This window comes from Lissotriton vulgaris, chromosome 3_2 (assembly GCF_964263255.1).
Source record: "Lissotriton vulgaris chromosome 3_2, aLisVul1.2, whole genome shotgun sequence".
Lineage (NCBI taxonomy): Eukaryota > Metazoa > Chordata > Amphibia > Caudata > Salamandridae > Lissotriton > Lissotriton vulgaris.
Window position 1 is genome coordinate 137,233,753 of NC_141690.1, and position 288,358 is coordinate 137,522,110.

General features: G+C 43.2%; 1 protein-coding gene across 2 annotated transcripts; it reads right to left on the reverse strand.

Moving 5' to 3' along the window:
* Positions 1-62,673: 62,673 nt before the first annotated feature.
* OTOP1 (otopetrin 1) lies at positions 62,674-204,562 on the reverse strand. Of its 2 annotated transcripts, none has more exons than XM_086964532.1 (7): positions 204,428-204,562; positions 203,433-203,835; positions 152,897-153,033; positions 147,422-147,480; positions 112,455-112,585; positions 92,131-93,068; positions 62,674-63,173 (listed from the first exon to the last, which is right to left on the reverse strand). In XM_086964532.1, exons 2-7 carry the CDS (start codon positions 203,803-203,805, stop codon positions 63,003-63,005), a joined length of 1,809 nt encoding a protein of 602 aa, XP_086820658.1. In that variant the 5' UTR covers positions 203,806-203,835; positions 204,428-204,562; the 3' UTR covers positions 62,674-63,002. The 2 variants fall into 2 exon arrangements, with proteins under 2 accessions (XP_086820658.1, XP_086820657.1); XM_086964531.1 differs by lacking the exon at positions 204,428-204,562 and adding an exon at positions 204,176-204,247.
* Between the last annotated feature and the right edge of the window lie 83,796 nt (positions 204,563-288,358).

Genomic DNA, 288,358 nt, shown 5'->3' on the forward strand with positions numbered 1-288,358 from the left:
TCATCCTCTCTACCAGATTTCAGAAAGGGACTCAAGTGGATACCCTCGCAGGGATTTGTTGCACTCTACAAATCCAAATTGATTGTCTGATTGTCATCGTAGAGGCTGCATTGTACTTGATTATAACTTGTCAACTGCACTGGAACGCTACCACGCACTTTATTTAATGATTACATGCCCTAGTTTACACACTATTGTCTAGCCAAGAAAGCTTGAAAAAAATATATATATGGTACTTTGAAAAATGATTGTTTTACTGCTGATTTCCAGTGTTGCTTGTTTTAGCTGCTCATGGTTGATTTTATGTCTTGCAAGCCTCTTTAAATATTCTGTACTATTTTGTGTGTATATGTGACTTTTAGGGTTTACTAAACCGAATAAAAGTTTTATGAACGTGTTTAAATTGCTTCAGGCCCACTAGTAGCATTTAATGTACAGGCCTGTGGCACTAATAGTACCATTTTACTCGGGTCTTATAAGTAAATGAAATATGCAAATTGGGTATGATCCAATTTTATCATCTCTGGAGGAGAGAGCATATGCACATTAGCATTGGTTAGCAGTGGGGAAAGTGCTCAAAGTCTTAAGGCCAACAAAAATGAGGTCAGGCAAAATGGAGGAGGAAGGCAAAACGTTTGTGGGTGACACTCCAGCGCCGCACGGCCACCAGCTGTGCCGGTGCCCTCTCCCCTCGCTGCTGCTCAGCCTCGCTCGGACCTCTGCCCAGCTGACCCGCCTCCCCCTGCGGCGTGCTCTGCTGCTAGGCAACGCTCGCACAGCTGTGCCGGTGCCCTCTCCCCTCGCTGCTGCTCAGCCTCGCTCGGACCTCTGCCCAGCTGACCCGCCTCCCCCTGCGGCGTGCTCTGCTGCTAGGCAACGCTCGCACTCTGTGAGCGCTCTCCCCCTCTATCTCGGCTCCGCCGGATCAGGTAGCACCCTGCTGCCCGGTTTTTCTTTCAGCACTATTGTTTAATATTTGTGACTGCTGTACGCATTATTGTTTATTTCTCACGTTTCTCTCGTGCTTGTTCCCCCTGTGCCCTCCCCGCCCCGCTCCCCGCTTCCCGCCGCTGTTCTCGCGGCCACGCCCTCTTCCTTACTGTGCCCTCCCCGCTCCCGCCTCCCAGCTGCCCCTCCCTTGCTCGGCCCCCCCCCCACTCTCCACTTATGGCAGAGTGGATAACACGCAGCGGTCACGCGCAGTGGGCGCGGGTAAGCCCGTCTGCGCCCGTCCACGCCTGGACCGCGTCCTGCGCCCGAACCCTTGGCCCTCGCAGACCACATCCCACCCGCCGGACGTACGACGCCGCCACCCTCAGCGCACTCAACACCGGCCGATTCCTGGGATGCTACCGAGCCACCCCGCGACGCACCCACGGACCCTTCAGCTGCCGCTTCTGCGAGTCCACCTGCATCCGGACCTGCACTACACCCGCACCCACCAAGACCAAGACGAGCAACAGCAGCAGCCACCTGAAGTGCATCCTGCTCAACACCCGCTCCGTCCACAGATACGCCGTCGAGCTCTGGAACCTGCTCGACACTACTTCGTCAGATGTCGCCTTCCTCACGGAAACCTGGATGAACGCCTCTTCAGCGCCCGACATCGCCATTGCCATCCCAGACGACTACAAGATCATTCGAAGGGACCGCATCAACCAGACCGGAGGAGGCATCGCCATCATCCACAGGAACACCATCCGCATCACGACCAACACCGACGACACTCTGACAACCGCCGAACACCTTCACTTCCAGGTCCACATCAACCCCAAGACCACCCTCAGAGGCACCCTCATCTACAGACCCCCAGGACCACGCACACAATTCAGCGAAGACATCTCCGCTGACCACATCCTCCTCGGGGACCTCAACTTCCACCTGGAGAACAACAACGACCGCAACACCACCACCCTGCTGGACAGCCTCGCTAACCTCGGACTCAAGCAGATGGTGACCACCCCCACCCACTACGCCGGACACACACTCGACCCCGTCTTCTCATCCAGCAAGGACATCGCCTTCAGCCACGCCACCGGACTCCACAGGACGGACCACAGCTGCGTCCACTTCAGTTTCAGAAGGACCACGATCCACCACCACCAACAACAAGTTGCATGCAGAAGCTGGAACAAGATCACAGCCGACCAGCTCGCGACTTCCCTGAGCAAGAACCCACCCACCAGCGCAACAAACCCCAGCCAAGCGGCCACCAACCTCACGAAGTGGATCAGCGACTGCGCCGACGACCTCGCACCCCTGAGGACCCCGCCTAGCAGACCCGGCAGCAAGAAAGCCCCATGGTTCACCGACGAACTCAAGAGCTCCAAGAAGAACTGCCGAGCCCTCGAGAGAACCTGGCGCAGAGACCCAACACCGTACAACATGACTGCCCTCAAGCTCGCCACCCGAAAACACCACCAACTCATCCACGCAACCAAGAAAACTGCATTCAAGGAACTACTGGACAACAACGCACACAACAGCAAGGAACTCTTCAACATCGTTAAAGAGCTCTCCAACCCCAACGCCGGAAACAACGACATCACCCCTTCGCAAGACCTCTGCAACTCCCTTCGCCTCCTACTTCCACAACAAGATCGCGGACATACACAACAGATTCAGCACTCAACCGACGCACGCCACGACCGAACCACCGCCCCCCACCACCACCCTCCGCGCCTGGACCCCAATCAGCACCGAAGACACCGTCCGCACGATGAACTCCATCCACTCCGGATCTCCAACCTACCCCTGCCCTCACCACGTCTTCAACAAGGCCGATGCTGTCATCGCACCCCACCTGCGGGACATCATCAACACCTCCTTCGACACTGCTTCCTTCCCAGAGAGCTGGAAGCACGGCAAACTCAGCGCTCTACTAAAAACGCCATCAGCCGACCCCACCGACCTCAAGAACTACCGCCCCATCTCGCTGCTCCCGTTCCTAGCAAAAGTCATCGAGAAGACCGTCAACAAGCAGCTGGCCGCCTTCCTCGAGACGAACGGATCCCTCGACCCCTTGCAGTCTGGCTTCCGAGCCAACCACAGCACCGAGACCGCCCTGATCGCAGCCACCAATGACATCCGAGCACTGCTTGACAACGGAGAAACAGCAGCCCTCATCCTCCTAGACCTATCTGCGGCCTTCAACACTGTCTGCCACCGTACACTAGTGCAGCGACTCAGCAACGTCGGAATCCAGGAGAAGGCACTGGAGTGGATCATCTCCTTCCTCGCTGGAAGGACACAGAGATTTCGCCTCCCCCCGTTCAGATCTGAAGCTACCGAAGTCATCTGCGGCGTTCCTCAAGGCTCCTCGCTCAGTCCAACCCTCTTTAACGTCTACATGAGCCCCCTCGCAGACATCGCACGCCAGCACAACCTCAACATTATCTCCTACGCCGACGACACCCAGCTGATCCTCTCCCTCACCAACGACCCTGCCACCGCCAGAGCCAACCTTCACGAAGGGATGAAAGAGGTAGCCGAATGGATGAAGAACAGTCACCTGAAACTGAACTCGGACAAGACGGAAGTCCTCATCCTGAGATCCTCACCCTCCGCCTGGGACGACTCCTGGTGGCCCCCCGCCCTAGGCAGAGCACCCAAACCAACAGACCACGCACGCAACCTAGGCTTCATCCTGGACTCCTCCCTCTCCATGACCAGACAAGTCAACGCCATCTCCTCGTCGTGCTTCAACATCCTGCGCATGCTACGTAAGATCTTCCAGTGGATCCCCACCGAGACCAGGAAGACGGTCACCCAGGCCCTCGTCACCAGCCGTCTGGACTACGGCAACTCCCTCTACGCAGGAACCACCGCCAAACTCCAGAAGAGACTTCAACGGATCCAGAACGCCTCAGCACGACTCATCCTGGACATCTCCGTCGCAGCCACATCTCCGAACACCTGAGAGACCTGCACTGGCTCCCGGTCAACAAGAGAATCACCTTCCGTCTCCTCACCCATGCTCACAAAGCCCTACATAACCAAGATACCTCAACAGCCGCCTCAACTTCTACGCTCCCAAACGCCAGCTTCGATCGACCGGCCACGCCCTTGCCGCCGTCCCCTGCATCCGAAGAGCCACCACAGGGGGACGGTTCTTCTCTTACCTCGCCGCCAAGACATGGAACTCCCTCGCGACCCACCTCCGCCTGACCCAGGACCACCTCACCTTCAGGAAGCAGCTCAAGACCTGGCTGTTCGAGCAGTAGCGGTTCCCCCTCCCTGAGCGCCTTGAGACCCTCTGGGTGAGTAGTGCGCTATATAAATGCTTTGATTGATTGATTGATTGACCCTGCATACAGGGCCAGTACCCAAATGACTCATACACCATGCCACTGTAACTGTCCCTATGTTTTAGAAACATTCTCTTAAACATATTGAATATCAATATGCATAATACCTACAGCTAACTATATCAACATGCCATGATTCCATTAAATAAATATTGCATTCTCACTTTGACCCTTTACAGGTTTACTGCATATTATCTTTGTCCCCAATTTTTTGTCTTCCCTTCCAGTAGTATACACAAGTTAAATGTTTGCATGTTAGCGCATGATGCGTTTTTGTGTTGGGCTGTGCACAGCATATCTGATGTGTGAGAAATGGCCTTCATCTTAGAGACTCTTCCTGGTGCAATTGGTGCACCTATTCGGATTTAGAGGCATATTCACAAGGACATACCTTCGATTTATCCCCACCTGACTGCATCAGAAGTGCAGATAGATTTGACACCCCTTTCACAAGCCAGTATTCCCGCAACAACTGCCCAAAAAGTTACCTTCGCGGTGGACACCACCAACTAACCCTAATGAGATGCAGAGTAGGCGTTCTAGTGCAAAAAACATGAAAAAACCACAACACCTCTTTCACAACGAAATGCCAGATCCACGATGCGAGTAAAAACCACTCGATAAGCCGCGGTAGAAGCAGGTACTTAACACCTGCTTCCAGCAGGTCAGGTGTAAAGCTGGATGACTACCTGCAGCAGGCAACGGAGCCCTTCACACAGGCACACCGAAGAAAAAAAGACGCCTTGGTGCTACTCATCATGCAGCTCAGATCCCAAACAGGGCCACCCCCCCCCCCAGGACCCAGACCCGCCCACCCCCCTGGAACACCACAGAGGCAGCGCAGAGTAAGTCAGCGGACCTACCGAAAACACACCAGTCTCACAGACCTGAAACCCAAGGAAGTCATTGCACACTACAGGCTCAAAAGGACACCAGGTGTTCTGCCAAGATCACGACCTGGTGATTAATCTAGACAAGACAAAATGTATGGTCTTGCATAAGCAGAATGTAGGTAAAGGGAGAGTAGCCATGAACGGGAAGCAACTAGAACAGACAGATTTGTTTACATATTTAGGGATTACCCTGAGCAGAAAAATAAACTGGAAGCCTCACATATAACTCATGGCCCTTAAACACAGTCAACTAACCGGGGTCCTCTTACAAAGAATTCCTTCTCTTCCATACCAAACCTATAGGTCCAGCAATTAAGATTTATAACACCAAGGTTAGGTCCTCCATAATATATGGTGCAGGACTTTGGGGCTTTAATTACCTTTCTCCCTTGATACTTGCCCAGAACAAATTTGTGAGAGCTTTGACTGGACTACCACAAAGCGACCCATCAACACCTTTGGTATCTGACTTGGGCTGTAATCTGCTGGTGGAGGAAGTACGATTCAGAAGGATGTAGTAGAGGTAGATAAATCATGTAAGGTGGTTGTCTGGCTCCAAAGGGTTAAGACCATGCTGTTAAATATGGGCATGGGTCACTTGTGGGAGGACCCTATTGGTAACCAATTTCCATCAAAAAAAGAATTTAAGCAGGCATATTGGTCGATGGTTAAGGCAGACCAAATACACTCCACAAACGTAAATTCATTGACTGGTTTATTTCTGGAGCATAAGATTGCTCCCAAATATGAAAACATTTGGGATATTATAACTATACCCAGTGATAAGAGATTATATTTCCAATTTAGGGTAGGTAGCCTTCTGGTTAACTGTTATACTAGAAAATGGTCTACTACAAGTAACAGTAAATGTTTGTGCTGTAAAGAGCAGGATGAAATGGTACTACATATCCTATTTGTTTTCCCAATGTATGAAATCCCCAGTAAAAAATGGTTAAAACCAAATTGTTCCAAAATGTGGACGCGGTCGAGCGTTGTAGCTTTGCCCGTCCTTACGACCAACACCAACGAGCTAATTGTAATAGCTATTGCAACATTTTTAAGTTGGTCATGGAGAATTCACGCAAACTTGTCCAGAAATCGGATAACCGGGCCCACAGGTAATACTGAGGAAGACTCATCCCCTGTTAGGGATTTAGTATGATCAAGCCCAGGGGAGATACTCTAGATACATCACTGAGTTTGTGAAATGACAAAAAGGTACAGTCGATTTTATATGTATATATATATGTATATACACAATTTTTTTTACCAGTTTTAATGGTCAATGCTTTTATTGATGAATTTTAAATGTTAATGTCCACTGTAAATTTTTATAGTGCCATCAATTTGTGAATTGTCAATTGTCAATTCATTCACTGGAATTGTTGATGACAAGAACTGTTTTTAATTTTTGGTATCATTGGACACTGTATTTTATGGCAATTGGCTTTTATGATTGATTTAATCGAAATAAAGCTTAAATTGAGAATTGAGACAACCATCATCCGCATCATGCCCACGTCGCCCACAGGTTGATGGTCCCAACACAGCAGAGAACCAACATCCCTCCGCAGACAAAGCTGCAGGCTGTGCTGCACCTGTTGGCCTCTAGTACCTTTCAACCAACAAAGTCGGAGGGGTCTCACAGCCAGCCCTATCAAAGTTCATCACACCTGGGGTGGATGCCAACCTCAGCTTCATACCCCAGTACCTTCACTTCCCCCACACTGTGCAGGAACAGCAGGAGACCAAGCAAGGCTTCTACGCCGTAGCCGGATTTCCGGCCGTGTTGGGGGCAATAGACTGCACACATGTCCCACTTGTGCCCCCTGCAGATACTGCACACCACTACCGCAACAGAAAGCACATGCTTTCCATCAATGTGCAGGTAATAGTGGACCACTGGGAACTCTTCACCAATGTCACCGCAAACTACCCCGGCTGTGTGCACGATTCCTTTATCTTCCGACAGTCCGTCATCAACCAGCGCTTCCAGGATGGCACATATGGAACTGGACTGCTCGTTGGTAAGTGCACACCACACATCTCAAAGCCACCATCACACAATGCACAACAGTGGGAATGCACACATGAACAAACCACATACAACGTGGCAACCAACATGCCCACCTACCTGACACAACAACAGCACTCCATGGTGATCCTGGTTTACCCCTGCACACTATACGGCCATGTCATGGCACCACAGCCACAAAACCGCTGAATATGTGTAGATGCGGAATGCAGCCATGTGCGAAGGATGCAAGTGACCCGTGCATGGGAATGGGCAAGTGAGGTGTGGGTATGCAAACATTAAATATGTCCATGCGGGCCACAACTGCTAGTGACCGGAGAGTAGTGAGCAGTGGATTCAACCATGTCATCTCAGGCCGTGGTCACGATAGCGGATATGTTGCACTCTGCATCCCCCCCGTGTGCGTCAGCTTAGTGGGTGGTCCCTGAGAATGCCCGGGCTGCGCAGGATTGTGGACAAAAACTCTGTGGCACAGAGCGTGGTCCTCTTCTGGAAAGGCCAACGTCACTGATAGGGCTGCGCTTCGAGTCTGCCACGAGGCCAACTGCGATGGGCAGCGGGGCCTGCGATCCTGTGCGCCTACTTCACCCCAGGACGCTGATACCCAGACCAGCCCTGCCCACCCCAGCACCCCAAGGCCGCACTGCTCACCTGCAGACACCGTCGTGTGTAAAAAGAGGGCCCACTACCTGCCGGGGCATGCGCTAAGTCGCAGTCCCGCCACCTCTGCAGCCTCCGCAGACCATCGTTGGCCCCCATGACTCTGGCCCACATGAATCCTTCCTCGGTGACATACTCAACCAGCGTCCCCTTCGTCATAGTAGCTCCCACATGTGGAACTGTGTCCTCAGTCCTGAATGGCAGTGGCCCCTTGTATGTGGCGGCGCCCACTGCACCAGACCCCCTTCGACCAGTGTGGCAATTTTACTATATGGCAGTCCGGCGACAGGTGGTGCCACTAACCCTGTGCGCCATGAGTGACCATCAGCCTCCGGCAGAACATCATTGGTGTCTGAGCCGAGGGCCTGGGTGTTGTCATCTGCAACGTGCAGGTACGGACTTGGCGTCAGGCATGAGTCTTTGGCATTCATATTCTTCAAGTTGCCGGGCACAGCTGGCATGTGCGCTCTGCAGCATGCCCTGTGGGTACACCTTTAAATCAAATCAAATCAAACCAGGGACATTAGTATAGCGCACACATCACTCGAAAGTCTCATGGCGCTTGCAGATGGCTCTGAGAGAGATGCTAGCTTAATTGTCAAATAGCCATGACTTCAGCCTCTTACAAAAGCGGTTATGATCAGGGATGGTACGTAGGTGTGAGGGAATTTTGTTCCATGATGTCGGGGCGAGAAAGGAGAAAGATCTGCCTCCTTTTCTGGCAGTACGAATTCTGAGAGGGGTAAGCAGTGATTTGTTGCTAGATCTGAGCACCCTACATTGATGGTACCAGCATAGTTTTTTGGACCAGTATCTCAGTCCTTTTCTATACATATGCTTGTGTGTCAAACAAAGAATCTTAAAAAGAATTTGTTTTATTACTGGTAGCCAATGTAGGGATCTTAGACAAGGAGGGGAGGAAGATCTGGGCCGAAGGTCAAGAACCAGCCTAGCCGCAGTGTTCTGCAAGATTTGAAGTCTGTTCAAAAGGTTTTCTTTGATTGAGAACGATAGGGCATTTCCATAGTCCATTCGATTTATTTTTAGTCCCTGGACTAATGGTTTCCTGGCCTCATTGGGAATCCATTTGAAAACCTATCGTAGGCTACGCATCACTGTGAAACAAGTGCTGATGATGTGGTTAATCTGACTTTTCATGGACAATTGATTGTCTAAGTAGAAACCTAAATTTCGTACTGTTGGTTTGGAGATTGGACAAGGGCCAAGGTTGGGAGGCCACAAGTCGTGGGACCAGTGCTCCTGAGCCTTACCGAAAAGCATGATCTCCGACTTGCCTCTATTAAGTTGGAGGTGATTGGAGCACATCGACATGTCGATCTGGGACATGCATTTTTTGAAACTCTGCTTTGTTTCTACGGGGTCTGGCCCAATGGTGATCAGAATCTGCGTGTCATTTGCGTAAGATATGACATCAAAACCTTAAGATCTGATCACGATGGCCAACGACGTCATATACAGGTTAAAGAGGGTCGGACTCAAAATGGAGCCCTGTGGCACTCCCATCTCAACCGGTCTCTCACATGAGATGTTATTGCCCATTTGGACTGTTGTTACTCAGTCAGCTAGGTAGCTCTTGAACCACTTGAGAGCATTCCCTCTGACACTAGTCTCCCATAGTCGATGTTCTGAGATGCCATTGGAGATGGTGTCAAAGGTGGCAGACAGCTCAAGCAGGATGAGAATGGCTGACTGGTGTTTGTCCAGGGCCAGCCTGATATTGTCATTTACCTCGACCAATGCTGACTCTGTATTGTGTGCCGTCCTAAAACCGGACTGAGAGGGATCGAGCAGTCCATGGCTCTCGAGATGGGCAATGAGCTGTTGGTTTATGAGAGATTCCAACATTTCCCAAAGTAGGTAAGTAGAGAGATAGGACAGTAGTTTAGGAGCAGTTTTGGGTTGGCTGTAGGTTTTTTAAGATAGGTCTGACCCTAGCTGCTTTCCACAATTTAAGAAAATCAGCCTCAGAGAGTGACTTATTAAATAGACCTGTTAGACTTTCTAATAACACCGGTGCAATAGTGGAGAACATTTTTGGAGGTACTGGGTCTGTGGGAGAACCTGATTTAAGTAGTGACCGACTTAATGTCATACTTGACAAATTCGCCCAGGATATGTAGGGGGTCAGAGGACAGACTAGGTACATCTTCAGAGTAAGTGCTATTGTGTTGTGATGGGAAAGAGTGATGGGTAGCTGTAATTTTATCTTCAAAGAATTTAGAAAGGGAGTCAGTCCAATCTTGAGACTTGTGGATCGATGGCTGATTGATAGGAATTGTAAATTCTTTAAAGAGTTGATAGAGTACTTTACAAGAATTTTTCGCCTGATTTATCCAGTTCAGAACAAATAGTTTTTTTGCCAATTTGATGTCGGTCATATAGCCGTCATAAATTTTTTAATACATTTCGCGGTTGGCTATGTTTTTGCTTTTACGCCATTTTTGCTCCGCGGTTCGGCACTAGAATTTTGTTGCTTTTAATTGGTCTGGGAAGCAGGGAGTTGGTCTGGACTTGATTTTAACCTGTGTAAGGGGGGCAATTTTGTCTAGCACAGTCGAAATGGCTTTGTCAAAGTCATGTACTATTTGATTTACTCTGACTTCTTGGCCTGGATGATCTAGGCAAAAATGTTTAGAGAAAAGAGGTAGAGTGACTTTGCGCCAAGACCTTCGTAATATTAATTCATTTTTTATGGTCCTTTTTGGTCATGTTGTTAGGAATAGCAAATTTTAGTAGGTGGTGGTCTGACCATAGTAGTGGGGCTGGGTGTTCAGTTGTGGCTCCTGAAAAATTAGTAAAATGAAGGTCAAGTGTGTGGCCGGCACTATGGGTGGGACCTGTAACCAGTTGGATGAGTCCAAGAGTATTCATGTTTGTGATCAGTTGGTCAGTGTCTGAGTTTGATAGAATCTCAGCATGATAGTTGAAGTCTCCAATTAAGAGAAAGTTGTAAGAGGCTAATACATGTGGCGCAATGGTCTCTAATAATTTGTTGGAGAAGTCACCTTTGGGTCCAGGGGGTTGATAGATTAAGGCCCCTCTCCTGGTACCTCTGGATAGGCCATCTATCTTAAAGATACATAACTCTATGTGGCCTGAGATCATGATTTTTAAAGCAGTGATATTCAAGTCCTCAATGGAGGCTATTAGTAGACCTCCTCCTCTTGTCTCTTTCCTGTCCATTCTAATTATTTTGTATTGAGAAGGAAAGGTGGTGTGCACATCAGGGGATGCGTGTGTTGTAAATCAACGGCGATTAGGTTAAGCATTAGCAGAAGACATTCTGCATTTGGCCATTGTCGTAGCAATTGAACCGACTCCATTTTCTATTTGTGGCGGCCATTTTGTATGCCATACATTGCCATGTGCTCGCCACGACTTTTGTCCTACCTCCTTCTTAACTGCACTTGGAATCTGCCCAGCAACAGGCTATAATTAGCATCCTTTGTGTGTTAGCGCATGCCCAGTAGAGTCCACATCTGTTAGTGATTAGTATCAGATAGGAATGTGCTTCCGGGGATCTCAAGAACCGTTAACTCCACCCATGTATCGATTGTGTTCTGAAATGTCCTTATATGGTCATAAAGCATGCTGCATGTTTGTACCGCCTTCTTTTGAGCCCCCTCTTTGTGTTAAAAGGGGCCATGTGCTTTAGTTCGGTGTGCTACTCTATGCAATACTGAAGGGTGTTGTGTAGACTGTAGTACCACCTTTAAAGGTTTATTAAACTATGCTTTTGTATTTTCCAGTTTCTGTGCCAACTTCTTCTTATCTTCCGAGGACACTGTGCAGAGAAGGGCGAACCCCTTGCACTGGTAGGCCTTGCTGAGGCTTGCTTACTTCAATTGGCGCCCGACACGTGGGGCTCATCGGCAACTCGGATGCCCGAAGGAGTGGTCGTGACGAAGGATTGGAATCTCGCCGCGGACATGATCATTGCCAGAAGAGACCCGAGTCTTGGCATCCAAGGCGTTGTTCCTTTCTTTCCGATCTGACCATGCAGGTGGTGCCGGTCCTCGACTGAGATCTCTTCTGTTGGCTTGCCATGCAGTGGCCGTTTGGTTGGATTTAGAACTTGGCAGTTGGAATCTGGATGCCCTGTGATTGGTAAGAACCGGTGTACGGTACTTGCTGTGGGTTTTGGAAGCCTGGGATTGGCAAGGCAGTTTTAGGATACGCTAGCTGTGGCAATTTTGGTTTGGTATGACTAGTCATGATGTTTATGTGTAAGTGGAATATATGTGTTGCAACACATATAGGCAGGTAATGAGGAGATTTTTCTCTAAAATTGCAATTTTGATTTGAACGGCACATCGTATTAAAGATACCTTAAGTGCTAATTTGATTATAATACTGCATATTTTGCACTATTTTTGGCATGCCTGCTCTTAGCGCATTTCGTAGGATGTGCTGCTTTTGTGGAAATAACCGGTTAAAACTTGAGGAATCGCAACCGCCCCCCACCCCCCCAGAAGGGACGCCTAATAGAGAGATGTATATTAAATATGGTCTTTCTTCTGTAATGTACAGCACATTGTGGAGGAAATACACTCGTCAGGATCCTGAGTTACGCTGGCCAATGTATGGGTCATTTGATATGCAAAAGATTGTGTATGTGGACAGTGTATGTTTGAGCGGAAATCCAGACAAGATATGTTTGAATGTGTCCAAATGTGGGTGAAAGAAGTACGTGAGCTTGAGAAACGTGAGCAAGAGCTGATTGAGAAAGAGCAACGGAAGAGTGTGTATGACAAGAATTGTGGAAGAAAGAAGTGAAAGAATTGGAAGAGAGACAGGAGAAGGAGCACAGATTACAGATATCTGGCCAATATGCTGTTCGGCAACCTCTTTATCCTGTCCTTAATAAATCACAAGATGATTTCTCATTGCTAGATCATCCTCCGCCTTCTTATGCCGTTCCATCCGCTCCATCTGACGAAGATGAGGATTCCAGGGCAGATCGAACAAAACCAGATACTCGCTCTATGCTGTCGGTCGAACGTGCGGACGAACTTAGAAAGACTACTTGTCAAGCACTTTGTGATTCTGTTACTGTTTCTAACATCTTAGATAGTTTACAGGGGTGGCAGGACAGAGAGTGATTATATTTTACCGCGCATTTTGCTGAAGAAGTTGTTGACATGTTTCGGAAAGTCTCTGGTGTTTTAGAACCTGATGATGTAGCAGCCGATTCTAAGCAAATGCGTAATGGGCTTTTTACTCTCCCACAGGTGGCTGATACGATAAGACGGTTGTTCAAACTACGAACTGAGGCGCTTCGTATGCGAGAGGAGAAACGGAAAACAGATGCATGGATGGATTCGCTCGGCGGGAAACAATCATCTATCTTTGGAACAGATAAGACCGCAATAGTGCATGCAAAGCCTATGCAAGAGGCTGCAGCTTTATATGTTCCTCCTAAGGGAGCGGGTACAAGTGATGAGAAGTTCTCTGTAGATGCTAAAGGTTATTTTATTTATAATTGGGTGTATATCCCTGGAATAGGGCAGATGTCATGGCACTTAAAGCTGCATTGCCTGACCCGCAGAAAAATCCAGCCGTTTTCTATGAGGAAGTTAAGGGAGCTATAAATTCTTGTACCATGACGTTAGCTGATATTGATTTATTCTTCGGGCTAATATTGCCGCCTGATATGTGGAGATCCGTGCGTAAAGTTGATGATCGCGCAGCGTTTGGGGCATTATGGAAGGAGATAAAGTCGGAAGACGAGGATAGGGAACCAGCAAAAAAGTCATGTCAGTTGATTTTATACCTCCCTGCTGCAATACTAACTAAGTTAAAAACTATTATTCCCCCTAAAAAGATTGATTGAACTATTTTAGCATTGTGTAAGCAAAAGACAGATGAATCGGTTTCAGATTTCTTTACGCGTTTCGAGGAAGCATTTAATGATTTTAGCGGCCAGTCGCTAACGGACGATACGGGCCGACATTTGTTTGATGATAAATACGTTACGAATCTATTACCAGCAGTGGCTAGCCGTTTAAAAGCTAGTGAAAGCTCTTGGACCACCTCGCCTCCGGCATCTCTCCTGACGATGGCTCAATATTATGAGCATCAGGAATTAGAAGCGAACGGTAGTGAGGATAAAAAGTCTAAGGAATTAAAAACAAAGGTTATGTTATCTCAGGTTTATGGTCCACCTCCTAGAGGTAATGATAGAGGCAGACGAGGATTTTATGGTTCTTCCTACACTCGTTCGAATCTGGCTGTTGATCAATGTTCGTATTGTAGAAAATGTGGCCATTGGGCAGATGAGTGTCCATTGTTGCGCTCACAACGCTATGCCCGTGGTCGGGGACCAATGAGAAATCGCGCAGGATATTCAGGTCCGAGGGGCAACACGAACGATCGCGCTATGTTTGATTCTAATGTGCGGGTACAAAATGGGTTCAATACTTTCGACAGGCGTAACCAATACCAGATGTCTGATTATGCGCAGCCTGATTTACATGATTCTGCTTATGCATAGGATTGCGTAGGATGGGGTAAGGAATCAGTTGAAGTTCCAGTAGATCAGAGGGGTCCTTATGTTACAGCTTATGTTTTGGGTTCTACTGATCAGTTTCTAGTTGATACAGGAGCTACTCGTAGCGCTCTGTCTAAACAATTGGTTCTGAGGGCTCCCCTGTCTGGCTTAACGATCACATCAATAGGGTTCAATGGAACACCTTCCCTTAGCCCATTGTCACAACCACTTGCATTTCATGTTGATAAATTTGCTGCACCATGCCCGTTTGGCTCCCCCCAAACACACCAGATAATATTGTGGGCCTTGATATGCTCAAGTATTTTAGAGCCACAATAAAATGTTCCCCTGAAGGAGTACTTGTGATTTTGAATGACAACTACCCTGTAATGGAAAGAGCTTGTCTTGTTAAAGAAGATATTGCATTAGCTTCCCTACCCAACACTTTGTGGGCTACTTCAGATACTGCTGTGGGACAGATGGTTATTCCACCAGTGCAAACTAGTGTAAAGGAGGGAGCTGTGTTACCACGTTTGCCTCTATAGAATTTCACAGGAGGGTGAGGAAGCACTCACACGAATTGTACAAGATCTTATTGAAGTTGGGGTTGTTGAAGAAGTTCCATTTAATGTCTGTAACGGTCCGATTCTCCCAATTCTGAAGAAAGACACTGACACTAGGATCTATCAATTTATGATTGACTCAGGAGAAGTGAATCAGATAGTGGTGCCACAATACCCAGTGGTTTCTGACATCATGACACTTCTTACTTTAGTTCCACCTACTGCGACCATGTTCTCTGTTATAGACCTAAAGAACACTTTCTTTTCGATACCTATTCATCCTGATAGCCGATATATGTTCGATTTCACTTTGAATAATCGATCGTTCAGATTTTGTAGAGTTCCTCAAGGTTATACTGAGAGTCCTAGTATTTACAGCTAAGCATTAAAGAGACAACTTGATTCTTTTGTTCTGCCCGTAGGTGTGGCGCTCATACAATATGTCGATAATATCTTGTTGGCAGCCGATACCCCTGAACAATGTGAAAAATGCACTTTGCCCTTGCTTTCTTTCCTTGCCTCACATCATCAAAAAGTATTGAAAAAGAAATTGCAGTATTGTAGACCAAAGGTAACCTACTTAGGTCACCTTTGTCTAAGGAGGGACGTGCACTCACATCAGACCCCATTCAGGCAATTCTAGACACACCAGTACCTTCTACACAGAAAGAAGTTAGAGCATTTCTAGGTCTTACTTCCTTTTGTAGGCAATGGATATTAGGATTTACATACATTGTTAAACCTTTGTTAGCCCTTTTGACAAAAGACACTCCAATACCCCTTCCATGGACAGATGAATGTGAGAATGCTTTTCTACAGTTACGACAAGCCCTTTGTTCAGCACTAGTGTCAGGTACTCCAGAATACACGAAGCCCTTTACATTGTATGTACACGAGAGAGATTGATGTGCATTTTCAGTTTTGGTGCAGACACACGGCGATAAGCAACATCCTTGTGCATATTTTTCAGCAGTGCTTGATCCTGTTGCTCGAGCGTTGCCTGGATGTTTTCGCTCGGTTGCAGCAACAGCTGTGTCAATACCCAGAGTGAAGGGATAGTCTTATCACATAAGCTGTTGGTGCTGGTACCCCATGCTGTTGATGCCCTTTTGAATCAAACAAAGACGCAGCATTTAACTAGCGCTCTTCTAACAGGATATGAGTTGACGCTGTTAGCACCTCATATTACATTGAAGAGATGTGCAACACTAAACCCAGCCACGCTATTGCCATTTCCGGTGACTCAGCCTGAGGCACAAGAAACACATGATTGTATTTTCCTGACTGAGGAACAGACAAAGGGTCATATTGATTTGCAAGATACGCCCCTTCCAGATGTAGATGGAGAACTGTGGGTTGATGGGTCTTGTTACCGGATGGTACAACTTCAGCCGCATATGCAATTACTACACTTCACATGATAGTGGAGTCAGCTCGCATACCACAGAAGTCATCTCAAGCAGCAGAACTAATAGCTGTGACACGGGCATGTGAGCTTAGTACAGGTTTGCGTGTGAACATTTATACAGATAGCCGCTATGCTTTTGAAGTGGAGCATGATTTTGGCCTGCTCTGGAAGGAAAGAGGTTTTCTGACATCACACGGGATGCAGATAATGTACGGAGAACTAGTGCATAGTCTTTTGACTGCATTACCATATCCAAAGAAAATAGCAATAGTGAAATGTAGTGCGCACAAGAAAGTGACTGATAAAGTTGGACAAGAAAATGCTTTTGTAGATCGAATGGCATGTGAGACTGCGATGCAGCCTGACACTACTTCCATGTATGTAGTGAAGTCACAAGCTGAGCGGTGGCTTGATGCTAGGAAAGAAGTATTAGAAATACAGAGGACCGCTTCTGATAAAGAACGGGAGCAATGGTCTAAGGATGGAGAGTTGGATGATGAAGGTTGTTGGCGAAACAAACAGATGGATAGATGGAAGTTGCATGTAGCTTTTGTACAACCTATGGTTCAGATGGCACATGGGCTAGCACATGTTGGAGCTTCAGCAATAGTGAAATTGCTTACGCAAGTTTGGGAGCATCCAGAAATTGCTAGCACAGCTAAGAGAGTTGTACAGTCCTGAATGATTTGCTTGCAATTCAATCCTGGAAAAAAGACACAAACTCCAGCAGGAGGGTTTGCTACACCAACTGCACCTTTTGAAGTTTTGCAGATGGATTATATCCAGCTTGAACACTGTAGTAATCTGAAGTATGTCTTGGTGGTGGTATGTGCCTTCAATAAATGGATTGAGGCGTACCCCACATAGGACAATACTGCAATTACTACGGCAAAGGTGCTTTTGAAGGAATGTTTTCCTTGTTATGGTGTTTGTAGACTTTTGTGGAGTGATAACGGACCTCATTTTATAGGGAACGTTATCAAGTATGTCCTGAAAGGATTAGGGATCAAGCAAAAGTTCCATGCAGTGTTACACCCGCAATCAGCAGGATTGGTAAAAAGATACAATGCTACTCTGAAGCTGAAATTAGCCAAGATACAGGCTTCTACTTCTCTGACTTGGCCAGATGCGTTGCCACTGGCATTATTGTCTATGAGATCAGTGCCTCATTCTCGAACATGTCTCAACCCTTCTGTTTGGTAGGCCCATGAATATCTGGGGAGTTCCTAAACCAAGTTCTGTGTATGATGTACCCTGTGTCTTAATGAATGACTATTTGGCACAATTAACTGATAACTTGGTTTCTATTCATCAACAGGTTCGGGAAGCACTCCCTGACAGATCTACTGGTGAAGGCCATGATCTTCAACCTGGTGATTTCGTTCTCCTGAAGTCCTATGAGAGGTCGCGCAGTCTGGAACCGAGGTGGTGCGGGCCTGAGCAAGTTTTGCCCGCTACGAGGACATCGGTTCGTGTCACCAATCGGAAGAGCGGGATCCATGGTGTGCACTGCCAGAGAGTGCATTCTGCTTAGGTGGAGCCAGCTGTGTTGACCGATCATCGAGAGGTTCTGACTGCGGAGAAAGGCTGTGCTATGATACCTGATGAATCTGAGGAGTTCTTCCCGGACCCGACAATTTCTGGAGCAACGAGATATAATTTGAGGCCAAGAAAAGAGCCTGCAGTAGTGTGAAAGTTGTCTGAGCGGTTCCTGGGTTAGTGAAACGGAGAGTCGATGTGGCAAGGGACAATTCCTGCTCGTGAGTTGTTTGTTGTTACTACACCCTCACCTGAGGAGCATTATTTCTTCACGCTCCCATATCAAGAATTGAAGCACCGGCAATACTACCTTAATAACACTTTTATTCAGATGCTACACCATACCCACATTGCTACAAATGCCACGAACAGTAGGATTTGTGGGATGATGCCTGCATATCAAAAGAAGGGAGGAACACCGTTTATACCTCTCCCTTTTTTGCATAATGGCTCCTGTCGAGCCTGGTATACCCTGCTTTTTGCAACTAGGAAGCCCACAGTGGGCACACTTCTTTTGGGGTTGAATAAAGAATGTCATCAAGACAATGATGGGTATCCCCAAGCGAATTGAACTAAATGGGAGTGGGAGGAATATCGACCGGACAATATTTCAACGCCATATATCTTCACCAACACAAGAGACTCTATTGAAAATGAACATTTCATTATCTCTGTCACTCAGGCACAAGCAGACTTATGTGTACAGAGCTTTGGACATATTCCTGTTGGGATTAGTGATCGCATTACTGTTTTGAATATAGATGGATTAAATAATAGTAATTTTTTAGCTTCTCATAACACATATTTTGTATGTGGGAATCGTGGATATTACCGACTACCAGCTGGGTGGTACGGAGTGTGTTATGTATCATTTTTGTTGCCTCCTGTGTTTCTGGCACCTCCATTGTATCATCGAGATCTTAAACTATTCAGCAATATTACTGTAAATCGTTATAAAAGGATCTTGAATACTGATGATGTAGATCAAACAGACACTAGCCTACAACAGTAGATAGACTTTAATTAAGGATTGTTCTTTTTTGTAGGTACTGCATTAAATAGTAGGAAAGTGCGATGATTAACTAGAGTTGAAGAAGCTGTTACAGATCAAGCAGCTGTAGCCCTAGGAAACCTCAATGAAGAATTGCAAATGGCTAGAATTGTTGCTTTACAGAACCGAATGGTTCTGGATGGTATGTTAGCAGATAGAGGTGGTGCATGTCGCATTATAGGTAGTAGTTACTCTGTGTTCATCCCAGATCACACACGATCAGTGTATAAAGCGATCAATAAACTCCATAAGATCGGTGCAGACCTCCACACAGAGAATGGTACGTGGACTCTTGCAGGATGGTTCGCGACTTTAATCTCTGCCTGCGGCTGGAAAGTATTGACTGCTCTATGTATAATAATTGCAATAATTTTTACATGTTGTGTGTGTATCCAGTGTAGTCCGATGATATGTTCTATGTGCATTATGCTTGCATACCGACCAGAAGAAATGTTGCAGAAATCAAGATGCAGAATAGTTTAAATAAAGAAGTAGCTGATATGATGATCATTGACATAGGGGATGAGTATTTAGCTTATCCTAGAAAGTCAAATGTATTCAGCTAATGCTGAAAGGGTCGTCTGTTGTAAAGCAATGGCGATTAGGTTAAGCATTAGCAGAAGACATGCTGTATTTGGCCATTGTCGTAGCAATTGAACCGACTCCATTTTGTATTTGTGGCGGCCATTTTCTATGCCATACATTGCCTTGTGCTTGCCACGAGTTTTGCCCTACCTCCTTGTTAACTGCACTTGGAATCTGCCCAGCAACCGGCTATAATTAGCATCCTTTGTGTGTTAGCGCATGCCCAGAAGAGTTCACATCTGTTAGTGATCAGGGGCACATACGCATCAGCACTTCAGCCAATGACAGGCTAATCACACTGTGTGACTACTTAAGTGCCCACATTCAAATGTACCCAGGTGACTATGAAGCCAGGCATACACAAGATGACTACACATATACACTGCTGTGTACACATCAAGATAGATCCCATAGATATGACGGACCCTGTCCACCCCGAAAGTTATCTTGTGAATATAATTCTCTTCTGTTGTGGTACAACATCCAAATATGACATGTGTAAATAATTGTAAACCTGACAATAGAATGATTAGGATAAGAGTAGATAATCACAGACAACCATCATTGCACCCTCAAGCCTCTGAGTCAAGAAGTACAAAAGTTGATGTAACCTCTAGTAAAGTCTGCAAAAGAAAATCAAGTATATGCCAATGTGAATGTGGCATACAGCGCATGTATCAGATGAACATATACACATGCATTACACTGCATCACTAGCAAGGGCTCCCACATAGCTCACAACATGAGTAACAGTTTTTATTGCATAAACTCTGTATAGGCATCAAAAGTGCAAAACATCAAGGCCATTGGCCGTGTGAATGAAAACTTGCAAATCGAATGGGTAACCGTCCACTGCTATGGGAATCACCACAGGATAGGGGCTTTGAATGGGCAGTCCAGGCACCGCTCAGCGAGAAATGGTGTGGGAAGGAGGACTTAGCTTCAACTTTGATTTGAAGTTGAACTGGGAGGGGGCTGATTTTGGGGGTCAGTTGGAGGACTGGACCTGGGAAGGAGAGAACTGGCTGAGGTAGAGGGATCCATGGATGTGGAAGGCTGAGGTCTGCTTGGACTGGGTGGAGTGGAGGCACAGGAGGTAGAGACATGCTGTGTGGAGGCTCAGTGGCTGATGGTGAATGTTGAGGACTGGGTCTCAATTGTTTTGGGATCTGATATCCCATGAGTGTTTTGGAGTGAGAAGTGAGGTGGGCACAACAGCCTCACTGTTCCCCAATGGTGTAGCAGGTGCTAGTGGCTCTCCCTGTGGGGATTTGCTACACCCGGTGGTACTCTGGGGGCAGGGATGCCTTTTCCCCTGCATCCCCTGTTGTGGGGGTACATACTCCACTTTTCTCTCTTGTCTATGCTTCACAGGGGCGTGGGTGGCAGTCGAAGTTTAGGGTGAAACTGCCTTTGGAATGTGTTTGGGCTTAGTTGTGGCAGGCACCAGCCTCACTGCAGGCAGGGGAAGTGTTTGTGTGTCTTTGGGATCAGGTGTGGGGATGGGAGTTCCCTTTGGATGCAGATAATTTAGAGGAATGTTATGTGGATGTTTGCTTTTTTGCCTTATGTCCCTGACTGTCCTGTGAATGGTTTTTTGTCTTGCGGTCATGTGTGCTCTTTTTGTGCTGTGGTGATGGTGTATGGTGTCTGGTATGCTTAGAGTGCTGCTGTTGTGTGCTGGTGGGATGACTGGGTGCCAGAGCTATCTGGTGTGTGTGTGTACTCTGGTCATGTGAGGGCACTGTCTGGGTGGTTGCCTGTCTGGGTGGTTGTCCATGTCTATTGCCTCCACACTGAGGGCAGCAGGGAAGACAGGGACAGGGGCAGTGGTGCCTGGGGGGATGGAGACTCTACACTTCTAAGGGCTGCGTACACGGATAGCACTTGGGGTAGCATCCGGGAGGGTCGACACTGGACGAGGTATGGCAGAAGAAGATACAGATCTTGAACTTCTGGTGCCCCCCAACATCGAGGAGTCACCACCAGACTAAGAAGATGTAGAGGTTGGTGTTTTTGGGCAGGAATCCTCCAGGGCACTGCTGTCTCCCTCCGAGGCACTGGTTCCCTCAGATTCACTGAACTCCTGTGTAGCAGTCTTGGCAGTAGCTTCCTCAAAGCTGTCGGGCCCCTGTCCTTCCGTGCCTTCAGTAGATCTTGCAATAGACAAAGACAAAGGTTCAGTAAAGTGTCACATTCACAAACGTCATATGCAATACAAAAGAAATTCCCATGATAATCTACTCCATGTACGTTCAGCATAGTCCACATTTATGCTATCAGCTGATGCAGGGAAACATGCTTAGTTGATAGTCATGGTCCATGTTGTCTTGACACAGTCAAATAGCTGGGGCTGTGCCTACCTGTAACTACACATACAATTGTCTGTAGGTAAGATAGCTACACATCCAAACATATTGTCTCAGTCACATTTGAAGTATATTTAATAGAAACACCACAGATACAAAGTCAAATATATCCTTTTGCAAGGTAGATCACCTCCTGAAATCCACCATGTTGGGCATTGAAATACGACTAAAGTTGTCCATTGGTATCAGCTGTGTAGATGTAACAATGTATTTGATGAGCACAGCACACATCTCCAAATGCACACTAACATGATGCTCACTGCTGTTCACTGCCTGTTGATGCCTCTGACACTCACACTGCAGCATATGTCATAAGGACACATCTTATTTGTTAATCAAGTGCAATAAGACCATTTAACAACATAGATTTTAAGGCAAGGCCTTCATAGGTTGTGACATGTCCCATACCAACATCGTCACAAGTGGCTGACAGGCCCTCATTGATCCAAGGTATGATAGTGTCTTCTGTAGATGAGGAAGTCAGGGGCCCCGATTAGAACAGCTAATGTTTGAGAATACCTAGGGTCTGGCATATGAAATCCCTGCATTGTGCTAACTGATGACATTGAGGACACATCAATGTGCCAATAAATCACTCACAGATTAAAAGCATTAGCCACAACTTCAACATGCACTGGTCCAAATGGAAAGCCCTCCACAATACATACTAAGGACTGACACTCTGAGTAACCTTAGCTCCTTATTATCTTTCACATTGCTGTACACCCCCTCAGTCACATCACAATTTGCCATACCCACTGATCACATTCACCATGTTAAACCATAGTGCCAAAACAATTACACAATAGCCAGATTCAGCTACATTTGGTTTAATTCGCAGGGTCTAACCATCCCAGTCATGTTGCCAAGTGCACAAATGGCAAATGCAAATCAGCCAATGCATCACTGCAATCTTCACCCCATCAGCACCTATGTGCACTTGCTGTCACTGTTGCAGGAAATTAAATCATGTTTTGCAATGCTGCTGATATTAGGCTAATGTGTTTTGCAATGGTGCTGTCAACTCTATCATTGTGAAAAAGGGAACCATGGGACAGGTGTGACCTAAAAAAACTCACTGCTCCCTTAGTCCACATCTGTGCATTTCAATAGCCATTTACACATCATTACATGAGCACACTATTCTGGTAGCCACACAGCACACATAAGCTTGACAAGTGCACTGGACTACACACATCACACAATGAATCTTCCTGTGTAGGAAGGTCTCAGTTCAAACAACAAAAAATGTGAGATGAAAACATGGCAAGATGATTTGCTATGACAATATTCATGGATTTTCCAAATAAGAAACAAAATGTTGTACAAATGCAGAACCCCAACACTCAACACTGAGGCTACTTAGAAGCCATTGCTTCACATTAGAGACATCACAGAGGTCCGCACTTGCTCAGGGCTGGGATTCATGCAGTCACTCATACTCATAGTCAAACTTTGCTCAATACTCACCCCCAACTTGCTGCTGATGGCCCTCAAGCGTCCATCCTGCTTGAGCTGTTTCACTGCCAGGATGCGGGCCATTAGTGGTGTCATGCTCCTGCGTGCCAACCTGCCACTTCAAGCTACCAGCCCCAGTGACATCTCAGCGACGTTTTTGCTGAGGCGGCAGATGTCATCCCAACTCTTGTGGCAGTCTGTATGTCGTTGTTTTGAGACATCCAGGGACCGCACCTGGTGGGCAATGGCCCTCCACAAGGCCTTACACTGATGTACCTTGACCTGCAGACATGGGAGACAAGAAGAGGGAAGTTTTTGTAACACTGTGTTGTGTACCACTGTGTGACAGTACAGGAGCATGAAAATACATAGCACACTATTACATCAATGGAGAGCAGAGCCCATACAGCATGTCACATAGTACACTTGGATTAACCCATATCATAGCAATGTATACATCTATGATGATGGACACACTACATGCTCATCTCATACACGTGCAGAGTGCAAGCACAGAAACCAATGTGAAAATGGGCCTCATCTGCGATGCACTATGTGAGTGAGCATGGCATACGATACACTGGAAATGATGTTGAGTGGTCAGACTCACTGTGTCTTACACTGCACACCCCTTAATGTCCTTGACCATTGCATAGCTGCATGTGTCATTGTGTTCACACTTACATGCCTGATCCTACATTCTCACACTCTTCTCACAAGGTGTAGTCCTGTCTTGTGTACTCCTCAGGCCTATGATACCTCATAGTATGGTGGTGGACAGCGCATATGTTTTTCTGAGTCCTTTTAGTGATGGGTCCTTGTAACATTGGGCAGTTACTAGGCAGGCCAGAGGGCCTTACACTGAGGATAAACATGATCCATCACAGAAATCACATGCGTGAACAATGAGAACACATGCAAGACTCTACACATAATGGGATCAATAGAAAGATAGGTAATGATGTGCTTCCTTACATTGGAAGCATCCCTTTTTAGGGCACTCCTTTGGTTCCTGAATAAAGACTCCTCACATGTTTACTTAGGAAAAACATTCTTCTTTTATTTCATTACATTTATTTGTTTGTAGGAATTCATTTCATTCCATTTGGTTTCTTTCATTTGTTTTTTGGCATTAAAAAATGTTCAACAACATCCACATTTCAATCGGCTCCAGCTCGGATGCATTTCGGGTTATTTGCCCTTCTTCCGGGAGCTTGTCTAAAAAAGACATAAAACACAAAGGATATAGCTTCTATGTACTTATTGGTCAAAAATATGGTGATATAGCATATTTTCTATCTAATACATTAATGCATTCATTGTGACAAAACATTTGTGTGTGACCCCCAAACCTAAGTGGTGTTTGTTCGGGCAGGTGGTTGGTGATTCAATGGAAAAGTAAAGGAGAGTTGCGCGGACTCATGTTATGCCGGATGAATTACTGTGTTGTGGTACGCTGTAAAGGAAAAACGTAATGGGTATATACAAGGCTCATCATAAACAAATGTGCCTATAGTTGCGTGGCATTCCTGTCAGGCAGGTCAGGGAAACTTACTTGGAAACGCCAAGAGTTACGTGCTCTTCAATTCGGTGTCAATTGTAGCTCGCGTTTGTTTGCGGAGATTTGCGGAGATCAGTGTCAATAACGTACACGCTACTGCGATATTGGCAAGTTTAAAGACGTCGTGTCTACGTAACACTTGTGGGGGTTGGCAGCCTTATTGGAATGGTCAAAAAGTGACAGAGAGTGGTAACATAAGGTGTATAAAATTGCCGAGTGATAACAGGAGGTGTATGAAAATAAAAAGTATGAAGATGATGCTCATAAATGTCACAATGAATGCATTAATGTACGGGGAGTCTTTATTCAGGAACCAAAGGAGTGCCCTAAAAAGGGATGCTTCCAATGGAAGGAAGCACATCATTACCTATAGTTAAATAGACGTGGACCTAGGATGGACAAGCCATATTAGGAGCACTCAAACCATTTATACATTTTGGAAATCTATCTCTAAAAACACACAAAGAGCAACAAACTATAGGCTATGCACCAACCATCTCCAATCAAAATCAATAGAAAGATGGCATGTCCACCTTGCATTTAGCAGGTGTGTCATAGGTGATTTACGGCTAATAGTGATAGACTCAGGCATTGTACTCCTGTGCAGAATGGACACATCTCCCTATGGTCAATTTGAAAGCAGTACACACATAATTCAGTGCCCTCCGGCCAATCTACGTTTAAAATATCACAAATGAGTATATGAACACTTAATGACATTACATGGCACAGTGATTTTGTGTTTAGTGTTTGAGTGTCTCAAATCAGCAGTGTAACTGTATAAGTGCTGACACAGTATGTCCTTTCCATCATTAAATGCAGTCAGGGATCTGTGGAAATAAGGCTACACTCCCCATTGACGTGAAGTCAGCATGCTAGGCAGTGTCTCACATTTACATTATCCAATCTCAGAACAACAAGTGTATTTTTTGACTTCGAATGAGCTGCACCAGTGGCTATGTTGCCTTCCTCCCACACACTCAAGTCTAATACGTTCTAGTTCATGTATAGGTCATGCTGTTGGCAAAATATTGATGCATGAACATTGGCTTGCACTTATATGACACATACTACTATACAGTAACATCATGTGAGCATTCTGAGCATTCTCAAACTTTTACTAATACACTTACCAGTACCTCTGGAGCACCATTTAGCCTCCAATACTGGGCCAGGACTCCTCCACCAGGACCTCCAGTGAAGTGATGGGCCCTGATGTTCTCTGTACGAGCAATGACTGGTTCCAGAGTAGAGGTACAACAGCAGTTGGTGGTGATGAATGGCAGGCAGCAGTGTCTAAATGCAAGTGATGTGTGGCTCTCTCACAGACATTTATAGGCCCCTAGGGTTGTGTCAGTGGTACTCTGCTGAGGAAATTAGTCTGCCTGGTTTGCATCTTTCAATTGTATCCAATGACCTTGACCGCAGTGGCGGAGCATGCCTATCGCAAGTTTAAAAACTGTATTGCACGACCGTGGGTGGAGTGTGGAGCAACGGTGGGCGTGGCCAAAGGAACATGGCGGAAGGCTGACGCCGTCCGTGGGAGCTCCGGTCCGGTCGAGCGACTCCCTCGCATGAATGCATGAACGCGGCGTAGAAAATGCTTCTTAATGGTGAGTGGATGCCCTCGGTAAACATTCTCCCTCGTCTTTTGATTTTCCCTGCATGCTTGCCTCCCCCGAGACCCGGATTGTGATTGAGAACGCCCGGCGGTAGGACCGCGGGGAGTCTGCTGCCCTCTTTCCCGATGGTAGTAGTGGCTGCTCCGGAGTCAGTTGAATCGGCTGCTGAGAAGGTGAAGGGCGTCGGTGCTGTTACTGGAGGAGAACGAACGCAAGACAATCCGCAGGAATGCCGGGCGAGGCTCTGGAGAAGAGTAAGGTCGGTGCTTGCCAGGGTTAATCATCGTATACCCACTGGAGCCGACGTTACACGGTCAGTCAAAAGGGGGGGTGCATGTTACAAACCCAAGGAGGCGCTATACACGGAGCTGATACTGCCATAAGAGCCACAGGTGATTGCGATATTGATATTGAATTTGGGCTTTGTTTGAGTGGTTTTGGCGATAAGATACCCTGTTCTGTGATTGCTCCCACCCTTTTACAATTGGAGCTGCGGAGGGTGATGGGCTCTGATATACTGCAAGCCTCAAATTCACTACATGTAACTCCTCCTATAGTGGCAGAGACAACCTTCCCTTCGCTCCATACTAGCAGCAAGGAGGCGAAATTTGCATTTGCTCCCTCAGTTCCCCTAGCTCCTTCAGTGGCGATTGTAAAAAATAGATATCAGCTTAGATCTAAATCAGCGCTGCAAAAATCGGGTCTTTTGGTATCAAGCATCGCAGCAGATCCCGGAGTAGTTGCCTACTCACCCAGCGGGAAAGGAAGGGAGAAGAAGGGGAAGAACCTAAGGGTGGGGGAGCCCAAGCGGAGAATACAAATAAACTATTTCTCTCAGGGTAAACCTATTCCCTCGCTGAGATCATACTTTAAAATCATGGAGAAGGCAATTGAGACCAAGGGGGGTAAGCCTCCACCCCCCCATCTTCAGTTATCCCTACCCCAGCTGTACAACCCACGGTCCTGGATTCTTGTTTTATTGAAAGAAAACCCTTAGTAGAAATTATAAAGTTGAATCTGAAAGCTGTGAACAGTTGGAGAAAGGGTATCTCTTGCAGGATGTATCTGTCTGGAAAACATTTCTATAAGAATTAGAGGGGTTAATTAGGGAAATAAGGAGGGACAAAGATGTGAGAGAAAAGAAAGAGAGATGTGAAAAGGGACGCAGGGGGTGAAAAGAATATAAAAATAATAAAAGAAATAGGCAAAAAAAGGGCACTAAAACTTTCTTTTTTAAGAGAGAATAATCACATAGGGTTAGGGAGAAAGTTTGAAACTAATAAAACTAATAAAAACAAAAAAAAAGGGAAAGAGAAAAAAAAACACACAAACAAAACACTAGGTTAACATTTAGACACCGATCCTCCCTTCAAACAGCGAGGGAAGTCCTGACCGGACACAGGGAGCCCCCAACAGGAGACAAGATCGCCAATGTAGGTATGGGAGGGGGTCCTCAAGGGAGGTGGGTAGATAGTTGGGTGGCAAGGGGTAAAAAAAAGGGAAAAAAATTATTACTCATATACTTATTAGAAATACAATTTCTATAGATGGGAGCTGGGTGATGATTCATTCAAGGAAATGTTGGCATGGCCAACATAACTAATAAAATTAAGATCGTCAGCTGGAACGTTAATGGCTTGAGAGATAGGAAGTAACTGTCTAGGGTAAATGAATATCTCTATAATTATGGGGCACATGTGTGCTTACTTGAGGAGACCCATCTAGAGAGGCGAGAGTGTGAGTCAGGGTTGGGCAAACGTGGGTGGGCTCAAGATGTCCTGTGTTTTGACCAAAGTGGCAGTACAAGAGGTGTGGCAATAGAGATCAGAGTAAATGCTGGTATAAGGGCAGAGAAATTCGACACAGATCACTCAGGGAGGTGGTTGGTGGCATCTTTATTATGCCATAACACACCATTTACATGTGCAGTTTATTATGACCCCAACCAAGACGACCCGGGGGCACTTCTGAAGCTAAAAGCTAGCCTGATGGAGTATGTTGGGCCCGTCATTCTAGGGGGGGACTTCAACTTGATATTTTATGTAAAACTGGATCGTACATCCAGGGTAACATTTACACCTCCTCAAAGATCTCGAATGGAGCTTAAAAATATAATTAAAGATTTTAACCTCATAGATGTTTGGAGAGCCAAAAACAATACAAAAAGGGATTTTTCCTTCTATAGTCGCAGATATGGACATCACTCCAGAATCAACTTCTTCCTTTTAGACCAGTCACTCTTTGCCGCAGTAGACTCCATCTCCTATATCCCTGCTATACTGTCAGACAATTCGACTGTCGAGTTAGTAATCCACCTTAAGCAGAAGGAGCTGGAGAGGAGGTGGACTCTGGATAGAGCCCTGCTATTGGAAGAGGAGGTGAGGTTGGACTTATTGACATCAACAGAGGACTTCTTTAGGAATAACAATCGCTCAACAACCCAACAGGTGATATGGGAGACATTCAAAGCCTTTCTGAGGGGCTCCTTGACCAATTTGATGATTAGAAGAAACAAACTGAGTAAAAAGAAGAAAGAAGACGGCCTTCTCAAGCTTAAATTAAAAGAACAGGAGCTTCAGGAAGCCTCAGCAAATCAGTTAAATACTAAACTCCGCCTGAAAAAAGAGCTGGACGATCTGCGGGCTGATTATCAAGCAGGTCTTGATAAGGTTCTTTAGACAGATGGGACGCGAGCTAGCTTCAGAACTTCTCGTATGGGGAGATATGTGGTTGTCTTCTTGCATGGAAATACCGGGTGGATAGGACTAGATATCAAATCAACTGCCTATCCCTGTAAATCACAGGCACAAATGTAAATGTAAATGTACAGGAATTTATATAGCGCAAATCACCACTGGTTTCTAAGCACTTGCTTAGGGAACCCGTCCTGGTATTCCCCTGTGAGATAACCCCGGCAGGGTATCCGCAAGGTGAAAGCCAGACATCCCGCCGTGAGGGGCCGTTGAGGAGATTAAGCAAGCTATTGCTCAGAGTCGCAGAGTGTGAACCCATGAATGGAGTAGGCACCGGAGCGAGAATTGTCGAGTCCATGGACATTTTAGGACTCAAGACCCGCCGAGCCGGGAATTGAACCCTGGTCCCGGGCTGACCTCTGCTTCCAGGTCTGCCTGCTCTAACCAGTGAGCCACACTTCTCCACTGAGCCACACTTCTCCACAACTACCCATGAGGACGATTTAATCAGGGAGGATGCTCAATCCTTTTTTCAAACATTATATACTGCTAGCACCCATCGCAGCCCGCAGAGGGTTGATAGCTGGTTAAGCAAAATTCAGCTCCCGCACCCCTCTGAGGAAGATAAAAAATATCTCTCCTCTGACGTAAGAGAAGGTGAAGTAAGAACCCAGCTTTTGAAAATGGCCAAAGGAAAAGCAGCCTGCCCCGACAGACTTCCTATTGAAGTATACAGGATAGTTTTAGCTCAAATACTACCTGTCCTAACCACCCTTTTTAATAAAATTCTCCAGGACGGGGAGGTGGCCCCAGATTCATGGTCAGAAGCTACTATTACCCTAATTGTGAAGCCAAACAAAGACCCATCCAAAATCGAGTCTTACAGACCGATCTCTCTGCTGAACTCGGACTACAAAGTCTTTGCGGGGGTCTTAGCAGCAAGACTGGCTAAAATAGTTAAAACTATTATCCATTGAGATCAGAGGGGTTTCATCCCACACAGACAACTCAATGAATTAAGATTCCAAGCTATTGCGGCGATAGATGTTGCAGTGAATAAGAAGATCCCCCTGACAATGTTAGCAGTCGATGCAGCAAAGGCATTTGATCAAGTAGATTGGATGTATCTGTGGAGGGTCCTGGCTGGTTTTGGCTTTCCAAACAATTTCATAATAGCTATTAGGTCCTTATACCGTTCACCGCGTGCAAAAATCCTAATTATTGCTTCCCTTAGCAACTGGGTAACCATTGCCCGGGGGACCAGGCAGGGCTGCCCCTTATCGCCTCTGTTGTTCAATCTATATATAGAGCTCTTTGTTTGTTTACTTAGATCTGATCCGATATTCAAACCTTTCAAGATCTCTGATTTGGAGTTAAAATTTGCGTTATACGCTGACGATCTACTTATGTTTACCTCCAACCCAGGAGAAGCCCTTCCCAGATTAGTAGATTTAGCTGAAGAGTTTGGAGAGGTCTCGGGGTATTTATTCAACAGAGATAAAACCGAGATCATGGAGTGGAATCAAGAAGTAGGGACAGCTGGAGCAAAGAACAGAATGAGATATCTGGGGGTATCTTGCTCAAAAAATTGAAGATATACCTAAAATCAACTTGGACAGAATCTCAAAGGATGTCTGTGCCCTCCACCAAATATGGTCATCTCTCCCCCTAAACATCTACGGGAGAGTACATTTAATCAAGATGATCATCCTCCCAAAAATCACGTTCTTATTTAATTCCATTCCTATATCATTCCACACTACATCTGTTAAAAAACTACAAGGGAAACTTGGATCTTTCAGTTGGAACTCAAAATCACCGAGAATATCTTGGGAAAAGCTCAGGAGAACCTCGAAAACAGGAGGGCTGGCCTTTCCTGATTTACTTGTCTACTGCCATGCCTTTCATTTAAAAAATTTCAGAACACTAGCGGGTAAACCTGATTTATCATCCCTAGGTCTATTATTTAAAGCATTATTGCAAGACATTCCACAGGGTCAAGCACATTTTCTTTTCAAGTATGGGGACCCGACATTTAAAAAAAAAGTTAGACTTAAGACACTGGGGGCAGCCTTAAGAAATTGGGTATTTGTTAGACAGAGGCTAGATATTCCCTACTATGCACCACAGGCCACCATCTGGGATTCCCCCGGAACACCAACACATCTTGATGACCAATTATCTCGACCCTTAAGGATAGCAGGGTTGGAATGCTGGGGGGAACTCCAAGGAGACTCGCAGCTTTTAAAATGGGAGGTCTTATCTAGTATGACCAGGGGTTCACTTACCAGATTCAAATACTACCAGTTGTCGGGATGGTGGTCAATGAGATTATGGAATCTTAATAAACCCAATCCAAAATTTGATATAATATTTAGGACTGGTAGGTGGAAAAATCAAATCTCGTACTGGTATACAGCTATGTTAGATGCTGAAAACATCACAGACTTAGAACTACAGAAACTCTAGGGTAATATATCAAATCTGGATAGCGAAATAACTGAGGACCTGTGGACCGATTCATTTACCATCTTGCAGGCAGTGGTTAAGTTTGCTACATTGAAACAAAACCATCTTTAAACTATGTACAGGGCGTATATAACTCCCAAAAAACAAACTAAATTTTCTAATGTAGAATATTATTGCCCTAGATGCAGACACCCTTCCACAGATGATGTACATATCTTCGCTGCCTGCCCAGAGATAAGAAACTTTTGGGTTAAGATCCAGGACTTCCTGGAAGATGTTCTCCAGCAACCATTGGAAATCACTATCAGAACTTTTCTTCTTGGGTTGAGCCATGTTTATAACATAAACGATCTCCCTACAAGATTTATTTTTTATGTTCTGATTGTTGCAAGGCGCGAAATTTGTAGAGCATGGAAGGACCCAATCCCCCCTACCTTTTCAAACTTCCTAAAACATATTATTCTTACCAGTAAATCTGATATGGCATGCAACCCCATGAGTCTTGTTAAAATCTGGGCGGACCTTGTGGCGTGGCAAGACAGGTGAAAGGTGAAAGGTCTTCCTATGATTCATCCTGGGCCCTGCCGGTTCCCTTATCTCCTTAGTATCACAGGGTGCCAGCTACGGTGTGAACAGGAGTGGATTGGGAAAGCAGTGGCATCTTGAGAGATCAAGCACTTCCTATACGATATTGGTCTTAAACATCAGGGCTGGATCAGGTCGACCATGCGGTGGAAGTTGCCCAGTTTCCCTTCAAGAACTTCCAAAATGGTATATGAGGAAAACCAAAAAAAAACAAAAAACTGTATTGCACTACCATGATGGCGGTTCCAATTGACTGCAATGACATTCGCATAAGCAGTGTCACAACTCAGGGGCCAGGTGGTCTCTACCACAATCCAGTATTTTTCAATTGTATCCAATAACCGTGACCACAGTGGCAGAGCACACCTACCACAAGTTTCAAAACTGTATCGCACTACCTCAATGGTGGTTTCCATTGGCTTCAATGACATTGGCATAGGCGGTGACACACTGCGGGGGCCAGGTGGCCTCCACCGCAATCCGGCATCTTTCAACTGTATCCAATGACCGTGACCGCAGTGGAGGAGCATGCCTACCGCACCTATGGACACATTGTGCCATTGCATTGCCACTTGGCAATTTTAATCACTGATCACTATACATTTAAACTATATTGTTGCACCTTGTTGCAAAGTCAAATGAGAGTGTGACATTTAACTCAACGATGCCCACACATGTCATGTCAGTACACATGAGCACATGCATTGGTATGTACTTACTCACATGTCAAATGTGATATTTGTATACATACCACAGTCATGATGGACTTACGCACATAATGTGCCTATATCACTGTATACAGTGCTGTATTTGTCTTGATAGTTGTCCAGCTTACACTCACTGTGCTCATTGTATAATAATGTTGTGCTTAGTGAGACTAAAGCAAGAAGATTGTGCAGGGACAGCAGCTTTGCACAACTCAGCAGTGTTGCAGTTTGCCACATGTGCTGTGTCAGCTACACCCAGAGCGGGTGACAAAAGATGTAGAAGTGTACCATTTACCATTCACATAGTCTGATTCTGATTTGGAAGTAGTTAGTATGTACACACTGACCACATGAATGACTAATTGAGATCAAGGTGTCTGTGCATGTGACTTGTGCATTCAGCTGTTGTTACAGTCCTATCAATGTTGGTGCTGTGTTAGTCATTATGTAAGATGTTTGCCACATCTCATCTGGGAATTAAACTTACAGGTGTCCAGTTTCAGAATATGTAGGAGACAACCAAATGTGCATCGGCCTTTCCCAGTGCTGGGGAACATGGAGGATAAGGACATCATAAGGAAATTTTGTCTGAATCGCCTCATCCTTAAAAAGCTATGTGCTCAGTTGGAGTCTCAGTTGAAGCCTCACAGAACCTATCCGACAGCTTTGATGCCAACAGTAAAGGTGACGGCCGCACTGCATTTCTGTGCCACTGGTTCATTTCAGTACACGGTGGCCATCGCCGGTGGGATCACTCAAGCTAAGTACAGCATGGTGCTGGGTGATGTCCTGTCTGCATTGTTGACCGCTACGTCCACTTTCCAAGGAGACATGAATTGGCAGATGTGAAGGGTGAATTTTATGACCTTGGACACATACCTAATGTTGTTGGAGCCATTGGCCTAGTTCCACCACAGGCGCGTGAGCACATCTACCATAACAGGAAGCATTACCATTCCATTAATGTGCAAGTGGTATGCCAAGCGGATAGGATTATCTCCCATGTATGTGCCAAATTTCCATGTTCTGCACATGACCCCTACATACTGCGTAACAGCATTGTTGCGGGGATTCTGCTCATAAACAGAACTGTGCACAGAGACCCAGGAACTTACTGAATTGTGGTTTACCAAAGAACTCACCTCAGTGCCTAGAACCCCTAACCGACTAGCATCAGAGTTTCATTAGCTCTCCGTCCTATAGCGAAGCTACCAATAATTAGACAACCCAGAACATGTGACTTAGGTTACTCTCAGGAATGGTGGGAATCAAGAACACTCTTTCGTTTCTTATTCTCATACCAGTCCACAACGTGAGTGAATAGAGACACAGAAAAGTTTAAAATGTTTATTTTAACGACATGCTCTAAGATGCAGTATTTTTGCTAACATAAGCAGGCATATGATTAAAAGTAATACGATCAACATTGTTACAATTCCATTAAACAGAAAGGGAGAATTCATATTATAATGATAGTGGAAATGGGTCCTATAGTGCCTTGTGTACCATGCTCCCCAGCTAGGAACTAGGTGTTATAATAATAGAAGGTCTCCTAGGCTTGAATGGGGATCCCCATACCTCTAAGATCAGCATAAGTGAACCACATCTGGATCAGCAAAAGCACTCTCTCTCTGGAAAAGGATTTTCTCAAAGTGTTCCAATCATGCATGCAGTGCAATATTAAAGGCGCTAGAATTTCAGTTAGCTGCAGCTGTGCGCATGTGTCATCTAGAGCGTGGGCCGATCAGTCCAAATAACAGCTAACATTGTTATGGTAACCTTGAAGGCTTCTGCACTCACTGTGCAGACTAAGGTCGCAATGTAAGTCTAAGGATGTTGAAAACAAGCTATTCTCATGTGAAGAAATTCAAGCATCCTAACTTACAAGAACAGTTATATGCAGTGTCGTGTGCAAAAGCAGCAAAAAGGTAAAATGGCAGTTAAACTTTCTAATAAGCCTATGCTAACATGGCAATGGTTGCAAGCAGGGCCCTGCCTTCACTACACCCTCCCTTGATCGGAACATGCACAAGAAGAGAGGCCCATTTGGAACGCAGAGTTCAAGTTCGAGTGAGACAGAACCAAGTTCAAATATTGCCAAACTGGATAATTGGGAGTTAAAAAATTCCGAAGTAATAATCAACGAAATCAAAAACCAAGGTGGGGCTGTATACTGCCCATCATGGAAATGGAAAAGATAGTAAAAATGTGTGCTCGAGTACAGTACGCATTGAAACTGGATCTATGCCAAATCAATCCAACAGCATATAGGCACAGTACGTTGCACCTGCCACCAAGAGGATGTCATTGTTCTCATCAGAAAACATTTCAGCCATCCAATTCAGTAATGGGAAGGAACATACATGTTCTTTGATAGCCGGTGCCTCTAGCACCATCAGAGGATAACTCTGGTATTCTTCAATATAACTGCATGCCAGGTAGTCATGTGCCGCTGCACATAATTTCCAATTCCCTAGGACTCCTTGCACCGCTGCACAGGCCATAATCCTGATGCCATAACATTCCAACTCATGAGCAACTAACGCACTCATCAGTTGATCATAATCCAGGTTAGGAGACACCGTATTGCAGGGACACAAATCCAGAGCCCATTCAAAACAGCAATCCAGGCAATGGAAGACAGGTTGCACGCATGCAGAGTACGAAAACCGAAAAGATAGTCCATACGGCACACTCAAGGTAGCTTGAGGCAGCATTCCATAGTATTCAAGCATCTGGTTAAGAAGCTGAAGCAGCTGGGGCACGTTGTCTTTTGACACAGACTGTGCAGCCATTTTTGAGCAAGCAAATAAACAGCAGTACACCGGCCGCCAAGGCGAGAATTAATGGTAAACCACCGAAGAGACTGGAAAAAAATAGTATGAAAAAATGCCGGAATCACAACAAATATAGTTTGGAATGAGGTCACAAGGCCAGAACTTAATACTTTAAAAAAGTGAGCCAAGCCTGTGGTTGACGAGGCATTGAATGTAGTGTGAATCAAAACACCAAAATGCAGGGGTAGATCAGTATTTAAAAGGGCATGCACCTCAGTGCGGGTGTTTGCCACATGAAGGACAAATGTTTCACGGAAAGAAGTAAGGGCAACTTCTTTCTGGGGCAATAGAGCCCTTATTCGACTCATCTTGTTGAACTCTGCTTTCAAGGTCGGATGGAGGACCAGATGGATACATCGAGCTTCCCATGCGTGGGAAGGAAAAGCACATTCTTACAGCAGACTACAAGTTGGGAGACGGTCACAATGTACAGAATCCCTGCCAGCATACCGCAGCAATCTTCATTATTTAAATAAACTTCTTTACCCTCCCTCTGGCACCTACAGGTGAATGGCAGGGACCAGACTTCATGGAGATAAGCACTTCCCAAAGGTTCATATCTGCCTATGGCATAGTGTTTCATACATGAATAAAATTTAAACAAGGTGAAAGGCAATGTTATTAACCCATTTATGAGCCATACAGCTGAATTAGATTCGGCAACAGAAAATGGTAAAGGTTCTAACTTTTCAATATGCAAAAGTGAATACTCAGCATCCTTCATAGACATAAATTGTTGTTTCACAGTCAAATTAAATGACAAACATAGAGAAGAGGTATTCATGTAGTCCCAAGGCACTTTACCCGCTTTTAAAGTTTGCAATGTCCAAGCAAACTGCATAATGGAACGTAATTGATTTTGACCATGGTACAAAACTGATACTTCATCCTGTACAATATCAACAACAGATGAAACAATATTATCTAATGTCTAAATTTGGGAAGAAAGAGTATTAATGCTATTATCTACAACTGCAAGCACTTTTTCTAAATTATATTGATAGATAGCTCTTAACCTAGAAGCAGCTTTAATTTGAGATAGTTTCCAAACCTCGTTGTAAATTGCATATATCCATCTTTTTTTTAATGGAGTTTAACTGACGCTAAAGTGGAATGTTTGAGCCAGTTCTGACATAATTTGCCTACTGAATCAGTAGCAACAGAATGGTCACTTTCAAAACGGGGATCCACCATAACCTGTGTATAGCCAGGGGCCAGACCCGGAAAACAATGTTGGCATGAATCTGAACTTTTTTTGCCATAATAACCAACCTTAGGGGATCCAAGCTTGAAATATTAAATGAGGAATTTAGTAACAAGGACTGTAATTCATCTATGGACCTATCGGTGTGATTGTCCCTCTACGGCTTGGACATCCCAATCATCATAGCATATGTTTTGTTTTACAACATCCTCTATTGAAACAAGTAGTACATTGGGAACATTTATAACCTCAGTTGGGCAGTGGATTTGAAATTTAACAGCATCCCACACAATCCCATCTAAGACAGCCCAAGCTGTGTTGTTCACATACGTCTGGTCCCTTTTCATTCTGTGTGATGAGGAGTGGGGTGCCAGAGTACCGTCAATTAGTCAAATTGAAGTTCTTTCTTTAACATAATGTCCATTAACAAGACGGAAAAATACAACTACAAATCCACCTGACATGAATAAAAAAACATGAAAAAAGCACCAGCAAAATGTAAGTCCAAGGGGGTATCAAAAAATTTCTTTTAAACCAAACAGCAAAAATCAGAAACTTTTGGTGGGGTAAGTATACTCAGTATCATCAAGAGCATCACCAGCCGGTGGATTCAATAATGGATTAGTAATTGCAGACATCTCGATGGCAATTTTAGGTCTAGTGGTACTTGCCGGAGCCAAAACAGAATTTCTCAGCATTGCTGGACAAGACACCGCTGGAGTCATTCTAGGAAGAATCGGCCACTCGCTGTTATTTGGCATTGTCAATTGAGATATACCTGTTTTCCTTGTGACCAGGAAGTGGAGGTAAAATGACTGTTCTTGTACCCTGCACTCCAAGCACAGGAACTGGTGCACGATATGAGGGTCCGGACTCCTTCTTGTTCTCCACCTTCTCATGGACCAGGTCACCGACTTGGGGTGCCCAGCCAACTACCGGAATCTGAAGCGTTGCATCAGTTGCGGAGGGAAAATGTTTCTTTGCAAGACTGTCACAAGTCTTTTGTAGGTTCTGTAATACAACAGAATGATCCTCTACGTCAGGGGTCTCCAAACCAGTCCTAGAGGGCCGGATCCATGCCAGATTTTTAAAATAACTTCATGTATCTCAATGGGGATATCCAAAAAATCTGGCATAGATCCGCCCTCCAGGACCGGTTTGGAGACCCCTGCTCTACGTCAAAGGGTGCGGCAGACGCTGCCAAGTCAAGACCCTCAAGGTCCGGAACAAACATTTTGATACCAAACAGCATTTCGTTTGGGGTCCGCCCACCCAGAGACCTACTAGGGAGAATATTAAGTGCACGTTGAATGCTATAGAGATGGGCCATCCAGTTCCTGCTAGTACCTAAAACCCTAGCTGTCAAGGATTGCTTTAAGTCACGGTTAATTCACTCCACAACACTATTGACCTCAGGTATGTATGGAGACGGAAATTAGACCTGCACCCCCAAAGACTTCCTGGCATTCTTGTACGCCTTAGAGGCAAACGCTGGACCCTGGTCTCAATGAAGGGTGCCACATGCAAACATTCCCACAAAGACCCGCAAATCCCTGATGGCAATTCAGGCATCAGCACTCCATTGCGGCCAAAGCCAAATAAAGCGTGTGCACAAATTCACTGCAACTAAGATATACTTATATGCAGTATCCGTGGAGAAAGGACTGCAGTGATCTAAATAAACACACCCAGGTGGTTTAAGTGGTTTATTAGATATGTAAAACTGTTTCTGGGGTAGGTGTGCAGCAGTTGAAGGCTTAATCTGCTGGCAAATGTCACAATGAAGGACATAATCACGCGTCTGTTTGTACTATCCGCGCCACCAGTAACACTGCTGCAAGAGAGATGAAATAGCTGAAACGCCGGCATGCGCCGAGGCCATGCCTTCGTGAGTTATCAAGGTCTGCCAGCAGTCTGCGTTGAGAATAAATCTGTCACCAACGTTGTTAATTCTCATGTAGGGAACATTATCAGGACTTAACCAATAAAAGTATTTAGAAGGGAAACCTCTAGGGTAATTACCTCCCTTCTCTGTTGCAACAATAGCTGCCAAGATGTCATCATCAATCTTACTTTGGAACGTGTAACTGCTGCTACTACATACTGTTACCAACAGCGTGTACCCCCATGCGTTCGTGACCAAGAGTATGAATTACAACATGAGCAGCAGCCATTCCTTAAGCTCCGCCACTCGAACCCATAGCATTTTGTATTTGATTGTGCTACCTTTGGAATCATGATAGTCATTCTGAGTCCAAAAGAATAAATTGTCATTGTAAGACTAAACACAGTAGTTAGAGTCACCTACAACAAGAGTAGTCACACAAGGCTCAGCATACTCCAGTGCAAGCACCAGAGCACGTAGCTCTGCCAATTGGGCGGTACAGTCCCCTAATGTCTGTGTATGCATGACATGGGACTTGAGCTCTCCATTCACCATAGTACCAACCACTATTGTGCAGGGTGCTGAATACGCATGTTTTGACCCCGTCGCCGGTTACCCCCAACCGTCAGTGTAAATGATACAATGGAAATCCTCCAGCAGGCGCAAAGACAAAGGAGCTGGATGAACAAATTCATACTGCAAGTACTCTTGAGTTTGCAAAGAGGAATCAAAGACAAATGTGACATCCGGAGACGTCAAAGATGTCGTCCATTGTATTCAACGTGGATGCAAAGCTTTTGAATTTGGTACACTGGCTTTCGTCACTGCCTCCAGGGCAAGATACGGTGTAACTACCAACATGCGTTTCCCCTGCGACAGGGCTCTTTCTTTCAGAATCACCATCTGTACTGCAGTCAAAACTTTCTCCACAGAGGAAAAGCGCATTTCAGCTGAAGTGTGAAAGTGTGACTTGTAAGGGTAAACAGACAAAATATCGAGTCCAAAATATCGATTGGACATAATATCGAGTTTTAAATATAGATGGGACAAAATATCGAATGTTCAGAATATAGACAGCAAAAATATCGTTTTTAAGGTAAGTAATGAAATATCGAAAGTAAAAAATATAGAAAGTTAAAATATCGAAGTATATAATATAGATTGTTAAAATTATCGAATTTTTTATAATATCGAATTTTTTATAGTGTTTTTTATGTTATTATATGTGTGAAAAGTGTGTATTTATGTTATAAATAATTTAAAAATAATGAATTTTGTGTTTTTTAATTTTTGCGTAATTTAATTCTGTAGCGGGTTTTGGGTTTATAGGGGAATAGGGTGGGAAGTAATGTAATTATAATTAATTAAATATGTACATTTATTTATTTGTATTCATTTTTAATAATTGTTATTTAATTTAAGTTTGGTAATTAATTACATTTTAATTGGCAATTAATTTTAATTAATTGATTAATTGCTAATTATGGTAATTTTACTAATTTATTTTCTGTCGCGGGTTGTGGGTTTATAGGGGAATAGGGTGGGAAGTAATTTAATTATAATTAATTAAATATGTAAAATTAATAATTTGTATTTATTTAGAATTAATTGTTAATTTAGTTTTTATGTGTAAATGATGACATTTTAATTGCCAATTCATTTAATTTAATTGAATATTTGCTAATTATGTTAATTTTACTAATGTATTTTCTGTAGCGGGTTGTGGGTTTATAGGGGAATAGGGTGGGAAGTAATTTATTTATAATTAATTAAATAATAAAAATTATGTAATTGTATTTAATTAGAATTAATTGTTAATTAATTTTTAATTGTTAAATGAGTATTTGTTCATTTGTAATTAATTTGTATTAATAGGTAATTATTTGTAATAATTAATGTTAATTACTAATTTTAATAGGTTAATTAATAAATTATATTAAATTGGTAATAACTTTTATTATTTTTTTATAGATATTAATTTATATTTTTATAAATAATATATGAAGTATTTACTTTCTCTACTGTTGCACTCTTGGGAGTGGGAATAGTAATTTTTACCCCTACGCTATCCTACGCTTTCCCTACTGTTGCACTCTTTGGAGTGGGAATAGTAATTTTAACCCCTGCGCTATCCAACGCTTTCCCTACTGTTGCACTCTTTGGAGTTGGAATAGTAATTTGTACCCCTACGCTTTCCAACGCTTTCTCTACTGTTGCACCCACTGGAGTGGGAATAGTAATTTTTACCCCTACGCTATCCAATGCTTTCCCTACTGTTGCACCCACTGGAGTGGGAATAGTAATGTGTACCCCTACGCTATCCAACGCTTTCTCTACTGTTGCACTCTTTGGAGTTGGAATAGTAATGTTGACCCCTACGCTATCCAACGCTTTCTTTATTGTTGCACCCACTGGAGGGAGAATAGTAATTTTTACCCCTACGCTATCCAATGCTTTCCCTACTGTTGTACCCACTGGAGTGGGAATAGTAATTTTTACCCCTACGCTATCCAACACTTTCCCTACTGTTGTACCCACTGGAGTGGGAATAGTAATTTTTACCCCTACGCTATCCAATGCTTTCCCTACTGTTGTACCCACTGGAGTGGGAATAGTAAATTGTACCCCTACGCTATCCAGCGCTTTCCCTCCTGTTGCACCCACTGGAGTGGGAATAGTAATTTTAACCCCTACGCTATCCAACGCTTTCCCTACTGTTGCACTCTTTGGAGTTGGAATAGTAATTTTTACCCCTACGCTATCCAACGCTTTCCCTACTGTTGCACCCACTGGAGTGGGAATAGTAATTTTGCCCCTACGCTATCCAACGCTTTCCCTACTGTTGCACTCTTTGGAGTTGGAATAGTAGTTTTTACCCCTACGCTATCCAACGCTTTCTTTATTTGTTGCACCCACTGGAGTGGGAATAGTAATTTTTATCCGTACGCTATCCAATGCATTCCCTACTGTTGTACCCACTGGAGTGGGAATAGTAATTTTTACCCATACGCTATCCAACGCTTTCCCTACTGTTGCACCCACTGGAGTGGGAATAGTAATTTTTACACCTACGCTATCCAACGCTTTGTCTACTGTTGCACCCACTGGAGTGGGAATAGTTTTTTTTATAATTCTGCTATCATACGGTAATAATATTGGATATTATTTAATTATATAATGTTACTAAATATATATGTTTCAATAATTATTTAATTATTATAAGTTAATGTAATAATGTTTAAGTATATTTTAGTAATTAATTTTTAATATGAATTTAATTTAACACTGTTTTTAATAAAGTCAATATTTGTATAAACTATATATCTTTAAACGATATTTTGTACTCGATATTTTTGTACTTACCTGTTTGTAGATACAAACTCGATATTATGTCTGTCGATATTTTTCCCCGATATTGTTGCTAGTCGATATTCTGTCCCTCGATATTATGTCAGTGATCCACTTGTAAGCAATAGGGACTGTATCACCCTCATAAAAAGTCAGGTACGTGAAACCAACTGAGCCTCGCACAATTCTTATCACCAGGTTGATATGGTTGTCACGAGTCAATAAGTATTTAGGTTCAAGAAGATCAGACTGCAAAGATTGCAATATTGCAGAATGTGGCAAAAAGCGGCTTGATACACTGGGCATAATCGGGAGTATAAGTACGCCCAAGGTTAAAAAACCCAGCAAAGTTTGTTGTTTTTTCAATGTTGTAGGAGCTCGCAACTGTACGCATTTCTCCAAGAAGTGAGGTGCTAAACCTCAACCTTCATTGTTGAGCTCATAGCCCAGGATTAACACTGTGTACTCTGCAATGTGTGATTTCGCAAAGTTAAATTTGTAACAGAAGTCCGTAAACATGCAAATGATGTGGTCAAGCAACAGAAAAGCGGCCATAATTAGTGGTCTGTGAGATAAATATCATCCACATACGAGCACGCATCAAGGTTGAGTCCCTCCAAAAGAGAGACAATGCAAGCGGCAAAGACGCCTGGACTGTTGTTGTAGCCCATGGCCAATCTTTTTAACTGAAATTGTTTGCCGCCAGAAGTAAAAGCTGTCCATTGTCTACTAATAGAGGACAGATTATGGCTCAAAAAGCCATTGGATATGTCAAGTGTGGTTTTAAACTGTTTACGCACAAGACTATCCACAAGGGCTGAACTGTGAGTATTCTGTACCGCGCAGGTTCGAAAATGAGAGCTCAAATGCCGGTAATCCAACACCCAGCGGTATCACCCATCAGAGTTTGGTCACAGTAAAAAGAAGATTATTCACCGGTGACACACATGTTTCAAACACACCTTGATATACCAATTGTTCAAGGATTTCCGCAACAGGAGCTTTCGCCTCATGCCGCATGGGATATTGGGGTTGTGGCTGTGGAATAGACTGCAATGGAATCTCATGTCTGGGCAAAAGTTGGTCCCATCCACATTGAGTACGGTACAACACTGGTGCAAGCACCGTAGTCCACTCTTCTGCAAAATGCAGGGCCTTCTCCTTCAGCACAGTGTGCGCGAAACTAGGAAGGATCACCTCCTTCCCTCTGGAAGCCGCAAAAAAGAAAGGTGTGGGACAGTCTGCCTCCGCTAACAATATGTCATAAGTAGAGGTCAGATTTTCCCAAAAATCGCTTTTGTTGACGTTGTATGTCACCTTCAATTAAGAGGACTATATCAAAAAGTCTGTCAGAAGGAGCCACTCTAGTGTCAGCTATCTTAACAGTAATGAACGTGTGAGCTGCTGTCGCCTTTGGATACAGACGCAGTGCTTCCCGCAATACTGTAATTTCCGCAACGCTGTCTAGTAGCAATAGCAACCATTTCAGGCTCCGAAGTTGTGTTCTCACTATCCATGGCATACCTTGCTGTCAAAGCGTCAACTTTCTTTTTCTGAAACTGTGGTCGTTGACACTGAAAGTCATCCTGCTTGCCTTTACCTTCTGTCTGGCGGTGCTGCTCACATGCTTGTTGGGCACCCCAGTCTCGGCCGCGGTCTCCTCCACCAGTTTGTGAGAACGATGTTTCCTGTAAAGAGCGAGGAGAACGTTGATCAGGAACCTGAAAACGCTCAGGTGACTTAATATGAGCACAGTCGCGCAAATCATATGTTCACTCAATAGACACAGGTATAGGCGATGCAGGATGTGACCCCTGTTTCTGTTGCTGCTTCCCCTGTTGCTCATTGTTCCAATTCTTTTTAGAAAAGGCTGCACGGTCGTCTTGAGTAGACTTCGCCGTCTGAGTTTGCCGTTAAGCTGTTATCCTAGCAAAAGGCTTAACACCCAAACAATTGCGGCCAATGGTCTTATAAGCCTCCACAATGACTTTCGGCAACTGCCGGGGCTTATCAGCATCGGGGACATCCAGTAAAGCATTAGACACTTGAAAGCTTACCGCATCTCCCTTGTCATTAGCAAGGACCAGATCGGAAACTACGTCAAACACCCCTACGAGTCTCATTCCCAATTCAACAGCCACCTCCGGACCAGGTGGATCCTGATTACGCTTGATCACAGAGGGCAGGACAGCCATAGACGGGGTGATGAAGCACTTAGAGTAGACTGCCCCAAATATTTTACACAATCTGTTACCTCCAGTATTAAGTCTTTCAGCAAACTAATAGTTAGAATCCTGTGTTTCTCAACAGGAGTTGTATTAGGACATTTTGCTTCCAGCTGGTCAAATTTTTCAGCAAGCCAAAAAGGCATATTGTCTTTATCTTGGGGCCGCTTGCCCATAACCAAAATAACCATGATGAGATGAATTTTCATCCCGCCCGGTCAAGCTGGTTGCATCGCAGCACAGGGTGGCCCCACCTGGACATTGTGGGCGACGTATTGCACTAAAGCCCGATGAGCTCTACTCTAACGAGGATGGCATAGAGGCCAAAACCGGCCAAGAAGCCCCCAGAATAGACAAGGGACCTAATCTAACCACTGTTACCGAGTGGGGAAGGGCGCCATCAAACCAAACTCGATGCTGCCACACCGTAATCAGAATCTCCAGTGTCCTACATGGAGTGTAGCCCTTCGGCACGACAGTGGGAGAAAAAAATGTGAAAGGTAGAACTAGCAGCATTTACTGCAGGAAAGGTAACCCACGAGTAGAAAAGCTCAAATGGGTCCGCAGCCTCAGCACTCACCACGAAAACAACCGCCATGCCTTCCCAGGTGCTTGGAAAGACAAAGGTCCTTAGCTAATCAGAATCAAAAACATAAATGTAATATAGGCCATAATAGGAGTCTATATTTGTCCTCTGTCCAGCCGGACAGGGTATTTTTTAACCACAATGAAAAAACCTGATAAATGATTAAAGGCACAGTCCTGTACCTTACTCAGGAGAGACAAACAACATACAAAGAGAAAGGTTTCACAGGCAAAAAACTAGCAATATTGGCCACTTTTGACTCAGTGTTTGGATTGAAGTATTGCCAGAAAAATGCTAGACACAACTGAATTAAACACAATGGTTAGGTTGTGAAAGCACTATGTGAAGTCGACGTTTCGATCCCTCTTGCTCTAATTACATGGGACCATCATCAGGACTTGGTTTTAGAATGTCGGAGGTATGGTATCTTTGTCTCTGGACTCGATTTCCCAACACCCCGCGAGGGGAGCTTGGAAACACTGGAGCTGTATTCTCAGCAAGACAAAGGACAGCTTCTTGATCAGTGCATCAGCTGGAGGGTCGGCTTCCTTCGGCACTTGCTGTAGCGAACTGCGTTGGAAAGTAGATAGTCAAGCTGCTCCGAACCACTGTGTGTTTGCTAGGGCAAGTGTAGGCATATTTATACCTTGAAGGTGCCTAGTTTGACGTAAAGTCGAACATAATAACGTCATCAACGAACCCCAAGGGAATGGTAGTTCTTTGAAAACTCCATGATTTCTAGGACAAATAAATATTCAAGCAAGGGGATGTCACTGACTACTGAAGTTTTCCAAGAAATCCTAGTGGCTTTTTGGAACTAGTGGAAGTTGCCATGCCTGTATTTGGACTGGATGGGTTATGTCTAAATACAGGTATGATTTCTATGTCTATATAAGGGCAATGTGATTTATATCTATGTCCTTATACCTATATAAGGACATGAATCGGTACATTACGCTTGGATTCTAAAATGCTACACAACACCCACTTCACTTTATTATGTTCGATATTACTACATTCTAAGCATTTAAAACATATCTAAAGCATGATGTGTAAGAAATCCCTCCTAAAATACATAAAATGCATTTGAAATGGTTGTACACGAAAAAATGAGCATTTGCGCTATACGCATTTAAAAAAGCAATATTTTCATTCAAACCATGTAATTTGACATTGGAAAATGCTTATCAGAATGAGTCATGAAATAACATTTATGAAATGGCTCTTATATACAGAAGAAAGGTTGAGACCATTCCATGACAGAATATATATACTGTTTAGCTTGTGGACAAGCTCAAATATTGTAATTTGGAAGTGTTTCAAAGAATTCTTGTTCTCTAAGAATAGTTCTACTTTAAGCAGATTACAAAAAAAGTTCAATTTTTGGAAAAAGTCAAATCGCATATAAATAGAGTTCTGAAGTTGGAAGTTTTGTTTTGAGAAGTAAAGGTCGAATACAGAGTCCCATAGAACACTGTGTGCTAACTTCAAAAATCATTCTCGTTGTTAGGAGAAAACATCAAATCTTCTAAGCTGGCAAAGAAATCGTCTACCACAGTAGGTGAAAGTTGGACCAATTCATTAAGTAAACCGATTGCAAAAAAATGTGAAGCATCGCCGTCAGCGTTAGCCGCATTAGCAATGTTCGTCGGAGATGGACATGGAAACCTGTGTGCCTGTTGATCTACAGATTACGTCTGCGAGACCTCAATGAATGCCGTAATCAGGATTGGTAGCCGCTGGGGACAACACAATGCATGGACCGTTACTGAACCAAGAAAGGTCTCAATATCCGTTGGCATTGCTGATGAAGTGTTAGACAGATGTCCAACACACATTCCTCTCCACATAGCAGGCATCGTAGAACAGATAAGATGCAATCTTGCCAGATTGGTCGGAATGATAGGAACCACGAGGTATTCAGATCTGGTAGACGATCCAGGCCCAGGATCTGTATCATGCGCTCATGACACTTCATTGCCAGGAGAGTGTTCTCAATGGTAATATGGGTATCGCTGCTGACCGGACTTGCCATATCGGAGCAGAAGGAACAAGAATAGTATTCCTGCTATGAGCCCCAAAATGGGAGGCAGCCCCCAAACACAGAGTGCACGAAGTTTGGAAAAATGCAGAGGACTGCTTCAAAAGGTGCTAACAGTCCCGAAAAAACTTCTTAAATACATGTACAATACCAATGATGTCAGACATGTTTAAGATACGACCTAACATTTCTACGAAATGTATTGGACAGTTTGTGGATAAAAGGGCATATATCTCTGCAGAGGATCTTGCAACTTGTAGTTCATAGGTCTCTTTGGACGAGGTCAGTGGCACAGTTTTTGGTTAAAAAAGGGCTTTCATTCTGTTTAAAGTATCAATTCGAATAGAAGAGATGTTCAGTGAAGGCCATAATGGCGACACCCCATCTGTCTTAGCTTTAGGAAACAATACTTGCATACAACAAGTGACCCTGGCTGACAGAGATACCAGACAGGCTATTCTTGGCAACATTCCAAAACAGCTGTGATCATTCAACATTATATAGCTCCAGTTAGAAAGCTGCCTAAAAATTGGGTCTATCACTGCGACTGGAGAACCTTGCAGGTGGCAGGATAAGTTGTTCAAAAAACCTTCACAGGCTCCATGTAAATATCATGGCATAAAAGTGTACCGCTTGGTGCACTTTTAAATTGTGTACCACTAAGAAATACCTCTTTTCCCCCACTCCAACGTATGTGTGTGTATGGTAATTCCCAGGTTGACTTTATGTATTCTTTACCCAACCTTTCATATACAGCAACTATTATATGTTTCAAACAGTATTAAAAATTGAAAATTGTGACAGACAGAGTCATTATCCGTGTATTATCCATTCTGTTGCTGGTTTTTCTGAAACAGTTAATGGTAATCTTTCCAGTTTTTCAATGCTCAGCACCGTATAGTCTGCTCCTCTTTGTACCAAAGTGATTTGTTTATCTGTAAGGTTAAATACAGAGAACAATGATGTGGTGTTGATTAGACGTCATGTCATTGCACATATCCAGAACAAAGATTTTGTAACGTCCAGCCTAAAAGCATTATAGAATGTAATTGTGACTGCCCATGCTGTTTCATGAGCAAGTCCTGTTCCATATTGTCTATGGCAGAAGATACTATGCTGTCCAAGGAATACATTCTGGATGACTGGGTCGTTAACCCATTGTCAACTACAGAGAGTGCTTTCTCTAAATGAATACAATCAATTTCTCGTATTCTTTCTGCAGTCTCTGCCTGTGTCGCTTTTCAAGCTTCATTATAAATGGCATATATACCTGCTTATATGAAACATTTATGACATCATTTCACAGGACCTATTAAGAAGTCCCTTAAGTCATTACCATCTTTAAGTCAAGATAAGTGTTGTTCAACCTCTGTAAGTGTAGATTTTTGTAGCCACTCAAGGCATAGTTTTCCTACACTGTATGTTGTTACTATCCCTGGATTTTTTCTCTGGACATATCTTGGATCTGGTCTAATTACTATAAACCCTTGTGTCTTGTTCAGCAATCTATCTTGACAGTTATTTGTGTCTGTGGGCCAGAATAACCATTTTTTCCAATCAGGATCAGTTCTGTTTTTAAGTAAAATAGTTTTTACGTCGACCCCTCCCTCTGAAGTGTTTTTAATATCAGGTGTAGGTGTAGGTATGGACGGTTTCTTCAAATCTTTTATCTTTGCCAGGCTAAGGCAGGATTTCTTTTTTTTACAGTGTCATTCAAAAACATTATTTGTTCAGGGGTAATGCAGGCTCGAAATAAAGCTTCTATTCCCTGCACCTGCCAGTCTTTTGAACCCCAGACAGTTTTTTTTCTATTTTGTCACTTCAAAAATCAAAACCTAATGAGGACAGCTGGGCACAAAAGGCTGCTGAATAAATTTGCTTTGTATTTGTTAACATACTTTTCATTACTGTCTTATTAACATTTTATGTAGAACGTTTCTGGATTTGAGACAATAAAACCTGAGAAGTATGGAAATTTATCTTAAAACGTTTTTGAGCTACCTTTTGGTGGTGTTAGACAATGTTCTCATTGATTGAAAGTATAAACATTTCTAGGGTTTGCAGATTTGTGCATATAATGGTGACCATAACGATTATAACAATACATTTGTGCGTAATCTGATGAACCTTCTAAGTATTCATGTTTTGAGAATTTTGCAGACATCTCTAAGTCTGACATCATATTATTAACAGTCTCAAAGTCCAAATCATCATAGAACGTGCTGGGTGAAACAAAGTCATTCAAGGAAACCTTGAATTGATGTGGAATCTTCAACAGCTCTGCAGGACCATAGATGTCATAATCAGTTCTGTCCCATGATATACCCCCAGGTATAGGAACGGCTGTGATGTTCACTGATGTCAAGTCTCTATGTTCACGATGAGATGATTTGGAGCAAGTTGATGTTCTTACTTGCTGTTTCCATTTTACTATATCTTCCATTTATCAGCATTCCCAACGTAAATACCATGATTAGCCAAAGTAGGACAAAAAGTACGCCTAGCACATTCCAAAATTTAAGGCATGGTGAAACCAGATAAGTTTTTTCAAGTTGCTGAAAAAGTTCTGTTACTTGTTCTTTAAAAGATTTATTTGCTGGCATTGTTTCAGGCTCACTGGGATCCTCAGAAAACGTATCAAAGTTGATAAAATAGCCAGAGGCAGTTTTGTCAATTGTTGGAATTGCATCAGGATTTTTTTAAATCACTGGGGCTACCGGATCCTTTGTCATATTAGTATAGTCTGATGCTACTTCATTATAGACAGGAGTTGCTTGACAAATTGTTATTTGGATCTCAAGAGCTACACGTCCAATAGCTTTATTGCTTAGTCCTTTGTTTTGTGCTGCAGAGTCTTCAAATGTTATCAGTCTCTCAGTCTGAACCTCTTGGATAGTAGCAAGATTTGGTCTTCTGCTACATCTTTGTAGTCCACTGGGCCTACTACTTATTATCGGCCACATGATGTGGTTTGACCAGGTCGATGGATACAAACCTGTTCTGTTTTCTTCCAGCAAAGTGGCGGCAGTAACACTGTTCTTGATCTGTGGATTTCTAGTACAGGTACCGGTTTTCTTTAAGAAGGCCCAAATTCTTTCTTATCTGCGATCTTTCCTCTGACTAGATCCCCAATCTTTGGAATCCAGACAGGCCTTGCTGGGACGGGTGTTTCTCCTTCAGTGGTCATTGGCTTCTGTATTGTGTTGCTTTGAATTCTCCTTTTGTCGTTTAAGTCCTGCAAAACAGCCCTTTGATATCAAAGGGTTTTTGTTCCACCACTGAAGTGTGATGATCAAGGTCCTGGACAAGCATTCTGGTACCAAAAAGTATTTCATATGGAGTGATTCCACCCAGAGAATTTCTTGGCAGATTATTTAAACTATGTTGGACACTTATTAGATGTTTGACAAACCCTTCACCCGAGCTTAATACACTAGCTGTTATAGATTGCTTTATGTCCCGGTTTTTTCTTTCCACTACCGAATTTCCCTCAGGATGGAATGGGCTCGAATACCACAATGCAACGCCGAGATTGGCCATGGCCTCCTTGTAAGCTTTGGAGCTAAACGCAGGAACCTGGTCAGAATGTAGCGTGCCGACTGCCTATGTGCCAATAAAGACTTGCACATCTTTTATAACAGTTCGGGCGTCAGCCGAGCGCTGAGGCCACATTCAAATGAATCTAGAGCATGACTCCACTGCGACAATGATATATTTATAGTTACCATCCCTTTGTAAGGGACCACAGCGGTCCAGGTAAACACATGCTAATTGTTTATCTGAAATTAAAAGGGGCGTCTGCGCTGGGCATTTCACCATTGAAACCTTCATTTTCAGGGAGATTTCACATTCCAAAACAAAGGGGCTCATTACCATAGAGTAGGAGGGAACCTCTGCATGGCCTGCGGAGTTCCCTCCTGTCCAATTAGGATGTGACCCCCACCCTGGCGGTCACATCCTCTATTTTTACCATTGCTGCGGGTGCGGCTTCAAGCTGCACTCGCCGCAATGGCAAAAATGCATACATTGCATTTGTAGGCAGAAAGCGGCAGGCACCGTGCGGTGCCTGCCGATTTCTGCATACAAATGCAGGTGGGTACCATAGGTACCCCCCATGTGCACCCCCACCCCCCTTCACCCAGGGGGCCCGCAACCGCCCCCCGCAGTGAAGTTCCACATGCTTTTTCACGGCGGAAAAGCCGCCGTGGAAAAGCATGTCTTTTGCACCATCCTAATATGGCTGGCGGTGGCTGATAAGCACCGCCAGCCATTTTACAGCTTTTCCGCCGCGGTTGTAAGTCAACCGCGGCGGAAAAGCGGCGGAGTGAAACCAGGACCTACCAGCCATCCTAATGTGGCGGTGGGTCTTTGGTGGGTCCACAGAGGATTTTCCGCATCCTCCATCATAATCAGCCCCTATGTTTCTGGTCTGTTTCCTCATGCGCGAACACCAGTATCTTTGTTTTAATAATGAGACTGTGGCGGAAACACCTGCGTGTGCAGAGGCGAGCCCTTCATGTGCTGCTAAAATTAGTCCTAATCTATGTTCCATTTTTGGAATTACTTTATCCCCACTCCAGGAATTTGAGCAAATGGAACATTATTTACATCAGTTATATATGAGTACTTGAGTGGAAAGCCTTTTGGTAACATTTTACCACTGTCTTTATTGGAAGCGGCGACAGACTGCATTATTTTTTACTGTCTGATTTAGTTTTTGAACGAGTGATTGCAGCTACGGAAGCAGTTTGCACCGCTGCCTTCACGGCTTCACCAGCCAATGAATTACCTGCTACGTGAACGCCATCACACTGATGACTCAGTGTATGGATCACGTGAGTCTATTGTAGTTCTTTCTGTAACTGAACTACTTGTTCCCATAGCAACTTATGTTGATTGTGCCACCTTTTGCATCTTTGAAACCATTTTGAACCCAGTTCTGCAAGTATTCATTGTAAGATTGCGTGCAGTACTATCAGTGTGTGGAAATCGCGATTGGTATTTTCAAGCGCCATCTTGAAAGCCTGTAGTTCAGCTCACTGAGCTGTACAGTCTCCGAGAGATTTTGTTTTTGTGACCATAGGTCAGAATTTACCATTGCGCCAGCGACCTTTAACAATCGCGCTCGCAGCACTAAAAACTTGTTTACCCCCAATTGCCGGTTGCGCTGATCCATCTGTATATATTATACATTGGTACTGTTCTAGAGGCAGAATCTCAGTTGGCAGAGGACATTCTTGTTTGTATTGTAGAAATTCTTGAGTTTTCAAGTAGGAGTCAAAAACGATTCAACGTCCGTTGCAGCAAGAGAGTTAACCCATTGTATCCATCGTGGATATAAAGCTTTTGCATTCAGAATGCTTGCTTTTGTCACTGCCTCTAAGGAAGGGACAGGAGTTACAACCATTATGTGTTTACCCTGTGCTAGAGCTCTCTCTTTTACTACTTCAGTTTGAACCGCTGTCAGAATTTTTTCTGTTGAAGTGAATTTCATTTCAGCTTGTGTGTACAGGTGTGATTTGTAAGCAATTGGTACTTTTTCCCCTTCATTAAAGGTTAAGTACGTAAATCTGCATCTTCCTGGGATTATTCTGATTACAAGATTGCGTAAGTTTACGCGCGTCTGTAAATGTGATGTCTCTAACATGTCTGTTTGCACTGAACGCAACATTTCTGTGTGTTTTTGAGTCCAATTAGTTGTTTTAAAATCAGGTTTGATTAATTCGTAGAGAGGTTTAACTCTCTCTGCGTAGCTTAGAATGAAAGTTCTTCCGAAATTCAGGAAACCTAGAATTGACTGCCAGTTTTTCAGCGTTTTTGGAGGTTGGAGCAGCGCACACCTTTCTAAAACGTTGGCTTCCAGGCTTTTGCCTTCACTTGATAACTCATATCCTAAGAATAGGACGTTGAGGTGGGCAATTCTTGATTTTTTAAAGTTGACTTTGTACCCTTCATCGGCGAATCCAAGTATAATGGTATTCATTCTGTTCAAGTGCCTGTCCAAGTCTTCGTCTGTTAGATAGATGTCATCAACATAAGATAATGCCTCATCATCATATGTTTGTAGTAACTCTGTTACTCTGGCTGAAAATAACCCAGGACTATTCTTGAATCCCTGGGGGTGACAGCAGAAGTGACGCTGTTTCTCCATAATTGAGAAAGCGGACAAGTTCCTGCTTTCAAGTGCAATGTTTTGACAGAAGAAACAGTTAGAAATATCTAATGTGGTTTTATATTTGTTACGCACAATTTTATTCATTAGTGCTGCACTGTGTGAATTTTGTACTGCAGATGTTTTGCAACAAGAGCTTAAATGTCTGTAGTTCAAAACAAGACGATATGTATTGTCTGGTTTGGAGACAGGAAACAAAGGATTGTTCATGGATGAGGTGCATGTTTCAATCACCCCTTGGTATTCAAGTTGAATTAGGATCTCCTTGACCTGTTTTTTAGCTTCTTTCTTAACTGGATACTACCTCTGTGCAGTTGGTTGTGATTTTAACTGGATTTTGTGGTGAGGAGAATCCTCATCCCATCCTACTTGATTTTTTTATATAATGCTGGAGCCTCGGCTACAGCCCATTTTCTGGCATAGGTACATTTGAAGTGAATTGGAATATGATTTGAGAAGGCTGACATAATGATGTATTCGCCGTGTGAGCACTCCCTGACAAATTTTGGTGGCCAATCTTTTTCAGCTAGAAGAATGTCATAACCCTTAGAGAGCGTCTCCCAAAAGAGTGCTCTTATTTTCCTAGTTATGTCCCCCTCCATCCGGAGTGTTATTTCATATAACTTATGGGGTACACTAACCCTGGTATTAGCAGTTTCACTTGAATGTACTCATTCAAGTCCACTGTCTCCAGATGATCCTTCAAGATCTTGTGAGCTATGGTGACTTCTGCTGCGCTGTCCAGCATTGTCTGGGCCCACTCCCTGTTCTTGAGTTGTGTCCTCAAGATCCTCGGCATGTGTGATTTTTAGACCTGCTACCTTCTTTTTGGTGAATTGGGTTTTCTTATTTTTTGGAACGTGTTGATCGTCTATGGACTTCATGCGTTCTTCCTTGTGCTCTGACCGTCCTCTTCATTCCGATTTCTGTGAGGAAGTCTGAAAGGTACGAGAGGAACGTGTATCAGTATCTTGATATCTATCAGGTTTTCTCAAATTATCCCTGTTCCTGAGGTTATAACTCTTTTCAGAGGGCTCCTTTTGAGGAGACCTTCCTCGGGACTGAGAGAGCTTCTGATTAGAAGTTTGTTTAGTATTTTCCCACTTCTTTTTAGGAGTAGTGAGAGTTTTTTTAATAAAGACCTTTTCAGGACTCTCAGTTGGTTGGGGTTTAATTGTTTTCCCACCCAAACTATCTCTTCCTAGCTCTTCATAGGATTTTTCAATTATTCTGACCAGTTCATATAGTTGCCCAGTTATATCAATTTCTCTTATTTTGTGGTGGATCACCATGGATGCTGCTTCACCTTCAATATTAGCTAATATTATATCTGAGACCTGTTTGAAATCTGTTTCAGGTTTCCTACTGTCAAAATGAGTGAAGGAGGCTATCTCCTCTACAAATTAAGGCTGGGTAATATGTATGTTGCTCTCTCCTTTTCTCTATTTTTTTTAGCCTGTCTAAATTGTCTGTGAAATAGAAATGAGACATTTAATTGGCTATTCAGTAACACTGTTTTAAACATTGTTAGCAATAATAAAATGAATAAAAATATATGTTATGTTACTGCCCATCCTGTTTGATGAAATTATGACATGATCAGTAGTCTAGATTGTTGTTCCCTTATTTTGACCTTAGAGGGGAGCTAGATGTGGGTAGTTTTTGTTCCAAAACTCTTAGGTGATAACACCATTATTGTATGTTATTCCATGTTACATAGTTTTGCAAGGGCATTGCTAGTTTTTTATTAGCTAGTCTGTGTAAATAAGCTGACAGTCGTTATTAGAGCTGATGTTGCATAGTCTGGATCATGAAAAGTAGAACGCAGGGAAGATGCCCATGTGATCCTTAGAAAGAAGGAGTACAGAAATGTTGTTTTATAGATAAGAGCCCCTGTGAAATTAGCAGTTTTAGATTTTCCTGTTGCACCTATAACATGAGCGCATGGTCCTAAGCGTACAATGTAGGAGCTTTTTATTAAGAAGAATCATTTTAGAAGTGTCTGCAGTCCTGTACAAATAATGTAACATTTATGAGCAAGAGTGTAGAATATTTCCTTTTTTTTAAGGGTTTTCAGATTAGTACACAGAAATACACCAATGTAAGGATTTGGGGTATGTCTGTGTTGTTTTTCCATTTTCCTCACAATTTAGTAAATGAATACAGACTTCTTTGGCTGCTTGGGATTGGGTGATGTATTACTCTTATTAGTTCACCAAAGAGTTCCTTTTATACTTGCCAATAGGTCCAGGTTGTTGTTTTTTTAACTCTCACATAGATAGATGGAAGTGGTTCTTGGGTGACTTGCTAATATATGAGGCGTCCCAAGACTAGGGAGTATTGAGAGACTATCTTCTCTGTTGATAGACTGTTTCTGTGCCTTGTATAAAGACCTTTTGTTCTGTCCACCAATAGATATTTGCTGCTTCACAACCATTGCCAGAGGGGCCCGGACATCAGATTCGGCCTGGGGAGTCAGCGTCAGCACCAGTCCAGCTTGAAGCCAAAGTGAAGGCTACCAGCACAGGCATTGCTGGCAACTAGGACCTCAGTGAAGGCAAAAGCACTGGGAAGTTAAGTGTGTACCCCTGCCACTGTCTTGGGCGAAAGATGGGGTCACAAATCAGAAAGGAGAAATTGTGGATCATGCCCAGCTGAGAGTCACAGACCGACCAGAATGGCGAGGAGGCTGTGCTTGACGCGATCCCTTTTGAAAGAAGGGTTGCTTCAGAGATCCTAGCATCAGGCCTCTGAATCCTGGTCCTAAAGTAAATGCAAGTTTGTTCCTTTGTTTGTTGGTCAAGAGATACCTGGTTACACTGGATGCAAATGTGTGGCCCCAAAGAATGAGCAGTGCGCCAGCAGAGCAATACAGGAGTTAGGGAAGGACTTGAGATTAGGGTACAGGTGCTGTGTCTCTGGTGCCTGTTAGATTGCAGTGAAGAAAACTGGTGCACTGCCTGAGACACTGGACAGGATTGCTAAGAGCATTTGCCTGGTGGGTGACTGCCCTATCCTGAAAGAAGAGACCTTTTTCCTTGAAACTGGGCTGTGATTCTTGAGTTGCTAGTTGTGCAGCTCCACTGTGGAAACAACAAGAGCCTACATGTGAGGCTCAAACGGACACAGGTAGAAACTCCCCTCTGGCTTGGTTGTACAGCGGCTTTAATTTCCCCAAGGACCTCTTCTTTTTCTTGTCAATAATGTATCCCTTTTGTCATCCCATTTTTGAGGAGGAGCTGCCCTTTGCAGCTCTTCATCCTGATTCATATGGCCCTGTATGGGCCTCCTGATCCCTAGGAGCCAGGATTGTTTTGTAATAATATGTTTAGTCGCTTTAATATTTGCATTAGTTATAGCCCTCATAAAAAGAAAATGTAACAGTCAATTGGAAAATGTTTTTTTTAGAGATGTCCTATTAGCTATTCTGAAACTGAAATTGATAGTCACTGAAATGCAAAGGAGCCCTGAAAATGTATACTAGATGATTTTCGGATTTGCTTGTGCTTCGGACTAAAAAAAGTTATAATTCTATTTGTATTAGTGGTCATTACTTTCTCCTGTCTGTGTGTTAATTATGACCTGATGCTCTGTTCCCTTTGTATTCCTGCTTATACCCGCTTCATGAAATGTTTGGAATGGAAAATGCCCACCTAGCAATGAATTAGGATATTGATAAATTTTTGAAAATTAATATGCAAATATTTTCTATGTTCCTACTGGATCATAGGAATGTCTTTAGCTCATGCTAAAAGGACCATCTGTTAAATATTGCATGAATTTGTTAGCATGAGCTGAAAGCCATTTTGCATTTCTGGCAGCCATCTTGTTTGCCATGTGCTGCCATGTGCTCTGTCCTCCCTCAGTGTTGGCTGCTCTTGTAATCTGCCTAGAAACAAACTATATTCAGCATCTTCCACCTTCGCACATGCTCAGTTGAGCTTGCAACTGTCCTTGCAACTGTTCCTAGTATGTAAATGTCAGGATGTGTTTGCCAAAAACAGCCACTGTTAGCTTCTCCCACTCTGTTGAGCAAGCAGATCTTGTATGCCCATATTAGTCATTTTGCAGGCTTACATGTGCCAGGACCTCCCTTTGGTCTTATGCTGACTATGTAACCCTAAGCATATATAAGGCCCCAGTTTTATGTACTCCTTGGACTGCCTCATTCCTTTGCTAAGGCTTCTGTGTGATGTAGTCTCCCTCATCTGAGGTTTAATAAATATGTATTTTATATTACAGCTTCTGTGCCAATTTCTTCTTTGTTGGTTTAAAAGGACCAAGTATTAGTGGGACCCCTGAGAAGGTTTCTTGTTTTCTTCAATAGTACCGGCCAAGTTGTTCCTGGTCTACCTAGTGGACCAAGCCTGATTATGTGATTTTGATGTTGTAGGGTGCCTTTAAACCAGAGTTGACGCTCTTGGTAAGTTAGTGGAATTTCAATGTCCTCAAAAGGACATTGAAGAAGTGAAACACATGCAATACTGAATTTGCTTTAGGGAAGACTCCATGAATAGAATACCTTTGTCTGACGATATTTGTGTGCCTCTATGACAAAAATTACCCTACCACCTATAGGTGATCGGCCATTATAAGCTTTATATCGATGTTTTCCTTAAGGTTTCTGGGATGATTATAGAATCTGCGTCGGTTTCTTGGAAACCTGTAATGTTTAAAGCCAGTTGGGCTGCAGCCCCACCGTTCTCGTTTTCAGTCATTTTGTTGACTGAAAGTTTGCAGAGCAAATGTCAAGGAAACAAAGATAAGGTGCACAATATTTTGGAACACAGTATCCTTCAATGTTGAATCAAACCAAAAACTAACATGTAGGATTTTCGTCCTACTCAGTAATGGCAGATATTTTATCCTTTTACACACTCCAGACGTCTATTGGAGTATTTTACGGTAAAAAGGGGTCTCTGTGAAAAGCACGACTGAGTTACTTTAGCATCTAGCGTTAAATTAGTGCCTTACCAAACTTTGGGTGCCATGTAGTGTAGTTCCTATATTCCCAATAGGCTATGTGCATTGGAATAATATATCCTATAGATTTGACATAGGACTTATGTCTACTAGGTCTCTATCGAATATATTAGACTTAATTGTGACTGCCAGCTAGCTCAGACGTCACTAGATACGTTCTCGAATAAACAACAAGGGATTATTGTCTGACAACCGCATAAACATGACAACTTTGTTTCCCCAAGAATAAAACTGATCTTCAGAGTCGTGGAAACAATAGGTAGATAGATATTTTCAATAAAAGGGTTTATTGAACAGTCTTCTTTCTCAAGCTAGTAAAGTGAACTGGTATAATTGTAATACTTGTTGCAAAGTATAAGGCGTACAGTAAGAAGAGTATTATAAAATATTACTGTAAAAGCATTGTATGGGTCCTAGACCATAGATAAATACATACATAAATAACAAAGGCTAAAAGTACTCAACTGGTGCTTCTAAAATACACCTACCCTGATGTACTTACCTAAGTCTAGTACAAGGAAAGAAGTGAGTGAGGTGTAGATAGGTTTCGTTTTTATTTGCCAAGAATTTACCCAAGATTTCTCTTAGGGTCTAATCAGCTCCGTACCTTGGTTTTAGAATGTCGGAGGTATGGTATCTTTGTCTCGGGACTTGATTTTCCAACACCCCGCGAGGAGAGCTTGGAGACACTGGAGCTGGATTCTCAGCAAGAGAAAGGACAGCTTCTTGATCAGTGCGTCAGCTGGAGGGTCGGCTTCCTTCGGCACTTGCTGTAGCGAACTGCGTCGGGCAAGTAGATAGTCAAGCTGCTCCGAACCACTGTGTGTTTGCTAGGGCAAGTGTAGGCATATTTATACCTTGAAGGTGCCTAGTTTGACGTAAAGTCAGATATAATAACGTCATCAATGCACCTCAAGGGAATGGCAGTTCTTTGAAAACTCCATGATTTCTAGGACAAATCAATATTCAATATTCAAGCAAGGGGATGTCCCGACTGCTGAAGCCGAGTTTTCCGAGAAATTGTTGGGGCTTTTTGGAACTAGTGAAAGTTGCCATGCCTGTATTTGGACTGGATGGGTTATGTCTAAATATGGGTATGATTTCTATGTCTATATAAGGGCAATGTGATTTATACCTAGATAAGGATATGAATCGGTAAATTACGCTTGGATTCTAAAATGCTACACAACAATGGGTAAGTGGGGGGAATTGTGCTCTCTCCCAAGCTGACAGACCAACACCATGGAGACTGCAAGCAAGTTCTGGGGCAGCTTACTGGACATTTCTCCTTTACCCCAGGTATCACCACTTTGTGTGTACATGATGTTGACAATGATGACAGTCTACCTGCTAAAAATATTTTGTACAGGTTGTCTGACCAGGCCCAAGCCAGTGACAAAGCTGAATTAGCTACGATGTTGGAATTGGGGGTAATTGAGCTCTATGACAGTCCATGGGACAGCCTAGGGGTGCTGGTACCCAAACATAATCCCCAAGGGGGGAGGAGTTAAGGTTCTGTGTGTTCGACGGAGGTTTGATAGCAGTCACTAAGACTGATGCTCACCCTATACCCAGAGCTGAGGAGCTTGTTCACTAAGAGCTGCAAAGTACATGAGTACATTGTCACATATAACTCACCCCTAAGGTCTGCCCTAAATGCCACAGGGGAAGGATAGGGTGCCATCTTAAAATAAGTAGGGATGTTACAAAAGATGTTTTATATGCTCTGGTGAGGGAAAAACTGCTGTTGTGTTCCCCCATTGTAGTACATTAGCTCTGTAGGCTAACCTGGGCAAGATGTATTTAGCATGACTAATGTCTACCTTTTTACAAGAGTGAGCTAAAATAACACTTCAAAGTATGAAAACAATAGTTGTAATAAATACAGCAATAGCCAAGATTGTATGCAGAGCGTCCCCTACTTCATGTAGCATGCGGAGTTCCAAAAAACTGCACTCCGTGTAGCACAGCAGAGTTTTATCTCCGCTCGCCAATCTTAAGTTGCAGAGCACGAGCGAGGTAAATCTTACTCCAGACTACCAACTACCAGCAAGATTTCTCAAAGTGGGTGGTCGAAAATGGCCGCTACCGCTCGTGTTGAGAGGCTTTCTGTTCGTGTTGAGAAATCTGCTGTTTGCGTAGAACATCTACTTGAGCAGCATAAACAAGCAGCACCCTCTTGCACAGTTAGCGCTGATTTTTTAGTACAGGATATATTTCTCATTGTATGCGACCCGTGCTCCATCATGGTTGGCCTGAACATTTCACATTGTCCCTTTGAACAAAATGACCGGATTTTGCCGGTTGATGCTGTTGGCTTTCAGGCACTCAAAAGCACATTTTTACATTGATTCTTTAAAAATTCATATCTCTGGTCCCCCACATTGGGTTTTTGTTATTTTGGTGTCTTTTTAATCATAACACTATTTCCTATTTTTATAAATTGGTGTTTCATTTTTATTATGTAGTGTATCTTACACATTTACTCTTATTGGTGTTTTTCAAATGCTTTACAACCCTGTCTCCTAAGTTAAGCCTGTCTGCTCGCAGCCAAGCTACCAAAAGGTTGAGCAAGGATTCATTTATCCAGAACTTGACTGGACCTTATTTGTGATTGTGGTGTTATTACTTAGTGTAAGTACCTACCTGCACTTAAAAATACACCACCTTACAACAGAGATAAAGTTTTTGCATTAAACTTCTAATATTTCATGATATACTCCCATCTCTGAAATCAAATAGACACTTTGGAAACAAAACAATATTTATTGGTAACATTTCGATATGTTTTGCAAATATCAATAAATACAATTTTATAGTCACTTTGATGGCATTTAAAGAGGATTAGGAGACAGTTTTTCAGCACCTTCTTACATTTTCAATGAACATACTAAATGTATGTTTCCAATTTGCATCTGTGGAGAGGTGTGGCTCACTGGTTAGAGGCGGCAGACCTGTAAGCAGAGAACGGCCCGGGACCAGGGTTCAATTCCTGACACGGCAGGGTCGTGGACCAGGGGTCAACGGACTCGATAATTCCCGCCTCAGTGCCTACTCTAACCAGGGAACACACTCGGTAACTCTGGGCATTAAGCTTGCCTCATCTCTACAATGGCCCCCACAGACACTAGGGATGCCTGGTTTCACCCTGGAGATACCCAGAAAGGGACCATCTCACAGGGAAAACCAGGACAGGTTCCCCAGCGGTCTACAGCGCCAGGACACTCGGGATGAGTAACAGTGCGCTTTACAAGAATCCCACATTACATTTATATACATTGTTGTCTGTGTCATAAAAGCAATAAAACCCATCTTGAAAGCCATCATAAAGACATTTGCTATTGCATTCCTTTGCAATGGTTCATAAAGGAAAGAGCACCCCATTTGCATGATCTTCAGAGCACTCGAGCACTAATACATTTGTAGTAAGTTAGATCACTCTGTTGAGCTTTCACTACAGACATATCCGTTTAACCTGTGGGTTACACGTTTAACCCTGGCTCTGCAGTCTCACCCTTTCAGCTGTAAAGGTTGATAAAGTCACTATTATCATGTTGAATCATAGCAACAAGGACTGCTACTTTAACAGATAATTCAGGCGTGTGCAATCTATAATTAGTCAATAGGTCTATCTTATTATCTGGTTTCACAGTATTTTTTGAAAAAAATGTTCCTATAATGATGTTATACATTTTTCATATGATCGGAAATCTTACTGAACAATTCACATTTGTAAAACATGCATTAAATAATCTCCATAAATAGAGAAGGCTACATTTTAGGAGTGAAAAGGACAAGTGTGTTCTTGGAGAAAGCCACAATAAAAATTCAGTCAAATTCCATGGAATATACTATCAGTTTATCTTCTCTTTATAATGCTCAGCATCTATGGGCACATTGTGTTTCAGTCATGTCGGACTATGTGGAATTAAAAAATACATATACATATTTTTATATTGTGCTGTCTTTGCACTCTACTGAGTAGCTTGCTTATATTTTAGAAAAAACATTTTATCCTGATTCGATTTCTATTTATTCAGATGTATTTCAGTGACATAAAATACTTATTAAATCATTCTTGTTCCAAGCTAGCATGGACTCACAAGTATAAGGAATCTGGAAAAGTTGAAGCGCAACAGAAAAATATATCTCATTGTCTAATACAATCCTTCGAATGTCTATCATACAATAAAGGTAAAGGAAACGTACATATGATATAATTTAGGGTTTGATACATTGGTCAATAAACTGATAATTGAAAACAATTTGAATGTGAAGGCCGCAAAATTTCGATTTATATTTGAAATTTGGTAAGACATTTATGAGCTAAGCAATTATTCGATGTAGTTCTTTCTTTCATTAGCAGCATTCAGCTTGTAGATTATAGCAATAGTAATCGTTTTACTTTTGTTATGGACTGCTGCAGATTATGTATCTGCTTTTATTGGGCTGTGAGTTTCATGTTGCCCCTGGGTGGTTGTAAGTCTCGAAAATCTTCCATCACGTTAATCTTCTAATAAATATCCTTCAACAAACCTACAATAACCTTCAATGGGTGGCACTCTCTGTGTGGCCACAAAGTAGTTCTAAAAATGTCTGAACGTTTCAAGCACAATGCACTTTATTGACAGTGGCACCCCACATTCATTGAGTCCATCTTTCAATGCTACAACTCTGTTTTTATTTATTACACAAAATGTTATCTTTATGTCTTACAGTACACCTCAAATAATGAGGATGCTGAATGCATTCGATAGAAAATAGAAAAAGGCATTGCTAGATTAACAACAATAATCCAAGGCTCAAAACCAAAAACAACTTCTTCTAAACCATTGTCATACTGTGGGCGGCATCCGAATGCTGGTGGAATCCAAAGCTGGAGAAAAAGAAAACATTTTGTTTAGTAACAAAATTCAAGAAAATATTGAAAAAACAGTATCTTAAATCGAATCCCAACAAGATTTGGCTGAAGCTGATTACCAGCATAAGAGCATGTGAGTAAAGTTTTTTTATTGCAAAACTGTTCAACTAAGGGAAATATAAGTTCATGTAGGTTGTTAGGAACAAATAACACAGTTGAAGGCTATCCTATACTTCCAGTTTCAGAGAACAATGTATAATGTACTGAATACCTTAGCCAATCGTGAGCATCAACATCTATGTGATATGCAAATTGTGAAAGGATTGAAGGATTTCTGTCTGCTGTGAGTCTGTGAAGACTAGTAATACAGACCTGTCTTGTAGGGTGGGCGAACCATTGGCGATGTTTAGATACTATAAATCTGGTGGTTCACCAGCCCAACATAACGCAAAGGTGCCATCCCGATTTAGAAGTGGGAAAACTGCCTGCTTTCCGCTGGCCCTTTGGCCACTGGGTGACGTAGTAAAATTGATTGTTGCCCTGCCTTATTTGAAGCTGGATGACAATCACTAGAATTTCCTGCCCAGGATGTCTATGACAAGCATGGAGTTCAAGGGCAATTAAACCTCTGAATGACCCCTATGTGCAACTCCCTAAATATCATTGATTTTTTTCTTTTCTTCAAGAACAAAGTTGCCCTTAGTCTTGTGCAGAGATATTGTAAGACATGGGTAAAGTAGGCTCTGGCCCAGGACCCCCTTCAAAAGACAACAGCTTCCACATTGTCAAGAGTTAGAAAAAACATTTTGTTTTCTTACTTACTTTTTTGAGCAACAAATCCAATCCTTAAAGGCTTTTTTCCTCTTTCTGAGTGTGCTGGAGAATGCAGCACATTTAGACAGAGTTAAAACAAGAAGAAATAAAGATATTTCTCTTCGTTGCACCTCTATTGGGAAGCTGTAAAATGTTGACACATTACCAGGTTTACTACTCCTAGCAAATCAGTGAATGTGCCATAAAGCTTGGGTGAATGAGTGGGAACACCCACTCTCCACCAACATACTACTTTTACGAGGTAGAGTAGCCCTTGAACTTGAAAGTGAATGCTCACATTAGGGTGATTATCTGAAACATGTAAGTTTACTTTTTGGTCTAAGTTCTGTAAACAGCGTTGTAACGATAGCTATTTGTACTGTGAAAGTGAAACAGAGCCTGTTAGAGCCATTGATGGCTCCAAGCCCTTTTCTTGGATGATTGCATACCAAACTACTCTGTTATCCTTTATGTGTGAGAAAGGACATACCAAGACCTTGACCTTCGATCTCATTAATACACCTACTTTTTGGCGCTAATTTCGGAATCCCTTAGCATCAGTTGCACAATCCTGCTGGTACTGGTCCCTCCATCTTGTCACCTTCAGATATGATTACTGTCAAACGCAATACTATAATAATGCTCAGAACGTTCTGTCACTCTTGAATAGCTGCAGCCACTAAACCGCATCCCACACAGCCTTACTTGGTGGAGGCGGATGGCTCCCAGGTGGCTGTGGGAGGTATGTTATCACAACACAACAACACTAGTGAGGACACTCTGGAACGGACACCACAGAATACTGTAAACTCAAAGCACATCGTAGGTCTTTGTTACCCAGAGTCCTTCTGCGAGTATGAGTCAAAAAGAAATTAACTCCTGGGTGACTAGAGAGGATACTCATGTGCACAATGGGCTTCCTTACCATGGTACCATTTCATATGCCCACCGAAAGAATTAAGACTGAAAGTCTTAATCTGGTGTCATGATCCTTCATTAGCAAGTCATCCAGAAATCCAAAAGACTTTATCAAAGTGCCAGCCCTGGGTTTGGTGGCCCACATTGTCCAAGGATGTGCATGACTACATCCAGGCCTGCCCAATATGTTCTCAAAACAAGACATCCCAGTCCTCCCCAGGTTCTATACGAATCTTACCAGTTCCTCCACATCTGAGGCATACCATAAGCATGGACTTAATTAATGACCTCCCCAACTTTAATAGCTATACTATCATTTGAATGGTAGTAGATCATTCTTACAAGATGGTGCATTTTATTTCCCTTAACCAAATACCTGCTGCCAAGACCCTTGCAATGCTGTTTATTCAACAAACCATGCGGTTGCACAGACACCCCTCGCTCATCCTTTCTATTGGGGGCCTGCAATCCTTTTCACAATTTTGGCGCAGTCTATGGACATCATTGGTCATTTATGCTCGACTCTTAGCTGCTCAATACGTAAAAAATGATTAGCAGATGGAGTAGGTACACCAGGTTTTGGAACACACACCATAATATCTAATGAACTCTACTCCTGAGGGTTAGGAAGCCTTATTACCCTATGGTAAATTTGTTTACAATAACTCACAGCATTCAGTCATTGCGATTTCCCCCTTTTGTTGCTTAATTGTTATTCATCCACATATGTTACCTGAAAATGTTGTAATGCATTCTGAAAATGTACCTATCAAGCAAGACTTTGTAAAACATCTGGCTGATTCACAACAGGAGGTGTTATCACACTTACATCCGACAAGTTTGAGTGCTGTAAAATATTTAAACAAACATACGCAACAGCCAGAACACAACGTTGGAGATCAAGTTTGGCTGTCCACTAAACACCTGTAATTATAGGGACCACGTAAGCTATTACCCAGGTATGTGGGTGCCTTTTCCATGTAATGAGTCATTAACTCAGTACATGTGAAATGACAGTTCCCAGAAGATTTACCCGTTCATCCATTGTTTCCTGTGTCCCTATTGAAGTTAGATTGCGGCAAGACCCATCCTGTTACCACTCCTCTCTCACCTACAACACTGGATGTTCATTTGAAATTCAAGGTACAGAGAAACCTTAATTCTAAGCGTGAGAAAGAACGCTTGTTTTACGTGATTGATGAAGACGTGATTCATCTGGGTGACTGGCATTGAAGAAAAGGACCAGGCAAGGGGCATAAACATTGCTACTTAATATCTTTTCTCCTTTTTAGGTCTCACTCCTAGCCTTGCAGCGCGAGACCTCTTGTATGGGCTTCAGAAAGCAACTCACACGCTCGTGCGTGTGGTTTTGCTTTACCTGTCTGCCATAGGCTTTCGCATGCTTTTTTTAAAAATGGCATGCGATTGGGCAAAGGCGGGCGCATGTCTCGCCTTTGCCATGCCCATTTCTGTCCGTGTCTAGGACGTGCATCAGCGCGCGGCACAGACTACAGGCTCCCTCGCCCCCGCTAACCCCCCTCTCCTCTGTGGTGCGTGCACACCACTAGTTTTTGTTTTGAGAATCTGGTCACCCTACACTGATAGCATTTTCTTTACATCGCATCCACCTCGTGGTTTAACAGATGTCAACTTATTTATTGCTGAGAGTTAATTTCCAACTATCCCATTAGCAATGAACATATATGAGTAGGATGAGGTAAGTCTAAACTGTGTGAATGAAATCTCTTGACGACCTTTATTTAACCAAAAGCAAGTTAACTTATGTTTTCTCGAAATCTTAATTACTATGCCAGCTGCGGGTCTTTGCGAACCATTAGTTTATTTGTTTATTGGTTTCATTCAGATGGAGCGTCCATGCTTTGCACGCTACCTGGTGAAGCCCACTTCATTAAGACGGGGGCGGACGTTATCATGCGAATATCTTCAAACTTCCCAGCAGCTGCCTGTGCTGTCACAATACCCAGCCCACCTCCAGAAAGCCATACTGTGTGCCCTTAACCAAGCTTATAATCATTGTCTCGCGAGCTCTGTCACGTGCAGAAAGCCAAGCATTCTCCCCCTTTGGATTCAGAGCCAGCGTTGTGCTCAAAATCATCCTGTTAACTGAGGCTTTCGGCTAAATCCACCTATCATGTGCTGGCTACCAAGGGACCCCGGATCAGGGCCAAACTTCTAGTGCCTAGAGACCTTTGGTGATTGGTGCTCTATAAATATAATCTAACATTAACATTAATAGTATCCGAAGTTTAACCACGGACTGGAAGGTACTCAAATATTTGGAACTTATGTTAAAACCCAAAAGGCATCTTTGAATGAGTATAGATTTGTCTCTACTGATAAGTATCGATAAATTTCAACATGATAAGCACAGAATGTATTGGGCTAAATAGAGGCGGAAGTCTTAAAAGTTAATCTCTACCTTGCACTGCAAGTCTTCATTACGAAGAAATTGACATGAGTGCCTGTTTAAGGATATAGCTTGGCAATTAAATCTGCAACTGTATGTATTTCTATGGCTCTGTGGGTTGTCAGGCCCTGACAGGCCAAGACAAAGGATAAGCAGTAATAATAATTTTCCCAAGTGAAAATGTTATTGTGCTGCCCGGCTAGTCAAGCTGATTGCCCTCTTTCCTAATGTCATGCTCAAAGGCCAAATCACAAATTAATATTGTTTCAGGCATTTTGTGCTGATAACAAGATGCACATCTAAATTACAACCCTTTTAGACCAGGTGTTTTTGGAGTAGCCATGTTTTCGCACAGGCCACGGCGTAGAGCCCAGAGCAGCCCAGTACGAAGTGTGCAAGCGAGCAGGAGGACGCAAGCAGGAGGGCGCCACAGACCATTGCAGCTCCGATCAACAGCTTCGATCAGCGGCTTTTTGTAAGCCCTCAGAGACGACTCTCCTTCTGATTGCACCAGCCTCACTTTACCGACTCCGGCCCCGGTACACGCTAGCAGGCAGCGTTCCGGGCTCTACCCGACTACGGATTCTACCCGCGCCTGCATCTGCACCCGCACCCGCACATGTAAGTGCCCGACAAGAGAGCGTGACATCGCCCCCACCACTCCAGCCGCGGTGAGTGCGGCGAGTGTGGTGTGTGTAGCATCGAGGTGGGTGACTGGAGACAGGAGTTGGGAGAAGGGAAATGCAGTGAGAAGAGTCCAGCATCCCCAGGCACGGGAGCAGAAGTGGCAGTAGCACCGGCCATCCTAGCACCAGGGTGGGCCATTTCAACCCCAGGGGGATGCACTGTCTCGAGCTCCTGTGCCTTGGCGGGGCAAGCGATGCAACAGGCACAGCAAAGAGCAGGCTGCTGCGTCTAGCTTGGAAATCCTTCGCGCAGAGGGCAGAGGTCACAAGGATTAAGGTTCAAGGCAAAACCCATCCGACTCAGCAGTGAAAGCAAGAGGGGCAACACAACAGTACCTGGAGCTGCGTTTAGCGCCCTGAATTCAGAGATTAGTGCTCAGCTGGTCAGTGCTACTGACTTAAAGCACAGCTCCACGCCCCCGCCTTCCCGCCCAGGCAGCTGTCTGTTCAGCATGAGGTAAGGCTAGGTTCGGGTGATCGGTCGCCCCAAGCTCTCAGGGTGGAGAAAAAAGGGCAAGGCAGGTCCCCCTCTGATGAAAGTAGTGAGGAATCGGCTCTAATTGTGACAGATAGCGACACAAGTAAAGGGGAATCACAAAGAGAGAAACCCAAAGCACTTTTGGTTCAACCAAAAATATTCACAAAATTCAACTTCATAAAAGACATCGGGCCACCCTGTACTCTAGCAATGACACTGTGAAAGGCCTTCAGACGCCCTTATTATCAGACAAAGCACCAGAACCAGCACCACCTCAAGGGCAGTCAAGCCAGCCAACTCTCCAAGCCCAGCAGTAGCAGCAAATCATTGCACAAGTTCATAACCAAGCTACCCAAAAAAGATGGGGTCTCCCACAATTCACTCAACAACAGCTTTTTCTGCTCACATAACCACACCAACAACAACGGATTGCATGAATGAAGGCTCACCGTTAAAATCAATAGTGAGAAACCCTCAAAACAACACAAAAGCGGAACCCCCTTCAACCACCCCTTTAGCCAGCCCTTCGGTGCAACACAGAGCACAGTACACACAACCTACAGGAGATGCAAAACCTACTGGTCTAACTCAAATCAACCATGATGCATCAATAGATGCACTAGGATCTCAGAAACCTCAGTTATCGCCACAAGCAGTAGCACAGTACTCATCATCAGTAGCTAGCTCCATACTGGCAATAACTTCAACCATAACAGCAGGAACCCTTGAGCTTATCCAGGCTTTTAAGCCCCCAACAGGAGAAGGCCAGTCACCGGCAAAGGAAGAAAACCAACAGGATAATCAGAGAAAGTAGCCGGGCTCTGCTGCTTTCAGCCTAGAAAATAAGCTGATTAGGCAGCACTCTCCTTGGGTCGCTGAAGGGGCAGCCACCGGATCCCAGGTCTCAAACAATTATAATGGCGAAATGAATGTTACACTAAGTTGTGACCTTAGTTCCATCAGCCAAGTCACCGATAAGACTACACCCCGTCAGTCAACTCCAAATCTCTAATGCAGGAGGAAGGCAGGACTGCTTTATCATACTTAGGAACTCAGGAATGGGAGGACATGCTGGCAGCATACTCCCCAGACCAACACATGGCTCCTCTCTCGCCGAAGCTGAATCACCCGCACCAGCGTTCATCGGACACTCAGCCCTCTTGGGGAACGAGGGAAGTGGGCTTATAGGAGCGGGGGGACCGATCCCGCACGATGGAAGCACCTGGGTCCCCTCCTAAAAACTATGCAACTGTCAGTAGAGGCGCTACAATATCAATCAGACAAGATGGATATACAGCTCTCACTATTAAACACACTGGCTGTGTTCACATCAGGGATCGATGAAAAACTGGGGGAACTCAACTCACTAATAAGAAGGGCACAAACAGCTTAATACCTCCAATGCGGATACAGCCAGTTTGTGTACAAGCTGTCAACCCTCCCAGCAATGCTCTTCACCATGCTCAATGAGCTGAAGAAAAAGTCACCCGCCACTGCCAGTGCAAATTGCCCCACAGACGACCTCACTGCACACCCGACAGCAGTAATAATTCCAAGAAGCCCGGCAAAATTAATGCAACTAACACACTGCAAAGTGCGAGCATCACAAAAAGCAGTGGCGACTCTCCAAAGATAGCAACGGCTACTACGGTAGTGATAAAAACGAACGCAAAACAACGCCGCCAGCTGAAAACAAAAGGGCGTAATCAGAAACTACTGCCACTCAACCAAGCTCTGACTTATCCAATTTTCAGCAAACAGAGTTTGAATCTAATTATTGCTTCAAAAGCGGGTGGCATGCAAGAACAAACGGCCTATACAAGTAATCACCATCACACAGCAGCACCCCTCAACCTTGGTGGCCAGCTAAAAGGAACAGAGGAACGGCCTTCTAAGCAAGCTGAGATGGTCTCAGGGTTAGTAAACGAAAAACCATCCAACACAATTGGTTCCGACTCCCTTTTAAACAACACCAGCTTCGAGCTAAATAGCCATGCAGGACTAGCTAGGCAGCTGAAAATCACGGTTAGAGAAAAGGATTCGCCCTATGAGAATACCCGGCAGGCAACCGGGCAAAAAGACATTGGCTACCCAGCCGGAAACGATGAAATGGTAAAGAGAAACATCTGCACATCCCAGTTGGCGGCATTCTTACCGGAGGGGAACCAAGCGAGGATAGTCCGCGGCCAACAATCTCAGCACTCTCCCCTTCGGCAAGATCAGAATCAACTGGGAATACAAACTTCAACAGCCGTATACAATGAAATTGTGAAGAGAAAGACCTGCATATCCCAGTTAGTGGCATTCTTACAGGAGGGGAATCAAGCGAGGATAGTCCTCGACCAACCAGCTCAGCCCTCTCCCCTTTGGCAAGATAAGTATCAACTGGGAATACCAACTTCAACAATAATTACGGAAAAAGGTCTCAACGCCTTATGTGCAGCTGTGCAACAAGGCCAGAAAGTGCCCTACCGGTCATCCCAACAAAATATCGCTGCCAATTGACCAGGGCTATGCGAAAGCACAGCCTATCCACCAAATGATTGGACTTTGTCCCAGAGTTATACATTGCTCAAACCAGAGTATACTACGAAAGGTTGCCATGATGTGCTGAACCGTGAGAACATTCTAAAACTGCTTTGGGCCATTCCCACCCTGGCAGACCTGAATACTACAGATTTACTCGCAATTGAGTTCCTCACTGCAGACAATCCAGTAAAACCAGAAATAACAAGGGTATTATGGAAATCAGAGGCTATAGCGCAAAGTGCATTACATCATCATACCAACTTCAAAGACTGGGGCATCCTAATCAGCCCCTATCATCCTCCAGCTTATCCAGCACCGCTACTAAACATGAGCCCAAGGCCAGGATCACTAAAATGCTCAAGGCCCTCTACCTCTGTAATTCATTCAGAGCCTAGAAGGGCTTTTAACTAAGCCATACAATACGGACCCTTAAGAGCGGAATCGTCAAGTGGACGCAAAATAGGTTCGCCAATCCATATTTAAGAACCATAATCCTTGCGACAGCCACCCAATGACATAACAACCACCCAGACCAGGGCAAAGACACACAGAAAGAATCAACGATACGTCTTTTCTCGTGGAATATAAATGGCTTAGCACCAAAAATCAATGACTGAGACTTCCTCCAATATCTCAACAACTTTGACATTATTATGCTACTGGAAACATGGCTCATGGAACCATTACACATAAACCGATTCCGCTGCTTTGCTCGCCCAGCCACCAAGGGAAGCAAAATGGGCCATGCTTGCGACCTACATTTAAAAAACATCCATACCAACAGCGGGGGCAACTGGGCCGGAAACGGATGTAGTACTAGCAGTTAAACTCACTCTCCCTCGGGCAGAGGCAAATAATGAAGTAACTTTGTTCAACGTATACATCCATCCAAAACGGACAGCAATTGATTTAGCAAAACTAACAGAACTAATAACTTCTTACGTAGGCTGCACTGAAGCCTCAAATCTCATTCTATCAGGGGACATGAATGTATATCTAATGGGAACATCCGAATCAAAGGAAGTCTGTCTTCAATCGTCATATTACAATTTACCATCACAAGGATCCTTTATGAATGGGAGGCCCAACAGGGTAAACAGGCGCTTGCTGGAAGATTTAGAACACCTAAACCTGAGGGCCTTTAATGGAAGAACAGTCAATGACACTCCCCCAGTGGCAAGCTACCACACTGATCTAACAAGTTCGCTTTTAGATTATACGTTGTCAGCCAACCGCTGTTTCAATATGTAATAGGCTTCAAAATGGGCGACATAGGGGACAGCGACCATAGTCCACAAGAGGCTACTTTAGCGGCAATAGTTGCGTATAGCATTCACCCTGCTCTACAACTAGGCTCAAGTTACACATCCAATTACAAGAGGATCAAGTTTTCGACAGAAACCATAAAGTCCCTGACAGATACAGCAATAAACCTTCTATCCACTCAACAGCTTGGCTAGAACCTGATACAGACCTGGAAACGCTTTACAATCAACCTCATTATAAACCACAAGGGCTTGTCCAACAACCCTGAACCAGGGAAAGTTAATCGATACACCTAACAGTATGTTCGGGAGAACTTCAAATTTAGAAAGACATAAAGTGAATAAAGAAGGGAAAAATTGAAAAGAGAAAAAAAAGGGGGGAGCCTTTCAATCCAAACAAACTGTAAAAAATTATTATTATTTATTGTACATAGTAAAAAAAACTTTTTAAAACAGTTACACTGAAAACAAAATGCTGGTATACAAAAACAACATATCACAAACCAGACAGGTGGCAAACAAAGACTTTACATGTTACAATGGAGGAACAACATATACACAAATATAATGTGTCCTGCAACAATTTAGGCCACATAAAGCGTTGACGGCGTTTTGACCGTTACATTATTACACGGTCATCTTCATTTCTATTTGGCTAAATGAGAGCAATCAATTTTCAAAACCATTTTGATGCTAGTGCTGATTATGCATTCTCAACTGAACTTCAACTGGAAACTTCAGAAGAAGCCCCCGCAGATTGCTGAATATGTGGTTTTTGCCAGAGACGCGAACATGAAATGATAGTGTCCTAATTCCATCTGCAAAAACAAATTTTTTGCAACCTCTTGGACAACACTTTTAAATTAACTGAAGGCTTTCTGGAAAGTCCCAAGTTTACTGCAGTACACCAGCATAGATTACATGCAACTGACACTTCGCGCATGCATTATCATGTCTAATTACAGTCTCTTTAATCCAATTAGTTAAAGAACATAAGCATACAAGTGTTTAATATAAGCACTATGTTCATATGTGTTGAAATAACTTTCTGGAACATGTATGTGTGTCTCTTTAGCCTAACATTTTCTATACCTATTTGTACATTTGTTAATGTGTTCTGATTGCATATGTGAATACATATGTGATGTCTTCTGCAAAAAATGTTAAACCACTTCTTAAAGTGGCAGTCAGTTGCGTATGCATTGGGGGACATTTGGAGTTTGGGAGATAGAGTGCACTACCATAAAGTAGTAGTGATCATGCCATGCTTAATTCAGGGATATCCCATCCTATTTACAGGTGCAGGACCCCCAGGCATCATAAGTTGCAGCCTCAGCCAGTTTCACTGGCAGTAACCAACCACTGAACTGGCGGCCAATCTGCCGCTGGGCCATCATAGCACTCTAAAGATTGTCCCACCTTACTAAAGGTTAGAGACCATTACTACTTTTCCTTCTCATGGACAACCATGCATTGCATGATGGGTCCAGAAAGGAACATGTTCAGATGACCCTGACGCACAGGGAGAAAACTAACATCCTGATTCATAATTCTCCCGTTTTGCGAGCCCCTAATAGCGATTCATAGCGAATCGCTATTAAGGACTTGCAAAACGGGATTCATGTAGAAATTGCATAAAGAAATGTGATTCCTACATAATCCTTATTTGCGATTAGCAAATTGCTAATCGCAAATAAGGAATAACTCGCCATTCATTCCTATGGGCCAAATGGCCCATAGGAATGAATGGGGAGTATTCCTTATTTGCGATCAGCAATTAGCTAATCGCAAATAAGATAACGATTTGAAGGGTGCCAGGGGTGTCCAAAGGACACCCTGTAGCACCCCTCAAATGAAATTTTACACAGGTGTTGCACACACACATGTCCAAAGGACATGTGTGTGTGTAACATGCAACTCAGAAAAATGCATTTAAAAGCATTTTTTTGAGTTTTCGCAATTTACCACGAGGTCTGACCTCGCGGTAAATTGCGGCCAGAAATTGCGAATTCGCAAAACAAAATTGGATGTTGAATTGCATTTAAGGAATCTCAAATAGAGATTCCTTAAATGTAATTCCTCGCAAAATTGCGAGATCGCAATTAGCGATTTTTGCATTTGGGATGATGAATCCCAAATGCAAAAATCGCACTTGCAAAGGGCCAGATTCTCAGAATCTGGCCCTTTGCGAGCCGATTTCGGCTTCATGAATAAGGCTGTAAGTGTGCATCAGAGACATTTCTCTGTACTGTAAAAAAATCCTTGCTCTGGGGGGTTTATTAAAAGTAAAATCCAATATCAAGCAGAACTCAAAAACTTATTTTCATTACACAGACCCCACCAGGCTGTCCGGGATCTTCAATAATGGAATGTTGTCCTCTGCCATGGGCCATAGGTGACAGCCTCCACTTTTGACTTGGCAGGCTGGCAAGCCAACTGCAATAGTGCAAATGGCCTCCATAATCTCTTCTAGATCAAATTTTGGGTAGTTAATATCTAATGTATCTGCTGTGCCCATGTCGATTATGTGTTTATGTGTGACAGAGTTTGCTCAAGCACTAATGCGTTACAATAATTAATATAATTTGGAATCCCAAAGCAAATATGGCTCATCCATGTTTCTAATATTTAATTTGTTTTTGTATGAACGTGAAATGGTTGAAAGGTAAGCCTAACAAGTTGTGTGAATAAATATTTTGCAATTACTAGTTTTATTGATACTAATATGTATGTGAAATGAATATAGTCATTCTCATTTATGTATTTGTAATCACAATACCAAAAGCAAAGCCCATCTTTCTATATCAATGTTTATTGTTGCACGTTTTCTTTTAGTAAAGTGTTCAAATGTCTTTATACTCATGAGCTTAGATATTTCTTTCTTATTTATTCAATTACATTTCCATTGTTGAAAATGATAGCCTGCACTGCACTTCGCACTTGGAGCCAGATGTACAAAGCATTGGGCCGTTTGCAACCGGTAAAATGCTTTTTGCCATGGACAAACCCTATTTTCGAGTTGGTATCCTTGTACCAACTTGCAAGATAAGGTTTGCAAGTTGCTATTAGTAGTTGGGTTGTTAAGAGCATCCCTTCCTCATAGCGAGTCGCACTGGCATGCAGGAATGTTTTGCAACTGGGAATGTAGTTGCAAAACATTTCCAGTAACCACCTAATTCAAGTTGTTGGTAGCCAATTTGCAAGTAGGAAGGGGTCTGTGAGAGACCCCCTTCCCCTTTGTAAATGTTGGTGCCAACATTAGTAAAGAGTGGGCAGTAGTCCCACGGACCATTGCCTACTCTTAACAAGCATTTGCAATGTAATAGGTCTCGCATTAGGAAAGTTTGAGCTATTGGTATTGTAAATGACACATTTTTTATTTATGTGTTGGTTTTGAAAATAGCAAAATTAATAGCTTTGTCATTTACAATGCCAATAGTTATATCTTTTGCAAATGTGACACCTATAGCATTTGTAATGCAACATGTTTTGTATTACCGTGACTTAGATGTATTGATATTACAAATAACAATGGCTTTTATTTATTTTTTTATAATCAATACTTAAACAAAAGTTATTGTCATTTTTAATGGCAATACCTTAAACTTTTGTAAATAACTTTTGTGAAGATTATGTTCAGTGTATTTTATTGTGACGAAAATCCAAGAACAGAAGTGAAATATTAACATATTTTTGTGACATTTGTAATAAGGCTTGAAACACTGAGAGAACATATTTGAACCAGTTGTTGTTGAATGGTTGTGCAGCTGAGCCCCCCTCACCAAAAAAAAACAAATAAGGCAACAGTCCACCACAATTAATCAACAGTGGGAGAAGCTTAACAGCAGCAACCCAAACAATGGGAACAACTCAAGCCAAAATGAAGGACTGTGGAAAAAGCTAAACAGCTGGGGTGGCTATAGCGACAGATGGGGGATGGGGCAAAGCTCCCAACTAACACATATGGGAGGACCTAAGAACCAATAGTTGCCTGGGATGAGGTCACAGGCCAAAAGTCGATAGCCAGGCAGGGCTCGACTAGAGTAATAGAGGCTGAAGACAGACTACAGAGAGAAGAGAAGTGCCACGAAAATAATTCAAGCTGGGATACATGCCCGGTAGTTTATTAGTGAGGCTGATGGTGGTCAAAGATGAGGTTAAAGCAGCCATCTCCTTGTAAACAGAAGCACCAACACGCAGGAAGCCTAGCAATCAAAATACTGTTTCTTTTGTAAACCTTTATTTCAGTTTTGGTGGGGTTTCTGTGTTCACACAGTGGGTCTTTCCAAGTAACTCTAAGGAGTATGTTACTGTTCATCTATATCACGTTCAAGTGTCTTATCAGGTGACGTTTCTGTATTTAAAACAAACCCAAGAGACGCAACATGTTTGGGATTCTTCGTGTGCCCTCTTGAAATAAGTACAGCTTTGAGAAGAAAGTCTGATATAGTTTCTCCTTTCACCAGTGTTTCTGTGAAACTAAAACAAACCATTTTCATGTCAAAGGAGGACTCGTTTTCCCGCCTATTCCAGTTTCTTTAAGTATGCCAGGGTTTTGTTTCCTGATCCCGTGTTCATAGGCGAAATGTAAACACTTTCTAGGACAAGTTCATATGATAGGGTGCCGCCGCGAAGCTGTTGGCCGGCCGGCCAATCCGCTCGCGGCCGACCGGAAGTCCCGCCTCCCGAGGTCCGCGAGCTGCCGGCGCATGGAACGCCCTGCCGGTCCGGGGTAGCCCGGGTCCCCAGGAGGGGGCCGGGGAGAAGGAGGAGTGTGGCGCCTGTTGCGGGGCTCCTCTGACCGATTTAGAAGAGGAGACGCGAGGAGCGCGAGAGGAGCCCCGCCGGAAGAGCGCAGTCGGTGAGTGGGGCCCAGGGCTTATGTGAAGTGCGTGCGTGCCTGTGTGTATGCCTGTGGGGGCGGGGAGGGGAGGGAAGGGGGGGAGTGTGTGCGCGCGTGTGTGCGTGTGTGCGCGAGGGAATGTGTGTGTGCATGCGTGACTGTGTGTGATTGAGAGAGAATGCGAGGCGGGGGATAGTGTGCCGTGTGCCTGTATGTGTGCCGTGTGCCTGCGTGTGCATGCGCGCGCCTGTGTGTGTGTGTGTGTGTGTGTGTGTGCGTGCGTGCATGCAGAGGGGTGGGGGCTGCCTGTGTCTGTGTGAGAGCCAGGGCTTTGCACCGCGCATGCGCAGCTATTAGACGCGCGCTCCCGAGGTGAAATCTGACAATGGGAAAGCGCGCGTCTGATTGCTGTCCACTTTCCTAAATACGGGCAACATAAGTTGTCGAGCTGATGCATTCATGCTTTGCATGAATGCCACATCAGCTCGACCTAAAAAATGAAAAGGTAGTTTTTCATTTTTATTTTTGAAATGCATTCGGTTTTCCTGTAAGGAAAACGGGCTGGATTACAACAACAACAAATGCTAAGCAATCACAAACATGGTGGTCTGCTGACATCAGCAGGTCCCATTGGGTCACACAGTGAGACCGGACTCATGAATAATAATGAGCTAGGTCTATTTACGAACCCACTGGGAATCGCAAAATGTGTCTAAGACACATTTGTACATAGGTGTTTTGGATTTCCTTATTGTGTATCGCAAACAGTTGTAATAAGGAATACGCAAAAGGACTTTTATGTGCATCTGGCACTTGGTGATGCTAAATATTGCAGCCAGAGATGGACTAATAAATCTAGCCACAACTTAATAATTCTGACTATTGATAAAGATAGGTATAGCATTCACATGCAATAGGTTATTTTATTCTGTACTTTCATACCCACTAGACTTTTTTTTGCTGCTGGAACTGAAGGTTAAAAATCAACATCAAAATGTAGACCCCCCCATTCGGCACCCTTGTCTTGATAAACTCTCACTTTTTGTCTCATTGCATGAGTCACTGATGTAACAAAATTGTCTACTGAGGGCCTGAATGCGATGTCGGTCGGAGTTGCCTCCAACCGAAATATCGCCGCGGATGCGTAACCGACCATGGTGCGGTCGCAAACTTCCATTTTACAATGGAAGCCTGCGCAGCAGTCTGAAACCTCCCCAGAACAAGCTCCCAATATGAAATGGAAGATTTTGCACATCCCTAAAGGGATGTGAAGAGGGGCACCAAAGGTGCCCCCCAAGGCCACATCCATAGGACGCTGAGAAATGGAGGCCCTGCTAGGGGCCCCCCAAGTCACTTTACGGCAACCTTTACATGTCAGAAAGGCCGACGTGAGAGGGGTGTCAGATCCAGAAATCATAATCCAGACAGCAGAAATGCTGTTCTCAAGGGATTATGACTGGTTTCTGACTGACCAGCAGGGTCCTTGAGCCCGTCTGAACCGAGTCCGATTGACTGGACAGTTTACATCTGACCGCTGACATTGTAATTCAGCGGTTGGAATGTACACCTACCATGTTGGTCAGTAAGCCACCGAAAGCAGTCCGAGGCATACCGACCGACATCGTAATGAGACCCTCTGTGTCTACTGTTGTCTCATCAAAGTCTGTTTTTGAGAAAACCGTGCTAAATATTTTGTATGATTTTGATGATGGATTTGCTGAATGTTTTTGCTTTCATTGGCATTACACTCCATATATCAATGTTTATCACTTTTAAAGGTGATAATTGTCATATCTTTGCATACATTAATTGTAAAAGAAAGGTTTTTAGCCACCTTTAGAAAACAGAATTTTGCTTTACACATTATATTTTACAAATCTATTGGAAGTACGTCAATGCCAAGTGTTTTTCTAGCTTTCAATTTAAGTTTAGCAGTTATATTTTCTGAATATTGCTTCTGCAAAGTTGAATAATCACATTTTGAAAATACACCTTTGACAGAAAATTGCCATTAACTTCAGCTTTAAACAGAGTATTTCTCCAAAATGCCACACATTTATTGTCGGTGTTATAACAACATGCCTTTTGACTGGCTGCTCTGTAAAAATCCCATTTTACACTAAATAAAAATTTAAAAATGTATCTGATAAGTCCTCTAAAAAATTATATTTATTTTATCTCTATTTCTAGATATTGTTGTTTTTCAAGCTTTGAAGGACATTAGGATGAATTGTGCTGAGCGATTCTTGTGTGCATATAGTGGCCGCCCCCTTCCCCCCAGTATGAGCATGATATACAGTTATGGCTGCTACTTAGCATCACAGCAGTAAGCTTTCTTTTTTTTGCATGATTGATTAAAATCATTGCAAACACACAGGGTAAATTTAATACGAGCATATAACTTAAAAACGAGCAATACTGGAATAGTCCTTATCTCACTGTTAGCCAAGTAAATTGCAAGTGCAATCTCAGCCCAGAAACCCTATCTCATCCAGGAATGCTGAGAATGCAGGGAACAACTAAAATCTTCCTAAAGAAAATCATTCAAATAACAAAAACTGAAAATAACCAAAAACCTGTGCTTCGACGACTGATGTCACAACCCAAAGACCCTATCTCATCCAAGCTCACTGAAGAAAGCTAAAATTCCTAGGAAATTCATTAAGATACAGGTACTGTAAGAGCTAGATGCTTCCAGCAGCAATCATTTTTAAAAGTTTGCATTGTTGGCCAAGTAAGACTCATTAGGGTGTAATTTGTGAAAACATACCTCAACATCCAGTTTGCATGAAATACTGTTTTTCTTTCTTATGACTTGAATACAGCAAAAGAGGAAATATAGCAATTATAATGCTGGTGGAGCAGCGAATGCAGAAAACTGAAAATTTGCTATATAAATTAGTGAGTGGGTAGACATTCAGTGCATAAAAGATTGCAATGTCAAGGTGTATGTATTTTCAGTGCAGTGCTGAAGGATAGAATGATGTCACTGAAGGAGGCAGTGCAGAGGGAAAATGCAAATGGAGAGGACCTTAGATTGGAACGTAGCTAGCAACTAAGCTAGATATGTCAGGAGGTAGTTTGAAAAGCATGGAAGCATGAACAAAGATTAATAAAATATAACACAACGTATTTAAGGGCTTCACCTGTGTTTCGTAGTGAAGCAAGAGTTGCTGGAATGACTGCTATACCAAACAGTGTGGTGCAGTGATCAACAATCAGTATCAACATGTGAGTTTGGTTAGAAATTGCATTTGGATCTTTGAATCATAGTGGTTGGGACAGAATTGTGAAATTGCCTACAGTCTTATTGACCAGGGCAAAGCTATAAGACGATGTTTTAATTATGGGAAGAGAGTATGCAAGTGAGCTTATTTAGAAGATATAGGTTAACACTTATCCAAAGAGATGGGTGAGACTGCAAGTGTACAAAGGTAGCAGTCTGAAACAACTATAATTTAGAAAATACCTAGTTTGTTATTCTTCAGATTAAGGTTGAAGACACTGTGGAGAATGATGAGGCAGTGTGAGCAGTGTAAGGAAGAATAAGATGCAGTGTTTTTGGCCAGTGCTCCTTAGCCCAGGAAGAGGAAATGGGTGTTAATTGCTGAACACTTCACAGGAATTAGGTATATGAGAGTGGACAGGCAGAACAAAGGGAAGCCTTAACACTACCTATTTTGCTTTGGAGATGCCAGGGGTATTCTCCTATGCATTCCCAAGAACCTTCCAAGGAGCTTGGCCCTGGTCACAATATGGGGTAAAACAAGGCTTTTCCCAGTTAGCTGATCTAAATATGGGACTATATAAGCAGCTGAAGACAGGCCTACATGGCAGCAGCTGGTCTGGCTATATTGAAATAAGTACTCCAGGGTACTGCAAAAGGAGATGGAAGAATGCAACAAAATTGTTAGGATTTCGTGGGAGAAATTATTCAATCACTATATGGTGGCTAGGGTTACTGGCACCTCTACCGCCCCCTCCTCAGAATCTTTCTGGACAGAGGAAGACTGCAAATGCTGAAAGTCCTGCCGGAAAAAATTTCCAGACTTCTGACTCACTCAGGCACTGAAGGAGTATAGGAATCCTAACTCCTGCTGGCACCCAAGGACTGGAATTGCTCTCTAAGGATCCAATGATTGACCTTTTTGAGAGGTTTAGGGCCACAAAAAGCAAAGTACCTCCTGACAAGAACTCTAGCAAGCTCTTCTTGCAGAGAGAATTGTTATAAGTTAATCTAATGGCCGTGGCCTTCACCTGCACATTTCACAGAAAATCATGAAATATCAATCTTTCAGTTTCTGATTAGTGGTGCGTGCAAATAATTAAAGTAAACAATTTGAAACTACCTAAATCAGATTACAGAGGATCCAAACATTTTACTAAGAAAGCGTTTCCCCTTATACTGGTTTGTCAAATGTTATTGCAGGCCTAGATAAAAGACATTACATGGGAGCCCTACTTTTACTGTTTGTGCTAGGTTGCAAAAGCACCTGATTTACAACAGTACAAAATAAAAGTCCCCCATGGAATATTCCTATGTTTTTATAGAGGGTCTGAACTATCTAGTGACATTTCTGTGTTAGCTGCCTAATCATTGCTAATGAAAAAGTCAGACTTGCTTAATACATCTATAAATAGATTATTAAGCCCCGCTCTTAAACCTGGTTTTTATTGCTGGCTCAGTCTAAACTTCCGAGTAAAGTACAAATAAATAGGATTGCCTTGGGTGAGAATTGTCTCTACACTGGGTTTTGATGATGTAGGCCTCTAGACTCATGAATTCTCTAGTTTGACATAATGTTGAGGAGTTGATAAGAGCAAAATACTCATAAATGAATACAATTGTAGTATTACTGCAACCAAGTAAAATAATTGGATTTGCTACTGCCAGAATGCGCAAATTTCCATATTTTCAAGTCTGAGATCAAATTTTCACTTCTGAATGTGGAGAAAACATCTACAACCGAACAACTCCAGCATATGTTGAAATATTTAAGAAGTGTTAATGTCACAGGAAGCCACAGACGCCTGAGCATATTATTCCGTGAAAGTGGTTACTGGTCATACTAAAGATCTGTGGGGCAAACTAGCACAGGCCAAACTAAGTCCAGCAACAAACAGAAATTGATAGCTGAAGGAGACATTGTGGGCCTATTTATTCAAATTGATCGCGAATCAAATGCACCACCAGAAAAATGAGATCTGGAAGGGTCAGTAAACAAACAACACAAAAAACATCAAATCAAAGGAAAATGACAAAAAGAACAAAAACCCTCACAAACAATCTAACAAAATCAATTCAGAACCCCAAATTTGGGGCTATGAATGCCAGTGCAACATTTACCTTCCTAAAGGACTTAATAACTGTTATTTATTCAACAACAGATACAATTGCGGACCTCCCACAGCCGCTGACACTGCAAATGTTAGGCACTCCATCAGGTGAGGACTCAATTTTAAAGACAGATTAGAGTTTATTCTCAACAGAAACGGACTCAAATTACGACAAAAATCAGAGCTAAAAAAGCAATAGGTACTCATAATGGGAATGGAAAACAATTAATTCTGCTAGCAGCAAGCAGGTGATACATGCCCAAGTGCAGGCTAGGACTCTAGATCATTCCACCCCTAGATTGGAGATATTGAATAGTGGTACAAAACAGGACAATTCCCACATGAATAAAGCAAATGCCTCATGGCTTGAATCAATATTACTGACACATAACATGGATTTAAGACAGGCGCTAGAAATTACAAAATAAATCTTGATGCCAAACAAATCGGAAGCCTTCTACAGAACAATTGTAAACCCGACCACAAACAATAATCAAGATATCAGGCTTACTGGAACATACAAACAGTGAAGATTTGAATTTAAAACATAAAAATCAAGCAAAGAATGGACAGCAATTGGTTTTTACCCAAATTGCAACAACAATGGCTCGCCAGACAGAACAACGTCACCAAAGGCGATAAGAACAAAAAAGGAACCGATCATCACAACAATGACAAAAGTAAAAGAGCATAAGCCAGAAATACAAGTGGAGGGCCTTTGAAATCTGCATACCATACAAATAAACACCCTGCAAACCTCTATCAGTGTTCTTAAATGCAGTCAGAGAAACTGGACATTCAGATTAAATTAATGGACACAATAGCGGCACACATTACTGGTATAAATTCAAAACTTGAAAAGTTGACGGAGCTTGTAATACAGAAAAACAAAATCGCTGCCACCACACCAAAAGCTCATTGTGAATGTGGTCCTATAGTCGACAAATTAAGTGCAGTGCCAACGTGCCGGGTGAGCATGATGAAAATCAGATACCTGCACCAACAGCATATCGAAGGGGGACCCAGTAAATGTGGAAAAAAATAACCATATCTCAGGAAATACTGACACTGCCAATTAAAAAGAAGACAGGGATCGGTAACTTTCTGCAAGAACCTGGCAAAAATGATGTGAAAAAAACATTTCAATTACAAAACCTTTTATCGTCACCCAATGATTCAGCTGACAGTAACAGAGTCTCCACTGAGCAATCAATTAACTAGCAAAATGACAAAGAGAAACCTCTGGCCTTTCACCAAACAGAAATTCAGAGGAAACGTGTCATAAAGGCCAGAAAAAACCTACAGCACAAAGGAAAGGTTGGCCAGCTGGGGAATAGATTATACCCAATTTTGATTTAAAACCCAAGGAGCAATACCCAGCAACAACTACATCTGTAATACACCAAGAAGCTGAGGAAGATCAAAAATAAATTCATGGGATTCCCTCGCTAATTGGCTCATCAGACTTACTAACTACAGAAACCATGGGGTTAAAAAGTATAAACAAACTACGGGAGAAACAGAAAGGACCATCTACAAAAGTATGCTAATGGAAATAAAGAACCACACAGATTGAAGGAGGCAGCACTTTGGTAAGTGCAGCGAACACTGATGGGGACAAAAGGATTAAAAACCCATTCAGGCTCAGCTGTAATCGATCGAGAAACACTGCAAGTGACAAACGAAGGAACAGATGACCACAAAAAAACTAGATAAAGGATTATCAACTCACAAGAAAAATATTGAACTTGACAAAAATCAACAAGCAGTGGTCTTACAGAGAGGCATTCAAACAAACAGAGGCCAAAATGATTGGATACTAATAAACGTAAATTTACACTATGCCAACGTGATGCAACAAACATTAAGACAACAACTAAAAAAGGCAAAGCCCTGCTTGTATCCCCTACTGTAGCTAACACATGAGGAGCAAACACAAAATCTAAATAATCAGATTGTACTAACGCCACAGTACACATCACAGGGCCAACAGGAATAATTGACTAAAGGAAATGTCCTAGGTTTAATGGCAACTATACCGTCTTTAAACCATATCTCCACAACTGGTCTACTATCTATTCGGTTTATCAGCCAGGGAGACACAAATCAAAATGAACAAACTCTGTCCACCTTGAAGTCACCAGTGACTGTCTCATTCATTTTCAATGCAGCCCAACAGTTCAAGGACTGGGGTATACACTCTCTAAGCCCACAAAGCAATACTACCCCTTACCCTTGTCACAACGGCATAACAATCAATCGTACGTACACAGCATAGCTCCAGTAGACTCTGTATTACAAAACGCATGAAGTAAATCAAGAGGTATCGAGTCAGAATTAAAAACACAAAGAAAGACAGAGGACAAACACGGTGGGCCCCGGATGGCTCAATGAAGGGATTGACTCAATAACAATAGAAACAAAGGGATACAGTCATCATTAAATCTCTTATTGTGGAATATTGCAGGGGCATAGTATGAACGGCAGCACAACTAATCGCCGAAAAATTAGGAACTAATTGCCCTTCAAGAAACATGGCTAATGACTCCAGTCCAAGTAGCAGGCTACATTCTTCACAAGGTAAAAGCAACAAAATCTCAACGACATGGCAGACCAATGTTTGGCCCACCGTTTATATCTACACTGCACTAACAAAGTAGCAGGCAATTTTAAAATTAATGTGATATATATATAACAGAGGAAGACCAAACCGCGGAAAACGAAATATGGACAGTGCAATCCCAAGCACACCCAACCCTTAAATGATATAATTCAAGAGAATGGAAGCTAGTGAAAGATTTAGAGTTCCTTAGCATGAGAGTAATACATGGTAGAATCAAACAAGACAGAATTCCGACCTGCACATATAATGGTAATATAATGGTGTGAAGTCCTGCTTTATAATAGTCTACACAATATTACTGTTGCTTGCTCTAGTAAAGGAGTTGTCTATTGAATATACCACTTGAAGTGATAATTCATATCAGCATCTTGAACTACTCGCGTCTCCACCAAGGCAGATGACAGCGTCTCCAGAGGCAGGACAAATATCAAGGATTAATCTGAAGTGCCTGAGATGGTCATGCAACACCATTCCTGAAATAGCTATCAAAGCAAAGGAATTGATAATAAATTGCAACACCATGGATGGCTCTCAGGTAGGTGCCTGGTTAGCCTTTCTAACAAACTTGCTACATGATGCCCCTACAATTAATTATACACACAATACCACGGCACACACAGTTCAAATGTCTGGGGAAAATAGCCTGGAGTATAAGAAATGAATTAAGAGGCCCAGTTAGATCCATAAGTGACACTGCTATGTCTAAAAGCATTTGGGGAAAAAATTAAAAGCCTCAAGAAGCAGTGCAAAAAGCTAATTTGGGAGGAATAAAAAAAAATTCAAACAGGAATTCCTTTGTAACCCAAACCACTCAAACGCCAGAGCTTTTTGGAAGATAGTAAATAGCCTCGCAAGATCATCAACAATACTTAGGCTTTCCTGTTTTCAGTTTCTATTTTTGGAGAGTGCTGATGGTGTTTTTTCAGTGTTTTCCAGTGATTTCAATACCTCAAAAAACAGTGCTTTTCAGTGGTTACTCATTTTCGCGCCATAAAAAACTACTGAAACAGTGGTTTACCGGTGTTTATGGAACACCTTGCTTTTATGATTGGTTTTTCCATTTTTCTTCAGAAATTGTATACTGCTCTACATTTCAGAAGCTTAATACAGTCATGAAATATTTTCCATTGCCCTTTGATTCTGCAGCTCAGATTTACAAGCATTTGCAATGCAGTAGGGCTTGCATTTATGTGAGTTTAAGCTATTGGCACTGTAAATGACAAAGCCTTTTATTTATGTTTTGAAAACTATAATAAAAATAAAAGGCATTGTTATTTGCAATGTCAATAGCTCAAACTTGTTTAAATGCGAGACATATTCCATTGCAAATGCTTGTTTTAAATGAAAGTGAGAATTGGTCACTCAGCAAGTTGGAAGTTACAGCCTGTTTCCCAGAGTTGCTACCCCTCTCCTGCTCAGAGAGTGTTGCATTGCATTGTATCATCGATAAGCGCCCTCACACGTGTTGTGTGCACGAAGTGCGGTCTGACACTTAATTTGGTGTCTTTCAAAGGAATGGCTGACTGCGCATATATTGCATTGTTTATGCGTGGGTACCATTGGCCGCCTGTGCCATAGGAGCCAATATCTAAATATGGTGCCCTCTAGCTCACTTATAGCTCCAATACCTCCGGGTCGAGTTCCCGCTATATAATACTGCCATGTCTGCTGAAGTGAATGGAGTGTGAGGTCTATTACGACTGCGAGGTGTCTGAAATACAAGTGTACTTCAAATAAAGCCTTGTGCTGTACAGCGCTTAGAAACAGCAGAAGTGCAATATGATGTGCCACATAAAACAAGCCCATTTGTATTGTTATTAAAATGAATTGATACTTGGAAGAGAGGTTCACCTTACTTAGGTGCCTAGGCGCTAGTCCCCCGAAGAGATCCCACCCCGGGACTGGATGTGCTGGTGTATAAGACTTGACTGTGTTGTGTGTATAAGATCAGATTAAAGGCTGGTGCGGTCACCTTTAGACAAGCTACCATTTGTATTGTTATCAAAATGAATTGATACTTGGAAGAGAGGTTCACCTTACTTACACCCTCTGAAGAAGAGACAATTTTGCTCATGGGCCCAGTGTGCATAGGCGCTAGTCCCCCAAAGAGATCCCACCCCGGGAATGGATGTACTGTTTGTATGAGACTTGACTGTGTTGTGTGTATAAGATCAGACTCTCTGTACTTTGAAAACAGAGGAAGTAAACATGAATGTTAGACCTGCATGGAAGTAAAACCTTCCATGAACACTGGTGACGCTCCTCTTGCACATGGTTTAAGCAGGCGCTGCCATGTGTGACCCCTGGCATAAAATTGGACGATGTGTTAATATTTAATCCTGCTTTTCTAAATCTACCATCCATACGTGGTCATGCAGTATACATGCCATTAAGTTAATATTATGGCTGGGCTCACATTAACATTTCTTCTACCTCTCGATCGGACACTTACGTTCACATTTCCTCCAGCCAACATTTTCCTATTCACTTTCAAGATATTACCTCTGCCCATATTGACTTGGTGATTGAACGCTGGTGTGGTCAACTTTAGAGCATAAGAACTATATTAGAAACTTTCAAGGCTCTTTATTGCTCTGAGGAACGGCACCTAGCCATAACGGTGTATTCAATCATGTAAAGTCTCTAGTTAGCACAGGTTTTAATTGATTGAAATGGTGCTGTAATCGTGTTTAACCGGGTGGAAACTTACAGTGCATGCGAGGCAAGATGCTAGCGCTTTGCAAAGCACTAAGCTTATGAGTAAATGCAACGGATTCTGTACCTTAAAAATCAGGTTTTTAAAATATTAGTACATTTTACTCCTTAGGTCTAAAGCGCAAATATTATAAACCAAATTGGTTCCTTCAATATGGAGCTATTTAAAGGCCGTAGATTGTATATAATGTGAACTACCCATTTTATTACTTCTTAAAGCTTTATTACGGTTATAAATAAAAGGAAAATATTATTTTAAGCCAATGTCTAAATATCAGAAGAGGATGTTGCATTCTTCCATCTTGCATAGATGTTCCCTCTAGAGCAAAATATACGTTCAATTGATATAACTAACGTTTTCTAGATTCCAAAAGTTATACATGACCAGGACACTGTTAATGTTAGTCATTAAAACTGCAGCAGTCTCAGTATTAGGAACACAACATTACTCCGCCATTCTCCATTACGGGTGAATAGTGCAAATGATAAACGCAGGCCCTAACCAAGTAGGGCAAAGAGTGCTAATTTTTTTAATGAATACCTTTGCTATTTTACGATTATATTAGACATTTATGGCTAAGAGGAACCTTCGGTAATGAAATCACATCTCTGAACAAGCTAACAGAGACTAGAGACAGTTTTATACCAAGGGCAAGGCTGAGTCAGGAACTCTCACTAATATCACAGCAATTAAGTGTTTTTTTGAAAGTTTTGAGTTGGTTCATGCCTTTGTGCCGTAAAGAACCGCAACAGTAACAACCCTCCTCGCAGAGACAGCGGGCCACATTTATCAGCTAGACCAATGTATTGCAGTAATGCTGGACATTACAGGCGAGTAAGGAAAGGGCAGGAGGGACTGGAAAAATCAGTAGGGGCCTTAAAGTAGTTCAGGTGAAATGCTTAGACTGCAGTCAGAGACAAAGCAGTCCAATCCTCATCATAATACAAGTTATTTTCAATATGATTATTTTCGACAGTGTGATGTTCCTTATTATAAATGAAAATGTTCCCATTCAGAAAGTCTTTTTTTTAACTCTAAATCGGCTCCCCTAGAATTAATCCGACCTTTGACTTAAAATTCCACTTGTAGGGGATTCTAAAAGAACCCCAGTAGTATTTCTGGAAACAATCATAGCCTGAGTAAGTACCCAATATATACATTTCCCTCAAGATGAATTTCCATTAACTGCAACACTCTTTTTTACACTCTGTAAGGAATTCCCTTTTGTTGCTACCACAATAAATATAGGTTTTTCCTTCCTCTTTTCCACCATTGACATAAAACTGCAGGATTTATTTTTGTGTATTTTACAAAGCTGTGAAACTACCTGCAATTGTAATATTAACATGAGTTTGTAGCGGTTCACTGCAATTTGTTGTGCTACCCCACTTTGAAACAACAACCAGATTCTTGGGCTTCCGTTTAGTTTATGAACAGCGAAAATATACAAAGGTGGTGCAGTGGCCAAGATGCATGGAGGGGTCCCCGCTCTGAATTTTATCAAGAAACCTCTGTGTGCGAAAGTACTGTGCTGAGGGGTCCCACCCCTCACCACATGTGCTGCAGGGGCCTTTGGTATGCCCCTGCCTCCATCCACAATGTGAGCTCTGCAACAGAAATACACACCAATGATATGTGATCAGGGCACACAAGTAATGTTCATTTGAAACATAGATGGACGATGGGCAGACCTGATGTAAGGTATGCACTTTGCTACTTACATAGCACTTGAATATCCTTCCAAATAATTAATTAAGCTAGCACTCCACGAAGGACCAGTCACCTGACTAGTGCAATGTCTGCTTTTTACACATGTTTCTGGTAGCCTAGCAAGCCTGATTAAGGACTTGGTAAACATCAGCTGCATAGTTTGAGTGGCAGTTCATTGAAGACGGGGAATCGTGCACATTTAAGAAACAAGCAAGAAACTTGAGCATGCCGCCTCTTTCCCCATTGCCCACTCCTTTATTAACAACAACAAAGCCTTGTTAAGTAAATGGTCTTTTGAAAGACCTGTGAGGTACTTGGGTGTGGCCGCAATAAAACAGACAGCAGAGCAGACCACGTGAGCCAGGCAGGGGTCCTGGTATTGCTATGGTCCTTGAGCCATTCACACCTCGGCTCCCCAAGTGCAGAAGCAATGTTTTCCCCTGACACCTCCACGCCAGGCCACCACAAGCAGGCCAATGGTTTACAATTCTTTGGCTCCATCAAGTGACACTAGGTTTATACCAGGTCAGCTGATTTTCATCTGGTAGGGTACTGTCGGGTACAGTCGGTTTCAACCGATTTCTGGACAGCCTAACAATAATTAAAGCTGCCTGTGTTACAGAGCCAGCCTCGATACTTTACTTAACTAACACTTTTGTTAAAGTGGAACACAAAAGGGATAAAGCTACTAGTACCCCTAAACATCCATCAACAATTGATCATAATAAAACAGCATACTTAACTACACAAATGCCAAGTACTAATACTATCCATCCGGATTGAATAGTTCAAGTGAACAGGCTGAAATCGTACACACTTATCAAGATAGTGAAAGAGTTAGGATGTGCCCCAAAAGTCATGAAATACATAACAGAAATATTTTCAATACAACACACAGAAGACAAGGTAACTAAAGTAATAAGATCAGGCCAAATGGACGGTGCCCCAGGCCTAATAGGTTTTCCCCAAGCAATTTTTATGTTGGATCCTGACTTTTAGGCATCCCCGTTGTTTCATTTATTTAACTAAGTGAGCAGTTCAGGCACACTTCCTGAGAGCTGGAGAGCATCTATAATGAACCCAGTGTAAAAAGGCAGGCACATGACAGAACCGGCAAACAGAATGTTTGCTTTAATAGACTCTGAAGCACAATACTACACCTCGCTGGTTCTTAGAGACCTGGTAGATATAATCCCTATTAACCAATCTGGATTTTGTAGGGGCTCTGGCACTATCACAAATATTCTAACTTTGGGATTTATAGGAGATAAGAGCAAGAAACAGCAGAAAAATCTACATACATGTTTCATAGACTTCGAGGAGGCTTTTGACCAAGTTTTAGAGGCCTCTCATGGAACAAACTAAGGCAGTGGGGCTTTCCAGGACCAACCCCTCATCCATAACGCAGTTATACACAAATAAGTGGATGCAAGTCAAAACAGCAGACGGCACCAGACTTACCAGGAAAATCAACATTGAAGCTGGACTAAAACAAGGTTTAGTTTGAGAACCTAATTTTTTATAAAAATGTATGGCTGATTTCTGGCCAAAGTTAGATTAGGTATATTTGGCATCCACCACCATCCACCATGCCTAGAACACTTCACCTAGATACATTTATTAGAAATAAATATAGCAAAAACAAACGTCATGACTATAAGCCACCATCCCCAGACACAACTTCCATTTAAACTTGGAAACACAAGCCGGGAGGCAGTTACAAATTACAAGTGCCTTGGCTTGCATATAGACTTAACTTCCAAATACACAGCAAAATGACATGCTTGTGATCAGCAACATCAATTTGCCGATCGCGAGAATGGAAAATAAACCTCCCAGCGAGATTCTCAACGCGGGGAGGTCAGGTTTCTCATTGCGAGTGGTCGCACATGCTCGCGACCGCTCGCGATGAGTAACTACCAGTCCTCATTGAGAAACCTGCAGCTCGAGTAAAAATCTACTCGAACGGTAGAAAAGTACAGCTCGCACTGTGCAAGATGCCGTTTTCAATGATGGCACAGTGCCGGATGCTTTTCCTCACTGTGCTATCATTGAACATGACGTCTTGCACAGTGCGAACATGCTACTACGCAGTTCGCCTTGTGCTACGCGTAGCTCGGGTAGTGCGAAGTGCTTTTCGTGTAGCTATGCGTAGCGCTACTTCGCAAACTACCCCCACCCCTAGACTAAAAAGCACAAAAGCATATTATGTCAAAAAAATGCAGATTCATTTAAGTATTATCTCTTTCTCCCTCTAACAAGGTATTGTTGACTATCAGATTTTAATATGTATATTATATTTGTCGTAACATGCCCAGTTTTTTGGATATATTGTTATGGTTTTAACTAACTTAAACAATAAGGATTAATTTATTCATATTGCTTGATCATTGCTTAATTACATTTAGATCTTAAGCTACGGAAAGACATCCACTCCTGCCATCAATGCTTGATGTTGACTTAGCTCTCAAGAAAGCTCTCAATAATTGTGTTTATTTTGTTGAGCAGCTATGAATGTATTTAGGTTTTTATGTTTTAGCTGACTTGTGTGTAATGTGGATTAAATCAAATTAATGTTCAATATTACCGCTATTGCAGGTTAGTAAAAGAAGCTTATGAATCTTACCGAAATATTGCAGAGGAAGAGGAATGCAGCAATGTTCTTCAGGACTCTTCTCTTCTTGCTGAGTTTCTTTGAGCTTCCTTCTTCGATTGCTAAGTCATTAGCAACAAATCTAATGGAATTGTTATTTCCCTGATCCCTTTTGTCTCCATTGCCATTGCTTTCTCTTATAGAAGCATTCCCATTAGTCATGTAAGGTAACTCTTTATTCCACATTGTAGCCCCTTCATTGCAGATCACTTGACATGACGAAGAAAGTGACAGAGTGCTCTCACTGGACACTGTCAGTATCCGTTTAACCGTTTTTTTATCACTCTTGGCCTGTTCTTCTTTGCGATGGATGCATTCAATGATAAACAGGTTCTGAATATATTTTTCAATGATGACTAGTATAGAGTAGGGTAGATTGTACCATGTATAATTTGGATGGGTGTCTGCACAGATTATGGCTAAAATTGACCCCCATGATATAAGCCAAGACCCACAGGCTGTGCCAACCAATAAGTCAGCGTCCAATTTTCTTGCAGGACTTTTCGAATCATCCAGTGATCTATCTTCAGTTCTAAAAATTAGAAGACCAACTATTCCTGCAGTACACATGAGAGTCAGCACTATGATAGCGTACATGTAGAACAAGGTCAATGCGGACTCACTTTTGGCTTTTGAGCGTCCAATCTGAATGAGGTAGACAACTAGGATTGCAATTGTTGTGGTCAGCACAAGCAGGCCCATGATTGTGCCAGCAGTTATTCCATGGAACTTAAAATGTAACTTATGTTGAAGATGGGGTTTCACTGTCCTTCCTATGTTCTTCCATAAGACATAGAGCATTGTGGATGATAAAATGTGGTATTCAATGGTAAATGGGTACAGGTAGTATATTCCTTGTGAAAATATTGAGCATATGCTTGTTGTACAATTGCAGAGAGGTGTATGAAGATCTAAAATAAAAAGAAAGGGGAAATGCATCAGATAGTGCCATTGTTGGTTAATTTCATGGTATAATTCATAATTATGTAACACCACTATAAAGTACTTTAATTTTTCTGCATGATTTGTGTTTTTATCATCCTCTTAGTGTACACCCTCTGCCATGAAAATACGATTCAGAAGATTATTCCTTTAATTATTAGTAAGAGCAAACATCAATGCCAGTTATGATCCTGTGGCTCTCCTAGGTAAATAGCATTTCCTTTTCGACATTTCCTTTTAGAAAATAGATGTCTGCCAACCTTGTAAATTCACTTGATCTGATTAGGTGATGGGCAAGAGATTACGAAAAAAATATATATTTATACTTTGTTCTGTATTATTAAAGACAGTACTGTCAGACCCATTTTGGTGGACTACAGGGCAGACAGGGACCAACTTCATAGGCAAGGATTCCGCTCAGGTGCAGATCACGCAAACTTTCTCATGAGTAAAGTGTGAAACTTAGGGGCATATTTACAAGCTCCTATTGCATCACAACCTAATTTTTCAGTACGTTGTCCTGGTGGTAGGGGCTTTGCCTTATTCACAAGGAGACGTTAAGCCTCTTAACATGGCTCAATGCAGCCTTGTGAATAAGCCACCCTTTCACGCTATACTTAGCGTGAAAGGAGCGTGCAATTGATTTTGTGGTGGTCTTTCCACCACTACACCCATTGATTTTAAAGCTGCCCCATATTTATGACGGTGGTGGAAATAAAGGCAGTACCAAAATGAAAACCAGGAAAAACCTGGTCTTACCCTGGCAAAACGAGGAGAATTTTTTAATTTCTCCTAGTTTTTACTGTTTCCATGTGTGCTGCGTTGTGCAGCACATATGAAAACAGCAAAACGGCAATGATTGTTAATGCGCACAAAGGTGTCTCTTCCTGCACATAAACAATCTTCCCCTACAATCCAGACACCCTTGCACTATGGTGCAAGTGTAACTGCGCTGGTGCTAAGCAGCTACATTTAGCTCCAGCACAGTGGGAAATGCTGAGCTGCACCACATTCTTGTATATATGGTGCAGTCTTGCATTTCTAAAGTGATGGAGTGTGTCGTTAGCTTTACAACACACTTTGTCACTATACTAGTAAATATGCCCTTAGTTCAACGTCCATGGCAACTGTTATACCAAAAAGCCTCAAATAAGTGCCATAAATTTGCCTTTGCGCCTCAGTTCCCCTCAGCCACAGATGAAGCTAACCTTCACAGCTACCTGCTGGTGATCAGCAGTTGTCTGGGCTCTGCGATAGGCACCAGTGGCATTCCTGGCCTCATGAAGTGGGCTCCTCCTTTTTGGATCACCTTAGTAGCTCCTGCGGGCAGGATGCTCTTCACAGGACTGGCCCTGCGGGCAGGCCTACGCAGCAGTGCCAGACCTTGGCTGACTTCAGCAGCAGAGTTCCTCTGGAGTTGACTGCCAACCAGCTTGTGACAGTTGTGGTGTTCAGGCCAAGATAGCTTTATGGTGCGGCCTCCAGGCTGGTCTGGACTTCCTCTTTCAATGGTGCTTTGTTCTCCTTTTTGTAGTTGGTGGCTGTGAGAATCATACTTTTTGCTCCCATTTTTTGACTGATACTGTTGGTAACTGACCCTATTTGTTCCCTGCTAGCCAGGCCCAGTGTTAGTGCTCTGATAAAAAATGTATATGGTTATTAGATGTAATTGCAGTTGGCACTAGCAGCCTGCAGATTTCATGCCCATAAGTGTAAACTGCTGTGTTGCTTTCTGTAATTTTAAAAGTGTGCCCTGCTTTGAAATATATGCAAATTCGACTTTGGATTTAAAGGTACTTCCAAAGTATTAAACTACCTCATTTATAAACATAAATTACCCCTAAGGTCTACCCTAGCTGTCCTCGGGGTAGTGTGCCATGTAAAAATAAGCAGGGATATTTCACAATCTGTTTCGTATGCCATGTTGAGGGAAAAATTGGCAAGTCCGTTTTTACCCATTGTAGCATTTTAGCTCTATAGGCTAACATGGGAATACTTTAATAAAGTGTAACTATTGACGGGAGTGAGCTAAAATAACATTTCAAGGACTTAAAAGATTGGTCATAATAAATCCAGCAACTTGTCACAATTTCATTTATCATAATTAGTACAGAAAATAAGTTATAGAACGTTTCTGTCTGAGAGCCAAAATCCAGCCTTCTAGCATCTTCTCCTGATTGACTCGTCTTGCCAGGTTGAGACAAACTGCTCTGATGAAGTGATGAGTGGCCTGCAGAGAGACAGATATTATCTAGTGGGGGAGATCTGCAGCTGCCAGCATTGAACAGGCCAGTAAGGGGACTGAGTAATAAAACTGGTCTTCAAATAGAGCCAGACAGTAAGAATCAAGCCACTTCCTGTATCCCCCCCCAGCAAGATAGGACCCACAGGAGGGAAATTTAGAGACAGTATGGATTGGGACTGTTAAGGGAACTGAGCCACACCAATAGGTTGGCTTTGTCAGGTCTTTACTCCACTGAGAAAGATTTTCCATGTTTATTTTTTAAGTGCAGTGCTTTGTGGAACAAGAATATGCCACACTTTGGAAGCAGCTGTCATTCTGTTGGGTTGCACCCTGTACAGCCTACTTGTCGCCACAGCACATTGGGTAAATATGAGAGAGCTGCATTGCAACACAGATCTGCTTCCTGAAACTACAAAAAGAAGAAGGACTGCCCTGCTGGAACCCTGGTGGTCTGCACCATTAAGGACTGTGCATGCTGCACAGTAAGGAACTACAGCCCTAAGGAGTTTGCCTTGCTTCAAAAAGACTACCTGAAAGCATCAGGTTAAAAGAGCTCCACCTGCTTCATCTCCAGCAAGAAAATCCCAGCTGGACTTTGAAAGGATTTTGCCAGGTGCATTGTGGGAACTGTAGTCCCAACTTCCAGGGAGCAACTCAGAGACTCTGGAACCTTGGATTTGTGTTGTTGATATTTTGAACCCTTGAGGGGAATTCGGGAAGAAGTTCAAACAGTTTGGAGCCACCTTTGAAAAAAGCTCCATAAGGTGACAGACGTCGAGAGTCAAGCCGACTACGTGGAACTATGAACTTGATTTCAGGTTCCTCCCACTGAAAGCTCCCAAGCTCCAGACTTCCAGGAGTTGACAGGGGCTCCTGTTGAACCAAACTGACAAAGCCACTGGGAATCCAGCCTGCTGGAGAGGCCTACACTACTTCAAGAGAAAATCCTCCAGAAAAGTTTCTAAGTGTGAAGATAACATTTTGAAAGAGGCCTCCCGCTTAGTGTATCTGACCAGGGCTCCATCACAGTCGGCTTCAAATTTTAACTTTGTCCTGGTCAAGCATGACCAGATGTTCCAATGTGGCACAATTGGTTTTTAAGCACTAGAACTTGTTTATTCTTTCAGAATTTCTATCTCCAGTTTTCTACATTGATTTGTTTGATATATTTGTGTCATTTTAAATATAAAACTATTTCCTATTGTTATCAATTGGTCTTGGATTTTTATTGTGTGTTCTGTCTTACTTATTTAATATATTGGTGTTTTTAAGTGGTTTACACACCTCACCCCTAAGTTAATCCTGGCTGCTCATTGTCAGACACCAAAGGTTGAGCAAGGGAATAATTTACTGAGACCTTGTCTAAACCCTTACAATGTGTTGGTGGCCTATTGCTAGTAGTATTTGCAAACTAACCCATACTAATAATCCACGTTCAAACAGTGGCTTCCGCACCATTCACTGGGCCTGCAGCAGCATGCCATGTGACACAGAATGACACTCTCTGGCATAGACTTCCTTCTACAGCTCCTCAAGATGTCCACTGAGAGACCCCTTAACAATATCTGTCACTCATGGATCACTCGCTCTGGTTCTGCAGCTACCTCTGGGTGCTCCATACGTCAGAGACCTAATGACCCCCTCATCCTGGACAGTCTCGACTCCTGCTGGGCCAGGTATGTACTTTGTTTCCCAAAGCAACTTCTAGGCTCTTCAAACTAATCCTCAGGTCTTTCAGCCACAAATTGTACCTTCAGATAATATCCCCTTAGCTTTCAGAGCCTAAGTGTTAGACAGACAACTCTTTGAGTACTCTGCCAGACAGGCTCTTCCTTGAGCAAGAAGGCATTGGGGTTGGAACAAAGTGTGGGGGTTTGGATCCCACCTTTACAAGCATTTTCCAAACGGAATTAAACTCCACTGCCTTATGATTTAGAACTGGTTCAGGTTGGTTCATTTTCAGATGTCTTTCTCAGGATGCTTTCTAGACATAGCCTTTGTGTACAGTGATACTTCTCACAGCAGGTAGTAATGGGACTGACTCCAAGCAGAATTACCCAAACCAGGGGTGACCTTGCTGCCATCACTGGAAGCAGTAATCAGAGATAGATAAAAGGGAATGCCTGGCCTCGAACGTCCTCGTGTTCAATGGAAACTAAAGTCCCAGACCACCTTAAGCATCTGGCAGATTGTAGTACCCAGGAAGCAGTATATAGCATCCCCATACCTAATAAAGGCTTTGTGGACTTTCTAAAGGGAACCCTATTTCCATCCTACTCACATAACTGTGTTGGTCTCTACCCTGTAGCTATAGGAATGCAGGCAGGTGTCTTCCAATGTATGGGGAAGGTATCCACCCCATCTTGTGCCTTGCTACTACCAGAGGCATCCGAAATGGGTCCCAGTAGCCTCAGTACTCAGACTCGGACATGCACGGAGTCCTACTACCATCTAAGTGCCACATGCTTACTAAACAAGTAAATGCACCTGACATGCACCCAGGATATTAGTACAAGATTTTAGGTTTCATTTAACAACATAACTTTACACAACAGACCATACTCTCATGACACAGAAAATAACGTCTAGAGACACTACACATCCCAAAACATGGTGTGTTGTCACCTTTGTTTAAGTGATACACCAAGACAGTGGCAGTAGTGCACTGTAGGAAAGTAGAATCTGCTTCTTTTGGTTACCCCTACTTTTTGCTTAAAGTGATACTGTTTTCTAATAGTCTGATTCGGTTCCTGGTAATCAGGACCCCAGTCTATCCGCTTTCTCCCTAAACTGTTATGGTATGTACTTAGGTACACTCCAGATTGGATACTGGGACACCCTAGTATATGGCACCCATGTACATAGGGCATAGGTACCCCAAAGGCCTCCCATGGGCTAAAGCATGTATTATGCCATCCATGAGAGGCCATGCACTATGGAACTAGAGGCCTGCCATTGCAGCCTGTGCAAGTTGGTGCATGCACTACTTACCTAAGATATAGGTTTACAATATCTAAGGGTCACTGCACTTAAAACCTATTGGTCACACGTCTAGCAGACCTTTACAATCCTGAGGGCAGGGTGCTTAGTTCTAAGTGAGAGGGTGCCACTGCATAAGCAGGACACCCCTGCAGCCTACAGAGTTCATTCTCCCGGGTTGTCAGTGAGTCAGCCATTTATGACATATAGAGTGGCAATAGGTGACCTCGTGATGACCAACTCTAAAACGGTGGAAACAAACCCTAACGTGTTTGGTGTCAAACATGTTTGAATCATACATCCACACAGGAATCGGTGTGGGAAGTATGATTCTACCCCTCAGAAGTGAATTTCGTTGGGGCCCGGATGTTCCCGGTACCAGCCTTTTAGTCATGGGCAGCACAAAATGGTTGCTGCCGGCGAGAGAAACATTTTTGCCCTCCTTCTGCTGAGCCAAGCTCAAGCAGGGAAAGGCATCCTGTGACAGGGAGGTGTGACCACCTCCCTGGCAGGATTTGTGTACTAGGGCTGGGTGGCTGCATTTGCCAGTGACCAAAAGTCTGCATGAGGGGTACATTTGGTGTCCCTGTGCAAAGTCCAGTTCAAACCAGTCCTGGGAGCCGTTGGCTTCTGCTCTGGTGCAAAACTGGACAAGGGATATGGGAGTAACCTCCCCACTGTCCAGACCCTTCCCTGGCAGGGTCCCCTGAATCTGTTCAATACTGTGGGTACAAAAGGGCCAACGAGGCTGTAGGACCCTAGATTCGACGTGGACAAGATTCTGAACCAGAAACCACTGAACTTCGACCGTCTGGACACTCTGGACTTTGCTGGACTTCGTTTGGGCCTGATTTCATCTACCTCTCAGTCTGAAGCATCGTCTGTGCCCATGCATCATACAGGATCTGTGCAGGACAACCAAAGATATCTCCCTTCGAGTGAAGAAGTCACTACCCTGCATTCACAGGCACTGCAACACTGCTGTCTGCTCTGCTGACCCTGAGCTCCTACATACTTCGAAGGCTTCAGTAACACAGGAGGTGGGTTTTTACGTCTGTTGAGGTCTGAGCTGCCTTCTCATCAAGTTTGAAGTCAGAATTCCTCGTGTGGACTGCAAAACCCGAACCCCTGTGCACCATGTACATTTGTAAGTGCATATGCTTGTTGACATTTTCCGAACAAGTGCATTGAGCTATGAATAGCCCCAACCTCTGGCACCATTTCCTACCAAGAACTCCAGCCTCCTTGCAATTAGTACTCTGTGGGCTGCTGTTTGTGAAATTGCTTGAGGGCCTCTCGCAACTACTGTGTCTCCAGCCTGTCGGTCCACTTGAGGGTCAACTTTGCTTTTCTTGGGCTCCCCTGGAGGTTCAGCCCTGCCTTGACTCCCCTTGCAGTGGACCTCGCTGATCTGAACCATACACTTCCTTGGCCTTCTGCGTGGGTTGCTGTTGCAGAGGCGTGTGGGTCTTGGGGTGCTCCCGTCAGACACAGACCCCTCAGCACTCAACATCCCTTGTCGGACAGCTTGTTTCCGGCTACTGATTGTCCTCGACATCTCCTAGTCCCCGTAGCTGCAGAATCAAGAATTCCATCAACGCACCTGAAGCACCCAACATCGGTGAGAATTTGTCTACTGAGCCCCTGGTCACTCCTGAGTGACCCAGACTCTGTCCCCTCTACTTTCAGGTACTCTTCAACACAAATCCACCTTTGTATTTCAACAGAAACTTTTCTTCCTTCCAGTAACAACTCTTCTTCGAAGTCCACCATTGGGTTCAACAGCAGTTTTTGACACCAATTGAGACCTATGCACCCGGCTTCCCTGGGATAGGTAACTTGGGTACCTCAGTATCGACGGGTGGGGTGGCATTTCAACCTCCTGACTTCTACACGGCTTCTTCAAAGTCCACTTGGGTCCTTCAACTCTAAAACTTAAACTGCAACCTTACCATAGAATTTGACGGAGCATGCAGTCATGTTCCCACACTGCACCGGTGCTCCGTGGGGTCCCTACTTACTCACCTTAGGTTGTAAGGTTTGTTTGGACTGGTACAAGGTGCCCACTTTAATACGCATACATGGGGGAGGCACCCTCAGACGCCAAAAGGGACCTCTACATAGAAGAAGATACAATGTCCAAAATATTATACTGTATAATATGTATTAATATGTCCTGAAGAAGGTGGGGTGAACAATCCTGAATACCACTTAAATGCTATATAAACAGATAATACACTTTTTGTTATAAGTGTTTTTCAATGTTTTCATAATATGAATGTCATTTAAGAAAATGTAATAATTTTGTGAGTAATAAATAGAAATGTATTATATTTTTTACATAAAATGTTGGACACATTTTTTTTATAATTCATGATTAAGGCCTTTTTTATTGTCTAGATGAGTGATGAGTGCATCTTCAAATCATTTTCATTAGCATTCTCATACTCCAGTAAAGTTGAAGCAAAAAAGGAAATCTGTCTCTAAAGCTATAAGGATATTGCAAGGCACTTAGGGAGTTCCATGACCATATAGAGGCTTGAGACTTCAGTCCGAAGGCCGATGTAGGGCCACAGAGCTCAAAGGTGACTTGCTATACCAATTTTAATTATATTTAGGTAGTATTGTGTTCCTTCTATGTGACATGCTTCAATATTTTATTTCTTTCATTTGTATAAAAATTGATTGTGGTTGCCTCAGATAAAGGTGCTGTTTATGTGTTGGGTAGACTTTTCTTTTTACCATTCATTTGTGCCACAAATTTCTTTTTTTGGGCTGCATTAGTGTGAGGGAAATTGCTCTGCTTCTATAACCTCCCTTCCTTCAATGATGCAACATAACATTTTATCAGTGCCGAAACTGTGGAAATAAATATACCAGCTGTGTACAGCTACCTGTTACCTTCTGAAATTAGGGGCGTGGCGAGAACGCTTAAGCACTTTATCTTGTTTTGCAGTGGTACCTTTGTTTTTTTAACTGTGTTTATTTGCATGAATTGAAGTAGCATCACAAGACTATATAGCATTTCAATTGAAAGCAACCCCTATGGGGAGTCATGCATGCGAGTGTGCCAATTAAGATGGCTTCCTCCTACTAATTCACTGTGGCGACCATCTTTTATTTATGATTTTGAATACAATTCAGGCTAGTCTTACCACTTGATTACATGGCTTTCCAGGCATGTAACTTCTGAGGCTAGTGGTTTTGAATAAAATTCAGGCTAGTCTTACCACTTGATTACATCTGTGCAGGCTTTCCGGGTATGTAACTTCTGAGGCTAGTGGTTCCTGTTATGAAGAGACTCCTCCATTGAGCCTTTCATCGCTGTTTCAATTCAGGTACTGCTGAGTTTCCCTGTCAGGAGGGCAGAGTCACTCTGTGGGAAATGGCACGGCTAAGGCCTGGTAACTCCAACAGTTGACTTTAGTTGCAGCACAGCCTTGTATTGCAAAGTCTTTATTTTTGTTTGCCTAATTCTTCAATTATTGTTGTGCTAGCCTTAAAATAATGTATTTCTTGCCATGGAATGAAAACATTTTCATTTGATACATAGCAAATGTAAACAAAATACTTCTCCTCCGCAAGTTAGGTCAAATGTTTGAAATCTAATGAACCTTCTTTATCCACAATACTTGACAAAATACAAGCAATTTACACTAACACAGATACTGCTGCTTCACAAATTAGAAATATATGCAAAGATATGGCTAATCTTTCGATTAAATAATCTGAAAATGCTATAAAAATTCTGGATAATAAAGCCAACATTTACAGTGTCATGCCCATTGCAGCAATAACAGTGCCAATGAGCAAACTATTACTTGACCTAGAAAATGGTAATCAACAGTACAACTTGTAAATATTTAACTTACCTGAAGATGTGGAAGATAATGACTGAAGGTTGTATTTGGAAACTGTATTACCTGCTCTTTTACATCTAAAATTTTCAGGACACTTTGAGATTGACAAGGTGCATAGAATTTCTTACCATCGCAGTCCAAGCTAGAACAAACTTCGTCAAATGATATTTAAAGTTCTGCGTCCTCATATCAAGTGCTAATATTGAAGGCGGCAAGAAAATTTTGTCTTTAATGGTTAATGGGAACAAAATCTTCATTCACGGAGACTTTGCCAAGGAGACAGTTAAAATCTACAAAGAGTTCACTGATCTTCAACCAAGACTGAGAAGCAATGGTTTCAAATTTGGCTTGTTTGAACCCTCTACTATGTGAATATGGAAAGATGTTTTCTCAAAGTCCTTTCTGTGTTCTGACGATTGCCATCTCTTCTTAGATCAGCATTCACAGCTCTCCATGGACACAAACGAGACTGATACTTGAGCACTATGCTTTAAATTTCTTTATCACTAGCCTAGTTAGCGGATATTTTATGAGGGCATTTAAGGCCAGGTCATTCTTGTCATGCACATGTGCGATTAAAAAGTACTATGTATGTTTCTGTTTTGTCTTTCTTGTGTTTGTCTGCATCTCTCCTTCTCTCCTTATCCTTTCAGTCTTCCTGGTTCTTTCTCTCTTTCTGTCTTCACTAGTCTCTGATGATGTCTAATATTTAAGGTATTACATTTGTTTTTTTTATGTTAATGGTTTACGACACCCTGTTAAGTGAACTAAAGTTTTAGATTATTTAGCTAGACATAAAGCTGACATATGTTTCACTCATGAAACCCATATAGATGATACTGTTAATTACATGAACAAAAAATGGGTTGGAATAATATTTATTTCTTCTCCTGCACTCAAGAGAAAAAATTAGCTGCTAATCTTTTTGGAAAACAATTACATCTTCAAATATTAAATAAATGCTCTGATTCCAACTGTCATTTTTTCATAGCTAAAATCTGAATTGATAATCCTGTTTTGCACCTGATTAATGTCTATGGTCCGACATATGATTGACCCCGATTATTGGTTTATGTATACATCAGAAGTGCTAAAATTGTGCAATGTTCCACTTTTTACTGGGGGTGCTTTAACCATATATGAGATTCGTTATTGGATAGAACTTCCCAAACGGAAAATCGCCCTTCAAAGGCTTACTTCACTCGCAAATCTTTTTTTAAACTACCAAATTGAAAGATATTTGGCATTTGCATCATCAAATGGACAAACAATTTGCTATATTTTCTAATCCTCATATTTTACTTGCCTAAAATGTATTTTCTATTATTATCTCGTCAATTAATACATTTTATTTTTAATCCTACTATGCAGAATATTTATATTTCTGATCATGCGCTGGCTTCACGCATTTTATGTTCTAACTCCTGTCAGCAATCTCAAGGTCTATGGTGCATAAATTCCAATGTTGTTCTTAATGAAAAAAACAAGCCAAAGATTTTATCTGCAACATATGATTATTTTTCTTTTTGGTTCTACTTCAATTATTAATCACTTGGATGCATTTTACGAATATGTTAGAGGATTGACAATATCTAATATGGCGCATAATATTAAATCAATTAACATTAGAATAAAAGAATTAGATAAGTAAATAGCTAAGCATGAATGTTTCTTTTTCACATCTAACCAGCTCAAATATAAGGAATAATTATAAAAACGTTGCTATTAATTAAATTCCATACTAAGCAATAGGGTGGACATGCAAATTTATAATACCAAAGCTACTGTTTGTTTTAATGCTAATAGATCTGCAAGATTGTTGCCAACTATCTTTTTATTAAGAAAGATAAAAATCTGGGCGCTGTTTCCGGGCGCAGTGGAAGCCGACAGTTTGATGTAGTACTCCAAGAGCTGCTGTGGGTCCTTCTGTGATAGAGACCCTCTCGTGTGCAGCGTCCCATTATGTACTACATGCCGGGGACAGCGAGCCTCATAGAGGACATAGACAAAAAACACTTGGTGCTCCTCCGAGATGGTAGAACTTTGATAGGATATTTGAGAAGCATCGATCAGTTTGCGAACCTGGTGCTACATCAGACAGTAGAGCGCATTCATGTTGGAAAGAAATATGGTGACATCCCTCGAGGCATATTTGTTGTAAGAGGAGAAAACGTTGGGGCATATTACCAAGCAATAGCTATAATTATCACTATTGCTTGGTTAGAGACAAAAATTTACCGCTGAGCTGCGGCGATTTTTACCGCAAATAAACCTTGGTATTACCAAGGTTTATCGCAAATGCGATAAAAATCGCCGCAATGCATGAATATCGCTGAAAAGTCAGCATATTCCTACACTATGGTAATTTGTAAGTGAACCTCACTTTCTACCAAACCGTCTCTTATGAATGAAAAACTTCTAGATTTTTTTTATTTCTGCTGCTTTAAAAGCAATTACTACCGATCGGAAAAATGCTGCATTACTATCAATTCATGCCTGGCAAGCATGGATAATGTTTAACAGAAGAGGAGATAACTTGACTTTTTCAGGCATCACCCAAAATGCTAATAATTATCGTTTATTTTGGAAGCCAATTGATGATTATATAGCTTTACAACTATAAATTAGTTTTATTTATAATGATTACATATGCATGTACAGGTATATTGGTTACATTTAGTAGCTCTATCAAATCTTATTATATTATTGATTATATTTTTTTGATTTTTCCTTACATTTTTCTTCTTAATACATGATTCTAGTAACTGTTTATTGGGTACTGTATTAATTCTTCCTTGATACTATCCTTCAGTATAAAGATTTTTATTAGCTCAGTAATTAAATTTTGATATAACTTTGTGTGCACCTTTTTCAGTGCTCTAATATGTATGGTCTTCTCATATAAATCTAAAAGATTTTATAAACTATTTTTAGCATAAAAACACACTTCAATGGAGCCCCTGTACCTTGCCCCGCACTATTCCGCTATATCTCTCTTATGTATGCACATATCTCCACCATTTATAGCACTTTAATGGTTCTATGGATGGAAGCTGGAATTTCCAAGAAGAAGAACCTAAATGTCTCACAGGATAGACTGCTATGGGAGAGCTCCCTACATCTTACCAAGTACAGCAGCTATGGGCCACATGTATGTAATGTTTTTAAGGTTGCAAATAACCTATATATAATTGGGTGTCAGGAAATTGCCCTCTATATGTGCAAATGGCTAAAAACCATGAAATAAAGGTATGAATATTTGGAAGCCTTTAATTCTCTGGATGGAGGAACAAAATAGACAAGATGTTGGCTAATGGAATGCAATTTGCTGTTAATGAGTAATTTAGGAATAACTGCTGAAACTTTGTGATAACCTTGGGGTAAAAGGGGGAGGGATTGTTTATGTGCAATGTAATACCAAGCTATAGGATTGACTATGATGAGCCTTTATAGCTGCATTATGATTTTTGTGTTCTATGCTTTCTCTTTTTGTTTTGTTTTTTCTCTTCCTTTTTCAAATACTGTACTGTAATGTGTCTGATTTCAATAAAAAAATATATATATTAAAGTTGCAAATAACCTGAGTCATGGAATCAGGCCATTTGAGAACGGAAAAAAAACTTTTCCTATGGACAAAACCCTATTTGATGTTCAGTAACCTATTACCAAATCACAAATAGGGTATGCAATTTGGTGTTAGGAATGGGCGTGTTTAGGGAGTCCTTTTCTAATACCGAATCGCAGCAGTATGTCAGAATGCGGTCACAAAATATTTGCATTTTACAATCTACTTCAAGTTGGTGGTAACCCTTCGCAAATCCTCTCCGTGAATGGTAGTACAAACATTTTTTCAGAGCAGTCAGTGGTCCCACTGTGGAACTGGACGCGGAGTTGCCGGAGTGCCACTGGTACAATGGAGGAGTTGATGTGTAGCTTCACCAGGGTTTTTTGAGACAACTTCTCTTGGTGAAATATTAAAGGCCAAGATCCTTTGCTCTGTGGCTGCCAATCAGTGTGTTGGCCTCTTGGTCGATAAGATGAAATGTCGTTTTGACTTCCTGATCTTCGGATCGTACAGGTACTGACATCTGTCCGGGAGGGGGGTAGAAGTGTCTGGCTCTTGTATGCGAAGATATTGGTGTAGGATGGCATTAGTTGAGGCTTAGGGCAGAGACATTTATATTGTTGCACCCCCATGATAATGATGGCTTTAACTTCTGATCCTGCCAATTGGACGCTTGAACTCCCTTCTGAATGAGATGTGGACGTCTCTCTTTACTCTTCTTCATCCAGGGACAAATCTTCTTGAAGAGGACTTTGTCTAGCTGGGGATTTCACCTCACCTGGGTGCATCATATTAGTAAAGGACAGCTGGCGCACCATTTACGATGGTGACAAGTTGTCTCTGCTTCCCTTGTTTCTGAGCTTCTTTCTGCAGATGGATGCAAAATTGGTCTGGATTAAGCAATTAGAGCAGAACGGCCTTGTGCTGGGCAGTCACTTATCAGGTGTTCTTCTCTGCTGCAGTACCCGCATCTCGATTTGGGTTGCTGGGGCCTTCTTCCTTTGGTCTTGTCTCCATGGCCTTTCATTCGGATGTTGTTACCTCATTCGGTTTTAATGCTTGCTGGCTTTTCCGGGGTCTGAGTGATAGCCAGGTTCATTTTGTTAGTTCAAGTCACAGACAGGTCATGTGATAGTGCTGGGATCAAAATGTTGTCGAGGCTGATGTTCTTTTCGAGCAGGATTAAGCTCCACAATGTTTTATTTCAGCATCCTTGTATCAGGTGGGCCCTGATTTCTTTGAGCTGGTCATTTTCTGTGCAGATGATTGCTAGTTCTCGTAGCCTTGCATAGAACGTTTTGATGGTTTTCCCCCTCTTGTTGGCCAACTTGGCATAGCTTGAACCTCTCTTCTCCTGCGCAATGGAGAAGCAGCGACCTCTTGACGGTACCGTCAGCCTCCCTCGTTGTGATAAAGGACTTCTTCAGCCGCCCAATCCATATCTTCACCGTGGGGATACAGTCGCTGGATCTGCTAACCTGCTGAACAATGACAGCACCCCTGTGAGGGAGTGTTGTTTGTGGCTGGCTGTTGAGGTTGGACTTCATCAGCCATGCTGGCTTGTGGTCAGGGCCTAATGGCAGTCTCTCGGGCCATGGCCCTGTGTCTCAAGGTGTTGTGTGATGTGTGGGCACTCTAGGTTTTGTGATGCTACAGCAGGTGGTATTCTGTTTATTATATTATTATTATTTTTTTCTTCATTTCCTCTTGTGTGCGCCAGTGTTTGTTTTCTGTACTGTTTATGGTTACTGATAGTATATATTATTATTTTTATCTTCTTGTAGGTGCCACTGTATGTTTTAGAGGTATGGAACAGTGGATGATCACTGGGAAGCCGCCTGTTCCGACCTTGCGGAAGTGTGGAATGGCTTTTTGGCGATAGACCGTGCTTGCTAGAATATTGGCAGCCCGTGGATGGTTTATTAAAAAGAAAACATCCCGAAATAGAAGTGTGTGCCAGAGACGACAGTGACATAATATGTGAAGTCCCAGCAAGTGGTAGATTGTGGTACAATTATAAGACGGAATTGTTCTTTAAAGGCTACACCCTTTTGCATTTGGGTAGCCTCCTCACCCGGAAGCAATTGGAAAATACGTACAAAGGAACAGGTGCAGCATATTCGTTATGCATTTATAAAAGCCCTAGTCCTGATGAGGCCCACAAGTTAAGGGGCTGAAACGTGTCGACAATCTTTGATATGGACACCCTATGAAATAATATTCAAGGACAAGTAATAATCAGCAGTAGTTAAAAGAATATGGATCAAATAAGGATCGCTCCAATACTGCTGTGATAAGGTGTACCTGTTGAATTAGCAATGCTCCTTAGATAATAGGCGATAGAGCATCTATTTAAGTAGTATGGGCTATTAGAAATAATGAACAAATGTTCAACCTATTATTTACAATGTTTTGTAGATATTTGTGTATGTGATGTTTGTTTTGTAAAGACTGTAATATATATGTTTATACTATGCAAAAGAAAGTGAAAAAAATGAAATACAAGATACTGTGAAAATACAATAAAGTTCCAAAAAGGAAGACATATCCGGTGAATATAATTCATTTATTGAGAGTACGGCGGGTAACAGACATATTAGACTTGTAGAGATTGACTCTAGAATAAGAAATAGGATCAGATAGGTAATTTATAAACCTGTTTGAGGATTGTTTGTGATTTAATTGGTCCCATAGCATCATAATTTTGCTTGTGCCTGTTCTGATCTGAGCAGCTGCAGGTGCTAGATATCGCCTGTCCAGGTACTCGAGGTGGAGGGAGCGCTGGGGTCATCCCGCCCTTGTCGCCAGTGTGGTGGTGAGGTGTGAGGGCACCTTATTAATTCCCTTAAATAAGACACACTCACACGTAGTGTGTGTGTCGGTCCAATTCCCTTTATTTAAAGCTTCTTTCCAGGAGTAGCCAGAGGATGTTGTGTATGTATATCTAGGTCTGCGCATAGCAGGACCGCTGACCTGCTACACCATGAGTAACTGAATATAGAAAGCTACAGTCCTTAAGATTCCCTCCGGTAAGTCATATGGATTGAGCTTTACTATGAAAAGCACATGGCTGATGATCTAGAATCTGCTTGGTAAACCTAAAAAAAAAAAAAAGCATCTCCCTTCAAAACGGAAAGAAAAGGTAGAGAGTTCATGAAACACAATAATTGGACGGATTAGTTGTTCTCAAGAAGCTATCTAAGTGTCTAACGTTTATAAGACATTGGCTAATGTAGTCAATAATAATCACATGATAAAAAAAATTAGCCCAGTAAGCACGTAGGCAGCTAGTTTTTAGGTCTAGTCTAGAGTCAGCTATATTTGTCTTTCCAGCAACATATATTAAAAAAAATCATAAGCAAAATATGCATACATGTATAAGTAAAACATACATATATATCTAATAGATATATCTCTATAGAGAGATATCTACATACATGTGTATAAGTAAAATATACATGCAGAAAGGGGCTTTGGATCAGCCCTTCATTCAATGGTTCAATGGTCAAGGCTGGTGAAGGAGGGGGCACAACGTCAGCGGTGCAGCACACTTTCGCCAAAGTCATTTCGGTCAACGCGGAGCATATTTTTCAATTACTCACAAGTGTTTTCCTATTCATTTTGGTACAGTCGGTTCCTGCACACGTGTTTCTGCATTGTTGACCAACTTCAACAGGAATGTGACCATCAAGTTGAGGGTTCTTTAAGTGCTACTTGTTTACCAGGCAGGCAAGTGCTTTATGCATTGATCTGCTCATCTGTCCTTCACAGTTTCCTTCCGCCCATCACTGCATTTAGCATCGGGCATTTTACACCATTCCTCAGCCGCCAGCTCTCTTCCTCTGTTGGTGACGTCATTGTGTCTATCAGACAGAGAGCTATTTGACTCAAATGTGTGGATATAACACATCTCGGGCCCGCTATCCATTCTTCATGACCTACACTCACCCAGTGATTTAAGATTCCAATGCCTTGCCCGACAGCAGAATAACAAAATAAAAAATCAACAGAAAGGCATGTTGATAAATGCATGTGAAATTGTCAACAAGCATTGTTTATTCCCGCCGGAGACGATGATGTCTGGGCTCCTGTGTGTGGTGTAGGGAACGATTATGTAGTATTAAGACGGACCACAATTACAAAAGGGCGCGCGCTGCTTGTTCATACGTGACTCATCACTGGTCGCAGAAGCACAAAGACTACTTTTAAGAAGTGACCGGAGTGCTGTGACGTTTCACCGCCCTGCTACGTGCAGTAGGTGAAGGATTATGTTTCAGGGTTTACATTAAAGTCACTAATACCATATTTTGTATTACTCTGACTCCTAAACTTCCGATGAGCACGTCAGCTGCAGTGAGTCACCCTTCTCACCATTGACTGGATTCATGAAATCCACACCCTATTCTTCAGGGCCCTAAAATGCTTAATATGAGGGCGAGTCAGGGACAGTTTTAAGACAAGGGCAAAGTGGTCTCTCGACCAGGGCCCCACCCTAAAAGGGGCGTCCATCAAACTTTCAGAAGAGCTTCCACATTTTCAAGAGCTAAAAAAAGAACAGGTTTGTTTACTTACTTTTTATTTTTAGCTTGACTAGGTGCTCTGGCCAGTCCAGTCCCTGCCTGAAAGAGAGACTTAAAGAAAATAGTAAAAATACCTATGTTATTCTGGTTTGATTCAGCAAGCTTGCGAATCTTTCATAGCGCATGGGCACAGCCGTGCTGCACTGGCCTTTGTCTATATTCATCAGGTGGAGACTCAGGAGTAGATTTAGAAACCCATCACGTAACGCAGCTAGACAACTTGATGCACTGCCTGAAAGGGAGAGGGCAAGAATGTGCCATATTTGCTGCATTCCTGCTCTTTCTCTGTGCTGGCACACTGAGGGCTCGATTCACAGAATGAACTTTAGACTCAATCCTAAACTTACTACTATTTTGGTATTCACAGAATGCACTTACTACTTTTGGCATTCACAGAATGAATTTACTACTTTTGGTATTCACAGAAGTTAGGATTTTGTCTTAAATTTGTCTTAAGACAAACTTAAGACAGACTTAAGACAGACTTAAGACAAACTTAAGACAGACTTAAGACAGACTGAAGACAAACTTAAGACAAAATCCTAACTTCTGTGAATACCAAAAGTAGTAAGTTCATTCTGTGAATACCAAAAGTAGTAAGTTCATTCTGTGAATACCAAAAGTAGTAAGTGCATTCTGTGAATGTCAAACGTAGTAAGTGCATTCTGTGAGTACCAAAAGTAGTAAGTGCATTCTGTGAATGCCAAAAGGAGTAAGTGCATTCTGTGAATACCAAAATAGTAGTAAGTTTAGGATTGAGTCTTAAGTTCATTCTATGAATCGGGCCCTGAGTGCCGCCTAGCACCAACCAAGGCGCCATAGTTCACGGGTGTCTGCATTACAGGCAGTATTGTTTTTGTGCAGGAAGGTAAACCTTACTGTACACAAATAATCCTTAGAGGCGTTTTTCCTCTTTCAATATGTGCTGTAAAATGCAGCACACATAGAAAGAGGAGAAATGATAAGAAATGAAGTAAATTCTCCTCGTTGCTACTCTGTTGTGAAGGCGAACAATTTTGACACATCCCCAGGTTTACTACTATTAGCAAAGCTGGAAATGTGCCGAAAAGCACAGATGAATGCATGGGAACACCCAAACCACCCATGTAATGCCTTCCTAGTGCAGACTAACACAAGGCAGCGGCTTGCGCTGTTTTTTTTAAATCTAGATTTACCAAGCCATCTAGGACTATGCTTTATGTGGCTTGACAAATCTGAATTAAGCCCCTGTGTTGCCTTGCCTCGCCTTGCAAGATGCAATGGAAATGCAAGCGCTTGATGCATCTGGCCCTTATTGTGCAGTTAAGATTGCCATGGTGGGGTTACTCTGTGATTGCATTTTCCTTTTGTGGCTATGTCCAGGTGGTATGATCACGGCTTGATACTTCATTGATGTCTAATAGTTACTGTAAGTGAATGTGTTTGACCTGTAGAGTTTGTTTTGATTTTACTCCTGAAATTATATAATCCATAGTCCAAAAAGTCATTGCCACACCTGCAGGCATAGAAACCATTTTGAACTGTGGTCTACTCTAGTGTCCACCGGGAATAGTATGTTTAAGGAAGTTTCGCATATTGTGTTAAAGAAAGACAAACTTGAGCAGAGGTACCAAAATAACCCTTCATAAAGCACTTCTATTTTGCAGCATGTGTGTGCCGTGCTACTGCATGTTTGTGTAAGCAGTTGTGTGCATGTGTCAGTGCTGCGTGCAAGAGTGCCCTTGTGAGAGAGCTAGTACTGATCTATATAATTGCAATGAAAAGTCTTCTTCACAAAAGAAAGAATACCCCGGCCTGGCATGATAAACTCCCAATTTCCTTTAGCACTGAACTTTTCAGAAATATAGTTTCTCACTGGGCACAGATAAAGGATATGAATTAAGAAGTAAAGTGACTAATTCATTTTTTCCCACTTTTTGCCATATATATATTACTCATCTTCACGTATCCAAGCAATCCTAATGTATTTTGTGATAGCAAACAGTAAAATATGTCATAGCCGCCACCAGTATCCGCGAGCCTGGTCTCACATGTACTCTGTATCATCATAACTGATACCACAGACACCAAATTACTAAATATCATTCATTCCGCATTTAGGAAACAAATCTCAATTTCTTACTCACCCATAGTGATGTTAGCAAAACCAAGCGTGAACATCCGTTCCTTGTGCTCGTTCAGCTGATGCTTGGACTCGGTTAATATTCCATTTGCCCAGAGGAGTAAATTTGTAAACACTGCATGAATCAAGCCGAACCTTTAAACACATGAGAGGATAAGTAAGTACGGAGGAGCACATGTGCATCTCCCAATTTATTTTAAAATTGATATAGCTGCACTATTCCATTTCCCTAAATGGGCATCACACATGTTGCTCTGTAAGGTAGAAAAAATATACATTGGTACAAAATTCAATTTTAACGTGAAGCATTACCTTCAGGGCAGCGAATTATAACCACCTTGCTACCTTGCTATCTAAAGAGGTACTCTCTCAACCATCTATGCCTGAAGAGATACCTCATCTGCCATTCCACTCAAAGCCCCAAAGCCTCACCCCCCCCTTCTTTCTTACCCCTTGCCGCCACCTTTATTACTTTTCATGTGCCTTTTACTTCACATTGAGAAATACCAGCCCAAAGCTCAAGTACCCTCCCCACTCCCCAGGCATCCTCTTCCATTGAAATGCAGCCCCTCCCACTGTGTCCTCCATTTCCCATATATGACTTATTCAAGTTCCCTTCTCTGTGTCCAAAGGATTCTGCGACAAGTCGTGCACCATCAGCGGAAGACGCTTATTTACTCTTTTTAGCTAGGTTTGTGCTTTACTTAGCACATATATTCACCACCAAAAACTGTGTTCCAGCATAAAGTGGCATACTGCAAGATAATGGAGAACACCTTCAGAATGTGTTAAGGGCCTCCTAAAATGAACTGTAACTGTTAGTTCTAAGCGCTCATTAAAGCTACAAGACAGCTACTGAAAAGATTTGGCCATCCTACCAGGCCGACTGTAGGACTGCCTCTGCTCCTCTGGTGGAGGACCACTCACCATATCTAGAGAGACCCCATACCTGCAAGGGCAACTCTACTGCGAATAGGGCATCTGTCACCCCCTCCCTTCATGGCAATTATATTTTCTGAGCAGGTACCGTGGTTAAAATGCCCGCTCAGTGAGCCTTTTGTTCAGAGAAAACAAACTCTCAAAGCGGGAATTTCCTTCAGTTGAGTAAAAAAAATGGCTTGACATTTAAGGAGCTTTTTGGCTGTGCATGGGAGCCAATAACCATTCTGACTGCTTGTTTCCTACACGCATTATATGGTGGACAGAAGCAGAGAAAATAAGCTATGGTAACCCCCCTCAATAGGTCAGAATGATCATTACTGTTCACCTGTGGTCTTGTGGAAGATGGATTTCTGGCTCAGGGTTTTAGCAGTTCAGCAGAACCAGTGGAGGCTCCTCCAGCAGTTAGCTATTAGTTTATTTGACTCAAAATAGTGTGAGGGAACAATGTTTTCGGTGAGGCAATAGGACTGCTGACTTACTGCACAACTCCACTCTGCTGAGCCTGATACAAGGCTCTTAGGGCCAGATGTATGACACATTTTACTTGTCTGTTTGCGGGCAGTAAGATGCCTTTTGCTATGTACAAACCCTATTTTGCGAGCCGTTAACCTATTGCCAACTCACAAAATAGGGTTTACGAGTCGCTATCAAGAAGGGACATGACAAGGGCATCCCTTCCTCAAAGCAAGTCACAGGGGGATGTACGATTGTTTTGTGACCGGAATGAGTTCGCAAAAAAAATCGCACTTTACCACCAACATCAAGTAGGTGGTAAGGTGGTCACAATTGGGGAAGGGTCCCCATGGTACCCCTTCTCCTTTGTGAATGGTATTGAAAATGTTTTTTAAGAGTAGGCAGTGGTCCCAAAGACCACGGACCACTGCCTACTCTTAAAAAATGAAACAGAAAGTGTTAGAACTGGGGGTCTCTAGTGGGCAGACGTAGGTACCACTGTCCAAATAGGGACCCTTGCTTCTAGTCAGGGTAAGGAGGAAATACTCTTAGATAACCCCTGCTCACCCGTTTGGTAGCTTGGCACAAGCAGTCAAGGTTTATCAAAGGCAATGTGTAAAGTATTTGTACCAACACTCACAGTAACACAGTGAAAACACCACAAACTGACTCCACAACAGTTTAGAAAAATAAAGGTATTTAATCTAAACTACACAAGACCAAAACGACAAAATCCAACATACACAGTTCAAGAATATGGTTGCAAAAGAGTTCTTAATGTTAGCGTTGAAATGATCCTCAGTTGAGTGAAAAGTTCACAGTTGCGTCACGTTTAGCCACAGTATCTTTGTTAGCGATAAAAAGTTCCAAGCACAGAAGCTGTAGCAGTGGAAAACAAGCGGTGCGTTTCTTCTGAGACCCTGGGGAGGCGTTAGCGACAGCCCCACTGCAGCAGCGGATGTGTTGCGACGAATCTGGTCTGTATGGGGAGGAAGGTGATGACTTGTATTGATTCCGGTGCGTAGGTTCCAAAGGGTGTTTTCTCCCACAAAGGCATGATGCGATGATTCTCGGGGGCTGCAAAGATCTCCGGGGCAACGATGCGCGGTCCAGCGGCAATCTTCCTCTCACAGCTCATCGATGCAATGGCTCTGTGACGATTCTCGCAGCGACGTGATGCGATGATCTCACCCAGCGGCGACAGGCTCTGTGACGATGTTCGCTGTGGCGGAAATCTTCCCGCTAACGAAGAGTGCGACGTCTTCAGGCAGCGGCGACAGGCGCTGCGACGATCTCGGTCTTCGTAGCGGCAGGAATTTTCTCGCTCTGCCGGGTTTGGGACAAAACTTGCAGAAAGTTCTTTAAAAGCGTGATTTCCAACTCCCCAACACAGGTATAACTCCCAGAGGCACCACAACTGGCCCAAGCACTCTAGGAAGGACAGAGCTCTCTCATCAGAGCCCAGGGAAGCTGGGAGTGAAGTCCTTTTGTTCTGGGGACTTAAAAACAGGGAGCCAGCTCTTCCCAGGCCCTTGGAGATTCCTTCAAGCAAGGGTACACAGCACAAAGCAAAGTCCTTCCCCTCTCCTTGGCAGCAGAGCAACTGCAGGTCAGTCCAGCATCACACAGCAAGACAGTCTTCCTTCTTCAGTCTTCCAGCTTTCTCCTTGGCAGAAGTTCCTCCTTGGTTCCAGGATGATCTAATTTTCTGTAGTCATGGGTCCTGTACTTATACCCCTAAAAGTCTTTGTTCCCTTTGTGCAGGAGGCCTCTGAGCCAGGTCTGAACCAGTTCTAGGTGTTCCTTGAGCACTTTGTTTTCCTGGCTTCTCCTTTCCTTTCAGAGTGAGGGGCAGGGTCGTCAGCCACCCAGCAGGAGGTGGAGGCAGCATTGTGGAAGGCAGGAACAGCCCTATTCAGGCCCAGGTGCTATCCCCTCCCACCACTCAAGACGCAGATGCAGTCATTCAGCCTAGGGCTGACCCAGCCAGCCTCCTAGGGGCTCCCCAGCCACTGTCACACTCAAACCAGACAGTCAATTCACAAACAGGCCAAGGCTCACAGAAAGGTCAGATAAGAGAACAGCTACTTTCTAAAAAGTGCTGTTCTCAAACACTGGATTTAAAAACAACCTTTCCTAAAAGATGTGTTATTAAATTCTGAGTTCTTGGATACCAGACTTTTACGCCCTATCTTGCTCCTATGGGAATATATGCTGGTAGCACTGTAGCCAGCATCCCCCATGATAGACTATGGGGCAAGATAGCCTTACAATAGTAAAAAACCGAAAATGGCTGTAATTCACTACCAGAGCATGTCACCTGCACAAGTACATGCTCTACCTTTCACATACTCTGCCCCCTGCCCAAGGGGGTAACTTGTGCCTTCCATGGGGATAACCAATGTGCACAGAAAGGTAAGGGTTAGGCCTGGTCAGTGGGGACACTGACCAGGAGGAAATGGCAGTTCACAGACTGCACACAGGCACTGTGGTGGCAGGCCTGAGACACCATTTTAGGGCAACTCATGTGGGTGGCACAATCAGTGCTGAAGGCACACCGAGTGCACTTTACTAGGGACTTCTTGGTGATACAAATATGCCAATCAACTATATCCAATCACAATAACAATTTACACAGGGAGCCCTTGCACTCTGACACTGTTCAGCAGTGGCAGAGTGCCCAAAGCATCTAAACCAGCAAACACAAAATCCAGCACAGCATCAAAAATACAGGAGGTAGAGGCAAAAAGATAGGGGGAAACCACGCCAAGGATGCCAGGTCTAACAGAAAGGATTCATTTTTCTTTTTGAAATGCTTCCTGTTTTCCTTTAGGGAAAATGTGCTGCATTTAAACAAAAAGTTGCTTTATTCAAAAGCAAACACAGACATGGTGTTCTGCTGTCCCCAGCAGGTCACCATCCCTGTGTTATTACCCATTCCCAATGGGTCGCAAATTGCGACCTGTCTCTTGAGTATTGATGCGGCTGGTCCCTTGCGACACATTTGGGAATCACTAATGCGTCTGAGTGCGAAACAGCAGAAGTTGGGACTTATGTTCCACCCTTGCAGGCATGCAATACCGAAAAAGGCTAAATTTAAAATATCATCTGCTGTAATACAAATGTTAATTCACAAATATGATGAGGAAAAGTTCAGATGACAAGAACACAAACACTACATGTGTAGGGGTAGCCCACCTGATAAATTCTCTGTCACTTTATGCTGAGCAAGCCTACTGTTACAAATCCATGTTTTGGTTGGCTGTGTTGTCAGAGCCAATTAGTGACAGAATAGACTGTAATTAGAAGCAGAATATTAAAGGATTAAAATATTAAAGTTGCTTGCTCATTGATTTCATGAACAGAGTTAAGCTATCCCTAAATAACTGGAAAATGGTTTCTTAGAAGAGCTTAATGTTTTGGAGTTTCACCAGACCCATTACTGCTCCCCAGATTTGGGACTCTCGTGCTGCATACTGGGTAATCTTTAAATTACTTCCTTTTCAAATCCAGGAATTATGGCGAGTACTGTCAAATGAGGGTGGCCAATATTTGGCTGTTTGGAAGGAGAGGGATGTTGAACGGTAAACTGTGAAATGAGAGCATCCTGAGTACCCTGAAGCATCTTGTCCTGTACCCTTGCATTTCTAAACGTGGAAAAACTTCCTGGCCTGTAAGGACGGAACCCACAGAAGACAGAAGGGATGGACGAGATGTATGTGCCAGTAAATGGCCCACATGGTGAGCAACTAATCATATGACATGATTCAGGTTCCAAGTAGAGCATCTAAGACCTTTATGTGCATCACCAATTATGCAAAATTAAAAATATATATAAACCAGCACTGACACTACCATTGGTGACGTGCATCGCAGCAAAGCCTCTGGGGTGTGTGTGTAAAATTTCCAAACCATGATTACAGCTCCATGCCAGAATATAGTTTTCAGAAATAGTAAATGACATAAATATTGTGTCCTAAAATCGTTCGCAAAAGTATAGTTCAGTTTGATGAAGATTTTGTGCTAACTTCAATGGAAAATACTATTGTAAATGATATTTAGGAGATGATATTTAAGTCTTACAATACTCTGGTACAGTCAGCCAAGGGATACATATCATGAATAGACCAATACTGGATGACTGTCTAATCAGCATGTACAAAAGGAGTATTTACTGGCTTTACAAGTTCCACAGCATGCCTGATCTCAAATACAAAGGAGTTGTCACGAGAGTCAAGAAGGCTGAGATCATGATCAGGCAAGAACAAAAAGCACGTGGTCAGGGAGTCCAAAGCAGCAACACCATGAGATGACACAGCAGAATTAATTAAGAGGATACTTCAAGTCACACTTCAACAAAGGAATCTATGAGTTAATGATCACAAACAGTCAATGTCTAAAAGACCAAGAACAACTACAACAGGCCAACCCACAATACTTCTTTGTATATATATAGGAGTTTGTCATGTGTCAAGAAATTTGAGACACCAAGAAAACCAAATAGAAGGAAACATAGCACTGTAGCAAGAGACTGGTCTACTGTTGACAAAGATCATTGGCAGACTCTTGACATTGAGCCATTCAGAAACTCGTGCAGAGAATTGTGTAAAGCGTTTTGTGATTTGTTTATGGTTCCTGGGCTTGGACTTGCAAAGGAGGCAATCCAAATGTGTTTCTACATTTCAACACCAGAGTTGAAAGACAATCTAAGTTTTACACTATTATTTATCAAAGAATTTGACAGATTACTCTAGTGATTCATTCAGTAAGTCAACCAATCGGATATGGCTTTCTCTTTGAGATGGATTGAGCTATTCTCTAAGAAAAGATGACGTGGTATTTAGTGAATTGTTGGAAGAGCAGAAACTTGGTCCTCACGCATGGCATCATGGCTCTATTCATATAGACCTCCACAGATGCATACATTCCCATCTAAAGCACTGCCGTCGAGTAGCATGCTACCCATCCCTAGAAGATATTTGTCACTGAGTTAGTGGAATGAAATGTAATAGAAATGCAACTAGAGTTGAATATGTCTTTTTTTGTCGCTCTCACGTTCCGCAATGTTCTCTTCATCTTTGTGAAACATGGAAAATCGTTTCTCTCTCAAGAACTAATATATACATGTATGTATATGTATGTCACACAGATATATATATAAAGTTAACAATGCTCTTCTCATGAAAGCAACATTAAAAAATAAAGTTTCCTGCTCAGTGCGAAGAAGCACTAAGGGCCTTATTTAGATCTCGGCAGATGGGTTACTCTGTCACAGATAACCTGTCTGCCGAAATATAAATTCCTTAGGATACAATGGGATTTAAATTTTGGCGGACAGGATATCCATCACCGCTGTGATGCAGTAACCTCCCGCTGAGATCTAAATCAGGCCTATTGTCACCTTTACTCGCTCTCCCCACCCAGCTGTAAGTCTGGGAGCAGAGGTCACAAAGCAAAGAAGTCTACCTCAGAACTGAGAACATAGGTGAGTAGATTGTAAAACCTGAACTGGGAGGTTATCTGAGTGTTCCAGGGTAAGTAACAGGTAACATAAATGCATTCAAGCTTTAATGCAATTACATAGTTAGGCTTCCTGTACAAATAGTGAGGAATCAAAGGAGGACACTGGGCCATCACATGGAATTGAGTAGAATGCAGGGCAACGGTGCCCTGCATGGGCATTAAGTGTTTTCTGTGACCTTTCTATGCCTTAATGTCTACCCATTCATAATATTTCACGTGGGCACACCGTTGATACAGTATTACTACATAACAGTACTGTATAGCTAGATGTGCACAGGTCACCCTCGAATAAGACCATAAACACTACTTCAGTGTGTAGCTGTAGGTGCATGACATATCAGCTGGAGGGGTGTTCCCCACCTTTTACTCTGCATGACCGCTGTACATTAGCATGCTACTGGAGGTATGTGGCCTGCCCTTCAATCAGCATGACTACATTACATTAATCAATGACTAGAAGTGCAGTGAACACAGCGTAACTACATTACATTACTGTATCACTAGATATTCATGGCATACCCTTCACCCAGCATGAACCCATTAAATGAATATAATGCCAGAGGCACATGGTGAAGCCTTCACCCAGCAGGACACCACTACAGATGTGCATGACTAGAGATGCCTAGTTCAGTCTGAAATAATCAGAATGAGTGTTTATCTAGGGGTGCAGTCCCTCCCGTTACTCAGCATGACCGCATTACTGAATGTGTAGATAAAAATGCTCAGCAGTGCACTATCACATGAGTGCACGACCGGAGGTGAATGGCCCACAATGCACTCAGCACAATGTGATCACAAGTGTGAACCTCATTTATGAAAAGTGTTGCATCGCGGGTTGAAAACAAAGATGCAACACTTTTCGTTGTGCCATCCTTGCGGCACCTTAGATGGGCTGTATTTACAGTACAGCACTCCATGTCGCAAGGATTGACCAAATATGTCAGGAGTCCTGATGTATCTGGTGGCGCAGTAATGACTTATTGCTAGAGTATGCGGCAAAACATGCACAAATCCAGCATTGTGTCATTTAACATGGGCGGGTCCCATGTAGAAGGGCCTGCATCCGTCCTTACGCCTACAATGAAGCAGGTGTAATAATTTGACACAGGTTTAATATAGTGCAGAGATTTACAAAGTGATGCATCTGCCTAGATACGTCTCTTTGTACATATAGCGCATTGTGGAGCATTTTTTACGCCATTGCAGCATCTCAAAAAGTGGAACAACAGCGGTGTAAGCCCTTCAGTGCCTGAGTATCTGGAGATGTAGTCCCTTCCATCACTCAGCATGATGCTATTACATGAGCGTGTAAAGATCACACCATCACATGAAATCACATGAATGCATAGTTAGAGGTCCATGGCCCACTTTTCACTGAGCATATCTGCATGTAATGAGTGCAAGGTACACTCTTCATCGAGCGGTGACGAGAAATGCACCTGGCCACTGTACAAATGGTGATGGAATTGGGAGTGGAAGTGGCCTCACGGCTGGAGCGGCTGACCTCGAAGCTGTGGGCTGACAAATCACATTGAGTGCGAGACTGCGCGCTTCCTACGACGAGAACCCGGAAACAAAATAACTTTTATTCTTCTCAGTCTACCATTCAAAACATTACATTCAAGACAGACGTGTTTTTTTCCAACCATTGCTACTGTGTAGCTCCAAATCACTAAGTGGGTCTTTTAGGGCGGGGGTTTCAATGGCCAGTGGTGCCTGCTAGGTTAACTTAAGCGTTGGTGGCTTTGTTGACAAAAGTTGTGCGTACCACTAAATCCACGCATCCTGTTTGTCTGCAGGCTTCTGTCTGTCTGTCAGCACCGTAATGCTCTCTGTGATGCATTTGGGATTACGCTAAATCCCGCAATGGATTTATTTGTTCTTTAATTTTGCTTGCCTGATATTTTGAACAGTGTTTTACTAATTCCTATGATTAGATTGCAGGCTAGCATTCAAGCAAGGTATTCTGCAATGAACGCTAATAACATGATAAACAGCTCCCACCACAGCACTGTGTTTTGGCAGGGAGATCAGGGGTCTGACATTGCAACGTGGGTGCTCGAATAATAAGAGTTTCATTAGTGCCTTTGTCACACTCATTTCAGCTGTGCCAGGTTCGGCCCCAGCGTTGGATGTAGGCTCTCACTGCAATGCGCAGCTAACTCTCAGTTCCATTAAGATTGGTAGCCACAATAGGGTGACCAGGCGTCCCCGTTTTCCCAGGACGGTCCCTGTTTTAAACCAGGAGTCCCAACAAATTTCAAGAAATTTAGCTCATATACCCGTTTTTGGAGAGGGTCGACTGAAAACGGTGGGAGGTGTTTTTTATGTTTTACAAAGCAGGGATAGTTAGCAGTTGTTTCAAGAAAGCAATTTAATTAACAGGCAAGCTACTGGGCCTAAAAATTGCATTTTATGTATGTTCTTACTGCCTGTTCTGTAATTCTCTGCTGAGGAGCGCCCTCATCGCTTGAAGTAAAATTGTAGTCCTTCTTCTATTTTTGTAAAATGTCCCCGTTTTTGACTTTAAAATTCTGGTCACCCTAAGCCACAAATGTATTCATACCTAGAGTAAAGGGGCGTTGCAGAACCCCTGCACAGCTCTTTTTTCTTGCCACAACAGTGACCTTACTGCGGAAAAATAGTAGAATAAAAATCCTGGGAAGTTGAATGCTTTTGTTTTCCATCTTTCCTGTAAGCATTTTATGTTGTGTCCTGTATAAAAAGATATGGTGTGGTCATGCTGCTTTTCTGATTCCCACCTGCTATATGTTCCATGAGCAAATTGAGGTTTGTTTGATTTCCTGCAAAACGAGTTTGCTGTGTGCTGGGTCAGAAACTAGTTTTTGGTTGAGTCTTATGCTTGCCTTTAATTCTTTGTATCTTTTCTCTTGTTATGATGCAGAATCCATGACCCAAAAGCTCTTGGTCAGGTGGTAATTTCATATAGCAGTGACAATGTCCAGACATTTCTAGCTCAATTAGAATTGGTGTCAACAGTGATTATTTTTATGGTCCTTTTGCTTCCTTAAATATAGTGACATGATGCTTACCCTGTTCTTTGACGCTTTCGCCTCTAAAATGGCTTACTGAACGTAGGCTCACGACCCTCTTTTTGGGTGGTACTGATTGTTTTTGGTCTCTCTAGTAGAATTTTGTTGGATAAAAGATTCTTATACTCTTTTATGACGACTTGTTAATTTTGTAGAACTGTTTTGATTGTTTTGCTGAGTGCAAGCAAGACTCTTTCTATTAAATATTCATTAAATATTTAATGAAATCATTAGGCTGGAATAAAATTTGTTGCAGCTGTAAAATATAGCATCTATTTAATATGTCTAGTAATTTTCTTGTTGCTTAATGGGGTTTCCAGTAAAGTGATAAACATTTTGGAATCTTGATGGTAGTCATAGTCATATTTTCCTCTAACTTCACAGTTTGTATCATTTGTGACTGCAGAAGGTAATATATCATGTAGTATTTAGAGATGGTGGGTGACTCTGTGAATTGGCCGTATTTCGATGGCACTTACTGCTGGGGTGATTTTGACCAAGGAAACTGGTCTTGACTTTTTTCATTTCTAGTAAGGCGTTCAAAGACCACATTACACCAGAAATGGACTTGGGTGGTGTAGTGGGACGAGTCAGTGCAGGAGTTGTGGTCTGCAAATGCTCTTTTAGACTTCTACATGCATTTAAGTCGAAATTGCCGGGTTAGGTCTTTTGCTTCCAGGATGATGCAGTGGATGTTTGATTGGTCTCTGGCGGAAGTACGAGTGGACGTTAAGCACAGAATGGATGAAATGTTCACCATTGAGGCTGATACTGGGTACCCACTGCATGGTTACTGTTGTTATGACTATTTATTGAGGAATTAGATTCTTGGTTTCTTAGTTGTGTTAATACTGGACTTCTGGGTTGTGGTGTAGTTGTTAGATGGTTTTATGGATCCGTTGTTAATTCCGTGTTAACAAAGTCTACAAGAGATTCTGAAGTTGATCCGTGGTAAGAAATTGGATTATGGGTTGAGGGAAAGAAACTCTTCTCAATCAGTAACCACAATCCTGGTCAGGGTGCAGTCACAAGCTAACCCTAAATTAACCTTTGCTCAACCTGTGGTAGCTTGGCACAGAAGCAGTTATGCCTAACATAGAGGCAATATGTAAAGTATTTATCTAGCACTTCAAGTAATAAAGGGAAACTCAACATAAGAAAAACCCCACACCAATTTAGAAAAAATAGGGTAAAATGTAATAAATAATTTAGCACCAGAAAAAAAACCATTCAGTAGAGCTGGACATAACAATTTGAAAAATGTAAGTAGAAACAGTGCTAAGAGGCATCTGGTCATGCCAGACCGAGACAAAGGTTCCATTCCAGCTAACTGTGCTCCATTTGTTATTAGACTAAAAGAGAATAATTGTAGGAATATAGCTCTGTATATGCTATACCAAAGAAAGGGATAGTGTGCACAGAGTCTAGTGGAAGTGTGGGCGAGCAGTAAGGATTCCTCAGAGGGTAGTGTTAAGCATTAATTTTACACATTCAGGCAGAAAATGAGTTTAAAAACTCAAAGACTGAACTCCAACCAATTGTTTTGTATAAAAACATTTCTTTGCTGTATTTTATTTCATTTTTAGAACCAAGCTAGACTTGGTTCAAGTAAGTAAAATTAGCGCTTTTCTGATAATACAGTTGAATGCAGTTGAATGTAGATACAGGTAGGTCAAATGTTTAGAAACAGTAGGAATTACATTTCAGTTACTTTTGCAATTTGTGATTATTCTTTAAATAATGTAGTGGTAGGTGGTGCACTGCAATAGTGAACAAAGTTTGTTGTGATCTATTCAGCTTTGGGTGCTCTCGAGGGTAATGTTTCTGTCAAAACACCATTTAATCGTGGAGAGTGGTAGTGAAGAAAATGCTAATACATCCCCTGGTGAGGCACTCCGTAGGTAATCATAGAAATGATTCAAAAAGTTGTAGTCCAAAATGTTGTTTTTTATTCAATAGTATTCATTTGAAATGTCTTTTAGATGATATTAACAGCATATCAATCCAATACGTGCTCTGGGTTCCATTACAAGAATGAGTATGAACTTCTCCAATGCATTTCGGGCGGGAAGCCCTTTGTTTTATGGTTTCCGTTCCTTCACCTGTTCCCCCACCGTTTATTTACGTCTGTCACACCATTCCATCATGGCCTCCCAGTCCCCGCCCTTAGTCCCCCCTCAGTTTCCGCAGCCTTTCAGTCCGTTTTCTATGCCCACCCTTTTCGAAACTCTACTTTTTTCGCTTCCCCGCCTACACCGGCACAGCAACAACATTGAACTCTGGTCTTGCAACAGCCGAACAGCGGTCCCCGCTACGTCCTGACATGAAGTAAGTTCGTGCCCTATCTCAATTACACTAGACCGTTGCGCCGTTGGCGCGCTAGCGTTTTAACTCCTTAGCTTATCACCTTCACGCGATTTAATTCCCCCACACGCCCCCACCGATTCCTGTACCCCTCACTACCCCTTTAGTTCACGACCCGGATTTCTCTATATACTTCAGTAAACCACACACCCCACACCACTATTGATCGGCACTTTAATGATAATACCCCGCACCCGTTGTCATTCCATTTCTCACCCCTACTCGTCTTCCTTGCAGCACTCCGTGACAAAGGGCTTCCCGCCCGAAATGCATTGGAGAAGTTCATACTCATTCTTGTAATGGAACCCAGAGCACGTATTGGATTGATATGCTGTTAATATCATCTAAAAGACATTTCAAATGAATACTATTGAATAAAAAACAACATTTTGGACTACAACTTTTTGAATCATTTCTATGATTACCTACGGAGTGCCTCATCAGGGGATGTATTAGCATTTTCTTGCGTACACTACCACTCTCCACGATATGCCTAGATATCACACTGGGACGTTTCCTACATAAAAGGTAAGTAAGTCCGTTTTTGTAAACTCACAGTTTCTTATGTTCTCATACAATTTCTAACTCCACACTTGGAACTTTTTTCACAGAAAAGGAGTCAATGCAATCATATGGGAGGAAATTAAGTTATTACTTTAAAGGGAAGTACTTGGTTGTGGGAGATGGAGTCCTGGGCTTAGAACCAGTGTTCCCCCAGGGTCGAGGCTGCACTCACAGAACACCCTCAGAGGCACTAGGGCGGCCATGTGCAGAGCGCTGAGGCCCAATGTAATCCAATGGGGGATAGGGGTCTCCAGTTGGTGGCTGCTCACAGGCATGTCACTTGGACTCTATGGTCCAGTAAAACCATTACGGTGCAGTGGAGTTGAAATGACAAACAGCCAGACCATATACTCTTTATGGCTTTAATGCACTTACAATGTATAATAATGGACTTAGACAGTGTAGAGGTACAGGGCTCATGCACCTGTACCCTCACTAGTGGCATAGTGCACCCAGCTGGAAGGGTGGATGACCTATGCCATGGGGATGTGTGCCATGTTGACTGTTCACTTTGTTCTGCATCAAAACACGCATACCTGCAATCTACAGGGCCTCTAAGGGTGGCACAATAAGTGCTGCAGTCCTTAGAGGCCTTCCCTGGTCACAGGGCCCTTGGTACCCATGGGCCCTTTTACAAGGGACTTACATGTGGCAAGAGAGTTGCTAATTGGGTGTGCATCAGTACAATTTTATGGAAACAACACAGGCCCTGGATCAGCCACGGCCCGTGGAGGGAGTTTCGGTGGGGCGGAGGTGCGGGGCGGGGGAGGGGCAGGGTGGAGGGTGCTAAAAACCGGAGTATGGATAATTGAAGATAAGTAAACAATGTAATTAATAAAACGAATTTCGTAGCACGTCCTGCATCGCAAAATGTGATGCAGGATTCGCTACGAAATTCGTTTTATTAATTCAATTGTTTACTTACCTTCAATTATCCATACTCCGGTTTTTAGCACCCCCCACACTGCCCCTCCGTCACCCCGCCTCTCTGCCCCACTGAAACACCCTCCACGGGCCGCGGCTACCCTGGATGCCTGGTTGGCAGGAACCCAGGGCACACTTGGTCAAAAGAGCATCAACATTAGGTAAACAGTGGGGGGCAACCATCCAAAGAGGGGCACATTCCTACAATAATAATATATTATTTACTATTAGTATAACAAAAAATGGACAGAAAATAAGGATTGATGAGTCTCCACTATGTTCTTGGTTTTGCCAGTTCTGAGGCCAGGCGTCGCAAACACAGACTCAGGAGTATCAAGGACCAACCCAGGAGTCACAGCTGCTTCTCATGGCAACCCCTAAATTATGCCCATACTGACAGCATCCCTAGTAACTCCTTCTCAAAGCTGCCCATTCCTCCCAAGGCCTTCAGGTAAAGTATGTTCCTGACTGGTGGAGTTTTTTTTTCATATTTCTTTATTGAAAATCTGTTTCTAAACAGTACAAAAACATTGAAAAATAAACATATAACAATCCAAAAGCAGAAAAACATGTTATCTTAAATAAGATATGCAATATTAATAAGAAAAACAGAAAGTAATGAAATGAAAGATGGAGAAAAGAAGAGGAAAAAAAAGAAAATGAGGCACCAAGGAATAAAAGATATAATTCAATACCATAATCATTATTTCAAACATTGACAACAAAATCATTATTACAATAAAGGATAAGAAATGCGTATTCACTGAAAATAAAATTAAGGAAATATATACATTCAAGGCTAAAATCTTAAGAGTAAGTACAAGAAGATGTAAAGTAGATACCCTAATCAAAAACAGCGTAAATTTAGAAAAGGACCCCACATATGGTTAAAATTAGCAAAATTATCATTCAATTCATAAATTCTTTTTTCAAAGTGAGCCACACCGATCATATTCAAATCAAAATTGAATAGTCGGAATTACATTAGACCTCTAGAAACATAAATTGTTAATTTGTGTTTAACTAAGAAGGGTAGATAGCCATTTAAAGGCATGAGTAGAGGTGGTTGGTAATTCCGAAATATCTTGTAAAAGTGACAAATGATGTGAAAGAGAAACATTAATAAAGGACTGTCTTTTGAAATAATTGTTGATTTGAATGCAAAATGTACGAATGTTGTTGCATTCCCACAAAATATGAACAATATCACTGTCTGGATTCCCACAGCGCCAACAAAGACAGTTGGGGCTCAGTTTAGCTAAGTGTAATATAGATTGGAACCAATGCCAACAATGTAAATGTAAGAAATTGAATTTATGGCCAGAGTCCCTATGTCCTTTGTTACAACTGTCTAGGTAAGTATCCCACTCAACTACTTCAAAATTTATATTCAAGCTTGTGGAGCACCATGATTTTAAATTACGGGATATTTCAAGAGAAAATGAAGAATCAATCAGAATGGCATATAAACCAGATAACATACCCTTGAAATGCTTCCAAGTTTGAATATAACATGCCATTAGGGAGTGAGATGTTATGTCAGGACTTTTTGTCATACTAAGAGCAAGGGCTGATGGAAGTTGAAGATAATTTTAAAAGTAAGATGAAGGCAAATCAAATTCCTGTTGTAAACTGGGAAATGACTTGATAGAAAAAGAAGACAGGTATACATCCAATATTCTATGTACTTTATGTTTAATCCAGAGAGGTCAATTGAGTTCAGATCTCTTACAAAGAATTTCAGCATTATCCCATAATGGAGCTCCATAATGGAGACGAAGATGAGTGTTTGTGAGTTCATATGCTTTCTGCAATGCTAATTGTAAAGAATGAATAATAGGATTAGTGGAGTTTGTGAATTTAACTTTTTTTTAGTATAATAAATTGCTAAGTCCAAATCATATTTTAGGATGGATTGTTCCATTCTAACCCATAACAGTGTATTCCTGTGAGCAGGTTGCATGTAAATAGAGTGAGCTAATCTTTGAACAATTCAATGAAGTTTGCAAGTGAGAAAGATGGAGGCCCCCTTTATTAAAGAGTGTAATTTGGAACAACTTACACAAGGTTTCACATCACATCATAAAAAAAAGAAATGAAATCATTGATGTTAGTGATTTAAAGATAGTTCTCGAAATGGAAAGTGGGATCATCCCAAAAACATAATTGTATTTGGGAGTCATATTCATTTTTAGAAATTCTATCCTACCTCTTAAGGATAAGTTTAATAGCATCCATCATTGAAAATCTCTTTTAGGTTGATCAATTATATATTTTAAATTATCCGTAACTGTTAGACCTGGCATCATTGGCGTGGGATTCCCCTGTATATTTGCCTTTGCCTCCTGTTATTTTGCTGTGTGTAGAATTCGTGTTTGGTGGTCTAGATGCTTTGGGTACTTTGCCACTGCTATTCAGGGCCAAAGGGCATGTACTCACTTTGTCAATTGTTGCTATGGATTGATGTTTCCATGATCGGTTTATTTGGTTCACTATTAAGTCCCTAGTGCAGTGCACTCTGTGTGCCCAGGGCCTGTAAACCAAATTTTGCTCATAGGCTTGCAGCACTGATTGTGCTACTTACACAAGCAGCCTTGCGACAACGTCTCAGGCCTGCTATTGCGGTGCCAGCGTGCAGTTCAGTACTGCCATATCGACCTGGCAATTAAACACAATTGCCAGACCCTAACCTTCCTTTTTCTTACATGTTAGTCACCCCTAAGGTAGGCCAAGGCTCCCCTTTGGGCAGGGTGCAGTGTATGTGAAAGGAGTGTGTGGCATGTCCTGATAGCAAAATACTGCCAATTTCGTTTTTCACTATTGTAAGGCTATCCATCCCTATAGGATAGAATGGGGAGTTTGCCCATAACATCTGGCCTGGTTTACCAGACCTAACAATGAACAGACCAATAACATTCCAGTTTCCTCCAATCAACACACGTGTATTACCAAATACTGCTAATAGTATACTGATCTGGGATAGGAAAATATGTTTATATTCTGTAGGGCAATATATTGAGCCCACTATTAAAAAAGTGTGATGAATGTGAAGCTTTACAAAGATATAATGACCTTCATTATCTCCCAATGTTTGTATTTTTTGTAAGGTAATTTTTTATTAAAAAGCATAGCAACTCTATGTTTAGGGGGTAAGGTAATACTTGCATGAATTACTTGACCTACCCAATCACGTTTCAATTTATCACTTTCCAGAGGTGTGAGGTGCATTTCTTGTAATAAAGCTATATACGGTTTATTGTGGCCTATATAAGTCTGTATCTTCTTTCATTTACTAAAATGTGTTAATCCATGTATGTCTTGGGAAACAATTTTCTATGACTTCAAATGAGAAGGTTGCATGAGAAAAAGCAATGAGTTATACCGATAAAAACATTTAAAATATATATGGATGTGTACTTATTACAAAATGAATATGATTGTAAATTTATTTGAAACAATAAAATTCAGTATTGTAGTGATTCAAAAATAAAAAGGATGAAGCTTATATTATACTGAAAAAAGAAATATAAAAAAAACCTTTTTTAGATTAAAAAAAGTCCAACAAAGAGTTCTAAGACTAAATAATACAAGCGGGAACTCTTTAAACTGTTAAAACGTTTAGCTTAGGTAAAGCATGTAAGGCAGTGTAAAAGGAAGGAGTAAAATACTGAGAGCCATGTGAAGAAACAATACCAACATCCAGCATATAAGCAAACACTTTAAACATAAAAAACAGGAAGAGAAAGTAAAAAAGGAAAGAGAAGGAGATCAAATGAGAAGATGAAGAAAACATAAAGGGAACAACATTGTAATCCAGTCAAGAAGAGCAATATTATGTAGAAAAAAAAGAGAATAATTCATCCAAGGAGAACACAATCAATTATTAATTTGTTGCCGATCTCGATTTGTCTCTTTGATGTAAGCCCTCTCCAGATTCAAATTTACTAATAGAAGACCATTTACAATGCACTGTTTCCAAGTCATCAGGTTCGTGTGAGTCTGGAGGGAGACCCTTGCTCAAACCCTGAGTTGTTGTAGAAGATGTACATCTATGTTCCATTACTGAATCATCTTTCTTAAGATCGTTACAAATAGAGTGCAAATCATGGGGGTGGAAATTATCCTTAATTTGTCCTTGATATGTTACAAGCATTGTCTAATTTTTCAGAAGACAATATTTGATGTCTTTTTTCTTTAGCCTAAGACTTAAAGCCAAGAATTGCTTCTTCTTAAGACTGTTGTAAGGTCCATGTTTCCTTGTAGCCAATATAATTTGACAAACCTGCTGGTGCCATAGGCAACAAGCCAGAATATGATGAGGTTTAGAAGCGCGAGAAGAGTTCTTTGAGTGCACACAGTGCGTTTCCTGAAATTCAAGTTGAGGTGAGAAAGTAAGCTTCATCAGGTTAGGGATAAGACATTGCATTACATCATCCTCCAGATGTTCCGGAAGACCAATAATTCTAATGTTGGCCTTTCTACAGCGATCTTCCAAATCAATTGTCTTTTCCTGGAGATACCATATGTAATGACCATGTTCAGGTAGTTTATCAAATTGTGATTCAACCTCAGTTTGGCAACCTTCTATTGATTGCATACTTTAATTAAACTGAGCAACCTTGTCCCTAAGAGATTGTACCTCTTGAGTGTTCACTGATGGTGCATTGCTAACTGACGATAATGAATTTTTTATGTTCAAAAGTTTCTTGAGCAAAATATCCATAGCTGTTGCAGACATATCTGGAGAGGTTACAACAATAAACAATTCCTAGGCAACTGTTAAGTATGCTATTAGGCAAATCAAACAACACAATGGATAAAAGTGAACACAAGTGTACTGAAATAGATGATGACAAATTAATTAGACATGAATATTAAATTTATTATACAAAGTATACATATAAATTATATAAATGTCACTTTCATAAAAAGTAATATCAACATATATCAAAACAATGAAACACATAAAAAATTAGAAAATACAATACATATATAGTATTAAGATCAAATATCAATGATAAAAATTGCTATTGCAAGACGCGCGTTTCTGCAAGACGCGCGTTTCGGCGTCTTGCATGCCTTCTTCAGGAGAAACCACTGGATGATCCTAATAAGGAAACGAAAGCAAATCATTTCATATATTCCTCACCCTATTTAGGGTGAGGTTCTTTTCGCTATTCTTTATTGCTCAATCTCAATTTTCTTTGAGCTAACACAAAACAGTTTTTCCTTCTGCACGCTTACACAAAACAGTTTTTCCTTCTGCACGCTTACTTTAAAGTGAACAGTTTAACTCATAGTGTACTGGAATATATGAAATGATTTGCTTTCATTTCCTTATTAGGATCATCCAGTGGTTCTCCTGAAGAAGGCATGCAAGACGAGACCAACATTATAACCACTATACAGATTAAAACTTGTTTAACTATTGTGTTATAGCAATTTTTATCAATGATATTTGATCTTAATACTATATATGTATTGTATTTTCTAATTTTTTATGTGTTTCATTGTTTTGATAAATGTTGATATTACTTTTTATGAATGTGACATTTATATAATTTATATGTATACTTTGTATAATAAATGTAATATTCATGTCTAATTAATTTGTCATCATCTATTTCAGTACACTTGTGTTCACTTTCATCCATTGTGTTGTTTGATTTGCCTAATAGCATACTTAACAGTTGCCTAGGAATTGTTTATTGTTGAAATATTATTGCCCTGTCCTCGGAACGTTATCCATTTTCAGGGTGTCCCTTTTTATGTATTGTAATATCTGGAGAGGTAGCCATTTTGGAAGGGGCGGCAGTACTAAGTGAAGTTGATGTTACGACCTCACTATATGACATATGTCTGATATGTTTAAGTTTTGTCATAGAGATATAACTGGCCTCAAATAAAACATAAAGTTGTATCATTTGTACTGAACCCATGCCAGAGGGAATGCATATAATGCAGTAGGTAGAGCCAATGGAGCAGTAACTGGTTTACCAACCCAATTAACTAAAAGGCATGTTGATTTTCAAAACAGTTTCCTCTCCCAATTAAGCAGTTTTCAAGACTTCCTCCGTGATATAACAACCAAAGTATTTCAGCTTCAATATTTCAAATAACAGCAACAGTCATGCATGAGCAGGAACCATAAATGAGAATGAACTGTTGAAACAACAAGTTTCTCCACCAACATGGTGAGTGAAGAAGCAAAGAGATTTCCAAAGTAGCTTCTTTCCCCTCAAAATAGAATTTCACCACACCATCGGATGTACAAAAAAGCAACTCTGTTCAGGTTAATATTATCATTAAACATCAAGAGTTATGTTGGGGCAGTAACTAAAATTCCTACATTAAGGTTGGTTTTGAAATACTGGTAGAAGAAAAGAAGGATCATTGATTTAATCCCCAAGAGCGTGGCAGAAAAAAAGAAGAGAGAGGATCAGGGAACAGATGCGTGCTTACACAAGCACGTTGCATGTTCACAGCATATTCAAATGGGCGTTAGTGTCTGAGCAAACTGAAGCAATGGAGTGGTGCTCCGACGAACCTGTGCCAATATTTAGAGCACCTGCTTGCAGGCTGTCCTGGAGTACCTTAAAGATTTACCCTGCAGCAACCAGCACACCGCTGGAGATCCTCTTGGGGGTTGCAATTTGTATTTTTTCAGTTTGCAGTGCAGGATGAAAACAAAATCAGGATTACCTTTATGAGGAATGCATATTAGGCAAAAATAAAGTGATTCTTGGGTGCCGGCGGCAGATCCTTCTCCTATCTCGCTGCCAAGACCTGGAACACCCACCCTACCCACTTACGGCAGATCCAAGACCAACTCACCTTCAGAAGACTCCTCAAGACCTGGCTCTTCGAGCAGTAGCAGCACCCTCACCCTCCCCTCAGTGCCTTGAGACCCTCACGGGTAAGTAGCGCGTTCTACAAATACTCTGATTGATTGAATAATTGATTGCTGGGCAACACTTTACGCAAACCATTAGCTGCTAAGACAAACTGGAACTGTTGCAAGTTGCACCTGTTACTTTTCCCCAGCTATAGCAGCCTGGAAATCCCACTGCTGTTTCTATTTTCAGACGCAAATGTCCTGCTTCCTTGTGCTCTTTGTTCTACCCTTCCTAGCCAGAGTTCAGGGATCGCAAGGACAGAGCCAGGTCTCTCAGGGGGCAAACCAGTGGTCCCAACTGCGACCACTGGTAACCCCTTAATGACGTCCATGAGTGGGACCACTGGTCTAATTTCCAGTGACCTCATCCAGATTTCTTGATGTGAGTTTTTTTGGGACAGTTTCTTGGTATTTATAAGTGCCTGTACAAAGATGTTGTTACTTTGTACATTTTGGGCTGTGATAGCTGATCTGATAGTTTGAGAGCGGCGGTCTTTCTTTAGGTCTGTTGAAATTTTCCAGATAAGACATATCAGGTAACCAAATTATCAAAAATAAGATGGTTAATCAAGATTATTAGGAGGAAAAAGAGAACTTTGTGGTATATTGCATATGTTGAAAGGTTATTTGTGATACTTGAGATTGAAGTTTAGTTAATATTGTGACATTTCACAGTACAGGGGACACTGCTGCATATTGGTACAATGCTTATTGTTACAATGGAATGCTTATAATCTTTGAATAATCAAGTATGTGTTTGCTTAACAGTCAAATACAAAGGCTACTGCCATTCTGGCCAAATTGAATTTAGTCTATTCGCCACAAAATTAATCAGTAGTAACTTTCAAAATTAAGAGGGATTGCAGTAAGTCAGAAAACACTAGAAGCTGAACAAGGGTTGCAAGCAGAAGCCGAGGGCATAAGCTACAACCAGTAGCAACCCAGATCCTGAAGAAACATAAATCCAACATACAATCTTAAATTCATATGTTTTCAAAGATTTTTTGCTTTAGGGACTGTCACTGTTTTATTGCAACATAATCATCCAGGGCCCGATAAACGAACATGTTGCATGTCTATGTGCGATGTACGTCCAAAAAGTAACTGATCTGGGTTAAATATCAGATCCTGATTTGAACACACAAACTCATCACGAGGAAAGGAATTTCGCGAGGAATTGTTCTCAGCTGGAAATTAAAGTTTAGATACCGGAATATCTTATTTCCAGACAAGTGATGCTAATAAGGAAAAGTGAACACCGACAACAGCAAAGGTTTCTATACCCAATTTTCGCAAATGTATATAGTAATAAAACAGATGCTACAGTAAATGAAAAATAACTTCCTCTGGATGCAGAGGAAGGGGTTACACTACAAGATAAAAGAAATGTAGATATAAAAAAAAACTGTATTTGCATCTAAACCCTTAATGTCATTCGTTTATTTTCCAACAACAAATAAATTGTTTTTACTGGAAGACATACATGTTTATCATACATTTGGGCTACTAGCCATTGGGATGTTTTCGAATTTTATATAAGCAGTAGCATTGTGAATATTGCAACATTTAGTGTTAGGCTTATTACATCTTCTACTGCCTGCATAAACTGGTCACACAGCCGTTTTCACCTTCTAAATCTGCATAGTCACCAAAAGAGCCCATCCGCGGTCTGTGCAGGTAACATCGGTGAGGCAGTGGCACCGGGTAAGGGGGGATTTCGAGGGCGATGCAGAGGGAAAAATAAATAAATAATTAATTATCCACTGCCCCACCGCTGTTACCCGTACAGACCATGGCTGAAAGAACCATTTTTGTTTCACTCAGCAGCTAAGGAACAAATAGCATGATCAAATATTGTGTCCTAAAATATAAGAAAACAGTATAGCTCTTTGAGGATAGATGTTTACCCTGCCAAACACAAAATGGTGGCGACAACCTAATACATATCTCTACTTATCCTCACTGCCTCCTTACCATTCCTCTCTTGGCTGACAGGCCTTAGAATTTGCCTCCTAGAAAACCCCTTTTGAAGAGGTGAAAGTACAAAGCAAAAAGCATATGCGCAGGCACCACCCAACCCCAGAAACCTGGAAGAGGTCCAAGCCGCTCTTCAATGCAAATCAGACATGAAAGCCTCCCTTCCTTAATGAGACTTTCGAAGTACTGATCAATAAACAGCCAAATCCTAAGCATTCACCTATGGACATGATTTCCAGACAAGCCAGATCAGTTTCCAAACATTAGCTAACATGAGAATTGAAGACGTGGTTTGGTTTTGTAGGGAAAGGTGAATAACATTGCAAATTGAGGGATTTGTTACCACTATTCCAGAGTATGTCAAGTTGGAGTGTCATGCAGTGGCTGCTTTGTAGTTGGCTTTGTTGCATTGCCCCCACTATTGTTTTTTTGTTAAAGCAAGGGCAGCTTATCATGCTAGGGCACCAACTTAAGAGGACTACAATTTGCTGGCATTTATTTGAAGTCTTTTTACAGAAGGAGCTACTTAGCCGAACACCGAGGTTAGACTACCAGGATAAAGTTAAATTAATTGGAGGATTGTGTAACTCAGTTGCCATGCAATAAGGCTACATCACATTTGCACGCATGCCATTAGTCTCAAGTAATTGTTACTGCTTTAGGTCTTGAGTCAAGAGGGTGTTTTCAACAATGTTGCCTTAATCTTTGCCGGAACTTGCACTGCAGGCTTTTTATATACTCTGCTTGCAAGACCGGACTCAGCCGGCACATGGGTAAACCTGGCAAACCTGTAAATCTTTCTACTGGATTCCTCCTGTAGGCTGGGGCCTTTAGGACAGGGTTTTAGGACAGAGTATCACTGTTGAAGCCTCTGTCAATTTCTCCAGCTTCCACTGGTAAATACAGGAGGCATGGAGGCAGGCTTCAGGAGAGGGAGAGAGACAAATAAAGAAAGACGGATAGGAGAAGTATAAGAGAGAGAGAAAAGACCGATAAGAGAGAGATAAGAGGAAAATAAGAGAGCGCGAGGAGGAAGGAAGTGAACAATTTGCTTTTATCTTTGAGGGTGTGTGACCTCAGAGGAACTGGGATGCCATGGTAGTTCCTAAAGTGGGAGCTGACACTCAGAATGTTACTACTGAAACAGCCAGGGCTGGACTGGCCGTAGAGGGCACTGGGCTTTTCCCCAGTGGGCCGCTAGGGTGGGGACGGCTTTGGGCCCGTGGGGGGGGGGGGGCGTTTTTGTTACAGGGTCTTTTTTGCAGCATAGATGCAATATCGGTCACTCTAACAAAATCGGTGAAAACCGGTCCTGGAAAACAGCTCAGCTGGGGGACTGGCCGAGCACTCTGCCAGGGCCGGTTTTGGTTCCCAGTCCGGCCCTGGTAACAGCTCCTATATTGCCAGGTCCGGACACCTGCACTTCCTCTGTAGCTGCAGTCACTAGATCAATTAACCCAGTGATCCTGAGAGTTAATACATAGAGCTGGAAATGTTAGAGAACACCATCAATCAGAAGTCTGTTGCAGGCACAGGAGGTGTTCTCTGAAGTTTTTAGTCGGCTTTTGCAAAACTGTTGAGTGGCCTTAAAAATGGCTATCTTTCTAGAGTAAATGCAAATACAAACTATGCGAGAAGAAACACTCTGCATAGATTACTGTCAGCCAAAGGGTGGTCTTGCCCAAAATGTTTTGCTTCACTGCCTTCATTGCTGCATTCATTTTTGTTGGACTTGGGACTCTTTGTACTTTACCACTGCTAATCAGTGCTAAAGTGTATGCACTCACTCCCCTAATCCATGGTTTAATTGGTTTATAACCCATTGGCATATTTAATTTACTTGCAACTCCCTTATAGAAGGGCCCTTAAATTAATTGCTACCAGCGGGCATGCAGAGTGTACTGTGCCATCCACTTAAGTAGTAATAAAACATGTCCCAGATCTGCCACTAGAGTGTCAATGCTGTTTTAAACTGATGTTTGAGTTGAAATAAAAACTGCTTGCTAACCCTTAAACTCCCTTTTATTACACATATATCACCCCTAAGATAGGCTCATAGAGCAGGGTGCTGTGTAATTAAAAGGCTGAACATGTTCTTTTAGGTTTTACATGTCCTGGTAGTGAAATAAATCTAAATTCATTTATTACTACTGTGAGGCCTAACCCTCCAATACATTGGGGGATCAATTTTCCAATTAACATGCTGTAAATTCCAATTTGGAGCCGGTAACTATGTCATGTTTGGTGTTTTTGGAAATGTAGGGAAACCCCCTATTGGTATGGTAAAGGTTGTTTTTTATTACAATTTTGAAAATGTCTCTTTTAGAAAGAGGCATTTTCTGCCTTAGCCCTTTTGTGCCTGTCTTGGGTATCTTGACTAGGGGTAACTGTGAGTGAGGTTTTGTGAAATCCTCCCAGACATTCAACAATTAGGGGAATATTTAATGGGCCATCGCTGGCAGGATGAGGTGGCAGAGCTGAGCACATCCCCACTTGCACCTGAATTGGGAGTGCCCTGCTACCCCACAAAATACCTATCACCTCAACATTGTCATTGCATCCAGCATGGAGACCGGGAAGGAGAATCAGTAAATTATATGTAAACCAAAGCCCCTTTCTAGAAGCTTCTCCCACCTTCCAGACGGAGGGCAGCCAGATATAAAAAGGGGGCCTCAGAGACTAACTCTTCGGTACATTTATGGACCTGTGGATACTCTGCCAGGAACAAGGACTGCTGTGCTGCTGAAAGGACTGCCACTCTGCTGGACTGCTGATGTCTCGGTGCTGCCTTACTGAATTTCTGCCATGCTATCCTCTTGCCTGGGGAAGAAAGACGGTACTTGCAACTTGAGCCCAGGACAACCAGACTGACTCCAAATGGCTAGTTTGCTGGCCATGAGGCTCTCTTTCCCTAGGACCTACATCTGAACCTAACCTGAGTGAGTCCTGGCCCTCCAAGCAGTGCTCCACCAGTCTTGGGCACATGGAAGTGGTGCTGAAGGTGAGTGGATAACCAAAATGTTAAAGTGGGGACATTTGTTGGATAAAAAACTGCTCTGAGAACCTGGATGAGACTGAGGACAACATGCACACCTATTCGACTGAGGTGCTTCCCTAGTTGGATTGACAAATCTGTTTCATCGGTCCTTCACAAAGAGTCTTTGGCTATGGCCCTCTGGCACATCCTGCTGGAGATTTTCAACGTCCGTTTCAGAGACTAAGTCCGAACATAGAAATCTTCACTGCGGCTTCAACCCTAGGCTATCCGATAATTAAGCTCAAACCTCAGACACCTCCTACCAGCCTTGTCCCACTGAACATTACCTTCTCTGAAGATTTTTCTCAGATATTTTACTAAGTCCGAAGGTAGGCGCTGACCATGCCCAATCCACTTCTTGTATTTGAACCGCACTCCAACACGGTTTGCCATATTTTTTTATTTTGACCTGTTCTTGCTCGACTAGATGTTCCTATTGGCGCTTTGATCTTTTAGGGAATAGGTTTCACTAAAAACGTTACAAATTTATAACTTTGGTTCTACAAGTTGGATTTTTGTTGTTTTGGTGTGAAATAATTTAACATGTACTCTATTTTTCTAAATTGAAGTGGTATGTTTCCAGTGTAGTGTTTTCACTTTAATACTGTTTGTATGCTTCATAAATATTTTACAAATTGTATCCAGGTTAAGCCTGACTGCTTTTTGTGCCACGATACCCAGGGTTCAGCACAGCTTAATTTTGTGACGTTTTGTGATTGTGGCTGTTGCTTGACCAGGTCTTACACCCTAGTCAACCAACAACCCGATTTCTCACAGTACACAGCTTTCAATAGTTCTAAAACGGCACATGGTGATCCAAGGCTCCTGGTTGATTCACCTGCTACCTCACTTATCCATCTAAAACCCGCCTAGAGGTTCTGTTGTCAGTGATCAAACATTAAAAAAGCTCAGCAGTGGGTCCTGAATAAAAAATTAAAAAGTAATATCTGGGAAAGATAAAATGTAGTTTTATAAATCTATGAACAACAAATCTTCTAGAACACCTCACATTTAATCAAATACTTACAACAGGGGGATGGATCATTTACTGGTCTGAAATCTTAAACATATTTCAGGAGCCCTCCTACTAGCCATTGTTGACACTTGAAGCTTTTTCAGTAATCCATTATTACTTGCGTTATTCTAAAAGCAATTTGGCCATAAATATTCTGCTCAATGAATCATGATTACAAGGCATGATAAATGAAAGCACATCCTAGAGTTTACCACAGGGACATTTCATCAGGGAGACCTTGACTATTGCCTGTGATGAAAAGCGCCCAGAGAAAAACATGGTTGAAAACCAGTTGCGGCCATTCAAAAGTAAAACACGCAAAATAGCCTGGTAATCTAAATCTCATAATTATCATACCCTGCAGTATTTGTAGTCTTAGGGGTAGGATTACCAACGAGGCAGGTAGTGACATTTCCAACAACAAGAGAGTATTGTGCACACAAGTTGCAGTTAGGTGCATAAAACAGTGTGTAAAGTAGGTCTTATATTCGTACAACTACATTTGAACAGAAAATTAGAAAACAATAGATTCTATGAAGTTTCACAAAGTCTGGTGCTCTAATCAGTATTGTACACAATTGAAAATTAAAGTGACATCTTTTCTGTAAACACCAGAATTGGATCTATCTTATCCAAATGTTCAATACAAGATTTCTACCATTGTAGGTTTTTTCAATAACATTGTAATGACATCTCAGCTCCGTTCAGCTTCTGTGAAGTTTTCATCCTTAGGTTTTGACTTAGTGATAAAAGCTGCATGACAATATATGCAGAATTTCCTCACTAATCATATAATCATATGATAACTGCAACAATTTAAGGCATGCCATTACAGTTCAACTAACAGAAACAAATAATGGAGAGAGCACGTCAACGTCTTAAATGTCATGCTTTTTTCAAATCATACATTATTAATTTCACGGAAAATGTTCGGGTTAGTTGTAAAAAAACAAAGCATTTATTTTATTTGTCTGAATAACCCTTGGCACAAAATGGCATACATTGCAAAAATGTGGTCCATAACATGATCTGTATGGTGATTTACAAGAGTGGAAATATGGGTTTTGTGGAACCACTAACCTGTTACCAATACAACCAAAACTAAGTTTTCTGGGGTGCTAGTTGAAAGGTCATGTGCACGGTAATTTGTATGGGGGTCACGTTAGCGGGTTCGTTTACCTCGTTATGGAATTTGTGATCATATATATGCAAATGGCAATGTTACAATGAATATTTGTAATGAGCACAAACACAGATATGTGGACTGAACTCATAAAGTATGTTTACAAGGACATCTAAAGAATATATCGCTGATACATAAGTTGAGCTCAGCAGTTTGCAAGAATGCAATGGATCGTAAGGAGTGGTCTTAGGACCTTGCTTAGTCTGTCAAACAGAGGATGAAAACTAAGAAGTAATAAGAGAGCCATTGTAGTGCTGTGAAGGTGATGTCTGTGATGGGAAGGGTGACTGTATCCAGGGCCGGCTCTAGGCATGTGCAAGCTGTGCACCTGCACAGGGCCACCAAACCCCAGGGGCCACCACGCCAATATATATCCTTAATATATAAATCCTCTGAGGATGGATACATATTTGCGTGGTGGCCCCTGGCAGGGATTTGGCGGCCTCCGGCTCTGTTCCACTTCTAAACTCCCTGAACCCCTCCCCTCTTTACTGGCCTGCGCGCTCCGCCCCGCCCAGACCCCCTCTTCCGGGCCCCCTACCTACGCTCCCTGCCCAGGGCCACCATGAGCCTAGAGCCGGCCCTGCTGTATCAAACACACAGCTGAGATGTCAAGTAAAATGAGGACTGAGGAAAAGTCATTATGTTGTGCAGAGGTGATGAAGCTAGTACATGTCTGCGAGAGATCTCAATGAAAAAGAGTGACTAGCCGACGTGTTATGGTAAGATAAGTAGACTGCACGTAGAAAGGCAGCAGTTTTTGAACAAGAAAAGGAAGACAATAGTACGGCACAGCTATAGGCTTTATAAGGAAGGGTATAGCATCCACAGGTTTGAAGTATGCTGCAAAAGCTCTTGGGAGAAAGAAGCAGGTGAAATGAAAAGTGAGGTAGGTCAGGACTCTGAAGGAGATGTCCTTGGACTTCATGGTATGATGGTTGACTGGGTCAAACAGAGCTGACATAATTTAGCCAAAGTGACCTTGGGAATGCGATCCGCTGAGGTGGTTGTGGATTAAAAGAGCATGATTTGGGCAGAGTGCTAAAGAAGAGTAGACCAACAAATCAATTTGAGGGTCAACAGGGGTAGCAGATGGAACACCTGCCTTGGGTCTTGCAACCTTCAGATACTGCCATTATCTTCACAGTTGGGAAAACCAGTGCCAAGAACAGCACTTCCACAGCTTTCACTGGGACCTGGACATTACCCTTTTATGTCTGTAAAATAAATACATTTAGCAGTGCAATGCAACCTCCTCTGAATAAATATTATTTAAATAAAAAAACACATTTTTAAAGTTGTTGAGATGTTTCGTTCCTATGATTACATGAAAAGAGTGTGTTTGAATGAACGCTTTACCTCTGTGTTTTACTTAACTGATGTCAGCAAACAAACGAACATACATGAAAATGGATTAGCAATAAGGATCAACAAATACAGGTGGGAGTACATTCCATTTATTTATGTAATCTCTGTTTATAATCCCCCTATAATTTATCAATAATTATCTCTTTGAGGTATACACTAGAGGACCCACTAGATCATTACAGTTTGTGGTGTCAATAGCATAGGTGCCAAGTGGTGTTCTGTTCGTTGTGGTGCTACAAATTCATCTTCACATGAACCCATCATGTTTTAAATAGTACAAAGAACAAAGAGTAATATTCCCCTGGAATATCATTTTAGCAAGATAATTAACCCCTTCGACGCTGATGACGAGCTGGGCTCGTCATGGCGTAGCCTCCTCGCACGCTAATGACGAGCCCAGCTCGTCACGTAAAGTGCGTTACCGCAAAACCCAGCGTGCGAGCGGAATTCCGCTAGCGCGCCTGCTGTTAAACTACAGATGCATCTAAAATGGACATTTATCTGTATTGGGTTAGTATATTAAACTTGTAGGTATAATGACATATATGAGCTGTCACTTGTTGTAAAGTTATGGTCATGTGGCATCACGTTTTGGGAAGATTCAATGTCAAGTGTCATATGATATCACTTTCTTTGATGTCACTGAGGTCAAAGGGTGCATGATGTAACTTCCGCTAGCATTGGCATTTTGTTGACTTAACATTTGTGTCATGGTCATCAGTGCCTAGTGTTCTGATTACGTAATTTTTTAGAGTTTGGAAATACTGAGTGAATTTTCAGGAGTGAAAGTCAGGAGTTTAGTAGTTAAACTGGGTTATGTGTTGCATGTAGTAGAGAGTAGAATGTACATAGTATTATATGAGATCAGGAGTGGGGGAGTAAGACGAGTCTTGGGCTGTCATGTCTGTGTTAAGGGCAATGTCATAGCTGGGCTTTGTGCTGCCCGTGGCAGTCCCTGCGTTTGCCGCCTGCTGCACCCAAATGTAAGAGCGGGGTCTATAAGGGGTGCTGGCGATTTCTACCACAAGGGTCACAGGTAAGAGCAGGGGGTGCTACCCCCCAGAACTCGTGCCGCCCGGGGCGGATCACCTCCCCCTTGCTACGCCACTGGTTATAGATATCAAAATTCTGCTTGAACTGTGTCACTTAAAGAATCATATGACGTGGAGCTGAATAGCGCAGCTAACTTGCTAATTGTTTGATGAAGAAATGCAATGATGTCCTCGGGTGTAGGGGCTTAAGTGTTGTTTATAGCCCACTGACATGCATATTTGGAGGTGCAATGGTCAATAGTTGGTAGAGGCAAACAAAACAGATGATGGACCGAATGTGGATCAATGTCACACATTCAACCCAGTCCAAAGATCTGGGTCCAAATCCATCGTTTTTTTGCACTCCACACCACCCTGGGTTAGACAATGGCAATATGCAAATCAGCTCTGACCCTGTGCCCCATGGGAACAGTCCAGTCCCAACTACAAAAGCCATGTCCTTCCCAGAACGGAATCAAGCATCCGAGGACTGGCTGTGTAGTTCGGACTGGACTGTTCCCATGGGGCACAGGGTCAGAGCTGATTTGCATAAAGCCATTATCTAACCCAGGGTGGTGTGGAGTGCAAAAAACGATGGATTTAGGCCCAGATCCTTGTACTGGGGTGAATGTAAGACATTGATCTACATTCTGTCCATCAAATTGTTTTTTGTAATTTTCTCCCTGAGTGTACTGGGGTAGCTCAGACGTGGGTCCCAGAGCCTCCACACCACTGGAGTCAAGCTAGCCGGGCTGATGAGAGGTGTTACCTCGAAACCGGTCCGGTCCTCGGATGCTTGATTCCGGTCTGGGAAAGATATGGCTGTGTAGTTCGGACTGGACTGTTCCCATGGGGCACAGGGTCAGAGCTGATTTGCATAAAGCCATTATCTAACCCAGGGTGGTGTGGAGTGCAAAAAACGATGGATTTAGGCCCAGCTCCTTGTACTGGGGTGAATGTAAGACATTGATCTACATTCTGTCCATCAAATTGTTTTTTGTAATTTTCTCCCTGAGTGTACTGGGGTAGCTCAGACGTGGGTCCCAGAGCCTCCACACCACTGGAGTCAAGCTAGCCGGGCTGATGAGAGGTGTTACCTCGAAACCGGTCCGGTCCTCGGATGCTTGATTCCGGTCTGGGAAAGATATGGCTGTGTAGTTCGGACTGGACTGTTCCCATGGGGCACAGGGTCAGAGCTGATTTGCATAAAGCCATTATCTAACCCAGGGTGGTGTGGAGTGCAAAAAACGATGGATTTAGGCCCAGATCCTTGTACTGGGGTGAATGTAAGACATTGATCTACATTCTGTCCATCAAATTGTTTTTTGTAATAGTTGGTAGACAGCAGATATATTTACTGAATTGAGAATCAGATATCAGTGATTGTAAGTGGGTGGGAACTGAGCCAGTGATAATCAGAGATATGAAGAATTTTACAAGTACAATGATTAAGTAGTGTACATAAGGGTCATAAAGGAATCCATGAGGATGCAAGAGAGTGGTCCAAAATCATATTAAATTAGCTTATGATCCCATAGCATCATTGGACAGCAGTACTGCACAACAAAATGCATTTTAAAAGGTGTGGTGACAGTGACTGCAAAGTTTCCTATAAAAGAGCATTAAAAAGGCAGGGATGGTATAATTGGAACTGATGAGTACACCAATAATTGCAAAACAGGTGAATTCATTTCAGTGACTTCAATGCTTTGATATTTTATTTTGGTACTACTTGGTACAGCCGAAATTTTAAAACTACAAAAAAATGTGCCTATATTTATCCCTGTTTCTTTTCAAATGAAAAGCTCAGAGGTTATATGATATTTTTGTCTGAAGATGGTTCCGTGAGGCCCAGGGCAGGACAACAGTTTAACAATTGATGACATTTTTTTAACATGTCCTGGATTACTTAGAGACCAAAAATGTAACCTGAAGATAAATGAGAGATTACACATCAATTAAAATAAACCACTTCAGTCACTTCACGGTCGTAAAGATTAGTTGAGAAACTGGCTTGGTAGCCTGCATAAACATCTACAGAACCTATTGTGTGTACGATCTAAAGATTTAATATATCTTCAACCATGTTATGGTTTTATTTTAGACAGCTTAAACAACCTCACCCTCTGTGTTCCTCTGCTAGGGAAATCTGTTCTCTTCATACATCCCTGACCTTATATCCAGTCTCTCTGCACACACTTCAGAATAAGTCTTATTATGCTATCAAATATCACAGAAGTAATGTTTGTGATGCTATTTTTTTTAAGAGTTGTGTGCAAGCTACACTGTCACTTATCACAACTGCTGCCTATAACAACAATGTGAAAATGCACCTATGTTTAAAGGGCCTGAATTAGAGTTTGGCAGATGGGAAGTTACTCCATTAGCTTGCTGGAGTAAAGTACTCCAGAGACGTGATGGACTACTAGCCCATCAAATTTTGAGATGTCCACCGGTTCAGCGTCAAGAGATTTCCTGCAAATGCTTTGAAAGTTTGACAGGTGGCGACGTCAACATGACAGAGCGGGACATCTAACTTACACCTTTTTCATTTTCAAAAACAAAATTGCAATGCTTGATTTTTTTCATGAAAAGAAAAAAAAATGGCACCCTTGCCATCGTAGATTTCTCCCATTACATGGGGTGTCATATTGCAGTTTTCACTGCCTTCTACCTCTAGGTATTACCTGGTGGTAAACTGCTCATGTGCTCACCGACTCTAAATAGGGTTACGGAACACGTGGCTTAACCTTTGACTTCCATTACTTAGGGCCCGATTACAATGTGGTTCAGAAATCATTCCAACCGAATCAGCTTGGGGATAGTTTCCGACAGACTCAGATCCGGAGAGTAAAACCAACTGATTATGATACATCAAGATGCTACCAAATACGATTTGGTTAGACTCCCATTGACTTCAATGGGATCCTATGTTATGACTAAATTCATAGGCTCCCATTGAAGAAAGGGTTGGCTGTGAAGAACTTGGCGGGCAACACCTAGTGCCTGCCAAACTGTGCATGGCTTGAAATGGGGAACACGGGGTACTCCCACGGGCCCGATTGGGAAGGATCTAAGTGCAGGGGTGCTCGCTACCATCCCCAAAGTCTGATTCTAACTGCTGATTCAAGGCGGATGGCACAATTAAGAAAGGTTGTCCAAATCCAGCATCATAATCGGTTGTACGGAAATGCTCCATACGGCTTTGTCATTCCAAATGCTGTTGAGTTCGGATTAGGATATTCCTAATGCCTAACTCACATTGTAATCGGTCGGTCGGAAACCTTTCCAATTCGGTCAGAACAGCGCATTCCCTATCTGATTTGGATGGAACGGAGACCTTCCAAACTGCATCATAATCAGCTCCTTTGTCAGAGGCGTATTTAGACTGAGGCACTTCTGCTACTGTTGCAAAGGGGAAAATATACTTTTTTAAGATTCATTTATTTTAACGTAGTGATTCTTCGGATCTTCAGTATTGTAAACTGTATCCCACTCATTTCCAAAGCCCAGGGATGGGTTGTTCTTAATTGTTTAGCTGGGCTAAATAGACCAAGAGTAAAATAAAAACTGTGTTTGCTAGCTTCACTTATTTGTAGACTAATACAAGGATTTAAGAATTCTGCCATAAAAGTACGTAAGATTTTTTTTTAATACAACATGTCTCTGATTGCTTGATTTGATACATAGTATTCATTCATATGTTACCTCAGACATATTACAGATATTTGGTTCTGTAATGTAAGATCGATCTATCCCCAACACTGATGTTATTTGGCTCAGATTCAAAACTGGTTTTAACAGAGGATGAGGCTGCTTTGGTTTTTATGTCGGTCGCTGTGCTTAGAATCTTAATCTCGGCTGGATGGAAGGATGTTACAGCCCCCTCTTTTCAAATGTGGGTGTCCAGATTTTTGGGTATTTATAATATTGAGTCGTGTCTCTATGAATTTAAAGGTGTTAAAAAACGAGAGATGGGAAGACGATTATGGGCCCCGGTTAAGAAATGGCTGGAGGACAGAATAAGAACTTGAAAAGTATTGTATTGTTATATTGTTATATTTATTGATAGATCTTCATTTTATCCCCACGACAAATAATGTGTTTCTGGATGCTTTATTCGAGTGATCATGTAATTGTATCAGATGTTATCATACCTTGCTTGTGGTTAATTATGTACTTTTTCATTGCACCATGAACTCCGATAAAAAAAATAAAAAAAAAGATATTTGGTTCTGTACCGAATATCTGTAATATGTAAGTGACTGATAAATCAGATGTGCCTGTTTCATTATCTACTGAAATACTTGTATGCCTGGTTTACTGATATGAAAACGTGACTTGCTCTGGGATGTGACGGTATTGTTGAACTTTGCCATCTAATGGGAGATGTAATGATTCGTTCAGAAACTGAAGGTCGGAAGCATCAATAAAGCCCAGGTTTCCTGATTCCAAACATAACAACTTAGCCATTTTGCCAAGTCTCATAGCTACTTTCATGCAGAATGATCTTTGGCAGATTCAAAACCATATCTTCCACCAATGAATGTAATCTATGCCAAGATAGAGTTCCAAGTTATTATCATATGTTGCAAGGTGTAATTCAGTACCACTTTATCAGAATAATAAATATCATATTTACCTTTCAAGTGTTTTGAAGGACTGGATTATATCCTTTGCATGAAACCAAAGGAAGTAAACCTGTTAAAACAGAGAGGATTGGAAAAATACATTCAGTATATATATTGTACAGATGTTTTCCTACAACAAGAAGTTTATTAAGGTTAGATCAAATATAATTCAAAATCCCAACAAGCAGGTTTATCTGCCATGACCACAATGCTTTGCCTTTAAAAGGTAAAATGATACAGAATACACAATAAAATGTATATTTGTTACATTTAATTTTTTTCCAAGTACCACCATACACATGCTTTTTTTACAGTGAGGACATGCCACATATGACCTTGGTTGCAAAAATATTTATGTGCATATGTACAGAGCTAGAACTGAAATCAAGAACATCAACTCACTTGTTCTGTAGGCCTTTTTAAAATTAAGTAGGAAGAGCATCGCCACTATATATAAAAAAATCTCCACATGTCGCAAGAACTCAACTAGACACAAAGGTTTGATGAATCATGACAATCGTCTCTGCAGAATTGTTTTCTTTAAAAATTATATCAATTGATATAAAACAACAGTCTTAAACCCAGAACCCCTGACTCACTAGACTTATGGGGCAATGGAGAATAAATGCATTTTCCAACTTTGCTATGCTATGTTTTGTCATGGCAGGTCATAACAAAACATGTCATACCAAGTCATGCAATAAGGTGCCATGACAAAGGGGTCTTGTGAAAAGGAATGATGCTGCTTGCTGTTGCATGTGTGCGCTTAAAGAGAAAAAACTAACCAAAACACATCAAAGTAGCACAGCAAACATATACTGAAAAAAGAAAGTCTTTGGCTGCACATCAGAAGGAGAGCAGATTCCCCCCAAGAACTCCAAATACCTGCAGCAGCACAGAGATCATTTTGTTGATGCTTGCATCTCGCTAAGTATATCTACTGTCTTTTAGCCTACTAAGTCAAACTTCTTTACTAATGTGTATCTTGACTACATCTCAAAACTATGACTGTACCTGGTCAAAATATGCACACGGGACTCCAGCACAAAACTAAGGCTAGAACATAGGATATAACAGAATTTATATTTCGGCGGATGGGATATCCATCACCATTGTGAATTAGTAACCCATCCACCAAGATCTAAGACTTTTATAACAAGGATAAGCTGCACACTGGGCAGATATTGTTTAGATCTTTCGATCCGCCCAATAATCTGACCTATCCTATTTTTAGGTAGCCAGGCCTGTTCCTTGAATCAATGAGGTATTATTAGTTTCCGCCACAAGGGTGTGGCACAGGAGCATATTTCTTTGGTACAGGCTGTTCTGAGAACTGGTTTGAGAAACTGTATTCAGTCATTACAGAGGAGCGGCTCCTGTGAAAGCACATAGTGTAACATCATTTTTACGGATTGTGTTGTTTTGTGCAGCTGCGTATCTTTTTCAAATTCTCTTCGAAGAAGGCAGAGAACTCTATGCAACTACTTTTGGATACATAGTTGTCCCGGCTGAGGGTGTAGTGTGGATTGGGGTGGGGTGGGGAGAGGCAAGGAGTAATGTAAACAAATTAATATATACAATGAATTTTGTGGCGCGTGCTGAAACGCCAAATGCTTTTCTGCGTGCACAATGACATTAGTTTTATTTATTTATTTATTCGTTTACATTACTCCGGTCAGCTGTGAGCCGGAGTTTACTACCCCCCACCTTGCCCCCCCCCTTGCTACCTCACCGCCCTGCAGAGCTCCCTCCACAGCTGCTACTGATTTAGTCATTCTGTTTCTGGAGCACTGATTCATTTTAATTTGTATAATTGTGTTACACCAATACTTCTTGATTTAACATAACCACTTTTATTGGTGGAGCTGGTTTTCAAAGCCCCTCCCCCCCAAAACATCTTTTGGGGAGGAGGGGCTTTTGGGTTGCTACAGTAAAGGCATGTTTTATGTGGCTTTTCCATGTTGATCCTGCAACTGCACTGTTGTTAGTATTATAACTCATTTCTTCGCTTTTGAGTACTCATTCACAGATTCTATTTGTTGGTAGCTTTATGAAGCACTACATGTTGTCCAGTCCATTTCAGAGCACTAAACAAAAGAAATACAAAACCAGGTGAGAGAAGCAAAGATAAAGTGAGCTAAGGTCCAGCTACTTGTTCAGGAAGGGCATCTTATTGAGTCGTTCCCCTGTTAAGTTTTAAAGGCGACCATGAAAAACTCGACTTTTAAGAGCTTTGTAGAAGGAAAAAAGTTTCCATCCAGGGTCTTCCATGCCCTTGGGATGCTGCAGTCCACCACAGATCTATGTACATGCTTTTGCAACTTGAGTTAGTCGTGGTGGGATCAGATGAGATGAGCTAAGATGGACTGAAGGTTCATAGCTGGTGTGTAGCTGAAAAAAGATACCACATTGTTTAAATCGAAAAACCAAGGCCACTTTGGGGTTATATGTCAAAATATAGTTTTAAAAATGTCATGCTTCCATTATATCATGGAACAAGTTATTGAGAAGACAAGTGCCTTATGTTGAGTAAAGATTTATTTTTTGCAGTTTTATATAGCACAAGCTTGACCCAAAGATATTGGAGGTCATTTTTGTGAATAATTTGTTCGGGACTGGGAGCTTAAAGGCCAGATGTACGGCCATTATGTTTTGTGGGTCACAAATTGCAATTTTTCAAAACGGAATGTATTAATGTGTCTCAGTAACATTTAGCGATTCCCAATGTGGTCGCAAATTACCTGCCTCATCAATATTCATACAGGTCGCAATTTGTGACCCTATGGGAATAGTCAATAAAACACGGATGGCAGCCTACTGGGGACAGCAGACCACCACCTTTCTATTTGCTTTTTAAATAAAGCAACTTGTTTTTCCAAATGCAGCCCATTTTCATTAAAGGAAGAATGCATTTAAAAGTTTTCTTTCCATTTTTTAAGGACCAGTAGTGGTCCGTGGGACGACTGTATGCTCTTAAAAAATATTTTAGCTGTCATGTACAAAGGGGAAGGGGTTCCCTGGGGACCCCTTACCATCTGCAACAGGCTTATCACTAATTTGCAATTGCTGGTAACTGTGATTGTTTTGCGACTGGATTTTCGGTCGCAAAACAATCTTACATCCCCATGCAACTTACTAGCAGGAAGGGATGCCCTTGGCACACCCCTTCCTAATAGCAACTCGCAAATCCTTTTTTGAGAGTTAGTAGTAGGTTACCTTCTCACAACATATGGTTTGTTCATGCTACAACCCTTCTTAGCAGTCAAAAAAGGCCCGATTTTACGTTTGCGACTGCCAAAAAAGGTCGTACATCTAGCCCCATTTGATTTGCCCAGAATCACAGGATGTTGAGACTCAAACCTGGTTCTCCAGTTCAGGGTCCATCCCGCAAGAGTAAAGTTTATTTTTATTTGTGTGTGCACAATAGTTTTTCAATGTGTGCCTTTTTGGGTGTATTATCAAGTGGCCCCTGTCCTAGTTTCAATGATTATTATGTGTTTATTGAATCCATATCTTCATATTTGAATACCCTTGTCAACACATAAAGGAAATAGTTTTTATGCAGTCATTTTGTACTATACCCCTCATTCTCTGGGTTTTGTAAGGCACTCTTAATTATTTTTTTATATTTGCTGTAAAAGCATCACAATGCACCAAGATGTAGGTCTCTATACATTGATCCTGACAATTACATTTCTTTACAACAGGAAGGATACCAGCTAGGTATCAGTCGTCATATTTATCATGTGGGCTGACATGTTTGCCTAATAAATGCCCACACTTCTGCTGGGTGCAATGTGTCATTTTTCATTTCGAAGGATTGGTATTTTTTTTTACCTTGTGTTGCGTTATTTCATTTTTCTATTTGTTTACTGCCTTGGCCTTAGACCGCAACTATTAGTTGCAAAAGTTGTAGTGTTCAATATTCCTCTTAAGGGCATCTATGCTATGATGGGTTCCCTGCACTGCTTGCTCCTGTGCCAGCTCACTGCACAGGCCAGTGTAACCAGGTTGACTTTTCTGCCTTCCTATCCGCGGCTGGTAGTGTGAGTACTGGCCCGGCGGTGATGTGGGGAGGGGGTGGGACAGGGTGGGGGGTAGTAATGTATGGATTACGGAGTTTAACAGGTAAGTAAACATGTAAATAAATAAAACGAATTTCGTTGCATGCACGGCATCGCATTTGGTGATGCAGTGCACGTAACAACATTTGTTTTATTTATTTATATGTTAACTTACCTGTTAAACTCCGTAATCCATACATTACTACCCCCCACCCTGCCCCTTCCCCTCCACACATCACCGCCTGGTAGTTACTCCCACTACCGGCCGCGGCTGCTGCCTCCTGCCTTGCTCAAGCTTCCTGCTGCACAGATGTAGCCAGGCTGTCTCTCCTGCTCCTGCCTGGCTCACACCTTCACCCATAAAATCGATCGATGTATTTTCATTGCGCTCAAGAATCATTGGCTTTAAAACTGTGAATTCCATGTAAAGAGGTCCAAATTGCTTCATCTCAGGACAACAGTGAGTGAGCAACACCAGGAAAGGCTGTCTGTGCCATATGAAATCTTACCCTAATTACCATTCCTTTTATGAGCAGGTAAAGTTGCAGCATTACACTGCATGTTGGGTACGTGTTTGTGCATTTGTCTGCCATCTCCTTACTACTAAACAACTCTTTGATCATTACACAGGCCAGGGTAATGTGCTGCATGGCTAAACACTTACAGGGTTCCAAAGGAGAGACCTTTTCGCAATGCCAATGCTTGTTCATTCTTCTAATGATGAGAATAACTTGCATATGGATGTATAACTCCTTTATGCCAATTTGCAAAGCCTTGGATTTTGTGGAACCAATGGGGTTGTGGATTATGGAACTGGGGAGGTAAAATGCTAACATTTAAAAAGGGAAATGCTGCCACGTTTAAGGGGAAACATTAAACCTGGATGAACCACTTCATTCATTCATAGCAGAGCCATTGATTGCTCTTCCTATCAACAGAAATAGTGACATTTTCATCTTTTTCTATTTCTCACACCCAAACTGCAATGGATTTTAGGGCCAGAATGCCCATCTTTCTTTAGGAAGAGGTCTTACATTGCCCTCTTGTTTTGGGTAGCTTCCCCTTGTGTGCTCACCATATCCTACAAAAGAGGTAACAGGATGAGTTGAAATGAGATGTTTTGGGAAATGAGATTCACAAGGGCCTGGCTGATGTTCCATTACTTCAGACCTATGTAGAATCTCTGTATACCTACAGTATATATTATTACATAATTATGATGTTATAATTCCATGGGAAGGATAAAAATCACAGTGTGAAGTATACACTGTTAACAGAAAATGTAATATTGTGAAGCAAGAAAAATTAAGATATTTTAGCAGGTTTGAAAGTTCAAGTTAAGTTGTCTGTTCAGCTGTTTTTGAGCGATATGTAGATAATAATTAGGATAACATAAAGCAATAAAAATCAATAAAAGCATACCTGCAATAGTGTGTGTATTGCATGGATTACTGGAAAAATCCCTTCAGTGATGGATACGCAACTAGAGTATCCAATATAGTATCCAATTTTAAAAGAGTCCAATATCAGAGTAATAGCAGCAAACAACGTAATTCCACCTAGTATAAACATAAAATATAAAATATGTCAGCGTGGTTGAAAACATGACATTTAAAGCAACCATGTATCATCAGACCAAGATGTCTTCTACTCAGAAATGTTTTACATTGTTCATAAAAGTAAAGTTAATAGGAGATCTCTACATTGCACTAGTTCATTCGCCATGTTTATGCTTGCTATCATAGATACTTTCTTTTGCATATTTTAAAGACACTAAGGAACTAATTTAAACTTTGGCGAAATCTCCAGTTCTTGTTATTGCATTGAAAGTTGTGTGCAGAGCTCTGTCAACATGATTGCAGACTTTCATCATTTTTGTTATTTTCAAAACCAAATCTAATTTTGGAGTTGAAAATTAAAAAAAGCAATGATGCTGTGTACAAGGGGTTTTTCACTCATGGTGTGGGAGGTAATTTAAAAGATTTTGCTTTCACATACTCCCATTTTTATATGGCGGTACGTAAAAGCAAAAACTGGCCATGTGTTCAGCCACTCTAAATAAGGCGAACTTAAATTTGGCCAATCCTTTCATAGGCCCTATTTCGTCAGGGCATTCTACCTGACTCTAAATGAGGAGGAGAAACTTGGCTTTGGCAGAGGGGATACTCCATAACCTTTGCAATCAAGTACCTTCCCTGCCAAAATCTAAATCTTATATCATCAGCCTGTGGAAGGCCAGGGATTATTCTTACATTATGAAAGAGATGTATGCAATTCCAATATTCACAATGATAAACTGAAATACTGCTGAGCTTACTCATATTTGCCAGTAGGCAGTGCTGACCACAGATAAGCGTTGGGCCTTGATTATGAGTGACTCTGTAATTAACAATCCAGGTATGCAAAGACAAGTGGTGCAATGTTCATCACACCCTATAATTACCATGCGTGGTAAAGTCTGCACCATTTCCCTCAATAAATTTCAGTAGGTCAAACATACCACAATTTAACAGGTGAAAGGGCCCTGTAAATGCTGAGGCATGGAGTTTGGATTGAATGTTGACAGCTCAACTTATAATAGTTGCCATTTATTGCACCTACGAGGGCTTAAAGGAAGTGACTAATTTTATGGAAGGTCAAATAAGAAAAAACAGGAGACACTCTGCAACACGCCTCAGTCTCAATGTACTGAAAATATACACTGTTCATTTGATTAACACTCCTATGTTCGTTCAAAAGCATTGATTGCCTATTTCAGGTGTGTGAACAAAAATAGCACTTGCCTAAAGTTGGTTTTTGTTCCATATGCCAGTGCGGTAATTTGTGCCGGGAATTCTTTCAAGATGAACTTAACACAAATTTCAGATTGCATTTATTGTGTTTTTTTTTAAAGGGACGGTTTTGCCAATGCTTACACTCAGAAAGAGCACATGGGCATCAGAGGGTTGTGTTACTGCAGTGGTTTCATGATATGTGTCATAGGGTGTCATACTCTAATACAAAACGGCAGCTTGGTGTATTAAAGAGCATGATGTCCAAAGGTCCACTTATTGAAAGAAGTGCCTAACAAAAAAAGCACTGAGGTGAAAATGTTTAACAAGTCAGCAAAGCAAGTTCTGTACGGTTATGCATTCCAAGGTCCAACTACAACATTCTGTTTTGCATGAAAAAAAGATTTACTCCCAAAGATTTTATTTGTGATACTGCTAGACTTTTCATCTGCCTTCAAAACAATCAGCCATCCCACTCTCATAAGCACTCTAGAGTCTCAAATAGGACTTACTGCAATGCCCTCCACTGATTCTCATCTTGAATTATAAACCAACAATAGATTGTTGTCATGGGTTCTAAATGGCCCAGGACCACCTCACTTTCAGGAAACACCTCAAGACATGGCTCTTTGAGCAGTAGCGGCACTCCCCTCCCACCCCCAGCGCCTTGAGACCCTCTCGGGTGAGTAGCGCGCTCTACAAATGTATTGATTGATTGATTGATTGAAATGATTCCTGTCACCTGCAAAGTCCCCCAGGCTCCAATACATTCTCCTTGCATCTTCAAACAGTCTAAGAGGCTACCTAGTGCTTTATTCATTGACAATAGCATCAAGATTCACCTGTATGCTGATGCTACACAATTCTACCTCAAAAGTCTCCTCTGCTTCAGATATCCAATGCTGCAAACACTGCCTGCACAACAACCAGAACTGGATACCCAGCCTCTAAATGTAGCTCAACCCAACCAAAACAGAATTCCATTATTTGCCAGGTACAACAAACAAGAAATAGTACAAACCTGGCTCTATAAGAGCTTCAAACCTTGTCTGTTACCAAAGGCCAAGTCACTTCAATTCATCCAAGAATGCGAAGATGCGCTGCAAGTCAACCAGCTCTGTCTTCTAAAGAAAGTGAAACAGCTTCTTCAAGAAAGCTACTTTAGAATTGCTGTTCAAGCACTTGTACTCTTGCATCTGGATGGTGGTAACACCCTGCTCCATGGACTCCCAAATGGCACACTCTCATTTGTCTCATATAGTTCCAGATTAAATATGGTAATAAATTACCACCATGCTGATGGAACTCCATTGGCTCCCCTTGCTGGATTGTACATCTCAAAACTATCTTCATGATTTACAAAGTCATCACAACCACTGCTCAGAAATGTTCTCTAGATTAGCTCACAATCTCTGGTGATTCTTAGCACACCAGCAGTCATGTGACCATCAGACTGCAGACTAAGAAGTATAAAAAAAGAAAACAAGGCGGAGGAACTCTTCCATCTATACACCCAGGACCTCAACAGCATCCCCATACCCATAAGTGCTGCCCTAATGATACTCCAATTTCGGCAGGAGTTTAATATTCACATCTTTAATGAATACTAAACAACAATGCATTAACTGCGTTTAACCTAGCTACTTCTTCTAACATTTTTTGACATTATGCTTGTCTTTGACCTAGTACATGTTTGCACTAGCAAACTACCATACTTACATCTAAATGTATGTGCAGGTTTGGGCTATAGAAATACCATACTTACATACAAATGTGTATTTACACAAATATTGTTTCTCTTCTGAAATTATTTGCTATTATAGGGTACTGTGTGTGAGGGTGAAGCTAAGAAAGTCAAAATGAGGTTCTGTGACTTGATGTCGTTTGTGCATGTCATAAATTCTATGTTGTGGCATACCACTATGTGCGCAGTGCTGAAATCATGATGAAGTTCATGTTATTCCCAGAATGCCTAAATATACCTAAACTTGTTCACATAACATAAGTTAGCAAAAGTGTAATTAAATAATGTGTCAGCAATGCAAATAATGTAAATTCATTCACCAATTTCATTTTAATTCGAAATATGTATGAATTAGTCTTACATTTGAGTTGTACTGCACATGGAGTAGTTACCTGGACAATCTTACAGTGACTCATCCCAAACAAATAACAGTATTTTCCCCTTGTTATTGTAGTCATTAAGCGCTTTTTGGGACTGAGATGAATCACTATTTCTGAATACTTTGAGTTGAATCATTCTATTAATAACAATTTGAAGTGTCTGAGGACTTGCATTGTTTAGGATTTTTATGAAAAGGCAATGATAACAATTGTTTTAAACCAGAGTCAGAAATAAATGAATTCTGGCAGAAGTATACAGTGAAAGATTATATCTGTTCTTTTATTTGCAAGAAGGAAAGTAATCCCTAGATTTGGACTTATGTAGTACCTGGGATAGTGGGCCATCAAGACAAACTCAAGAAACTCCCTAAAGTCTGTAATTAAATTGCAACTAACACTCCTGAGTCATGCTGAAAACATGTTTGCATTTTCTAAATGAAAACTATTTGCTTCATTCTCAGATACCTATGAGGTGCTGAATGCTCAATAGTACCTTTTTCAACACACATGCAAGACAATAAGACAGATAATAATTAAAGTGAGATTTATGCTGTTTCTAATCAAAGGATTTAGATTATCTTGTTAAAAATGGGGGTCTCTAGTTGGCAGTGGCTTGCACCCTGTGCAAATATGACCCTACCTTCTTGTCAAACTAGAGGGTCACACAGCTAATATAACCTCTGCTCACCCCCTTGGTAACTTGGCACGAGCAGTCAGGCTTATGTCAGAGGCAATGCGTAAACCATTTGTACATAAACACACAGTCAGGGAAAACACTAGAAATGGCCACCATACAAGTTGAGAAAAAAATAACCAGTTTTTATCAAAACAAAACAAGACCAAAATGACAAACATCCACAATACATAAATCAATATATCACTTTAAAATGGTTTAAAACAGTTTGCTCCATATAAAACTATGAATGTGGGACTTTTTGTGCAAAGTGCCTGTGATGCGTCAAAATCACAAGATGAAAAGAGGCACAGGAAAGTCCTAGAGGAATATAAGTCTGCAATAAATATGCCAAAACTAAAATTTACACAACTAAAATTCAGTACTCCACTAACTCATCTAAGGAACTGTTTAAATCTATCACCAACTTATCCAAGTGCCCTCGGGACACAACGTTAACACCGGACCAACACTTTGTGGCCAGCATGGCCAGTTTCTTTCTAAATAAAGTGCAATCAGTGTATAACAAACTTCTGACACTAGACTCAAATCCAGAGAGCAACAGTTGAGCAGGCCAAGGAAAAACTCCACCGCAGGGTAGCCTATCAAGAATATCCACATTAGGGAAATTGAAGGTGGCGGATCTGTTGGTGCAAAGCAAATTTGGGTCTCATGTCCCCCTCATATATTACATCTTGTCCCTGGGGAGATTAGTGCCACCTTGACCCCAATACAAAACAAAATTAGGAGCTCTGGGTCTTCCCTACTTGCTGGAAAAAGGTCTGTATTAGGCCTATCTTAAAGAAACCCACACTCAACACTAACAATTACTGGCCAATATCCTGTCTTCCTTTTCCATCAAAGATACTAGAGAAACCACTAAATAGAGAGATGACAGATTACTTGGATCAGAACAAATTCCCTGATTCTACACAACATTGCTTTAGAGCTCAGCATTCGATGGAATCCGCTTTGATAATGGCCACAGAAGAGATCAGAAAGGCAATGGATGAAGGGGGAAGGGCCATCCTTATACTGCTTTACTTAACCGCAGCCTTCGACACTGTTAACCATGCGGTATTGGTGCGGAGGCTGGAAGAGGTTGGCATAAAGGATAAGGCCCTAGCCCTGCTAGCATCCTATCTGACATCCAGGGAACAAACAATACACGGGAAAGTTCACTCTTCCATGTGGAGTGCCACAAGGCTCTGCTTTGTCTCCCACCATGTTTAACATATATGTGGCTCCTCTGGCCAGATTGATAAAAAGCCATAGGTTCACGCTAGTGTCACACGCGGATGACACCTAATTAGTGGTGTAAGTCAAACACAGCGTGGACCTAATGGCTGAACGGGTTCAGAATTGCATAACGGCCCTAATGACATGGATGAACTCGAATTTCTTGAAACTAAACACATGAAAAACTGAGGTCATAGAGTTCGACCGGAAAACATTGGTTTGGAGCCAACTGTGGTGGCCCTCAGAAGCCGGAACATGTCCTGTCCCTGTTCTCAAGGCCAGGAATTTGGGCTTTCTGATTGACAAAGACCTAACACCTGCCTCCCAAGTTAACCAGGTGTCTTCTGCTTGCTTCCACATGCTGAAAGTCCTACGGAAGATCCTTCCATTTATTCCCTTCTCACTAATGAAAACTGTCATCGCAGCCTTAGTCCTGTCAAGGATAGATTACTGCAATGCACTTTACTTGGAGGCAGAGGTAGGGCAGCTCTATAAACTCCAATCACTATAAAATGTGGCTGCTAGAGTATTGCTCGATTTGCCCAGACATCATCCGACATCCACAAATATAAAACATCACCACTGGCTTCCTGTCAGATGGAGAATAGAACTTAAGGCCCTCTGCTTAGTCCATAAATCTTTCTACGGAGTAATTACAGGTGACATCCAACTTCTATTCCCCCGTTATATGCCATCATGCTGTCTCAGATCAGTCAATGCTGGACTGGTCCATGTCCCAAAAGTCAGAAGAGAAAAATGGGGAGGAAAAGGATTCTCAGCCCAAGCGGCAAAATTGTGGAACTCCCTGCCCACTCATTTGAGACTACAGTCCGGTAGGAACTCTTTCTAAAACTGATAAAAACACAGGTTTTCTCTATACTTTAGACCCGGCAGTACATGGACTACACTTACCTCAGCAATAAGATGCCTCGGCAATAGTGCGCTTAATAAATACTCAGTCAGTCAGTCAGGAGAGGTGAGGCACCGGATAGCAAAGCAATGCCTTAGTTCCTTACATGCAGCGAAGGTGATGTGTTGGCTCCTTGCTCCCAGGGGAGATGATGCATCGGTTCCTTATCACTACGCAGGGGGGGTGATGCATTGGTTCCTTACTGGAAGAGGAGGTGATGCATTGGTTTCTGACTACGTGGGGAGGTGATGCATTGTTTCACCAGACACACAGCCTTGGTTCTTTACTGAAACCCAGAGTCAATATAGACTTGGCGCACAGGTCTGATGTACAAATAATCCAGATGCACTGGAGTCGATGCGGCAGTGGTGGTACAGGTGCTGTGTCAGTGTTTCCAGCCTGAACAAGTGATGTGTCTATTTCCTTCAGCTGCACAGCAGGGTCTGCTTCAGAGTCGGAGCAGGGGTCTAGGACGATGGAGACACAGTGTTCGGGACAAGGCTGTGGCGGTTCTTCCAGTCATGAACAGGCACTGCATTGATCTTTGTAGCTGCACTGTGGCGATTTGTTAGATTTTCAAATGTACAGCAAGCTTGCAGTGAGATAAACGGCGCTGGAGGGGTGAAAATGAATTCTTGAAGCAGCAAAAACATTTCCAAGGGCACAGAACTGGAATTAACACCACTTGGTAGGTCAAAACTCCCAGAAGAGAAGTTCAGGGGCAGCAGATGATGTCTTTGATGATGGCCCTGAGACTTCCTAACAGGAAGTAGGCACACACAAGCCCATGGAGAATCTTCTCAAGAAGGATACCAAACCAAAAGTCCAGTCCTTAGTCTCACCAAGACAGAAGCAGCAACTGCAGACCAACATAGCAAAGCAAACACAGCAAATGGGCAGTAGCCCTCCTGACAGCTCTCCAGCTCTTCCTCTTGGCAGATGCTCCTCTTTATTCCTAAGTATTTTCAAAATGTGGGGATATAGGTCCAATACTAATATTGCTTTTAGCCTTTAAAGTTGACATACTTCAAAGAATAGTCTTTGTATTGCAAAGATCCTGCCTTGCCCTGTTCCGACTCCAGGCACCACACTACAGGTGGTGGAGACAGCATTGTGAGAGACCAAGTGCAGCGCTATTCAGGTGTCAGTGACAACTCCTCCTACATCAGTAGCTCAGGACGGCCTATCAGACTCGTGATGAGACAAGAGGATATGCAGGGCACACCTCAGCTCCTTTGTGTGATTGTCTAGAGTGAATGCACAAACAGCCCAACTCTCAGTCTAAAGCAGACATGGATTCCACAGGTAGGTAGAGCCACAGGATGATAAAGCATGAAAATGCCCACTTTCTAAAAGTATAAACAAACAAAGGAGCCGGACAGTGTAACTTATTAGAAACAAATGCACACCTAGTATAATGAATTGCTAGGCTGAAAAACCATTTGTGTTTTAGTCACTTATTTTTCATTGAGGCAGCAATCCTGAATAAAAATTGAACAAGTGGACTGACAAGATGAAGAACTAGCCTACTTGTTTCACCCACCACAAAATACACAGTGAATTTGTCACATAGTGCGAAAAATAGGAAGACACATAAACTATACAACAGTGTAGAAATGTGTAAGTTCTATTCCTATTACGCCCTAGTAGTTTGGTATCTGGGTGGAGCTGGACGCCGACGCGTTTCGAACCCACTCAACATCATGGAGAAACGTGCAAGTACTTGCACGTTCCTCCATGATGTTTGAGTTTCAGTGAGTTGCTAGTTAGCTTGTCATTGATACCATTTTTTAACTTAATTCACAGCGACAACGACCCCCCCAATCCATGTCCTGAGGAGAACCCTCAAATCGTTGAGTGGGTGCCTCAATGACGTAATTTGTTGAGGCCTTGTACAGTTGTCTATATTTATTGTTATCACAATTGTCTATATGTGTATCATTTGATTGAATGTATTGTGTATGGTTTATTCAATGCATTTGTGAACCTCTGTAAATGTGGTGGTGTATCCTTTGATGCTAAAAAACTTGGTTTATAATCTTTCATAAAAAATAAGTGACTAAAACACAAATGGTTTTTCAGCCTAGCAATTCATTATACTAGGTGTGCATTTGTTTCTAATAAGTTACACTGTCCGGCTCCTTTGTTTGTTTATTCTGTAAGAGTGGTCCAGGCCGGCCAGGGACAGGACCCAAGCCTTTCCCCTTTTTCCTGCACTTTCTAAAAGTGCCACACATAATTTAAAAACAATTGCCACGGAAAGATGTGTTTTAGAAATCTAAGTTCAGGGAACCTAAACTTCGAATCTCTGTCTCTACCCAATTGAAAGTTACACTTGTAAGGGGTTACAAAGCAGCTCCAATTAAAGCCTATGGGAGTGATAGACCTTGCGATGCCAGCACTCTGCATGCTCTCAACTCGGGACGGAGCCACATATGCTTCATTGCCCCGAAATGCACACACGGCCCCTTCACCTGCCAGAACTGCAGCTACACCAGCCTCAGAGCCGATAAACCACCCGCCAAAAAAAAAACCAACCACCTCCGATGCATACTACTGAACACCTGCTTCGCATGCAAGCATGACGTCGAGATCTGGGACCTGTTCGACACAACATCCCCGGATGTCGCCTTCCTGATAGAGACCTGGTTTAACGGCTCTTCCGCACCCGACATCACCATAGCCATCCCAGAGGGCTACAAGATCACCCGCAGAGACCGCACCAACGCAGTCCGAGGAAGAATCGCCATCATCCACAAGAACAGAATCAGGGTCTCGACTAGCACTGACGACGCGCTCAGCAACGCCGAACACATGCTTTTCCAGATCCACACAGACCCTAACTCCAACCTCAGAGGCACACTCGTCTACCGATCCCCCGGACCCCGCCCCTAGATCAGCGACTCCATTGCCAACTTGATCAGCACGCACGCCCTGACCACCACCTACTACATCCTCCTCGGAGACCTGAACTTTCACCTTGAGAACAACAACGACAACAACTCCACAACCCTGATCGATAACCCCACAAACATTGGACTGCAGCAGCTTGTCACAACGCCCACCCACTCCGCCGGCAATGAGCTCAACCCCGTCTTCTCCTCAAGCCCGCACGTCTCCGTCAGCAACACCACCGAACTCCTCTGGACCAATCACCGCTGCATCCACTTCGGCTTCCAGAAGCCCACCACACACCACTGCACCCACAGATCCCCAAGCGCTGCTGGAGCAAAATCACCGAAGACCAACTACACGCAAACCTCGCTCTCAGCACACCCACCGAAACCTCCAACACCGACAACGCTGCCCACAGCCTCAGACGCTGGATCAAGGACTGCACCAACACCCTCGCCCCGCTGAAGAAACCCCCCACAGAGACACCAGCAATAGGGCCAGCTAGTTTACCCCAGAACTCCTAACCTCCAAGCAAGCCTGCTGGAAACTAGAGAAGAAATGGCACAGTGAACAAACTCTGGACAGCCATGCAGCACACAAGGACGCCATCTGCAACCACCAACACCTCATCAGCGCGGCCAAGAGGACCTCCTTCAAAGACCACCTCGACAACAACGCACACAATAGCAAGGAGGTCTTCAACATCGTGAAGGAACTATCCAACCACAGCTCCAACACAAATGACATCCAGCTTTTGCAAGCCCTGTGCGACTCCCTCGCCACCTTCTTCCACCGCATGATAGCAGAAATCCACGACAGCTTCAACACCCAGACAGCTCCAAAAGACAGCAACACAACAGACCCTCCGCACAGCATCAACCACAACCCCCTGCTAGCCTGGGCCAGCGTGAGCATCGATGGCACCATCAAGACCATGCGCACAATCCACTCCAGCTCTCCGTCAGACCCATTCCAGAACAACATCTTCAACAGAGCAAGCAGCTCCATCGCACCCCACCTGCGCAACGTCATCAATCTCTCCCTCGAGACCGCGACCTTCCCACTCAAAAAACCTAAGGCAGACCCAAGAGACCTCAATAACTTCTGGTCCATCTCTCTGCTCCCCTTCCCGGCCAAGGTCATAAAAAAAAACATCAACAGACAGCTAACCTGATACCTCGAAGAAAACAGAATCCTGGACCCTTCCCAGTGAGGGTTCCTCAGCAACCACACTACCGAGACTGCCCTCATCACCACCACCGATGACATCAGGACCCTGCTGGACAACGGCGAGACCGCAGCACTCATCCTCCTAGACCTCTGTGGCCTTCAACGCCATCTGCCACCACACACTACACGCACGACTCCACACCGCAGGTTTCCGAGACAAGGGTCTGGATTGGACCACCTCCTTCCTCTCTGGCAGAACCCAGAGCGTCCGCCTTCCCCAATTCCATTCCAAAGCCTCAAAGATCATCTGCAGCGTACCCCAGGGATCCTCCCTCAGTCCAACGCTGTTCAACATTTGCATGGCCCGCTTGCACACGTAGCCCGACAGCACAACCTCAACATAATCTCCTACGACAATGACAGTCAGCTGATCCTCTCCCTCACCAAGGACCCCATCACCACCAAAGACAACCTCCACAAAGGAATGAAGGCCGTTGCCGACTATATGAAGACCAGCCGTCTGAAGCTGAACTCGGACAAGACGGAGGTCCTCATCCTCGGCTCCAACCCTTCAGCCTTGTCGTAAATTGACAGCAATGGGTTAGCATTTAGCTGAAGCCATCCTGTATTTAGAAGTTATCTTATCCGCTTTGTGAAAGCCATTTTGTATTTCTGGCAGAAATTTTGTTTGCCATGTGCTCGCCATGTGCTCTGTCCTACCTTTCTGTTAACTGCTATTGTAATCTGCCTAGAGACAAACTATACTTAGCATCTTCAACTTTCGCACATGCCCAGGAGGGCCTAGCTAGTAGAATGCACCTGCTTCTCTAGTATACCTGTCAGGCTATTTTTGCTGCTGTATAGAGAAGTAACTCTCCTCCCACTTTGTTGAGCAAGTAGATCTTGTATGCCCAACTTAGTCATTTTGCATGCTTACATGAGCCAGGACTGCCCCTTGCATTTATGCTTACTATGTAACCCTAAGCATATATAAAGCCCCAGTTTTCTGTACTCCTTAGACAGCCTCATTCAGTTGCTAAGGCTTCTGTGTGACGTAGTCTCACTCATTTGAGGTTAATAAAAATGCTCTTTTATATTTCAGCTTCTGTGCCAATTTCTTCTTTGTTGGTTTAAAAGGACCAAGTATCAGTGGGACCCCTAGGAAGGTTAATTGATTTCTTCAAATGGCGTTCCAACATGAACCTCATCAGAGAAGTGGCTATCTGAGGGAGTGATCTTGTCAGGAGACAGAAATCTACTGTGGAGGACAGGACAGGACTCTTCTAAGGAGGTACTCTGTGCACGGAGACTCTGGGGATTCTCTGTCTCTGCAGCCCAGTATATTTCTGATCTTCCTGATATTGATCCTCCACATGATAACACCCCTGACTGAGAACATTTTGGGAGGGAGTATTTAAAAAAAAAAAACGACTGTTAGGTCATTCAGAACTTGGCAGTTAGAATTTGGACAACCATTTGTTTGGTAAGAGTCATTCTGCGGCTCTTGCTGTTGGTTTTGATGCCTTGGATTGGTGAGGTAGTTTAGTAACGCTTACTGTGGCTTTGGAATTTGAAGGTTAATTGATTTTTTCAGCCTGGGACGACTCCTGGTGGCCGGCGGCACTGGGGGCAGCCCCGACACCTGACCACGCACGCAACCAACCTGGGAATCATCCTCGAATCAATGCTCTCAATGACCAAGCAATGTGATTGGCCATTAACATGGCTGAGTCATCCACGTGGCAGTGAAGGAACCACGTGGATGACTCAGCCATTTAACAAGGGAGATGAAGAAATGGAATTGTTAAAGTCTAAATATGTAGACAATCATGACAAAGCCAGTAGGTTTTAATATATTTTACTTCTGTATACTACAGGCACAAACACATACACCAATTAGAGTCTGATTATGAGTTTGGCGGTGTGGGAGCGTGACTGCCATGCTCCCACCCCAATTCCACAACGCCAAACCTGTGTGAATACCCCCCACCAGATTATGACTTTTACAGTCACTGGTGGTCAGTTCTGTGGTGGGCCCACAACAGCACCTATGAAATAGGCAACACAATGGGAAAGTCAAAGGCAGTACCTGTACGTCATGGACTGTACCAATCCATGCCATGCAGGTACTGAGGTCCATGCACACAGTGGGTTACAACATGTGCACCCCTGAATGCACCCCATTGCCCTAAGGCACCATGGTTTTCATGGAGTAGGAATTGCCATAAAGACCCTGGCAGAAAGGAAACTCATAATATGCTTGGCGGGACCGATGTAGTCCCACCAAGCATATTGTGGCCTCAAGACCACTAGGCCACCACCAGTGATCTCAGAATCCTGGCAATTGCGGTGGTGCAAGAGCGGTCTAAAAGCCGAAGTTGTAATTGGGTGGTTGGGCTGCTGGTAGGGTGGTGCCCGCACTGTCACCACAGCTACATCGGTACATAGGACCATCGTACTCTTAATCGGTATCCTTTATCTTCATCCCTTTCGTGAGAAACTCAAACTTGAGGTAGATCAATTAGGGCTCAACCCCTATTTATTTCTTGGCCTTATCATGAAAAAAACCTTTCTACTGTGTGATACTTGAGTCTCCATGCCAATCCAAACCTCACACTCTTTTAAATCTTCACTAATATGTTGGCTTTGTTGATACAATCATATATACATAGCAGTGTAATGTAGTACCTTAGTTTCTTTAATACTAATGCATGACACATTTTGTTTTTTTCAGATCACTTCATGTTCTCCAAATATAAAAATCATAGAAGGCATCACTAGTAAGGAGCGAAGCCATCATCTTTTCTGATAAAATCTCAAAAAACAAGTAAACAGGAAGTGAAGGAACCAGAGTCATTACAACCCACAATGGCAAACACACATTGCTTAGAAAAGCTCTGGGGAGACACTGGCACTTAATCCTGAATGATCCCACAATAGGCAAAGATTTTCCCAAAAAAACATAGATAACATACAGAAAGGAAGGTCTATGTGACACCTATTAGTGAGAAATTAGCTGGTAACCACAGGACAATGGTGGTTAAAGCCACAACCAGGATTTGGAAAGTGCAACAAGAGCAACGCTTAAGAGCATGGGTTGAACCTATTGGAATTAAAAATCCCACTGGGCAAAGCACTAAGAAGCAATCAAATCCTGTCATGTAAAACGGAATATGCAGTGTATACCTTAAAGTGTCCTTGCTCAAAATATTATGTGGGCAGCACCATACTGCCCGTACAGAAATGCATCTTACAACATTTGGGGACAATTAAAAATAATGATTCGAGCTACCCTGTAGCACGTCATTTACACAGCACATATGGTGGAGACCATAAATTGTTAAAGTATAGTGTAATTGACAGTATACCGAAAGGAAAAAGAGAGGGTAACAGAGAGAAAGAGCTTAGAAGACTAGAGTCAAGGTACATTCTAGAAACGGACTGCTTGAACCACTAGGCTCGAATATCAATGACACGCTCTTTGTCTCGAGCCCGCCTGGCTGCTTTTTCTAAGATCATGTTGTTTTTAAATCAAGGTTTAAATATTTTTATTTTTGTTTGAGTACTTGAATGAACAATTTTAATGAAATGTGTCTTTTATATTTTTATTTACAGGCAAATTCACAGATTAGAGAAGCAATAAAGGGTAACCTGGTAGTGGTATCTACCATACTTGAGAGCAGCGAACCAAATTCACAAGACTGTGATCCAGCGATTAGACTGAGGAGCCAGTGCTGTAGAGGTTGAATTTTTATTACTTTTTCATTTTATAATTTTTATGTTACTCAAAACTCTATATGAGAAAAGGCCCACTAGGGCATGATATGATTTGAGACATTTTGAGGCAATTTTCTTTGCACACTGGGACTTGATGAAATTTATTAGTTAGAAATCTTATTTAACTAGACTGGGGAGCCAATTTTGTTAAATTTGTGTTTATTATTATTTATTTTATGTTTATTTAATTTTTATGCCACTCAAAACTTCTTAAAGGCCCACACGGGCATAACATCTAATGATCTAAGATATTTTGAGCCCATTTAATTTTCTCCACTGGGATATGAAGAACTTTATTAGTAAGAAATTACGATTAATTTTGATTAATGATTCTGTTTCCACCTTCTGACATATGGTTTCTAGAATCCTTTTGAACTTGGTCCCCTTTAGTAGTAGGACATCCTACTATGGTGTAACTTTGTCTAACAGCACTGTCTTAATGCTATACCTAGAAGTGTGACAAAACAGGTGGGGATAATTACACATGAGAATATAATGATAATATGGGTTTGAATATATATGTGACGATGTCAAACTATAAAACTGATCTACTTTTATATTTCTCATATGATGTAAAAATGTTAGGTAATAGATTATGATATCCACTATAAAATGACTGCCATAGTTGTTGCACAGACATGAGTCATTCTTTATTGAAATCAATGATGAACAAAATGTATAAAAAATCACTGTGGAAACATGGTCAGCTTCGTGACCAAGGTGCATGACTTGCACCGAACCGCGTTGGTACTTGTGCCACTGCTGTAGAGTGGAATAAACTACCCTATAACTGCACCAGAGTGCTGTGGTGTCCATTTATTTTTGCTTGGAACCTTTCTGCGATTTCTAACAGTGCACAGTGAATCGCTGTCTTACACAGCACCACTGGCGTTCTGGCAGCTGAGGGGGAAACTCACCGAAACTAGGATTTTATATTCATTGTTGGAGATGCCCCTTTTTGCAGGGTTATCGCCTAACTCTTTGCTTCTTCCTCTTTAACTTTTCCTGACCTGTGGTTGTTGGCAATAGGACTCTGGGCACTTTACCACTGCTGATCAGTGCTAAAGTGCATATGCTCTCTGTATAAATTGCTGCTAAAATTGGTTATCCATGATTGGCATATTTGTTTTACCAGTATGTCCCTAGTAAAGTACACTGAGTGTGCCAGGACTGGTCAAATACTACTAGTGGGCCTGCAGCACTGATTGTGCCACCCACATGAGTGGCCCTAAAATGGTGTCTCAGGACTAAACCCTTCCCTTTCTGTACACATTGGACGCCCCTTTGGAAGGCCCAAGGTACCCCACTGGGCAGGGTGCAGTGTGAGTGAAAGGTAGAGCATGTACTAGTGTGGGTGACATGCTCTAATAGTGAAATACTGCCAATTTCGTTTTTTACTATTGAAAGGCTATCTTGCCCATAGGCTAGAATAGGGAATGTTTTGCATAATGTTTACCTGCATATCGTCCCATAGGAGCAAGACAGAAAATTGAAGTCTGGTATCCCTGAACTCATAATTTGATAACCCATCTTTTAGGAAGGATGTTTTTTAAATCCTGTGTTTGAAAACAGCACTTTTAGAAAGTGGCTGTTCTCTTGTCTGACCTTTCTGTGTACCTTGGACTGTCTGGTTTGTGAGTGACAGGGGCTGGGATGGCTCCAGGAGGCTGGGTGAGTAAGCACTAGGCTTGTGTGGTGGAAGGGGATTGCACCTGGGCCTGAATAGGGCTGTGCGTGCCTTCCACAATGCTGGCTTCACCTCCTGCTGGGCATCTAACGACCCTGCCCCTCTCTCTCAAAGGAAAGAAGGAGTCATGTAAACAGAGTGCTCCAGGACTGACCAGAACTGGTTTGGACTAGGCAAGGGCCTCTCTGCCTTCAGAGAACAAAGAGAATATTGGTATAAAAAGGGGTACCCAGACCCCAATATTTTATATCCTCCTGCCTACACGAAGGGATGAAAGACGTCGCCGAGTGGATCAAGAACAGCCGCCTGAAACTGAACTCAGACAAGACGGAAGTCCTCATCCTGGGATCATCGACCTCCGCCTGGGACGACTGCTGGTGACACCCTGCCCTGGGCACCACTCCCAAGCCAACGGACCACGCACGTAACCTGGGCTTCATCCTGGACTCCTCCCTCTCGATGACCAGACAAGTCAACGCCGTCTCATCATCGTGCTTCAACACCCTGCGCATGCTCCGAAAGATCTTCCGATGGATCCCCACCGAAACCAGGAAGACGGTCCCCCAGGCACTCGCCACCAGCCGACTAGACTACGGAAACACCCTCTATGCCGGTACCACAGCCAAACTCCAGAAAAGACTCCAACGCATCCAGAACGCCTCCGCACGACACGTCCTGGACGTCCCCCGACACAGCCACATCTCCGGCTACCTGAGAGACCTGCACTGGCTTCCCATCAGCAAGAGGATCATGTTCAGACTCCTGACCCACGCACACAAGGCTCTCCACGACTTGGGCCCCAAGTACCTCAACAACCGCCTGACCTTCTACACACCCACCCGCCAGCAACGGTCAACAAGCCTCGCCCTCGCCGCTGTCCCACTCATCCGCAGAGCCACCACCGGAGGAAGATCCTTCTCCTTCCTGGCAGCCAAGACTTGGAACTCCCTCCCCATCCACCTTCGGCTAACCCAGGACCACCTCTCCTTCAGGAAGCAACTCAAGACCTGGCTTTTCGAGCAGTAACGGACCCCTCTCCCCCAGCGCCTTGAGACCCTTCCGGGTGAGTAGCGCGCTATACAAATGTCTTGATTGACTGATTGATTGACTGTGGAGAAGTGTAGCTCAATGGTTAGAGTGGCAGACCCTGATGCAGAGGTCTAACCCAGGACCAGGGTTCAATTCCCTGCCTCGGCGGGTCCTGGGCTCAAAAATTCCACGGACCTGATAATTCTCGCCTCGGTGCCTATTCCAATCATGGAGTCCTACTCTGCAACTCTGGGCAATAGCTTGCTTAATATCCACAACGGCCCCACAACGCTAAGGATGCCTGGCCTCCACCTTGGGGGTGCCCAGGAGTGGACGCCTCACAGGGAAAGCCAGGATGGGTTCCACAGCGGTATTCTTACAAGCGCCTTGAGACCCTTGCGGGTGAGTAGTGCGCTATACAAGTATCAATTTACAAGTATCAATTTATTCGCCTCCTGTTAAGAAGTCCCAGGAACAAAATGACTTCACTCCCAACTTCCCCCTGAACTCTGCTGTGTGAGTTCTGACCTGCCTAGACTTCATGATCCATTTGTGGGGCCTCTGGAGGTTGTTTCCTGCTGTTTGGGGAGCTGGACAAGAAGAAAAGAAGAAGATCTACAATTTGCACGCATTGCTCACTTGCAGAGCGCATCGTCGACAGTGCGAGAAAATTCCCATCACCGTGAAGATTGTCGCAGCGTCTGTTGCAGCTGCAAGATCGACACATCGTTCGCTTGCGGAGCGCATTGCCCCGGTGCGGGAAGATTCCGGTTGCTGTGAATATTGTTGCAGAGCCTGTAGTCGCTGTGGGAACCGTTGCACCGCTTGCTTGATGACTGTATCACATCGCTGCGAACATCGTTGCAGAGTCCAATGCCATCGCATTGAGGGGCCGCGACAGTAGAGGATCAATGCTGCGCCGCACATTACCGCTGCACTGAAGATCGTCGCCGTCCCGAAGATTGTTGCATCGTGCCTGTGCGAGACGCTTCTACTGGAAAACCTGCACCCCGGAATCCATACAAGGTATCGCATCACTCCTCTCCCAGACTGGATTCGTTGCAACACGCCTGCTGCTTGCAGCGGGGGTTGTTTCATCGCCTCCCCAGGGTCTCAGTAGTGACGCATCGCTTGTTTTTCGATGCTGCAGTTGCGGCTAAGAACTTTTGTTTCATGTACAGGTACTTTGGGCTAAAATTGAGGCAACTGTGGATTATTTTGACACAAAACAGACAAAGACACAGGGCTCAGAAAAAAATCCAAATTTTGGGAAAAACTGCCCTCACTCACACACAATGTGTGTGACATGCTTCTTTATTGGGTCTGCTTACAATACGCCCCCGCGTAGCCACGCAAAGGGTGGAGCATAGGGAAGGGCCACTACTCAATACCACTGACTTGATACTGTACACTTTATCCAAGATGGACTGCCAATTCCTCACTTGAGTTTAAGCCTATCGGTATAAGAGTCTCAAAATCTATTATATATTTAGATTCCAAGACTCTTAGTTGGTGTTCTCTGTCCCCTCCTCTTCTCAGAGGTTTGATCGAATATAAGACAACAAAAGCTAAAAGTTTGTCATTCTGATTTGGTACGTCTTGAAGTGACGAGCTACAGGGTATAACTCATTGTTGTTTCTTATTGCTCGTTTATGCTCCAAGACTCTCATTTTAGCTTTCTTTTTTGTACTTTCAATGTACAGTTTTTTGAAAGGGCAAATTAAACAGTATACGCATAGTTCTGTATTGCAGTCATAATTTCCTCTAATAACAAATTCCCTGTCACTATTAGGTACTTTTATTTTGGAACAGTTTTTGCTATAAGTGCATGCTTTGCAATGCACACAACATGAAAAGCCTGACTGCGTATTAAACCGCTCATTAATACGCCCTCCTATCTGATTGCGACTCAGTTCATCTTTTAGGGACATGCCCCTCCTGAAAGTTATTTGTGGGGCTTCATGTAGGCATTTATCCAGGACAGGATCTGTTTTTAATATATGCCAGTTTTGTTTAAGAATCTTGCGTACTTGAAATGCTTGACTGGAATACGTTGTAATGAACCTGACTTGATTATCTTTATCGTCAGTTCTAATCTTAGGATTTAAGAGTGCTGTTCTATCCAACTCATCAACTTTACTCATAGCTCTTTTAATTACCTTTTGAGTATATCCCCTTTATTTAAATCTATCACACATGACCATTTTTTCTTTCTCAAATTCCTCATCTGTACTGCTGTTCCTCTTAGCACGAATAAGTTCCCCATATGGGATGCTTTGGATAAGGCTGTAAGGATGCGCACTAGACGCAAACAATAGACTGTTACCAGCCGTTTCCTTTCTGTGGAGTTTGTTTGTCAGATAATTATTTTGAACCTGTACTTCTACATCAAGGAATATTATAGACTGTTCACTGATTTGAGATGTTAATCTGATATTCAAATCAGTAGTGTTCAGAATTCGGATGAATTCCTCTGCACTTTTGCGATCACCTCGCCAAATGACGAAAATGTCGTCAATGAATCGTGACCAAAGAAGAACATGTTCATTAAATTGTTCAAAGCAACTGGACACTTGCTCATCCTACCACCCCATAAAGAGGTTGATGTAACTTGGGGCGAAGCAAGTGCCCATTACTGTCCCTTGAAGCTGTACATATAACTGTTCATCAAAGAAAAAAATAGTTATTAGATAGGCAGTAAGCCACCATATCATCAACATTTCAGTATGCATCAAAAGTGAGATTGATCTCGCTCTTAAAAAGTTTCTAATGGCTTTGATCCCTAAATCATGTTTAATAGACGTTTATAAGCTTGTCACATCTAAGGTAATCAGCAAAAAGTCAGGTTCCCATTGTATGTCCTCAATCATATTTAAAAAGTGCATTGTGTCCCTCAAGTACGCTGGTAGGGCAACAACAAATGGTCTAAGGAAGAAGTCAATGTATTTAGACGTCATCTCAAGTTTCGAACCCATTGGGGAAACTATGGGTCTGCCGGGGGGTTCTTGGGGTCCTTGTGCAGTTTTGGTAATAAGTACAAAACAGGTGTTTTAGTATATTTGCACTTCAGACTGCTGTATTCATCCCATGTTAATAAGCCTTTGTCTTTCCAATCACACAACATTTCATCGTACAGAAGATTGGATATTTCCATCTCATTCAAATCAACTTTTTTGTAACAGGTAGTGTCTGATAGCTGACGTACACCCTCCATGATGTATTTGTTTGTTCCCCAAACCACCACATTTCCCCCCTTGTCTGATTGTTTAATGACAATTGAGGGATCTTTTTTCAAATTGTCTATAGCAGCTATTTGATTTTGTGTGAGATTGTGTTTGGATCTTCCATATTTTTTGTAACAATTTTTTTTCAATTCTTTCATTAGACTCTTCTCAAAAACATCCAATGCATCACAATGTACCGCAGGTACAAATTTTGATTTGGGTTAAAAGCCACTAAAACCAGCATCATCAATAGTGATGTCATCATCGTGTAGGTTGAGAAACGGATCATCATGGTGTGTGACATTTTCATCTAACTCACATACTGTTTGTAAGACTGTTACCTCAGAAATAGTCATAGAGGACAGGTTTTCAGTTGCACTGTTACTCTTAGGTGTCACAGGATGTAAGTGAAACCATTTTCTTAACTTCAATTTTTGTAAAAAATGGAAAATATCAATCCGGGTTTGAACCGATAGGCTTAAACTCAAGTGAGGAATTGGCAGTCCATCTTGGATAAAGTGTACAGTATCAAGTCAATGGTATTAGAGTAGTGGCCCTTTAGAGACTTCCTATATATAACTGAAATGTATCATGTTTTTAACTGTAATATATATTTAATAATTTGACCTTTCCTGTAAATGTAGTTTTGCACCTGTACTTAGAGCACGTTTTTTATTTTTATTTTCTATTAGGACTTCGAATCATGGGTTTCTTAAAAGAAATAATGTTGTTGAGACCGTCAACTAAGATCCTCTGACACATATGGAAAATCTATATGTTATGTTATGTTATGTTATGTTATTAATTTTTTATATAGCGCACGGATGCCGCAGCTAAGAGGCGTCCCGGCGCTTGGAGATCTGAATAACACAACACGAATGAGAAGGCAAAGACAGGAAAACAGACTAGACTGTGGAGAAGAGGAAGGTCTTCAAGGTCTTCCTAAAAAGAAACAGGTCTGGGATTGAACGGAGTGGAGCTGGAAGAGAGTTCCAAAGGGCAGCCGCCAGCACTGAAAACGAGCGACCACCCATTCTAGCCCGTTTAAAGCGGGGCACTGTGGCGAGGTTCAATCCAGCAGAGCGAAGAGCTCTAGCAGGAACATAGTGCAGAATAGTCTGTGAAAGGATCGGGGGAGAGGCTAGTTTAAGAATTTTAAAAGTTAAGCAGAGGGCTTTAAACTTAACTCTTTGCTCAATCGGAAGCCAATGAAGATTCCGGATGGTTTGGCGAGCTGAGACAAATTTCGGGAGGCCGACAAGCATCCTAGCAGCCGCGTTCTGAACCCTCTGAAGACGGGACAGTTCGGCCTGATTTAGACCCAAAAACAGAGAATTGGCATAGTCCAGTCTGGTAAGAACCAGAGCCTGGACCATAATCTGTCTTGTCTCAGCATCAAAAAATTTAAAAATGGGTCTCAGACAATGCAAAGTACCAAAACATACGCCAGCCACGCGTTTGGTATGGGAGATAAGTGAAAGCTTGTCATCAAACCACACCCCGAGGTTTCTGACTTCACTCACAGGGGTAGGCACAGGGCCAAGATCAGTAGGCCACCATTGATCTCCCCATAGACCACTTTCCTTACCGAAAATAATGACCTCGGTCTTAGAGGCATTTAGTTGAAGCCGGTTGTCCGCCATCCAGCCAGAAACAGCTTTTAACGCTGACTGGAAGGTGGAGGCGTCCATGTTGGAGTCGCCATTTAGTGCCACCGCCAGCTGCGTGTCATCGGCGTATGACACTAAGGAAAGACCAAAACTGTGGGCTACCTCCGCCAAAGGCTGAACATACAAATTAAATAAAGTGGGGCTGAGAGCCGAACCTTGGGGAACACCCTGAAGAATAGGACGTGAAGCAGAAACAAAAGGAGGAGTGGACACTTTGAAACCTCGATCCTTAAGAAAAGAGCGAAACCACTCGAGTGCCGTCTCTCCGACTCCAGCCTCCATCAGACGATGTAATAAAATCTGATGGGACACCGTGTCAAAGGCGGCACTGAGATCCAAAAGGATCAGTGCCGCCGTCTGACCCTGATCCAACATCTTCCTAATATGTTCCACCACAGCCAAGAGAGCTGTTTCGGTGCTATGACCTGCACGGAATCCGTTCTGGGAAATGTCCAGTAGATTCATTTCTTGCAGGTAAGCAGATAGAATACGGTTAGCGTGTGCTTCCGCTAGCTTGGCTGGCCAAGGAAGAAGGGAAATGGGCCGGTAGTGTTCTGGCTTAGTCGGATCGAGGGTAGGTTTCTTAAGGATCGGAATGACCATCGCCTGTTTCCAGGCCTTGGGAACACTGCCCGAACTAAAAGACAGATTGATGAGAGCGTGTAGGGCAGGATAGCAACATTCAGCAAGTTCCCGGAATTGAGCAGGTCGCAAGGGATCATCCGGAGAACCGGATTTGACTTTTGTTGTCAAAGCTAAGAACTCATCCCAGGTCGGACTGGAAATGGTTAGCAATGATTTGGGAGCCATAGATGTAGACATTTCCTCCCTGATGGGAAGCTGAGAAAATGACCTGTAGATGGCCTCCACCTTTTCAACAAAAAACGAGGCTAGATCCTCGCAGTGTGCCAAGGAGGGCTCAATTGTCGCAATGTCCGTCCTCTTGCTTGTAAGGTCCTTACACACCCTGAAGATGACCTTAGAGGGGTTAGTACTATTCTTAATCTCCTGAGCATAAAAAGCAGCCCTAGCAGTACATATGGCCCGATGATACACTCTAGTGCAAGCCCTATAGGCCGCCTTGAGGTCAGTATCATACGCTTTACGCCAAGCGCGTTGTGCTTTTTTACAGGAGACTTTAAGGGCTTTAAGGGATTCATCGTACCAAGGGATTGAAGGACTCGATCTGGTCTTACTCCACTTGGCCGGAATGAGCATATCTAAGGATTGATTGAGCCATTCGCAGAAAGTATCATAGCCCCGGGAGACTTCAGTAGGAGGTGAAGGGTGGTATTTCATCAGTAGCTGATGGAAATGCTCTAAATTCAAATTTCTCCAGGGACGTCTGAAACTGGCTGGGATGTTATTTTTCGGGGGAGGTAGAATAGTGGCGATACGGATCTCAATCAAATGGTGATCAGTCCATGCCATTGGTCTAGGGGGCAGCACTGAAATATTGGTTACAAGGTTCGTCAAAACGGGATCTAATATGTGGCCGCCCGTATGGGTCGGTAGTTGTACCAATTGCGTCATTTGGAGCGCTTCAAGATCCTCCAACAAGCTATGTACCGAGTTGGAGAGTGGAACGTCCATATGGAGGTTGAGGTCACCTAGGATTGTAAAATTAGCCGTTTTCAAAGCTAGGGAAGAGATCACCTCAGGGAGGCTTTGGCTAAAAGCGCCCTCGGGACCAGGGGGCCTGTAGATTAGGAGTCCCGTAAACGTAAATATTGATTATAAAGAGATGTGATATGTACCTTGAATTATTGGGGCTAAAAAACAATCAAGTGATATAATATGAGTTGTTACTAACGCCCACTTGGGCGACACGAAACACATATTGGTATTGAGATTCAACTGTTTAAATGAATGAATTGTAAATACATCCGACTCTAAACAATAGTTTAAGCCTTTAGTCATTACAAGATGGCGACTGCACTCTCCAACTGCTTGAAACCGTGAAAGTCCTATGTTTTTGATTATCACTGGGTGTATGTAAACGGTAGTAAGATGTGCAAGCCTTACCGTGACTAAGCCTTACGGTGAAACGCGTTAGTTTGTGACCATCAGTTGCAAATAAAGTTATTTTGAAGCATCCCGGAATGTCCCGACTACTTTCTGAATCTGGAAGGTTTGGTGCAGGATATATATATATATATATATATATATATATATATATATATATATATCCTATATATAAATCCTATATATATATATATATATCCTATATATAAATCCTATATATATATATATTCACTGAAAAAACCATAGGTTTCACACCAGTTATAGTTAGGAATTAGCATTTAAAAAACCTATTAAATTCACTGACAAAACCAGTTATAGTTAGCTGGAAATTTTACTGACATAAAACCATTGAAATTCCCACGTTATAGTTAGTTGGACTCACTATAACTTGCGCGCCTGCAATGCACTGCTGATGACGTCACATATTACATCACTCATGACATGGTCAGTGACATCACTCATGACATCACTGATGACACCATCCTTGTGACAGAGTGACAGACCTAATTTCAGTGTAATGTAACGCTTGAAACAAATATTCAAAAATAGAAACAAACATTTTCAAAAAAATGGAGATACCCAAACCAGTAACAACAACCAATTCAGTAATTCCACCATCTATATACTCATCCACTCATTCACCAACAGTTCTATATAGTCACTCATATATATACTCACTCATCATATGTAGTGATACACCTATACATCCTGTTACACATCAGCAGTCATCCAAAAGTTACTCACACACATACTCACACATGCACATAAACTATTGAACATCCATTTATTTGCATATACATTTATACACACACTACCACCTTACTTCTAAGGAAACTTACACATACTTACTCTCTTAAACAATCACTTATAGAAACACATACTTATTTAAACAGGAACTCCTACAATCTCTCACTATATATACTATACTCACTTATATACATCAATACTCACATATACTAGATTAAAACATATGTCGTTAGTAATGAAGACACTAGTGAGACAGTCATTCACTCACTAACACACACATATACACACTCGTCCACCCATACAGTCCTGCACATATTCTGTCTTCAAAACACATACAAACAGTGAGTCAGTCACCAACCCCTGCAGCCACTTATACACAAAGAGAAACACTGATACAAACATTTAAATATTTAAACAATACTCGCTAATATATGTATTCACTAAGATACACTTAATAAGCCAGTTAACCAACCAATTTTTGTTAAAAAAAACATCCATTTACACACTTATTTAAACATTTATTCTTCCATCGACCTTTACAAATACATATATAAAACAAATTTATTTTTCAGAAAGACACACATTCACTGGATGGTGTCATCAGTGATGTCATGAGTGATGTCACTGACCATGTCATGAGTGATGTAATATGTGACGTCATCAGCAGTGCATTGCAGGCGCGCAAGTTATAGTGAGTCCAACTAACTATAACGTGGGAATTTCAATGGTTTTATGTCAGTAAAATTTCCAGCTAACTATAACTGGTTTTGTCAGTGAATTTAATAGGTTTTTTAAATGCTAATTCCTAACTATAACTGGTGTGAAACCTATGGTTTTTTCAGTGAATTTCAAAGGTTTTTTAAATGCTAATTCCTAACTATAACTGGTGTGAAACCTTTGGTTTTTTCAGTGAATTTCAAAGGTTTTTTTAATGCTAATTCCTAACTATATAAGACCTGAAAGCCCACCAGGAATCTCCAGTATGCGCCAGGGGACTGCATTGCAGAGAGGTGTAATGAAGCCACAACCCTTTTTACACCTCTCTGCAACGCAGCCCCCGTGCATGTTTGTAGAGGGGGGACTAATTCCCCTTGCATACTGGGGGTCCCTGGATCATATCTGCCCAAACACCGATATTCCGAACGATTGTAAATGACTTTTCTTGAGAAACATTTGGATTTGGATTATCATGTCCTATACTTTGGAATTTTTGAAAGACTGACTTTGAGGATGCTATAAATTACTCAAGTCTGCCCGAATTGTGTGGGTAAAATTGATACCTAGTCACTTTTAATAAGAATATACTTATGTCTCGTCTAACATTTGGAAGAAATATCTAGTTATATGACAACGGGATACCGACATAACTTGAAGGAAATAAGAACGCCCTGAAGAAGTTCTGTTGTACAGAACGAAACGTTTCGGCTGGCGGTGGTACATAAACTTAAGGAAAATAAAAGCATTTGAATATACACCAAGATTCAGCGCTTCAATAAGTACTCTAAGTGATATGATTTGATTGGACTCATTGTGAAAGTGGTGCTGTGCCAAACTTTGGAATATTCTCCACTACTCTCTACTACTTACTCTCTCCTACTCTCTACTACTCACTCTCTACTGCTCTCTACTACTCACTCTACTACTTACTCTCTACTACTCTCTACTACTCACTCTCTACTACTCTCTACTACTCACTCTACTATTCACTCTACTACTCTCTACTACTCACTCTGCTACTCTCTCTACTGCTCTCTACTACTCTCTACTACTCACTCTCTACTCTCTATTACTCACTCTCTACTCTCTACCTCTCTACCTCTCTCTTCTTCTCTCTCTACTAATCTCGACCTCTCTACCGCTACCTCTCTACCTCTCTACCTCTACACCTCTACCTCTCTACCTCTCTCTACACGCACACATATAGACATATATGCATATATATATGTGCATATGCATTTATATATATGTATGTGTATGTATAAAAAAAACAACTAAACATTTTTTTTTCTAAACAGCTACTTTTAAAACTGTCATTCTTTTTTCCCATGGTACGCTCCCGGGTACGCGCACCCGTGCGCGTACCGGGCGCTCCCCCCGCGAAAATCAAAAAAAAAAAAATTTTTTTTTTTGCCTTGCGGGGCCCTTTTATGGCCCCCACATCAAACCTAGGGGGTCAGGGGGGGTCTACTCTGCCCCCTTATGTTCATTTCCCTCTTTGTTTTGGCCACCTCTTGTGTCTCGATTTTACCGAGACACAAGATGGCGGCCGCTCCGGACTGTTTAGAATGTTTACAGACACCCGAGAGCCAATCAGCTTTCCTCGCGCAAGTCGCGTGGCGCGCACGGTACGCGCACCCGTGCGCGTACCCGTGCGCTGCTATAGATATATATATTTTTTTGAACCTTAATTACTCAAAATCCACTGGAGCACATATCTTGAGACATAGCAAAGGCACATCGGGCTACCAGTCCCTACAATTTTGCCAAGTTTGGTGGAAATCCATTCAGCCGTTCGGGCTAAAAGTGAAATCGACCGCCCTATGGAAATTAACATGGGGAAAACGCGTTTTGGGACCCCCCTTTTATCTCGGCCCCCGCTTGACGAATCCCCCCCAAACTTTCAGGGAAGGACCGGACCGCCATGAGACCATTTTCCTGAAAATTTCAGGCAGATTCGTCAACCGGCGCCAAAGTTATTCAAAATAGAATGTTGAGATTTAACATTGAAAATTATCCTAACTATAACTACCTACTGGCGACCGCCAGTAGGTAATATATATATATATATATATATATATATATATATATATATTCACTGAAAAAAACATAGGTTTCACACCAGTTATAGTTAGGAAATAGCATTTAAAAAAACCTATTTAATTCACTGAAAAAAACCATAGGTTTCACACCAGTTATAGTTAGCTGGAAATTTTACTGGCATAAAACCATTGAAATTCCACGTTATAGTTAGTTGGACTCACTATAACTTGCGCGTGTAATGCACTGCTGATGACGTCACATATTACATCACTCATGACATGGTCAGTGACATCACTCATGACATCACTGATGACACCATCCAGTGAATGTGTGCCTTTCTGAAAAATAAATATGTTTATATATGTATATGTAAAGGTCGATGGAAGAATAAATGTTAAAATAAGTGTCTTAATGGATGTTTTAAAAAAAAAAATGATTGGTTAACTGGCTTATTAAGTGTATTTTAGTGAATACATATATTAGCGAATATTGTTTAAATATTTAAATGTTTGTATCAGTGTTTCACTTTGTGTATAAGTGGCTGCATGGGTTAATGAGTAGCTACATGTGTGTTTATATGGGTTATTAGATGTTTTTTTTAGTATATTTATAATTGTCTGTTTGATTTGGTGGGGGTGTTACTTAGCACATAGATGCATCAATGACTGAATCACTGTTTGTATGTGTTTTGAAGACAGCATATGTGTCGGACTGTATGGGTGAATGAGTGTGTATATGTATGTGCTAGTAAGTGAATGACTGTCTCACTAGTGTCTTTATCAGTAACTACATATGTTTTAATCTAGTATATGTGAGTATTGATGTACATAAGTGAGTATATGTGAGAGTGAGAGATTGAAAGAGTTCTTGTTTTTATAAGTATGTGTTTCTATAAGTGATTGTTTAAGAGAATGAGTATGTGTAAGTTTCCTTAGAAGTAAGGTGGTAGTGTGTGTATAGCTGTATATGCAAAAAAATTGATGTTCAATAGTTTATTTGCATGTGTGAGTATGTGTGTGAGCAACTTTTGGAAGACTGTCGGTGTGTTAATGGATGTATAGGTGTTTCACTACATATGATGAGTGAGTATATGTATGACTGACTATATAGAACTGTTAGTGAATGAGTGGATGTGTATATAAATGGTGGAATTACTGAAATGGTTGTTGTAACTGGTATAGGTATCTCCACTTTTTTGAAAATGTTAGTTTCTATTTTTGAATATGTGTTTCAAGGGTTACTTTACAGTGAAAGGAGGTCAGTCACTCTGTCACAAGGATGGTGTCATCAGTGATGTCATGAGTGATGTCACTGACCATGTCATGAGTGATGTAATATGTGATGTCATCAGCAGTGCATTACACGCGCATGTTATAGTGAGTCCACCTAACTATAACGTGGGAATTTCAATGGTTTTATGTCAGTAAAATTTCCAGCTAACTATAACTGGTGTGAAACCTATGGTTTTTTCTGTGAATTTAATAGGTGTTTTAAATGCTAATTCCTAACTATAACTGGTGTGAAACCTATGTTTTTTTCAGTGAATATATATATATATATATAGATAAATGTATATATATATATATATTTATATATATATTTTGCTTTTATAGTACTACATTTAAATAACTAAATGTAAACATTAATGTAATGTAAAATACATATTTGTAATAATTGTGACGTATGATATATATATATATATATATAAACCTACACACACATATATATGTGTGTTTTATATAAGTATATGTTTATATATAGTATTAAATGATAGTGAGATTTACTTAACTAACAATATATTAATAGTATATATTAAAATATTTAAGATTTACTACTGTAAATAGATTAAGAAATTACTTTGCTTTTGTTTTTAACAATATTAGTGTGAAACAATATTTAATTTTCATTGTTTTTGTACTTATCATTATGGGGATAGAGAAACTAAATTTTGTAAACAATATTTTTGACACAATATTTCTGTTACACTATGTTGTTGGCTCCGATATTATGTCAGTGATCCAAAAATTGGAAACAATATATTTCTTCAAACATTCATTTGAATTTGTTTACTTTGGCAATCAGACATTGAGTGAATACTTGATTTTGGATAAAGCAGTGAGGAGCAGGTCATGAATGTGAATCTTGTTAAGACCAACTCATCCTTCCATCATCCGAAAGGTTGAAAACTGAGTTACATTGAGTAATAGTAAGACCTGTTATTTGTTGAGTGTATAAGGTGTTATCATTACTATTATTATTATTATTGTTATCATTATTGGTAGTAGTATTAGTAGTAGTAGTAGTAGTAGTAGTAGTAGTAGTAGTAGTAATAGTAGTATTAGTATTATTAGTATGATTACTTTTGCATTCCAGCTTTCAAATAAATTACAGATATTTTTGTGTTTGGAAATTAGTCACAACAAAAATTCACAGAAGCTTTCTTTGAGCTATTTTACTATAATCAGCTATCATAATCGTATTACCTTTACATGGTACAATTAGTCAAATGCACAACAACCTTATAATAGGATGATGTATGTAATGCACAAAACCTTGCTTTAAAAACAAGGACAACAGTCAGCGGGCACAAGTGTGCACTGAGTGAGTGTATGAGCATAAAGACGGGATATAAATAGTGATAATCAGGGTTCCTGTGAAAAGCCCTGGACCCCAGATGAGGCCTTTTCAGGGCTGAAACATGTCGAACTATGTGGACATGAGTCGCATGGTAAATCTTCATGTGACCCATTGCTTTTATAAGCCATTCCTTCATCATTTTCTTAATAAAAGTGCAGTTTTTCTGGTTAGGCAGTTGATAGGGATTTTTAGTTGGATTCCCCACTCCCCGGATCTACCCCAAACAGTCCCTCAGTGTTTTGGGAGGGGCCCGCCCGCCAATAGAGTATTCTCTGGCGAGCGCAGGAGGTACGATGATGAAGGATGCCACCCATAGAGTGTGTGAGATCATCCCATTCTTTTAAGGCAAATGCTCCTCAGGCCCTAACTTTAGTGTCTGGGATAGACATATCACCCAGAATAGAGGAGTCTCTCAGCTGTGTGAGTGATTTGCTCCCACGTTGGAGAGCACACAACAAGGACACATTTGTTTTTCAGTGTGTGGTCCTTTGAAAAACTCAAAAGGCTTGCCTTGTATATTATGTGGTGACCCATTGACAAAGTCAATAGGATGGGCTTATATTTTTCTGTGGTGACCCCTTGACATATTCAATAGGACCTGCTTATACTCAATGACACCTTTTTTATATGGTGATGTGCTATAGGTGGAGGGGTATTGTGATCATCGGGTTCATGACCCAATAGGGGTTAATTGTGATATAAAAGTGTCACCAAAAGTATTTCCATGTGTTTGATGTACATATTTGTAATATAATGCATAGTATTTCGCAGTGTGTGTAATAAATGTACTTTGCCATTTTCAGTGAAAAAATCACTTACTGGACAATAATGCACTAAGCGTTGTTCTTGCATGCCAGTAGATTGGGGTTGCTGGCCCCTGCCACCTCCCCAGAGTCGGCCTTGGGCAGCTCTGATTCGCTCCCTGAGAAAGTCATGTGATAACACTGGGCACTTGGAACCCAGTAAGAAGACAATTGTGGATCTATTACTTGTGCAGGACTCATCCTGTACAACTAATAACCCAATTTCTTACAGGAGTTAATGCTAGAAGACGATATGTTTGCAAACGACATTGTGGACGCATTATTTATGTCAGGCAATATTTCTGTAAAGACTATTCTGACATACAATTAATTGCAATGAATGGTTCATGCTCACTAACTAAAAGTGTGATACTGAAAACACTAATAGAAACACTAAAGGGTCGCTCTAGCATAAATGGAGCCATGAGACTTATCTGAGCAAATAAAATAAATGCTTGTGAAAATAAATGTTAGAGACTTACTTGTTTGCAATAGAAGCGATGTAGAGAAACTACACAAGCATATGGTGTTTTATAATCTTCAGCTATAGTTTAAAGGAAAGTAACTTTACTGTAGCTTTTAAATAATATGACTTATGCCATATCTTTATTTGAGACCAGTTTATAGCTAATATATCTTTGCAAACATTGGTCATTTATGAAAAATCTTCGTTTTATCTCTTTCGAGTGATTAGTGTGCTATGCAAATCAACATCACATACCATAACATAACATCTGTTGTGATGGCTACCTAAATGCCACTGCTTTTCCGAGTTGTTTTAGCAAATGTTGACTATTTCCATTAACTTGAGGTGATAAGGCCTGCCTCAATCGGAGATTGCCAACATGAGAATGATGAGAAGTAGCCACTGGCCGTCAACACCTACCAAATCAAATGGAAAGGGGCGACCATTCGGTCCCCCCGAACGTATGGTGGAGTACCCCGATCCCCCCGGGAGGCCATCTTGGGCGGGAGGCGAGTCTCGGCTGGTATGCCCGAAGCGGCGTAGCCGGGGCGCGCCTTTTCCCGCCCTGGAGTGGGTTGCCCTAGACACTGACGCGGCCGGCCACGCCCCCGGAGGCAGGCGGAGGCGGGTTTACGCCCGCCCGAAGACGGATAAAAGGAGCAACAAGCCAAGAAAGCATCCTCTTGTTCCTGTGCTCTGAAGCTGCACCTCCCCGCTGCACGTGAGCTCGAGACGGAACGAAGAGCCAATTTCGAGCGTTGTAATTTTTGTTTTGTTTTACAGATATCTTCGTTTGAGAATGCCGGCCAAGAAGGTCGGAAAGCGGGTCGGGACCGATCAGATGCTCCGCATGCTCATAAAGGAGGTAGCCGAGTTGAAGAAGCAGATGGCGGTAAAGAACGGGGAGGGAGGACCGAAGCGAATCGTCGGACCAGCATTGCCGGGAGTAGTCCCTAGCGGGAGAGGCAAGAGGTCCAAGAGGGGGGCACCTGGGGGGGAGGCCCCGGTTCCCGATACACCGATAGAGGAGCCAATCCCGGTTCCGAAGGAGGGGCATCCGATCCCCGTGGTAGTCACCCCCGTGAACGGGGAGGATATGCCTCCCGAGTTGGCGGCACAACTGGCAGCGTGGTTGGGAAAAGATAGTGAGGGCACCACGGCTGACGACGCCAGGGCAGTACTGAGACAACTGCGGGAATCTAGAGAGGCTGCGAAGGCACCATCTTCTGTTCCCCCACAGGTTCCGGTGGCTGAGATTGCAGCAGGCGCGAGTTCAGCAGCAAGTACAGCACCTAGTTCAGGTAAGCGGCTACTGCCGATTGCGGGGGAGGGGTCTGTACCCTCACGAAGGGAGAAAGTGGCCCAGCATGTTCCACTTGAAATTAAGGAAAAGATTTGGGCTGATAAGTATGTGAACATGTTTTCTTTGCTTACTGACCATTACGAGATGGAGCATGTGAAGGGCCAAAAAGAGCTTATGCATCCGAGTGTTTGGCGCGCAAAAATGGCCGCCTTTAAGGTCGACGAAAACATAGGTACTTGGGGCAGAGCGTTTGGCATTTTTACCTCCATTATGGGTGAGCGAAGGCCTGAGTTGTTGACGGAGTTGCCTATTTATCAGACACGTATCATGGAGTATTCTCTAGCATACGAGGGCAATCAGTGGTTTTGTTATGACAATATTTTTAGGAAGGCTAAGGAGCACGACCCAGCTCTAACATGGGATTGTTATGACTCCATTTCTTGGCAAAAAATGGAGAATTCAGGCATGTTAAAAGTACCATTGTCGGGGAGTAACAGGGGTGAGTCTTCAAGCCAAACCTCTGGGACACCCTTTCGGACGGGTGCAGGTAACGAGCACCACTCGAAGTCGAGTGGCAACGCAGGTAAAAGGGGGATTTGTTGGAATTTTAACAGGGGAAAATGTACGAGGCCCCAGGGGTCATGCAAGTTTAGACATGAATGTGGGGGGTGTGGACAGTCCTCCCATCCTGAGACCATGTGCAGAGCCAAAACGGGTGATAACGGTGGTAGGGGAAGCGCCAAACAGGTCTGAAATAGTCCGAGGGGCGCCTTTACCTACCCCGATTGATACCATGGCAATGATTCCTTGGCTCAACGAATACCCGGATTATGTCTCCGCTGGGGTGTTGCGAGACGGTTTTTCATATGGTTTTCGCATTCCAGTGGGGGATTTTCGGGGTGAAGCAAGTTGTAAGAACCAACTGTCGGTCCTGCAGCATACGGCGGTGGTACAGGTAAAGATTGGGAAAGAGGTGACTCGAGGGCGTGTTGCCGGTCCATTTGATTTTCCACCGGTTGCTAACTTTGTTTGTTCCCCATTAGGGGTGGTCCCCAAGAAGGACCCGGGTGAGTTTAGGCTAATACATAACTTGTCAGCTCCACGAGGTCTTTCCGTGAATGATGCAATAGACCCGGAAGTGTGTTCGGTGCGGTACGCATCTTTCGATGAGGCCGTCGCCATGTTGAATCGCCTGGGGCCCGGGGCGCTGATGGCAAAATCAGACATCGAGTCAGCGTTCCGGTTGCTCCCGGTACACCCAGACGATCAGCGTCTTCTTGGTTTCATGTTTCAGGGTCGCTATTACATGGATAGATGTATGTCAATGGGATGCTCTATATCTTGTGCTTATTTTGAAAAGTTCAGTTGTTTTCTACAATGGGTATTCACAAGAAAGACGGGTTTTCAGCATGTGATGCATTATCTCGATGACTTTCTGTTCCTGGGGGCAGCCGGGGATCCAGAATGTGGACAGGCTTTAAACAAATTTTGTGTCTTAATGAATCATTTTGGTGTGCCATTGGCACCAGGTAAGACTGTGGGTCCCTCGACTTCACTCGAGTTTCTGGGGATCGAGCTCGACTCGGAGGAAGGTTGTTTTCGGTTACCCAAAGAAAAAGTGTTAAAATTCAGGGCATCCCTTGAAACATGTATTCGAGTGTCTAAAGTAAACCTGCATCAATTGCAACAAACGGTGGGCCAGTTGAATTTTGCCCTCAGAGTAATGCCAATGGCCCGCCCCTTTTCCCGCTCGATTGCACAAGCCATGGTCGGCCTTAAGGAGGGACACCACCGCACGAGGCTCTCGGCAGAGATTCGCCAGGACATGCGCATTTGGCTGGCATTCTTGGCGGATTTCAATGGTCGAATTGTCTGGAACAAACCGGCGGTGTCCTCCGAGGAGCTGGGGCTGTGGACAGATTCGGCGGGGAGTATAGGTTTTGGCGCCATATTCGGTATGCAATGGTCGGCTCAAAAATGGCCGTCATGGTGGCACGAGTGCGGGCTGACGAGTAACATTGCTTTTCTCGAATTCTTCCCTATTTTGGTGGCCCTGAAGACATGGCCTGAGGGGTTCCGGGATCACTCTGTGGTGTTCTGGTCTGATAACATGACCGTGGTTGAGTGTATCAATAGTCAGGCAGCACGTTGCAAATGGATTCTGAGACTGCTCAAGGAAATTGTATTATTGTGTATGCAGTTGAATGTGCTCTTTAGGGCGCGACATGTCCCGGGGGTGTTGAATCAAGCGGCTGATGCGCTTTCTCGTTTCCATATGCAGGCCTTCTGGGGTTTTCTGCCCACAGCGGACCCGGTGGCGGCACCCTTTCCCGAAGCTCTCTGGTCTCTCGGTGCCCCGAACTACAAAACCTCGTAGGAGAGAGTTTAGCACCCAGGACAAGGAAGGCATGTGAAGGGGCGTTTCGTTCCTATTGGTCCTTTTTGGGTTCTGCTAGGGGGGAGCTTTGGGGCCAGGAAGAGCTTGTCGTAAAATTTTTGCTGTCTCTACATCAGGCAGGCAAATCGGTAGCTACGGCCCAGAGGCATCGGGCCGCCATTTCCTTTATGGCAAGGGCTCATGGGATCCAGGACCGGACAGCGTCTTTCGTGGTGCAGAAAGCGCTACGTGGGTGGCAACGCCTGGAGGGTCGCAGAGTAGATGAGAGACACCCGATAGGTCTGGATAGGTTGGCCCTGTTATTTTCTGTACTCCCTGCGACATGTTCATCCCAGTATGAAACAGTGTTATTCCGAGCCGCTTTTGCGCTAGCATTCCATGGGGCTATGCGGGTAAGCGAACTGGTGGCGAAGAACAAGCAGGATACGGTGGGAGGACTGTGCCGAGAGCACATTCAGGTTAAGGTGGAGACGATGACTGTCTCGTTTGTCAGGTCCAAGACCGATCAGGGTGCGATTGGGGACTGCATAGTCATACATAGGATTCCCGGGTCTCCCATGTGCCCTGTTGTTTGCGTGGAGGAATATTTGGCGCAGAGGGTGGCATCATGGGGGGGACCTTGTTAAGACACGCTGACGCCACCCCACTGACGAGGTTTCAGCTCCAGCGGGTGCTTGCGATGTCAATTTCGGCCGCGAGCTTGAACCCCGGCGAGTTCGGGACCCATTCCTTTCGGATAGGGGCTGCTACTGAGGCTACAGCCAGGGGTCTGAGTGTGGAAAAAGTGAAACGTTTGGGGCGTTGGTCCTCGAATTGTTACAAAAGGTATGTGCGGTTGCACATGTTGTGAAGCTGTAATGATGTACTCACGCTTCTTGTTTTTGTTTGGTTTACAGTTTCGCAAGCTTACGAGGCGGGGCGGACTGTGCAGTCGACCCGACACCTGGGAACCAGCGGTCAGACATCACCGGCTGCGGAAAAAGAGGTGTGGGTCGTGGGCTACTCATACGTGAGGCGTGCCGCGGACGTATTCAAAGCAGGTGACTTGATTCACATGGCTGGGGAATACGGGTACAGGGTGACCTTCTACGGAAGGGGCGGCTCTGTATTGACCAGTTTCAATCCTTTTTCGAGGGTTTGTTAGGGCGGACAAGGTCACCGCCGTCTATAATCATAGTCCATCTTGGGGGCAACGATTTGGTGGCCACTGGTAGACGACTTCTTCTCGAGGCAATGCTCTCCACAGTAAGTTGGTTGGCGAGAAGAGTTCCAGGGTGCACAATTGCATGGTCCCATATGATTCCACGGAAAGTGTGGCGGGGGGCGAATTCGGTTTCTGCTCTGAATCACTCAGTGAAGAAAGTAAATAACAAATTGGGTAGATTGTTTCGTTCAAGTACACTGCATTCTATTCCGCATGGTTGTATCAAGGGGGACAGTATGTATCTGGGAGTTGGGGTCCATTTGTCCCGGGTGGGGAGTGAGTTACTCATAGGAGACCTCATAGCTTGGCTAAAGAGTTTAAAACATGACCTTTAGGCAGGAGTTGTTGTGGGGGGTCCGGATAGCCGGTCAACTATCCGGCCTGTGGCGGTAAGGTCATGATCGGTGAGCAGTAATTGGAAGATCCCTATGGGGGGGCGTCACCCATTACGGATGGGAGCGCTCGGGGGAGGTGGCCATTGGCCACTCAACGGGGAGGCGGTCCCTTCTAAGGATGGGCCGCCGAAAGGAAAGGAAAGGCGGTCAAGGCCCCTTCCTGGATGGGAGGGGCTACGGGCCCCTCCTGGGGAATTTCCCGGAGCCAGGACACCTGCGACGGCAGATGTGGTAAGTTGTGTGGGGTGGGGAGGGGGTTTACGCTACCTTCTAGACACCTCACACGAGTCCTCGGACGACCTTTAAATGGCGTCGAGTTCATTGGGGCCCCCGTCAAGTCAAGGGAAATTGGTAGATGCACTTGAGGTACACCTATGTGCGGTCGCCCCTCACAAGTGGGGGGGGTATTTCTGGTTTAGGGATCTGACACCGGTTACGACCTTGCCGTTGGCCCTTAAAAGTTAGGATGTACAATTTCAAGTTGAATGTTTTGTAGGATGTTAGTTCGGCTAGGAGAACCTTTGTATTAGAAATATGTTAAGGTTAGCCAAACATCGTAAGGTGGAAATGAAATTGTACATAATATGAAACTGTTATTTTAATGTTTTGATTTTGTTTCATATTTTAATAAATACGGCCGGGAGGGTCACTCCCTCCCGCCTTCCAAAAGTTCAGAACCGTTTCCGGTTTCCCATCCTTGGGGATTGTGTCGAGAGGGGGTGGCGGGTATCTCAGCCATATGGAAAGGGGTGACCATTCGGTCCCCCCGAACGTATGGTGGAGTACCCCGATCCCCCCGGGAGGCCATCTTGGGCGGGAGGCGAGTCTCGGCTGGTATGCCCGAAGCGGCGTAGCCGGGGCGCGCCTTTTCCCGCCCTGGAGTGGGTTGCCCTAGACACTGACGCGGCCGGCCACGCCCCCGGAGGCAGGCGGAGGCGGGTTTACGCCCACCCGAAGACGGATAAAAGGAGCAACAAGCCAAGAAAGCATCCTCTTGTTCCTGTGCTCTGAAGCTGCACCTCCCCGCTGCACGTGAGCTCGAGACGGAACGAAGAGCCAATTTCGACCCACCCACCAGACCCTGAGGACAGCCAGTTGTTTTAAATAAAGTTTTGATGTGGTAACTCTATTTCTTACAGGTTGTGATGATTGTCGTGTTATTTTGAGTATGCAATAAAGAATGGTCATTTACAGTATGTTTTTTCAAATAAAGTAATTCTGCACTAGTGTTGATCAGTAATCATACGTGAAATAGTTATGGTTGTTTTGTTATTTAGTAATTTTAGTTAAATTGTCGTATTTATTTTGGTCGGGCGGTAAGGTCATGATCGGTGAGCAGTAATTGGAAGATCCCTATGGGGGGGCGTCACCCATTACGGATGGGAGCGCTCGGGGGAGGTGGCCATTGGCCCCTCAACGGGGAGGCGGTCCCTTCTAAGGATGGGCCGCCGAAAGGAAAGGAAAGGCGGTCAAGGCCCCTTCCTGGATGGGAGGGGCTACGGGCCCCTCCTGGGGAATTTCCCGGGGCCAGGACACCTGCGACGGCAGATGTGGTAAGTTGTGTGGGGTGGGGAGGGGGTTTACGCTACCTTCTAGACACCTCACACGAGTCCTCGGACGACCTTTAAATGGCGTCGAGTTCATTGGGGCCCCCGTCAAGTCAAGGGAAATTGGTAGATGCACTTGAGGTACGCCTCTGTGCGGTCGCCCCTCACAAGTGGGGGGGGTATTTCTGGTTTAGGGATCTGACACCGGTTACGACCTTGCCGTTGGCCCTTAAAAGTTAGGATGTACAATTTCAAGTTGAATGTTTTGTAGGATGTTAGTTCGGCTAGGAGAACCTTTGTATTAGAAATATGTTAAGGTTAGCCAAACATCGTAATGTGGAAATGAAATTGTACATAATATGAAACTGTTATTTTAATGTTTTGATTTTGTTTCATATTTTAATAAATACGGCCGGGAGGGTCACTCCCTCCCGCCTTCCAAAAGTTCAGAACCGTTTCCGGTTTCCCATCCTTGGGGATTGTGTCGAGAGGGGGTGGCGGGTATCTCAGCCATATAAGTACAGCGTTCCAGTGCTTAATTGGGCCACCACTAAGGGAAGCAAATCCCACATGGGTCATAGATACACACAATGATAATTAGAAAGACTTTGCCTCACTTTGCTAGAGGTTGGTTAATCAGAAACGAGAAACAATGCTCATCATGCATGAAGTACTCTGACAAATAAGATACAGCTTATACGACAAATAAATCAGCCACAACTGCAGGTGACTATGATCCTATGAGATGCCCCAATAACTAAGATTGCTGATCTTCATTACATCCATAGCCATACTCATCACGCACCAGGTGAGTCCCCATCCGGAAATACTTAAGTCAATTACTATTCTCAGAAAGAAATCCTTAGTCTCTCCAGCTTTATCTTGTCAGGCAATTGTTTGGTTTTTATGATGCTTAACTGATGTGGCTTCCGAAAGACATGACAAAGACAGAACAGGTGCTGCTAAACAGTCAGGTGGAAGGGATGTATGACACAAAGGAGCCCATGTTTCATTGTGGGGTCTACCTGTGTTTTTTCACGCGCACATTTGCTTCTGTGCAAAGGGACATGGCAGCAATTTGGCTTATGAGGGAGAGAAATATGTCCACATGATGTCTGAAATATAATAGATACCTGTGCACACAAAGACAATGGCTGGAATGGGATGAGAGCATCATGGCACAGCACAGCATAGGCTACCACATTATAATGGTACCTTGTGCATAGTGACTATAATTAGCATATGATGGGGGTACCTGACAGTTATGTTATGTAAATGCAATAGCACTATTTTGCATGTGGTGGGCTACCTAGAAATATGATGACAATTACTGGTATAGTACGGGGGTACCTGGTCATCTGATAGCAATTATTGATATATGTTTATTTGCCAAAAATAAAATTTATTTTGTGGGTAAAATTAGTGCTTTTCATGGAATTAGGACCCTGATCTTTCAGGGACAAAAGGGCTTTTATTGCAAATGAAAATCTGATGTTTCTGACACAAAATCAGTGCATATTCATAACATTTCAAGCTGAAATGTGAGTGACAGTTATGCTAATTTGGGGGGCAAGTGTTGATGATATTGTGTCATCACATCACATTTTGCAGCAGTGGAAGTTGTTTCGTTACAACGGTGGTGACACTTTATGATCTATATCGCTAGCATTTCATCAGTACATTGTCCCTATGAAGAACAGCCTACCGAGTCTATGAGATTGGTGCATCCTAGAACTGTGTCTGAACAGGTGAGGTCTCTGTAATCAAAGGGTTTAGCTCTGCTGTGCAGGTCGGAGACTATGACTTGAATTAACTTTTTTCCTATGCTTCAAGATTTTCAGTCATACTACATATGAGTAACTTTAAAAGTCATAACAACAACATGAGAAGTAAAGACTAAAGTGGAAGCATATGGAGACGATTGATACATTTTAAAAACAATGACAGCCGTCAAATCGCACATCATAATCATTCCATCTGCCATTAACTGATTTTTAGTCGACTGCTCTAGGGAAAATTTCTTTGGGGAGAACGAACTTCAGTGCAATCGTCCAGGGAAGTGCCAGCTAACCATGAAGGTTTGGAAAAATTCCTGCACGCTCCCTTAGAACACTTTATTAAACCATGGAATGTTATCTAATGTTTAGGAAACTCTTTTTCAAAATTACACTTTCAAAATGTTCTCCTTTCCTTCACTTTCTTCAAACCGAGACTTCATTGAGATTTTTATGACACGCTCTCTCACTCCTGGCCCCTTGCTTTCACGACATCCTCTAATCGTTTTCTTGTAATTTTGTATTGCATTATTTCACAAACGGACGTCAAGATGGTAATCCCATACCTGCTAGACGCTTCCCTGCTTATGTATTGTTTTTCTTAATAAGATGCATCATGCGCTATTAATAAAGCTTAGTTGCATTTGGGAGACTTCACAAATCCTTTTATTTTACCCAACCCTTTTAAAACTGTCGATCTGTTGAATGGCTGATTCACTAACTATTACAATCATACAAAAATATGAATGTACCTGTAAAACACTGACTGTACTTGGGGGTCTCGATGAGTCAATTCATTGATAAATGTTTGAGGTGACTTTAACATACGGGCCATGATGCAAGTTTCAGAATCAAATGCAGTGGCCACTTTCGTAAACCAACAGACCAATCACAATTCTTTTTACTGAAATACAATATAGAATGTTTTCAGCCCCTCACCCTGTCACAAACAAGAGACAGATGATGATTGTAAATTTAAATTGAAACACTAACTGGTCAGAGCAGGAGTGAATAGATTCCGCAGATGATTGTAATATGGAACATATCTTGTACCTAGGAGAACAGACATAAATAGGCTAAAATCTTGCTTAGGGAATTTAAACCTTTGCTCTGATCCATGGCAAAATACTTGCAGTACTGAATCTATGAGAAGTCTTCGATGGAATCTGAAAGGAAGATGGAAGCCCAGACACCTAATTGAGTCAATTCGAGTAGTTTAAATACTATAATGGTTTTTAAAAAGTTGACTAAATTCACCCATGAAGGCTTTACAAGAAGCAAAGACAGACATGAGAAACAACCATATCAAGAAAGCTGCAGATAACAAGATGTTTGGCAACCTGAACAGTGAATCTCTCGGCAGTTTATATTTGACCACATTTTTACATGCAACCCACATGCTGCAGTGTAAAAAGATGATCATTATCTTTTTACTTCCAGATATTCTCATGTGAAGCATATGGGCAAATCCACACAGCACCTTTGAAGCTAGTTTGAGTGGGACACTTCCAGTGGTCGCCACCACAAACAAAGGTTGGTGGGGAGGCTGGAGGAAGCACAGGAGCCGGAATGCGGGGGGAGGGGGTGTAGTGAGGGGAGGTTAATCATTATTTTTTTTTAAAAGAACTTACCTTCAGTTGCCGGTTGCTTCCAGCATCGAGTTTCGCCTCTGTGTTTTTTCCTTCCAGTAGACACTGGGACAGGCTCCCTTTACAATCAACACTGTGCTCTCGTGCTATGAGAGCAGCATCGGGATTGGCCTGAGAGGTCTGAAAAATGCTCTGCTCTGCTCAGGACAGGGAGTCGGTGGTGTTCCTCCAGCCTGGCTGTTCAATACAGCCAGGTTGAAGAAGCCTAAATGCGCATGTGTGTTTAGCTGACCTGAGACGGCCAGCCAACACACTCTGGCTCAGAGCCATCAAATGAAAAATAAAACTATGATAGAAAATCATTTTATTTGTTACCTGCTGGATGTGAGCCAGTGGGAGGACGCTCATCCACCATTGCAGAGGAGCCGCCCCTGGATATTTTAGAATAGCCTCACACAATAAAAGGTCAGGCACTCATTTAACTCCTTTTCAACTCATCAGCAGAGTGGCAAACAAGGTTCTTTGACTAGGAATGTGCTCATACGAATCGGCCTAGGAAGCAAGCAAAAACTGATCTTAGGTTTAGAGAAGTTGGAAGGCTTCGATAGATAGGCCCTAAATCCAGAGTCACCATTGCCCCCTGCAGAGCTCACAGGTAGAAAATTCATTATGGTTTTGTAACAATCAGAATGGTTGCTCAGTTCATACACAAGGGAAGAGGTAAAAAAACAAATACTCTGCACATCTTCCCAGGTTCAAACCAAGTAGGGGGAATGGAAAGATGGGACTGATCCATTACATTTGCATGTAAATGCACCAATCACACAACACTTTCCTCTTGGGTCAGTTAACTGAATACAGAGGAGAGGAAGGAAAATGTCATGAGAGTGTCTGGCTTCATAATCCCCAACTGACAATTCACACCCCTAGCCTAAGAACAAGTACACTGTTCACAAGAAATACGAAGGGGGATTCTGTGTACTTTGGCCCAGCAAGGACACACTGGCATCCATTCTCTTATAAACTCCAATCCTACTATCAGCTCAACAAACAAAGAGTGGAAGATGAACAGAGAGGAAAGGGGAAGCAGAAAAATGTGGGTTTGACTATCAATGCTCAGAAAAAAAGAAAGGAGGTGGTTTTGCGAAAAGTAAATGTATATTTGCCTATACTGTTTGAAAATGGCAAACTCTGTAGGGTCATCCCAAACTTTTTGCCTTCCTCCTCCCCTTTTTATGACCTTCCTTTATTGACTTAGGACTTTGAGCACTTCACTACTGCTAACCAGTACTAAAGTGCATGTGTTCTCTCCTCTAAACACGGTAACATTGGCTTATCCACAATTGGCATAATTAATATACTTATAAGTCTCTATTACATGGGCCCAGGGCCTATAAATTACATGCTGCTAGTGGGCCTGCAGCCCTGCTTGTGTCATCCACTTAAGTAGCCTTTACATATGTCTCAGGCCTACCACTGCCAAATTGACATGGCAGTAAAACTGCATACACAGGCTCTGGTGTATGCTGTTTTGCTGCCATGTCGATTTGGCATTACAAAAAACCCTGCCATGCCTTAAACCCCCCTTATTAATACGCATAGGTCACCCCTAAGGTAGGCCCTTCTTAGCCCCTAGGGCAGGGTGCTGTGTAAGTAAAAGGTACAACATTTACTTGCATGACCTGGAAGATAAAAACTCATAAATTCGTTTTTCACATCTGTGATTCCGACTTCTCTCATTGATTAACATTGGGAATTCCTTATAGACTTTTCAAGCCGTAATTCCTGATTGAAAAGGAGTAGTGCTGTCATGCTTTATATCATTGCAATGGCAATGATAAATCCTCTTTATTGGGTAAAGTGAATTTAACACTATTTTAGAAATGCCACTTTTATATCATTGGTATTTCCTTGCTCTTAAAGCTCTTGTGTGACTGCAGCCTGGCTCCAGTGGAACTAGACTAGGGACCCAAAGCATGGAGCAACCAGGATATTGGTGGACCCCTGTGGTACAGCCCATTCCTTTTCACCTTAGCTCATGATCTATGTGAGTATTTGGGTTGTTGGGGGAGCCCTTAAGAAACAACAGCCGCAATCCTTCTCAGGATAAACCACAAATGTCACTAAATTATCCTGTGTGTAACCCTCTGGTATGAATGGACTTTAGCCTGGTATGATAAGTCGCCAAAGACGAGTACTCTCTTTGTGTTTGGCAGAATCCTTCTCAAAGGGTCATCTGGCCCCATGCCACCTAGAGAGTTTCAGCAGGTCTCTCGGGATAGGTTATTCTTTCCGTTCAGGCTACAGGTTCTCCCCAGGGGGTCAGATTCCTTCTGGGAAGTATTGAGATGGGTTTCCCACACCTCTCGCCCTTCCTTTTGCTTGTGGAAACAATACAATGGCTAGTAGTTAATGTCTTGTCATTGCTGCTGAACGAAAGCCAACCTTAATGGCAGACAGAAGGGCTATGGACCCATGGGGCTATGTTAATCAATTATAAGGTAGAGGGAAGCTTGTAGACCTCCTGACCCTGTCAGCATTGATGATTAAGGTATGGAGGAAGGCATTCCACAAATAGGGATAGAAAGATAAAGTGACCATAGAAACACTGGTTTGGGATATGGAAGCCCTGGCGGACTTGTGAAAAGTAGAAGGCTACCAGAAATAGGGCTTGATGGGCATCTCCAAATGGGGGCTATATAAACTGTGGAGGAGATGAGCACCTTTGTGGAACTACAGGAGCACTATAAACTGATGAGGAGTCAATTTCTATGATACCTAGAGATTACAGCCATTTTATTATGCTGTATCAGCCCATCTATAGCTATAGCGGAAAAGAACCCGCTGGAGTTCAGGGTCCCGGGGCCCCCAATTGACATGTCGTATTTTATATTTACATTACGCTACTTAATTATAGTCAGGCCCCAATACATGCTCTCAGAAAGAAATGTGAATGGGACTAGGTAGACTTGATGATGATAACTGGGTTGCAGCCTGCAGATATGCCAATGAGATAGCAAATTGAGCTGGATTCAAGCTAATCCAGGTGAAATGCTTCTATTGAGCTTACTATGATAAGACCAGGTTATTTCCATGGGCAGGATAGCCACCAGCAAATGTTTGAGAGGGTGTGGTCAAAGGGGCACGCTATTGCACACTGCCAGGAGTACCCGATAGTCCGGAAGTTCAGGTCAGATATACCGTGTAAACTCTGAAAAGCCATAGGCAAGTCAATAGCACTTACCTCCCAAATCGTTATGCTGGGAATATGGAGAGAATTCAATCCTTCCATGGAACAGGGCACTGGCGGTGGCCAGGAAATATATAATATGTTGCTGGAGGGGGAGGCAAATGTCTAAATGGTATGAATGCAGGCATTCAATGTAGAATAGGTTGAAGAACTCATTCAAAGCAGGGTGATGGCCTCATAAATGTGCAAAAATATGGGGACAACTGATAGGAGGTAACTTGGTCTAGAGGGACTGCACACAGTGCAGAGACCTGCCTCCAAGTGTGTAGTGTTTAGATGGGGAAACCTGAAGCAGGAACACTGAATCAATCCAAGGAGGTGGTGCGGGAATCCTAGCATAAAACTGATCCAAACTATTGCCATTTGTGAATTTTGCCAATGACTTTGACACATGGGTTTTTATGTTGTGTTCTAAACAAAAAAAGTGAGTGAGGAAAAAAGTGTTCACCTTTTTCCCCTTGATACCTATAGCAAACAAGAACAAGCTGGCTACCATATCATTCAACTAGCATCCAGTGTGTATATAGTAGCCTCTCTGGAAACAAAAATGTGCTTTTTTTTAAAGATTCCTCAACCACCAACCTAGTTGGTGGCATGCCTCATCATTGGGTTTCCACCGAGGGTGCCAGGTGCCTCCTAGGTGTGCTGCGGTGCCTGATTACAGACGAGCTGGATTTTTTTTGTGAGAAAGTGAATTTTGGGAATGTGACATATTAAAATTACCTTCAGGATAACCCTACTAATCAGGATAAATGTAATAGTGAGGTAAGATTAAAAACAATAGTGGATGTAACCGAGAAAAATGATCTCACACATCCAGGAATGTTCTACATGTTTCAGCCAATTCATGTGTGTAAGTTGGCTTTCTTCAGGACCAGTGCTGTCAAGGCCGGCAGCAACCCTGAACAAGTGCAATGAAAAGCACACTTCCTAAGGTGTGTATGTACAGGGGCATATTCGAAACTTACGAATTACCCCTGAAGCGGAATATTTGAAAGAAAAAGAGACATACAAAATAGTTTACTACAACATAAATGATTTACAGTGAATGCAGAGTTTATTCGCAGAGTGTGTTTTGAATGTACCAACGTCCTCATGCAACTAGCTAGAGGTTTTTCCTCGGCTCGACGCTCATGCTGAGTTTATAGCCCCATGTGATTGCTCTTTCACATTCACAAAAATGTGTGTCGGAAAAAAAGTTCAGTGCGCCTGAATTACTATATTGAAACCCAAATATATTTTTTAAGCGTGAGCATGATCAAATGACATCAGTGCTCATGCAAGTCCTGTGTGGTTCATAGTGACTGTGAGCGTACTTTCAGAGGTTGAACTACACAATCATCCATCAAAGTCTCACAATCAGGCAAAGAACTGTGAGTTCTCTAACTACCAGAGACAGTGCTCTAAGGATTTATTTCAGGTTGTGTCATATATGGTTTTGAGGAAAAAACCTTTGGGCCATCTTTACTAAAGCATCCCTTTACATCAACGTATTGAGCAAGTGGGGATATGTGACACCTACTATAGTTGTGATTAATGTTATGAAAAATATGGATCCCGGTGAGAGGCGGTGCCTATTGCCACACTCTGTGGAGAGAAGAATGTCAAAAAATTGTATGGACCAGCACATAATCTGTTAATCATCCTGGCCATATTAGAAGAGCGTTTAGGTCCTTCTAAGGTCCTCCCCCATGACACTTACTTCATCAAGGTGGTCTGCCTGCATTTTCACCTGTTGCAGCCCTAAGTAGGATCCTGGCGAAGTTGTGGTCCCGGCCGCAGCATTCTAAATAATCATGGCGGCGTTCCAGTGACTCTGCATACTCGAGCATAGTGACGTCACTACTTGAGCGTGCCTATTTTCATTGGGCATCATTGACAGGCCCCTTAGCTTTGTTAACCTATTGTGAGCTTGGAAGTATAATGAAGCCAGCACATCATGTCAACTGTGCCTGTTCAAACATGTGTATAATAGGATGTTGTGTTCCAATGTTTTGTTGTGTTTTCATACAACAAAATACTCAATGTAATCAATTGACATAAATCAATAAATCATTTTATAAACCTAATGTGCTGCACTGCCAGAGGTCCAGGCTCTTCAGACTGGGGAAGCAAAAGCAACCCTGGCAAAAATGATCAAACCAGCCCCGCTCCCTTCTTCCCCTCGTTCTGTCACTCTTTTCCTTCCATTCTCCTCTCTCTTTTATTCCCCTCTGAGCTCTTTGACTCAATCTCTCTCTCTCTGACTCTTGAATCCTCCCTGTGCCAGTGGCGTAAGCCCCTGCAGCCCCGCGGGGAGGGGGGGGGCGCGCTCTGGTGGGCACCTCTGGCACGGACGAGCTCTGGTGGGCACCTCTGGCACGGACGAGCTCTGATGGGCACCTCTGGCACTGTGCACAGTCGGGAGCCAATGGCCCCTCTATGTACTTTGCAGGAGGGCCCCCTCAAGTTTCGTTATGTCAGTGTCCTTTGCTTGTTCCACTTATCCTTGAGGAGCTGGGAAAAGTGACAGAGGCACTAGCAGCGGCCTTGGACTGTCAACTCCGGCCTCCAATGTCTCCATCTCACGGGGGAATACCCGGAGGAATAAAAGGCCAGTCCGGTGCTGTGTTTTTCAGTCTCTGGTTCAGATCACATTCGGGCCCCTGACAGACTCTCTGCCCTCCAGAGACTTTTGACTTGATCATTCAACAGTGCGTAACCCGGGTCAGCGGGCGTGTTTAATTTACACAATAGGGTCTCTTGTCAGTCGACTTGTCGCCGGCTCTCGTCTTGTATATTTCAAGGCGGACGGGGGCTGTTTACCAATCGACAGAAAGATAGGACAAGACCGAAAAGATGGAGCGGAAGGCCGAGCGGAGTGAAAGCAGCATAGGTCGCAGAGCACGCTAAATATTAAACGTCAGACAGAATAGGTATAATGACTGAATGACAAGTGGAAATATAAGGCAGCGGCGAACATAAACCCATCTAAATTGCCTGGGAGGGGAGAATAATTACATGGGGATTTTGAATTGTGTCTACAGAACAAGCTGGGGCAAGATCGTTTAATTTGACATAATTCACTTTCATTTTAGGCACAGAAAATGCGATCTGTCACAAGACTGCATTTTCTGGGCTTGGACAACTTTGAATGCCCCCGTTTATGATGTCCACGTTATTATAGCCAGGGGTCAGAGAGAATCGGTACCAGTAGTGCTAGCAATTAGTTAGTAGCATATGCCAATATGTTACCCATATCTCTATTTTTTTAACTGTTTCCCACGTGTATAACATTCGGATTCAAGTCCTGCGAGCCAAATTGTAGCAAGACTTTAACTCACTGAGCCATCACTCCAGATGTACAGAATTTTCGAATACATTGTTCCTGAAATATTAAAATCAGTACTAGCTTTCACAAGTTGTGTCAAAACATGTTGAAAATCCTTTAGAGATACCACTCAAGTTTATTAATGTATTAAGTTATTTACTTATCCAATACGTTTGTGGAGGGCTAAATGAAACAGCAGGCGTGCTGCTTCAAAAAGCTTGAAACAGAAAGTTGGTGCAAATAACTTTACCACTGGATTACAACAGCAGATTTCCAGAGGTGGAAATGTGTGACAAGAATGTTAGAGCATATTTGTTTATTTCCTTTGTGTTCTGGTGATGATGCGTTCTGTTGTATTTACGCATTTGTGTTCTTGTGTTGCATTACTACATTGTGTTCTGCAAAGGTTTTGTTTATAATTGGTTTTCTTAGTTTGTTGGTGAGAATATGTGACAACAAGGTTTGTGCATATTTGTTGAGCAGCTTTTTGTTTTGGTGTAATGAGTTCTGTTTTTTGTGTTATGCTTTTGTGTTGCATTACTGCGTTGGGTTTTTGTGTTCTATTCTGATTTTTATTGTTTTGTGGTTCCCTAATCTTTGTTAGTTGTGTTCTTTTGCTGTTACGGTGTTATGGTCCGTTGTATACGAGGAGATGTCAACAAATGCTACTACATGTCCAGCCAAAACTAAACGGCATATTACTTTAAAGTTCTAGTGGAAATCTTTCATTTACAACCAAACACTAAAGTGGCTACTACAGCTCTTTAACTATTCAAGACATCAATCAGCACCTAACTGTGGCAAGACCTATTTTAAATGATAAGTTCCAGCGGTCAAGCACCAGGAAGTCCTTTTTGTAGAGTAGTGCCATTTTAGGACCAATTTTTGTTTGGCAATTTGATTTTATCAATTTACAAATGTACGTTGTCAAAGGAGCGAAGGAGGAAGTGAGTAAGTGAGTGTATACATTTTTAAAGTGCTTTCATGAACCAAATATCATCTAGGTGTGATCCAGGGACTTTCCATCAAATTCTGAACAAGAAGATCCCAAATATAAGAAAAAAAACTGTTGACAAGTCCAGCCTTGACAGAAGGTACAACACTCAGATGTGTTCACAGAAACTATTTTTTGCAGAAAAATCATTTTTTTAATTTTCTCCAGAAAGAGCGGGACGCAATTCATCACCAAAAGCTGGGGATTTTATTGGGAATTTTGGGCGCTAGAGAGACAATCTCATGTCTCACTCAGTTCTTCACTAAGTTCCAAGAACTTTAGGTCTGCTGAACATCTTTACCGTCAGCAAGCAGTCTATTATTTAAGACAGGGAAAAGGTAAATGAAACCTCTTCTAAGATAGAATTATGGACCAAGCAAGGAATATTTAAAGAAATCCTAAATGCCACTGGCAATCCATGGAATTTTTTGCTGGTAACTGTAATTTCGTAATTTATGCACAGGTTTTGAGCTATCTGGCAGGCAGTACTTTGAACTAAACGAGATTTATTTGTATGTGCCATTCTTTGGGACATCTTCTGAAAATGAAATCCCTTTGAGGTATTAATACATTTCCTTCTTACTTGCTGTTCAAAGCAGATGGACATTTTGGGATCATCCTATTAGTAGTAAGGACAAGAAGACGCAACTGCTTTAAAGCTCTTGAGTTGTATGACATATTATGAGGTTTATTTCTTTTTCACTCAAAGCGAAAAAGGTGACAGTTCTTTGACAACTGATCTTTTAAACAGCTAGAGTATTGTAAAACAGTGTGTCAACAAATGAACAATCGATTTATAATAAAATTTGAAGCAAAATTTATCTGCTTGAGTTACAAAGTCAACCAGCCATCAAATTAAAAATGCACAGATGTGTCAGATTTACAGAGCTTTTCTTCCAATTTGCTTGTTTCAATAACTAAAAAATAAATATTGTATGGGAAGGAGTCATCCTGGCTGAGCAGCAGGGAAGGTGATACTAAGAAAAGGGTGCATAGCAACAACCAGAGTCACAACAACCATATAACAGCTTCTCTTGTGCATTGGTGATATATGCACCATTAACCAGGTTTATGTGATCCGATGCTCATAAACACTTGGATAGAAAAAAATGAATGCTATACGCTATCCTAGTGGAGTTATGCCTTGTAATGCCTGGAATGACTAACGCAATAACTCTGAAGTAATACAATATACATGTTATGCCAGCACTCTGCTTAAGACAATAGTTTTCAGATTCCATTATAGGGTAGAGACACATATAATTTGTAAAGCTCACTAACTGATGTTTGGTACATAGGAGAGTGGTGTATTTTAACAAACCCCAAATTTGACCAGAGATGTGTGAGATAATATTACTACACTAAACAAGCGTTATCATAGGTTCCGAGAAGGCAAAAATACAGACAAAATAGGAAAGTAAGGTATAGTAACTAAAGGTTGCCCAGTGCAGAACTAAAGCCGGGTTGAGCTACTTCTTAACCCAACAAATTGCACCACCCCATCTACAGAATGTCTTCAACTACCAAATACGTTAAACATAAAGGAAACATGCATGTTGCTTTACTCATTCGTTGAGTTTACTCACATCTCAACCAGCGTGCTCCGGCATGGGTGTCCTTCTCCTTGGTCTGCCGTCGCTGGCAGTAGCTTCTGAAAACATACCACAGCATCCAGATGAGTTGTATCAGCATGAGCGTGATGAGGTAGGCCAGCAGGTCCTTCTCGCTGATCCCCATGGCATGGATTGCCCACGCAAACATGAGCAGAATGCCGGCCAGAAAGATATTGAAGCCATACTGGCTGCTCAGAATCTCTGAGTTTTTCTGTGGGCAGGTTTCAGGTGCATCGAAGTGAGGTATCCGTTCGAGCTGCTTCACCCTTGGGCTGGAGGGCGAGATGGACTCGGTCATGGAATGCGTGTCCACCGACAAGACTTCCAGCCTATTGTCCTCACCCATGCTGGCGAAGCTTTTGTTTAGGCTGAAGGTCTGAAATAAATGAGACAGAAGTAGTCAAAAAGAGAAGTTCTCAGAAAGACAACACGGAATAGGATTTAAATGGTCCTATAAAGAAATAACACTAGAAGAAGCCCAAGTAACTAAATGGTGTTCCATAGTTGAGTTCGTTTTAGGTCATGTAGCATTAATTTTGAAAAAAAAATCTAAAGTTTCAAACTGTAATTCTAGTACGGTAGTGATGAGAAAAAAATAGTATCCCATCACTAAAAACACTACATAAACAGAAATTGAGAAATTATAAAAAAAGAATGGAGATGTAATAAAACAATAATTATACTAAAAGGTATTTGTACTACAGAAGTGTGTTCACCTTGAACATTAAGAGCTCGCTTAGACAGCGAGAGTGCCCGTAACTGCAACTCTACAGGCAAAACGGTTCAGTTATTCAAGCTGTAGCATTTTTCAAGTAATTACTGACTGATCCCTTATATAGCCGATCAGCAAAATAAAAACGTCAACAACATCCTGTCTGCAGGGGGGGCAGGATTTCAAAGGCAACACACCTACCTACCTAGAAGAAGAAATCTCCAATCTTTCACTGCAGCTTACGCCGCCGACATACCTGGGGTTTCCCGAGTGCCACCGACCAACCCACCGAGCGGCTGTCCTCTGTCTGAGGAGGCGAGCAGCCTACGCATCAGGTCGTCTGACAAAAAAAGCCTCGAGTCACCCAGGTCCGTGCAGAAAGGGTGTACTTTATTCAGCAGGGAGAGAGGAGCCGAGACAAAAGGTCTATTCTCTCCAGGGTTTCTCACAGTCTGCGCCGAAAGTTCAGAGCCACGGAAACCCCTTTGAAAGGAAGGTTCGGAGTCACCACAGACTCTTAATCCACACAACGTAAGCACTCTGCGAGCCGGGCCGAGCGCGCGACAACACTTGTGTAGGTTTCACGCCAGGAGGGATAAAGCGACTTTTCAGCTCAAATCCTTAAAAACTCTTCGATGTCAGAGGCGGAACAGCGGATGAGGGGTGATGTTGCATTCAGTGTCGAGAGTTCAAGGGCAGCACGTCCGGTGCGCCTTCTCTCTGTGGCCACCTGCGTCCCTAACCCGACCACCCGCAGGCGCAACTATGGTTTATTATTCACATTAGAGGTGCGCATCGCTCCAGAAAGTAGCTTCTTTTACTAATAAAAGTTAGACTTGGTCGTGAATGTACGTGTACGGACAACACCTGAAATTTAAGGTAACACCGCCTCTTCTCCCACTCTCCTACCTGGTCTATCTTCGACCTGTTCTTCTATCAATAATGTACTTTCTTTCCTTTCTCAAACCACAGGATTGGCAGGGGTAACTCTCTGTGGATGACAACATTCCAGTCAATTTCCCGTAATCCTCTGTACAAACATCACTATAACCCACGTTTCCACAATTTATATTTGTAACTTGCATACACTGTTTCCTCCCACAGTAAACCAAACTATTGACTTGAACTGCCTTTCATGTTACCCCCACGGGAACTTGTTTTTTTCTCTTGATATCTTTACTGTATCTGTACCTTACTCATGTAAAACCCTAATAAAATTTATCTTGAAATTAAAAAAAAGACAAATGTCGGGCCCCAGGATTTAATTGAATGTGGTGCAATGAAACCTGAAATCATCGCGTACGTCTTTACTGAGGAAATCACATTCGAACAGAGGTGAATGCTAATTTAAATGTGATATTTCTCACCCGCATGATGTGCTGTGTGCAAATGCGTGTTTTTATAGGAGAATTTCTACTTTGCACGCACCTATACATTTCAAGAGTCTACTTTTACCTTTCTTTTGGCTTCTCTTTCCCTTCCCCCCTCTTGCTCCCTACATCTTTCGCCTCGTTCTCTCTGTTTTTCTTTCACTCTCTAGAAATCTGTCTCTGATTCTTTCTTTCTATTTACCTGCCTTTCTCTCACCCTGCTAGGCTCTGCCTTCCTCTTATTCACTTTATATCTCTCCACCTTCCTCTATCTTTACTCGTTTGCAGATTTGTTTTTTTGCTCACTCATTCAATAACTTTCAGATGTCCCTTTCACCGCTCCCATCTCTGTCTACTTATCAGTTGGCAGTTAGTCTCTCCCTCTGTCTCTTTACTCCTCTCGCTTCTCTTTTTCTCTGTCTCTGCAGTTTAATGTCTCCAATGCTCCATCTCTCTCGGTAAAGCTCCTCTCTGTTTTCCAGCATATCTTCCTTTGTCTCTTCTCTCTTTGTTTCTCTCTGTCTTTGTCTCTCTTTTCCCTCCCTTCCCAATGTCTATCTTATACAAAATGTGCTTTCTTCTCTACTTCACTTTACCTATTTGCTCTTCCACTTGCTGTTTCTTTCTATATTCACATACTTTCCTCTTTTATTGTCCCTTTCTCTGCCTACCAGGTACACACACAGACTCTCTCTCTCTCTCTCTCTCTCTCTCTCTCTCTCTCTGTCTCCCTTTCTCTCTCTCTCTCTCTCCCCCTCTTTCTCAGTCTCTCTCTCTCTCTTTCTTTGTGTGCGGGCCTAACTAATTTTTGGCAATGGGGTCTACTTCCCATGACAAGTACAGAGCTGCCATGAAGACCAGCACTTAAAGAGGCTACTGACGGCTGGCAGAATCCAGAACCGCACTCTAGCTCTTCATTGATGGATGGCTGAGCTTCTTTCAGATCAACTGTGGGTCCTTGGAACCTCTCTTGCTGTTTAGAGTGGGGAGTACCACATCATGTGGCAGACACCCTTCACCCACTCTCCCTTCTTCCATTGAAGGGGCAGCACTGTGCTGTTTGACAGCTGCCTGACTGCTTAGGACTTCCATTTGGTCAAGGGAAGCCTCACCAGTGCTAACATTGGGTTTCTCCCTTACTGGGACAGAATGCCATTGGATAACCAGACCTCTCTTTAAGAGTGGCTTACCTTTCCTCTTATATTTCCTTTTCTTTCGGAACCCAGTCTCTTAGCTGTAGGCATTGGCTTCCTAGGATCTTTAAGTTAGGGGGCACCATGGGCGACCACCCCACTTGAGATCAGATCATACTCTGGGAGGACATTGCCCAGGATACAATCTAAGGGGAGGTTTGAACAGATTATCACCTTATACCAGCCAAATGTGGGCTCCCTCTCTAAGGGAACTAAGGCTAAAGGTTTGGTTGTGACCGCACCTGTGGCTACCCTGATTCCTTTTTGGCACATCCAGGTCTATGGGCACCAACCTGTCACTCACTAAGGTGTGACTGGTACATGTGTCTCCCAGACCAATAGCAGGGACCCCATTCACCTGAATGGAGTCAAAGGTCATGCAAACACCCTCAGGGATCACCAGCTTACTATCCAGATCTGACTCCCAGCACAATTTTGTGACTACAGACTCATCTGAGGAGTATTCCTCTATTGCTACAATAGACAGCCAAGTGCTAACCACTTCTTGGAGCAGGGGGGTCAGCCCCAGAGGTGACCTGATTGCTGACAATCAAAGCACACCCTGTTGTCCAAGCATCTTTTGAGCCCTGGATCCCAATGCCTCTGCTTATCGGAGTGGGGTTGGGATCTACTCTCCTCCTTTTTAGAGTTCTGGGGGAGTATCTGTGGTGGGATTACCACTTCTCTCCTTTGGTTTTTGTTGCCTAACACCCCCTTATTGGTGTCTCCCTACTAGTGCTGATTAGAAACACGGGTTCTTATCCACTCATCTGCTGTTTCCCCCAGTTTCCTGGCACCTGTCATCTTCGAGTCTACTAGATACTGGTGAAGCTTCTGTTGTACACGAGTCAGGATGTGCTCTTTAGGGAATACATTGTACAGCCCCTCATAGCTCACCTGATTACCTTGAATCTGGACCTTTTAGTGCCTTCACAGAGATGTTGTCAATGTCCACCCAGGATTGTGTGTTTGCTGTCTTCATGTCCCTAGACTTCACCCTGTACTGCTGTGGGGTGAGATCAAATTCCCTTACTAAACATTTTCTCATGTATGAGTAGGATTCTACCTCATCCCAGCCAGGGTCAGGAGCCTATCCCTCCCAGATACAGGGATCAACTCCCACAGGAGTGAACACCAGTATTTTGAGTGGACTCTTCTCATCTTTAGGGCCCTTTCAAATACGGTCAGCCATTTGTCAATGTTGACCCCCTCTACATACTTGGAACTATCCCCTTGGAAAACCTGGGATCAAACCTATAACCACAACATCTTCCTCATTTTTGATGTCACCATTTCTTTTCTCTCCCTCCCTGGGTCACTTCTTCTTAGCTAAGTCCAGCTTCTTCTCTATAGCTATGGAAGCTAGTTCTGCCCCAAGCTGTCCCTTCACAAGGGATAGCTCTGGTTCCTCTGCGGGGGAGCCTTACCTCCTCCCACCATTAGCTGAATGTCTGGACCTCATGTTAGAAACAGTGGACAAGTTTTCACCATTATCCTCCTGAAGGTTGTTGGAGGGGCCATCTTCCCTCTCCCCTTCATTCCCTGGAGCTGTCACTGCCCAGTCCTTAAGGGACCTAACCATCATAGCCTTTCTAATTCGATTAGCAGCTGGCAGCCTCCTTGCCCTACCCTGTACCCTAAGTTCAGCTACTGTGGTTTTAGTCAGCTTAGCCAGATCAAGCTTCATTGTATGCCTAGATTTGGGTCACTAAAAACTTTGATACCAATTTAACACAAGACCAATTTTACACAAATCCAAAATTGACGTAATTAAAAAATGTGTCCAAATGTAAAAAAACATAAAAATCAATTTTGCTCTGGGTCAATTTAGCGGATTTTTAAAAATCACCACTTAAATCCTGTATGTTATGGTTAAACCCAAGTACTATCCTCACCACTGATCACCAAATGTTGAAATATGGTTTCTTAGTAGGTGTAAGGAGGGACCCACTAGTAATAGACAATTACAATATAAGGTCCAGTCAAGGTCTCAATAAATTATTCCCTTGCTCAACCCTTGATAGCTGGCTATGAGCAGGCAGGCTTAATTAAGGACACAAAACACTGTTACTGACACAAAAAAAGTTTAATCACTGTATTGCTGTAGGACTGCAGGGATTTAATCTCTCGCAAGCATGCAAGCAAGGTTCACTAGTTGCGTATCAAGTGTAGGTCACGAGTTTCAGGTTAGGCAGAGTACACACGACGTTTGGCATTTGTGAGGTTCTATTCCAGAGCAGGCAGACACAGACTTATGGTCCAGCAATACATATTTTGATTAGTATTTACTGGGTGAGACAAACATTTGAACTGGAACGTTATATCCTGGAACTCGTGACCTACTCTTCATATGACAACTAGTGAACCTTCACTGGGCGTAACTAGACAGTTTGAAATAAGAGGCTTGCGAGAGACTAATTCCTTGCAGACCTACAGGACTACAGTGATGAAACTTTTTTCAGCCCAGTAGTTTCATAGAGAATGTCTGCTCACATTGCCCCAGATACAAAGTTTTATAGTGACTTTAAAGGTTGTTTGAATAAATGCTACTTCCTTCCTTATAAGAGCCATCAATATAACATGCTAATTCACAAATATCATGGGACACTGTGGCTATGTACTGTGAGATTCAATGGTAATTGTGCTATTCTGCATCCATATTAAGTCCCCATGGTATCTCTGTTTCAATAGTTATAATCCATGTGTACTCTGCTTTTCTTAGTAAGAGTACATAATCACCTCCTATTATTTTCGAGGATATGTGTTCAATCCCATAAAATGATAACTTGTTTAAATCTCCTACATGGTCCTTCCAAAGTTGTTTTGCCATGGCATACAAGAAATCTTTATTGTTTGTTCTCTTATGTGTCGCAAAATTTTTAATTTTGGTTTGTTTATGGAACTGCTAATATAACTCTCCCCACACTGGCATACCAGGATGTAGACCACATGTGTTGTTTCACACAAGATTCTTTCTCTGATCTTCGTTTTCTCTCAGGTAAAGGTTTCTACGTCCTACTGAATACATCCATACCTGCAGGCTTTGCACTTATGACGCTTTTAGAACCCACTCATTCTTAGCCAGTTGCCAACAGTATCTCTCTGTTTTGGTTTTTCGAAATAACTGTGTGTTAAAATGCCGCTCAGAGAGGGGGATTTTCTATAAGTGATGCTGAGATAGTCTTGGGTGCAAGATCTTAGTTCTTCATCATGTCGGAGTGTCTTCCAATGTTATTGTAGGGTGTTTCTAACTGCACCACTGGAGGTGTTGAATTGTGTTATAAACCTTAGGTCATCTTTACTTTCATATTTGTCAACCAGTTGCTTGGAATATATGAGGTCCTCCCTCCTTTTATTTATGGCACATGACTTAGCGTTATCTGAAACATTATTGGATATCTTCTTCTTTAAAAAATCTGGTATACATTGTATTCAATTGTGACACAAATTCTTCCTCCTCCAGTTTCTTTGAGCATGTAGAAATTCACCGTAAGGTACACTCCACTTTAAGGATCTGAGATTGGCACTGTTAGCTACCTGAATACTGTTGCACGCTGTTGGTTTACGATATAAGTTGGTGCAGATCTTTTTGTTTTTAATGTATACTTGTGTATCTAGGAACTCAATTTCCTGTCAACTTATGGTGTAACTAAATTCTAAATGAAACTCATTCTCATCAAAAGACTTTAAAAAGAGTTCCAGTTCTTCCTCTGCTCCTTCCCAGATTAAAAATGGATCATCTATGTAACACACTCATAGCACCACTTTGTCAGTCATTGCTCTGTTTTTATCACACCAAACATATTCTGCCTCTGAGAAACCCATGGTCAGATTGGCATACATGGGTGGGAAAGATGTACCCATTGTAGTTCCTCTCCTTTGTCTGTAAAATTTGTTTATGAATATGAAAACATTGTTGTGGAGGCAGAAATTAATCATTTCAACAAATATTTGTGTTTGTTCAAGAGACTAAATGAGCGTGATCTTAAGAATATTTCACTAGCTTTGATGCCATCTTAATGATTAATAGATGTATATAACTCTGCGAAGGATCCACAGAGCCTGTGTGAATTAAAAAAAGAAATATATATATATATATATATATATATATATATATATATATATATATATATATATATATATATATATATATATTCGAACCTGCTTCCCATCCACCTCCAATAGCTGGACACAGAAAAAGGCACACCAGGAAAATCCAGGACAAATCCTTTTATTGTGCACTTATGGAACAAGGACGACGTGTTTCGGCGTTTGCCTTTATCAAGTTACCACCATTTTGTTTTTAAACATGGAGAAGGGTGGCTCACGGTGTAGAGCAGGCAGACCCGGAAGCTGAGGTCAGACCCAGGACCAGGGTTCAATTCCCGACGCGGCAGGGTCTTGAGCTCAAATGTCCGCGGACTCGATAATTCTCGCTTCGGTGCCTGCTCTAATCATGGGTTCTCACTCTGCAACTCTGGGCATTAAGCTTGCTTAATCTCCACAATGGCCCCCCTGCGGCGGGATGCCTGGCTTTCACCTTGGGGATGCCCTGTAGGGGCTATCTCACAGGGAAAAGCCAGGATGGGTTCCCAAGGCAAGCGCCGGGAAACCTCCGGGTAGCTGTGCGCTCAATAAATGCAATAATAATAATAATATTTAAGTCCTTTTTTTCATGACAAATTCATAGAGATAGAAAACATACTTTCAATTCATGGCGGTGGAAGTTGAACGTCTTCGTGCCTTCGACCACCAAGCATATATGCTCAGAGCCCACGTGGAGGGAGACAAGGATGGCACACTTTTAGCGTGGATGGCGGACCCCACGAAGCGATGCTCCCCTATTCTATCACTGGTGGACGGAGAGGGCCTCACCTGTTACTCTCAATTGGGGATACTGGAAGGCTTTCAAAGATACTACGCAGCCCTGTACAGGAGCGGGCAGGAGGACCGTGAGAGCATGATTGAGGCTTTCTTTTCTGGCCTACAACTGCCCCAGCTCGATGAGGAACAGGCGAAAGACCTGGGGGGTGAAATCACACTGGGAGAGATTAGGGGGGCGATCAAACGAATGGCCTGCAACAAAGCGCCAGGATTAGACGGCCTGCCCATTGAATTTTATAGTAAATATATAGACACCCTAGCGCCGAGGCTCCAGGTAATATACAAGGAGGCCATGGTAGTGGGCCGCCTTCCACAATCGATGCGGGAGGCACTGGTGATACCGCTCCTGAAGCCGGGTAGAGACAGTGGTAATCCTTCATCTTACAGGCCGCTGTCCATGCTCACTGCAGACTATAAAATACTGAGCTCCATCTTAGCGGCTAGACTTCTTCAGCATATGCCCGGATTAGTACATGCGGATCAAAACGGTTTCATCCCAACTCGGAACACGACAATTAATATTAGACGGCTCGTACGGCTGCTAGAGAGCTCGCAGACAACGTCTCGGGCCCCCCTGGTTCTATAAGTGGACATTGAAAAGGCCTTCGACAGCCTAGAGTGGGACTACCTGTACAAGGTTATGGCCCGCTTTGGACTCGGAGAAGGATATATTAAGTGGACGAAGGTGCTACACTCAGAGGCGGTGGCAAGAGTGCGGATAGGGCCTCTAGTCTCGCAGCAGTATCCGGTGGAGAGGGGCACTCGTCAGGGCTGCTACTTATCCCCCTTATTGTCTGCACTGGCGATCGAACCACTGGCTGCTGAGGCCCAGACGGGCAGACACTTCGAGGGCATAGATAGTAGCGGTCACAGTTTATATCACTGTATGCCGACGATTTGCTCTTATTCTTGGAAAACGACTCGACAGCGCTGGAAGGAGCAGAAGGGTTGCTGGGGCGGTTTGGTGTAGTTTCTGGCCTGAAGGTCAATTGGGCGAAGACAAGTGTATTTCCATTACAGAAGGACACCGCTCGTCCTGACCACCGCCTTACATTGAACTGGGAGCCGACCTGCCTTAAATACTTAGGAGTATACATATACCATACCACGAGGACCTGTTCGAAGGTAACGTTGGGCGATGCATGCGAGCCCTGAGGGGCAGCATGGCCTTCTGGGCTACGCTCCCGCTATCTGTCGCTGGCCACATATCCCTGTTGAAAATGGTTGCTCTACCAAGATTATTATATCACTTCCGGACACTCCCGGTCTGGATCCCCAGCTCCTTCTTCCGCCAACTTAAGTCTTAGTTGACTTCGTTCTTATGGGGGGCAGGCAGATGTAGAGTGGCACTGGCGACGCTCACCCGTCCCAAAGATGAGGGTGGGCTGGCGGTGCCAGATTTTGAAGTGTATTATTTGGCCGCCCAACTACAAATATTCATACAAGAGGTAGCGAGAGTGTACAGAGGCCCAGAACATGAGGGGTCTAGAGGCACGCCGAGACATGTCTTGGCTTATATAACCCTGCAGCAGAAAATCGCCGCCCGCGACTTAACGATAGAACAGCGAACATTCCAACTTTCCTGGAACCGCTCCCAACGACAGGCGGGTATAAAGCACCCATATGCCCCGGAAATTCCCCTGGGCATGATGACGGCGCTACCCCATGGGGGTGATTGGTCCAGTCTGCAGCGATGGGAGGAGGCGGGTCTACAGGTGGTGGGGGATCTCTATCAGAATGGGATGCTCCTCTCGTATCAAGATCTTCTGGACCGCTTTGACCTGCCAAGAGGAGGATTCCTCCTGCATTCGGCGATGATCAGGGCGATGCAGGCGCACTGGGGTAGTGGTCTGGCGGAACCAGAGACATCTATGGTTTGCCAGTACGCCATGATGGCAGCGGGGACGGTTAAGGCGGTGACTTGCCTATGCTCAAGAATGCTCTGTGAAAACCTGTTGCCCCTCACGAAGCTAAAGGCTAAGTGGGAAACTGACTTGGGGAAAGATATTCCTGACACGACCTGGGCCCAGCTGGTACTTCGTGCCTGTAACAGCACGAGGAACGCGAGATTTCAACTCATCCATTACTATGTGCTGCACAGGGCCTATATGACCCCAGGCAGAGTTAAGAAATACTTTGGGGTGGCAGTGTCGGAGTGCCCTCGTTGTACAACGGGTGGGGCAGAACTGGAACATATGCTGTGGTCTTGCCAGGCCCTCCGGGAGTACTGGCGGGCCATAGGAGAGACCCTGAATGAAGTGACGTAGAGGGCCATCGCTTTTGACTCAGTGGCCTGCCTTTTGCACTGGTTCCCCCACACGCCCAAAAATAAAATTTCCAGCAAATTTGTAGATATGGGACTGATGATAGCCAAAAGGGAGATAACCAGACAGTGGAAGGCGAAAACAGGCCCAACGTACAGGAAATGATAAAATGAATTCCTGAAGTGGGCAGCATGCGACAGCACGCATAGATACCAGCTAGCGCGCAGGAACCCTGACCCTAGAGCGTTAGAATTAGCAACAGCGTGGGAGGTGTTGGTACAGGCCCTTAGGGACACTATGGTCACAGATGATGAGAAATCTCTTAGCACACAAGGGAACGGCACCCAAACACTATCGGGTGGAACGCAGACTTAATTACTGACAGGCCACGCAGCACACCCTGGTACACACTACCACGAGACCCAATGAGCGGATGGTGGAGGGGGGGGAGGGGGTTGGGGGCGACTTGGGGTGGGATAAGGGGGGGGTTAAACGGGGTAGTTAAGTTAGGGCGAAAAAGTAGACATGCACAACTTCATGCGACTAAAATTGATCTGCAACGTTGCAACCAGACGACACTCAGGACACTCGTTTTCTCGCCGCCCGACCTCTGGGTTGTGGGCTCATGGGCTGTGTATGCCATACAGGAAAATGTTGATGCTTGTGAACCATAGAAATGCCATGCTTATGTACATCCTGGACTGAGCGCTGTATGTCTACAATAAAAATTACTTAAAAAAAAAAATGAGGTAGCTCTACAAGTACAGAGAATCTCTGAGGAGGATTGGGGGGCTGGCCTTTCTGTGAAAAGAAATCAGTAATTTCTCCAGGTATTGAATTTTTTTCGTTGCAGATGAAGGACAGTATAATTTCAATTCTGTGCTTAAAGAACCTGCATAAATTTGACAGATGCATACAGTAAAGTTCTCCTGGTGTCCCGAATTTGTTGTCTTTAATATTACAGTTTGTTTGTGTAACAAAATCATATGTCATGCCATATATATTCTGCACAGTTCAGAATTAGGAAACAAGTTTTAGATTTTTTTGGTACAATCTTTATACAAAATGCTGTTCATTGATGATTCTTTCAATAGTACATCATTTTTGGGGCCTGATTACTCCACCACACCACCACTTCACTGAAGGTCACTGCAACCCACCCGCCATATTACGAATTAGGAAAGTAGTCTGGCGGCCATGCGGCATCATAGTCCTGCATCAGTGCCTTTCGAAAAAGGTACCACAATGGCACTGCACAAGGTTCATGTATGGCATGGACTCGAATGTTCTGCCCCCCTTGGGCATGCACATGCAGTTGAGGTACAGGGGGCCTCGTAGGGCTCCCTTTGTTTCCTCTCTTGCAGGGTTTTCATGGCAGTGGAACTGCAGTGAAAATCCTGGTGGGGAGGAAACTCTTAATATGTTGGCAAGCATATTGTGGCCTATGAACCACCACACCACCTCCATGGAACGGCGGTGGCAGCATAAGCGGAGCAAGGGCAGTCTTATCTACCAAGTCATAATCAGGAGGTCCGACTGCCGGTACGGCAGTGGCAGCACCGCCACCACCATGCCTTTACAAGTCTGCCGGTCTTCAGGCGCAAGACTCGTAATAAGGCCCTTCGTGTCTGAGTATAGAAACTGATAACAGTAAAAAAGGGAAAATGCACCCACAGATGATATTTTTCTGCAGACAAGCATGTGGCATTTTACACAGTGAGTAATTATCTCACTTACATTTTTGAAGGTAGGTGGGATTAAAATGACTGCAGCTGATGGTGGTTGTCCCAAGGGTGCTGTACAGGTGGACTATCCTGCTGCACCTAGTTTGTCCCACATCATTTAGTTGAGGCCCCATTATGGAATTGTTTTAAGTGCTACTACTTGGAAGTAATCCCATGTAAATCATTGATTGTATTGCCCCTGGATAGCTCCTTGCTGCAAGTAATACAGTACAGATATGTATCTGTAACTTTGTTTACCTTAATGGTATTATAAGATGCTTCAAACCTTACTTTGTTTTGTGCTTCCTGAGGTACTTGTGCACAAAAATGTATTTGTAAATAGTTAAATAAGTTATGCTACATGTATTTGACAATTGTTTAGTTTAAATTGTTTTGTAATGTGTTAATAAAATATATTTGTAAAGTTATAAAAATGTGTTTTAATGATTTAATGTATAGGTCACAAACATACCCATTCAGGTACTCATACATGAACTCTCATACCTATAGAGTCATTTACACAGGTACTGACACACCCACATCTATACTCATACAGCCACTCAAAATCCCATATAGTCACACACACACATTTACACATGCAAACTGCTACTTAGATTGACTCATACATCCATACAGCCCTTCGCACACCCACTCACACACTCATACAGTCACCCACACATGTAGCCACACACTGATACAGAAGCACATTTACTCAGTTATACACTGATTTGCCACTCCCATACCCAAACACATACACAATTTCAGCTACTCATATACCCTGTCATACCCTAATAAAACCACACACAGACTGGCACATCCATGCACAGACCAATGCAGCCACTGACACACCAAGGCACTCACCAATACAGCCACTGAGACCTAGACTTACACTGATTTAACCTCTTACATACCCAGGGATATACCAATACAGCCACTGATATACCCAGACTCACACTGATACAACTACGGATACACTCAACCATACTTCCATGAAGAAACTGACATACCCATGCACATACCTATATAGCCAATGACACACCCAGTCACATATCGATATAGCCAATTAGACATTCAGCCAAACACTAATAAAGCTTCTCAACACACCCATTCACAAACTGATACAGCCAGTGACACACCCAACCACACACCAATACAGACACCAATACACCCAGCCAAACATTAATGCATCCAATAAGACACTCATGCACACACTGGCGCGTACACTGACACACCCAGGCATACACTGATGTATACACTGACACACCCAGACTTACATCAAAACAGACATTGGCATACCCTGGCATACAGCAATGCAGTCATTGACACACCTAACCAAACTCTAATGCATTCAATACCATACCCAGGCACACACTGACACATACACTGACATATCAGATTGCTGTTTGATTCTCCTCCTGAGGTGGAAAGCTGGGAGGTGTGCTGTGAGAACTGACAGACTTGTGTGTGTAAACCCCTTATGTAGTGTTGTGCCACGGATTTATCACAGTGCTTTTTCCTTTTTTAATACATCAAAAATGTATTCACTGTTAATTTTACCTTGCACTCTGCTCTAATTTAGGCAGTAGTTTTAAACCTGTATTTCCCCGCTCTCCGGGCGGTACTCAGCCGAGTTAGGTGCAGAGTCCCTTGGTCCCGGGCTGTGCATTTCGGCAGCCGCCATCTTGAATGGGAGGCATTACACTCTGCACTCTAGTTGTCAGTATTTAAGGAGCACTCTTGGGGCAGGCGCAAGATTGCTGTTTGATTCTCCTCCTGAGGCGGAAAGCCGGGAGGTGTGCTGTGAGAACTGACAGACTTGAGTGTGTAAACCCCTTATGTAGTGTTGTGCCACGGATTTATCGCGACGCTTTCTCCTTTTTTAATACATCAAAAATGTATTCACTGTTAATTTTACCTTGCACTCTGCTCTAATTTAGGCAATAGTTTTAAACCTGCATTTCCCTGCTCTGCGGGCGGTACGCAGGCGAGTTAGGTGCGGAGTCCCTTGGTTCCGGGCTGTGCCTTTCGGCAGCGACCATCTTGGGTGGGAGGTATTACACTCTGCACTCTAGTCATCAGTATTTAAGGAGCACTCTTGGGGCAGGCGCAAGATTGCTGTTTGATTCTCCTCCTGAAGCGGAAAGCCGGAAGGTGTGCGGTGAGAACTGACAGACTTGTGTGTGTAAACCACTTATGTAGTGTTGTGCCACGGATTTATCACGGCGCTTTCTCCTTTTTTAATACATCAAAAATGTATTCACTGTTAATTTTACCATGCATTCTGCTCTAATTTAGGCAGTAGTTTTAAACCTGCATTTCCCTGCTCTCCGGGCAGTACTTTGCCGAGTTAGGTGCGGATTCCCTTGGTCCCGGGCTGTGCATTTCGGCAGCGGCCATCTTGGGTGGGAGGTATTACACTCTGCACTCTAGTCGTCAGTATTTAAGTAGACGGTTATGTCACCGCTCAGCGGACGCGCCGTATTAGCGACGGAGTCACGCCAGAGTCCAGCCCGTCTGCGCCTGTCCGGGCCCCAGCCGGGCATAGGGCCAGAAATGCTGCCTGTTTAGCTAATACCAGGAATTTCAGTAGGGAGGAGCTCCTATCTTTACAGTCTGGCTCCCACATCTGTAGGCATCAACTAAATATATCACTATGGAAGGGCCCTGTGAGTTGCCGGGGATGTCAGAAAACCTTTCTCTGGACACAAATTGCTGCACTCACGGTTGGGAAAAATGAGCTAAAGGGGGGGTTGATTAATGCTAGATCACTGCCCAAACACGCGCTACATATTTATGATTTCATAATTGAAGAGAATTTAGATTGTCTTTTTGTCACGGAAACATGGCTCAAATCATGGTGCACCCCCGATATAGTACATGCCCTACCACCAGGATACTGTATACAAAGGGCGGACAGAGGGGAAAAATGTGGGGGAGGGGTGGCCATTATTTACAGGGACTCACTTAACTGCACCGTGGTTGAATTATAAGAGCTGAAGGAGGCCGAAGGGATGGGCTTTCACATCAAGATCAATGATACTTTTTCGTTTGCGGGTGCTTTGATATATCACCCCCGGGCCCGTGCAAGGGCTTCTTTGAGAGTATTGGGGAGGCTCTGAGCACCCTGGCACTCCGGTTCTCTAATTTCATGATACTCGGGGACGTTAACATCCACCTGGAGTCTCCTACAGATGCGGCAGAAATTTCTTTTAGGGACACTATGGATGTGCTAGGGCTAGAGATTCTTACCACACAGCCTACCCATGAGGCAGGCCACACTATTGACTGTATTTCTACCAATCTTTATGCACTTAAGGCCAAATACCCCATGGTCCAAACATGGACAGACCATGCGCTGCTACCCTTTACCCTATCAGTAGAAGGGACTAGGAAGGGCAAGCAGTCGGAAAAAAGCACTCAGGGTAGACAGGAGGAATGGAAAGCCTTGATGGGCCACCCGGATTTGGCGGGAATGGATAGGGATTGTAAGCCCCAACTTACAGGACATCCGGACACCGATAACAACATTTTTTGTGAATGGACATAGACATAGTAGGCCCCATGAGAAGCAGAAATAGGCTACGCCAAAAGAGAAAATCAGCTCTATGGTTTGACCGGTTGCTTAAAGCCAAACAAGGGGAGGTACAAAGAGCTGAGCGTAGATGGCGGAAAGGGTACTTCGATGAAGAGCGCAGCAAATATAAAACAGCTAGGAGCGCATAGCATGCACTGATTAAACAAGCTAAAATTAAGTTTTACACAGCAGCAATTGAAACTGCTAGTAACAAAAAAAAGCCATTTTTAAGATCGTAAACAGCTTTAATAAACCCAAAAAATTAGTGCAAGACATCCCGCCCTCAGAGAGTCTCTGCGATACTATTGCAGACTTCTTCGAGGAAAAAGTACTGGGCCTTACGAAGGATTTCGCAGTTCCTGTCTTAGGGGCAGAAGGTGGTAGCCGCAAGGGGAGTCACGAGGTCGACCAGCTGGCAAACTTTTGCCCAATTACCTTGGAGGAGACAAACCGGGCAATATTGGCGGCCAAATCTGGCTCACCATTTGATCCGTGCCCCCCTGCGCTCCTACATCTGATTGTGGAGGTTGTTAATCCTGTGATCAATGAAATTGTAAACACTTCACTGGCCACAGCTAACATTCCCCCAGATTGGAAACTAGCGGCGGTTAAACCGCTGCAGAAAAAACAACTGCCCGACCCCACCACGTTATCTAACCTCCGAACAATCTTACTACTCCCTGTACTGTGTAAGATCACAGAGTCATTTGAAAATAAACAGATGACCAAGTTTTTGGAAGATAGAGAGGTGTGGCACCCTAATCAATAAGGCTTTAGAGAGTCAGCCCTCCTGTTCACCACTGATACCATCCGTATGGCTCTGGACCAGGGTAAGAATCCCGTCCTGATCTTATTAGATCTGTCGGCGGCCTTCGATACGGTCTCGCATGCCATCCTGATTAACCGGTTAATAACATCTGGCATTACCGGTAAAGTCCTGGAATGGATTAAGAACTTCTTGAGTGGCAGGAGACAAGTGGTTACTTTGGGTGAATTTAGCTCAAAGGAGAAACTACTGATGACGGGAGTGCCACAAGGGTCCAGTCTGAGTCCGACATTGTTTAATGTCTATACTACCCCTCTGATCAGGTTGATATCATCATTTGGCATTGATTTGGTGGCATATGCCGATGATACCCAACTGATCCTGGTCCTTGATAAAGACACTCAGGACTGGGAAGAGAATCTCCAGTGTTGCCTGATGGCCGCATTCAATTGGATGAGGAGAAACCATCTGAAATGTAATACGGGCAAGACTGAGATCATGCCAATGGGTCCACAAAATGATTTTGTCCCCAAACTATGGTGGCCGGAGAAGGCAGAAATACCCCTCACACCACCGACTCGGCTCGTAATTTCGGGATCAACTTTGACGCCGCCCTGTCATTCATATTTACAACAAAGGGTGGTGAGGGACAGAGTCTCTGAATTAAGCAGAAAGCTCTCACCCAGTCAAGAGATCAGGGCTAGATCCAACACCGTTTTTTAGCTCACTGCACCATCCCAGTTTCAGAACCTGGCTGTATGCAAATTAGTCTGTTCCTGTCCCAGTGCATGATGGGAACAGGGCAAACCAAACTACAAAAGCCAATTCTTACACTGGGAAGGAAACAAGCTCCCGGGGACCGGTTTCTGGTATTACAGTCGTCTTCGGCCCGGTTTGCTTGAATCCTGATGGTGCAATGAGCAAGGGTCTCACATCTGAGAATACCCTTCCACGCTTAGGGTGGACAAAAATATTTACAACAACGGGTGGTGAGGGACAGAGTCTCTGAATTAAGCAGAAAGCTCTCACCCAGTCAAGAGATCAGGGCTAGATCCAACACCGTTTTTTAGCTCACTGCACCATCCCAGTTTCAGAACCTGGCTGTATGCAAATTAGTCTGTTCCTGTCCCAGTGCATGATGGGAACAGGGCAAACCAAACTACAAAAGCCAATTCTTACACTGGGAAGGAAACAAGCTCCCGGGGACCGGTTTCTGGCATTACAGCCGTCTTCGGCCCGGTTTGCTTGAATCCTGATGGTGCAATGAGCAAGGGTCTCTCATCTGAGAATACCCTTCCACGCTTAGGGTGGACAAAAATATTTACAACAAGGGGTGGTGAGGGACAGAGTCTCTGAATTAAGCAGAAAGCTCTCACCCAGTCAAGAGATCAGGGCTAGATCCAACACCGTTTTTTAGCTCACTGCACCATCCCAGTTTCAGAACCTGGCTGTATGCAAATTAGTCTGTTCCTGTCCCAGTGCATGATGGGAACAGGGCAAACCAAACTACAAAAGCCAATTCTTACACTGGGAAGGAAACAAGCTCCCGGGGACCCGTTTCTGGCATTACAGCCGTCTTCGGCCCGGTTTGCTTGAATCCTGATGGTGCAATGAGCAAGGGTCTCACATCTGAGAATACCCTTCCACGCTTAGGGTGGACAAAAATATTTACAACAAGGGGTGGTGAGGGACAGAGTCTCTGAATTAAGCAGAAAGCTCTCACCCAGTCAAGAGATCAGGGATAGATCCAACACCGTTTTTTAGCTCACTGCACCATCCCAGTTTCAGAACCTGGCTGTATGCAAATTAGTCTGTTCCTGTCCCAGTGCATGATGGGAACAGGGCAAACCAAACTACAAAAGCCAATTCTTACACTGGGAAGGAAACAAGCTCCCGGGGACCGGTTTCTGGCATTACAGCCGTCTTCGGCCCGGTTTGCTTGAATCCTGATGGTGCAATGAGCAAGGGTCTCACATCTGAGAATACCCTTCCACGCTTAGGGTGGACAAAAATATTTACAACAAGGGGTGGTGAGGGACAGAGTCTCTGAATTAAGCAGAAAGCTCTCACCCAGTCAAGAGATCAGGGCTAGATCCAACACCGTTTTTTAGCTCACTGCACCATCCCAGTTTCAGAACCTGGCTGTATGCAAATTAGTCCGTTCCTGTCCCAGTGCATGATGGGAACAGGGCAAACCAAACTACAAAAGCCAATACTTACACTGGGAAGGAAACAAGCTCCCGGGGACCGGTTTCTGGCATTACAGCCGTCTTCGGCCCGGTTTGCTTGAATCCTGATGGTGCAACGAGCAAGGGTCTCACATCTGAGAATACCCTTCCACGCTTAGGGTGGACAAAAATATTTACAACAAGGGGTGGTGAGGGACAGAGTCTCTGAATTAAGCAGAAAGCTCTCACCCAGTCAAGAGATCAGGGCTAGATCCAACACCGTTTTTTAGCTCACTGCACCATCCCAGTTTCAGAACCTGGCTGTATGCAAATTAGTCTGTTCCTGTCCCAGTGCATGATGGGAACAGGGCAAACCAAACTACAAAAGCCAATTCTTACACTGGGAAGGAAACAAGCTCCCGGGGACCGGTTTCTGGCATTACTATAGGTGTGGCAGGGTATACTCAGACATGAGTCCCTTTCTCACTGCTCCATCAGGATTCAAGCAAGCCGGGCCGAAGAAGGCTGAAATGCCAGAAACCGGTCCCCGGTAGCTTGTTTCCTTTCTGGTGAAGAATTGGCTTGGTAGTTTAGTCTGCCCTGTTCCCATGATGCACTGGGCCAGGGACAGACTGATTTGCATATAGCCAGGTTCTGAGCTGGGATGGGGCAGTGAGATAAATAACAGTGATGGATCAAGCCCTGATCTTTGGACTGGGTAAGAGTGGTCTGTTTAACTCAGACACTCTGTTCATCACCACCCCCCTTTTTGTAAATCGTTTTTGGCCACTATAGGTGTGGCAGGGTATACTCAGACATGAGTCCCTTTCTCACTGCTCCATCAGGATTCAAGCAAGCCGGGCCGAAGAAGGCTGAAATGCCAGAAACCGGTCCCCGGTAGCTTGTTTCCTTTCTGGTGAGGAATTGGCTTGGTAGTTTAGTCTGCCCTGTTCCCATGATGCACTGGGCCAGGGACAGACTGATTTGCATATAGCCAGGTTCTGAGCTGGGATGGGGCAGTGAGATAAATAACGGTGATGGATCAAGCCCTGATCTTTGGACTGGGTAAGAGTGGTCTGTTTAACTCAGACACTCTGTTCATCACCACCCCCCTTTTTGTAAATCGTTTTTGGCCACTATAGGTGTGGCAGGGTATACTCAGACATGAGTCCCTTTCTCACTGCTCCATCAGGATTCAAGCAAGCCGGGCCGAAGAAGGCTGAAATGCCAGAAACCGGTCCCCGATAGCTTGTTTCCTTTCTGGTGAAGAATTGGCTTGGTAGTTTAGTCTGCCCTGTTCCCATGATGCACTGGGCCAGGGACAGACTGATTTGCATATAGCCAGGTTCTGAGCTGGGATGGGGCAGTGAGATAAATAACGGTGATGGATCAAGCCCTGATCTTTGGACTGGGTAAGAGTGGTCTGTTTAACTCAGACACTCTGTTCATCACCACCCCCTTTTTGTAAATCGTTTTTGGCCACTATAGGTGTGGCAGGGTATACTCAGACATGAGTCCCTTTCTCACTGCTCCATCAGGATTCAAGCAAGCCGGGCCGAAGAAGGCTGAAATGCCAGAAACCGGTCCCCGGTAGCTTGTTTCCTTTCTGGTGAAGAATTGGCTTGGTAGTTTAGTCTGCCCTGTTCCCATGATGCACTGGGCCAGGGACAGACTGATTTGCATATAGCCAGGTTCTGAGCTGGGATGGGGCAGTGAGATAAATAACGGTGATGGATCAAGCCCTGATCTTTGGACTGGGTAAGAGTGGTCTGTTTAACTCAGACACTCTGTTCATCACCACCCCCCTTTTTGTAAATCGTTTTTGGCCACTATAGGTGTGGCAGGGTATACTCAGACATGAGTCCCTTTCTCACTGCTCCATCAGGATTCAAGCAAGCCGGGCCGAAGAAGGCTGAAATGCCAGAAACCGGTCCCCGGTAGCTTGTTTCCTTTCTGGTGAAGAATTGGCTTGGTAGTTTAGTCTGCCCTGTTCCCATGATGCACTGGGCCAGGGACAGACTGATTTGCATATAGCCAGGTTCTGAGCTGGGATGGGGCAGTGAGATAAATAACGGTGATGGATCAAGCCCTGATCTTTGGACTGGGTAAGAGTGGTCTGTTTAACTCAGACACTCTGTTCATCACCACCCCCTTTTTGTAAATCGTTTTTGGCCACTATAGGTGTGGCAGGGTATACTCAGACATGAGTCCCTTTCTCACTGCTCCATCAGGATTCAAGCAAGCCGGGCCGAAGAAGGCTGAAATGCCAGAAACCGGTCCCCGGTAGCTTGTTTCCTTTCTGGTGAAGAATTGGCTTGGTAGTTTAGTCTGCCCTGTTCCCATGATGCACTGGGCCAGGGACAGACTGATTTGCATATAGCCAGGTTCTGAGCTGGGATGGGGCAGTGAGATAAATAACGGTGATGGATCAAGCCCTGATCTTTGGACTGGGTAAGAGTGGTCTGTTTAACTCAGACACTCTGTTCATCACCACCCCCTTTTTGTAAATCGCCCTGTCATTCAAGCAACAGGCACTGAAAGTAGCAGGGACATGTTTCAGTATCATCACGGGACTAAGGAAGTTTTTCGATCTACTTCCATTGAAGGCGAGGAAAACGGTAACAGTTGCCCTGGTGACATCAAGGATAGACTATTGTAATAGTCTATATGCAGGTACTAACAAAATGGTCACCCATAAACTTCAGATGGTGCAACACGCAGCAGCCAGGCTGGTGCTCAAATGGCCGAAGAGGTCATCAGCAACTGCAGCATTAAACACTCTACACTGGCTACTAATAATCAAAAGGGTCCTTTTTAAGATACTGATTATTACCTTCAGAGCTGTCCACTCCCTAGGGCCCAAGTGCCTATGGAGGAAGTTCTCTAGGTATCCCCCAACACACACCCTACGTTCCTCAAATGCTAATCTGCTGTCTGTGCCAGCTTTCAGACTCAGTGCGAGAGGAGGTAAATCATTACCAGTTTTAGGGTCAAAAGCCTGGAATACCCTCCCCCCCCAACTTCGGGCATTAGAGAGGGAAACTGAGTTTCGAAAGGCACTTAAAACCTGGATTTTTAAGCTACAGGACACCCACGCTAGAGCACTAGTGTGAAAGTTGGACCAGTTGACATAAGCAGCCTGACCGCTTTATACATCTCTGGGTCATTCAGTGGTGCCTAGATGCTCCTCGGAGCGACAGTTGCGCGGTATAAAAAACGCACTACATTACATTACATTACATATCCAGACGTACACCAAAGCAGACACTAACTCACCCAGCCAAACACTAATGCATCCAATAACACATCCAGGCAAACACTGATGCATACAATGACACATCCAAGCATACACAGATGCATACACTGGCACACCCAGACATATATCAAACATACATTGACATACCCTAGCTTACAGCAATGCAGCCACTGACACACCTAACCAAACTCTAATGCATTCCATAACACACCCAGGCACACACTGACGCATACACTGACATATCCAGGCATACACGAAAGCAGACACTAACTCACCCAGCCAAACACTAATGCATCCAATAACATACCCAGGCTAACACTGATGCATAGATTGACACCCATGCATACAGAAATGCATACACGGACACACCCAGACATACATCAAAACAGACATTGACATACCCTAGCATACAGTAATGCAGCAACTGACACACCTAACCAAACTCTAATGCATTCAGTAATACAAGCGGGCATACACTGACGCTTAGACTGATACAGCCAAGCATACATTGATGCATACACTGAAACACCTAGGCAAACACTAAAGCAAATATTGACATACCCAGACACACAGCAATGCAGACACTTACACACCTAACCAAACTCTAATGCAACCAATAACATATCCAGGCAGACACTGACCATACACTGACACACCCAGGCATATATCAATGCAGTCACTGACACGCCCAGGAAGACACCAAAGCAAACACTGACACACCCAGCTAAACACCAATGCATCCAATAACACACCCTGGCATACACTAACACATACACTGACACAGGCAGGATTATGCTGATGCATACACTGACACACCCATGCATACACCAAAGTAGACAATACCATGCCCAGGCTTACAGCAATGCAGACACTGACACCCCTAACTAAACTCTAATGTATACAGAAACACACCCAGGCATACATTGACATACCCAGGATCTACTAATACATACACTGATATACCCAGGCATACCTCAATATAGACACTGACACAGCCAGACATACACCAAAGCAGACAATGACACACCCAGCCAAATACTAATGCATCCAATAACAAACCTAGGCATATACTGATGCACACACTGACACACTTACTCTCACACAGATACAGCCACTGTCACATTAAAAGTGCAGAGTCAGCTTTCTGTTTGACCAGATGGTGGTTCTAACAAGAACCTTTTTGAAGGGTTTTTAAGAGTCTTTCAATTTTTTTTATTTTTTTACAAAAACTGATCAGGGAAGTAAAAGGGTAAGTTTTGAGAAATGCAACATTTCTTGGTAACTGGAAGCATAAAAAATCTAACAGAGATGCTTCTTCACTGTATCCAACAATGCACCCACAGAAGACATCTTTACAGTAACAAGCATGTAGTATTTCACACAGTGATTAACCATCTCACTCAGTTCTTTGCAGGCAGCTGGTATTGTAATCACTGTAGCCGATGATGGTTCTTCCATGGGTGCTGAAGAGGTGGACTGTCCTGCTGCACCTATTTTCTCCCACATCATCTGATTGTAGACCCTTTCATGAATTACTTTTAAGTGCTTCCACAAGGAACTTGTACCATGTGAATACTTATTTGCAGTGCCTCTGGATAACTGCTTGGCACAAATAATACACAGCACATATTTTGCTGTTACCTTCTTTTACCCAAAAGGTATAGCAAAGTGTTTCCAGACATCACTTTCTTTTCTTTGAGGTGGTGTATCTTTCTCCACATCGGGTTGTTGTTCATCCTGCACAGAAGATGTAGCTTCACCCATTCTATAAAAGCAAAGCACCACTGGTTCCCAAACCTTCTTCTAGAGAACTGTTTTTGGGTGTGGTTTTTTATTTACATGGGTGTGGTCCTCTATATCCAATCAAAAACAAGGTTTGGGTGTGGTTTTGTGCAAAAATTGCAAACCCAGTGCATAAGTTGCCAGTTTGTGAAACTCGAAAAAAGGGTATCTTTGTTGAAAAACAGATATAAGGTGTTTTATACATACTTGTAAATATGTTAGCACTGAAGTCATTAATGAAAATGAAGGGGTGTACATATTTGACATCATTTTTAGAATATTCGGCAAATCCATGGATTCAGACTAGCGAATTCATTTCGATCACATGATCGGGATTGAAAGTCATGGAGTTGTAGTCTAGTCTATGTTTTTGACCCAACCAATGTACAGTGGTACTCACATTTTTTTAAAGAATTCTTTGACTACATTAATAAAAACTTTATATGTTTTACATTGAGTTCATATGAGTTTTTTATGATTTTAATCATATCAAAATATATTTATATAAAAAGAATGTCTTTAGTTCAACAAAAACTACATTAAAAGTCAAAATAAATTTTAGAGCACTTACTAATAAAAATAACCCCTGAAAATTAATAAAAAAATAAACATTACAGGGACATAGCACTTTAGAAATGGAATTTGAAAAACCTTAGAAATTCACTGAAGACAGCAACATTTTATAGTTAGGAAACAGATTTTTTTAAAGTAGAAATCCACTGAGAAAGGCAAAGATTACAAGGACTTTATAATTATGCTCAGATTGCACTTGTACAAAACCATTGAAATTCAGCAGTTACAGTTACGAGAGCTAAGTATAACTTATGCCTCCGCAATGCACTGCTTGTGACCTCATATATTACATCACTTGTGACATGGTCAGTGACATCACTGATGACATCTCAAATGACAAGATGGATGACATCATCCCTAGAACAACTAACACACTCACTCAAAATCCTATACAATCTATCATACACTAACTCACACACCCTCACAACGAATCGCATACCTATTCACAGACTCATGCAACCACTTACACATCCACTCACTCACCCATAGAGCCAATCACACACCCACATATTGACCCAAACAACTCATGCAGCCACACCCTCAACCATACATCTATTTACATACCTACATATTCAACCGTACAAGCACAAACACAGCCAGTTACTCATCCATACAACCTCTGAACACAGTAATTCACTCACCCATACTACTCACACTCCCACTTACATACCCATACAACCACTTACATACCCATTCACACATCCATACAACCACTTGCATACCTGCTTAGTCACCCATATACCCACTCAAACAGCAACTCATACAACCACTCATAGAGTCACTTATATATCCACTCACCCATCCTTAGAGCCACTCACACTGCCACTCAGTCACTGATCCAGCCACTCACACAAATACTTACCCACCCTTACAGCCACTCATACAGCCCCTCACTCACCCATACATCCACTCACAGACCCACATATTCACCGATATAGCCACTCACACACCCATACAGCTACTCAGACAGCCACTCACAAATGGATTCAGACACTCAGGCACCCACTCCGATGACATATATAAGAAATAGTATCACTCATAAGTAGTACAGAAAGAATAGTAATTTCAGCTATACAGTACCTTAGTATATAAGTCTCAAAACCATTTTCGAAACACTTACCCCCACTCGATGATGTCATTAGTGATGTCATTTGAGATGTCATGAGTGATTTTACTGACTATGTTATGAGTGATGTGATATGTGAGGTCATAAGCAATGCATTTCGGGGTGTAAGTTAAACTTAGCTCAGGCAACTATAACTGCTGCATTTCATTGTTTTTTACGAGTGAAATCTGAGCCTAACTATAATGTCCCTGTAGCTTTTTGTATTTTCAATGAATTTCTAAGGTTTTTTTCATTCTTGTTCCTAACTATAATGACCCTGTAACATTTGTTTGTTTTACAAAATTTCGAAAGTTTTTTAAATGCTAATTCCTAACTATAACCTCCCTGTAACCTTTGTTTTTTTCAGTGAATTTGTATTTTTTTGTTCAATAGAAATCTTATTTGCAGAGTGGTGGGAATAGGTGGCGGACCTCTGACCAGTTGTCAGGAATACCTCTGTGTAGGGCTTACATAAAGTACCAGGAGGGCTTCTTAGTCCCCAAGGTCCCTTAGCATCCAAGAGAACTTCATCCACTAACCAGTAGTGTGCCAGGAGATGCGTTTGCATAGTGGTGCGGAAAGGCGGTGTGGCCTCTGAAGATCTTTTGGCAAACTGGTTGTTTGGGACTTGCTGGATGTAAACAGAGGGGTAGTTGGCCTTCAACGCACCTCAATAGCCAAGGGGACTTCATCCTCCAACTAGTACTGTGTCAGGAGACGCGTTTGCATAGTGGTGGAGAAAGGACGTCCTTCATGATTTCACAGGTAGTGTCTGTAATTCTATGAGTGCCATTGGCAAAAACATACTGAGAATACCTGGTGTTTTTGGCATATATAGACATATTTTACATAAAGTTTTAGTGTAGCTATTTAGTAAGATACTAATTTAACTTTCACGTTTGTATACGTTTGTCAAAATAACTACACCAAAAATACATTTTCCTTCTTCACAGCAGACCGAAGGTCTCAATTACATCATTAGTCACAAATACAAATGACAAAATGTAAAACAATTATTTAAACATATTTTACATAAAGTTTGAGTCTAGCTGTTTATTAACATAAATGTTAAACTTTCTTTTAACAACACATTTAACAAAAACAACAATTTCAAAAACTAACTTTCAATATCTGAACTCACAAATAAAACATAACTACAAATCACCCATAAAACTACCCATTCTTACCCAAACTCAACAGAAATCAAACACTGCTCCAAAACTAGTACAATGTACACTGTAAAAAAATCCACTCTAGAGGGCAGAATAAAAAATATTCATGTGGGATGACATCCATGGGCTATCATCTTAAAACCTAGCATAGACAACATCTCTAACTAGTAATCAAGTAGAGGAAGCTGGAGGACCATCTACATCACTGACACCAGCAACAATTCCCATTCAGAAATTCCTTTGAGAGGTTCAGACTACTGTAACAGATATGGGAGCAGAGCTTGTAAGAATGGCCACAAACAAAACCAGACAAAAAAAATCAAAAACAAATACTGAGAAATAAAGGAGATCATTGGATAAAACACTTTTCAACAAAAAAAGAACACACCCATTTATCTATCTTGAATATTCTTTAAGAGGAATTCATAGTGAGCAATATTTTTCCAGGACTGCATCATGCTTTACCATCTAAAACATACCAGAGCAATAGTGTAAAAGCAGCAAGAATGCTACGCAAGGCTGAAGTACCCTGAACTTCAATACCAGCCACAACAATACTGGAATGGAGAATGCCTTCAGAGGTTTAATCTTAACTTGCAGATTTAGCTCTACTGATTTCCTGGATGACATCATACTGCATGGATTTAGGAGCTGTAGCAAGTCCTGGAGAGCCGTTTATAAGAGCCCTTCACAAGGCCTTTAAAGGATCATAAATGTAAATATTTTTTTTAATTTTTGGCCCTTCATAGTTTTTATACATTAACAGGCATTTTATTATCTTACAAAATTGGTATCTAATAGCTCTTTGTTGTTCTTTTTATTATCTTCTAATTTATTCTAACACTAGTTACATATAACTTGCCGTATGGACAAGCCAAAGCATTCCTCTACAAACTATTTTTTTGCCAGTTATCATCATTTACTTTTTCACTTTTTGAAAATAAGTCAACAGTCTGTGTTTAAATCTTCTAGTGAGTGCGTCGACAACATATACAAGCCTACTTTTTAGACAACACTGTGTATAATTTTGGAATCTCTTCTTCAAAAATATCAATTGTAATATCTGTGACCTATTATACAACTCATCCTCTTAACAAGTCTTCATTTTACCTAGAATCCTGCTGAGGACCAAAGAAACAAAACTGCACCTCATCACAAACCTTTTCTACATCTGCCACAGTTTCATATAAAAGTGCTCTATGAATTTCTCCTAAACATAAAGCAGGAGTTTTCACATAGTACACTCTCCTAACTAAAGTTCGCATTGTTGTGTGGTGTACAACTAACATTCTGAAATTATGAAAAGAGCTTTGGCACACTTTGTTTGATAAACAAGCTAGTGAGTGTCCCTGCAAATGTGTATGCTTTCTAACCTTGCAAGGATCCAATACTTGTAAAGTACTTATTTTCAGTTTTAAAGTTCACCTTGGAAAGATATGTAGAAATTTCCTTTATATATCAATACATTTTTTAATACTATTAACACTACTACAATTCCATTTCTCTGCAGGTGCCTGACTCTGCCTTCCTTGTATTTGTTCTCCAATAGCTTATTCTACATTTGTAACACAAGAAGTGACATTCTTCATTTCATACCGTCATCATCTTTAATCAACAGCATGAACTAATCTATTATCCTTGAGATAGCTTTCTTCATTAAAGAAGATTCTATACTAGAAGTATGTATGCATTCTCCACTAAAAACATTACAAAAGTTACTTCTATTCACTAATCTTTTTTTCTGGTTTTGTCTCATCAAGTACTGCACCATGTTGTCAAGAGTCTTCATTCTATTTATAATCAAAATAAAAACCATCACCTTCAAAGCAAAGTCTATCAATTACGCTCTCAACTTGTTCTTTCTGTTTTACTGCATCTCTTCTTCTGGTATACTTCTTAATATTTCTCAGTAGATTTATAACTACTCTACTACAAAACATCCTAGCTCTGATTTTCTTAAACTGCTTATGTCTCCTAGGTGTATACGTCTTTGTTATATTCTTTCCTGTTCTTGCTTTATAGATTTTGTCCATTGTTATCCTTTCTTATGGTTTGCATTATTTCATAATCTTTGAAAATGTCCACATAGGTTTTTAAGATATGAGTTTGTCCTCTTACCAATAGGTCTATTTTTGTTCACCACTTTTCTTCATGTTGCCCCTTTTGAGTCTCAGTTCTGCATAGATACTGTGCTTGGTTCTGGGTTTTTTTCTCCGTGTTTTGTATGCAATTTGTCTCTAATTATACAGATATTGTTTTGTTAAAAACAAAACTATATTTGATTTTGTTTGTAGCCAGTGTACCAGCTACTTACTACTGGTTTACACATTATACAAAAATATTTTTTATAGTATGTTGCAGTTTAAAATATGCAAATCCACCTACTTACTCAACTACAGTAAGTAGTACCAATGTACCAATCCCAAAGCAAAACACAAAGCTGAATGTATTACTAACCTTTTAAGTACCTAATGTGTCTCAATACTGTAAATACAAAAACACAAAGTAAGACCTATTTCTATGCCTCTCTACAGCTGTGTCACGTGTACATTTAGAGGCGGATTACTATACATGCATAAAGGCTCTGACCTGTGGTTGGAGCTTTTAGGGCCACATCATAAAGGGCTGGTCGATTTACTTTCCAACTGCCTCATTATGTTGGAGGTGGTTGAAAAGTAAATCTACTGGTCATTCTGGCTGGTTTCTGACAGGCTCGAAGAGTCCGTCAACCAGTCGGAATCTCCCAAGTAATCTGAAGGGCTGTTCTTTCTGCCCTTGAGATTACGATTACAGTTTCCAACATGGTTTCCATGCCAGGTTGTCCGACATGGAAACTATGTGGGAAAGCATGTTGGGGGCCACCAGCAGGGTCCCCTTTGATTCACGGCCTCCGGTTGGAGGCTGAAGGAGTACCTATGGCAATCCCTCTTAATCTCTGAACATTGTGGCAGGCACCTTGAGAGCCACAGGTTGTAGGGATGAACTGCATCTCCCTTTTCTCAATGGGAGCCTGTGTTACGGCTGTAACATGAGTTACCATTGAGAAAAGTTGATTGCAACCAAACAGTGTTCAGTCACATCATAATAGGCTGGTTGGGACAGCCGTCCAGGTGTCGGTTGGTCCCATGGCTGCCCAACATCGAAATATCCCCCTTAGTGTTTCAATATATTTCTACTTGTCAGATTTACATTTTGGGAAACACTCCGTAGAAAAACCTACACATTAATGTGTATCACAGCATATATCTCACTAATTCCTCTGAGTACATGCAAATAGTATGTGACAGGTTACATATATAATTCACCAAATGGTTCTAAAAGAGTGTATATTTCTCACTAAAGCTTGTAAATACATGTGTTTCAAGTTGAGTTCCACAATACTCTCTGGATGATTGGATGAGTGCATAGAAAGTGCATACGTAATTCTCTCAGAATATAAGTAGTTCCTGCATGATTTCCAGAGTATAAAGGAGCTCCAGCAGTGGTGCCATGTCTGCATATTTAGTGCCTGTGCATTCACATAACTACATTGCTACTATCTGGGTGATTGGATGAATGCATGGTTGTTACCTAAGTAGGTCACTGATTACATAATTAATGCCTGTGTAATTGGAAGAGTGCAAGTGTACTACCTCGGTCATTGAATGAGTCTAGATATCACACTTGTTATATAATTGCATACATTTCTCTCTAAGAGTATACATTGATCTGTTACTCAGCATTCACATGCATCAATACGTTTCTAAAACTGAAAACAACAATTCTCACATTTTGAAAGCACTAAACCTTTTCCTAATGACATACCTGCAGCATTTCAAAATATTTCCTGTGTCTTTAAAACATATATCCAGAATTTCACAAAGAAAAGTTACATGCCAAGTGAAGATAGCACACAAACTCTCAAAAGATATTCTTCACTATTACACCTGCCCAATTTTAAACAGAGCATGTTGAAAGAAATGCTCCACCCTCACTATATCCATGAATTTTTCAACAGCCTTGAAGAACATAGATCACCATGTAAACATATATGTGATTTCATAAAGAATATACACCTTCAGGACATCTTTCAAAAAATATATAATTCTCTGCATCTTTAAGTAAACTCAACAGTCTCATGGTGCATATAATTCTCTGCAACCAGAAAAAACATATCTTACCACCTAAACATGTGTAAACTGATCATATTATTTATTTACAACCAGAAAAAAACATATCTCACCATCTAAATATATGCAAACCGATCATATAAGTTAAAAACACATGGACAAACACTTCCTAATACATACCTAACAAGTCTTACTACTTTATAATTTATATACAGGCACGGCACATTTTCTTATGTTTTATTTATGACTACAGTACTCCTGTTTAATAATGTGACTAAAACTACGACAGCTCACAGAGTGCAAAAAATATTGATGTATCTATTCTGCACATAATGCTTAGACATTTAAAAGATTGTGATTGTTTAAAGCACTGCTCATAGTAATTTTCAACAGTACTAAACTCTTAAACAACATCCTCTCCCAGATACAGTTCATCTGATATTTTTTTCACATCACGTGATGCTCTTTTTAATAAAACTCCCATATACATCTTTATTTCTAATGTACATTTTTATATAATTAAAAAGTTATACCAGTGAATTGAGCCCGTAAATTATATTGTTCTTTTAGCTGTTTTTGGATAGTTTTAGCTGTTTTTGGATAGTTTTAGCTGTTTTTGGATAGTTTTGACTGAAAACCTCTTCAACTTTTCACTCTATGATCATGACAAGCAGCAAATGAAATAATGTCTTTCATTTTAGAATATTGTAGCTCTACATTTTTGCAATGTCTTTGCGATAATCACAGCAAAATCGCAAAAAAATGGAATTCAAACCTATATCTAGCTTCATTTTTAAATTATATTTAGATACTACACAATAGTTTATTACATAGTCCTGAGTTGGAATCTAAAGCTTTCCATTACTTAAATTGTGTTATCACTCCTCAACTTTTCCAAAAACCTATCTCTTTAACACCCTTCACCCTTAATACACTCTTAGCTCAGTGTGCCTAGCAACCCAGTGTAACCAGTAGGTCACAAGTTCACAGCACATTCTAGAAGAAATTTGCCTATTCCAAATGAAATAGAGCAGATGTGGTTTACTCCACAGATTCAAAAGCATATCCATGTCTTTATTACATTTCTTTTTTTAAACAACAGCCAATAATAAGACTTCTTCCTAACTCATCCAACACACTACCTAATTTTTCTGACTTTCATGCTGACAGCATCTAATGAAATATATATATAAATCACTTTTAGGAGGGCTCCCTCTATGAGGGATGTTCTCGTTAAGACCAGTCCAGAAGTAGTGAAATCCTCCAATTGGCTATCTAATTGGACAGGTTTTTTAAATGCAGTTCCTGCAGAGCCTGTAAGTTTGGCAGCAATACTAGGGAATACAAGGATGGTTTTAGTCAAGCTGCTACTAAAATCAAAGGATTGTTTGCCTGTATAACAAACTATGCTGTTTATGTTTTACAATGTTCTTGCAATTTGTTTTACATTGGGAGCACTAAGCTCCAGGTTTACAATCGCATCCTACAACATCTCCAAGCAATTGTCAACTCCGACTCCAGTTACCATGTGGCGCGTCATTTTAAGTTAGTTCATCAGAATAATCTCAAGGATTTGAGTTATTTTGCTATTGACGCTGTGCCTAGTTCTAAAAGGGATGGGGATAGGGAGCATAAACTTAGACAATTGGAGAGCCATTACATTTTGCTTCTTGACACAAAGATTCTGAATGGTTTTAACACAGGGGAGGATTCATATAACTTTTCATGAATATTTATTTATTGATCCTTTTTGGATATTTAAATTGAATATTTATATTTCTGTAACCAAATTTGGGGGAAAACTTGACCCCCTAATGTGTACTGATGCATTTGGTGCTTTAGTCTCTCACTATTTTGCTGCTATGTTAATGTTGTTGCTGCTTTTTGTATGTAATTTGAAGTGGAATCCACAATCCTGTAGTGAAAAAGTTCACGGACAGCAGGTACAGACCACTCGAGTGCAGTTTGAAGTGAAAAAGTGCTTTATTCCTCTTTGACTGGCAGCATGACGCGTTTCGACAGGGGGAAACCGGTCTTGATCACATGATGAGATCACAAAAAAGCGAGTTTTAATGCAGATAGTGAACACTAACTCCACTCAATGAAGCATAAACATGAAATCTCGAGGGAAGGTAGAATGTGATCCACTTTTGAAGGTAGCGGGCTTTAAAGGCGATGGTCAGGGCCTTGAAAGTGATCCGCTTCTTAATGGGCAGCCAGTGGAGAGTTCTGAGGAGCTCAGTCGCTCTGGCCCTTCTGTTAAGGCCGAATATGGCCCGGGCTGCCGAGTTCAGTACTGTCTGAAGGCATGATATAAGATAGTCCGGTAGGCCAAGGTACAGAATGTTGGCGTAGTCCAGGCGAGAGCCAATCAGGGCCTGCACTGTGGTCTTTCTGTGTTCGATGGATAGAAGTTAGACTTATACGATCTACTCACTGAGAAACAGTGGGATCTTGTGTTTCTAACTGAGACATGGCTAGATGAAGGATCTACCCCTGATGCCCTAGAGGCACTTCCAGAGGGCTACATAATGCATAGACAGGATAGACCCACAGGCAGAGGAGGGGGTATTGCAATTGTAGTCCAGGAAAGTCTACGATGCCAACTAGACTATTCTCCCATCCTGGACAGCGAGGCAGGGAGCTTCACTATTAAAGTGAATAACGGCTATACGCTGAAGGGCATGTTAATCTACAGACCCCCAGGCCCTATAGCCAGGTTTGAGGAGAGTCTGGTTGAGGGCATTATGGAGAGCGCGTTATGTGAAGTCAAATTCCTGGTACTTGGAGATCTTAATTTACACCTGAACAACCGCTCAGACAACGTTAGCAAGATTTTTTTGTCAGGCATTAGGAGCCCTCCAGTTGAATCAAATTGTAAGTGGTCCCACTCATCAGTTAGGACACTTGCTCGATCCTATATTTGTTAATTGGGGGGAAGTAGAAGCCATGATCCCTATCCCTATCCCCTGGTCGGATCATCACCTAGTACCTTTCTCTATACGAATTCCTGGGCCAAGATCTCCGCAGTCAGCAACATTGTACCACCTCAGGCGGAGATGGGCCACCTTCTTCCAGTCTAAATTCTGCGCGGCGCTGACTAAAGGGGGGAGCCCTGGGGGGGATGATGCAGACACGGCCAACACCAATCTATGTAAGCGCATCAATGAGGCGCTAGATTGCACAGCTCCACTTTCAAGAGCCAAATCGGGTGGCCGTATTAAAAAAAACTGCCCCATGGTTCAGTGATGAACTACGAGTCATGAAAGCCTCACTGAAGCGAGTCGAAAGAAAATAGCGTGGGGCTCTTTCCAAAGAAACTAGAGACGCCTACTTGATTGAGAGGCAAACTTAACATGGGCTAATTAGGAAGTCCAAAGCAGCATATTACACGACCAGAATTAGCGAAGCTGGTAACTCAATGAAGGAGCTTTTCTCGCTCTACAAAACTCTCTCGAGTGGAAAACCAGCCACTGCCCCAGATGACTGCTCGGCCGAATCCTGCGACAGGATCGCAGATTTCTTCGCTGAACAGATATCCAAAATTTACTCGGCATTTCCGATTCAACCCATTAATGGGACAGAATTTGTGGAAAGCCCTAGGGAATGGGGGGATAGACATAGATTGACCAACTTTGTCACCCCGCCTCCAGAAGATCTCCTAAAAATTTGCAGATCTGTGAAGTCGGGATCTCCGCGGGACCCTACTACACCAAAACGTCTAGCAGATAGCCTAGTGGTACTGGAACCTTATATTAGGCATTAGACGTGTCTTTCAGCACTAAGACCGTGCCCAAAGACTGGAAAAAGGCGGTGGTCCTACCCCTTAGGAAGAAACTTAACATCAGCTTTGATAAACTAGAGAACCTCCGGCCTATTTCCTTTTGCCCTACCTGGCCAAAGTGGCTGAAAAAACGGTCAATTTGCAATTGATGGATTTCGTGGAAAAGGCTGCCTTACTACACGATACCCAGTTTGGCTTCCGTCCCCGCCATTCAACGGAATCTGCGCTCCTGATGGCGGTGGAGACCCTACGTCAGGGGGTGGGTGAGGGTCATACTATGGCCCTCATCCTATTGGATCTGAGTGCAGCATTCAACACTGTAGCTCATACCACCTTGCTACAGTGTCTGAACAGTGGAGGAATATCTGGAGCTGCACTCAAATGGATCCAATCCTTCCTGGCGGGGAGAAGCTTCCAGGTCCGCCAGGGTGACTACTACTCCAGGGACATAGGAATGGGCCAGGGCATTCCCCAGGGATCGTCCCTGAGCCCCACCCTATTTACTCTTTATGTCTCCCCAGTGGCTCCGATTGCTGTGGGCCATGGGCTGCAAATTGTGTCCTACGCCGATGACACGCAGTTGGTTATCTCCCTTTCACGTGCGCCCGGCCTTGCTAAGGACATTTTCAGGTCTTGCATGCAAGACCTTGCAACTTGGATGTCCACTAACTGCCTTAAATTAAATGGCAACAAGACCGAGGTGCTCGTGGTGGGGGGGAACCCATCTGTTTGGTCGTCGGCGTGGTGGCTCCCATGCTTAGGTGAGGTTCCAACACCTCGTCAGGAAGTCAGAAACCTTGGTATCTGGCTTGATGCTGATCTGTCTTTTGGACCCCAGATAGACCGGGTGGCGGGTGTTTGTTTTAGCATTCTGAAAAGCCTACGGAAGGTCCTAGATCTCCTTTCTACGTCTGTCCATAGGACCCTGGTACATGCCCTCGTCACATCGCGTCTAGACTACGGCAATCTGTTGTATCTGGGAGCAACCTGTAAAGCAATAAATCGCCTTCAGGTGTTACAGAATGCGGCAGCCCGCCTCATTTTAAAATTTCCCAAAAGATCGGCCTCCAAAGCTGCCCTTCAGACCCTCCACTGGTTGCCAGTAAGGAGCAGAGTCGAATTCAAAGCCCTCTGTACTTGTCATCGTATCCTTGCTGGGAAGGCGCCAGCACCACTCCAGAACCTAGTCACCAGGTATGTACCATCACGCGCCCTGCGCTCCTCACATGGAGGCCTATTAAAGGTCCCTAGGGTAAGGAGGGCCCGCATGGGAGGAAGATCCTTTCGCTACTTGGTGGCGAAGAGCTGGAACGCTCTACCTCTTAACCTCCGCCTGGAACCATCTGAATCCAGCTTCCGGAAGAAGCTAAAAACATATCTATTTTCACGATAACCGGGCTCACTCCACACTTCTGTTTCTGAGTTTTTCGGTCTCAGCGCGGGTACACGCCATCTGAGCGTAACCAAGCGCTTTATAAAATTCCCTTATTATTCATTCTCCATGTTTGTGTGTTAAGTTACTGCTGAATCTGTGTGCTATGTAATTACAATATTACTATTCTGTGCTTAAATTGAATGCTCATTGTGGAGCTTATCTGTGTTCTGTATTGTTTGACTTTCCTTTGGTTTAGATGCTTTCTATTGTTTTAGCAGTGCACTTCTGTATATTTGTTCAGGATATTTGCATTTGTGCAGGAGGCTAAAAAGTTGCATCTGTTTGTTGCCTGGATCGTTTTGTTCCAGAGGCACCCTCTATTTAAAATGTAAATATGTTTCAGTCATACATGGGCTGTTCTGCCCAGGCAGCCTTTTCTTTGAAGGAATTTGTAACTTGTTAGTTTGTAGCATGCCTCTCCTAAATGAACTGCTTTTTTCCTAACACTAATGTTTTATAATAGCTCTTTATATGTCAATAATTTGTTTGCTGTATGTAAATATTTATTTGTTTTTGAGCAGAGAAATTCAGCTGTGTATGTCTTTATCATATTTGTAATTATCCTTGACAAGTATATTGTATATTGTATGTTGATAAGGGTTCAGCTCCCTGGGGGCCTAAATAAATAAATGTGCTCCAGCATGCAAAAAAAACACAGCTCTAATATGTCTCAAACTGAAGAGGAGAAGGTTGTAAGAAGTAACAGCCATGATTTGTCAGACACCTTTTTGCCAAATTCAATAAATAATGCACCCTCCACTTTTTAAAATAGTGGTCAATGATATTGGCAACCCTATTGCAACAGTAATATCAAACTGTTTAAGACCTACCTGTGGGAGTAACCTGTAATGAAGACGTGGACTTCCACATGCAGGTAAGGATTCTCCTTTATTTGAGACGAAGACGCCAACATAAACGGACACTACCCAGCTAGTCAGGGAACAAACAGACCTCCAGGAAATGCTAATTTTGAACGTAAATAAAGAACATTCAACTAAGTTCCAACTAACTTGAACGCAAGTACCTCATAATAACTTTTACCATAATACAACACATCTTTCCCCTTTCTACCACAAACTCAAAACACGAGTATAAAAACTGAAAAGAAGAATAAAAATAAAAGTTTCATCGTACATAGTCCTTAACACCTTAGCTGCGTGTAAACATTTCTCCCCAGTGCTGCGCTGTCCATTAGAACTAGTGCTGAATGGACGTTCAATGGTCGTGCGCAGCACTGGGGAGGTAGCGCTGCTGACGACCATTGGCCGTCAGCAGCACTTAAGGGGTTAAGGTAGACATATCCCCTGCGATTTCTGACACTTATGACACACTGGAGTGTTTCCCCCCCATTACTTGGGGAGCACTTGAACATCCTTATGACAAAAGTGAAGAACTACAACCCTCTCTTTAATCAACTTTGCCACTGGTATTCACATTGTTTCCCCCATGTCCTGCACCAACACATAACCATTGCTTTATGGTGCCCATTCCTCACGAGTCACCCACCCCTCTGATACAGTTCCACACACCTAAAGTGCCATCTCCCACCATTTTCCAACATCACACCATGACAAAAATCTTTTTTGACTCTAAAAGGTCCCAAAAATTTGGAGAGACCACTGCTAAATCTACCTGTCTTGACTTTCACCAAGTCTCTAATACAGACGTGACTTGCAACACACAGCTCAACATGAAACTCTTCACTCCTACCATGACTTGACACCAACTGTTTCATCCATGCTGGGTAAAACTTGGGCCCCGGAGGCCTGCCATGCATCAGTTATAAAGGGGACTTCTAACTCGGACCATGCCCAGTGGTGTGGTACGCCCATACCATTTCACCTACCAACTTGCACACACCCAAGATCATTGGCACTCACAATTTTTATCCCCCCCTTAACTAATCGGTTCATCCTCTCACAAAGACTTTTCCCTTGTGGATTGTACAACTTAGTGTGATGATGAATAATGCCACACCCCTTCACAAACATTGGTATTTCTCTGGAGAATAATTGTGTCCCATTGTCTGTGATGATAATGAATAGAAGCTCTTCTTCCTGAAAAGCCCTCCCAAAAAGCTGATAGTGCTTTCAGTGGTAATTTCCTTCAATAACCTCATACACAACCACTTTGAGAATGCACCCAGCACCACAACTGGGAGCCTGCTATTCAAAGGCACTTCGTAGATGGGACTAATAAAATCTAGGCAAATATTATGCCTTGGCTTACCTGTATTATTAATGTGCCCCATGTCATTACTAGATCCTACTTTTAACCTCTTCTCACTCTCCTTGCACACCAAGCACTCTTCTACTCAGGACACCACTTGCTCATCCATGCCCGGCCACCATAAATGGACTTTAAGGCAATGTTTGGTCAATGTCTACCCCAAATGACCTTTATGCACCAGAGTCAACACCTTCCTTCTCAATCAAAATGGGGGTCTAAACCTATCTTCCCTCATGATCACATTTTCACCACAAAGTGATAACTTGACAAAACGGCGCACTAATACAGCAAGACAACTTTCTCTTCTACTGCCTAAATTAATCATGCACACCACCTCCTTAAGCACCTCATCCCTCTCCATTTCTTGTTGCCATTATCAGCAGTAAATGCTCCTTCTCCAACAATGACTATATCATCCACTGATGCAACAGAGCCATCTACTTCACACTCACACACCAGAGGTCCATCAACAAGTTTCCAATCCAGTGATAATCTGGACAAGCAATCAGCTTGCGTATTTCCAGACTCTTGGGTGTGCATAATTTTGTATTGATACTCTTGGAGTTTTGCAGCTAATCCTGCTAATCTAGTAGACCCCGCCAGGTAACAATATCTTCATCAAGGGTTTGTCATCAGTCATATCTAAACACATGGTACCCCATACATACACACCCCATGCTGCAGCTAAAGCCTCCCGCTCTAATACTGAATAGTTCTGTTCAGTCGAGGTAAGCATCATGGAGGCACAAGCCACGATTCTTCCTCTACCCGGATGGTACCCGAGAGAGGATAGCACTCAAACCTGTGGCAATAGCATCTACTGTAATGGTTGATCTTAATTTTACATCAAATGGGGCCAACAATTTGGCTGTGCAAATCTCCTTCTTTATGTTACTAAAACTCTCATCTGTTGTGCGCCCCACTCAAAAGTCACACCGTTATTCAACAGACTCCTCAAACATACTGTCATGTCTGAAAAAAATCACACATTTTGAGTAATACTCAATTAGCCCCATGAAGGATTTTAACTGATCGTTATTGGTAGGGGCAGTTGCAAACTCAATTGCACTAAGTAAGCTTTTCTTAGGTTTAATACCCATAGCTGAAATAGTATACCCCAAGTATTCTATTTGTTCTGTCAAGAATAAATATTTTTCTGTATGCAACATCAACCCCACATCAGCAATCCTGTGCTAAACATATTTCAACACTTGGTTGTGTCCTCCCACAGATTTCCCAAGAACTAAGGTGTCATCTTGGAAATACACTGCATTCCCTAACCCCTTGAAACTGTCCGTCGCCATCAGCTAGTACACGCTAGGCGCTGATGACATACCAAACAGCAAACATGTGAACTGGAAAGTACCCTCCATGGTGATGAAGGAAGTAAAGTGCTTAGACTCCTCATGTAGTCTTATCTGATGGTATGCATTCTTGAGGTCCAGCATGGAGAAAAAAAGCACTACTTTCAAGATAGAAACCGACTCCCCTATATTCAGCAAAGCAAAGGTGTCGGCAATCACACAATAATTTAGTGCCTTCAAGTCCACCCAAAATCTGAGCCTTCCATCAGGTTTCTTGGTGATCACCCTAGGTTAAACCTACTCAGAAGCCTCAACTGGTTTAAACACACACCCATCCTACATTTCGCGTATGAGATCCTTGACTTCTTGTCGCACAACCATAGGCACCCTTCTCAACTTCTGCATTCTTCCTCAACTTGATTTTGTGCATGCATCCTTTGACTTGACCCAATTTTTCCCAAACACATCCTCAGCCCCCTGTAACACATCTTCTAATCCCTCATCTTCAACTACCATAACTTGTGAGGGAGCCCTAGGGTTCACTATGATGTGGAGATCATATTGGTGGACCTACCGAGAGAGGGGGTAACTGTTCTGCCAAGTAAACGTTGGCCTTGCCTGACCTACATCAAAATGCAATGTCAGATTCAAAGTATCCAATTACATCAATTGACTCACCCTGATACCCTCCTGGTGAGATGTCTTCATGCAGTAAAACTCTGTTTTTCCATTGGCCTTCATACAGTTTTCTGGGGATGTTAGTGTATTTAGAACAGGTATCAACTATGAGAGAAAAACTCTTTCCATCCACTAAAAAATGGCTTTGAGCCTATTCAATCTCCTGCATTCCTCTCTCTTCAGTACTTAATACCCCATCAAACTTCTCACTGATCGGAAACTACGGTCACAGTTCCACAGGTTTTTTCCTCTTGCACATCCTGGCATAGTGCCCCACTCACCCACACTTCAATCATTCCTTGTTCATAGCAAAACAGATCTTCACATCTGCAGAGTGACCACTACTCCCACTCCTGTTGCATACCCTGGAATTATATGTTCTAACCTGCAATTTGTTAATTGTGGTCTTGTTTTTTACAACAGCCACTCCACTCGCAACACCATCCCCAAAACCACTCTCTGACTCCTCCTATATCATATTAAACACTTCCACTATAAAATTTCCTTGATTTGGTTTTTCTATTTCTTTCATGCAACACTCAGATTGTTCAACAACCTTGGCCAATTCAATGTCAGTCTTTAACAAAGGGTTCTTGGCTGCCCAAAGTCTTTCTTGAATGTTGTTGTTGTTGCATTGAACTATCAGTTGGTCTCTAATTAATTCCTCAGTCATAATGGCGAACTTCCATTTAATGGATAACTCCCTTAACCTTGCTATAAATTCATCATCGATCTTCACTTCTTCGATGTTGAGCATAAAATTTGTAGCAGTTCATGACAAAATATACCTTTTATTTATCTGGAATAGGCTGCAAATTGGCTTGTAGAGCTTGAGGTAGGTACCTAAATATGCATTGCACTTCTTTGCCTAAAGTACCTAATAATAATGCTTTTTTCCTCTTAGGGCTAAACTTCTGTCCATCAAAAGCATCCAAATCATTTAAAAAATGTTTTAATCCCAACCTCCCATGGCACTGGTGGAGGCCGGTTGTAACAGAACACATGGGGTAGAACTGCTGCATTTTGCAATGTGGACATTATAAAGCAATATTGAAAGAGACTTAAAAATACATGTATTTTAAAAAATAATAATTAAGAAACACGTTGAGGATGCGTCCTGACCACAGTTAAAGGCATATTTCAACAACTCTATCTGTGAGGAAATGCAGTATAAAGCTGCTAGTACTGCGTTAATATACTTGAAGGGACAAAATGCTAGAGACGGCGAATAGCTCACTCATCGCACTTCCCTAGAAAAACTAGTGAGCTCAGAAACACTTATTGTTTGCGACGAAAATCTTTGGGAAGAGAAACTGGCGGAAGACTGCTTCCGCGCTGTTTGCGTATACAGGAACCGGGGAACATCACTTACAACGCATTTTTTACAACGCACTACCATTACATCGCAACCATTACAATGCATACCATTACAACGCATTGCGCTGGGGGGCGCTCAAGGATAGGGAATATATTTAATTTACTATCCAACACCTTCCCTGCTATCCACGGGGACTGGAGTTGGAATAGTAAATTAAATAATTCACTATCCAGCGCCTAAAAGCATTATGCGTTGTAATGGACTGCGTGGTAAAAACCGCGTTGTAAAGGCATGCGATGTAAAAGCATGCGTTGTAGTGACACCAATCCACAGGAACCGTACTTGGTGGCAACCAAAATGGCTGCCGTGTGTGATCACACACATTATGTTTTGGGGTGAGTTTCCGGTGTAGAAAAGCAGATTTTCTCTAGTTATCATCAATCACTGCTTTGGCGTTAATCGCCTCTGATCTACTCGATTATTAGCTTAATCAAATAAAGAGGCAGGCGCTGGAAATCTGGAAAGCGATAAACAGGTTTTATTTCCCAGGAGCAGAACACGTCAATTCAGACAAACGAAATGTCTTCTCGAGGTGCTCTAACTGTACCTCTGTGGCATAGCCTTTTATATACAATCTTGACTGTTTATTGTAGGGTAACACATTCCTGACAGTGGTTTATTACATCCCCGGAATCCTCGCTTCCAACTTGTTCCCACCCATACCCAACAGCAAATGTCCCCCACCCTGGTCTCAGCTGGTGATTGTTATTCCGCAGCTGGGCATTCCGGCAGGGTCTGTAGTATGCGGGATCGGTCAGATATAAGAGGGTTGTGTCATTGATTAATTCTGACCCCTTTGATGGGGAGCGAGTTTCTACTGTACGGGGGTACTAAACTGTATCCGCAGGGGCTGGTTATTGCCTGGGACCGGATCGAACAGCCAGGTACAGGGGAGGAGGTTATCGATGAGCCTGTTCGTGTGAGGGGGATGAAAGTACATGGGCGTTAGGCACGGGAGGCGGCTCCGGGGCTGGGTCGCGCTGAGAATGCTTTATGACTCTATCTTGTGTGCTTGGGGGTTTGCAGAGTGTGGGGGATGACTGTGAGGTCAGGGTGACACGCTGGTGACCGGCAACGCACGAAATGGCTGCGGTATCTAAAATGGATGCCGTTTATGTGCATACGATGGCTCTTGTTAGGCAAGATGGCGCCGGCGATGTTCACGTCTGTCGATTCTATTTCAACATTCGCCCCTTTGAACATTCCAAGACATCTTGCTAATCTATTTCAATACCCATGATATTCTGCATCTCTGTGTTATACATTGCATTAATTCGTTCTATGCAAGTATCTACAGTCTTTGGACACAAAGAGTTCAGACTTAGAGAACACAAGGGCGGTATGCATTGTATCCCCAAACAACAGCCACATATTATGTAAACTGGTACCAAGATGATCATCAACATTTTCCAACCCCAGTATTTTAATATGCCCCAAAACCAGCTCCCAAGTGTCCAAGTCTCTTGTTCTTGGTGGATCTCTGATGCCAGCCTGTGAAGGTGTTCAATTGCCTTGTAGACAGAAGGCGAGCCATCAGGAACAAAAGTGCAACAGCTGGCACCAATGATGCGGCATGCTCCTCCACGGTCTGCCAGTACAACATCTAAAACAAGGCAATTCTGCAAAGCCAACAGGTGGACCGCTTGAAGCTCGGCGGTGTTATTGGTGAGGATGCCGGCTGTGATGTTCAGAGCTGTCTCTACTGCCTGAGTCAGGTGTCAAATGGCCCGGCTGTTTGTCATCAGACCCCAAAGTGGGACAAGGTCTTTGGCTGCATCAAGAAACTTGGATGCAGCAGAGTCCGCTTGGTCCATGTCTCCGGATCGCCTTTCTCGGTGGTGAGCAACAGCAGCAGTGTAGGTTGGAGGCAGAACAAAAGCGATGTAGCATGGGCCCCCCCAGCCTTTTGGGAGTCAGGTGTAGGCTTTTGTACCACAGAGGCTTTTGTACCACAGATGAAGTACATGTTGGGTGATGCAACAAATGAAGGGGGGCCGGCAGTGTTCAGTGTTCTCGTGATCTGGCAAGTGCTGTTGCCCACGATTTCAGTCCCATGACCTTTGATGCAGACAAGACCTGGGACGCTTACTATAGGTAGGGCTACATTTGTGGTTGCAGCTGTTTGTTTCTTTAGAAAGGAGAAGGTTGGTCTGGCTGGGGTATTCAGTATTTGCATTTCCACTCGTTCTTTTGCAGGAATGTTCATTGGGAAAGTTGCGTTTGAAGTGAGAGGACAAAAGGGAGTAGTCGTTCTTCTAGTTTTGTTCAGCCAGAACTCATTATAGAATTGTTTCATTGTCCCATCGGATGTGGCATTGTCCTTGTAGCTCTCTTGCAGGAGCATTAACAAGGCGAGGCAGGACCCGTGAACTGAGAAGGGTGAAGGGATGAAAGGAATGGAGTGTTCAGTGGCATGTGGGAGCAGCCCACAGATCCAACAGTTGGTGGCATTTGCGGCAAGATTGTGTTGGTGCAACAACTGTACAAAAGAATTGTTCCAGAACTCTTTGGGTCGTTCTCCGAGTCGTGGTGCCAGTGAAACCAGATAGTGTTCCTTTTCAGTGGTGGGTTGCACGGTCGGTATCAGTGTTTGGTAAGCAGGAGCACTCTCTTCGATGATCCAGACTGTGACCATTAGTAAGAGACTGGCAAGAGATGCTGAGAGGAGTATGATTGTCTCTATGCTGTGGATCTTGGCAGTCTTGGTGTCGTTGCGGTGGTTCTTCGGATGTACGGAAGCTTCCATCACCTTCAAGAGGCTCGGGGACTGGCAGGACCACATACCTTCGTCTAGCGTTTCTCCTGGTAGCCTTTGTAGTGTTGGCTACCGCTCGGAGACTTTTGACTTAGTTAGTGGCCTGCTTCGTCAGAGCACCCTTCTTTCGTTGTAAGTTGTACCTTTCTTTAGATGGCACGGTGGGGTCTGGAAACTATGTTAGTTCAAGTGTCTCTGTTTCAGGGTAACAACTCAGGGCTGGTCGATCTTTGGTCAGGAGCTCCTCTTGGGTGTCCACGTCTTCTTTTGTTGCCAATGTCGGTGCTATTCATTTGCAGTGGTGAGCGTGCAGCCAGTTTTTCTTTCCTTCCCCTCGAAGTGCAGTTCGGGTGGTGATTATGACTTGCCAGGGACCTGTCCACCGGGGTTCCAAACTCTGGAAGTTCCGAATTAGGACGAAGTCCCTGGGTTTGATATCGTGTCCTGGGCCCCTGGATACATCTGGTATGGCTTGCTGCACCTGTTGGTGGATAACGGTTAGTTCGCCCATCAGTTTACAGAAATAGTCAGACATGAGTATGTCTGGGACACCATTAATGGTTGTTGGTTTCCGGGCCGCCCAAATATTCATCGGACTGCCGAAAACAACCTCGTACGGGGTCAATTGGTGTCTGGTTGAGGTGGAGCGCATGGATAGCAGTGCCAGTGGAAAGGCATCAGGCCATTTCAGCCCAGTGGAGGCGACTATTTTGGCGAGTTTCAATTTCAGTATGGCGTTGTGCCTATCTACCAGGCCCGCTGACTGGGGGTGGAAAATGGCATGGTACTTTTGTTTCACTCCGAGCCCCTTCAGTATGTGTTGGATGACCTCAACAATAAAATGGGGGCCATTGTCGCTCTATAAAAAGGCTGTATCGGGGGAAGAATTCCTTCAGCAATACCTTTGCAGTGGCAGCGGCGGTATTGTCATGAGTTGGGTATGCTTCCACCCATTTGCTGAAGGCGCACACAATAACTAGAACGTATTTCAGACTGTGGCACCTTTCGGAGGGATGGTTGGGGACTCCAAACCCTCCCCGTGGTACTACTGTCCCTTTCCCTGGGTTGTGTTGCAGGCATACCATGCATTGTTGCACTAGGCGTTTTGCTGAGTCTGCTATCTTGCCGTTATGCCATACCCTAGCAATCAGTTCGGTCATGGGAGCGGATCCTATGTGTGCGGGTAGGTGTGCCAATGTCAATATGGGGATCAGATACGCGTTAGGTAGCAGCCATTTGTCTCTGTCTTTTGTCCTCCAGCAGCCTTCGTCGTCTTTCAGTCCCACCCGAGCCCATTAAGTCTGTTCGTATGGTGTACTCGTCAATTGGATGTCTCTTATAGTGGCCCTAGCGTCTGTCCATTTCTCAGCTTGTGACCTAGTCACATACATTCGTGTTGCAGTTCTGTCTTCGGCTGTGGCTCGGGCAGTAACGTCAGCTAGTGCATTTCCCTGTCCAATAATGTCCGTCACTTTCTTATGTGCTTGGCATTTAATTACTGCTAGCTGCTTGGGGAGGAGGACTGCTTCAGTTGAGGCGGACACTAGATCTCAGTGTAGGATGGGTGTGCCTTGCGAGGTCTGGAATCCTCTTTCCCTCCACAGGAGCCCGAAATGGTGAACCACTGCGAAAGCGTACTGGCTATCCGTGTATATGTTTACTGTCTTTCCTGCTGCTAAGATGCTAAGATGCATGCTCGTGTGAGGGCAATCAGTTCTGCCGCCTGCGTGGATCATTGGGCAATGTGGGCTGTTTCTATTATGGTTTGGGCCGTGGTGACGGCGTATGTAGCTGAGGTCGTGCCATCTGGGAGTGTGATGCACAAGCCATCTACCCATAGTTCCCGGTCAGGTTCTGGAAAAGCAGTGTCTCGGAGTTCTACCCTGCTCCTTGTCTGTTCGTCAGTGAGGGTCACACAGTCATGTAGGGGAGTCACGCTAGGGTTGGATTTAGAGAGGTGCATCGCTTCAGAGTAATGTGTGGCGCTAGCAGGGCCAACTCGTATCCAGTCAGTGGTGTACTAGTCAGATGTTGGGTTTTGGTCTGATTCAGAAGCGTGTCAACTGCATGGGGTACTAACACTGTAAGGGAGTTGGAGAGTACTATTCCCTCACTCTGGCGGATCAAAACTGCTGCAGCTGCTATGCTTCGTAAGCACGCCAGTAACGCTCTGACTACTGGGTCGAGGGTGGCTGAGAAATAAGAGCAAGGGCGCTGCTTGGGACCAATCGATTGTGTTCGGACAGATAAGGCACATCCCTCTCTTTCGTGTGTATAGAGGGAAAATGGCTTGGAGTAGTCAGGGGTACCTAAAACGGGTGCTGAATAAAGGGCATCCGGTAATTCTTTGAACGCTGTCTGGCATTCGGGGGTCCAAGGGAGAGGTAATGGAGTATCTTTGGCTAGCAGGGAAAGTAGGGGTTTGACTATGAGACTGAAGTTCGGCAACCACTGTCGACAGAATGAGTGAAGGCCTACCAAAGAGCGGACTTGCTTCTGGGTCTTGGGGACGGGAGTGTCTAGAATAGTCTTGATTCTGTCAGGCGTGAGATTCCTCCCTTCCTTTGATAAGAGGTGTCCTAGATACGTGACTTGGGGTTTGCAAAACTGCAATTTCTTTCAGGAAACTTTGTGGCCATTCTCTGCAAGGAAGTGTAAGAGCGGAATGGTGGCGGTGACTGCTAGTGGAGTGGTGTCTGCTGCTAAAAGGATATCGTCTACATACTGTATCAGCGCCACCCCGTCTGGTAACTGAACTTCGTCTAACTGTCTTTTGAGCTCCTGGCTGTAGATGCTCGGGCTCTCAGTGTACCCCTGGGGTGCTCGACTAAATCTATACGAGCGGGATCTTAGGGTAAATCCAAAGTGATAGCGGCTGTCTTGGTGAATGGGTATGGAGAAGAAGGCGTTAAGGACAATTACGGTGAACGTGGTGGCAGTGGACAGGATTAGAGTCAGGATGGTGGTGATGTCAGAGACTACAGGGTACTGTGGCACAACTATTTTGTTGATTTCTTGTAGGTCAATGATGAAGCGGTATGCTTTCCCATCTCCCTCTCCTTATCTCTTAATGATCGGTAGGATCGGACTGTTACAGACATTGCTCACTACCTCCTCTACTACTCCTGCTTCTACCAGTGACTGTATTATTTCAATCAATGCTTGCTTGCCCTCTGGTGTTATCTTGTACTGGGGTAATTTCTGTAAGGTTGCGTCTTGTCTTATTGTTACATGCACTGGGTCTATCATCATTCGCCCTACGTCTCAGTCAGCCTTGGCCCACAAGTGCGATGGCAAAGTGTCCAGTAGGGACACGTCTGCTTCGGTAATGGGGTACATGTGTTGGGATGGGTGAGGTCTTAGGTGGTGGTGGTTGTCATATAAGATGACTCGGACTCCGTCAGGTGAGCATCTCGATGGTTGCTCGAAAATGCTTCAGCAGATCGAGACCCATAATGGCGGCTGGGGTATTGGAGGAGAGGAGAAATGTTGTGTCAATGATATTATCTCCAAGATCAAAAGGGATCGGTTTGGATAACGGGTTCGTGGAGGGCATACCATCAAATCCTATTGATGTCACGTGTGAGCCAGACAAGGGTGCCCTTGGAATTAGTTGCTTAGATAATGCACTACGTGTTGCCCCCGTGTCTACCAGAAATGGTGATTTCGTGCCCAGGACCTTTGCGGTAACATAAGGGCCTTGCCGGTCAACATAGAGCTCGACTGGATCCCTCCCTTGCCCTAAACAGTCCTATGTGAAGTCGTACGTGTTGTCGTAGTCAGATTGTTTGTACTGATTCTGTCGGGGACGGTCAAATGCATTTACTCCAACGGGTCTCTCTTCACTAGCGTTGTTTGCGTACCCTCTCCCACGTCTTCTACCTCTCGGTCTATTTGTCAATTCTCTCACCCCTTTTTCCAGCATTGGGATTTCCAGTGTCCGTACCCTCTACAAAATGCGCACTGATCCTCTCCTAAGTCCCGACGTCCAGTGTTAGGTGTGGAAACATTATTTCTGGGTGGTGGTGTTTGAGGGATACTTTGCTGATATCCTCCCTTGTTCTGTTCTTTCCCTATGTTCACCCCTTGTAACTGCGCTATCATAACTCTTTTAAACCCTTCTTTTTCTTTTTGGTGGCCCTGTCGTTTTCGTTTTTCTGGTGTTCATAGTACTGGGCCATCTGGAGGATGGCCGCTGGTTTAGAGGCCGCCCAACTTCTTTCGCTGGTCTGTAGCTTCTGTGATACCTCTGGTAACAGACCCTTAACATAGTTCTGTACGAACAAGTGATGTCCGGTCGCAGTGGACATGTCTTGTCCACTATAATCGAAGAACACTGTTTCAAACCGGGAGAAGTATTCTGGGACATCTTCTTGGGGTTTCTGACAGCAAGCGGTTACTATGGACCATCTATCTTATTCTCAGGAATCAGGGATTTTACTTTTTGTACTATCTTGTCAGGGAAGTCTAATATGGCTTTTACAGGTTTCTGTCTGGGGTTTCGTTGCTTGTCCAGCATATCGAGTTGTTCCCAGGTATGACCGAACAGATCAGAGTGTTCTATTTTCCTGATCTGTTTCCATACATCAGCTGGCGGCATAGCCCAAAGAACAAATCGATGTCCACAAGCGTCATAATTGTCAATCCTAGTGCGGTACCTAATTCGGTGTAAAACGCGGTGGGATTCTTTTGCAAGTCCGGAAAGGATTTGTCGAACGTCAGGATGTCCTGTCTATCCCAAGGCTGATATACCCACTCTGGACCCATTTGGCGTCCTGGTGATTTATGTCATCGTGAGTTCCCTGTCCTCTAGGGGGGACCCAATAGGGGGCAGCTTCTTTTATGGGCATCATATTATCTATCCTCTCCATCGGAGGCTCCGTCAATTCCGATGCCGTGTTTCTGATTACCCGTCCTTGTTCTATGAGGTGGCGGAAGATTTGTAGGGTATAGGAGAAAAGTTCCGCCACATCAGAGTCATTCTCGTCTCCTGTATCTACCTTCCTGTATAGAGTAATGAGTCGGTCAGGCCCTATTTTCTTGTACTTTTCCTCATAAACCGTAAGGGTGTAATAGCAAAAACGCACGACCAAGTGTTGTTTGTGATTGTCCACATAAGAGTTACATATATCTGTTATATATTCTTCTGTTTCCTTCCTGTCTACCAGAGTTTTGACGATTTTCTCAATACCTGCTCGCTCACTCTTACTCAACCGCAGGATTCTTACCGGTCCTTTTTCTGTTGTTTCTGTTCTTATTGGTGTGTCGTTTGATGAGGTATCAGGCACCAGAGGCTCGGTCGGCGCGGAGGCCGTGGGTACCGAGGCCCTTGCGCCACCTTCGGTTACATTCTGAGAATCTTGGTGTTGTATTAGAGGATGAGTAGGGGCGTAAGTAGGTGGCATGTAGATAATTGGTGGACCTAGGAGTAAATTGTCGTCTATCTTCTGTTTTGATGGTAACTCAGGGTAAAGAGCCGAGGGCGCTCTGACAGGGCATTGTCCTGGGATCTCTGATTCTCGCTCCTTCCTAGCGTTTTCTCTTTCCTTAATCTCCTCTTCTAACTCTTTACCAGCTAGGTGAGCTGATTTCCATAGTTCCCTATCTAATCTTGCTTCATCTTTCTTCTTTCGTTGAATCGTTTCTTTTCGCCACATGCCAAGACCGTCGAGCATAGTTGGCGTAGTTTTGTTTTTGCATTGAGTTTTCTCTAGTGTTTCTATTTTATTGAGGTCAAAAGATTCCATCGGTGGCCACTGATTTTCTCGAGCTTTTTTAGTACTTGTATGCCATAGTTTACTGTAAGCTACAGTGACTAATCCATATTTAACATACATGTCCTTATTAGGGGTGCCTTCCGGTGGAGCCGGATGACTGACCTCTAATAAGCGGTCCGGCGAGAACCAATTAACAATCAGTGGGGAGAAGATAGGCATGATGTATAATCAGACAAATGAAGATCTCAAACAATGGTGGACAAAGATTCGCACTACCTATCCGTCACTGTCTGCAAAGAGAGAGAACGTTCCTATTCTTCGTTGTTTGCAAGCAGGGAAAATCTCAAAAAGAACCAAATTTCCTAAGAACCAAAGAACCAAAGAACGTAATACTAGTATTTTCAAATCAAACAATCCCAATGCAATCAAACAATCAATCAAATGAATAAACCATCCTACCAATCAGACGTATAACGTCCTACCAATCAAATGTACAAACATCCTACTCGACCTTACCCGGACCGTTTGGATAGTTCTTCATTTTCCACTTCCAGCGCTTGTTCGTCCTCTGTTCTCCGTTTTTGCTGCGGCACTCCTGTGGGATCCCAGTCAGGACCGTAGATCACTCGAGAGAGGTCCGTTCGGAACCGGTGAAGTTCAGATGATCGGCTGCCAGACGAGGGTCTCTTTCAGGCAGGTGCATTTTTCTGATCGTTGCAGTCGTTCACTCCGTCGTTAGGACCTCTCTACCGGACCCACGTGTCGCTGATGGTCCCCGCGTTGGGACGCCAATAGTAGAAAAGCAGATTTTCTGTAGTTATCATCAATCACTGCTTTGGCGTTAATCGCCTCTGATCTACTCGATTATTAGCTTAATCAAATAAAAAGGCGTGTGCTGGTAATCTGGAAAGCGATGAACAGGTTTTATTTCTCCAGAGGAGAACACGTCAATTGGGACAAACGAAATGTCTTCTCAAGGTGCTCTAACTGTACCTCTGTGGAATAGCCTTTTGTGTACAATCTTGACTGTTTATTGCAAGGTAACATATTCCTGACAGTGGTTTATTACATACACAACAAAGGTACAAAGTTCCCCGGGGAATAGACAAGATAGTGTGTGTGTGTGTGTATGTGGAGGAGGAGAGCAAAGACAGGGAACTGGGTGTTCCCTTGTTGGAACTAGAAGACTTCACACACCCAGTGAGCTAGATGTCATGCTTCATCATTGGCCTCCTGCTCCTCGTCAGACTGGCGCTGCAATGTCTGGCGGGCGCCTAATAGGCGCTCTTTGTCGGAGTTCTTTTGTTCCAGCCAATGGTTGAGTGCGTGTGAGGGGTCAAGGGAAAGTGTAGTCGTGAGGGAGTGGTGGTTTAACAGAAGGTGGGTCAGTCCACAAGGACCTTTATTCACGTGGCTGACTCCCTTGATTAAAAGAGTGGGAGGGGAGATAGGATCTGTAAGGTGCACAGCGGACTACCTCAAACCATCTGATTAGGTCAACATGTTTATTGCCCAACTGGCAATTCTTCAGGACCTCAGGTGATCAGTACTACACAGTGATAAAAAAGAAGGAAAGATAAAAAATACAACCTCGCTGGGTCAGTAAGGGGGCAGGCCAGGAGGTCCTGCTTTAGTGTGGTGACCCTAGGGGAGTCCCTAACGGGCCCCGTAGTCTGTTCCCGTGGGGCAGCACAATAAGGTACGGTACCTCTAGTGCGTGCAGCCAGAGCTCGCAAACCTACCCACACGCGCGGCGCTCCGAAGGTAGCGTGGAACTTCCCCGGAATCCCCGCTTCCAACTTGTTCCCACACATACCCAACAGCAAATGTCCCCCACCCTGGTCTCAGCAGGTGATTGTTATCACGCAGCTGGGCCTTCCGGCAGGATCTGAAGTATGCGGGATCGGTCAGATCTAAGAGGGTTTTGTCATTGATTAATTCCGACACCTTTGATGGGGAGCGAGTTTCTACTGTACAGGGGTAATAAACTGTATCCGCAGGGGCTGGTTATTGCCTGGGACCGGATCGAACTGCCAGGTGCAGGGGAGAAGGTTATCGATGGGCCTGTTCATGCGAGGGGAATGAAAGGACATGGGCGTTAGGCACAGGAAGTGGCTCCGGGGCTGGGTTGCGCTAAGGATGCTTTATGACTCTAGCATGTGTGCTTGGGGGTTTGCAGAGCGCGGGGATGACTGTGAGGTCCGGGTGACACGCTGGTGACCGGCAACGCACGAAATGGCAGCAGTATCTAAAATGGGTGCCGTTTACATGCATAGGATGGCTCTTGTTAGGCAAGATGGTGCCGGCGATGTTCACGTCTGTCGATTCTATTTAAACACCGGATGCTGTGGACATGAACAGTGTGCATAAACAAAGTGTGCAAGGATGCCACTTCTATGCAGTTTCAGGTTATGTCATTGTAAGATGAGTGGTGGGTGTATACTTGTATACTTCAAATTATTTTCCTGGTGCCTTCCTGGCCTGATGTGTCATGACTCCGGATACTGCCATGGGTCCATATTCTGCAGTAGTCCGTTGTGTAGCATTCTGTTTTGGGTTCAATAGCATTGAAATATCACCTGTAAAAATAGCTTTGCAGATCCTCAAAGCGGTTCACCGGACCAGCTTATCGTTGCCAAAATACTATTATAAAGGAAGACAAGGATCTCCATTTGCAGGTAAGGAATCACCTTTATTTGAGACGAAGACACCAACATAAACGGAACCTCCACAGCTGTTCAGGGGACAAACTGACTTCCAGGGAACGCTCATTTTGAATGCAATCAAATAACCTTCAAATAACTAAGGGCCCGATGTAGGTAAAAGTCATTTACCGATTTTAAAATACCGATTTTTACCGAATCGGTATTCTGAAATCGGAAAATGAGATGTAGAGAAAAAAAATCGGTAAAATACCGATTCGGTAAAAATCGGTATCGTGTTTCGATACTTACCGAATCGGCAATTACCGAATCGGTAGATACCGAATCGGTAATGGCAATACAACCCTATGGGCCAAAAGGCCCATAGGAATGCATTGGAAAAACCGAATCGGTATTTACCGATTCGGCAAATACCGAATCGGCAAATACCGAATCGGAAAATACCGAATCGGTAAATACTGATTCGGTAAATACGGAATCGGCAAGCAAGTAAAAGTTAAACCAATGACAACAGCCAATGAGGTGGAACCACCCTCCCCCACCCTAACAGGGAGTGGCTACCTAGGCAGGTGCAACTCATTAGAACTTTCTGGAGAAGCAGCCAGAGCTGAGCAGCGAGAGTGAGCAGCAGAGAGAGTGGTAGCTGATTTCTGAACACAGTGGAAATGGCAAGCAGCTCAGAGAGCCAGAAGGCTGAGAGAAAGCGCAAGGTGAAGTTCAGCAGCATGGAGCTGCAAGTACTGGTGGAGGAGGTGGTGAGGGTCCACAGGCAGCTGTTTGGGAGGCTGTCCCTCACAGTCCCTGAGTCTACCAAGAGGAAACTGTGGAGTGCCATCAGTGAGAGGGTCAATGCTGTTGGTGTGACCCCCAGGAGCCTGGAGGACCTCAAGAAGAGGTTTTATGATATCCAGAGCCTCACCAAGAGGAAATTGTCTGAGCTCCACAAACAGGCAGGTCTGACCGGTGGAAACAGGAACCCCGCGCCCCCCCTCACTGAACTGGAGGAACTGGTGTCCACAGCGATTGAGACGGAGAGTGTGGTGGGAGTAGGGGACATGGACAGCTCAGCCAGAGCTACAGCAAAAGGTAAGAAGCATGCGCAGCATGACACACCCTACCAGACACGTCCCCTTTAGCCTCAATGTACAGCCAAACCCCAGTCCAGTACTGCTAGCAACATACATGAGCAATGCATTATGGGAAATGTAGTCAGCTAATGTAGGAACAAATGTCAGTGCACATTAAACTCCAATGCACTTCAACAAATAATCAGAGTAATGAAAGTGACATGTGCAATGCTTTTATTTTAGTGACTGTAAGACATAAGCACTCAGTTCACAAATGCTTCTTTATACCTAGGGGTGCCATGAGACAGTGGAGCAGCAGCTGCACAAGCGACAGCTCCAGCAACAGCGGACAGTGCGGTGGCAGGGCCAAGCAGCATGGATGCCTCGCAGGAGGAGGAGGACAGCAGTGCCATGGCCAATGAGGATGACCCAGGACATGCCCTCTTATTTCCCCACTCCCCCCTACTGTCACAATCCCCCCATTGCAGTTCTCACCAGCCAGCACCTGCCACATCTCCAGCCAGGAGGAGTATTGTGGCCCCAATTACCATCATGGAGGGAGCTGTGGGTCAGGCACCAGCACCCACACCTGCGACACCTGTGGCACAGTAGTCCACCCAGCAGGCCATCACTAATCGCCGCTGCCCAAGCACTCCCAACAGTGCATGTCCATCACGAGAGGGCACCGTCTTCCAAGGGCTTGAGGGGAGCATGGTGCGAATCCAGCGGATGCAGGCCAAATCCATCCTGGCTTGCCACCGCCAATTGCGTGAACACAACCTGAAGATGGTGGAAATGGCAACGGGATTTGGTGAGTTTGTGGCAAGTAACAAGGAGGTGGCACAAACCAACAGGGAAATTGCCACAGGACTGGGTCGCATGACAACTGCCATTACACAGCTGTGTGCCAAGATGGAACATAATGAGCACACAAGGCGCAGAGATGCCCGTGTACAAAACCGGGCAATTAACCGGCTTGCCGCTGCGACGGCCCTGCTATGCCGCCGAGGGGCAAGTATGGAAAAGTGCCTCACTCAAAACACTGCGGGGGTGACCAGGGGCATGGCCCGCATCACCAGTGCCATGGAGGCCCTCATCATTTCCAACACAGTGGTGAATCCTGCCCTGGACGTGGCCGAGGCTCGGGACAGCAGCAGCCGCAGCAGCCCGGCCAGCGCTGTGTCAGAGCCGCGCCGGAGCACCAGGCGCTCCGCAAGGGAAACGGACATGCAGAAAGGGGGGAGACGCATCCCAGTGGTTCTGCAAAGTGCAGCAGGAAATGACACTGCCAGTGTGGGTGAGGCAACCCGGCCCATTTCCAGTCCCCACCTTTTATTTAATTATTTCATTTGTTGCACATCAGTGCTGTAAAGTTGTGCCAACGTTATAAAAAAAATTCACATCCATAACCTGTCTGTGTATCTGTACTCACTCAGAAACAGTTTTCTGTTATCTCCTCACGTCTGTATCTGCCATCACTTGGTGTAGACACCCCAGCAGGTTGTGTTTGTGGCATAGCAATGTCGTCGTAATGGTCCTCTTAGTCTGACAACTCCACCTCAATGCCCTTCTTCACCGCAAGGTTGTGCAACATTGCACAGACAGCTATTATCTTACAGCAGGTGATGTGGGTATACTGCCTTGCACCTCCACTCTTGTGCAAGCATCTGAACCTGCTTTTCCAGATGCCAAAGGTCCGTTCTACTACATTCCTTGTGCTTTTGTGGGCCCGGTTATACCTCCTTTGGCTGGGTGTAGAGGGGTTGAGGTAGGGGGTGAGTATGAATGAGCGGAGGGCATATGCGCTGTCGCCTAGAAGGAAAAGGGAATACATCACTCACATGCATACATGTACTTCACAGTGCTATTTTTGTAATGGGGGTCTGATGATGTGTCTCACCTAGGAGGTATCCTTCACCAAATTCCCCAGCCGTCAGCCGTGCATAGATGCCGTTGTTTTGGAAAATGTAGGAGTCGTGGGTACTCCCTGGGCATTTTGCAACCAGGTCTGTGATGGCGCACTTAGCATTGCAAATCACCTGCACATTGATGGTGTGCGTAGACTTCCTATTGCGGTATATGTATTCTGTGTCAGCAGGGGGGCAAATGGGAATGTGCGTGCCATCAGTGCAGCCAATGATGTGGGGAAATCGTGCCATCTGGTAAAAGTCTACTTTTGTTTGTACCAGTTCCGCATGGGTTGCAGGGAAAGAAATGTATTGGTTCATCCTCTGTATCATGGCATCAAGGAATTTGTGGGCTGTTCTGGGTCATCCCTCCTACAGCAGCAACTGCACTTTGATAGCTGCCAGACGCAAGCAGGTGTAGGCTGCATAGCACCTGCACGTGCGTTGGGATGGCGTGTGCCCTTTGGGTGGGGTGGTCCAACAGTGGTTTTAGGTCCCTGATGAGCTCCAAAATGGTGTCTGAGTCCAGCCTGTACCTCTCTATGATCTCTGCCTCTGTGAGCATGAACAGGGTGATCCTCTGTCTGTAGACCTGCTCCTCTCTTTGCCATTCCCTCTCTCCTTCCTGCTGCAGCCGTAGCCGCCTTGCAAGGACATAAAATGCCGCCATCCTGCAAGTTGCATTGCATTTTGGGTCTCAATTCATAGGTTGCAGTTGGTTACCACCTGATTCCAATCCATGGTAAATACCGATTTTGAAATACCGATTTTGAGCCAAAATCGGTATTTCTGTGCTATCTGAGTTTTAGCCTGTCCGATTCGGTAATTTACGATTCGGTAACTCTACCAAATCGGTAGATGGTCCGATTCGGAATATTTACCGATTCAGTAACTCTACCGAATCGGTAAATGGTCCGAATCGGTATATTTACCGATTCGGTATGTTAGCGATTCGTTAAATTACAGATTCGGTGTATTTCCTAATCGGTTTTTTACCGATTCGGTATCTATACCGAATCAGTAAAAATACCGATTCGGCTGGATTTCTGGCTCCTACATCCCGATGGCTGGATACCGCTCGGTAAGGGCCGAAAATCGGTATTTTCGGCCGTTACCGATCGGTATTGGCCCACCTACATCGGGCCCTAAGTTCTAACTAACTAGAAAGCAAATACCTCACAATACCTTTCCCCAGAATACAACATAACCCTCTACAAGAAGTGGAAGGACGTGTGTAAGGGTACTGTCATGGTTTTGGCCATCAATCTTTTTTTCTGAACTACTGAACCCCAAGGGCAAAGGAATTAGGCATGCATGTGAGTGTGTATTCCTGCTCTGTCACGTGTGCTTGAGTCAGCCTACAGCTACCTCGCTTTGAGTTTAGTGTTCTAGCACTCTCGTTCACTTGCCACATGGGAAAACAACAGGGCGGGTTACTCTACATTTAAACCTGTGGCATTCATCCCTGTGCTACTTCGTATTCAGAGTCCGTTACTGAAATGGTATGTCTTGAACCAGCATAAAGAGCAGTCTGTTCTGTGTTTCCTATTTACTAGCAGACGCATGGTGAAATCTGCTTGCCTTGCTCTCTATTGACATTCCACCCAGCTGTTCCCTTTTCAACCCTGTAAGTCCAGCTGTGTGCCCCGTACTCTTGCCTCAATTTGAACTGGTACGCTGCACCATACTTGGGGTTTGTACACGCTGGAAACGCTAAAGCATTTTCCAAGATATGCGCTTGAAGCTCTACAAAACCTAGTACAAGACATGCGCTGAAAGACGTAAAAAACATTGTACATGACACATGCCTGGTGCCTCATAGTACAGGTGAGCTTTCTTTCCTTTGGTGTGGATTCTTTTGTTCCACGCTGGATTGCTTCCTTTCCATTGCCTTTGGATTATTTATTTCCGAGCTAGAGTCTTTGTTCTTAATCCTGAGTTTACTGCACTTGGAGCTCCTGTTCTTTATCCTGGAATGGCCTCTCATGGAGCACTTTCTTTTGCGTATTATTTGTTTGCTGAATGCGCAGTGTATGAGTTTATAATTTCTGTGCATGGAAGCGCTTACTTTGGCTTTCCTTACTCAGCAAACCCTCATTCAGTATTTCCTTTGAAGAACTCGTGGATTCCAACATCTATAGCGCTCCAGGGTTGTTATATACATACATATTTTCCTTTCTGTTTCTGTATGACTGTGCTGAGGAGAGAAGGTGAATCAGTCCCTGATACCATTTTTGTTGTTATAGGTTCTATTTCACCCGATAGTCTTCCCAATCACTTCCTATAGTTTCTTCCACCTCAATCCTACAGATAACTACTTTTCAGGTAGATACAAGTCACCACAGGTTGAAAGGGATACTCATACTTGTTGTTGAAAGGTGGTACTGCTTAAGAATACACAACCATTTCATCGAGGATCTCCTCTCGCAGCCCAAGCCTTCTCCCTTGTTTCGTTAATACATGTATACAGGTAGGAGGGTAGGGACGTTGGAGGTCGTTCATATCGTCTCTGCAGGATCACTCTGCAAGCTTAAGGTAAGGCTCATAGAGATCTGACAATGACAAGAGACTAAAGCATATAATGATGGATTCCCCTCAGGAAAATATGGGTAAAAACGTTGATTGGAGTTCTGCTCCATGGTGGGGATGTCTTATGGTCCAATTCAATCCATTCATGGGTACACCTGAGAATTCAGATAAAAGACCATTTGAAATGCTGGATAACCAAGCTGATGATGATTTGACCTATAAAAACTTTTGTTAAAATGATGATGCAGCAATTATACTTTTAATTACTATTTTGAAAAGGCCACTTTTATAAAGTTACCATTTTACTTCTTGAGTCAAATGCGCCTTTCAACCAGTGTTCAATGTCATCTGACTGTTAATGGCTTAACTGTGGTGAGATGAGTATTGCGCTCAGACAGTGAACAAAAGGCTTTGGTGTAGGGATAGGTTTTCTCCCAGCCATCAAGGCTGTGGTCAGGAATTATTTAAACTTTAAAAGGTACCTACCTTGTCACAAGCACATGTAACTCACAACTACACCCACCTCTTCATTGTCTTCATAGTCAACTGGGCACCAATTCCAGTGGGAGAGGGTCTTCAACCTGAACCATTTTAGAGGGACCACAAGGGAGAGTTTGCCCATTATACTAGTCACACCTTTGGGTCGGCCCACAGAGCACTGCAGGAGGAAAAAAAGGTCCTGCAATACCAGTTTTAGGTAGAGAGGGGCAATGTGGGATAGTTCTTAGTAAAGAACGGAGGAAGTGCTGCAAAAGTGTGTAAGGCACCCATGGTAACTTTTACCATATTGGTTAGTGAGTGGCCAAGACAGGCTGGCGCTGGGCACAAACGTGGCATTCTAAGTTCCTTCTTCAGAACACATCTGGACCTGTGGAAGACAGAAGAAGGACTGCACCTGCAGCTGAACATTTGAAGTGAAACCCCCTAGGGCTAGACTTGCTCCCAAGTTGTGCCCAGGACAGAGAGTGGACTCTAAGGGCAAGTTGGCTTGCCTCCTGTTCAGCTTCAGGAACACAAAAGCAGCAAGAAGCCTAAGACTCGGCTGAGCCCAGCTGAACACTTCCATCTGCATTTTCACTGGGCCCTGCTGGTGGCTTCTTGGAGATTGAACGCTAACCGCCAGAGTTGTCAAAAATGTCCTGGACCCTTGGCTAGTGTAAGAGTATACTCCCCCACCCCACCCCCCCCCCAAAAAAAATAGCAAGACTAGACACATAGAAACTTTTCCAGCACTTTTTGCAAAAAACTAGAGACAACTACCGGACAACTGCTGAGTCTCAGCTATTAACATCGAATTGCCCACCAGACTTAGGGCCAGATGTAAGAAGGCTTTTACCGGTCGGTAATGGCCTTTTCAGATGTAGGTGGTATATTTACTGATTCGGTAAATAACATATCAGTATTTACCGATTCGGTATTTACCGAATCATCATTTACTGATTCGGTATTTACCGAATCGGTAAATGAGATGTAGGAAGCACTTTAAAGAGTGCTTTTGTGCTTTAAGGATACGTTATTTACCCCCAGCTATTAGTTGGTGGTAAATAAGGAATTCCTCTGTAAATGCAAATCTGTGCATTTACACCTGTGCCATGTGACAGACATACACGCCCTTAGGGCATGTATGTCTGTCACATGTGCACACCAGCACCATTCAGGGGTGCAACAGGGTGTCAAAGTGACACCCTGCCACCCTTGACTCTTTGCCTATTTTACCGAATCGGTATTTACCAATTCGGTAATTGACATTCATTCCTTCCTTCATTCCTATGGGCTTTAGGCCCATAGGCATGAATGGCAATTACCGAATCGGTAAATATCGATTCGGTAAATACCGAATCTTAACGATTGAAACGGAATGGAATGAATGAAGGAAGGAATGAATGAAGGAATGAATGTCAATTACCGAATCGGTAAATACCGATTCGGTAATTGACATTCATTCCTTCCTTCCCATAGGAATGAATGGCAATTACTGAATCGGTAAATACCGATTCAGTAAATACAGAATCTTAATGATTCAGTATTTTTTACTGACTTTTTATCTACATTTCATTTACCGATTCGGAAATACCAAATCGGTAAAATTCGGTATTTTCAAATCGGTAAATTACAATTACCTACATCTAGCCCTTAATTTGTTGGTTTGCCACACTGAAAGGATCTTGGTTTCCGAAAAAACATTCTAAGTCCAAACAGAGAGGACCAGAACCAGCACTGAGCAGTATCTTCCTGGGCCACAACTTTAGACTTCTCCCACTCTGAGTTTCCCCACATTCAATGTCACAAGACTCAAAGCTATCTCTAGAGCCGATGCTCCAACTGTGGGCCTGTGCTCCAGCTAGTGATATTGACAAACTCGTCTTTGTATCTAGCTAGCAACCCAGCCCACCAACAACCTTGTTAATTAAGAATTTTCTTGAGAAAAATGACAGTTAGTAGGTAAACTTTCCACTGGGATAAACCTGGTCCTTGTATATGATTTGTGATCTATAGGGCGTTTTATTTTGCTGTGTTTTCTTCTTTTTAATTCTTTTGGTACTGATGAATGCTTTACACAGTTCTCCTAAGTTAAGCCTGTCTGCTCTGTGCTACAGCTGCAATGAGTTGAGCTCTGGTTGAAATTTTTGAGACCTAAATAGGCCTGGTAAGGAAATAGTGCCATTATTACTTGAAGAAAACTCTGATACACTTCAACTAATAATCCACTTTGTCACAGCAAGCACCAGGATTGCTCCTCTGCAGGTCTCCAAAGGCAATTATCTTAACACTAAAATTCAAAAACCCAAGAAGAATGTAAGAGGAAGGAGACATATGCTACCTTCAGTTGTTAAGCCAGGGTTAGCTATCGGCCATCTAATTTATTGAGAGTGGACCCTGTAATTGTCACTGATAGGAAGGTTTCTGCCCTGGAGATTTTCCTTGTACTGCCTAGAAGACAGACTACAAGAGACATGGAACTGGCAGACCTCTGCATGGTGTGCTAGAGGTCTTAGACTGAGTATAAAACTCAGGAAGTCCTGGACTGCAGATACGTTGTGACATTCAGGAAACAGACCCTGAGTGAAAGTATTTCCTCTAGGACCGTGCAACTAAGAAGGATAGGATAGGATAGGATAGACATGTATAAAGCGCACAAATGCAACCCCATCTTGGCGCTAATGTAAGTGAGGGAATATTACATGGATGTCAGACTATACTTGTGGGAACAGCAAAGTTTTTAAATTCTTCCTAAAAGCTTGATGATTAGGCTGCAGTCCCATGGCATGTGGCAGACTATTCCACAGCTTAGCTACTTGATGGGAAAACATTTTTCCACCCCATCTCACTCTCCTGATTTTATCTACTTGCATGAGGCAGGCATTGCTAGACCTTAATGTCCTAGCTGGAAAATAGGGCCTAAATAGTCACTGCATATCCTTGGCCCCTCCCCCATGGTGCGCTTTATGGACCAAACATAAGACTTTGAACTCCACCCTTTGCTGTATGGGGAGCCAGTGGAGGGCTCTAATTCCCATCGATGATGGGCTGCCTTTGTGAATATTTAACAGCAGCCTAAAAGCTGCATTTTGCAAGGACTGTAATTTGTTATTCTGGGCTATATCAATTCCCAGAAGCAGCGCATTACAATAGTCTAGTACCGGAGGACGGCGGCGGGACAACAGGTACAAGGCAGGCACTGACCAGAAAGACTGGTCATCCCCTTACCGCTTCCCTCCAGGAAGCCTTGGCTAATAACCCAAAGCGTATGCATGAGAAGGGAATCCCCCTCTCACATATAGAAAAACGCCTTAGTGTGTGTATCACATAGTCTGTACCACAACACTAAGTCTGTTTTATTTCACCACACCTTTTTTAAAAATCGGTCCTGAGGAAAGCCAGAATACTCTAAGGCACTGGCTGAAACATGTCGACCATCTGAAGGACGCAGGGGGCAGTAACTCGCCACCCTTACGCGTCCTGTAGCCTTACTTTTAACCGCTGGTGACGGCCCAGTTATTAAAATTTAATTTACCCTCGGGTACTGGGACCACCACCAAGCCGTTTTAAATCACAACTCACCCAACCTCACTGCACTCTCAGCAATATACCAGCTCCGCTGTAATCAGGCATCGTAGCACACCCAGGACATACTAGGTGTCACTGGGTGGGCCCGATGATGAAGCATGCCACCAACTAGGTTGGTGGGTGAGGGCTTCATGAATACACCAACAAGGTGCCCGTGACAGAACTAATTTGAGTACTGTAACACTTTGGTCAACTTAAGCTTGTCCTTTTTGTTTAATCACAATAGTCTAGTTTAGACAGCAAAAGGCCCACTACCACTGTCTTTTGCAGAACCTGACCGATGAAAGGAAAAATTGTTCTACATTTTTTTATAAGAAAAAAGCAGGAAGAGGTAAGGCTTTTTACATGAGCTGAGAAATTGAGTTGACTATCAAAAATCATCCCCAGATTTCTGACTTTAGGCACCGGCTTGTGGCATTCCCCTGCACTTGTTGGCCACCATGCAGAGTCCCACAGGGATTGTCCTGGCCCAAATTCCATGACTTCCGTCTTATCTGTATAGATTTTTAGGTAGCACTGGTTCATCCAGGTCAGGATTTCTAAAAGGCAGCCATGGAACCTGGCAGCAGTATCCTCAGGTTGTTTAACCAGCGAGATGATTAGCTGGGAATCATCCACGTAGGATACCATTGCGAAGCCGTGTTTTCTGCCAAGTCTGGCCAGGGGGGTGACGTAGATATTAAAAAGCCCCGGCGAAAGCGCTGATCCCTGCGGGATGGCACAAGGGAGACTGAAACCCTCTAATTGCAGTCCCTCCCAATACAGTTTTTGTCCTCTTCCCTCCAAAAATGATGCAAGGAGAGCCAAGGCTGAGCCCCCAATACCAATATCCTGCAACCGTTGGACTAGCACCGAATGATTTACGGTGTCGAAGGCTGCCGACAAATCTAACAAGACGAGAATCGCCTTACCCCCTCTGTCGACAGTCTTCCGGATCTCCTCAGTTGCTACCATAAGGGCAGTTTCTGTGGAATGATGGGATCTAAAACCGTGTTTGGTTGGGTCCAGCAGACCATTGGTATCCGAGTACTCTGTTAGAGAGTTATTCAATGCTTTCTCCAGCACTTTGGCTGCCATGGGAAGGCCCGCTATAGGGCGATAGTTCTTGAGTTCTGAGGGATCCAAAGTGGATTTCTTCAGAATGGGTCTAATTATTGCTTTCTTTCAGGCAGTGAGATATTTCCCTGGCTCAATCACCTGATTAATTAAAGGTGTTAGTTGACCTATGATTTTATTAGCCCCTAGATGCATATTATAGGGAGACAAGGGTCCTCCTATAGAGGCAGATGTGTGGGTAGAAGAAAGGTACCAGAAGTCTGACACTGTAGTACTCTGTCCTTCCCACACCAGGAGACCTGTGAAGCCTCAGGACTATCAATATTGGTCTATTCGTAATGGGAATTAGAATATTTGCGAAGTTAGGAGCATGAGTACATCAATGTTACTAAAACCATTAGAGACTTTAGAGGACCTCCCTGGGTGTAATACCCAAGGGTGGGTACATTAAATATTCCCCTATCAGGTGAAAGGCATAATAGTGTACAGGGTTTGGTCAAGAGATGACTCTCTCAAAACTGCACTGTCAGGCCTGACAGTCCTCCTGCCACTGCAAAAACAGTACTGGAACCTAGCCTGAGGCATGACTTAGGGTTCTAAGAGCCGGTAAATGGACTAAGATTGTGTCCAAGTGTATAGGGAAGAGTGGTGTGACCCCCTTGCCTGAAGGTGAGGGATCTCTTGGTGTCTCTCCATTACAGAACCCCTTTGTGACTGTAGTGGTTCCAAAGGCAATAAGGAATTTTATCAGTTATGTTTGACTGTGGACTACGGAACCTCGTGGTAGGGCGAGTGGCTTCCTCAGTGATGAGTAGATTAAGAGGGAATGGATCAAGATTAGGTCGGTTCCCTGAGCCATGAGTGACTCCTTGCTAGGCCACAGGCTGGAATTGAGACCTGCCTTGTGCACTGGACTGGTATATTTACCTATGAGCCCACTATCACCCCTATTTCCCAATACTACACATTCACACTTTTAAGCTTCTTGAACAGCAAATGTCCCATTGATGCCCACACCTCTTCTCAAATCCTTTCGAGAAATTATCCCTGCTGTTATACCACTCTATCCTATGAAAACCACAGAGGCAATCCATACACCGCAATGGACAGGGATACTAATAGTTATTATCAACGTTTCAATTAAAACACAATTACAATTTTCCGCAGATACCCTAAGACCTCAACAAAAGCCATGAATGTACAAAACAAATGTAATATAAGAAAGAAATCAACATGGCTATGTATTGCAATTAGCCAAGAGCTGATTTATACAAAATTAAATGTAGGACATATTGTAATCAATTACCGAGCATTAAAAATAAAATAAATGAATTAAAAATGTGCTCAGTGTACAAGGTGGACTAATAGTTCTACTGGTGAAAGTTTTCAAAAAAGTTATCACACATGATAAGGAAAACGGCGGCACACTATATACAATTCAGGATGTAGAGCACTCATTGAAGATAAAGTTCGTAAAATGATACATATTGCATTACAGTGAAGTTTTGGAAATATCTTTTTATGCTGTATGGCTGTTGAGGACCTTCAGCCATAAGTGGGTAAACTGGTCATCATCAGGACGGAAGAGAACTTTGCTGAGGACAGGTAGTGGACAATGTTACTAAATGAGTAAGACTAAATAAGCTTAAAAACAGATTCTTATAAGTAAAGTATTTTGGAACGTGAAGGGAGCAAGGTCATGTTAGTAATGAATATCTTTAATTCAATTAGGTTACGAATACCCAGATAAAGAATGTTGACAAGAATGAACCACAGATGCCAGAAGAATGGAACACAAGACTGAACAAACAAGGAATGGTGCATTTGGAATTGTAAAAGGAAGGACAGTTCATGTTAAACATGAACATGGTAGAGGTGGTGTTTTTATATGTGCGAAGCACAAGTTGTGGGGTAGTAACTGTACAAAACTACCAAAGGGACTGACAAAAGCCCTGGGGGAGTTAGAAAGATAACCATAGAGTGCCAGGCTATTAAGCATTCGAGGGCCTATATGAGTCCTCAGTTGCCAGAATGTAAGTGGGTCAATGAATGCTGCTCATATGGAGAGGCAGCCAGTGTGTCTTCCGTTCTAACTTCAGAGCCAGACTGATAAGAGGAACAAGTAAGGGCTTCCAGGTACAGCAATTGCACCTGGTTTAGTAGTTCATCTGGTATAACAAGGTAATGAATGCAGTCCATGTGCATGCAGAGCCAGCGTCTCTCTGGAATCTGTTGAATAAAGCAGAGCATTCTTTTGAATCAAGTGTTATACACGAGGACATTGTTGCACAAAGATGTCCTTTCCTATCGGGGCACAACAATTCTGTGACAATTGTATGAAACTTCCTTGAATTTGTTAATCAATGTATTGTGAATAATTGACAATACACACTTCTAAAAGTGAAGAATGTTATTTTAGTTTTTCTTTCTAAAGTGTTTTGAACTACTTTCTGTAGGTTGTGCAATATAACCTTCTCTCAGACGGGGACCCCCCTTTTACGTGATTCACTGAACTAACTTAAGTCAAAATCCTAAACTTACTACCATTTTGGTATTCACAGAACGCCCTTACTCATTTTGGTATTCACAGAAGGCACTTACTCAATTCGGTATTCACAGAAGTTAGGAGTCCTAACTTTAGGACTCCTAAATGCCTTCTATGAATACCGAAAGTCTTAAAGTTAGGATTTTTCTCAGTTTAGGAGTTGTAAAGTTAGGAGTCCTAACTTTAGGACTCCTAAATGCCTTGTGTGATTACCGAAAGTCTTAAAGTTAGGATTATTCTTAGTTTAGGAGTAGTAAAGTTAGGAGTCCTAACTTTAGGACTCATAAACTGAGAAAACTCCTAACTTTAAGACTTTCGGTATTCACAGAAGGCATTTAGGAGTCCTAAAGTTAGGACTCCTAACTTCTGTGAAAACCGAAATGAGTAAGTGCCTTCTGTGAATACCAAAATGAGTAAGTGCCTTCTGTGAATACCAAAATGGTAGTAAGTTTAGGATGTTGTCTTAAGTTAGTTCTGTGAATCGGGCCCTGTGTGTTACATTAATTGCTTTGCTGATACACTTAGGATATCTGCCTAGTGTAATTGTTCTCGAAACTGAAGTCTTTTTCAATATTGCTGATAATAACTATTAGTTACCCTGCCTAATCTGGTCTGTGAGGTGCTTCTGAGACTTTCATATGATCACAGAGTAAAAGCTTTTTTTCTTCAAATACCATAATTACCTGATTGTCTGACAGGTTCAGGAATTTACTGAGGTCCTGATTCACAAAAGTAAACATACACCTTTGTGTAACTTTAAGATTGTTTGCTATTCACAAAGTATTTTACTAGTAGTATCTTTACGACTTTGGACTCTGCACATATAAAGAGAGGACTGCTCTAGCAAACAATCGTAAACTTACACAAAACTGTAAGTGTTTCTTTGCGAATTAGGCCAACCCTGTGGCCCCTTTCTTCTGGGCACTGCATCTACAGCAATAACAAAACACTCCCAGGGTTTGTTAGAGAAACTTAAGAAATTAAAAAACAAAAACAAATTAGAACTACATTACATGTCCAGATTCTCACAGGATACTTAAAGGCTGGTGTAATTCCTACACCTATTGGTACAAAATTGGTACTAGCCAGCCATTTCATAGACAAGCCAAATTGTGTTCAGTGTTTAATCATTTGGTCACTACTTGTTACAGACACTGGATGGTTTTAAGGCATTGACTCAGCTTTAGAACAGAGCAAAAAAACTGAGCAAAGTGTTGAACTTGAAAAAGAAATCCCAAAGTCTGATGCATTGTCTGGTTTCAAAAGAGATTAGGAAACATTTGAAAAGACAGTAGCAGAATTAAATGCAATAGAACAGGACAAGATAATTACCAAAATACATAAAGACACTAAGAACTACTGCAAGGAGAGAGTTTACCCCTATTGGAATGAAGATTTTTACACAACATTTTCCCACACTGGATAATAATTAAAGAACAAAGGGCCAGATGTAGGTGGCCGTTTCAGGCCATTTACCAACCGGTAACGGCCGATTTTGGCCGTTACCGATCGGTAAATGGGTGACAGGTATGTAGGGGGCATTTTTTTACCGATTCGGTAATTTTACCGAATCGGTAAAATAAAAATTCGGTAAATATACCGAATCTGAGGCACCCAGATGTAGGTGGGACTCTTCTGAGTCCCAGAGGCCTTACCGAATCGGTATTTTACCATCAAATCCAATTTGATGGTAAAATACCGATTCCGGTGTGCATGCACACCTATGCCATGTGACAGGCAGACCTGCCCTTAGGGCATGTATGCCTGCCACATGGCACCCGAGCCTGTTTTGGGGGTGCCAGAGGGTGTCAAAGGACACCCCCTGCCCCCTTGTGAAAATCGGTATTTACCGATTCGGTAAAAACCAAATCGGTAATGCCCATTCATTCCTATGGGCTTCAAAGAAGAATCACACCAGCCAGAGGGATCCAGCTCCGACAAGACAGCAAGTGAAAACCCAACACATTCTCTTTACTTTATACAATCAATCAGACAAGGGGTGTGGCTGGGTAAAAGGAAGATCCAGGAGCAACTACTTTAACGATCATCCTGGTGAGAGACAAACCTGCTGCAAATATTACAAAACGGACAACACACAGTAAATTCCATTGACATCACCCCACCACCCATCTGCATTGACCAGGCACAAAACCCTTCACCTTCCATCTGTTTTTAATCCACCTTCCTTCAGTATGTCAGAGAGAAATTAAGGTACTCAAACAAACCTTGATTTGTTGCCACCTTTTGCAGCTTTTGCTGCTCCTTTGCACTTGAATCGCTGTGCATTTTTTCACTCTCTCTGCCCCTCACTCAATCTTTCACTATCACGTTCACCTTTCTTTTTGTTTCCACTTTTGCCCTTCATTTTTCTACTCCTTTTTGGCCGTCTTTTTTCTCTCTCTTCACTCTTCACTAGCTCTTCCACTCTCACATTTGCTTCAATATTTGTATCTTTTGACTATCTTTTCTCACCTTCTGATTCTATTTTTGCTTTCTCAAAAGCCCATGTACTGCTTTATCTCTCTTGTTCCTTTTTGCTTTTTCTGACCTCCATAGCTTTTTTCATCTTTCGTGCCTCTACACATCGCACTCTCACATGTTCATTCCTGCTGCCACCTCGCACTTTCTCCTGCTGCCTGCTAGGGCCCTGCATAGTCCAGCCCACTGCCCCCACAATCTCCTCCCCTCCTAGACTTTCTTAATGGTGGTTGCCGGATGGATGCACAGCATATATGTGCAGCAGGCACACGATAAGTGTGATTTGCTGAAGGCATGCACTTCTGCGCCTGTCTCCTCTTGACCTGTTCCCAGTACCTGGACCACCAGTCCTCCACCCATGCAGCATAGCTTAAGATACACCCTTTCACAGCTTCCATGTCCTGCACCATGGGTGCCTGGCCGTCCCAGTCAGCTCTTATAGGGCATTCTCCTGCACTGCCTGCTACTGCGCCACCCTAATAGGCTCCCCTCCCCTTCCTGCCACCTCACTACACTCGCAGACCCACGCTGCCTGATACAGAAACATACAACACTACCTCACACTGGCTTGTTGCCTCATTAACAAATGCTTGCTCACCAAACGTAACAAAGAAATCTTGGACCACTTATATGACTTTTTCCTGGACTTACTCTTCCTCGCTGACACCTGGCTAAAGCCCACCTGATCCCCAGACAATACAAAAGTCATCCCCCAAGGATACACAATCACAAGGCTAAACAGAATCAGCAAAAATGGAGGAGAAAGTGCAATCATTAAGAAAGAATACATCTGATGCTCCCTCACCTCAGCTAGCTTCTCCTACCAACTAGAACACTTGGCATTCAAACTCAGTATCTCCAAAAATGTCCGCGGGGAGTAACCTTGCCCTGTTGGCCAACCAGACCTAGAGCCAACTTCAGGAACACCATTGAAGACACCATCACCTTCCTATTGTGCAACTCTAGTGCTTTCATTCTCCTTGATGGCTTTAACTTCCACCTGCAGAATCTCACCGACCCAAACATCATCAACCTCCTAGAAAAACTGAACACACTCTTGACTCGGACAACTAGCAAAGGAACCCCACCACACAACTGGCCATCTGTCAGACCCTGTTTTACCAACATCATGGTGGACAAGCCCACCCCTCTCACCTGAATTGACCACTCCTTTGCCTGCTTCGACATACAACTTAACCACCATAAAAGATCTGCTCCAACTAAAACCACCTGACACAACTGGAACACAATCTCCTTGGAAACTAAGACCACAGAACTTCTAAATCACAGATAATGCAACAATGTATCTCACAGATCCATCAACTACTCCAACTACACAGATGCCATAGCCCCACTCAAAATCACAACCATGTCCTGGACTAGACCTCAAGCCAATTGGTACACTGCTGACCTACAGCTCACGAAACACCACTGAAAACAACTGGAGTGTTGATGGATCATTCCTTAACCCCCCCCCTTCCATAGTGGCTACATGGCCCACTCATCTACATCATCCAAATCCATAGTCTCAATATCATCTCATATATATTGATGACACACAACTCATACTCTCCCTCTTCAATGTTGCAGCCAACAACCAGGCAAATGGTTTTGACTCTATGTCAGAAGTCACTGAATTAAATCCAGCTGCCTGAATCTCAACTCAAGTAAGAGAGAGGGGGTACTCTTTGAAAAAGATACCACACTCTGGTCCTGAGCCTGGTAGGCACCCCGATGATCCAAGCCAACAACCTGCCATCAAGCCCATCTCACTCACCTCCTCCTGCTTTCATACCCTAAGACCATCAGAAAGGTCTTTGGATGGCTTCTTCTCACTAATCTTCGAAGTGCCTCCCGAGCTATCAGGGCAGTAAACTCATTCTCAAAGGATAACCACCAAGCTGATATATGCACTTCACAATTAAACATATTGTAGAAAAACTCTATTTTTATTGCAAGGTCGCCTCTATTTCTTCTTTGGACTGATGTTGTGGTGATTTTCACTCTGTCACTGGAACTCTGCTAATCAGTCTCCATGAATGTGCTCTAACCCATAAACATGTCAAGATTGGCTATACTCCAATTTGGCATATTTAACTTACCTATAAGTCCATGGTATATGAGAAAAAGTGCACCAAAGCCCTGTAAGTTAAATGCCTCTAGTAGACTGTGGCACGCATTGTGCCACCACTATAGAGACATTGCAAAACATGACTAAAGGCATACTACTGTGACCTGCAATTTCGACCTGACTGATTGATCCTTTTTTGATGATTCTAAACATTACTTTTAAATTTTAGCATGTCATCCCTATGTAGGCCTTAATGCCCAACATAGCAACGTGCATGGAATTTAAATGTAGAACATGTAACAGCTAAGCACATGATAGCTGAGAGCATGCAGAGCCTCATGATAGTGAGTAGGCCTCAAGCCTAAGCAGTCAGGGGGGCGTGGCCAAGCCGTGGACTGGTATGGTAGCCCGGAGCTAACTCTCTCCCGGCTGACCTGACTTTTTTCGTAATTTTTTCAGGTCCCCATAGCGGCCCAAAAACATGCTGCAGCCTTGGGTTGATATCTGCAACATCCCTGCATGACCATTTGCTGTGGGCTGCCCCGGTGAGCTGTGGACGGAGTGGAAACACCCAATGGAGATCCTGATCGGGGCACAAAATGGCGGCAACGTGGAAGCAGAGAGGGGGAGAAGCGGAAGAGGAGTGATCGGGAGGCACTGGTCCCGGCTAACCGAGGTGCGGTAAGTCACGGGTTGGGCCCCGGGCGTAATACTGCTGCACACTTGACCTGCAAGCGCCCCCCCCCCCTGTGCGGGCGGCACATTTGGCCGTCCGCGGGGCGCTACCCAGAGAGCCTGGCGGAGGCCCACACCAGTGCAAGTGGGGGCAGGGCCCGCGCATACACCCCGGCTCCGGCCTTGCTTCAGGCCTTTACAGTCTTCTATGGGCCAGCGCGCCTGAGAGTGCCATCTCCACAGTGTGCTGGTTCCGGTGCTGACCCCCCCTTCAGCGAGCACCATGCAAGTAAACCCTACTCTCTGCCGAGAAGACACAGGTGCTGCCCCAACACTGCTGCAGCCTAAGAGGAGGATATAACCACCTAAGGCACAGCAATACCGGCCCTCCCCACCCGCACCAAGCGAGGGCCCGGGCCTCATAGTTGGGGATCTGCTTTCTCCACAGTTGACCTGGTACCCCCGCCAGTTTCTGTGTCCTCTTGTAAACTCCGCCGGCACAGCCCAGATCCATCAACCAGGCGGATGCCCAGAGAAAGCTAGGTCAGCTCATCTGCTGTGCGTTTGGCTCTTCAGTATCTCGACCCCAGTACCCGCCCTAGATCACTACCGGATGCCTCTTCTGCAGTACTGTCAACTCCTCTCCTGCACTGCAGCGGATTGTCCATAAGGACCCTAAACAGAGACTGCTCCCTTTTGAGAAAGTTTCTCAGACCGCAGCTGACCCTCCCAGTGACATGGCAGAAGGCGGGCAATCCTCCACTATCCCTGAGGACTCCTCTGTTCAGCTAGGGCCACTACTTCAGGAATTGAGAGCGGGTTTCAAGGCCCTAGATGTGCACTTTGACACGCTAGATAAACACATTGCGGACCTTGGCGCGAAGATCACGGTACATGACAGACGCCTGAACCTAGTGGAATCTCGCCCTTCGGACCTAGAGGACGGAATGGCGCAATCCTTGAAAAGACTTGAGCGCATGGACCGTATTCTACAGGAAGTTGCAGTAAAAAATGAGGATATGGAGGCACGCAGTCGCCCCAACAATATACGCATTTTGGGGGTGCCGGAAACTACAGCTGCGGGACGCATGGACACCCTAGTAGAGATAATCCTGATTGATATATTTGGAAGGGAGGCTTTCACTCCGGGGTTTGTGGTGGAATGCGCCCATAGATCGCTAGGCCCCAGACCCAACCCAGGGTGTCCACCCAGGCCCGTTATCGCACGAGTGATGAATTTCAGAGACAGAGACACTGCGCTACGACTGGCATGGGAGCGTGGTGAAACCATGTGGCAGGGCTCCAAATTGTCTCTGTACCCTGACTTTACAGTCATGGTTCAAGAAGCCAGAAGAAAATACCTAGGGGTGAAGGCAACACTTCGGGACTTAGGGCTGAAATACGGGATGCTATACCCGGCCAGACTGCGGGTGGAGGTCGACTGTCGAGCACGAATCTTCGAGAATCCCACAGAGGTGCAGGAGTTATGCAGTACTTATAAACACAAGAACAGACCATTCCCCGACAAAGACAGACTTTCCCCTCCGCACAGTGGAGCAGATGCGAGCATGGACCTGTTCTCTGGTTCGGGGCATGGCTGACTGATTTGATTTGTCCTTTGTGGAGATAAACCACCCATTTGAGTTTTTGTTGTTCATCTTGGGATCTGATTTATTGTGCATTGTATATTTCATATGTCGCTATGCCGTTGGAGAGTGGCCGTCCTCCTGTTGGAGTTGACCTCGCATAGTTCTGGACTTAAGAGAATGTACCTAAACCATTGGTTGTTCACCTTGCTAAGTTTATTCATGGTACACTGCTATGGTTGGTTAAAGTTGGGATTGGCTCTCCAGCTGGGCCGGCAGGCTGGGTGGGGGTGGTGGGAGGGGGATTGTTTTTGCTTTGCACAGGAACTAAAGCAGATCTACACATGGTAGTGCCCCGCAGACACACGCACCTATTACACATTATAATACATCCGTACCGCACACCATGGCACAGGTAGGTCAAAACTCGGGCCCCTCATGCGTTACACTGGCCACATGGAATGTCCGTGGTTTGAACGACACCCGCAAACGAAGACGAGTAGCCCATTATTTACTCAGGCATGGAGTGGATGTGGCTTTTTTAAAGGAGATCCACCTCCACCCTGGTGACTCAGCACGCTTTGCAGCCAGCTGGAGGCCAAATAGATATTTTGCCAATTACAGCAATTATGCCTGGGGCACATCCATTCTTATTCATAAACGCATCCCTTTTCACTTCCATTCCCTAGTATGTGATCCCGAGGGCAGATTCGTAACAGTGGTGGGCACGCTAATGAGTCACAGGATAGCATTGGTTTATGTCTATGGCCCCAATACAGACTCCCCTGATTTTCATTATTCGTTGCTCTCTAAACTAATGCAGATCGGCCCTATGCCACTGTTGATAGGGGGCGATTTCAATATCGCCCTTAACCTAACCATAGACAGCACTTCGACTGCTTCAGATCCTAAACCCCGAGCGTGCAAGGCCTTGAACTCCTTATGTGCACAGCTCTCACTGATGGACTTGGGCCGCGCCCACGACCCAGACCATAGCACATATACTCACTACACTAGCCCCCATAACACATAGACAAGGATCGACTATTGGCTCGCCACCCCCGAGATCTCCAATTGGTTTCATTGCCTTCGGAAACTCCCCAGTTCTTATTCCGACCACTGCCAGTTCTGCTATCCCTGGAGATCCCCCACCCGGAAGCGTTTGAGAGGCAGTGGCGCTTCCCCAATCGTGCACTAGAGAAGTTTTTCGGCAGGACATTCGGGAAGCAATAGAAGACTACTTCACCATAAATACAGGCTTGGTCGACTCCGAGGCGGTACTGTGGGAGGGTTTTAATGCCTATTTGAGAGGTGTGTGTATCTCCAAGCGCTCTGGCGTACAGCGGGACCTTCGTGGATCCCTAGTGTGCCTAGAAACGGAGCTGCAGGTATCAAACCCGGACTTAGACAAACAATGGGCGATTCTACTCTTGGAATACAAAGAGACTGCGAAAGGGAAATCCTCTTCATGGGGAAATACCACAGCGCCAAGATCTATGGAGAGGGTGACCACCCGGGACGGGTTTTGGCCCAAATTATTAGACACCAATACGCAAAGGCATACATCACCAAGATACAGACAGCATCTGAACAACCAACCACTGACCCATTAGAAATTCAGAGGGAGTTTGTTCCTTTCCTATTTCAAAGCATTGTACTCCTCCAGACTAGGGCAGGATAGTACAGATCAGGAGACCTATTTGTCAGAGATTGCACTAGTGTACCTTGAAAAGTTCATGCAAGACTTCTTAGCGGAACCAATTTCTGCGGATAGCATTGATGAGGCCATCTCTGCCCTTAACTCCTCCACTACCCCTGGCCTTGAGGGATTCACAGGCAAATTCTACAAAGCATACAAAGATTTATTGATCCCCCGTTTATTGGAGGTCTATGCTGAAGCGTTGGAGAAGAAAGTCTTGCCCCCACTCTTTGTGAGGTGGTCATAATACTGCTTCCCAAGCCCGGAAAGGATCCCCAATTGTGCAGCTCATATCGACCATTGTCGCTTTTAAATCTTGACTACAAGATTTTGGCCAAGGCTCTCGCCTGCTGCCTCTCCTTATTAATGGAGGCTATAATATTACCCGCACAATCTGACTTTGTGCCCCATCGCTCCACCGCTTTTAACTTACGTACATTATTTAATACGCTCCACAGAATAAACCCAAAAATCCCTGGCGCGGCAATCCTACTGGACACAGAGAAGGCTTTTGATTCATTAGAATGGCCTTTCTTTTTGTCCATAATGCAGCATATCGGGATGCCCAATGGATTTATTGCCACTACGCCCTACTGTACAGTCGACCCACTGCCAGGTTCCGGCTGAACGGTACCCTATCGCAAAAAACACAGGTGATGGACAGAATGCAGAACAATGTCTTACATTCACCCCAGTACAAAGATCTGGGCCTAAATCCATCGTTTTTTTGCACTCCACACCACCCTAGGTCAGACACTGGCTATATGCAAATCAGCCTTGACCCTGTGCCTCATGGGAACAGTCCAGCCCGAACTACCAAGCCATGTCTTTCCTAGGCCTGAATCAAGTATCCAAGGACCGGTTTCTGGCTATCAGCCTTCTTCAGCCTGGATAGCTTGACTCCAGTGATGTGGAGAGCCTGGGACTCACGTCTAAGCATACCCAGCCCACTCGGGGTGAAAATTGCAAAAAACACAGGTGATGGACAGAATGCAGGACAATGTCTTACATTCACCCCAGTACAAAGATCTGGGCCTAAATCCATCCTTTTTTTGCACTCCACACCACCCTAGGTCAGACACTGTCTATATGCAAATCAGCCTTGACCCTGTGCCTCATGGGAACAGTCCAGCCCGAACTACCAAGCCATGTCTTTCCTAGACCGGAATCAAGCATCCAAGGACCGGTTTCTGGCTATCAGCCTTCTTCAGCCTGGGTAGCATGACTCCAGTGATGTGGAGAGCCTGGGACTCACGTCTGAGCATACCCAGCCACTCGGGGTGAAAATTGCAAAAAACACAGGTGATGGACAGAATGCAGAACAATGTCTTACATTCACCCCAGTACAAAGATCTGGGCCTAAATCCATCGTTTTGTTGCACTTCACACCACCCTAGGTCAGACACTGGCTATATGCAAATCAGCCTTGACCCTGTGCTCATGGGAACAGTCCAGCCCGAACTACCAAGCCATGTCTTTCCTAGACTGGATTCAAGCATCCAAGGACTGGTTTCTGGCTATCAGCCTTCTTCAGCCTGGATAGCTTGACTCCAGTGATGTGGAGAGCCTGGGACTCACGTCTGAGCATACCCAGCCCACTCGGGGTGAAAATTGCAAAAAACACAGGTGATGGACAGAATGCAGAACAATGTCTTACATTCACCCGAGTACAAATATCTGGGCCTAAATCCATCGTTTTTTTGCACTCCACACCACCCTAGGTCAGACACTGGCTATATGCAAATCAGCCTTGACCCTGTGCCTCATGGGAACAGTCCAGCCAGAACTACCAAGCCATGTCTTTCCTAGACCGGAATCAAGCATCCAAGGACCGGTTTCTGGCTATCAGCCTTCTTCAGCCTGGATAGCTTGACTCCAGTGATGTGGAGAGCCTGGGACTCACGTCTGAGCATACCCAGCCCACTCGGGGTGAAAATTGCAAAAAACACATGTGATGAACAGAATGCAGAACAATGTCTTACATTCACCCGAGTACAAATATCTGGGCCTAAATCCATCGTTTTTTTGCACTCCACACCACCCTAGGTCAGACACTGGCTATATGCAAATCAGCCTTGACCCTGTGCCTCATGGGAACAGTCCAGCCCGAACTACCAAGCCATGTCTTTCCTAGACCGGAATCAAGCATCCAAGGACCGGTTTCTGGCTATCAGCCTTCTTCAGCCTGGATAGCTTGACTCCAGTGATGTGGAGAGCCTGGGACTCACGTCTGAGCATACCCAGCCCACTCGGGTGAAAATTGCAAAAAACACAGGTGATGGACAGAATGCAGAACAATGTCTTACATTCACCCGAGTACAAATATCTGGGCCTAAATCCATCATTTTTTTGCACTCCACACCACCCTAGGTCAGACACTGGCTATATGCAAATCAGCCTTGACCCTGTGCCTCATGGGAACAGTCCAGCCCGAACTACCAAGCCATGTCTTTCCTAGACTGGAATCAAGCATCCAAGGAACGGTTTCTGGCTATCAGCCTTCTTCAGCCTGGATAACTTGACTCCAGTGATGTGGAGAGCCTGGGACTCACGTCTGAGCATACCAGGCCCACTCGGGGTGAAAATTGCAAAAAACACAGGTGATGGACAGAATGCAGAACAATGTCTTACATTCACCCAAGTACAAAGATCTTGGCCTAAATCCATCGTTTTCTTTGCACTCCACACCACCCCAGGTCAGACACTGGCTATATGCAAATCAGCCTTGACCCTGTGCCTCATGGGAACAGTCCAGCCAGAACTACCAAGCCATGTCTTTCCTAGACCGGAATCAAGCATCCAAGGACCGGTTTCTGGCTATCAGCCTTCTCCAGCCTGGATAGCTTGACTCCAGTGAGGTGGAGAGCCTGGGACTCACGTCTGAGCATACCCAGCCCACTCGGGGTGAAAATTGCAAAAAACACAGGTGATGGACAGAATGCAGAACAATGTCTTACATTCACCCGAGTACAAATATCTGGGCCTAAATCAATCGTTTTTTTGCACTCCACACCACCCTAGGTCAGACACTGGCTATATGCAAATCAGCCTTGACCCTGTGCCTCATGGGAACAGTCCAGCCAGAACTACCAAGCCATGTCTTTCCTAGCCCGGAATCAAGCATCCAAGGACCGGTTTCTGGCTATCAGCCTTCTTCAGCCTGGATAGCTTGACTCCAGTGATGTGGAGAGCCTGGGACTCACGTCTGAGCATACCCAGCCCACTCGGGGTGAAAATTGCAAAAAACACAGGTGATGGACAGAATGTAGAACAATGTCTTACATTCACCTCAGTACAAAGATCTGGGCCTAAATCCATCATTTTTTGCACTCCACACCACCCTAGGTCAGACACTGGCTTTATGCAAATCAGCCTTGACCCTGTGCCTCATGGGAACAGTCCTGCCCGAACTACCAAGCCATGTCTTTCCTAGACCGGAATCAAGCATCCAAGGACTGGTTTCTGGCTATCAGCCTTCTTCAGCCTGGATAGCTTGACTCCAGTGATGTGGAGAGCCTGGGACTCACGTCTGAGCATACCCATCCCACTCGGGGTGAAAATTGCAAAAAACACAGGTGATGGATAGAATGCAGAACAATGTCTTACATTCACCCCAGTACAAAAATCTGGGCCTAAATCCATCGTTTTTGCACTCCACACCACCCTAGGTCAGACACTGGATATATGCAAATCAGCCTTGACCCTGTGCCTCATGGAAACAGTCCAGCCCGAACTACCAAGCCATGTCTTTCCTAGACCGGAATCAAGCATCCAAGGACCGGTTTCTGGCTATCAGCCTTCTTCAGCCTGGATAGCTTGACTCCAGTGATGTGTGGCTGCTCCGCTTCTAGTGCTGGCTCTGCCCCTGTCCAGGGGCAGAGCCAGCACTAGACGCGGAGCAGAGCCAGCACTAGACGTGGAGCAGCCTCCACACGCGGCCTGGGACCATTGTGTCCTTTTCCCCTGAAGACATACGGCGGTAACCTCATTAAGGTATACCTTACCCATTTAGAAACCGAGTGGTAATACAAAAACCACTGAGCACTTCACAAGTTGTGTGAGTAAAGTATTTTAATTCTGTGTTGTTTGTCCTGACGAATGCCCTTTAGACCCCGCTGGGTGATACGGGGCAGAAACATGTTGACTTTGTTTACTTTGTTTAAAGTGATATAGTGAGATCTAGTAACTCGATCTGCAAATATACCCTTTGGTTTTAATAACAAACCTCATCCAATGGCAATTAAAGTTTTAACCGGGTGAAGGCTTGTTTTTTAAAAATATAACCTTTTTTGGGGGTGTCTATATATTTTTGGACACTACTACACTGTACCAGAGGTTGCCTCAGGCTTGAGGCTGGCATACAGCACAAATTTAGAGAACCCGATGATAATGCCACAACGCATATGTGGGGCGGAGAAACGATATAAACCGCAACCAAGATCAACATAGCGTTTATGAGGGTGATCTAACTAACCCATTGTACCGTAGTTACAAGTGTCCATTCTCTCACTTGATTATTAGGTGATGACACTACCCTGCCACAGGGAAGGGTATGGAGTCCCAGGTTTGCAGCTGTATTATCTGGCGGCACAATGTAGCTTTTGGCAAGCATGGTACCACCCGGACGACAGGATTCCCTTCCTACTCTCTGAATCAGATTTTGGCCTCCCCGATACTTTGTTCACCATTCTGCCCACCGGGATTCCTAGGGACCCCAAACACATACAGCTGGTCTCAACCACTAGTTGGGCCTAGATTAAGCTGGGACGCTGCGCTAAATTTAACATTGCCAAAATGGGGGATTTATACTCAGGGGACCACATTTTTGACCCAGATGACGAATATGCCTTCCCTAACATCACATTCATGGACAGATTTGTCCTACCGAGACTAACCTCCACACTGCGGGCTAGGCTCCTAGAATACCTGCTTGACCCTGCATCCTTTTTCCCCTCACAACAGTGATAGACAGTAGTAGAGGTGTCCATATTGTATCCTGGCTCTACAAGGTGTGTGCTGATATTCTGTCGCTAAACGATGACAAGATACGCGGTGACTGGGAGAAGGATCTGGGCAACCCTATAATGGACGAGCAATAGGCAGGCTGTTGTGCAGTCACAAACAATATTTCCCTCAACAGCTGCCAAAAACTGATCCATTTCTAGGTCCTACGAAGAATGAACATAACCCCCACCAAAGTGCACAGGATGGACCCCACTAGGTCACACTGTTGTCAGAGATGCAACTCCCCGCATGCTGACTTTGCCCACCTTGCATGGACATGCCCTGGCATTCATTCCTTTTGGACGGGTATACACGAAACCCTCAGCAGATTGGTTAAGATGCCAATAGTGTCTTTGCCGGAAAGTGCCGTATTAGGTTATGTAGTCCAATTCCCTCAGAAAATTCACAGATTTGTGGAATCTGTCTATTGTTGGCTAAAAGGGAAGTCGCTATACACTTGGGTAGCAGGCACTTACCCAAGATTAAGAGCTGGATCCAGAGCTTGGCATCCTGCTCTATGAAGAGTGAACTATACGCCAATACTATACCCTCCTCCTCGAGACCTAAAGACATTTGGGGCCCCTCAGAACCTACCTAGCCTCGCAGCAGATGGATCCCCCCCACACAAAAAGAGCATGGTATTGTCCTGCCAGGAGTGGGATAGACGGACGTGGGGACCACACCATTTATGGCATCACGATGTTCTGCATGATCCCGGCGCAGGGGAATATTTAGTGGCAGGATGCCGGGCTCACGGGCCTGACAATATTGTGCTGATGCCTATGGAAGGGACGGGATGCCTGAGTCGGACCGAGTGAAAGTGTATTGTGTTACTGTACTTTATATCTCCTGACACTACCTGTGCTAGCGAGACAAATTGTCTGTTTAACCATGTATTCATGCATAAGTCATAATGTAAATGGTCCCAGTGCATCGCCTTTGTCTTATGAGAAAATGCTAAATAAAGTTTTAAAAAAAGTCTAAGCAGTCACTCAGTCAAAATCACTTTATTTGGTTAATTAAAACCATAAAAGTACAATACAAACAATCTCATAAAAACATTAAAACAAATACACATTTCTTTTAGGACATTATCTTATGCAGCAAAATCATCAGGATAACATCATTCCCATCCTTACAATGTAAAAAACTCTAATAGGGGCAAATTTCATTTAAGACTTGACTTTGTGCCCCAAAACGTCAACTAAAAACTTTCACTTCATAACTGTATTGAGAAACCGATATGTACGGCATCAGATAAGCCATATTTTTTCTTTTCCTATTACAATGTAGAGAGGTCATAAAGACAAAAATTGTATTAAAAACTTGACCTTGTGCACCAAAAACATCACGCTTAAAGCATTCAAATCATAACTATAATAAAAGAGATGTGTACCACATCAAAGAAGCCTTTTTTTTCTTTCCCTAACCGGCGCAACTAAAAAACTAGCAATGCTAAAGCATTCCCATGGGTTGTTCAACATCGGTAAGTATACTAATGCAGGCCTTACCGGCATAAAGCCTTTATCTTTCAATATGGGCAATAGAAAAAGTTTGTGAATATGGTGATAATAGTCGCAAAACATTAAAAATGTAAAGTGTCTTCAATGGGAAAGCCAACGTGGAATGGAGGTTGTGCAGATAGCTCACACACTCTGCAGATGTAGTCCCACAAAGGAGGTGGTGGACACTTGCATGGGACTGGTCATTGTTTATATCCTATATTTATATTACATACTTTATTTTGGTTTAAATATTCTTTCAGAAAGGAAATCAACATGGATTCGATGCCAAGGCTTTCAGCTGTGATTGTTTTTCATTTTTTTCAAATATAGCCAATTAAGGCTCTGCTGGTGTAAATTAAGAGCATCTATTGACTCTGATGATTTACGGCCAAAATATTTTTTTAAAACCCTCTTGTCTAAATTTCAACATTCTCCCCTGCACCGCCCTACAATCACCCATGAAGACCCGGCCTCACAGAGCTAGCACCTGGTGCTGTAACTTGAAATTCATGGACTGTAGTATTAAGTCATATTTTCTTTCTATACAAATTGGAGTAGATTCCTCTCCCAATACAAAAAAAAAAATGTTGCAATTGTTTGACGGTCAATCCTTTTTTTCCATCACTGTTAGTTGATCATCCTCGGCATTTCTTTGGTTGAAACGCTCAGGCAATTATTCATTGTGGTTGATACTCTCCCACGTTACAAAGCTTATGGATGCATCACATATGAGCTATGAGAGCTTAAAGGCATCAGCAGAGCTTTTCTTATGGCTGCCCCATTCATGTCTTAAACGAACATGCAGGACGCACCTTTATTCAAAGTCAGACCTTTGATGAACATAAATCTGATACATTTCCAACATTGTCTTTATAGATTTATCCAATAATCTGACTGTAAAGTTTCTTGGTCTGTATGATGGTAAATGTATGTCTGCCTTAGTGTCTTCGTGCAATCATATTTCCAAACCCTGTTCATTTTTGGCGGTTCTCTCACTAAAAGAGACAGAGGTTTGTGGCAACAGGCGATCCGCATGCCTATCTATACAACGCATTTTTTTACAACGCAAAATCTGTTACAACGAATGTCTTAACAACACATACCATTACAACGAAATATATATAGAAAGAATTAAATGTGCCATTACAACGCAAAACAATACTACGCATACCATTACAACGCAAAAAAAAAAAAAAAAAATTAATTAAATTTGTAAAATAACTCCTGGGACAGGATGCAGGGAAAATAGGGGTTTTGAGTGGGTTAGTGTATTAAAATTTAGTACGCAACTGATCACATAATTTTTTTTAAACTGACAATTCCATTTTGAGCATTGTGAACATTAAAGATTGATATATAGGTCAGGTTAGAGTCAGGTATGTTACAGATTATATCTACGATGAATATAGATACCATATTATGCTCCAAGGTCTTCATCAGCAGATCCTCTTCTTACTTCAAGGACGCCAGAAAATCCCTCCCATCTCCAACTGAGATTGTAAATTTGTACCCCATGCACAGACATCCCTCCATTAGCTTTCAAAGACAAACCTAGGATGATTTTTGTAAAGTTTCATAAGTAAAGGATACCAGATGACTCCACAATGAAGTCCGGAGTGCTTCTTTTACAGATCCCAGAATGCTTAAATTGTTAATCAACAACCCAAAAACAAAAGCGCCGCTCCTGGTGAATACTGAGCCATCTGGACAGTATATTGTCCATACATCAATTCAAACACACCGGATATCTTTTACTTCCTTAGAAATTCATGCAATAATACTATTCAATACCTTCACAACATCCTGTACCAAACGTCTGTAAAGGACTAGTTTCAAGAAGGGATGGGCTGGTGCCACGACCTTCACCATCCAGGCTTCTCATCTTTCAGACTTACTCACTGCACCAGAAAAGGTGGGAAATTAGACCACACCTGATCAATCTTTTTGCATGAACTTCAACTTCATGCTTCCCATATTCATGTGTGAACAGGTCATCCCATTCAGGTTTTAGCTATGGAATCTGGGACTGTAGTTCTGAATATACAAAACTATAAGCCCTGGTCCAAAGCAAGAGCATGAGCTGCACAGGCTACTCACACATGGACCTGGGAAGCTTGAGAGCTCTACATCCTTTTTGTTTACACATGCGGCCATTTTGTTAATAATTCTCAATAGTACCAAATCGTTGTGCTATAAATCTGCAGCTACAAAATTATCTGTCTAAGAGGAAGTATCCGCAAGTTGAGCTCATTCTAACCTCATGAGGTTACCATAAGTATCATTATAATGTTTTGGAAGTGCATGTTCTCAGAATCAATAAAACCTGTAAATACTCAAACACTATTTCGTTTTGGCTAAATCTGGAGTATTCTATGTATTTTACACATGAATGTGATTTATATCTTCCACGTTCATACCCTAGCATTCTCTGCTCATGCAAGGACCTGCCACCTTTTACTTCTTGTCAATCGATCCTGTCTCATTTCAATACACAGTTACACATATATTGTTGTCATTTGGGGTTATACCGTGTGATCCTCTGCTCTGTCAAGATCCTGTTTTCCTGCTCTCTACAATGTCACAGATCTCATTATTTCTTGAACATATTTCCGACTATTACTTGCAACACTATAGGTTCCACGCCTCTTTGTAAACAATACTTGTTTGCACTGCACAAGTTTATATATATAAATATATACCAAATGCTTATTCAACAGCATCCAAGCTCTTAAGGTCTGGTGAATGCTAAGGAAAACAACGTAGAAATAAAACCTAAAAACACCTTTAAATAGTTTTTATTTAGCCGATTGAAAGGTTGAAAAAGAAAAATGTCGAGCTGTTTAAACATAAATTTGGCCATACATTGAAAAATTTAGGAGTATGAAGATTCAAATACACGTATAAGCTTCTGCAACAACGATGGACAGGTTTGATCAAGGGCGTGCGCGATTCAAACATAAGGCTTGCTGCATGTGCACTGGAGCAGGCGCTAATAGATGTCAAATGTCCCAATATGGTTAGGGTGATTTTCCTTCAGCCCTACCTTTACAAGCAAAACCCTTTATCATAGTCAGCCACGGCCCGTGGAGGGAGTTCCGGTGGGGCAGAAGGGCGGGGGAGGGGCAGGGTGGGGAGTGCTAAAACCCGGAATATGGATAACTGCAGATAAGTAAACAATTTAATGAATAAAACGAATTTCGTAGCGCTCACTGCATCGCATTTTGCGATGCAGGGCGCGCTACGAACTTCGTTTTAATTACTTACCTCCAATTATCCATATTCCGGTTTTTAGCACCCCTCACCCTGCCCCTCCCCCGCCCGCCTTCCTGCCCCACCTTAACTCCCTCCACGGGCCGTGGCTGATCGTAGTATTATCACATTGTTCCCTCTCAGGAAGACACCGTGTGGCCCATTTCACAGAGATAGTTCTCCAAATGAAGAACTACTCATCCGTAGTGGAATCCCTATTGCTCCGTGTAATTCTCCACTTAGATAAAAACCACAACGTGAACATAGTCCTAGTAATACAGATACATGTGCCCACCCTCTTTCAACCATGTAAAAGAGGAAGTTTGGACACTCATGCCTCAAAATATGACCATAATGTTACAACTAATGACATTACAGTTGTACTTTAGGTATATTTTAGGCAAAACTCACTTACCAAGCACAGGCCGTTTTCTCTCACTTATGCTGTGTAGAACTACGGATGCCGCAAAACAGGGAAGAAGCCAGCTGTTTGAAAAACATAAATGTTATGTATTCCTTGAGATCTGCTCTCTTCCACTATAGTGCAGGAGGCCTGCGTTGCTGGGGATGATTTCTGCACAAAACATTCAGTAATGGCAATTTTCTCTTTCTGTATTTGCTGCAGAATGCAGAACACATAGAAAAAGCAAGAACAAGGAGAAATAAAAGAATTTCTCCTCATTGCACCATTCTAACGCCTGCTATTGCATGGCGTTACTTTTTGGCGCTGCCTCACATTTACCTTGTAAATCTGGAGCAGTGTCAAAATGCAATGGGTGTTGCAGTGGATCGCCCACAGTAACACCCATTGCACACTTCTTTCACGCAAAGTAATGCGTGTAACTGGACATATTTACAAAGTGCT

Coding starts and splice junctions, on each gene's coding strand:
- OTOP1 (XM_086964531.1), bottom strand. Junction 147,481..152,896: donor CAATACACACACTATTGCAG/GTATGCTTTTAT, acceptor CTGTTTTAACAG/GTTTACTTCCTTTGGTTTCA. Junction 112,586..147,421: donor TCCTTCAAAACACTTGAAAG/GTAAATATGATA, acceptor ATGTGTTTAAAG/GTTCGGCTTGATTCATGCAG.